Genomic DNA, 243793 nt, shown 5'->3' with positions numbered 1-243793 from the left:
GGAAAGGACACAACTGAAAGTTCAAAAAGGGAGGCCTAGAACTTGACCAATAAGATAAGTTCTCAATAAGATATAACCAAAGACAAAAATGGAGAAAAAAATTAGCTCATTTCAGTGTAATGAAAGGCCTAAGAATGAGAAACCCTGAAGAGGTGTCACTTGACTAGATTATTTTTCATTTATACACTATAATAGCAAACAGAACCTAGGGGAAAAAAAAATCACACTGGATTCCACATGATTTTTATTAAGCAGTTTGTCTCATTACAGAGAACTCACAGGCCGTTAGTTATGATATTGGAGTAAGAAGCTGGGCAGCCAACACGGTTACCAAATGTCATCTGGTTCCTCATGAGAAAAGGCCGCAAAACTAAATTAGGAAAAGACAAAAATTTTTTTAATCTGTTATATTCTTGTCAAGTTTCTTCTGTGATCTCTATCATGTTCTCATTCCTTTCCTGTGGGGTTTCTGCCCTTGCTCACAATTTTTATCAGTAATTTGACAGGTTAATAAAATGCAATAGATTTTTTTTTTAAGTCAGTCATTTTGACTGATTCAGTTACAGGCAGACTCAAATATCTGAACGCTTCCCTGGCTGAGAATGAACCAGCAATATGATAAATGGTTTGCATAAGAACACAATGTTGGGGACACCATACCTTTTGTCTTTGGTGTCACTAGACGGCAGTGTGTCCAACTGTGAGCTCTCTCGGACCGCCTTTTTGGAACTCTGACACAAAGAGGAGGGGGGAGAGGAATTTTGCAATTAGATGTATATTTATATTCACTTTATTTAAAACTTTATGATTTCTATAAGAACTGTTTTTGAATTATATAAGTAACTGAGTCTATAAAAGCAGTGACTTTTAAACATGACATTCAGCAAGCACATCAGAATAAGCTACCTGGAAGGTATTCTCAACATAGTACATTAGACTTAGATAAAATATTACTGTCTCAGGACTAACTCATTCATTATTCAATCATAGAGCTTTCATTTTATTTATTTCTTGTTCTGAAAATAAGAAGATATCCCAACTTTTACAAACTTTGACAAATCAAAACTTCTTCAATCTTTTAATCAAACAAAAGCCATGATTTGTCAGGAGTGTCAGATATTGAGAAGGCTGGAGCTCTATGTGACCTTCAGATTTTCTATGCTTTTCCCTTTGTCTCCAGTAGAGATGGCAGATCTTTACCACAAGGTTTTCAAGTAAACCACAGAAGCCCTCAGCACTCCCCACCCACAGACGCCCGTCCACAGCATCAGCACCTTATCTGTGGTGTCCTCGTCTGGATTCTGTTGCATGATTTTCATGTATTTCTCTAAAGGATTTTCACCACAAACAGATTTAGATTTGTCTTCCATTTCCTGAACACTTGATTCGTATTCTTTTTCAATTTCCAGCTTCAAAGATTGTTCAATTAGCCTCTGAAACAGATGGGTACCAGAATAGGAACTATACATCTTTTAGAACTTCTAAGGGTTGAGAAACACACAGTAATGTAATCCTGATTCTTTACCTACAACCTGCATGCCAGAGAATTGTTTTTTAATTGAAGTCACTGCTACCATCAAAGGGGCACAAGTGAAGTGGCCTGATTACCTGTCTGGGACCAGCCTAAGGGCCAGGAGCACATCAAAGTAAAGAGGACAGGGGAGCCCTGAAGCAAGAGGCTCTTTTTTTCACCTCATTTACAATGAGAATAATCAATCACAAAACAAGGTCCTCCTCATTCATGAGCCTGTTGCAAGGCCCAAATGAGGATGCCTGTGACTGGGCTGGCCCTGCTACCCTGAGCCAGAAGGCCTGTGTGCTCCACAGCTCTCCTCAGGCTGCCCAGGGCTGGTTTGCATCCCTGCTCCTCCTAGGACTTGGAGACCCAGGGGGCTCCCTCTCCCACCAGCATCACTACCCTTTCCTGATCCAGCTTTTCAAGTTTTTGCCGCTCCCTCTGCAGAGTTTCCTGCCACTTGCTGTGCCTCTGCTCTTCTCCCTGCCTTCGTTCCCTGGCCTGCTGTTCTCGGAGTTTTTCTTCTTCCTTCTGTTCTCCGAGTGATTTCTGGTTGACACCTAATGGGACAGAAAATAAAGAACGAATAGCTTCCAGCAGCAGATTTTTCAGACAAATGCGGGATGGGTACGCAGGGGTCTTGCCAAGCCCCAGGGAGATGGTGTGATTGTCAGCCACCTCTGCTGGCCTCCAAGCCCTCAGCCCCAAACCTGGCAGCGTGTCCCGCCCACCTCTCAACTGTGTCCCCATCCCCTCCTTCCTCGCCGAGGGGAGCCCTATATTTCTGCCTCTGCATCTGGTTCTGAGCCTGCCAGATCCTTAACATTCTGACCCGATCATTCACCCCCATTTATTCCCACAACATTGTGGTCACTACCCCCATCCTACTTTTACATGGGTACAAGAGTCTCCTGCCCAGAGCAAGACAAAACCACCAACCACCCTCCCCTCTCCGCTCAGGCCACCTGGCCATCACTCCATCCCCTCCAGGCGGATCCCTCCCTGGGGTTTGGGGTTGCCTCTGTCCCCATCATCCCCCACGTTTTCTCTTGTCCCTTTCTGGCCTCATCCCGATGCTTCTATGGGGCGGTTCCCTGCCATCTGCACGTGGCAATCCCACAATGCTGGCTTCCTTTGCTGAGCTCACTCTACGCTCTGTCCACCAACCTCCAGGGCTTCGGGCTCCCACCTCTCCTCATCCTGCTGCTGCAGTGAGGGTCCTGACCACCCTTCACCCAGAGCGCCAACACCACAGTCTCTGCAGTCCCTGAAACCAGTCTCTCAGCCTTCAAGCCAGTATGCTTCCTTAGTACCAGTCACCTCCTGAAGAGAAGGGAGGATGCACTGAGCACTGTCTCCACTCCAGTAGAGTCCAGACCATGGCAGCCGAGGCCTCGACAAGCGGTCTTTTCCTATCAGACTGACTTCCTCCACCATCACCGTCTCCTGCACGTCCGACCTCCACAAACCCCCTCCCAGCAGTTCACTGTCATCTGACTCCAGCTGCTCTTCTCGCCCCCGCCTTTGCTCCCACAGTCTCCCCAGCTGGGCGTGCTCCCTCCCCATCTCTCCCCAGAAACCCCCCTCCTAATCTTAGCGCCCCCAGTGGCCCCTCTCCAGTGCCTGCCTTGTATGTGTCTATTTTCTGTTCCTTCTGGGCATGGCCCAGGCTTCATTTGCTGACTCCTGAGAGCCCACAGCACAAGTCCCTGTGCCTCGTGGTTGAATTACCTTCCAATCCCGCTGATGCTTATGCAGACTTTTCTCCTCCAGCCCTGGCTGAAAAACCTCATCTCTGAACTGCCCCCACCCCCCACCCCCAACAGTGTGGAAAAACAGACAAATTCTCTAGTTCACCCTGAATCTCTGTGCCGGACCCTGGTTCCACATCACCCATGGGAGACAACACAGGCTTGTCTGGCCCTTGATCCTGGCCATGAACCTGACTACTGGAGGCAGCCAGTACTCACTTCCATGGGCAGAAACGCAATCTTCTGGTCGTTCCTGGGGGAGGAGGGTCACTCCTGAATGGTGCAGCCACACTTTTGAATACTCATTTTAGAAGACCTTATTATACCATCTAGTACCTCTCAGAGGCAGAACACCTATTTCCTCAGTTGGTTTCTCTTACTCTGTTATTTCTATTACCATCTCCTCCAGACGGCTGCCACCATCCCTATTGAGTAGACTGGGGCTCCTTGGTGATGGCTTGCTGACCACCCTCTCCTCCACAACCCCCCAACCCTGAGATGCTCCACAAAGCAGGGGCTGCTTGATTGCAGGATGCCCAGCCCCAAGGAAAGTGCCTGGCATAGAAAAAGCTCTTGATCAAGCCATCCTGAATGGATGTTTTCCACAGTGATTTACGCTGGACTCAGCAAAATCAACCCTCTCACAATCTTCTGTCAGCAATTCCTCCTGTTCCCGAGTACGTGACTTCACACTGCCTACAAGAGGCTTTGCACAGCTTTGGGGGAAGATGGTTTTACTAGTAGGTGGTTTTACTTGAAGAAGGGTGTGTACGAGGCTTCAACGCTTTGGTCCCAGGAGAGAAAAGGACCTGTCCACTGGCCAAGGCCAGAACCACTTCCACATGCTGCTGAGGGAAGGGGGAGCCTGAAGAAGAGACGGGGAGACAAAGTGGGCCAGACAGGACGGAGGGGTATAATGACCACTTTTCCTTCAATGTCATCACTATTTTGAAGACTGAAATGTAACAGGTTAACCATCCTAATTTTTTAAGGTATGAAGGAAGCAAACAGATAGAAAGAAAACAATATTAAATGTTATTATTGACATACCTCGTTAGTTAGAACAGAGGAAAACTCACCTGGGTACTGAAAGGAGATGGGCCTGGTGGGCACAGGGGCTGCAGCGTCATCCACGTGAAGCATGTCACCAGCATGATGGAGGCCCTCTCTCTCGAATTGCCTTGGCACACTCCATCCATCTATAAGAAGTGCAAGTGAGCCTCCCCTAGCCCTCAGCAGCAGCAAGAGAAGAGAGGGTGGGGACAACCGCTTGCTGCGCACTGAAGTTTCAGACAAAGCAACTGGGCCAGCCCTTTCCTTACAGGGTTCCAGGAGCTCACTGGAGCCACTCGCCAACGTATCTGCTTCTCAAAGCGTTCTTAGGAGATTCATTTGCAAATTTGACTTGTTACTCAGCAGGGAAATCAGTCTAGTGACAGCAGAATTCATCTGGCTTGGTGAAAGGCATCTGAATTCTATTTCAATAGCAGTGATTTAACAAAGTTACTGAAGTTGGTTCAAAGATGTCATAAAATATACTAAGCCCTTTCACTTCTCTGTTCAAAGTACTAGACATTCAGACTTGAGGATGAAGCTCTCAAGGCAAAACAATAGGTTAACACACAAATGTAAAGACTTTCTGTGGGATGGGATCAAGATGGTGGAGGAATAGGTGGTGGAGCTCTCCTTCTCCCACAAACATGTGGCATGATTCTCACTACTACAAAAAACATCAATTAAACACTGGCAGAAGGTAACTGGGTAGGATGAAAGAAAAAAAAAGGAAGGAATTGGGAGGGGACCTGCACCTGTGGGAGGGAGCTGTGAAAAAGGAAAGGTTTCCACACCCTGCGAGCTGAGGCTCAGCCTTCAGAGGTCAGAACCTGGGAGACAGCCTGAGGGGCTACAGTGTGGTGCGCCACAACCAAGGGAGTACAGCAAGAAGCCTGGATCAGCCAGGTTGTTCATGGGGTCACAAAGAGTTGCACACGACTTAGTGACTGAACAACAACTGATGGATACCTAGATTGTTTCAAGTTTCTGGCTATTATGAATAAAGCTTCTACAGCCAAAAACAAAAAAAGACTTGGTAAGCCAAAAAGAACCTCAGAGCTGGTTGACACTACATTCCAATTGTTTAGTGAAGTAGTAGGCTCCGAGGTAGAACAATCTAAGGCAGGACCAAAGTCAGGACAACAATTTCTAGTCTCTGAAGCTGATACTCCTTAATCTCCATTCTGTAACTAAGGAAGGTCTGAGGGAATTGATAGAATCACTGTAATTCAAAGAAAAGTCACTTAACATGTTCACGTTCCATAAAGGGGGGGGGCAAATTTTAAGAAGTCACTTATTTTAAATCTGAGGCAATCCTAACCTTCACAAAATAAGGATTTATTTACAGGCTTCATTTACCCCATGAACAGTATGAAAAGGCAAAAAGATATGACACTGAAAGATGAACTGCCCAGGTCGGTAGGTCATGGAGCCCAATATGCTACTGGAGAAGAATGGAGAAATAACTCTAGAAAGAATGAAGTGACAGGGTCAAAGCAAAAACAACACCCAATTGTGCACATGACTGGTGATGGAAGTAAAGTCTGATGTTGTAAAGAACAATATTGCATAGGAACCTGGAATGTTAGGTCCATGAATCAAGGTAAACTGGAAGTGATCAAACAGGAGATGGCAAGGGTGAACACTGACATTTTAGGAATCAGTTAACTAAAATGGACTGGAATGGGCAAATTTAATTCAGATGACCATTATATTGACTACTGTGGGCAAGAATCCCTTAGAAGAAATGGAGTAGCCATCACAGTCGACAAGAGTCTGTACTTGGCTGCAATCCCAAAAATGACAGAATGATCTCTGTTCGTTTCCAAGGCAAACCATCCAATATCACGGTAATCCAAGTCTATGCCCCGACCAGTAACGCTGAAGAAGCTGAAGTCGAATGGTTCTATGAAGACATACAAGACCTTCTAGAACTAACACCCAAATGTCCTTTTCATTATAGGGGACTAGAATGCAAAAGTAGGAAGTTAAGAGATACCTGGAATAACAGGTAAATTTGGCCTTGGAGTACAAAATGAAGCAGGGCAAAGGCTAATAGAGTTTTGCCAATAGAATGCACTGGTCATAGCAAATACCCTCTTCCAACAAGATAAGAGAAGACTCTACATATGGACATCAGCAGATGGTCAATACTGAAATCAGATTGATTATATTCTTTGCCACCAAAGATGGAGAAGCTCTATACAGTCAGCAAAAACAAGACTGGGAGCTGACTGTGGCTCAGATCATGAACTCCTTACTGCCAAATTCAGACTTAAATTGAAGAAAGTAGGGAAAACCACTAGACCATTCAGGTATGACCTAAATCAAATCCCTTACAATTATACAGTAGAAATGACAAATAGATTCAAGGGAGTAGATCTGATAGACAGAGTGCCTGAAGAACTATGGACAGAGGTTTGTGATATTGTACAGGAGGCAGTGATCAAGACTATCCCCAAGAAAAAGAAATGCAAAATGGTTGTCTGAGGAAGCCTTACAAATAGCTGAGAAAAGCAGAGAAGCTAAAGGCAAAGGAGAAAAGGAAAGATGTACCCATTTGAATGCAGAGTTCCAAAGAAGAGCAAGGAGAGAGAAGAAAGCCTTCCTCAGAGATCAATGCAAAGAAATAGAGGAAAACAACAGAATGGGAAAGACTAGAGATCTCTTCAAGAAAATCAGAGATACCACGGGAAAATTTAATGCAAAGATGGGCTCAATAAAGGACAGAAATGGTCTGGACCTAACAGAAGCAGAAGATATTAAGAAAAGGTAGCAAGAATACACAGAAGAACTATACAAAAAAGATCTTCATGACCCAGATAACCATGATGGTATGATCACTCACCTAGAGTCAGACATCCTGGAATGCAAAGTCAAGTAAGCCTTAGGAAGCATCACTTTGAACAAAGCTAGTGGAGATGATGGTATTCCAGGTGAGCTATTTCAAATCCTAAAAGATAATGTTGTGAAAGTGCTGCGCTCAATATGCAAGCAAATTTGGAAAACTCAGCAGTGGCCACAAGACTGGAAAAGGTCAGTTTTCACTGCAATACCAAAGAATGCTCAAACTACTACACAATTGTACTCATCTCACATGCTAGCAAAGTAATGCTCAAAATTCTCCAAGCTAGGCTTCAACAGTATGTGAACTGTGAGCTTCCAGATGTTCAAGCTAGATTTAGAAAAGGCAGACGAACCAGAGATCAAATTGCCAACATCCGCTGGATCATGGAAAAAGCAAGGGAATTCCAGAAAAAACATATACTTCTGCTTTACTGACTATGCCAAAGCCTTTGACTGTGTGGATTACAACAAACTGTGGAAAATTCTGAAAGAGATGGGAATACCAGACCACCTTACCTGCCTCCTGAGAAATCTGTATGTAGATCAAGAAGCAACAGTTAGAACTGGTCATGGAACAACAGACCAGTTCCAAATTGGGAAAGGAGTGTATCAAAGCTGTATATTGTCACCCTGCTTATTTAACTTATATGCAGAGTACATCATGCAAAATGCCCTGCTGGATGAAACACAAGCTGGAATCAAGATTCCTGGGAGAAATATCAATAACCTCAGATATGCAGATGACATCACCCTTATGGCAGAAAGCAAAGAGGAACTAAAGAGCCTCTTGAGGAAAGTGAAAGAGGAGAGTGAAAAAGCTGGCTAAAACTCAACATTCAAAAAACTAAGATAATGGCTTCTGGTCCCATCACTTCATGGCGAATAGATGGGGAAACAATGGAAACAGTGACAGACTTTAATTTTGGGGGCTCCAAAATCACTGCAGATGGTGACTGCAGCCATGAAATTAAAAAATACTTTCTCCTTGGAAGGAAAGTTATGAACAACCTAGACCGCATATTAAAAAGCAGAGACATTTCTTTGCCAACAAAGAACCATCTAGTCAAAGCTGTGGTTTTTCCAGTAGTCACATATACATATGAGAGTTGGACCATAAAGAAAGCTGAGTGCTAAAGAATTGATGCTTTTGAATTGTGGTATTGGAGAAGACTCTTGAGAGTCCCTTGGACTGCAAGGAGATCAAACCAGTCAATCCTAAAGGAAATCAATCCCAATATTCATTGGATGAACTGATGCTGAAGCTGAAGCGCCAATACTTTGGCCACCTGATGCAAAGAACTGACTCATTTGAAAAGACCCTGATGCTGGGAAAGATTGAAGGCAGGAGGAGAAGAGGACAACAGAGGATGAGATGGTTGGATGGCATCACTGACTTGACGGACAATAGTTTGAGCAAGCTCCAGAAGTTGGTGATGGACAGGGAAGCCTGGCATGCTGCAGTCCATGGGGTCACAAAGAGTTGCACACAACTGAGCAACTGAACTGACAGGCTTAGCTCTGATTTGCAATTGTTGTTGTTCAATCCCTAAGTCATGTCCCAGGTCTTTGTGACCCTGTGGACTGCAGCACACCAGGCTTCCCTGTCCTTCACTATCTCCTGGAGTGTGCTCAACTCATGTCCATTGAGTGGGTGCTGTCATCCAACCATCTCATCCTCTGTTGCACACTTCTCTTCCTGCCCTCAGTCTTTCCCTAACTTTGCAATTTAGTTATCCTGAAATTTAAAAAAAATGGAACTGAGAACCTAAAAATCTTCATGATACAAAAACATGGCACTATATCTGTATCACTGATTTTATCAGAAAATAAAAATGTGTTACTTTGTAACTGTTTTCCATTTTCTAACAATCGGTGTTTTGCCAAAACATTTTACATTTTGAAACAAGTTCTACATACAAAAGCAAGTATTAATATTTAAACTTACATTCAAAAGATGGTTCAAATTCCTCGTTATCCTTAAAAACTAGCTTGTCCGGATTTGAAAATTCACTTTTGTCTTGAAGTTCTGTATGTCTTTGATAAAGACTGGATGGGAAGAATAAAATTCAAGAATGTGAAGCTTTAATAATGTAAGACACAAGAGCAGAGGGTGATGAAAAGCCTTTTGTGATTTGAGAAAATGCTTCAGAAAATTAATTTTTCGTGGACACATAGTGAATAGGAGCTACTCTGCACTGGGTGCTCTCCATGCACCAGACATCATTCCAAACCATTAATACGCATTAACTCAGTCACTCTTCCACACTGCCTCATGCCATGAGTTGGGTACTACCATTGCTAATAAAGAATATCCTGGCACTCTCAAAGCTGTTCCGATGAGGAATTTTTATTTAAAGAACTTGAAAATTTTTTCAAAAAGCTCTTTACACCATTAGCATGAGCCAGCTGAAGATGCCACGCGTCACAGTGCCCTAACTCGGCCCACATGTGTCCTGCCTCTCTTCTTGGCTTTAACACAGAAGGACCGATACGAGAAAAAATTACCTACTTTAGGACCAGACAAGCACCTGCGGTAGTTTTCAACTTTGTACAGTAGATGAACATCAACACACAGATGCCCACCAGACCTGAGCTGAGAGAGGAGGAGTCAGAATCTCCCACGGTGGGGACCGGGCACAGGTAGAAGGCCCACCCTTGACTTGAATCTCAGCCTGCTGCCCACCCCTGCCCCCAAGTTTCTTGACACCATTAGCTTGACCCCATTCTGCTTCAGCCCGTGTATCCTAGGACTAACTACCACTTATGAATTTATTTCAGTGATTGACACTGTGGAATCTTATTTATATTTAAATGCCTAAATATTTGTAAGTGACTTTTTAATGATGTACAAAACTATTTAACATTCACAGTGAATTGGTTTGCATTTGCAAATTTTTTATGTCTGTTTTATCTTTATAAACCAAGTCTATTCACAGAACTATGACGATGCTTATTAATACCCAAATACATATACTATAGGTCTTCCCTGGTAGCTCAGTTGGTAAAGATTCCGCCTGTAATGCAAGAGACCCCGGTTCGATTCCTGGGTTGGGAAGATCCGCTGGAGAAGGGATAGGCTACCCACTCCAGTATTCTTGGGCTTCCCTTGTGGCTCAGCTGGTAAAGAATCTGCCTGCAATGCGGGAGACCTGGGTTTGATCCCTGGGTTGGGAAGATCTCCTGGAGAAGGGAAAGGCTACCCTCTCCATTATTCTGGCCTGGAGAATTCCATGGACTGTATAATCCATGGGGTCACAAAGAGTCAGACACGACTGAGTGACTTCCATGCATACATTATACATCAAGTTTAGCAAACAAGTAGAATGTTTTTTTCCTCCAGGCAATAATTCAAATGATTCTCAGAGATCATGCATCTTATAATCTGACTGCAAATTCTATCCTGCCACATGGTCTTTAACATCACCTAAAAATCCGGAGCCAGTCCTGGCTGAGACCACAGGAAGCTAACCAGCCTCAGCAGAGGCCAGGCAGAGAACGAGGTACTTACTTGGCTTTCTGCTCCAGAGGGCTGGAGAGCGAGTGCACCGAAATGTTGTGCCTGGACTCTGCAGGCAAAGGCTGTGGCTCTCTGTCAGGACAGGTGGCGGTGACAGCAGACCTGCCCAGACCTATAGGGCAGGAGGAACCAGGACAAGCATGTTATAGACTGCAAGGAGAAGATGGCAGTGCAGCTTCTAGAGGTTTCTACCACTTTGAAAATGCATTCAATCATCTTTGCAAGCAGTGGGGTATGTGAAAATCATCCACAAAACTAACAATTCAGGCATGAAAATGAAACTTCAGTGATAACAGGAGAACACATGAAACCAACCAGCAGCCAAAGAAAAGCCACAGTCACTCTAAAAACCTCCACGTGCCAAGCAAAATGCCAGCACTTGATGCTCCATCCTATGGCCTCCACCTGTAACCTGGGGTGGGGGAGTCAGGGTTCCCCAGGAGCCCACAGTTCAGAGGCTCCCATGACTCCCAGTTTATCAGCTTCCAGCTGCACTGTTACCCAGAGAAGAGGGGGGATGAGGAGCAACTGACCCCCATCCAGAGCATCCATAGGCCTGTGTCCATAGCTCACCTTCCAGGTACGTTTCACTATTGAGGCTTCTTGCTTTGGGGAGTGGCGTGGAGGAGAGTCGTCCGGAGGCTGTGCTCTTGTGTGACCTTGAGGCCATGCTGCTGGGCATCTCAGACACCTCACTCTCGTCCCCTCCTCGTGTGCTCACCAGAGGCTGCTGAGAGGTGACTCTGGCGTCCACAGAAACACACCTCTCAGGAGCAGCTGCAGTCATGTTCTTGAGAGTTCCCGGCAGACACAGCAAGGGTGGGCTCCTGGCTGCCAAGCGGCTCTTGGCAGGGCACTGACTGACCCTTTGTTGGTAGTTCTGGAAAGCTTTTTCCAGGTGCTCTGCTTCCTGCTCCAGCTCTCTCACCCTTACCTTAGTACTGGCTACAAACTCAAGGTCGGAATCAAGGGAACTTCCCTCTATGCTGGCATTTGGATATTTGGGGATCCGTGGTGTAACTGGGCCTGCTGTCGCCTCCTCTTGTCTCAGAGGATTTTTCAAGAAATCCCCACTGATGTCGCCATCACGAGGCCTCACCCTGGTGCTCATTAACCCACTGATGGAGCGATTCAGCAGAGAGTGGCCTGGGTTGCGGTACACTTCGTTCTCTAGTGCTGCAGGTCACAAACAGAGAGTGTGAGACAAGAAAGGAAGAGGTAGAGAACCAAACTGAAATGTTTCAACAATTTTTTGGTTGAAAAATCAACTAGCACATTAAACAGTTTGTGGCATGTGATCAAGATGGTAGAGTAGTAAGATGTGAAGCTCATCTCTGCCCACAATACATCAACAATACATCTATGTGTAGAGTGATTCGCACAGAATATCTACTGAACACTGGCAGAAGACCTCAGACCTCCGAAAGGGCAAGAAAATCTCCATGGAACCAGGTAGGACAAAAGGGGGGGAAAAAAGCAAGGAAGAAGTTGGGACAGGATCTGTATCCTCAGGAGGGTGCTATAAAAGAGGCAAGGTTCCTGCACCCCATGAGATCAGCCAAGATGGAGGTGAGCTCCAGAGCCTCTGGAGGAGAATACAGCCTCTGGTGTACAGCAGCTGGGAGGGAGAGACCTGCACAAAAGGTCAACACCACTGCCCTGTACTCCCCAGCCCAAGACATGTATCCTCCCATGCAGTCAGGAGCTGGGTGCTGAAGCTCACACTTCAGAAATCAGACCCAGGGAGAGGGCTAGGGTGGGCTGTGTGGAAACAGCCTGAAGGGGCTGGAGTCTGGAGCAGTCACTCCTGAGGGTGTACACGGAGGAAGCTTGGGCTGCCTTAGAGGCCAGGTGCTATTGATGGTTGGGATGTGTGAGGGGTGGGACGCACCACTGCAGCTTCTTCCACTGTGCATGCTTTCAGGTGGCATGACACGGCCTACAGGAGCTGTGACTTACTCCCCACCTCAGGCCACAGAAGCAGTCTCGAATGGCCACCACTGCCGCCCTTCTGGGCTCCAGGAGTGGTCTCAAGCCGTCAATGATCCCATCACGTGCTCTGGGAGTGTGTGAGATCCTCCACCAATGCTGAGAACCTCAGGACTGGGCACCAGCCACTGCATCTGCACACCCTGATTATAAGGGGATAATGACCATGGCCAGCACACACTGAGCAAAGAGGTCACAGGCATCCATACCAAAAACAGCCCTCATGCCAAACAAACACTAAACCCACAGAAGCTACACAGTGATGCTTCCACATATAAATAGTCCTCCAAGACCACAATAGATATATTTCTCTTCTGTATGTTTGAGAGAGAAAATTAAGTAAAATGAAGCAAAGGAACCACTCCCAGTTCAAAGACCAAGATAATTCCCCTGAAAGTACAAACAATGAAATAGACCTCTTCAGTTTAACAGACACTGATTTCAAAAAAGATAATGAAAATACTAAAGGGATTAAGGAAAAGTATCAGTAAAAATGCAGAGTACTGTAAAAAAGGGACTAGAAACGATAAAGAGAAAGCAAGAGAATTACAAAACTCATTGCTGAGACGAAAACTGAACTAAAGGGAATGAATAATGTAGAAAAACAACCAATTCCCTGGTGGTGCGGTGGTTAGGACTCCACACTTTCACTGCTGAGGGTGTGGGTTCAATCCCTGGTCAGGGTACTAAGATCCTGCAAGCCATGCGGCATGGCCGAAACAAAACAAAACCAGTAACGCTGAAGAATGAATAAGTGACCCAGAAGACAATAATGTAAATCATCCATTCAGGACAGCAAACAGAAAGCCAAATGAAAAAAAAAAAAAGAAACCTAAACAAAAGACCTGAAAGTAGTGAAAGTGAAAGTCGCTCTGTCCTGTCCAACTCTTTGTGACCGCATGGACTATACAGTTCATGGAATTCTCCAGGCCAGAATACCGGAGAGGGTAGCCTTTATCTTCTCCAGGGGATCTTCCCAACCCAGGGATCGAACCCAAGTCTCCCACATTGTGGGCAGATTCTTCACCAGCTGAGCCACAAGGGAAGCCCAAGAATACTGGAGTGGGTAGCCTATCCCTTCTCCAGCAGATCTTCCTGACCCAGGAATCGAACTGGGGTCTCCTGCATTGCAGGCGGATACTTTACCAATTGATCTAGAGACCTATGGGACAATAAAAAGCATGCCAATCTATACATAATAGGGATTCCAGAAGGGGAAGAAAGAGAAAAGATCAAAAATGTATTTGAAGAAATTACGGCTGAAAACTTCCCAAACCTGAAGATGTAAATAGATATCTGGTGCAGGAAGCAGACAGGGTTCCACATAAGGTAAACTCAAAGAGACCTATACCAAGGCATATTCTAATAAAAAATGGCAAAAGTTAAAGAGAGGATGCTAAAGACAGCAAGAGAAAGAGAGCAGAAAACATAGATTCCGCCCCCCCGACCCCACTTCCTAGAATATGTTAGAGCCTATATGGCTACCAGTCTAAGGCAAGTAGATAAAGGATGGAGTTAACATACTTGAAAAACAGGGTAACTACAAATCAAAAACATACAACAGATTCACAAAAACCAAAAAGAAGAGAACATAAGTATAATACAAAAGAAAATCATCAAACCACACAAAGAAAAACAAAAAGAAATGGGCAAATATAAAATCAATGGGAAAACAAGCCTTAAAATGGCAATAAATGTATATCTAACAATAATCACTTTAAATGTAAATGGACTGAATGCACCAATCAAAAGACACAGAGTGATTGAAGGGATTAAAAAAAAACACAAGAGCTTAGGGCAAAGGACACAGACTGAAAGTAAGGAGATATAAAAAGATATTTCAACCAAAGAGAAATGAAAAGAAAGCAGGGCTCACAATACTTTAATGAGACAAAATAGACTTTAACACAAAGGTCATAAAGAAAGATAACGAAGGACACTTTATAATGATAAAAGGATCAATACAAGAAGAAGATTTTACATGCGTTAACCTAAAATATATGCGCCTAACATAGAAGCACCCAAACATGTAAAACAAATACAAACGGATATAAAGAGATAAATTCACAAGAATATGATAACAGTAGGAGACTTTAACACCCCACTCCCATCAATGGACAGATCTTCTATGCAAAATAATAATAAAACAACAGAGATCCTAAATGGTACAATAGAGCAGTTAGACCTAATTGATATTTTCATGACATTATATCCAAGAACAAAAAACCAATACATATTCCTTTCAACTGCACATGGAACAGTCTCTACAACTGACCACATGATGGAGCACAAAACAAGCCTCAACATATGCAAGGGTACAGAAATTATCACACATCTTTTCTGACTACAAAGGCATGAAACTAGAAATTAACCATAGAAAAAGAAATGTGGCAAGACTAAACAATATGCTACTGGAAAACCAATGGATCAACAAGGAAACCAAAGTGGAAATTTAAAAATACCTTAAGACAAACGACAGTGAAAACAGAACCATACAAAATCTAAGGGACATAGCAAAAGCACAGGGAAAGAGACACAGATGTGTATAACGGACTTTTGGACTCAGAGGGAGAGGGAGAGGGTGGGATGATTTGGGAGAATGACATTCTAACGTGTATACTATCATGTGAATTGAATCGCCAGTCTATGTCTGACGCAGGATGCAGCATGCTTGGGGCTGGTGCATGGGGATGACCCAGAAAGATGTTATGGGGAGGGAGGTGGGAGGGGGGTTCATGTTTGGGAATGCATGTAAGAATTAAAGATTTTAAAATTTAAAAAATAAAAAACTAAAATTAAAAAAAAAAAAAAGAAGTTCACAGTAATATAGGCCTTCCTCAAAAAAACAAGAAAAATCTCAAATAAACAATGTAATACACCACCTAAAAGAATCAGAAAAAGAACAAACAAAACCTAAAGTCAGCAGAAAGAAGGAATAAAGATAGAAAATAAAGTAGCAATTAAAAAATGGAAAAAGTCAATAAAACCAAGAGCTGGGTCTTTGAAAGAGTAAATAAAACTGATAAACCTCTGGCCAGGCTCACCAAGAAAAGAGACAGAACCCAAGTAAACAAAATAAAAAATTAAAAAAGAGATACAACAGCCAATACCACAGAAATACCAAAAAACAAACAAACAAACAAACAAAAAAACCTAAGGGCATACTAAGAACAATTATATGCCAATAAATTTGACAACTTATAAGAAATTGACAATTCTGTAGAAATATAGAGCTCACCAAAACTGAATCAAGAAGAAATAATTTGAACAGACTGATCACTAGAAGTGAAAGAGAATCTGTAATTAAAACAAACACAAAAGACTCCATACAAACAAAGTACAAGACCACTTCAAAAGAACTTATACAGATCCTTCTCAAACTCTTACAAAAACTTGAGGAGGTAGGAACACTCACAAAGATCTTCTATGAAACCACCATCACCCTGATACCAAAACCAGACAAAGATATCACCAAAAAAGAAAATTACAGATCAATATCTTTGATGAATATAGACGAAAAATGCCTCAGCAAACTATTAGCAAACTGAATCCAACAATATGTACAAAAGATCATATACTACAACCCACATGAGATTCATCCCAAGCTCACAAGAATGGTTCAACGTACACAAATCAATGTGAAACACCACATAAACAAAAGACAAAAACCACATGATCATCTCAATAGATGCAGAAAAACCATTTGAGAAAACTCAACATCCAGTCAAGACAAAACTCTTACTAAGGTGGGTATAGAGGGAAGATGTCTGAAAGAACCATTCATGAAAAACCCACAGCCAACGTAATACTCAATGGTGAAAAGCCAAAAGCCTTTCTAGTAAAATTTAGAACAAGACAAGGAAGCCCACTCTAACCTCTTCTATTCAATATAGTACTGAAAGCTCTAGCCACAACAATTAGACAAGAAAAAGAAATAATAGGTATCCAAATTGGAAGATAAGAGTTAAAATTGCCACTATATGCAGATGACATGAAACTACATATATAGAAAATCCTAAGGACTCTACACAAAACTACTATTTCTAATAAATGAATTCAGCAAAGTAGCAGGATACAAGATTAACATTTTTTTACATTAATAATGAAATATTAGAAAGGAAATGTTAAAAAAACAGTACTTTTAAAATTACTTCCCCCTCCAAAAAAATGAAAAATAAACTTGACTGAGGTGAAAGATTTATACATTGAGAACTATAAAATAGGATTCTTTACCAGCTGAGCTACCAGAGACGCCCAAGATACAGGAGTGGGTAGCCTATCCCTTCTCCAGTGGATCTTCCAGACCCAGGAATTGAACTGGTGTCTCCTGCATTGCAGGTGGAATCTTTACCAGCTGAGTTACTAGGGAAGCCCATCAAATATTAATAAAGGAAATTAAAGATGATTCAAAGAAATGGAAAGATATCCCATGCTCTTGGACTGGGACAATACTGTTAAAATGGCAATACTATCCAAAGAAATCTATAGATTTAATGTGATCTCTATCAAATTACCCGTTATATTTCTTCAAAGAACTAGAATAATCAATCCTAAAATTTATATGGAACCATAAAAGACCCAGAATTGCTAAAGTAATCCTGAGGGGAAAAGAAAACAAGCCAGAAGGCATAACCCTTCCAGACTTCAGACAATATTACAAAGCTACTGTAATCAAAACATTATTGTACTGACACAAAAACAGACATATGCATTAATGGAATAGAATAGAGAGCCCATAAATAAACCCATACATCTCCAGTCAATTAATCCTCAACAAAAGAGGCAATAATATACAATGGGAAAAACACAGTCTGTTCAACAAGTGGTGCTGGGAAAGCTGAAGAGCCGCATGTAAATCAGCAAATCAGAACACACTCTCTCACCATACAGAAAAATAAACTCAAAATAGCTTAAAGACTTAAACATAAAACATGATACTATAAAACTCCTAGAAGAGATCATAGGAAAATATTCTCTGACATAAATCACAGCAATGTTTTCTTAGGTCAGTCTCCCAAGGCAATAGAAATAAAAACAAAAATAAACAAATGAGACCTAATCAAACGTACAAGCCTTTGCACAGCAAAAGAAACCATAAACAAAACAAAAAGACAACCTACACAATGGGACAAAATATTTACTAACGATGCTACCAATGAGGGCTTAACTTCCAAAATACATACACTCAATGGCAAAAAAACTAAACAACTCAATTGAAAAATGGGAAAGAGTACGGAGGTTCCTCAGAAAAGTAAAAATAAATTACCATATGATCTAGTGATTCCACTCCTGGGCATATATACAGACAAGACTCTAATCCAAAAAGAAATATGCACCCGTATGTTGACAGCAGCACTATTCACAATAGCTGAGACATGGAAACAACCTAAACCTTCATCAACAGATGAGTGGATAAAGATGTGGTGTGTACACACACACACAGGAATATTACCTAGTCATAAGAAAGAACAAAATAATGCCATTTGCAGCAACATGGATGCAACTAGAGAATACCATAAGGTGAAGTAAGTCAGAAATAGAAAACAAATACCATGTGGTATCACTTATAGGTGGAATCTAACATATGACACAAATGAGCATATCTATGAAACAGAAACAGACTCTTAGACATTGAAAACAGACTTGTGGTTGCCAAGGGGGAGGGAGTTGGGGGAGGGATAGAGTGGGAGGCTGGGGTTAGCAGATATAAGCTACTATGTATGGAAGGGATAAACAACAAAGTTCTACTGTAGAGCACAGAGAACTATATTCAGTATCCTGTGATAAACTGTAATGGAAAACAGTACCAAAAGCAATCTATATGTGTGTGTGTGTGTGCGCGCGTGCGTGCGCAAGTGAATCACTTTGCTGTACAGCAGAATCAACACAATAGGGTAAATCAACTATACTTCAATTAAAAAAAAATAGTTTGGAAAACCAAAGTTATACCTGGTGGCTCAGAGGGTAAAGAATCTGCCTGCAATGCAGGAGACCTGGGTTTGATCCCTGGGTGGGGAAGCTCCCCTGGAGAAGGGAATGGCACCCCACTCCAGTACTCTTGCCTGGAGAATCCCATGGACGGAGGAGCCTGGTGAGCTACAGTCCTTGGGGTCGCACAAGCGTCTGACACAACTGAGAGACTAACACTTTCACAGCAGAAATCAACACAATAGGGTAAATCAACTATACTTCAACAAAAAAAAGTCTGTAAAACCATAGTCAAAACACTAATTATTAATGTTTGAGAGCTAATATGTACCAACTATTGCTTCATATGCCTTCTTTTGTAATGCATGCTATTATTTCACAATCCATTATGCACGACCTTGAAATCCATAAAGCTCTGAGAACTGAAAAGGCATTCACAATATATTCGGGGACAAAGCCTAACCAGACTTGAACTCACGTGGTTGAAAAACCTGACCTGATCTGATATAACCCCATTTATAATGTTTATTTAATCAGCAGGAACATTCACACACTTGACTTCAAAATAATGAATGTGTCTCATTACAGGATGCCACCCCCGAACTCCCAGGGCTGCAGCAAAATCTACTGCCTACAGCCTGAATCTCAGAGAGGGGAAGAAGGGCGTGTGGTCAGGGCACCACCGTGGGCCCAAAACTCTCACTGCTCCCATGTCACGGCAGGAGACTATAGCTGAATCACCCAATTGCAAAGCACCAAGTCGGTGGGCTGGCCTAATGCAAAGCCACCACATGTGACCGCTCCTCTCCTGCAAGGCCACCTTGATGATGCCAGGGACAGATGCTTGGCAGGTCCGTGCTCGTGAAGCTTCCATCATCAATGAACTATTTCTAATGATCTGAGCTCGGGACAGTTTCAGCAGTGGGAAGTTTGGCAAACGCAGAGTTGTGGCAAGAAAATGAGCAACAGGAAACAGCAGAGATGAGTGAAGAGGCGGAAATAAAAGTAGGGTGGGGAGAAGGGGCCAAGGGCCCGAGGGGGAAGAAGTGCAAACAGGAACTGAGGAAGGCTCAGAATCATAAAGTCTCATGAACTTCTGAGCTTGAAAGCAGCTCAAGAAAGCATCAAATTCGGCACGTGGTATGAAGGAGGGGCAGATGTCATGTATCCACAGGAAGACACAGTAATAAAATGACAGCAATAGCCACTTCCCCAAGTGTTTTATGTGCCCCAGGCACTGCACTGGAGCCGACCACAGATCCCCTTCATCCTCCATGGCATTACAAAGAGGGGAATAGAGGCCCAAGGAAGCTAAAAGAAATGTACCCAAAACCAAACAACTAAACTGCAAAACTGGGGTACAAAACCAGTTTTCTGATTTCAGCAGCAGTGCTCTTTCGGCCAGGCCACGCTGCCTCTCCCATTCACATAAACCTCTGTCAGGGAATGTATAAAACCACTCAAGAGTCGACTGGTCTTATTATCAGGATGTGTGAGTGTCAGTCGCTCAGTCACGTCCAACTCTTTGCAACCCCATGGACTGTAGCCCACCAGGCTCCTCTGTCCATGGGATTTCCCAGGCAGGAACACTGGAGTGGGTTGCCATTCCCTTCTCCAGGGGATCTTCCTCACCCAGGGATCAAACCCAGGTCTCCTGCACTGCAGGCAGATTCTTCGCTGTCTGAGCCATCAGACAGCAAATAAAAAAGGAAAGCCTAGGTCCAGGATGAATTTGGGGGCTTCTGTGTCACTATCACACCTATCTGTGGTATGAGGTTCCCCCCAGCATGTGGCACCTGTGAAAACAAGTCACGTTGGCTGACCACCTGGCTGGTATCCCTGAAATGGACAGGGAGCTTGACTTCTGAGATGGCACATTTCTCTATGACTCTTCCCTACGAGGTGCTGTATGTGCTCAGCTGTGTCCAACTCTGTGGCCCCATGGACTATAGGCCACCAGGGCCCTCTGTCCATGGGATTCTCCAGGCAAGGACACTGGAATGGGTTGCCATGTCCTTCTCCAGGGGATGTTCTCGACCCAAGGATTGAACACATACTTCCCACATCTCCTGCACTGGCAGGAGGGTTCCTTACCACTGAGCCACCTGGGAAGCTTTCCCCTACTATGAGAATTACTAAGAATTCAATGAGTAACAATCACATTTTCACAAATGTCAGAAGTTTTACACACACACACACACACACACACACACAAACACAGAAGTTAAAAATGTCTCTAACCTGTCTGAGTTTGTTTTAGTTGCAATTTTAAAATTGAAACCTGCATAGTTAACTTCTTGACAGAAGCATCATATTCTAATACCTGGGCCTTCAGCTGGGCAGAGTGCTCAATCTGCAGAGAATTAGAGAAGAAAAGAAATGAACATAAAAGCAATCACAGCTCACTTCAAAGGGAGCTATTCTCTCTTTGGGCTTATTCTCTTTTGCCCTTTTGCCAATTCTGAGCAGTGTTACACCCTTAATGCACAGGGTCCCTACAAGATGACAAAAGATAAAACAAGTTTCCACCTCTTGTCACATGCAAGTTAGAGCAGCTACTCCAGGACAGACACAAGAGAGATGGCAGTAGTATTTCCAAGTCACAGGGTGAGAATCAAGACTCTGCCACTGTGGGCACCACTAGGACTTGAAAAATTGTGTATTTTCGTGAGTTTGCTTGCCTCTGGATTTTGTGACAATTATGAATATAAAGTCACATGATCACTGGAGAGTTCTCTCAGATGAGAAAGCACACACTTTAGCACCTTGGGGTAGCTCAGATGTTGAAGTAAACCCCATTTATGCTGGAGTGCCAAGTTCACATATCTATGCAGCAGACTGGCCCGACCCCTGGCTGCATAAGGAGCAATACTCACTTCGTTTTGAAGCTGTTTTTGTAGAGCTTGCTTGTGAGTTTCGAACTCCTTATGCTCAAATGCAATAGCATTTTCTGCTTTCTGTAATTTTTTCTGAAAAATCAGTAGTTCGGGAGATGGCTGAGCTATGCCTAGGAAAGTAGCACAGAATGATTGTTATCAACCTGAAATTTTCTCATTGAGCTTTACTTTTAAAAGCAGCTAGAGAAGTTCAAATTTTCTAACAGCTCCATCAAACGAACAATGAGCAATTCTGCCACAGGAATTTGAAAACAATTTAATGCACATAAATGCAAATTTTACTATTCTTGAGTCCTTCTCCATGTAATAGAGTTCTTTCAAATCCTTAAATTAATTTGAAAGCCTGCCTCTCCCCTCTACCAAGCACAGAGGTAGAGAAGGAATGCTCTAGCAAAACCTATCCATGACTACCCTGAGGTCCAATTCAATCTGTGCATCTGTCAGCAGCTCTCAGGGTCCAGGCAGAAAGCAGATGGCATCTCCAATTCAGGTCATCAGAGAAGCCTTCAACGAAGACTGACTTAGGCTGGTCCCTAGCCACAAATGATGCTGTAGTTCCCTAGACTGCTAATGGGGCCAGGCTGTTTGCTACCAGCCCTGGGGCCTGAAGGGCCTGGGAGGGAGGAACTCCCAGAAATGGAGAGAGCGAGCTTAAGTCCTAGCCATGGCAATCAGAGAAGAAAAAGAGATGAAAGGAATCCAAATTGGAAAAAATGAAGTAAAACTGTCATGTTTACAGATAACATGATACTATACAAAGAAAACCCTAAAGATGCTACCAGAAACTAGAGCTCATCAATGAATTTGGTAAAGCTGCAGGATACAAAATTGGTCCACAGAAATCTCTTGGATTTCTATACACTAACAATGAAAGATCAGAAAGAGTAATTAAGGAAACAATCCCATTTACCATTGGAACAAAAAGAATAAAATACCCAGGAATAAATCTACCTGTATGCAGAAAGCTATAATATGCTGATGAAAGAAATCAGACAACACAAAGAGATTTACCATGTTCTTGGACAAGATTCACTACTGTGAAAATGACCAGCAAAGTAATGCTCAAAATTCTCCAAGCCAGGCTTCAACAGTACGTGAACTGTGAGCTTCCAGATGTTCAAGCTGGCTTGAGAAAAGGCAGAGGAACCAGAGATCAAATTGCCAACATCTGCTGGATCATGGAAAAAGCAAGGGAATTCCAGAAAAACATATACTTCTGCTTTATTGACTATGCCAAAGCCTTTGACTGTGTGGATCACAACAAACTGTGGAAAATTCTGAAAGAGATGGGAATACCAGACCACCTTACCTGCCTCCTGAGAAATCTGTATGTAGATCAAGAAGCAACAGTTAGAACTGGTCATGGAACAACAGACCAGTTCCAAATTGGGAAAGGAGTGTATCAAAGCTGTATATTGTCACCCTGCTTATTTAACTTATATGCAGAGTACATCATGCAAAATGCCATGTTGGATGAAACATAAGCTGGAATCAAGATTCCTGGGAGAAATATCAATAACCTCAGATATGCAGACGACACCACCCTTATGGCAGAAAGTGAAGAGGAACTAAAGAGCCTCTTGATGAAGGTGAAAGAGGAGAGTGAAAGAGCTGGCTAAAAGCTCAACATTCAAAAAACTAAGATAATGGCTTCTGGTCCCATCAATTCATGGCAATTAGATGGGGAAACAAAGGAAACAGTGACAGACTGTACTTTCTTGTGCTCCAAAATCACTGTAGATGGTGACTACAGCCATGAAAAGACACTTGCTCCTTGGAAGAAAAGGTATGACAAACTTAGTGTATTAAAAAGCAGAGACATTACTTTGCCAACAAAGGTCTGTCTAGTCAAAGCTATGGTTTTTCCAGTGGTCATGTATGGACGTGAGAGTTGGGACCATAAAGAAGGCTGAGTGCCAAAGAATTGATGCTTTTGAACTATGGTGTTGGAGAAGACTTTTGAGAGTCCCTTGGAATGCAAGGAGATCCAACCAGTCAATCCTAAAGGAAATCAATCCTGACTATTCACTGGAAAGACTGATGCTGAAGCTGAAGCTCCAGTACTTTGCCACCTGATGCAAAGAGTCGACTCATTAGAAAACACCCTGATGCTGGGAAAGACTGAAGGCAGGAGGAGAAGGTGATGACAGAGGACGAGATGGTTGGATAGCATCACCAACTTGTTGGACATGAGTTTGAGCAAGCTCTGGGTGATGGTGAAGGACAGAGGAGCCTGGCGTGCTGCAGTCCATGGGGTCACAAACAGTTAGACATGACTGAGTGACTGAACAACAACCCAAGGCAATCTACAGATACAGTGCAAACCCTATCAAATTACCAATGGCATTTTCCACAGAATTAGAACAAACAATTTCACTGTTTGTATGGAGACACAAAAGACCTCGAATAGCCAAAGCAATCTTGAGAAAGAAGAATGAAGCTGGAGGAATCAGGGTCCCTGACTTTAGACTATACTACAAAGCTACAGTAATCAAGACAGTATGGTACTGGCACAAAAACAGAAATATAGATCAATGGGACAGAACAGAAAGCCCAGAAATAAACCCATGCACCTATGGTCAATTAATCTATGACAAAGAAGGCAAGAATATACAATGTTGAAAAGACAGTCTTTTCAAGTGGTGCTGGGAAAACTGGACAGCTACATGCAAAAGACTGAAATTAGAACATTCTCTAACACAATATACAAAAATAAACCCCAAACAGATTAAAGGGCCTAAATGTAAGCCCATGCATATATGCTCAGTCACGTCCAACTCTTTGCAACCCCATGGACTGTAACCTGCCAGGATCCTCTGTCCAAGGGATTCTCCAGGCAAGAGTACTAGAGTGGATTTCCATGCCCTCCTCCAGGGGATCTTCTCGACCCAGGGATCAAACCCAGGTCTCCTCCTTTATGGGCGATTCATTACCACTGAGCCACTGGGTAAGCTAAAATATTATAAAACACTTAGAGGAAAACACAGGCAGAACACTGATATAAATTGCAGCAATATCTTTTTGGATCCACCTCCTAGAGTAATAAAAATAAAAATAAACAAATGGGACCTAATAAAACTTCAAAGCTTTTGCACAGCAAAGGAAACCATACACAAAATGAAAAGACCACCCAACAGAATGGGAGAAAACACTTACAAATGAAGTAACCAACAAGGGATTAATCTCCAAAATATATAATCAGGTCATGCAGTTCAAATAACCCAATCAAAAAGTGGGCAAAAGATTTAAATAGACATTTCTCCAAAAAAGACATACAGATGGTCAAAAAGCACATGAAAAGATGCTCAACATGACTAATTATTAGAGAAATGCAAATCAAAACTACAATCAGATACAACCTCACACCAATCAGAATGGCCCTCATCAAAAAATGCTGGAAAGGGCATGGAGAAAGGGGAATCCTCCTTCACTGATGGTGGAAATGTAAACTGGTACAACCACTATGGAGAACAGTATGGAGGTTTCTCAAAAAAATAAAAACGGAACTACCATGTAATCCAGCAATCCCACTGCTAGGCACATATCTGGAGAAAACCATAATTTGAAAAGATGCACATACCCCAATGATCATTGCAGTGCTATTTACAACAGTCAAGACATAGAAGCAACCAAATGTCCCATGGACAAATGAATGGATAAAGAAGATATGGTACATATACACAATGGAATACTGCTCAGCCACAAAAAAGAAATAATGCCATTTGCAGCAACAAGTATGCAACTAGAGAACACCATACTAAGTGAGGCCAAGTCACAGAAAAAGACAAATATCTTACAATATCACTTATATGTGGAATCTAAAAAGTCATACAAATGAACTTATTTACAAAACACAACAGACTATACAGACTTTGAAAACAAGTTTATGGTTAGCATAGGGGAAAGGCAAGGGGAAGGATAAAATTAGGAGTTTTGGGTTAACAGACCCACACTACCATATATGAAATAGATAATAAGGACCTACTGTACAGCACAGGGAACTTGACTCAATAACCTGTAATGACCTACATGGGAAAAGAAGCTGAGAAAGAATGGATATGTGTATATGTTTAACAGAATCCCTTTGCTCTACACCTGAAACACAACACTGTAAATCAACTACTCTAAAATAAAAATTAAATTTAAAAATGTTTATTCTTACAGACACTATGAATTATGGAATAGCAAGTAAAAAAGAAGGCATTTCAATCTGGAATTTTAATTTTATAAAACCTTCCCAACGGAAGCCTCCCCTAGAGCAGTTTCCTGGGACTTCCCTGGTGGTCCAGTAGTTAGGGCTCTGCACTTTCACTGCAGGGGGCACAGGTTTGAGCCTGGTTAGGGAACTAAGATCCCACATTCTCACAGTGTAGCCAAAAAGAAAAAAAAAGCAATTTCCTATTATGAACCTAACATGAATAACAAATCATTTTTTAAAAAAGACTTACGGTTTAGGAGATGCATGTTTTCACTTTTCATGTCTTCCACTTGTTGTTTAAGTAGTTTATTTTTTGCCTGAAGCTCCAGTTTTCCTTCTTTCAGTAGAGAATAGTCACTCATCTCTTTAACCTTCTCGCTTAGCATGTGGTTTTGCTTTGTTAATGCCGCACACTGAGCTCTGAAAGACTCCAATTCAAGCTGGAATTGGAAAAGGAAAACTTGTATTTGAACAGAGACTTTACAGGACTGAGTAGGTAACTGCTGACAGTCTGCTCTCAGCTTTGTGGCATAATTTAATTATGGTCAACTAGCTGGTCAGTTTCTCTGTAACAAGACGACTCTAACTACAACTTCTGTCTTGGAGCTGGGGCAAGTTAATACAACTCAATTTATGCAGAACCCTGTCCTACATAGCAAGTCCTTCAGATTCTCACCCAACTTTCCATACGCAACTAAGGACCCAAAAGCCATCACAGATTTAATAATGTGTCTGTTTTTTAATATGAAAAGGTGAGATAGATACTACTAAGGTGCTGGGAGGTGCTCTCCTTCCCTCAGTGTGATATATCTCATTTGAAGACAGGAGCCTATAAAGTTCTCAAGTAATTCATCACAGTTGCAAAAACAAATCTTATATACAGAATATATTTTAAGTATCTGAAGGTCCAGTTCTGGACTTTGGATAGCAAGCACAGAAACGAACAGAAAAAAAGTAACAGTATCATGTGAAAAATGCCTCTCATTTTGCTTTAATCTGTGAGATCCTGATGCAGTGTTAGGAACTTTTACCTGGTGCTGAGGGGAAGGGAAAAGAAGCTGAGTAGATACTAGTACATGCCAGCCACCTGCTATGGAAAGGCAAAGAAACCAGCTGAAGTCCCTCAACAAACCATGGGATGCAGGCAATATTCCAGAGCTTACAGATAAGGGATCTGAGGTCACAGATCTTGCCCACAGGCACACAAACAGTGAGGGAGATAGGATTCAAGGACGACTCTGGGCCCCAAAGGACATGCTCTTTATATGCTTCTCTAGGAGACAAAGATCGAAATGAACAACTACTGAATTAAGTTCAGCCATCACCCTCTGAATCATATAATAAACAGTCTAAACATACAGAGAGGATCTCTTGAGATAAATTATGTGAAGTTAAAATTTCCTGTGTTGTCTAACATCTATTTAAAAAAATCAATATGATTAACAATTACCTCGAGTTCTTTCACACGGTTTATAGAACGATCAAGTTCTTCCTTTTTACAATTAAGAGCTGCAAGTTCCTCTTGCAAATGTATAGTTTTCTCTGAAAAACAGAGCCAAGCAACTAAATATCATAAAGGTTTCTCAGTGAATACAAGTCATTTAATCATTTATAGCCAGTATGTCAGACCTAATGACCATTATTTCATCATCTAAAATAGCAGAGGGGATTCCCTGGTGGCCCAGTTGTTAATATTCCATGCTTTCACTGCCCAGAGTGCAGGTTCGATCATTGATCAGGAAATTAAGATCTCATAAGCCCTGTGGCATGCCCCTCCGCAAAGATATAAAACAGCAGATATTGGGTCAAAAAAATTAGCAGGCAAGTAAATCCTGTTACTCAATAGATGATGTGAAGTCAGTTGTTAACAGTCATATATGTGGTGAACTTCCTGCTACACACAAGTCACCAGAGTTACACCACCCATGTGGAATGCAGGGCCCTCATGGGGCCCTCTGAATTTCCTTAAAGACGAAGACTGCTCTGGTAAGATTTTACAGTTATTATTTTGTCATTATCACTTCATCTAACATAAGGCTATATAGATGTATCATCAAAAAGTCACATGCTAACTACATGGCAATACCAATTCCTACAGAAGTATTAATATTAGTCTGAGCATGACAGGTGCAAAGGAGCAGCCACACACACCTGCTGACCTTCTGATAAGGACCAAGTACCCAGCCCTGGTTGACTCCTTGCAATCCATTTGAAATATCCACCCAAAACTCTTGTCACAGGATAGTTCTTAGAAATACACTGCAATGTAAAATATCTGAAAGATCAATCAATTACCTAACTTTCCTCATCTTGCGGTAATATATACAAGAGTTTAGGAGGCTATACGTGAAAATAAAATAGCATGAAGCATAAATATGTGTTAGAAGTTAAGAAAAATAAGAAACCAGGTCATGAGGTACAGAGAAGTTAAAATAAAATTTCCCCTAAGTAAAAAATAACACCTCTCATGGTTTATAGTAGTATTAACCAACAGCAGTAAGTTGCTGCCACCTTCTTAACATCAGAGATTTATTCATCAAGATATACTGAAATACAGTTGAATAAAATTCTACCAATAAATCACTGATCTTTGTGAATATACAAAAAGTTAAACAAGAAGGTGTGCAAAAACATTGAAAGACGGTGATTATTTTTTTCACTCTGTAAAATTAAAAGGACAAAAACTATGTCAGTTAATAGTAACAATGAAGTGGAAGGTACATATTTTTTGGATTAAAGAACAGACCCAACTTAAGAAGCTGATAACCTGTGTCGAAACTGAAAAATACAGCTTCCTGCCCTGCCCCCTAAATCACCTTTATTTTTCCTTTCATCTTCAATCAGTCTGTTGGTTCTAGTGATATAATCCTCCTTCAGTTCAAGTTGATACCTGAGAATCAGAAGGATGGAAAATGAGTTTCGGTCACTTCCCTAGACAGACTGCTATCAATGATGAGCTTATCTTACGGCATCAGGGCACTGAAGGGTACTAAATAGGACAACACATGGACTTCAGGAGCACTCAGTGCTAAGGCCAGGGGTCCAAACTCTGGCTATAAAAAGTCCACGAAAGTCTTGCTGCAGTTCTATAAACTGGGTCCCAAAACTCAAGCACAAAATGAAGGGTCATGTTACTGAGGCTATAGAGGGCACTGTTTCTCAGCTGGTATCCAGTGACACAAAAAGAGTAAATTTACTTGCTTTATACTGTATACAGCAGACTCTAAATCCCAAAGGATAACAAGTCAGTCACTTCCAGTCCACCTGTCCCACCTTCCCACCTTCAAGCAGGATAAGACCTTTCGCCCTAAGGAACTGAACAGTAGTACCACAAGCCACTGTCAACAGCAAATATATTTGGACTGGTGATACCAGAGTCACATTTTCATGGAATTTTACCATCTCCACCAGCTGTTAGCAGCTGCCTTTCTGGTTCAAAGATTAGAGAAAAGAAAGAAGTACTCCTAGTACTCCTGTGTTGAATATCCTCAGAACCTCAACACCTGCCAAAGTCATATGAGGACACCCACGGACAGACAAAGATACCTGACAGTCCACTCCATAGATATATCAAGCTAACATACACACTTCTTTTCCCTTATTCCTAAAACTTTAACAACTATAGATTCTTTATAGAGCTTATCTCTAAAATATGTACATAAATCCATAAAATATGTGGATAAAAATCTACCACATCAAAACTGATCCACAGAAAACTGCTATACTTTTTATTAGAATTATTTTAAAGAATAACCTCCAAAAACCTTTGAAGGTACTATATCATGGACTATGAATGACAAATTATGGACAAAGCAGTAGAGAGAGGCCAATGATGAAGAAACGTCGAGAGCTGCTGTGTTGAGTCATCACTTCACTATGAATTCATTACATCAATAAACATTAAGCGAACACTTACTTTGTGCCAGACATTACACTGAACACTGGAGAGAAAACTTACCACATATGCACTTAATGCCTCTGCACTAAGATACTATCCACTAGAACACAACAAAACTCAGACTAGAGGAAGGCCATGGTACCACAGCTGTACATATCTCCCTTTCCCTCTATCATTTTTTGCTTTATAGTTAATTCTAGTTTGTTCCTTTTGATTCTGGCTTTGCAGAATCTTGAAGGAATACAGATCAACAAATACTATAACGAATCAACAGAATAATTTACAGATCATTAGATATTTCATCTGAATAGCAGTATAAGTGGGGTAGAGGAAAACATAAAAAGTGACTATAAGCCCCATTTGATAGCTTCTCAGCAAGGTACAAGGTGCCCTAAGAAATTCAAGCAAATCATAGGCCCTCAGTAAATACTCCAGGAGTGACTCTTGTCAAGCAGAGGATGCTATTTTCTGTACTGTATCTTTTTAAAACCATCCTAACTCGAGTATTCACAGGAAAAGCTTGACTGTCAATGAACATGTGTATTCTTTTTAAACATTGGATTTTGCCATAAAATACTAGTCTTAACTACTTTATTAGTGTTGCTGTGTTTCCATCAACTTAGTTCAAACACGATACTTTTTTTTTAAGATGCCAAACAATTACTTTAGAAGTTCGTTCTTAAGCTTTTGGTCATAGGTCTCCTCAATACTCTTGATATTCAACTCCCGCCTCCGCAGTCCATCAGTCACGCTTTTATTTTTTTCTTCTTGCAGCCTCTGGGCCCTGAAATTAGCAAAAACAGATAAGGCAAAATTGAAAAATATTAATATTGGGGAAAAGACACCATGTATTTTTAGCCCCACAGACTCAAACTGTTCTGTGACTGTTACAGCTAGGGAGTAAAAACAAAGGGCCAGAAGTGTCCCACTATTTTAGGAGCATGATGATGGATCTGAACTACAGATAGAACTCAATAGTTCTCTGGCTGGGGTGAGTGAGAAAATGCCAAAACCAAAGTGGTGTCTCACAGGAGATGGTTCACACTTAAAAAAAAAAGGTCACAAGTGGTAAGTGGCCATAATGAATTCAGGGGTAAAAGATTAATGTTTTAAGTTACAAAGCTACACACAAACTTCAGTTAGCATACTCAAGTGCTTGTTTCTTTTATAATACTGTTTCTAACTGACTAGCCCAGAGCTATTAAAGACATAAAATTTGTTCTGGCCTTTCGTAATCTATTAGTTCAATATCAGTGAACTAAATCAATACTGAAGAGAAAATACTGAAATAGAACGTCCCAACACCGAAAAAAGGAATGGTCTTAATAATGAAACCTCAAGTCTAGCACAAAATCAATTCCAGAGCCGGGGAACTGGGTTCACAGGGACTCAGATCAAGCTAAAAACAGAAGTGCTAGGCAACAGAGACTATTCCAAGCAAAGGATAAAACATCTCTGTGTTAGCGCCCTCTGCTGGTTAATCTGTAAAGCAAAGGAGCAGTATTTAGTTTATACGATATGCTTCCCTGATGGCTCAGACGGTAAACAATCTGCCTGTGATGCAGGAGACCTGGATTCGATCCCTGGTTGGGAAGATCCCTTGGAGAAGGAAATAGAAACTCCCTCTAGTATCCTTGCCTGGAGAATTCCATGGACAGAGGAGCCCGGTGGGCTACAGTCCATGGGGTCACAAAGAGTCGGACATGACTGATGACTTAACATGTTCACTTTCAGTATGCTTAGAAAGGAGGAGGAGGGAAAATGGAGCTAAATAAGTGATTACATAATCATTAACTATCAATGCCCAAATTGGTTTCCTCTTCTCGCTTATGGTCAATTTACCTCTTCAGTACTGCCAAAAAGAGTAAGGTTGGCAGAGACAAGAAATCAAATGAACCTAGCCTACATAAATGAGAAAACAACATTCATGAAAATGAAGACAAATCTTTTAAGGAAAGAAGATTCCTGGAGTATCTGTGAGTACCGATTAATGGCAGATAAATGGAAAAGAAGGCTTATTCTATAAACTATACAATGCTGAGCTTGCTATGTATCCTAGGTAAGATGTGAAGAACGAAAGACTGGTGAATGTTTAGAAAAAAGCAACACACGCACTACAAGCAACAATTTCTCCCAATACAGGTCAACTCAGAGCCACCGTGTTGCCCTTTTTTGCCAGCAGAGCAGTCAATCTGGCAGGTCTGGCTGTCTGCAATTCAGTTACTACATGCACATGAAACTGTTAGATCTGAATGGTTGACATAAATGGGAAATGTATGATCTCTTAAAGCATTATTTGCTTCTCCAAATTATTTGTCTGGTCCCACTGTAGCCTGATGATGCCATTTCCTTCCGCTTTCATCCCAGTGTCTAATATTTCAAAAAAATACTCATCCTCATTTCTCCTGAAGTGTGCCTTTGAAGCTAGGTGATATCACCTTTACAAACAAGAACTCTATTCTGTAGTATTAGAATATGTAGACATATTTAGTAGTTCTTTTTCATCTCGTTCATTCTGAAAGTCCAAAATGGAACATATTACTTACAATTCAAAGGCTTCAATTCTTTGCTTCAGCTCGGCTTCTCTGCCTCTTAGCAAATCTATGTCTTTTAGTAGAAGCTGCCTTTGAGCATAGATTTCTTTTGTTTCATTCTGTAGAAGAAAGCATTAATTTTTACCAAGCAAGCTAAAGAAGACAAAGGAGATTTGAACTAATACATTGCTTCCTAAATTCTAGAAAACAAAGGATGGACATTTAGAAGAACAACTTTCAAGAGGTTCCAATGCAAGGTGTATGTTTTGTCTTTTTATCCTCACAAAAATTTATTCCCCTCCTCCCTCAAGAACTGTTAAGTTACATTACCCTGTATTTCCAGCATCCCTTGTATATAATTACTTTGTTACATCATTAGCATCTCTCAGACACTTAAAAAACTTCAAGTTCTACAGCAGGAAAAAAATGAAACAAAATGTTCATTCAGCAATAAAAACTTAAAAGATGATGGCCTGATTGAATGGCCACACTTCCATGTATGTGTTCCCTGAACACCTATCATGTGTTCAAGGCCACATTGGGTGCTGGGTACACAAAGATGGACAGATACAGGTCAGTCCCCACCTTAAAAAAAAACACAACTCAGTTTATTCAAGGAGAGACAGACAAACCAAGAGTTACACTACAGCATGATGATTTCACAAAGTACATTAAGACTCCAAGGAACAAGCAATGCCTAGAGGAGTCCATCAGTGGGGGGTCAAGAGAGGCATCACAAGGACCTGGCATTCCAGCTGGATTTTGAAGGACCGGATGGTTTTATCAGGCCAAGAAGGGGAGGGGTATTTCAGGTAGTGGAATAAAGGCATGGTACTCTTTACAAACAGCAACCGTCTCAAGAGCCTTCAGAGATCAGTTGAATAAACCAGGGTTCCAGTCTGTGAACTGGTTGATCTAGTCAATCGTCTTTTTTTTTTTTTAATGTTATTGAAGTGTATTTGATTTACAATGCTATGTTATTTTCTGCTGTACAGTAGTAACTCAGTTATACAAATATATCTTTTTTATATTCTTTTCCATTATGGTTTATCACAGGATACTGAATATGGTTCCCTGTCCCATGCTGTAGGACCTTGTCATTTATCCATCCTATATATAATAGTTAGCATCTGCTAATCCCAAACTCCCAATCCATCCCTCCTCCACATCCTTCCCCCATGGCAACAACAAGTCTCTCTGTGTCTCTGAGTGTTTCACAGATATGTCCATTTGTCTCATATTTAAGATTCCTCACTTAAGTGATATCATATGGTATATTTGTCTTTCTGAATTTGGACAACTCAGCAGTGGCCACAGGATTGGAAAAGATCTGTTTTCATTCCAATCCCAAAGAAAGGCAATGCCAAAGAATGCTCAAACTACCACACAACTGCACTCCTCTCACACACTACTAAAGTAATGCTCAAAATTTTCCAAGCCAGGCTTCAACAATACGTGAACCATGAACTTCCAGATGTTCAAGCTGGTTTTAGAAAAGGCATAGGAACCAGAGATCAAATTGCCAACATCCATCTAGATCACTGAAAAAGCAAGAGAGTTCCAAAAAACAGCTACTTCTGCTTACTGATTACGCCAAAGCCTTTGTGTGGATCACAACAAACTGTGGAAAAGTCTGAAAGAGATGGGAATACCAGACCACCTGACTTGCCTCTTGAGATATCTGTATGCAGGTCAAGAAGCAACAGTTAGAACTGGACATGGAACAACAGACCGGTTCCAAATAGGAAAAGGAGTACGTCAAGGCTGTATACGGTCACCCTGCTTATTTAACTTCTATGCAGAGTACATCATGAGAAACGCTGGACTGGAAGAAACACAAGCTGGAATCAAGATTGCCGGGAGAAATATCAATAACCTCAGATATGCAGATGACAATACTCTTATGGCAGAAAGTGAAAAGGAACTAAAGAGCCTCTTGATGAAAGTGAAAGAGGAAAGTGAAAAAGTTGGCTTAAAGCTCAACATTCAGAAAACGAAGATCATGGCATCTGGTCCCATCACTTCATGGGAAATAGATGGGGAAACTATGGAAAGAGTGACAGACTTTATTTTGGGGGGGGGGGCTCCAAAATCACTGCAGATGATGACTGTAACCATGAAATTAAAAGACGCTTGCTCCTTGGAAGAAAAGTTATGACCAACCTAGACAGCATATTAAGAAGCAGAGACATTACTTTGCCAAGAAAGGTCCATCTAGTCAAAAACTATAGTTTCTCCAGTAGTCATGTATGGACCGAAGAATTGACGTCTTTGGACTGTGGTGTTGAAGAAGACTTTTGAGAGTCCCTTGGATGGCAAGGAGATCCAACCAGTCCATCCTAAAGGAAATCAGTCCTGAATATTCATTGGAAGGACTGATGCTGAAGCTGAAACTCCAATACTTTGGCCACCTGATGTGAAGAACTGACTCACTAGAAAAGACCCTGATTCTGGGCAAGACTGAAGGCAGGAAGAGAAGGGGACGACAGAGGATGAGATGGTTGGATGGCATCACCAACTCGATGGACTTGAGTTTGAGTGAACTCTGGGAGTTGGTGATGAACAGTGAGGCCTGGCATGCTGTAGCCCATGGGGTTATAAAGAGTCAGACACGACTGAGTGTCTGAACTGAACTGAATGGTCTATTTGTCTTTCTGACTTTGCCACCTGTCTTCAAGATGACACTGTTAGTGCTCGCTTTGGCAGCACATATACTAAAGGTAGAATGACACAGAAAAGATTAGCATGGCCCCTGCGCAAAGATGACCGGCAAATTCGTGCAGCGGTCCATATTCTTCCTAGAATAGTGCTTTGCCATTATTAATGAACTGTGAGAAGAAGCTCAAGGCAGTGTTCCTCACCAGTGTTCCTCCAGGTGAGGTAAGCTGAAGATGACTGACGAAAAGGCTGGCTGTTGTTTAAGAAAATAACTAAAACCATCAGTTACTGGTTTCAGCTGAGAACAGAATGGTTTACTGCTGCCACTGTCCATGCCTACAGATAATTTATTTTGTATTTTTGAATAAAGACATTTGTACATTCTTGATAAATGAGCACAAGAGCCATGTATCAATATACTGCTTTCAACTTAAACCACTGAGGCATTTTTACTACAATGCTGTTAAAATCAGGAGTAAGAATAATTGTGTACAGAGTAGAGAAATATCCAATTATGTGAAAACCTTTCTATAATAAAAATTGTTTAAAGAAAAACAGATGATATTGTTAGTATAAACACAATCCAAGCCTCACAAACACCTGTGCCTCCAACATTTATTTTATAGCTTGTTGTTGTTCAGTCACTACATCATGTCCAAATCTTTGTGAATCCCATGGACTGCAACACACCAGGCTTCACTGTCCTTTACTATCTCCCAGAGCTTGCTCAAATTCATATCCATTGAATCAGTGATGACATCCAACCATCTCATCTTCTGTCTTGCCCCTTTCCTTCTGCCCTCAATCTTTCCCAGCATCAGGGTCTTTTCCAATGAGTTGGCTCTTCACATCAGGTGGCCAAAGCATTGGAGCTTCAGCTTCAGCATCAGTCCTTTCAATGAATATTCACGGTTGACTTCCTTTACAAATGACTAGTTTGATCTCCTTGCTGTCCAAGGGACTCTCAAAGAGTCTTCTCACAACAACACAGTTCAAAAGCATCAATTCTTCAGCACTCAGTCTTCTTTATGGTCCAACTCTCACATCCATACACGACTACTGGAAAAACATAGCTTTGACTAAAGGGACTTTTGTCAACAAAGTGATGTTTCTGCTCTTTAATACACTGTCTAGGTTTGTCATAACTTTTCTTTCAAGGAGCATGGCTGCAGTCACCGTAAAGTGATTTTGGAGTCCAAGAAAATAGTTTCTGTCACTGCTTTCACTTTTCCCCCATCATCTGCCATGAAGTGATGAGACCAGATGCCATGATCTTTGTTTTCAGAATGTTAAGTTTTAAGTCAGCTTTTTCACTCCCCTCTGTCACTTTCATCAAGAGGCTCTTTAGTTCCTCTTCACTTTCTGCCATAAGGGTGGTGTCATCTGCATATCTGAGGTTATTGGTATTTCTCCCAGAAATCTTGATTCCAGTTTGTGGTTCATCTAGTCCAACATTTCACATGATGTACTTTGCACAGAAGCTAAATAATTAGAGTGACAATGTATAGCCTTGTTGTACTCCTTTCCCAATTTGCAGCCAGTCCATTGTCCCAAGTCCAGTTCTAACCATTGCTTCTTGATCTGCATACAGGCTTCTTAGGAGGCAGGTAAGGTGGTCTGGTATTCCCATCTCTTGAAGAATCTTCCACAGTTTGTTGTGATCCACACAGTCAAAGGCTTTGGCATAGTCAGTAAAGCAGAAATAGATGTTTTTCTGGAATTCCTTGCTTTTTCTATGATCCAACGGGTATTGGCAATTTGATCTCTGGTTGCTCTGCCTTTTCTAAATCCAGCTTGTACATCTGAAAGTTCTCAGTTCATGTTCTGCTGAAGCCTAGCTTGAATGATTTTGAGCATTACCTTGCTAGCATGTGAAAAGAACACAACTGTACAGTTGCTTAAACATTCTTTGGCACTGCCTTTCTTTGTGACTGGAATGAAAACTGACCTCTTCCAGCCCTGCAGCCATTGCTGAGTTTTCCAGATTTGCTGGCATATTAGGTGCAGTATTTTAACAGCATCATCTTTTAAGATTTGAAATAGCTTGGCTGGAATTCTATGACTTCCACTAGGTTTGTCTGTAGTAATGCTTCCTAAGTCCCACTTGACTTCACACTTCAGGATGCCTGGCTCTAGGTGAGTGATCACACTATCGTGGATATTCGGGATTAAGACCTTTTTTGTACAGTTCTTCTATGTATTCTTGCCACCTCTTCTTCTTCTGTTAGGTCTTTGCTGTTTCTGTCTTTATTGTGCCCATCTCTGCATGAAATGTTCCCTTGGTATCTCCAATTTTCTTGAAGAGATCTTTAATCTTTCCCATTCTAAGTGAGCCCAATTCTTAGAACTGCTTATATAAAACTTGTAGAGGGGGTGCAATTACCATTCAATAACTGGTCTTTTCGAGAAGCTCTGAGCAAGGGTGGGCACTGGGAGGAAGTCTCTTCCTTTCAACACAACTTCCTGCCAGAAGCCCTGGCTGTCCACAGGAAGCAGGGCCCCAGGTCCAATCTGGTCTAAGACACAGCCTTAACAAAGGAACCTGCTTTCCCTGAAGCAATCGATCCAATCTCTCCCCACACCCACTCCTGCCACTGGGCAACCTCTCTACCTCCCGTCCAGCCACCATGCTGGTGGACAGGATCACACGGCCACGTGGCAGCCCTGGATGCCTCCACCCCAGGGACCTCATCTCTGTTCCCATGGCAGCACACTGCATTTTGTTTCCATTCTTGACCTCAAACCCCTACCTGCAACTCTGTCCTCTTGACCCATCTTCTTCCACCCGTCAGAATCCCCAGACCTGCTTCTCAGTGTCTTTCAGGCGGCCATGTCACCGTCCCTGTTGCTTTATATTAGTGGCCACCCGCCACCTTGAGCTCCCTTCCCCACCCTGCCCAACCCCAGTGTCTTCCATGAAATGGGCTGCCTTTCTGAAGCCAAGGAGATTCAGCTCTCTGAAGCTCATCTCCCTGAGCAACTCCATCCCTCCAACCTTGCCAACACTACACACCCTCCTGAGAGCTGCACTGGGGCCATCACCTGGAAGCCCAGGACTTGGTCTACTGCTGGTCCAGGCTGCCTGCCTCAGCTGAGCCCTTGACACAGCTCAGCAACCCTGTCTGCTTTCCAGGGCTTTGTTTCCTTTAGTGACGGAAGCTACTTCACACCTCTGATCCTCTCCTCCTTGCTGTTAACCAAACCTCACAGCTGCTGCTTCTTTGGTGCAAGTTTCTCCCACTCCCAGCATGGACCAGTCCATTTGTAGTTCATTCCCTCCAGCCATCTTGGACAAAGGACACCTGCACATCCTTTCCAAGTCCTGTGCTTTCCCTTGTGCTCTTAACCCCGGGCCCTACTCAAGAGATAGCCCAGAAATGGCGCCCCCAGTAAATGATTTTAGAATATTACCTCCTGGTGCTTTTGAATTCTCTCAAGGGTTGTCTTTTCCTGAGATATCAGGGCTTCAGATTTTGCTTGACAAGTTCTCTCAAATTCATTCCGGAACTCAGCAAGCTCCTTCTCATACTTCTTTTTTTCTTCCATTTTAATTTTCATTATTTCAGTATCTTTAAAGTATTTCAACTGCCAATTGATGACAAAAAATTGTAAATACCAATAACTATAGTAAAGAAACAGTAACAAATTCTCTCTTCACTGTTAGCCTTAACATTAAATGCTATCTAAATATATTTAGTTTAATTCATCTTCATGTTTCATCTCATTCACTACATGTACAGGGTGTATTCAAAAGTCATAAAGAACTGACATCATCTGGCAAGAGAAACAGTACGCACAACAGTATCGTATCACATTCATTAGTAAAGATTGTAGTGATTTCCCCATATACCGAAGGTAAAGACATTAAAAGACAAGCAAAAACACCACTCTTAATGATAACTAGATAAATCTTACCTTCTGACTCATTTCTGCCCGTAGCTGCTGTTCTACTTCCCTCTTATATTCGTTTAGCTTGATTTCTAAGGATTCTAACTTTGGCTGCTGAGGGCAAGCACCTGCAAACTCATTGTCAATAAGCTGAAGCTTCTCCGCTACCAAAAAATAACATAGAAAATGAGGTCAGAGACACGGGCAAGCACAGCGTTTACTTAGGAGAAAGTGTTAAGGATGTCTGCCATTTACTTATTAATACAAATATATCCAAAGAGTGAGAGAGCTTAATGGACAGACAGGTAAGTGATTAAGCAAGTATAACAAACTTCATGGCAGACTCGAAGTGTATAAGCGTTTGCCATAAAGCTTTCAACTGTTCTGAAAGTTTGAGAATCCAATATAAAATATCAGGGGAAAAGAAAACAAAAAGTATACTTTAAGTCAAATAACAGTGGCATCCCTTTCTAGTGTCTATGTGCCACAGGAGAGGGCTCTTTGACTGCACTTTGGTTAGAGCTGACTCACATTTTCAAAACACTGACCCTAAGAGGAATCAAAGATCACGTGTTTCACTTCCTCCACTTCACAGAGGAGGAAACTGATGCCCATCCAGTTGAAGGGACTTCCAGAGGGCTAAACAGCTACATAATAGCATCAGCGGAGCTAAGGCCAGGTCTATGATTGTCTCACATTCTAGCAGTCTTTCCAGGAGACCCCCAGCCCTCAAACCAACTGTGGATTTGAAACTAACCATGAAGCACACTGCAAACCTGGCCCTCTCATACAATCTTAATCATGTGTGACACCAATATCAACAAAAAGCAGGCAGAGGAAAAAATGGCTGGCAGAAGCAGACTAAAATATGTGTGCTCATTTGTATCTGACTCATGGACTGGGGCGTGCCAGGCTCCTCTGTCCATGGGGCTTCTCCAGACAAGAATGCTGGAGTGGGTTGCCATTCCCTTCTCCAGGGGATCTTCCCGACCCAAGGATTGAACCCAGGTCTTCTGTACTGCAGGAGAATTCTTGACCGCTTGAGTCATCAGGTAGTAAAATATTGGCAGTGATGTCTCTGATTGGCAAAATATCAGGCATGGTTTTCCATCTACTTTTCTGTATTCTACCGAAGCCTGTACAGCAGAAAAGGGTCCGGGTCATGGACCAGGAAACTTGGACTCTGGTATCAGTTCTGACCCAGACAGGGCATTGCCTAATTGTTCTTCCTCAAGTGACCTTAGCTTTGTCAACTATAAAATGAAAGGATGGCCCACTGACTTCTCTAGTTCCCTGCAATGCAAGTAGTCTGAAATCTTCCCACTTCAGTGGCTATAACATAAAGTCAGATGAGACACAGGGAAGAACCTCCCAGTCAAGAGAGCTTCAACCCAACAAACAAGAAAGGAAGTGAGCCTCTGGATCCCCGTGAGAGGTGGAAAGCATAGCCCTGGTGGTCAGGAAGGAAGGAGCAGCCCTGGGGAGCAGTTTCTGGTCCTTCTGAGAAAAAATGAGCAACAATTCCAGAAAACATGCCACCAGCAGCCTGCATCCCTCTTAGTGAAGCAACAAATACATAATATAGTACATCAGGCTGTCGCCTTCACTGAAAAAACAAAATGGAAGAAGTGTAATTATGGAAGAGGATCACAATTACCAAGAGAGTCTTTGACTGGAAATGTTGAACTTGTCTGAGTTTCCATATTGCAACTTTCTTTATTCTGATGATATTTTGCCAATTCTTTCAGAAATTGTATAAGAAAACCTGAAAGACACAATGTATATAGTTTTGTTTCACACCTTTCTTTCATTCAACTACTGAATCACTTGCTCAATCACTGTTTATGCAATCTTGGTTTTATAACATTATCTTTTTCATATCATGTATCTTTTAAGAATAATTTCTGAGGAAAGGCCTTTCCAAGTATGACATCAAACATGAAAATTAAGAACTTATATAAGGCATGAAATAACAAAGTCAAAAGACAAATGATACACCAGAAACAAGTATTTGCCATAACATGGAGACAGGACTAATTTTCATAGTATAAAGAGCTTTTAAACATCTGCAAGAAAACAGAAAAATAGGGCAAGACATGGACAAAGTTTACAAGAAAAATTTTCAGTGTTAAATAAACATGAACAAAATAAAAAATAAATGGAAATTAATACTACAAAAGAAGATTATACTTTCCCCCTACACATATTATCAACGTTTTAATCTTTAGCACTCTAAGTGTTGGCAAGGGAGTAGGGAAGCAGGCATGCTCTTTCACTTGGGAGGGAAATTGGTCAGTGTTTATGGATATTCAAAATCCAAGTGCCCTTTAACCCAGTCATTCTACCGCTCTGAATTTATAGAACTACACTTTCTCAAAAGGGTGTAGCACTGCACACCACATGCTTCTAATGGCAAACGCCAAATAATAAAATCTTCATCAACATGGGGATAATTAAATACATTCTTTAAACATAATTAGTCTAAGTACACTGATAAAAATATATTGCTGGACAAAGGAAGCAAATTGCACAACAGTATAATATAATCCCATTTATGAACATATGTGGTTTAATTACATATAGACTTTGACCCCCATAAACTAAATGCTGGTAGGATACGCAAGACACTCTTCATTCTACTTATCAGCAGAAAGTGAAATTAGAGAATATGAACAGAAGTTTCTGTTTTTCTTTTACTTTATACCTTTCTGAATAGTTTGAAACATTTTTTTTTTCTTTTTGGCTGTGCCACGTGGCTTGTAGGATCTTAAGTTCCTAACCAGAGATCAAACCCAGGTCCCCAGCAATGGAAGGATGGAGTCCTAACCGACAGACCACCAAGGAATTCCCTGAAACTTGTTTTGGGGTTTTTAAGTCATGAGTATAAATGTTATAAGTTTTCTTAGGATTTCTGCATCAGCCAAGGGCCTTTTTTCCTTTACTACTGAAGATATTACAATATACTAGATCTTTTTAACTGTGGTTGATTGACAATGTTACTTTCCTCTGTACAGCAAAGTGATTCAGTTTTACATATATGCACTTTTTAAAGAATATTCTTTTCCACTGTGGTTTATCACAGGATACTGAATATGTTTCTGTGCTCTATAGTAGGACCTTCTTGTTTATCCATTCCCTATGTAAAGCTTGCCTCCGCTAACCCCACCCTCCCCGACCTTGGCAATCACAAGTCTGCTCTCTGTCTGTGAGGCTGTTTCTGTTGCACAGATAGGTTCAATTGTGACATATTTGAGATTTCACATAAGTGATGCCACACAATGTATTGTCTTTTACTTCCCCCATTGGACATATAAACTTTTCTTTCATATTCAGTGCCTTGTAACTCCTCTCTCATCCACCCTCTTCTCCTGACCATTTCCTGTGAGCCCGTTCTCACCTCATCCCTCACCTGTGGTCACGCTGGGGCCAGATGTTGGCCCTTTTGGTGGAAAAAGGTCAACATTTGGCAGAAAGCTTTAAGATCCTGCAGCAGGTCATCTCCAGACATGAGCCCTTCCATCTCAGCATTTCTAACACTGTCAGTTCTTCAGGGCTTTCCACAGGCCCCTAGCCCCCTACTTAGTTCCACTTCCCCCCTCCCTCCTCCACAACACCCCCCCCCACAAGAAGGATATGGCTAATCTCCTCTATCCACTCATTTCTATACATGAGTATGAATCCCCTACTTTATACTTTGGTAATTATAATTCATAGATAATTCTGTAACTCATATATATAACCCAATCTTTTATTTTGTTGCTCCAACTGTTCTAGCTTTCACCTTTGGGAGCACTTTCATCGTGAGTTTTCTTAAGTACTTCCTCAGGCTCTGGCACTGTAAGGGGCTCCAGGCTCATTATCTTGGCTAGTCTCTGCTCCATTATGGGAATCAACTACTGCTCCAAGGACTGGTTCCGATTATCATGGAATGGTTTTAGAAACTGAATCTTAGCACTGCAAACTGGGCTTGAGATGTGCTCATTGTGACTGAGGTGTCACTGCTTCTAGCCCCTCAGCCTGCAGAGTAATGAAATATGAATGTACACTAACCTATGTATACACGCTGCTGCTGCTAAGTCACTTCAGTAGTGTCCGACTTTGTGCGACCCCATAGACGGCAGCCCACCAGGCTCCCCCATCCCTGGGATTCTCCAAGCAAGAAGGTTGCCATTTCCTTCTCCAATGCATGAAAGTGAAAAGTGCAAGTGAAGTCGCTCAGTCGTGTCCGACTCTTTGCGACCCCATGGACTGCAGCCTACCAGGCTCCTCCATCCATGGGATTTTCCAGGCAAGAGTACTGGAGTGGGGTACCACTGCCTTCTCTAAACTATGTATACATACTTATTTATAAATATCTCTATGTCTCATCTGTATCTATGTTAAGCTAAACATGAGTTCATACAGATGTCTCCAATGCCACCATTACCATATGAATCTTAGCCTCCTCCTGTTTATCTCTAAGTTCCCATCTGACTCCCACCATCTATTATTCCCTTACTGTATTGTTCAACTCCGGCCCACACATATAATGGTTTCAAAACTGTCAACCAGCACCCCCATGAGAAGTAACTCACCTTGACTACATAGCCTATGTATGGTTTCTTCTGCCTTCAGTTGCAGTCTTCATCCCTCTCCAGAGTTAGACAGGTAGGTATATCTTTCCCCACCCCCTTCAGTGAGGTTGCTATGGTTACATTGTTTTGTCACAATTAGCATTTAATCCTGAGATCACCTGATCTCTTACCCTTGCATACATGAAGGTTTGCTCTTTGTAAAGCTTTACAGGATTTGACAAATGTCTAGCGCCATGTATTCTACCATTACCATAATTTAAGAACACTTTCACCACCCTAAAAAACATCCTATGCTTCCCTTCTTCAACCTGCTACCCCTTCCCTCCACATCCCTAGCAACCACCTAGCAACAAGGTGGTCAGGTGTGCTGACCACCTCTATAGCTTTGCCTTTCCCAGGATGTCACATATATGGAATCACAGACCATGTAGCCTTTTCAGAGGAGCTTCTTACATTAACAACACAGAGTTGTGATTCATTTTGATAGCTCATTCCTTTTAGCTGAATAGTAATTCCCTGTTGGGATGTACCACAGCCTGTTTATCCATTCACTCACCAAAAGACATCTTGTTTGTTCCCGATTTCTGGCAACTGTAAATAAAGTTGCTATAAACACTCACATACAGTTTAAGTCACTTGGGTAAATACCTAGGACCATGACTGGTGGATCACCCAGGAAGACTATGTTTAGTTCTACCACCAAACTACTCCCCGCCGCAAGCAGCTATACCATTTTGGATTTCCACCAGCCATGAGTGAGAGCATCTGTTACTCCACATCCTCCCAGCATTTAGTGTCATAGGTGAGCTGGATCTTAGCCATCCCAATACGTGGGAAGTGTTATCTCATTTCTGTTTTAACTTCCATGTCTAATAACAAATAACATGGAGCATCTTTTGATATGCTTACTTGCCATCTATCTGCATATCTTCTTTGGAGAGCTACCTGTTCAGACCCTTTGCTCATTTTTCAACTGATTTGTGTCTTTATTGTTGAGTTTTCAGAGTTCTTGGTATATTTTTGACACAAGTCCTTTATTGGATGTCTTTTGCCAATACCCTCCCCCCGTCTGTAATTTGTCTTTTCATTCTCATAAAAAGGTGTTTTTAAATTTTAACAAAATCTAACTAGTTACTTTTTTCTTTCATTTAATCACACTTTTGATGTTTATATCTCATCACCAAAACCCAGGTCACAGAGATTTTCTCCTAATGTTTTCTTCCAGAAGTTATATCGTTTTGTGTTTTACATTTAGATATATGACTCATTTTCAGTTAATTTTTGTGTAAGGTGTAAGGTCTGTGTCCAAGTTCATTTTTGTGCATATGCATGTCCAATTGCTCCAGCATCACTTGTTGAAAAGTCTAAGTTTCCTCCACTAAATTGCTTTTTCCTTTGTCAAAAACTAGTCGACTATGTTTGTATAGACCTATTTTTGGGTGTTCTATTCTGTCCCACTGATCTATTCTTTTGTCAAACATAGGTAAGGATTTTAACTTCCAGAAAGAAGAGCCAGTGTCCAAATTTTACACCCAGCTATTTTCTGGGTACCATTTACCTCTGAAAGGAAAAATTAGGTGTTGGAAGGATGTGTGAGTGGAATCTAGGGGAAAGTACTAAACCATCCAACAGATCAGCATCCTCAAAGTATAAACACAGTTAGATAAGACCAAAAATCTCTGTCAGGAAATACACAACTGTCAGGTCCAAAACATCTTCCTACAGGTTTTTGATGGTCTCAATTTCTCGATGCTGAAGCTCTAGTACTTTGGCCACCTGATGTGAAGAGCTGACTCACTGGAAAAGACCCTAATGCTGGGAAAGATTGAAGGCAAAAGGAGAAAAGAGCGACAGAGGATGAGATGGTTGGATGGCATCACTGATTAAATGAACATGAATCTGAGCCAACTTTGGGAGACAGAGGACAGGGGAGCCTGGTGTGTTGGCAGTCCATGGGGTCTCAAAGCATTGGACACAACTTAGCGACTGAACAATAACAACAATTTCTTAATTGAAAGTCACCAATTTTAAAATCATTTCGTTGTAACAGTAGCTGTTTTACTGTTAGCCAAGAGTTTTATCCAAATTATGCCACTAGGATACATGACATGTATGCAATTCAGTTTTTCTTACTTTCAGGGATTTTACTCGGAGGCTGGGTGAAGCTGGTATGAGATGTTGACCAGACGTCTTTCTGAACTATAAAGGTTCAAAGAACGAGTTTAAAAGCAAAAAGCTATTTTTAATAATATACATACCTAGAAATAAGTAGATTATTTAAAAACCCCTTACAGCCCCTAATTCATTCCTGAAATAGTTACACTACAGACAGCAGCTATTTACTTAGACCCATGCTGTCCAATATGACAACTAGTAGCAAAAAATCATGTAGCTATTTAAGTTATAATCTCAGTTCCTCACACCAACCACATTTGAAGTGCTCAGTAACCCCATGTGGCTAGTGGCTACCATATTAGAAAACAGATTCAGACATTTCCATCATCACAGAGTTACACTAGACCCCACTGCCTTAGACTCTACAACCCCAATCACCTATCATCCTCAGCTTCAGTAAGGATGAGCTCCTCTGCAGGTGGTCTAGAGTATCTTGTGATCCAAATATTACATACAGCATGGATAAGCAACAAGATCCTACTGTATAGCACAGGGAACTATGTTCAATATCCTATGATACTGGATTTGTGGGAAAGAATAGGAAAAAGAATGTATATGTATGTATAACTGAATCACTTTTCTGTACAGCTGAAATCAATGCAATACTGTAAGTCAACTATACTCCAATAATACAATGAAGTGAAGTGAAGTGAAAGTCACTCAGTTGTGCCTGACTCTTTGCGACCCCATGGACTATACAGTCCATGGAATTCTCCAGGCCAGAATACGGGAGTGGGTAGCCATTCCCTTCTCCAGGGGATCTTCCCAACCCAGATCTCCCACATTGCAGGCGGATTCTTTACCAGCTGAGCCACAAGGGAAGCCCAAGAATACAATAAAATAAAACAAAAATAGCATGTCGTGTGATTCACTTATCCTCTGCTAACATTACACCCAGGAGGCCAGGCAGTTAAGTGACAGATGAATGACTGGCAGAAACTAGGTACTCAAGTGTTTGCCAAATGGTAATTAATGAATGTCCCAGTGAGGACGGTAGCAATGTTGGCAACAGACAAAATCCAGGAGCACACCAACATGAAAGGGCCATCACATCATGTTACAGATTTTTTCAAAAGCTCTAAATAACAGCTATGCAACACAGGCAGGTTACTGGGTTACATTCATACTACCAAGTCCATCAAGTCTAGCCTGTGGCCTGGCACCCACAGCAGCTGTAAAGGGAGAAAGAATCTCAGCTTCCTTCCTTCTGTGTAGGCAAAAGTCCACCTCTTTCACCTCTCCGCTCCCTGTCAGCCTCCTCGGCTTTTACACAGAACAGGGCATCACACTTCACTCCTGGCACCTCTGCTCACCCAGAGTGTGGGGGTTTCTCCCCACACCAAGCCATACTCTTATGAGGCCAGCTGCGTGTCCTACAATTTAACTCAATTCTGACACTGTCCACCTGGAGCTAGGAACTGATCCCACTGGTGAAGGGCCTCATTCCCACAACACTGATTCCCCACCTCTCACAGAGATATTAACACATCCTTCAGATGCCAGCCCCAAGCCCAGGTTGTCACCTGTGCTTCTGAGCAATGGCTATTGATAGGAGATGCCATCCTCTTCCTTGGGCTTGCTGAATGTGTCCGACAGCTCACAGAACTCAGTGAAGTGCTTAGACTTGGCAGTTTATTAAAGGACATGATAAAGGATACAGATGAACAGCTGAATAGGAGAACTGCACAGGAGCTGAGCAGGAGCCTGAGTTTCACGCCCTCTCCAGGCATGCTGCTCCCCCAGCACCTCCACCTGTGCAATGACCTGGAAGCCCTCTGAACCCCATACTTTGGGGATTTATAAAGGCTTCATCACACATGCATGACTGATTATTAACACCATTTTTAGTCCTTCTCCCTTCAACAGAATGGGGGGGCGGTGGGCAGGGCTGAAAACCCCAAGCATCTAATCATGGCTTGGTCCTTCTGATGACCAGCCCCTATCCAGGAGCACACCCAGTGCTGGCTCCTTCAAACAAGAGACACCCAGAAACTACAAGGGTTTCTGGAGCCCTGTGTCAAAAACTGAGGTCAAAGAACACCACCAGAACAAGAGCTGCTCCATGTGTTCTTAGGAAATTACATGGGTTTGGGGAGCTGTGTGCTGGGACTTGGGGGTAGAGATCAATATATATTTCACCAGAACAAGAGCTGCTCCATGTGTTCTTAGGAAATTACATGGGTTTGGGGAGCTGTGTGCTGGGACTTGGGGGTAGAGATCAATATATATTTTTTCTATTACCTCAGAGTAGTTGGGCTTCCCAGGTGGCACTAGTGGTAAAGAACCCATGTGCCAATGCAGGAGACTTAAGAGATGAGGGCTCAATCCCTGGGTCAGGAAGATTCCCTAGAGAAGGAAATGGCAACCCACTCCAGTATTCTTGCCCAGAAAATTTCCATGGACAGAGGAGCCTGGAGGGCTACAGTCCATAGGATAGCGAAGAGTGAGACATGATTGAAGCGACAGCATCAGATCTATATAAACACTTGATTACAAAAATAACACACAATATACAGTTTGCTCTTCAAGCAAATATGAATACAATACTCGATATACTGTACTTGGGGAATATCTAGGGTACAAAGACAGATGCCTAAACATTGTTCTCTTTGTTTTGGAGGTGTTTCATAGAGTGGGTATCTTTAAAAAAAAACTAGCATTCAACCTGTTTGTAGGGCTTTTGATGCTGTCTCTAGCTTTCTTATTTGAGTAAGAGCTATCTTAAAAGGTTGAAAATTGGGGGAAAAGGATCCACATTTGTCAGAACAGATGAACGGTTCTATTTTAAAATGAACTGCCAGCAAGGAAAAGCCGATGATTCAACTTAAATTCCCTTAAATGATTCAATTTAAATTCCCTATTCTTCCACCTAAAAATTATTAGCTTCATACTTTTATACAAAAAAACACATAAACAAAAATGTTCCAATTCTCTATAAAGATGAAGTCTCCTACCTTTTTGGTTTTCTTTATCAAATCCTGAAATCTGTTAAAAGAAAACAGTTTACTTTTATTCAACTATTCAGTTATTATTAACAAATCAAAGCAGATTATTAAAAACTAAACAATCCTACCAGTGATTTGTAGAGACTGGATTCAGGACTGATTTTAAAAAGATGCAATAGATTCTGCATAGTAAATACCTTAAAAAAGAAAAAGTACACATATTTCAACATCAACGATTAAGTGATGATTTAAGATGTTTCTGAATATAAGACTAAAAATCATGGTTCAGACTAAATAAGATTATAAATACATGTTAACGTACAATGTAAGCTTTCTCATACTATTAAATAAATTACACTAAAGTTTGAGTTCAAAAGGATAAAATTTCTCTTGATCATGTAATTAACCTCCAAATAATTCACATCAAAGATGATATACCTGGGGCCTCCCTGGTGACTCAGTGGTGAAGAATCTGCTTCCCAATATAGGGGACATGAGTTTGATCCCTGGTCTGAGAAGATCCCACAACAGAGCAGGTAAGCTTGTGCACCACAATTATTTTATTTAAATTGTGGCTCTTCATTTAAATTACACTAAACTTTGACGTCCCCACTTGACAGGGACCTCAGGGAACCTCTCATGTTGCCTCAGGGAAGTCAGGCCTCCTTTCGAGTGAGGGGGGAACTCTCAATTGCTCTCAAGTCACTGCAGGGGAATTGAGAGTCATCTCCCCTAGGGTGGGGAATTGCATGGTTTTTCTCGAGTTGCGGTGGAAAGCTTGGGGTTTCTCTCGAGTTGCAACGTGGACCTGATGGAACCTCTCGTGTTGCTTCAGGGGAGTCAGGCCTCCTTTCGACTTGTGAGGGCGTACTTAGGATTGCTCTTGAGTTGCTGTAGGGGAATCGGGCCTCATCTCGAGTTGCAGCAGGAAACTCTACAGCTCACCTGCTACAACTACTGAAGCCCACAGGCCAGAGAGCCCGCACTCCACAAAAGAAGCCCCGGCAAAGAGAAGCCTCATGCTGAAACAAAAAGTAGCCCCACTTGCCACAACTAGAGAAAAGCACATGCAGCAACAAAAACACAGCACAGTCTAAAAGAAATTCCAAAATAAATTTTAAATATCTTTAAAAAATGACATGCCTGACAGAATAACAGAAATGGTTAATGGCTTACAGCTGACACTGAAATATCTGAGTTCACTCATGAACATGTGAGTGAATTCCAGGGTCTCTCAATGGCAATGAAGTTTTAAAATTACTATTGCTTCAAAATGGAAATAAACTGTTTTTACTCTCTTTGAAACTACGAATGTTTAAAGCTATTTTAGATATACCTGTGGTCAAACAGTTTGCATAATTTTTTTACTTATTCTGGTTGCACTGGGTCTTTGTTGCTGTGCATGGGCTTTCTCTAGTTGTGGCCAGTGGGGGCTACTCTTCACTGCAGTGTGCAGGCTTCTCATTGCAGTGGCTTCTCTTACTACAGAGCATACACTCTAAGGCATGGGGGCTTATTTGCTCTGCAGCACGGGGGATCTTCCCAGGCCAGGGAATCAAACCCGTGTCCCCCGCATTGGCAGGTGGATTCTTAGCCACTCCACCACCAGGGAAGTTCCTTGAGTAAATATTTTTAACATGTATTTCTGCTATCATGTGTATTGTTTATTATGTCTACCCTGAGGAGATTGATATAATCTTCTGTTGGTTTTCCTTTAAAGAAAATATTTTATGGTACAGAAACCTTTAAGTGTGTGAACTATATCAGTGCTATAACTATGTGATTGACTATTATTCATTCAAGTGGCAAAATTGTGAAATATGAGAAGCACAGATGGAAGGATCAAAAAAGAATTTGTAAGGCTGGTAAAATTTGGTTGTTTAAATATACTGTATCTATTCATTATTTATTTACTTAAGTATTTATTTATTTATTTGGCTGGGCTGGGTCTTAGCTGTGGTATGTGAGATCCAGTTCCCTGACCAAGGATTGAACCCAGAACCCCTGCATTGGGAGTGTGGAGTCTTAGGCACTGAACCACCAGGAAGGTCCCTATACAGGATATTTAAATTTTAAGTTTTTCCAATAACAACACTTTATTATTGTTAACAACAATAATAACTTCTGAGTATCCCACTTTGGGGCAATTATGGCCAAGATAAACAGCAAAAACACAGGGACAACCCCAAGACTGAACCCTGATGTAAACTACAGACTTCAGGGGATAATGAAGTGCCAATGTAGGTTCACTGAATGTAAAAATGTACACAGTAGAAAATGCTGGGTTTTGGGGGGGAGGCTATGCTTGTGTGGGGTCAGGGAGCAGATGCACTGCTTTTTGCTGTAAACATAAACTGCTCTAAAAAATTAAGTCTATTAAAAAAAAACCAGAAAGTTGGCTATATCTACGTTTAAAATAACAAAGTGTAACTACTATGTTCAATGGTTGGTGGAGAGACAGCTAAAATAATTAGGAAAAAGCTGTTTCTCTATATAAGAACTCCACAGATTTTTAAAAGGTACTTATTCTTCTCTTACTTAATCACGAACAGGACAAGTATCTGAAGAGATTGTAGCAGAGTTAAGAAACTACACTGTAGATGCAGATTAATGCCCTGGTTGCCACTTACAAATCATGTCAGTTTGAGTAAATCATCTCACCTCTCCAGAGGCTGGATCCTCACCTCTAATCCATCTACTATTTGCTAGTCTCACAACAGATGTTCAAGATAAATGGCAGTTTAGGGTCTCAGACTACTTGGAGTGTCAGGTCAATTCTAGCTCCAAAACATCATAATTTTATAAAGACAAAGCAAGCCACCAAGGAACTGGTAACAATGTTAGATTTCATACTCCTCTGTCACATTGTTAACAAATACATGATGTAATTTCAGAGACAAAAAAGAAACAGACCCAGCTATCCAGGGAGCACTTAGCTATTACCTGAGGAAGAAGCTACTAACACAAAGTTCAGAAAAGCAAAGATGTTACCTTTTCTTTTGCCAAGCCACTTTCCGGAAAGAAGACAGAAAGTGAATACTCATAGCCACATCTCTGTAAGTGATCAGCCACTAGAGAGTTGGAAGCTCCTATTAAGAGGGAGCTCTCTTCCACTGAGATGGATGGGGACTGCGCTTTACCATTTAGAACAGGGTGCATCAGTTCGTGAATTAGCTGGTTTCTGAGTTGCGTCTAGAACAAATACAAAAATGAAACAAAAGAGAAAACAATTTCAGCAGGACTTTTTTCCACTGGAGGTACACGGATTTGTCACATGAATTAGAATCCTTCCTTTTATTTCCAGAATGGTTCAAGATTCATGGCCATAAGTTAGGAACCTTCTCCTCCACACTCTATCTTACCCTGTGAGACAAACAGCCCAGTGGGTTCTGGAAAGAGCAGCTTGACTGGGGGTGAGCCACAATGTGGTGAGACTCACTTCACTTTCCAGTTCAGGAACTTTTCATTGGGGTTTCAAATATAGGAGAAAATTCGGCTACTCCCTCAATTCTCTGCAGATTATTGGAGGAGATGAAAATATCTGGTTAAATATGTTAAAGTATATTAATCAAAGTAAAATAAGGTTCCCAAAAGGGAAATAATATATGCAAGAGAGAAATCAGTAAACCTCAAAACACTTATTAAGATTCACTTTCATGTGGACTATTTATAATTCTAGACACTGTAAAACGTAATAATTTTCCTCTATCTTACAAAGGAGAAAATTAAGGTTCAAGGTGGCTAATTTTCTCAAGGTTATAACATGAGCATCATTATTCATTTGGGTTTTAAGAAAATCCCATAAGTTATTTGAACTAATGGATATTTACTTTAACTATTTTGCACATAATCTGGAAACATACAATTGGGTCAAGTTTAAGAGTACACTGCCTAGATTCATGGCAGTTAAGCAGTAAATAACATCTAAGAAATTGTTATTAATAGAATACAAACAAGAAACAAATGGAGATCTTGTTCCACTTCTTTCTTCTATCCTTTAGCTAAAAAGTAGAAAGTATATACTTAGTGGTGTAGAACAGAATTTATTATATGTATTGTATGTATATCTAAAATCCTATAGTAAACAACACTTTTACACTAAACGAATATGCATGCTTTGTCTCATCTGATGCAATTAAGTAACTGAAAAGAGAAAACTATAGCCTTCCCCACCAGTAAAATGTAATAGTTTAATTTAATCTGAAACATAGGGAAGAAGAACTATATTCAGATCCAGCTTAATTAAAAGGATTTAAAGTGTCTTGCAAACAAGTACTGAAATGGGTAAGAATTAAATTAGGGATATAAGTAGGGTTAAATGAAAAGAAGAGTAGCAAACAGTGGAATGACATTACAGACGAATTTTCATTAGACAAACACAAAAAGCACACCATCTAGCACTTGCTAGAAGGAATCCAAAAAGTGGCTGGGGGCTTTCCAGAAGCCAATGCAAAACGGGAAATCTATTTTCAGAATTCAAGCCTGCAATGTCCCTAAGACAGAAATAAGGACAGAGCCCTCACCAGAAAATTTGCCTATTAAAAATTTCTCACCCAAAAGCACTGGGGAGTTTGGGATTTTGAGCATGAGCCCCCTGTTCTCCTTATTTGGCCCTACAATAAACCTTTCTCTGCTCAAAAAACAAAACAAAAAAACCCACAAATGTTGTGGGTGGTGGTGAAGTGGGAGAGATGAAAATTATGGACCCTCAGCATATCCCTCAGAAATTGACAGAGTATAAAACCAACATTACTCTATCCAGTAAGAATCTCACTCAGATTTAACAGACAAATCAAAAACTTTACAGACAAGCAAAAGCTAAGAGAATTCAGCACCACCAAATCAGCTTTACAACAAATGTTAAAGGAACTTCTATAGGCAGGACACACAGGAGAAGAAAAAGGCCCACAAAAACAAACCCCCCCAAAATTAAGAAAATGGTAACAGGATCGTGAGTGAGTGAGTGAGTGAGTGAAGTCACTCAGTCGTGTCCGACTCTTTGCAACCCCGTGGACTGTAGCCCACCAAGCTTCTCCGTCCATGGGATCCTCCACGCAAGAATACTGGAGTGGGTTGCCATTTCCTTCTCCAGGGGATCTTCCCAACCCAGGGATCGAACCCAGGTCTCCCACATTGCAGGCAGAAGCTTTAATCTCTGAGCCACCAGGGAAGCCCTTGAATGGAAATGGATTAAATGCTCCAACCAAAGGACACAGACTGGCTGAATGGATACAAAAACAAGACCCATGTATATGCTGTCTGCAAGAGACCCGCTTCAGACATAAAGACACATACAGATTGAATATGAAGGGATGGAAAAAGATATGCGATGCAAATAGAAATCAGAAGAAAGCTGGAGTAGCAGTACTCATATCAGACAAACAAACTTTAAAATAAAGATCATTATAAGAGACAAGGAAGGACACTACATAATGATCAAGGGACCAATCCAAAAAAATACAACAATTATAAATATATATGCACACAATACAGGAGCACCTCAATACATAAGGCAAATGCTAACAGCCATAAATGGGGAAATTAACAGTAACAATAATGGTGGTGGACTTTAACACCCCACTTATGCCAATGGACAGATCATCCAGACAGAAAATAAAGAAACACAAGCTAGAAACGACACATTGGACCAGATAGATAGACTTAATTGATATTTATAGTGAAAGGTTCAGGGCGAGGTCAGGATGAAAGGTCAGGGCGAGGTCAGGCATGTTGGGACTGTCCCGGCAGAGGGCGCTGCAGACACGCCCCAGAGATGGCCCGGCAACCAAGCCGACCAATCAGGAGCCGACACGAAGCCCTCGCCATCCAATCAGGAGCTGACATGGAGCCCTTGGACACCAATCACCGCTGAGCCCACGTTTTCTTCCTTATATGGGAGGCCCGGCCCGGGCTATAAAACCCTTCCCAACCCTCACAGACTCTGCAGACTCCCTTTACCCTGCAGACTCCCTTTGCTTCACAGACCCCCCTCGCTTCCTTGCTTACCCGCCCCCAGGAGTTCTTCCCCGAGAGCGACCGCCCAATAAAAGGCCCTGATTAACGGTCTATAGGGGTGGCTCCTTCTTCCCACGGCGTTTCTTACATATAGGACATTTCATCTGAAAGCAGAAGAATACACTTTCTTCTTAAATGCACATGGAACATTCTCCAGGAAAGATCACATCTTGGGTTGCAAATCAAGCCTCGATAAATTTAACAAAATTTAAACTGTATCAAGCACCTTTTTCAACCACAATGCTATGAGATTAGATATCAGTTACAGGAAAAAACTATTTTAAAAAACACCTGGAAGCCAAACAATACACTAAATAACCAGGAGACCACTGAAGAAATCAAAGAGGAAATAAAAAAATACATAGAAGCAAATGAAAACGAAAACACAATGACCCAAAACTTATAGAGCACACAACAACAAGCAGTTGAAGGAGGGAAGTTTATAGCAATTCACCTCAAGAAACAAGAAAAATCTCAATAATCTAACATTACACCTAAAGCAACTAGAGAAAGAACAACAAAATCCTGCAGTAGAAGAAATCATAAATATCAGAGCAGATATACATGGAATAGCAACAAAGAAGACAAGAGCAAAGATCAATTAAGCTAAAAGTTGATTACTTGAGAAGATGAACAAAACTGATAAACCTTTAGCCAGACTCATCAGGAAAAAAAGGGAGAGGATTCAAATCAATAAATTAGAAATGAAAAAAAAAAAAGAAGTTACAGCTGACTCCACAGAAATACAAAGGATAATAGACTACTGCAAGCAGCTATACACCAATAAACAGGACAATCTGGAAGAAATGAACAAATTCTTAGAAAGGTACAACCTTCTAAGACTGAACCAATAAGAAATAAACAGATGAATGAAAAGCAATAAAATTGAAACTGTAATTTAAAATCTTCCAACAAACAAAAGGCCAGGACCACATGGCTTCACAGACCAATTCTAACATTTAGAGAAAAGTGAATACCTATCCTTCTCAAACTCTTCCACAAAATTGCAGAGGGAAGAACAGTCCCAAACTTGCTCTACAAGGCCACTATCATCCTAATACCATAACCAGACAAAGATATCACAAGAAAATTACAGACCACTATAACCGATGAACACAGATTCAACAATCCTCAAGAAAACACTAGCAAACAGAATCCAGCAATGCATTAAAAGGATCATACACCACGATCAAGTGGGATTTATCCCAGAGATGCAAGGATTCTTCAATATACACAAATCACTGTGATATACCATATCAACAAGTTGAAGAATAAAAAGCATATGATCATCTCAATAGATGCTGAAAAAATTTGACAAATTTCAATATCCATTTATGATAAAAAAAAAGAAACTCTCCAGAAAGTGGGCATACAGAGAACCTACCCCAACAAAAGCCCATAATAAAGGCCATATACAACAAACCCAAAACTAATAACATCATTCTCAATGGTGAAAACCTGAAAGCATTTTCTCTAACATAAGGAACAAGACAAGGATGTGCACTCTCACCACTATTATGCAACATAGTTTTGGAAGTCCTAGCCATGGCAATCAGAGAAGAAAAAGAAATAAAAAGAATCAAATTTTAAAAGAAGTTAAACTCTGTTTTCAGATGTACTCTACAAAGAAAAATCCTAAAGATGCCACCAGAAAAACTACTAGCACTAATTGATGCATTTGGCTTGCATTCCTATACACTAACAATAAAGACCAGAAAGAGAAATTAAGGAAATAATCCCATTTACCAATGCAACAAAAAGAATAAAACACCTAGGAAAAAATCTATCTAAGGAGGCAAAGTGAAACAGGAGAGTGAAAAAGATGGCCTAAAGCTCAACATTCAGAAAACTAAGATCATGGCATCTGGTCCCATCACTTCATGGGAAATAGATGGGGAAACAGTGGAAACAGTGTCAGATTTTATTTTGGGGGGCTCCAAAATCACTGCAGATGGTGATTGCAACCATGAAATTAAAATACACTTACTCCTTGGAAGGAAAGTTATGACCAACCTAGACAGCATATTCAAAAGCAGAGACATTACCTTGCCAACAAAGGTCCATCTAGTCAAGGCTATGGTTTTTTCAGTAGTCATGTATGGATGTGAGAGTTGGACTGTGAAGAAAGCTGAGCGCCGAAGAATTGATGCTTTTGAATTGTGGTGTTGGAGAAGACTCTTGAGAGTCCCTTGGACTGCAAGGAGATACAACCAGTCCATTCTAAAGGAGATCAGTCCTGGGTGTTCTTTGGAAGGAGTGATGCTAAAGCTGAAACTCTAGTACTTTGGCCACCTCATGCGAAGAGTTGACTCATTGGAAAAGACTCTGATGCTGGGAGGGATTGGGGGCAGGAGGAGAAGGGGATGACAGAGGATGAGATGGCTGGATAGCATCATCGACTCGATGGACGTGAGTTTAAGTGAACTCCGGGAGTTGGTGATGGACAGGGAGGCCTGGCATGCTGCAATTCATGGCGTCACAAAGAGTCGGACACAACTGAGAGACTGAACTGAACTGAAGGAGGCAAAAGGCCTGTGCTCAGAAAAGACTGATGAAAGAAATTAAAGATGATATAAACAGAAACAGATGTCTTAGATTGGAAGAATCAATATTGTGAAAATGACTATACTAAACAAAGCAATCTACAGATTCAATGCAATCCCTATCAAATTAATTGCCAATGGCATTTTTCACAGAATTAGAACAAAAATTTTTACAGTTTGTATGGAAACACAAAACACTCCAAATAGCCAAAGCAATCTTGAGAAAGAAAAACAGAATTGAAGGAATTAGGCTCCCTGACTTCAGACTATATTACAAAGCTACAGTAATCGAGACAGTATGATACTGGCAGCAAAACAGAAATACAGATCAGATCAATGGCACAGCATAAAAACCCAAAGATAAACTCACGCACCTACCACCACATAATCTGTGAAAAAGGAGACAAGAAAATACAACGAAAAGAAGACAATCTCTTCAATAAGTGGTGCTGGGAAAACTGGAGAGCAACACGTAAAAGAATGAAATTATTAACATTTTCTAACATCATACAGAAAAACAAACTCAAAATGGATCAAAGACATAGATGTAACACTGGACACTATAAACTCCTAGAAGAAAACATAGGCAGAACACTCTTTGACATAAATCACAGCAAGATCTTTTTTGACCTACCCCCTAGAGTAATAAAATTTTTTTTTAAATAAATAAATGGGACTTAAATAAACTTAAAAGCTTTTGCAGAGCAAAGGAAAACATAAACAAAACAAAAAGACAACCTTCAGAATGGGAGAAAATATTTGCAAATGAAGCAACTGACAAAGGATTTATCTCCAACATATACAAACACCTCATGCAGCTCAATATCAAAACAACAAAAAACCCAATCAAAAAATGGGCAAAGCTCTAAACAGACATTTCTTCAAAGACATAAACACAGTCAAGAGGCACATGAAAAGATGCTCAATATCACTAATTATTGGAGAAATGCAAATCAAAACTACAGTGAGTAATCAGCTCACACTGGTCAGAATGACCATCATCAAAAAATCTATAAACAATAAATGCTGGAGGGGGTGTAGAGAAAAGGGAATCCTCTTGCATGGACAGTGGAAGTGTAAATTGATACAGCCACTATGGAGAACAGTATGGAGTGCCTTTAAAAAGCTAAAAATAGTACTACCCTATGACCCAGCCATGCCACTACTGTGAATATATCCTGAGAAAACCATAATTCAAACAGACACATGTACCCCAACGCTCACTGGAGCACTTTTTACAACAGCCAGTACATAGAAGTAACCTAAATGTCCATCGATGGATGAAGGGATAAAGAAGATGTGGTACATATATACAATGGAATATTATTCAGCCATAAAAGGAAATGAAATTGAGTCATTTGCAGAGATGTGGATGGACCCAGAGTCTGCCATACAGAGGAAAGTAAGTCAGCAAGAAAGAAACAAATATCATATATTAACTTATGACAAATATCATATATTAACTCATGTATGTGGAATCTAAAAAATAATGGTACAGGTGAACCTATTTGCAGGGGAGGAATAGAGACATAGACATAGAGAAGGGACATGCAGACACAGGGGAGGCGGGGAATGAATTGGAAGATTAGGAATGACATATATACACTGCCGTGTGCAAACAGACAGCTAGTGGGAAGCTGCTGTATAACAGACGGAGCTCAGCTCGGTGCTCTGTGATGACCTAGAGGGGTGGGATGCTGGGTTCAAGAGGAAGGGGGGAATATATAGGTGATTCACTTCACTGTACAGCAGAAATTAACACAACATTGTAAGGCAATTATACACCAATTTAAAAAAAGAAACTGACAGACTAGATTCAAAATCAGGAAAAACATTTCATAAACTTCATTTAACAGATATTGATATAACTTTGGACTTAATCATTAAAACAAATTCTTTTCAAACACTCAAACAGAATGTGAATTAGACCACTGAACAGTTCAGGGAATTTCAAAAATTAGAACTCACCCAGGCCAGGCCTTAAACTGAGCAAATAAATTAGTTCAGACTGAGAAAGTAAAAATTCTCCCTGTCATTGATGAAGCTAGAGTAACAGAAACCGAGCTGCAAAGAACAAAGAGTATTTCAGAGGGTAGGCTGCAGCTGTAAAGAGAACAAGGCTAGCATAATCTTGATACCAAAGCCAAAAAAAAGGATAATGATAGGTTACTATCAACTGTGACCACACACATGAAGTAGAATCCTACTAAACTAAATCCAAAGCACAGTAAAAGAACATACACTATGCCCAGATGCAAGAAACATCCTGCTTAAGAAAGTGGACTAATGCATGACATACTACAATTAATTCCAAGTAGGTTAAAGAGTTAACCGCAAAAAAGTGAAACCTTTTTAAAAACTTAAAAATTGAATACTCATTCTTAGTGGAAATGACTTACTGAGAATAATCAGCAGAAAATAGTAAACTAAAGATTTGACCATAGAAAAATGCAACTTCAGCCTTTTTAGAGCCAAAATAAAATTGAACACCAACAGTATTGTCACAAAAATGAAAAGATGACTAATTTTCCATAGAGCATATATCAATAAGAAATACATCAATACATCAATAAGAAACACATCAAAAAGAAATACATCAATAAAAAACACTAGCACTCTAGAGGGAAAAAACGGGCAAGGGGAACATGAACCACCAATCCACAGAAAACATACAGCCAGAAAATATGCACAACCTTCTTGATAATCAAAAGAAAGAATGTTAAAACAATAAGGGCTTCTCAATCTTAGATTGATTTAAAACATGTCATGATCATTATATTGGCGAGGGAGAAGCATTTTCAAAATACTGGTGGAATATAAACTGAAGTTGACTCTGGAACCAGAGTTTAGGGGCCCCTTCTAGATCCCCAGATTTGATTACGTGGATTCAATCAACACAATCAGTGTAGTACCATAGCAGATATTTATTGAAAAAAGTCCACGTATAAGTGGACCTGAGCAGTTCAAACATGTGTTGTTCAATGGTCAATAGATTACAATCTTTCTAGAAAAAGACACATAAACCAAGAGCCTTAAAATGGCTCACACCTTTTAATTCATTAATGCCACTTCATCTATCCAAAACAGAGAGTGAGAGGTGCAATTGCAGGAGTGTGTAAACCTCAATATAACAAAAATATTCCAGAGGAATGCTGCATAATTATGCATGTGGCACCAGGCTCAGCTTTGGACAATGAAAATTAGAATTTCAAGAAACATTTAAAAACAAAGGAAGGGCTTCCCTGGTGGCGTAGTGGCTAAGAATCCGCCAGCCAACGCAGGAGACAGAGGCTGGATCCCTGAAATGGGAAGATCCCACATGCTGCGGAGCAACTAAGCCTGTGCACAACTACCGAAGCTCGCACACCTCAAGCCTGCTGTGCTCTACAACAAAAGAATCCACCGCAATGAGAAGCCAGAGCACCTCGAGGAAGAGTAGCCCCCTCCCACCACAACTAGAGAAAGCCGCATGCAGCAAGGAAGATTCAGCGCAGCCATAAATAAATAAAATGTTCTTTTCAAAAACCACACACAGGAAAATGATCACCGTGTATTAAAGAAGATATACAAATAAACAAAACAGTACGCCAACTAGTGGTTGTGTTGAGATGACGTCTCTTCTGTATGTTTTTCTATATTCAGACGAGTTTGAAGTATTTTTAAGGTACAAAAACAATGGAGCAGCCAGAAGAAAAAGTTTTCCCTCAATTTCCTACTTTAAGTGTAAAATACTTTTATTAAATATATATATAGAAAACACATTTGAGCTAATCCTACTTCCTGCTGTTAATTCATACACGAAGTGTTCTAAGAAATATTTGCTGCTCAAGTATTTATACCTTTCAATATATTTTAAAGAATAAATTTCTCATTTCCCAAACTTTTCTACAGTAAGTAGTCCCTTAATGTTTCCTATATGGTGTCAATATCCTCCATTCAAATATGAGTATTACAAAACCACTTAATAACTCAGGAACATCTAAGATTTCTAAAAGAAACGTTACTAAAACGTGTTTATTTAACGATTAAAGAGTTACATGGGAACAGAGCAATGTAACTCACCAACACAATCTCTGTATCACGATTAAAGAGTTACACGGGAACAGAGCAATGTAACTCACCAACACAATCTCTGTATGAGCGTGATACCCAAGACATGGATGTATTTACATGCACTACCTGTCACAGGTTACACTTGCAAAATCTATGTTAACAGATATGCCTAAAACTGATACCTTGAGTGTGTCCAGTACACCCCGATCCTTAAACGTCTGGTACAGCTTTTTGCGCAGATCATCTTGACTCAACACATCAGATTTGGGGAACATGATGGACCAGAAGAGAAATCGGTTATGGTTTACCTGGCGGGCAGAGGAGATGTTAAATTCTGCACACAGACCAGTGATCTCCAAGGAAGCCCTCACAAGCCCAGGGGAGAAAGCGTTTTAACGGAACCAAAGGCTTCACTTCCGCCCGCCTCGAGGAGGCGGCAGGTGACGGCAGGTGAGCGAGCCATCAGGTGTCGGCTTCCTCCCGAGCCCGCCCCACCATGCCCCAAGTTGGAGTCGGAACCTGGGATGCAGGCCCTGGCCTAGGGGAACCCCTGCCTTCAGAGTCCTGCCTCAACCCCAGAGTACCAGGAGGAACAAGGTGAACCTTCCGCTTTGCACTGCAAACTAGGAACTCGGACAGAGACGCGCACGACTTGGAAGTTCTGATAGGGGAGCGTGGCTGTGGCCCACGCGCGACTCTCACGGGCGGAGACCGGAAGACTGAAGGCTAGAGAAAGTGCAGCATCGGCCGAAATTCGAGCTGCCCAAAGCCGATCCCACCCCTCCCCGCAGTCCGGGCACTACGGCGCAAGCGCCAAGCTGCGTAGGGCTGCGGCAGGAAGCCCCGCCCACTACGTGAGGGCGGTACCGCGGAATCTCGCGAGGGCTGCTTCCGGAGTCCCTACGGAAGTTGAAGAACGCGGTTCCGTTCCGCGGCAACTGACGGAGCGTTTCGGTTGCCGGCGTCTCGCCGCAGGTAGGGGGATGGAGCGAGTGGACGGTTGGTGCTTGGGGACTCTGGGGGATGTGTCTTGTCTCGCGGGATCCGGGTGTTGGCCCTTTCTCTCCCCTCTGTCCCTGGCCGGCTGAGCTCATAAACAGCCCAGGTGGCCATTCCACACCGAGATTCAATCTGCAAACGTCCGTCTGCTTAGGCGCTTTGCTTCTTGTAATACCTTTCATTGGGTTGGGTTATTTAGCCCACCCTGGCTTTCTTAACTGCGGCACTATTGCCGTTTGGAGTCGGAAAATGCTCCATTGTGGTGCTCTCCTGTGCACTGTAAGATGCTGAGCAGCATCCTTGGTTTCCACCCAATCGATGCCAGTAGCACCTCCCTCCCAGTTCTGACAACCTCCTGACATTGCCACCTGTCCCTGGGAGGCAAAGTCGCCCCTGGTTAAAAACCAGTGAGCTACACTTGGTGCGTGCTGTGAAGAAGATAGGTGAGCTGGGTCCCAAGATGTTTAAATCTAATTAGAAAAGTCTCTCAAGAAGCAATGCTGAAAACATAGCCAGACAATTGGCTAAGATCTAAGATGCATTGTGAAAATGTTACTCGCTTAATTGTGTCCGACTTTTTGCGATCCCATAGGCTGAATGGTAACCCACTTCAGTACTCTTGCCTGGCAAATCCATGGACAGAGGAACCTGGGTAGGCTGCAGTCCATGGGGTCGCGAAGGGTCGGACACGACTGAGCGACTTCACTTTCACTTTTCACTTTGATGCATTGGAGAAGGAAATGGCAACCCACTCCAGTGTTCTTGCCTGGAGAATCCCAGGGACGAGGGAGCCTGGTGGGCTGACATCTATGGGGTCGCACAGAGTAGTACATGACTGAAGTGACTTAGCAGCAGCAGCAGACTGTAGCCTACTAGGCTCCTGTGTCCATGTAATTCTCCAGGCAAGAATACTGGGGTGGGTTGCCACTCCCTTCTCCAGAGGATCTTCCCAACCCAGGAATCGAACCAAGGTCTCCTACATTGCAGGTGGATTCTTTACCATCTGAGCCAGAGATGCATTATAGACTGAGTAAAGATTTTAGAAAAAGTGGGTGGGGGTGGACATGAGTGGGCACATCTCTGAAAACTGTGACTTCATCAGGGCATTGTCATTGTTAGGTAGTATTTGGATAGTGGACAGAAAGCAAAGGAGGAAGGGTGAAAATTCTGAAAGGAATAAAAAAATAAAGACCCTTTCAAGAGCAGTGAGGCATCTGGCCTGACTCCAGAGCCCCATGCTGTGGGTATAAGGTATCTAAGGCCTACCTATGAGGACAAAATTGGGCCAGTGTTAGCTTTGTGAGCAGCAATGAAGAGTACAGTGAATTTTCACCCCTAGCTATGAAAGGCTTAAACGATTTAATAGGCATCAAGAGTGACAGGACTTAAATAGGAGGTAGAGACCGTGTAGGTTGGGTTGGGAAATACTTGGAGAAGGAAGGATTTGGGTAGACTTTGAAGATGGGTAAGGTAAACATACAGAATTAGAGTATTCCAGGCATGAAGAGAGAAATAAGTCTGGACTGGACACAATCAGCTGGAGAGGGGAAAAATAAGTATACCAATCCACTGTAGCTGAGGTAGAACAACGTGGGACTAGGTTTTGGATACTGGTGCTTAGTTAGATGAGTAGCACTAAGGCTTTTGAGCAGAATAGTGAGCTGATGAAGAATGTTCTAAGATGTTAGTATGGAGTCATTTCACAAGGCAACCTGATAATTCTTGGTTACTAAGTTCTCAATTATATTCACCCAAATGTCTTTCCGGGTAACTTCAAAGGAGCAGCCCTAGGCTTGGCCTCTAGAACAGTTTGGAATAAATCTGTCTAGTTCAGATTTAGCAAATACTTGGCACTCTCATAGGCACTCCCTTTCCCACACCCGTAGCAGACGTGATAACTGATCACAGCAATCTTTCCCCCAAACACCCTTAGTCTCAGAATCTTTCTCAGCACTAGTTCCTGACTATCACTATCAGCTGATAACAAGCTCATGGGGGAAAACCAGTTGGCATCCCTAGTCAAATCCCTTCCCATAGACAGCATCATATTTATAAAGACTGCATCTATCCCACAAAAGGTCTTACCCTGCCTCCATTTTAAACATCCTCAGCTCCTTCAGTAGCTTTTGTCTTGTTCCCAGGGAGTTCCTTAGCCTAAATGCTTCCTTCCTCCCAACACACACAGTTCAGAGTTAATGAATTTTAAAACTGTGATTCCCAGAACTGAGTATCTTCCCCAGAGATGGTATTATTAGTCATGAGGACATCATCTTTTCTTAATGCAGTCTGGAATTACATTAGCTTTTCTGGCCGGTGTATTGGATTGTTGCCTCTGACTGAGCTGGCAGTAAATGAGAAGCAGTCCCCATAGACGAGCTACTCTAACACTAGGTTTCCCTCATCCCCTTGTGCTGTTGATTTTTTCAGCCCAAGTATAGAACTTTATTTCGAATTCTTTAAATTCTGTCCTGTTCATGTCACCTATTTCTCCTAGCCATGGAGGTCTTTTGAATCCTAACTTTAGCCTTCTAATAAATTAGGTGCCTTTAGCATGTTATCTTGGAGAAGGCAATGGCACCCCACTCCAGTACTTTAGCCTGGAAAATCCCATGGACGGAGGAGCCTGGTGGGCTGCAGTCGATGGGTTCGCAGAGTCGGACATGACTGAGCGACTTCACTTTCACTTTTCACTTTCATGCATTGGAGGAAATGGCAACCCGCTCCAGTGTTCTTGCCTGGAGAATCCCAGGGACAGGGGAGCCTGATGGGCTGCCATCTCGGGTCGCACAGAGTCGGACACGACTGAAGCGAATTAGCAGCAGCAGCAGCATGTTATCTTTAGGTGTGAGAAGTTGGCTTCATCTCAGTTACTGATGCAAACCCCTTGAGCTGCACTAAGTGAAGGTCAACCTCCAAGGCTCCCTAGAGACCCCATGCTGTCCAGTGACATGGAGCCTGTGAATGTCCCAGTCAGTCTGCTCCTGTCCCTCCTTCAGCAGAAAAATGTGCACACCCTGGGTCCCCAGCACTGCTCTTGCTCTGGGGGTACCCCAGGCTGTCACCCAGGCTACTGGTCTCCCATGAATGCTTAGGTGGAGAACCACATGACTTCAGAAGGTGACTCACCTTCTCCCTAGTTCCCTTCCACAACAGGGAGTGTAGGTCTGGAATGATTTGTTCTTCTAGAACAAGGGAGTAATGACCCACTGTTTCTAAGGATACACATTAAAGGACTTAGTTTATCATAGAAGTTCCCAGCATAGTTAGTGTCTGACCAAAGACAGGCATTTCATACCTGTTTCTGTTGCTGTTTGGTACTCTGACTTCAAGATAAGCCTTTTTGTTTTCTGAAAGTTGGCATAACAGTTACCAGCCTCTGAAAGCCTGGCTCTATTCCTATGATTTCTCAATGTCCCTGGTCAGTAGTCACACCCTCAGAGTTGTTAACCCAACTTTTTTTTTAACATGCTCATCTTGGGGTTCATAGCCTGCCTAACCTCATGTCTCCCACACTTACTGTGTGAAAACCATTCTTTGAGAAAACTCAAATTTGACACACCTGTGTCCCGTGTTGTTTACACACCAGGTGCCTCAAATCACTGCCCATTCTCCCTTGCTTTTTCCTGATAGTAGCCTGCACGTCTCTTGTTTTTCTTAACATGCAGCACACATTTCAGCTCGTGTGGGGCTTTTGCCCTTTTCACTCAAGCCTCCTGGCTTTCTGGTCCCACGTTATGGCGATTACTAGCTAGTGCCCTACTTCTCACATTTTGTACGTGGTCTCTTCAAGAAGTCCAGAGCTCCTTGTGTGTTGATTTCTTCAGTTCTCTCTCTCAAAAGCAGTTCAAGACATTTTAACCACCACAGACAGCTGTTCTCGGCACAGACGGGAGTCCTGGCTCCCCTCTGTTCAGCCAACAAGTCCTGCCCTTGTACAGGAGGGTTTCTTCATCCTATTATAACAACTGTGGCAGCTTCTCCCAAACGTGCTGTTCGTCATCTGACACAGGCTTCATCAGTCAAGGCCCTGGAGGGTCTCGGCACTGGAACTTTCAGAAGGTTCCCGTCCTTGTTGAGGCTAGTTAATCCCGTCTCCCCCACCTCCTTCCTGCCTTCCTTTTCTTACATTCTAGCACTATGCCCTCCCCCTGGAGGAGGAATCGGCAACCCACTCCAGTATTCCTGCCTGGAGAATCCCATGGACAGAGAAGCCTGGCGGGCTGCAGTCCATGGGGTCACACAGAGTCGGACACGACTGAGCACACAACAGCATGCCCTCCCCCTGCTCCCTGCAGGTCCGTCCCGCTAGCACTGAGCAGTTCCCTGTTCAAGGCTGTGTTAGGGGTATGAGACCCTAGCTGGAAAACCCAGCCGCTGTTCTCTTCCACTCGTCCCTGTACTGCTCTGAGTCGCTCTACCTTGATGCACTATTGGCCCGCCACCCCCCATTTACACAGGGCTCTGAAACCTGTGACCCATGGAAAATAAGCTCACTCTGTCCCCAGTCTCTTCTACCTCCCTTTTTCTTAAGCCTGCAGGGTTTTTCAGCTTTGACACATTGTTAGTTTCCTACTGCGGCCATAACACATTACCACAAATTTACTGGCTTAAAAAGACACAAACTTATTATCTTAACCATTTTGTAGGGTAGAAGGCCAACGCGGGTCTCACTGGGCATAAATCCCTTCTGGAAGCTCTCTGGAAGAATCTGTTTCGTCATCCTTTCCAGCTTCGAGGGGCCACCCACATTCCTTGGTTCGTGGCTGTTTTCTCCATCTTGAAAATCAGCAAGGTTTCATCTCCGTGGCGATCCACCCACTGCCATGCTCCCCCGCGCCCCAGAACCCCCAACTCTTCCCTGGGGTTCCACCCTCTTCCACTTTTAAAGACTCTGGTGATTACACTGGATCCACGTGAATAGCCAGGATCCTTGTCCTACCTGAAGATCAGCTGATGGGTGCCCTTAGTTGCATCTACAGCCTTAATGCCCACCTAGATTAATTTTCAGTTTCCAAGCTTAGAATGTGGGCATCTTGGTGGGGGCCAGGGGAGCTTATTCTGGCTGCCCCCAACAGAATTGACCTGTTCATTTTCATCCCTCTTCCTTCCTTTTCTGGTTTCCTTTATAGCTTAATCACCTTGATATTCTGCTTGACCCCCTCAGCCAGACATTTGGCAACATCCTGAATTCTTCCTGCAGTTCCCCAGTTTCCCCCACTGCCAAGCTCTGTGTCACACCCCCACACCTTAAGACCGTGGAGGCACTTGAAGGGCCCCTATTTCAGGTGACAGAAAGACTGCATAGGTGGAGATCATCTCCCTCCTCGCAGAAAGTCCCATCCATCGGACAGCACAGAATTCTATAGCAAGTCTCAGCGCTGCTCACCACCGAAGCCGAGGAGGCCCCGCGTATTAAATGGCTGTAGACGTTGCCTTCCTGGGACAAGGTGGTTATGTGCTCTTGCCACTTCCTTTTCTTCCACTGCACTGCTCAGCTTCTCTGCGTCCTTTCTTCAAGCCTGTGTGAAATCACGTGACTAGCAGCTCTCATTCTATGTAGCTGGCGGTTTTGTGACCACCCCTTTCTTTCTTGCAGTTTCTTGTTTATCCTCATGCTCTTCTTAGGATATGCTTTTCTCCCCCACACGGGTCTCCACATGGGGCTGAGTGGGTTTGGGGGCCAGAGAAGAAGGGTAATCTTCCTTATACATATACTGTCTCCTGCTGCTGCTTAACATGTGTGCAGAGGGAGAAGGATCTTCCTTGAGTATTTTTTTCCCTGCTGCTCCTTAAATGTTTGTGCTGAAGAAAGCAAGCCCTTCCCTTGGCAAACTTCACCTATGAAATCTTTTCTGGCAAGAAGGAATGATGTCATTGTTTGCTCTGTGAAGATTGCAGGCTTCCACCCCCTTCCCCTCACTTGAGCTTGAGGATCATTGCCACTTCTCCTAGTTTTGCAGAGCTTTGGTATCATCCCTGACTTTGTCTTCAGGTTTCATGGCATGGAAGTCCCAGTGAGGCCGGATGAGCCCTGGGTTCTGACACATCTCACTGTCGGCGCCCGGTTAAGCCGGTCCCCCTCCACAGGGAGGCCTTCCTCTGCCCTGCGTCTCCATGTGCCTGTGCTCGTGTCGCTGGAGCTGGACATGAACCTAGCTTTGTCTGATTCAGAAGACCCTGTGCTAAAATTACATACACGAGTCCATCGCCTGTCTGCCCATCCATCCATCCAGATTGTGATCGTGCTAAAAGTCACAGAATCATTGATTTCTCCCCCAGCACCCCTATTTTCTCTTTTTATGCCATTAGCAAACCTATCAACCCTTGTTGCAAGAGCTCTTTGTGCCTCAGAATGTCTTCTTTTGGATTATGATCTCTTCTAGGGCACAGCACTGTGTCTCCCTGTCTTTCGAGGAGGCCTATCACAGACTCCCCTGCACAGTTGCATCCATGGCACAGCGCCTCAGCCTGGCTGCACAGCAGTCTGCACAGCGCTCGGCAGCTGCAGTTTCCCGCTCAGCGCCAGGCTGGCTGGCCCAGCCCATGGGGAAGCCAGCCTCAATGGCCCACACCCTCCCATCAGGAGAATGTCGTTTTTATGATTTCATGTTGGAGGCCTTCTAATTTCCCTATGAAAATGTAGTAGTGGATTCTCCAGAACATATCACAAAATAAATAAATTGTTTTCAGTCATAAGCTGTGTATCTATAGGAATGGAATAATGTCATTGTTTGCTCTGTGAAAATTGCAGGCTTCCACCCCTTTCCCCTCACTTCAGCTTGAGGATTATTGCCACTTCCAGATTTGCAGCACTTTGGTATCATCTTGGTGTGGTATCTATCACTTGGTATCTATCAATCTTGGCATGGAAAGCATGCCACTTTAGGGGCCACCTCCTCTACAATTTAGGTTTAAGTTAAAAATGGGAGTTCTTCACTTCCTGGGTTTTTGTATTGAGTACTAAAAATACACATTATTTTCATTTAATTAGGTATATTGAAGACGATGTCTGGAAGCTTCTACTTTGTCATCGTTGGTCATCATGATAATCCAGTTTTTGAAATGGAGTTTTTGCCAGCTGGAAAAGCAGAATCCAAAGTGCGTATGAAACCTTAAAGCCCGTAGCACTTGTTGTGTTCTGTAATGGTACTGGTGTGATGTGACTGTGGAACTGGAAGGGGTCTGGACAGATGAGGTCACTGCAGACCCAGCACAGCTACAGGTGGCTCGCTCTGCAGTCGTGCAGGTTGAGAGGAGCCAGCTGGGAGTGTCCTCTGCATTGTGTGTTCATGCTCTAGTTCAGCACACACTTGGCACAGGCTCACAGGATGCCCTGGGTCTCCTCTCCCTGGTTGCCAGTCCCTAGATCACCCGCCAAAGGCAGGCACTCCAGCCCTGAAATGCCAAGAAAGCCCCTTTTGTGCCCTCAAATCACCTTTTCCAGCAGGACAGACAGGCTAGAGGTTGAGAGAGACCTCGATTCCCATGTCCTCCTGCCACCCTCAGGATGGCAGCTGTTGTCATCGACTTCCCCCAGCATCCACTGGCCATGTGGGGCCCTCATGCTCTCCTCCCTGGCGACGGCACCCAACTTTCTTGTTGTCAAGAGTGGTTCCGAAAAAAACAGCTTGCTTCAAGAACATGGTGCCCCTCAAGAGTAAACAGAGCTGTAGGGTCTTGGGATGAGGAGAGCTGGTCCCTCCATCTCCCTGTACAAAGCCATATTCCAAGTAAATTGCTGACCATTGCGCTGTGTTTCTCCCAGCCTCCAAAAATAGGCTTTAACGTCCTTTAAGACAGGAACTGATGTTTGAAATTAGTCATGATGTGTAATGTCCAATGTAGGACGCTTTTCAACTGTTCAGACCTCGCCACTGAAATATGATAGAAATCCAAGGTATTATCTGAGCAGGTGTTGTTGCTCCATCATCTGCCCACATTCCCAGGAGCACACTGCTGTTTGAAACCTGGATGGGAGGCATCGCTGCAGCAGTAGTTGCTTTGTGTGGTATGCAGCTACTTACAGTTTTTCTCTCATTCCACTGGCCTCGTGGTAGGCAAAGTGGTGCCTATAAAAACTCACGTTACTTGATCTTGGCTCTTTCTCCTGCTACCACTCACCTTTGTAAACCACTCCTACAGTTTTCTCCTGATCTATCAAGTTTGCTCATATGCAAAGGGAAAGACTGCCATGAGCCAGACACAAAACACATCCGTTTCTCTCAGAAATAAGTTAAGTTTTGTCCACGTGTTGGGACTGAAGTATAAACGTGCTTTACTTACGTGAAGGATTCCAGGGCACCTGACCACCTTCCTCCAGTCCAGGCACAGCCTCCTCAGCCAGGAAGCTCCATTCGTTTCCCAAGGCTGCATTGTACCAGACACTGGCTGCCTGAGAGGAGCAGAATCAGATTGTCTCACGGTTGGTGAGCCCAGAAGTCTTGAGATCAAGCCGTCAGCAGGGCCAGCTCCATCCAAAGGTGCTAGGGAAGGCCTGTTTCAAGTCTTCCAGCTGCTGGCAGTTTGTGCCTTTTGGCAGAACTGCAGTCTCCCATGGCTTTCTCCCTGCATGCGAGCCTGTCTCCAGATTTTCCCCTTTTTATAAATATGTCAGTCACTGGATTAGGGACCCACTTGCTGCTAGCATGACCTCATGGTAACTGATTTCGTCTTCAACAACCCTCTTTCCAAACATGCCCACATTCTGAGGGTTAGGACTGCAGCACAGGAATTGGGAGAACCTAGGGTTTCTTTGAAAAATGCACTTTGAAAGTAAGCATCTCATGTGCGTGAGGCTACATTCCAGGTTGTGAATTCCCTCTCCACATTCGGGGGGACAGCCCCACCTTCTTCAGTTAGGCCTTTTAGGCCCATGAGAAGGACATCTCCGGCTTGACAGGATCGCCTTGTGCTATCAGCACAGGTGACTGCACACAGCTGGCACTGAGCCGGGTTGGCAGCCCTGGGATCTCCCTGCACCTCAGGGTAGCCAGTGCCAAGCTGTCTCCCCTGTGCACCAAGCCCCAGCCCCACCCCCGCCCGAGGCTGGTACCTGCAGCTTTCCTTGCCACCTCCCTGGCCTACCTTGTATTTTCCTGTCTTCCTTCTCAAAAGATATGTACTTCTTGAAAGCAGGATCTGAGCGGAGGGGAGGGGAAGGGGAGAAAAATTGAAAGCAGGATCTACTCTTTTTTTTTTAAAGGAAGTATCCTTTTTTTTCCCCCATGCTTAAATGCTCATGCAATCTGATAGCTTCCTTCTTGCCAAATTTTTAAAAATCTTTATAGTTTCTTGAACACATTTCATAAGTAATTGGGTGTTTCTATTTGAGTTTTAGATAACCAGATTAGAAAATAGTGTGAAAACACTGAAGACCTTTAATAGCAGAAAGCTTCCCCCCACTCCCCATGAGCAATCTGTGTCTAGAATTCCCTGAATGGAAGTGTTAATCTGGTATCACTCACTGTCACCTAGGACGATCACCGCCATCTGAACCAGTTCATAGCTCACGCTGCCCTTGACCTCGTAGATGAGAACATGTGGCTGTCAAACAATATGTACTTGAAGACAGTGGACAAATTCAATGAATGGTTTGTCTCGGCATTCGTCACTGCGGGTCATATCCTTACCTGTTTAATAAAGAGCTCTAAGAAAGGGTTGGGGTGACAAACCAGACCAGCATGAGATCTGGATGCCAGGTTCTGAGTCTGTGGACTGCAAAGTGTTAGGTAAAAAATGGCCATTGATGGTGCTTTTTAATTTTTTTTAGGGGGGGGAAAACATCTTTTGTTTAACAGATAATTTTAAAGTCCAATCTCATAAAATTAAGGTTTATCTGAACCATATCAAGGATGATTTTATTTTGTAGTTACTTTCTAACTTAAAAAGATTATGTTCTCTTCAAGATAAAACTAACGGCACCCCACTCCAGTATTCTTGCCTGGAAAATCCCATGGCTGGAGGAGCCTGGTGGGCTGCAGTCCATGGGGTCGCTAAGAGTCGGACACAACTGAGCGACTTCACTTTGACTTTTCACTTTCATGCATTGGAGAAGGAAATGGCAACCCACTCCAGTATTCTTGCCTGGAGAATGCCAGGGACGGCGGAGCCTGGTGGGCTGCCATCTGTGGGGTCGCAGAGAGTCGGACACGACTGAAGCGACTTAGCAGCAGCAAGCTAACTCTGAACCCAGTTTATGGGTTTATCTTTTCCATCGCACGATACACTGCATGTGACTAAAAGACTATTTTATCAACTGATCAACTTTTCAGTTTTCATTTCTAAAGATTGTACCTTAATTATTTCACATATGAGATTTATTATGCTGCATGATGTCAGGCAAGAAGACGGAATCAAGAACTTCTTTACTGATGTCTATGATTTATACATAAAGGTATGGTATGTTCTGTACCTTGTAAAATCTGATTATAAAAGACATGCCAACTATGGCAGGACACTGGCCTGTAGAGGGAATCCCCTTAGATGCCCAGTTCTCCTCCCTGCTTAGCTTCCCCCCAGCAGGACTATTTCTCGCAGCTCCCTCGCCAGGCAGGTCTCTATCAGCAGCTTAACACACATGCAGGACAACTCGTCATTTTTAGATCAGTTTCATTCTTTCCCTTTTGGTGCACATAGTTGATTTTATGAGGGAGCCATAACTAGAGACACAGAAGCAGTCTATATAAGGGAAGTTGCTTCATGATTTTATTCCAGACTGTTTCCCATCTACTTATTAACGAGTAAGTTACGGTGCAATGAATGTAGATCATAAACCACTAGGAAGTGATTGATGTATTATCAAAGTCAAGGAGAAAGGGGCCACTTGCATTTCTTGATACTTAATTAGGAAAACTGAAATAGTAATATGTGAGTGGTTGAACTGCAGTGCTAATAGTATATTAATAATTTAAATGTTCTTTATTTGCACAAGATTTTTTGCATATCAGCATAGTTAACAATATTCCTAGTCAGAAGTAGCAGAGAATATTTAGCCCTCTTATAAAGATGGACACCACCAATCAATTAAGGTATAAAAGTTGGTAACTCCTTTGCTCACTTGTGACTCCATCCAGTACTAATTTTCCCTCACATATATTATGGTTTACTCATTATATCATCTGAGAAACTGATCACTTGCCTTGTGTTAAAGCAGAGTATTAAAAATCTGATTGTTAAAAATTACCACACTTTTAAAAGTAGTGTGGTATTACTCTTTCCTTCAGTCACAGCATATGGCAGATTTTTAGTGTGTTTTATATAGCCAGAGGCCTTCCACATGAATCAACATCTTGATAGTTGAATGTGAGTGTAATTGTATTTCACACACAGGGTGGATCCCAGGAGTTGGTTTTGCTTACACAGGTAGTGCTTAGATATGTGCCACCGTGGGTTTTGCCACAGGTACTACCCTGGAACACCAAGACAGAAATTTCCTTAATGGGACATTAACATTTAAGAATGGAACATCTTCACTGAAATTTAAAAATGTGGTCTTTAGACTTTTGTTTTGAATGTCTTTGATTACTTAAAAACTTTAAAATATCTTTATGATTTGTCAGCCTGTTTTACTTTGACAAGCTCACCTGAGTACTTTCTTCTCTCCTAGTTTGCAATGAATCCATTTTATGAACCCAATTCTCCTATTCGATCCAGCGCATTTGACAGAAAAGTTCAGTTTCTTGGGAAGAAACACCTTTTAAGCTGAATGCAAAAAACAGTCAGAAGTACACAATGTCACTACAGTGGGTTATACTCAGGAATGTGTACATTGTAAGTAACAATTAAATAGCATGGTAAAGTTTTACTGGTAGTTTATCTAAACCTAATGAAATTGCTTCTATATTTAAAAAATAGTACATTCAGTTTCTTACAGCTATGAACAGATTGCTATTTGCTTGTGAACACTTATTTATAAAGAGCTCTTTATTGGTAATCTTGAAATGTCTTTATTTTTTAAAATTGAGATAAGCTTTTGACTTTCCTCATTCAGATAGTTGATCTTGATGAAGCACTCCAGAACCAAGTATCATTGTCAAGATTTGGTAGGCAGATTTAAAAAGAAAAGCTTCTGCAGTAGGGAATGAAGTTGATAGCACATACATGGGCTCATCTATAGATCACAAGATGTTATGAAAACACATAGGCAGTATACATAGCTCCACCCAAGAAGCCGGAGCATACCGTGTTGCAGTGCCAAATGCCACAGGCCTGCCCCCATCAGAGACTAGAAACAGTGATCCTGCTGTAATTCGAGACTCCTGAGCCCAGGTTTGTATAGTGGGAGGCCAGGACCACAGTGACAGGTTATGTTCTTGTTTCCTTTCCCTCAGACAATAAGGATTAAGTGAACCTGTTGATAGATGGACTAGTAGAAGGTTGTAAGGCAGTTTTAGAATTGTAAACAAAGAAAAGCTTGTGTCACATTAGCACTTGTACTCTAGGCTTTTCAGGCTGTATACCTGTATACCCGAGCGGGCGGGAGTGGTCTGGTTTTTTACTATAACTGTGGGATCTTAATTGTAAACCAGTAAATGTCCATTGAAAAGCAAGTAAATGTTCACTGAAAGCCAGGTATTTTCTGTGCTGTGAGCACTTGAAGAATTTTGTTCATTCTGAATGAACAAAGCAAGGAATTCTCAGTTTGGTCTTTTATCTTTGTGTGAAGCTGCTATCAGTTTTTTACCCTATTTATTTGATTTCCTAAATAAAGATGTTTGTCCAAGATTATGGAAGTTTAGTATCAATTCTTTTTTTAGCTGCACTGTACAGCTTGTGATATCTTAGTTCCCTCACCAGGGATCGAACCCGGACCCTGAACAGTCAAAAGCACCAAGCCCTTGACCATTCAATCACCAGGGAATTCCCAATGTTGATTTTTTAGGTGCTGCTCTCCCCACCACCTCGACCATTTTAGTGGTATCTCCCCTAAAGTCTGCAAACATACATTGTAACTCATTTTACAGAATCCAGATCTCCTCAAACTGGGTGCCAGAGCTTTGGGAGCAAAAAAAGAGACTCAGAAATCCAGGAGTAACTCAGCCATGCTCACTGGAGAGACCCACACATATACTTATCGTATACAGTTTGCTCTACCCTCCCGGAGCATATAAGGCAGAGGGGAGGCAGTGCCCCAGTCAGAAGCTGAGCCGCGTGGTGTTTCAACAGGAAGGTGTAGGGTGGGGATGGTTCCCATCCATGCTTGTCCACAGGACAGCAGTACCCTGCAAATAGCCTTGTCACCAGGCTCTTGACAGTGAGATGGGAATGAGAACAGAGGCCCTGTGGCAGCAGATCCCTGTGGCCAAGGATCGGCTTTCACATATGCCTGCCTCTGTCAGAGCGTGAAGGCAGATCCAGTGATGGGCATAGGAGTGGGCAGGATCTCAGAGATGGGCTGTGCTGGAAAAGCCTGCTGAAATAGGACAGCTGAAAGGATGGAACCGGGACTCATGTAAGGGGAAGATCAGGGACTGATCATTAGGAAAACGAAAGCAAAAAAGGCAAAAGAGCTGGCAAAAAGAGAGTAAGTGATGTCACTGAAAGTTCTGGAACACAAGACAAATTGGGGGACATCAGTAGCACCCTGGGCATCGGGCCCACCGAGCACATGCAAGTCAGCATTAAGCCCGTCATCTACACTAGCACTCCCAGTGATCCAAATAAAATGCACAAGCCCAGTTCACTCCTCTTTCACTACCTAGGATGCTTCAGTGGCGCCCACATTCTCCACATAAGTAGGGACCGTGGGTCTCTCCTCCGCCCTGCTACACCCACATCCATTACCTCTATGGTCAGGAAAGCACTTCCTGGTTGACAGTCCGCAGTGGTAATTTCTCAGAATCCATGGACTACACCGAGCCTTCTTCCTACCTACCGCTTCCCTGCCCCACCACCCCAAGCTGCTGGAACTGAAAGCTTATACAAGGTTTCACAGAAACATGAAATGCCAGGTTTTAACATGTGGACCATCTTCGATATTTTAACTTCAGTTGGGGAGTTTTTCCCAAGGGGGAAGAGACAAAAACAGTTAAATATCCACTAACAAATATGCACTTTGCCATCTTCCATGCAGCACACTGTAACCGCTACATCAACTGTCAAATGTACATCTGTCCATCCTCCCAAGTTCAGTAGTTTGCCTTTTCCTTAACCTTGCCCTGTCTCAAAGGCTTTATATCCAAAGACAGCACAAAAGCCCCTTCAGACCTGTAACCCTGGGGCCCCTGAGGGACAGCATGCCCCACTTCTCCCCTCCTGCCTGCTCCCTTGGGGCTCTGAAGCTGCTTGCACCCTTCCTGCCACTGCAGTTGCCTGCTTTGCTCCTCAACTCTCACTTTCTCCGTTTCTCATCTTTGTGCAACACCAATCTGAGTGCCTTTTACTTTCTTAAAAGAACCAGACTTTCAGCTACCTTTTGCTGCAGCACGAAGAGCTCTTCCATCAGTGAGTGTTCCTGTGACGGCTGAAGCTCTTCAGTCAGGTCTTGTTCCTCCCCTTCTTGTCCCATTTCAGTTACTGGCTTTGCTCAGGGAGCCTCTGTTCACCAGGTCTTTTAAGTCACATTGTGATGCAAGATTACTCCCCCTTCCATCAGCCTGTCTACACACATGAAAATATGGTCCTTTGATAAAAACTTTTTGCTGCCCAGCTCTAGACCTCTGAAATGCCAACTAATCTTTAACTGGAAAAAAGTTACTGAAAAGATGCTTCAAAGTTTGGGAAAATCACTAAGCTATTAGTTAAATCTATACAAGTATCAAAATTATACATTTTGTAAATACCTACACACACATTGTATGTAAGGGCTGAATTGTGTCCCTCCAAAAAATTCATATTCAACAAGCCTAGCCCCCAGCCCCTCAGAATGTGACTATATTTGGAGACAGGGCCTTTTAAAAGGTAATTCAAGTTAAAATAAGCTCCTTATATGTAAAATAAACAAGGTCCTACTGTCTAATACAGGGAATCCAATCTCACTAGTATTCTAAGGGGGAAATCTGGACACAGAGAGGTGGGGTTGGGGAGGTAGGGAGAGTTGTATGCAGAGGAAAGGTCCTCTACAAGCCATGATGAGAGGACTCAGGAAAAACTAAACATGTCAACACCTTGCTTGTGGACTTCTAGCCTCCGGAACTGTAAGAAAAGAAATCCCCATTGTTTAAACCACCCAGTCCACGTGTTATGGCAGCCCTGGCAAACACAATATGCTTTCCTTATGTACTAAAAATCTACACGGATATCCAAGAGACTGATACATGGCTGCCTGCACAAGCAGGAAATGAAGACATTGGTTCCTTATGCCTTCTACTTTTCAACCATGTGACTCTATCATCTATTCAAATAATAAAAAATGTACTCCTGATATCCATTGGTGACCAAGGTATAGGAAATGTTAATATCCTACTGCCAGCTAGCTAGCAGTCAAGGGCTTGACTGTGAGAAATCCATGCAGCAAATAAATGAGGTGGGTCTACTATAATGGAAATACATCCAGACAGATTAAGCAAAAAGGGTACATCACAAAACAATGGGCACACTTGGTTTAAAATAACAAAGCAACTCCCCTAGGGAAAAAAAATAAAGGCAATATATAATATACACTAATTTGTTAACAGTGGATGCCTAGTTTTTGAGTGGAGGATTAGTTTGGAGAAGCAGAATTGATTATAAATAATAAAAACTAGAGCTCTCTCTTCATCAACTTGAGAACATAAAGAGACTTAATCTCCCCAAATTTAAAATGTGAAAATGTTTTGCTTATAGCCAAACTGTCTGCAGTATTAGGAAGTGAAAGACTTTCAAATTCTTAGCTTACTGTAATGATATTCTTTGTCAGTGGTTCCCAAGCTATGGGGCCAGGGAGAGAAGTATCTCAATCTAGCTGTTCCCAAAACATACTGCCCTGCCACAGGACCACCCCCACCCCCCAAAGCATGTCCCTTGATCACCCACTGCTCTACAGCCCTGGGTGCTGTCCTCACTCACATGCAGCCCAGGCATCGGTGTGCCTCTGCAGGGCAGGATCAGTGTGAAGGGCGCAGCACCCACAAAAGACCATGATGTGCTTTATCAATTAAGTCTGGTCACTGAAGCAGAGTTGACAAAAGAGCTCCTTGCGACCAAATCACCACACAGTTCAGTGACACTGGATAAATACATGCCCAAATAAAGAGGTCTTTGTTTACCCTCACACTAAGTACCAGCCAGAAGTAGGATTTCCTCCAAAAATGATAAAAGCTGGCTTCTGTGTTGAAGGGGGTGTGGCTCACGTATGGCACACAAATGACAAGTGATTACTAGTGAGATCAATTCTGATACGCAGAGTGAAAAAATGAACATAAAGAGAAAGAAGTAGTAATCAAATAACCACAGTGCAAATGCATTCAATTTTGATCTTTAATAGTTAACATTATTGCTTTAGGACATGCTTTCCCTGAACCAGAACAGAATGCTAATTACATAAAAATATACACATAGAAAAAGTAGTTCTCCATATTCCCAGGGAAAAGACAGTAACTTCTAGGATACTCAAGTGTTTTAATTATAAAGTCTTGGTCATTTCATTTATTAGCTCTGTAACATACATATTTAAATTAAACATTATTAGACAGCCGTTACAATGGGTGCGTGTCAGGCGCCGTTACTGAGTAAATGGATTCTCTCGTGAGGGGATGTGTCGCTTCCCCCACCCACTGACAGGCACGGTTAATGTTTGAGTATGTGATGCGTCGCTGCACACGCGTACCCTCTCCTCCGCCCAGAGCCCATCTGTGCATGTGGGTGAGCTGGTCAGGTCGCTACCTCTCTAACTTCCACAGCAAGACGAGCTGGGCTTGGGCTTCCGGTGCAGACGGACCGTGTCTGTCTGAATCAAGGGATCTGACCTATCCTCGGTAGCGAGCACTCTTCGAACTGCTTCCTCAAAGGCTGCTGCGACATTCGTGGCATCTTTTGCACTCGTTTCAAAGTAGGGATAGTCACCGTTGTCCCGGCACCAGGCTTGGGCTTCTTCTGCAGACACTTGCCGCTCGCTGATGTCAACCTTGTTGCCCAGAATCACAAAAGGAAAGCTTTCGGGCTCTTTCACATCTGCGTAATATATGAATTCTTTCTTCCAGTTACTCAAGTTCTGGAAGCTCTGAGAATCATCGACACTAAAGGTAAGCAGGCAACAGTCAGAACCTCTGTAGAACGGCGTCCTCAGGCTTCTGAAGCGCTCTTGACCAGCCGTGTCCCAGATCTGCATGGTGACAAAGTGTCCATCCACCTCCAAATCTTTATTTAAAAACTCCACACCTATTGTATGGAAGAGCTGGGCATCAAACTTATTAGTCACATATCTGTTCATTAGAGAACTCTTCCCAACACCACCATCTCCAAGGAGAATGACTTTGAAAAGTGATGATTTTCCTGCCATTATTAATCTCAAGATCTCTGACTGTGGAACCCTGTAAAACAGAAGAGTACCATTACATTCCTTTAGACCTGTACCTAGTTCCACGTGCCTCTCTGAACATCAGTGTTAAGGGAAAGAAAACGCAGGGAATACGTGACAGCCAGAGATGTCAGCTACTGAGCTCTGCACCTCGCGCCAGGCTCCATCCTACCGTCACTCCCAACGACCACTGCTGAGGGCTCGTTCTTCCCCTTCCTCTGGTTACCCTTGACTGAGGCTGGCAGTCAAAGCCGAGTCTAACCCCCAAACCATCCTCTCAGCTCACAACAAGCCCTGCCACCATTTGTTAGAGAGGCACCAGGAGACCGAAGAGGGCACATTTCCAGAGCAACTGCAAATCGCCCTCTGGTGGCATGGTTCACTGATGGCTTTCCTCTCAGGCCAGGGGGCTTCTAGCCAATCCTCTCTGTCTCTCTCCCAACACTATCACCATAGGAGCTGGCAAGCAGGGAACAGGGGACAGAGTTCACTGATCTGGCTGTGAACAGACCAAAGCCAACCGCTTGAGTAAAGGACTCTGTTCTCTTCGCTGAGGACACTTTTTTGTATTGGCTAACATTAATGTCAGCACCAATGGAATTTTTATCATAATATAGTAACCTAGCACATTCTACCCACAAGATTCGTTTGGGCAGCTCCAACACTTCTGAACAAATACGAGCCTGGGCTGTTTGTTACTTGTATTTCGAAGGGGGATGCAATGAACCTTAAACCAAAATGTGGTATGGTGCCCATGCTTTGAGGGGAAGCCCTGGGAAGGACTAGACTGCCCCGTGCACCAGTGAGGAGGGCAAGGGTGGGGTGGGGTGGCATATGAAGACTCAGACACCTATTTACAGCCTGGTGGGAGCGTTGTTTGTATTTAAGGCTTCTATTTTAACTCTTTATTATGGAAAATGTCAAACATACACAATTTTGGAATAATGAGAATAATATAATGATACCGCACAGGCCCTAAACCTAGTTTCAGCAGTTATCAACTTACAGCAAATTCTGTTTCCTCCATAGTGTTCCATTTTCCCTTCTCCCAAATTATTCTGAATCAAATTATAGCATGTAGTCTGTAAATATTTCAGTATAAAATGGCTTTTTAAGATATTAAAATTTCTGGAAGCAGACAATTTTTAGTACCGTCTAACAGTACTTTCTGCAACGAAGGAGGCACCCTCCATGTGGACTGTCTGATATGACAGCCACTAGCCACATGTGGCTATTGAGCACTGAACTTGTGCCTGGTGGGAGAAAGGAAATGAATTTTAAATTTTATATAGTCTTAACTAATTTGAATAGTCACATTTAAAGAGCAAACAGCTGTATTGGATAGCACAGCCCTACAGCAAAAATGGCAATTAATTTTCCCATGAAAGTAGATAATATGAATCCCTCAATGGGAAGGTAGTTAAGGCATGAACAATAACTGTTATATTGACTAGGCAGTAGGGACCTCCCTGGCGGTCCAGTGGTTAAGACTCCATGTTTTCACTGCAAGGGGCCCAGGTTCGATCCCTAGTTGGAGATCTAATAAGATTCCACATGCTGAGCCATGTCAACCAAAAGAAAAAATGAATCATTGCAGTAAACAAACATTATCTGGCAATCTCCTGGTATACATGAGCATGACCCAGTATAACGAAGCCAGCATAACTGAACACTCCCCATAACCAGCAAGAATTCATCTCCTACTACATGCTAGCACACTATTCTTACAAACATGTGGCAACTTGCCCCTCTTATCGGCTCTCTGACATTACTTACTACAGTAATTCCTACTATAAAGCACTTAAATTGGCAAGGCAATCAGGGAGCATACTAGCTGGAGACTTTCCCACCTCAGCACGTGGCTCTGCCCACTGCCCAGGCTAAATTACTGTCAGGAAGGAAACTGAAACTATCTCAGACCCCTTCACTTCCTGACACAGTGACAGTGCACTAAAGCGGCTCCTTAATTCTTTGGGATCTTCCTCACATGACTTCAACCCAGAAGAAAGAGCATCAAAACCAAAAATGCACACAGCTATTCTTACATAGGGAAAGTGAGAGTACTAGTCACTCAGTCCTGCTCGACTGTTTGCGACCCCAAGGACCACAGCCCGCCAGGCTTCTCTGTCCATGGGATTCTCCAGGCAAGAATACAGGAATGGGTTGCCATTTCCTCCTCCCAGGGATCTTCCCAGCCCAGAGATCAAACCCGCATCTCCTGCCACTCCTGCATTTCAGGCGGATTTCAGACAGATTCTTTACCACTGAGCTACTAGGTGATAATGCCCCCTCCTTAACATTCTTTAGTGGTCTTCCAGACTCAGGTCTAAGTCCAACTTCTAAGGCAAGACACCTGGTCCTGTTCCCCATTCTCACCATCAGCCATTCAGAAATGCACTGTCAAGTGGAAGTGAAATTCAGATCCACAGGCTCAGCCCACATACTCACCTTTACCCTGGCCCACGCTGCTCCCCCTGCTGGCAACCCCACCCACTACTACTACTACTACTACTACTACTACTACGTCTCTTCAGTCATGTCCGACTCTGTGTGACCCCATAGATGGCAGCCCACCAGGCTCCGCCGTCCCTGGGATTCTCCAGGCAAGAATACTGGAGTGGGTTGCCATTTCCTTCTCCAACGCATGAAAGTGAAAAGTCAAAGTGAAGTCGTTCAGTCGTCTCCGACTCTTAGCGACCCCATAGACCGTAGCCCAACAGGCTCCTCCGTCCATGGGATTTTCCAGGCAAGAGTACTGGAGTGGGGTGCCATTGTAACTTGGCCCTCAGAACGCTCTGTCATCCCTAACACTGTAAACTTCCCGCAGTAGCCCCTCATTCGAGGACTGTTCCTTTCCCAGGGTTTTCAAGATACATAAACACGGACATTTCATGTTGTGTTGTAAGGGTGTAAAAGACGTGCTCAATTCTAGTCTATCATTTACCCCAGGACTCTAGTTAAGTCTCTAGTTAAGTGTCTAGTTTGCTAGACACAAACTTCCACCGCACAGCATCAACTTGCTAGTATCTTTACATCACATTATAAACCAGACTGTGCAATCTAACAACCTCCACCCAAACGAGAGGTTACATATCTACTGAATTAAGTCTTAGAAATTCCTTGAGATTTGTAATCATAACTTTTATCAGGATACTTTGATAGTTCTTTTCTTCTTGCATAATAATGTAGGATTTGGGATATGCTAGACTCACATACCAGGAAATAGGTACATTTTTTTACATTTCCCATATATAATTTGGGGCCTCCCAGATATCTTATTCCCATCACTTCATGGGAAATAGATGGGGAAACAGTGGAAACAGTGGCAGACTTTATTTTTGGGGGCTCCAAAATCACTGCAGATGGTGACTGCAGCCATGAAATTAAAAGACGCTTACTCCTTGGAAGAAAAGTTATGACGAAACTAGACAGCATATTCAAAAGCAGAGACATTACTTTGCCAACAAAGGTCCTCTAGTCAAGGCTATGGTTTTTCCAGTGGTCATGTATGGATGTGAGAGTTGGACTGTGAAGAAAGCTGAGCATTGAAGAATTGATGCTTTTGAACTGTGGTGTTGGAGAAGACTCTTGAGAGTCCCTTGGACTGCAAGGAGATCCAACCAGTCCTTTCTAAAAGAAATCAGTCCTGGGTGTTCTTTGGAAGGAATGATGATGCTAAAGCTGAAACTCCAGTACTTTGGCCACCTGATGCGAAGAGCTGACTCATTAGAAAAGACTTTGATGCTGGGAGGGATTGGGGGCAGGAGGAGAAGGGGACAACAGAGGATGAGGTAGCTGGATGGTATCACTGACTTGATGGACGTGAATTTGAGTGAACTCCAGGAGATGGTGATGGACATGGAGGCCTGGTATGCTGTGATTCATGGGGTCGGACACGACTGAGTGACTGAACTGAACTGAGATATCCTCTTTGAGAGTATGTTGGCATTTGCTCAAACAACTAATATAGACATACACAACTCTCTCAGTCTAGCTGCAGCACTGAATATAGACACACATATGATAAAGATAATTATACAAACTATCTTATTTCCCACTGACATCTAACAAAAGTTAGCTTGATGCAATCTATCATTAACATAACATAATTAGTTTATGAACATTAAAAATTTCCCCTTTTTCTTCTCTAAAAACAGAAAAATCCTTTGAAACCTCTTTAGGATAAGCTGAATGAATAAAGGTATCCTGCTATGTTCTTTTCAAGACTTACCTTAAAATGTAATATGAAGCCTTTTATACTTCAGTTTAGGATTGCCCAAAGGCAATAATTTTCACCCAAGCTAAAATATGACTTTAGCAATCAGTTAAACACTATTAAAAAAAAAAAAAAAGAAAACTACATGTCTCTTCACCGTGCCGGACTAGAGTCAAGCTCAACAGGGTCTTCTTTCCCTGCTGATTCCGCCAAACCCGTTCCCTTGGCAGGGACTTCCCAGGTGGCTCAGACAGTAAAGCGTCTGTCTATAATGCGGGAGACCCAGGTTCGATCCCTGGGTTGGGAAGATCTGCTGCAGAAGGAAATGGCAACCCACTCCAGTACCCTTGCCTGGAAAATCCCATGGACAGAGTAGCCTGGTAGGCTACAGTCCATGGGGTTGCAAAGAGTCGGACACGACTGAGCGACTTCATTCATTCATTCATTCATTCAAACACTATAAATGACTGAGCGACTTCATTCATTCATTCATTCAAACACTATAAGAAAAGCGTAACACACAGGCCATAAGTCTTACCTTAATTGTTCAGTTCAAACATCATCATTGTCTGCAAAGAAAAAATTTGAAAGCTCACCTTAGTAATATACATTGTCTGTTTTCATAATTTTAAGAGTAAACATAATAATTAAAAAGTAAAAGAAATGTCTGACTTATATTAGTAGCTACATTCTTAGTTTATGACTGATTCATGTTGAGGTTTGACAGAAAACAAAATTCTGTAAAGCAATTATCCTTCAATTTAAAAATAAATAAATAAAAAAAGGAAAACTGCACCTGCAAGCTGTCCATGACCTTTCTCAGCCTAAAAGTAGCCCTAGAATCGAATACTACACTTTGTTTTTTTTTAAGAAGTTTTTCACATGTCCCCATCCACCCTACTTTTCTAAGTATCCCATTCAGACAAATATAAAATCTGGTTAATATGAAATGTAAAACATTTCATTCGTTGTTCAAATTCTGCCCAAATTTTGAGTGATTTAAATTAGTCATATTCCAGAGAATAAAATCAAGGCATCACCGACTCAATGGACATGAGTTTGAGCAATCTCCGGGAGATAGTGAAGGACAGAGAAACTTGGCATGTTGTACCCCATGGGGTCGCAAAGTCAGCAGAGCAACTGAACAATACTGACAAGGATAAAAGAAGGACCACTCAAGGGACAGGCACCTAATGTGACACAGGAAAATTTGGGCTAAGGCAGCGCAGAATATCCTGAAGCTTCTTTCTGGGTAGCCAGAGCAGAGGGGAAACTTTGTGAGTTAACAAAAGCCACTGGCAGAAAGGAGAACTGGCTCCCCGTGCCAAAGGCCAAGAGCCCATACCCGTGGCCAAACTCTTGGACACCCTGCAGCTTGGGGACTCTGGCGACAGCAGGACCTACCGGAGGGCTGAGGAAAGATTCACTGAGACACGGACACCAGGGAAAGCGGCTCACCACTGTGCCAGGCTCATGACCTGAGCACAGACAGCTTCTGCGGAACAAACACATGAAGAAGCCTTTACTGATAGTTTCATGGAAACCAGACAGGTTTCTTTTATGGCCATTTCTTCAGCCAAATTTCTGGAAGAGTCACAGGCAGAACAAATGAGAGGGCAATGCAGGCTGACATTAGGAAGCCAAAGGAGCCTAGTCCCACACACCAAATTCAGTGTGGAGGTTTCCTGGGCCAACTAGCCTGTGCTAAAGCACTAGCCTCTTTCCATCTAAACCAACAGTTTCAATCTCTTCTCCCTCCCTTTTTTAAAAGCAAAGGGCATTTCTGCGGGACTTAAATGAAGCAGCCTTCAACTTATAAATTCAATCAATGAAAAACACAATACCCTTCAAAATCTTGACATTTGGGAGTTAAGGACAAAACCACCACCACCCTCACAATGACTGAGCCCTTCAGGCCACCAACTTTGCATCTCTGCATCCACTCGCCACCAGCTATCCTAGGGGTGAGGACTCTGACTCAGAGAGGTGACATTCCTTGCTGGCGGTCACACAGCTAGGAAAGTGTCCACCCCAGGGGCCTCTGACTCTGCCAAGTGGCTCTGACCACTGCACAGCTCCATCTGGAGGAGGAAGGAACTGGAGGGGGGTATGACTGGAACCAGGAAGCGGGACCGAGGTGAGAAGGCACCCACGTGGCCAGGGAGAGCCCAAGGTGGACAGGGCACCTGGAGCCAGCGGTGGGGGGGGGCGCCGTGGTGGGGGGGGGTGGAGTGAGGAACGAGCTGTGCGGCCACAGGACTTCAGGGGCAGGCCACCACAAGATTTCTGTCAGTGCCCTCGGAGTGAGCCTACCTGCATCCCTGAGCAGATGCGGAGTCCAAAAAAGCATCTGTCTGCGATCACAAGAGCAGGCTGCGGGGAAGGCAGAAGGGAGGCCTGGGGCAGAGTGGTGGTGGCTCACTTACCATCCCTCTCCAACTACCGACGGCGTCAGCAGGCTCTGGGGTGGCTGGCCTCCTACTAGAGACTGCAGTAAGCTACTCACCCCAAACCCCTCCTCCTGCTCACCCCCGGCCAGGAGGCTAGACCTCAGCTCCCCGGAAGCCCGGCCCCTGCGCTCCTGGCAGCCCCTGCAGGCACCTCTGCATGCAGAGGCAATACTGAGATCAGTGTGCCTCCCAGGGCAACTTCACGTTTGTAAAGAGGCAAGATCTCGAAAAAGATTCAGTTAAGGGAAATGTCTTATACCATGATAAAAATGCCCAGATTTTTCCCTGAGCCATCCATTTTCTAAACTCTACACCAAAAATACATCCCCATATCATTCTAAAACTACTCGCCCTCAAAACACAGAAAGCAAGGAGAAAAAAAAATTGCAAAAATGTTCCCAGTGGGGCAAATGGAAATGACCTAAATGCATAATTGGGGATGCTCTGCAGCCCTTGAGAAGACTGGAGACACGGGTCTGTAGAAATGCATTAAGTAATAAATCCAAAGAACATGTACGCCATGATGACACCATGTAAAAAGTTCATAGGTTAACATGAAAGTCTGCAAGAAAATCTCGCACAATCAACACCAAGTTTTTCAAGTCCTGACTTGATTTCACATTCATACTCCTTTTTCAAATATCAAAAGTATTCTTTTAAAGCAACAACAATCATTTATTTTGCTCTTGAATCTGCAATGTGGGCAGGGGTTGGCAAACTCAGAAGCATTTTTTAAAACTTCATTTTCACTTAAAGCCTAGCTTGACTGAATGCTGTAATTGAAATAGAAATAATTTTCTTTTAAATTTTCTTCAAATACTGCTATCCATCAGACCTTAAGGACAACTGCTTTCTAAAGTTTTCTATAACTCAGATTATATTAAAAATAATTCAACATGAAACCCAAAACACAAGCAACAGAAGAAAAAATAGGTCAAATGAACTTCATCAGAATCTAAAACTTTTGTGCTTCAAAGGGCACTATCAAGAAAGTGAAAAGACAATCCACAGGATGGGAGAAAATACTTGCAAATCATTAATCTGATAAAGGACCTGTATCCAGGAACTCTCAAAATAATAATTTAAAAAGCAATTTAAAAATGGACAAAAATGGTCAACATCATTAGCCAGGAATGAAATGCAAATGAAAACTATAATGAGATACCACTTCACACCCAAAAGGCAGACAATAACAAGTGCTGCTGAGGATGTGAGAAAACTAGACCTCATACACTGCTGGTGGGAAGGCAGAATGGGTGAAGTCACTGAGTCGTGTCCGACTCTTTGTGACCCATGGACGGTAGCCTACCAGGCTCCTCTTTCCATAGGATTTTCCAGGCAAGAGTACTGGAGTGGGTTGCCATTTCCTTCTCCAGGAGACCTTCCCAACCCAGGGATCGAACCCAGGTCTCCCACATTGTAGGCAGACGCTTTACCATCTGAACCACCAGGGAAGGGAAGGCAGGATGGTGCAATGACAATGAAAACAATCTGCGGTTCCCCAAAAAGGTGAACGCAGAGTTACCATCAGTTCAGTTCAGTTCAGTTCAGTTCAGTTCAGTTCAGTTCAGTTCAGCTGTTGTGTCCGACTCTGCGACCCCATGGCCCGCAGTACTCTCCTAGGTATGTATTCAAGAGAAATTAAAAAAATCCACACAAAAACTTGTACGTGAATAGCATAGTATTAATCATAATAGCCAAAACATGGAAACAGCACAATGTGCATCAACTGATGAATAACTAATAACAATGTGGCCTCTCCATACAATGGAAGATTAATCAGTCACAGAAAAGGATGAAGTTCTGATACATGCAACTACATGGATGAACCTTAAAAACATGATAATTTAAGGAAGCCACACACAAAAGGCCATACATTATACCATTTATATGAAATGTTCAACATAGACAAATCCACAGGGACAGAGAGTAAATTTGTGTTCCAAGGAATGGGGAGTGACTGCTAATGGGTACAGGTTTCTTTTTGTATGTGTGTGTGGGGGGAAGGTATATGACAAAAATACTCCAGAATTAGTGGTGATGATTGCATGATTTAGTGTCTATACTAAAAACAACTGAACTGTACACATTAAAAAGGTGAGCTTTATTGTATGTGAATTATAACTAAATAATCTAGACATATTTTTATTGACACACACACTCAGCCTGAGAATTAGCAGTGAGACCCTAATTTATACGTGCCACAAATGATCTCCTTGTCCCTTCAGCAATATCCTTTTCAATAAGCCAGTTACACACACAATAAATACTCCGTCAGGATTACAAGGTCATGTGCTGGCAACAAAGCAGGTTAACGATGGTACACACTCATCTGAATGGGAAGCTGGTTAAGTAGGTTACTGGCAGCAAGGAAAATGAACTGTTTTCAACAGATACCTCAAAACTAAAGAGAAAAAGAGAGCACTGAATGCCAGCCCTTTCCTATTTATAACACTCTTTTCCAACTTTTCAATCCTGCACTTTTATCTTGCGCTATCAATTGTTTACGGATAGTGTAGAGGAGCCTTTTCTCTGGTCTCTCTCTCCATGCTGGCTTCCAAAGCTGATTATTACAATAAACCAAGGGGGAGTCAAATCCGAGCATGGAGAATATATATCTCCAACAGAAATGTTTGTATGGATTAAAGGTAGACCCTTTTTATTGGTCATGGACCTAACTGCCTCCATTTGCACACATAACAAAACCCATTTTTTTCTTTATTTATTACTTTTACTATATAGGATTCTGAGCATGGCATTCAAAGAGCTCTCCAACCTCACATACCTATCTGCTTGTCCCAATTACAACCCTACGGGTCAGCACCCCCAAACCTATCAGGCATTTACTGTCCTGCCTTTGCTCAGGCCCTTATCTTACACTAGGGGTTCCCTCCCCACATCTTGAGAGCTAAGAAATTCCTAGTTATATAAAGGCCCGCTTTTGCCACGTCCCTCACAACCTAATCTTCCTCTTCATTTTCATGATCATTTCACTTCTATTGCAGCTCTCATTCCCTTACAATTTCCTAATTACACTGTCACCCCCCTTCGAGTGGCACACAACACCGACTGCCATGCGTTCACTGGCCCTTTTTGGGGTCTGCAGCATCTAGCACAAAGCTTTCCACACGCTGAGGCACCAAAACGCTAAATTGAGAACAATGAGTAAACTATTTCCTCCTTCTTTCTTGCTATTCTATTCTTATTTTTCTATTTGTACTTTCCGGACTTACACTTTTTTGTTTCTCTATTCAATCAGTTCTTCCCCCATTCTGTTTTTGAGGTTTATTAAAATATGTGGGAGAGGACAAAAAAAATTGATTCTTACTTGAAACTCAGATGAGAAAACCACTTTAAAATAAGTACTCTGGAATGCAACAGGAAATGCTGAAGACCCACATTCCTGTTAACAAGCTGCGGAAGGGATGCTAGGTTTATAAACGGCTTCCTCAAATTCTCAGGTTTTCAAATCTGAAACCCCTTGACTAACTCTCATTTCCAAAAATTTAAACTGAATTTATCACTCCTGATTTAAACTTAGGAACAGATCTTTTTTTTTTTTCCTTCTTTTCAAAATCACATGTTTCTTTTGCACTCACTATTAAATGTCCCAGTTAGAGGCACGCCACTTTATTTCATATCACAGCTTGAGAAACTGAGGCTCAAAGAAACTAACCAAGGCCACAAAAGCATGGTTAATCCCTCCATTGTTTCTATTTTCACCTAGGCTGTATTTATTTCCATATCTCTTAATACAGGTGTGTCTCGCTTAACAGCCTCTTAACTCCACTCTTTTATTTCCGGTCTTCCTGGGTGTCTTGCTGAACAAGGCATGTCAAGGAAGTCATTAAGTATAATAATAGGCACTATCTCTACAGCAAGAAGTGGAGCATAACAAAATGAATTAAGCAAATAGCACAGGCACAGACCAACCTGGGAGGCACAACTTGCCACATGAAAACACGTTATCTAGGTGGCCACTGAGCACTGCCTAGAGACAGCTAGAGAAGGAAAGACTGCACAAATCAAAGCACACTCTGTCACCAAGTCAGAGCAGCTCATCCTACTTCAAGAAGTCATTCCGTGAGTGCTCTTTATGAAGAGCAGGCATCTAACTGAACTGTTAAGAAATAAAACTCTCAGTTGTGCTTAAAACAAGGCACCTTTGTAGTTAGATATACTAACTAATCACTAACAGTGGTGGAGTGAATGGGTAGGGAGAAGAGAGGAGAAAAACATAGATTTGGTTAAGGAACTCAATTTTCTTAAATTATCCTGAAAATACAGAGCCATGTGCTCCAACACAACTTTCTGTGATGAAGGAAATGTTCTTATGTCCAATATAGTAGTCACAAATCACATGCAGCTACTGAGCGCTTGAAGTGTGGCTGGTCCAACTGAGGAAGTAAAGTATTAATCTCATTTCAATTCGGTTACATTTAAGTTGCTACATGAGTACTGCATTGGAAAGTACAGGCATGGAGTGTGCTTAACTGAGAGTCCATGAAAGAGCTGCAGGGGGAAAATGCACCTTCTAGAATCATAGGTGAGACAAGGGTGAGTGAATGGATGGAACTGTGCTTGAGCCTTCCTCTGGAAAGAGTCAAAAAGGTTTCATCAGATTCTTAATGGAGTATGCACCTCAAGAAATGATCGATTTAAAATATTGTTTAAAAAAAAAAAGCAACGATCAATACGCATCTGCAACATTTGTACATTTCATGTGATTAACGTGTATAGTTCATAAGAACCTCAAGATTTTTACCTTTACTTGCCATTACTGTTTGGAGGTTCTCTCCCTTACCCATAAGACTTCATTAATATTACACTTGGACCATGAACTGTGACAGTTCAATCAAGAGACTTATTCACAGGAAACTGCTAATCCTGTGAGGAGAACATTTTGTTCTTCATTTTATTTAATGAAGTCCTCAAAAGGAACAAGCATAAATTCACCTGTAATGAAGACACCTGAAAATGGCACTTGAAGTGCTTGACAGAAAAGAGTGGGGATAGTTTTAAGGCTGCACTTTGGGGGACAAAATTAAAATGCAAAGAAATGGGTAAAAGTCATAAAATAGGAATATTACACTAGGAAGCAGAGCAGGGTATTTCAGGAAGAAGACTGTGTTGTGAAAGAAGTGAATGTGAACGTGCAAGTTAGAAAAATATATTAAGAGCAACAAAACACAAACAACATGATCTGCGATGATCTGCTGTAACTTACGGGAACCCTGGTTCTGACTCGTCTCTTCAAGTTAGGAAAGAAACCTGCTTGCGATCTTTAATTTGAAGCAGAAAGGGGTGAGGGCTGGAGAAACTTCCATGTAAGCTCAGGGAAGAGTCAGTATAGCAACACTCCCCACAAGGCATGAGGCCACAGCAAGGTAGAACTTCTTGGCTGTTAGAGAAATTAAGTAAAAGGGGTGGAATTTCCCAAGAAGATCTATTTCAAGAGAACAGCTGTATATCCGGCATCTAGGACTGAACTAGATTAGAGACTCCCATTCTGCTGGGAAACTGTCACCAGGTCAAAACGAGAAGAAACGTCAGAGCGCTGCAGGGAGCTTTCTGGAAAGATCGCTTCATCACACGTCTCCATCACTGATGCTGCAGTTTGTCCCCACCAAGGTGGGGAGCTGACTTGGCTTACAAAAACCTTCCCGAGCCCAGACTTACTCTGTCATCATGACACATTTCGCTCTGTGCCTGATCAACTCTGCACCTGCTCACTGAATGGAGGTTCTCAACCTCTCTATCCCCTGAGCATCAGCAGAAGTCACGGGAGACTTCCCAAAGGCCAATCCAAGGGCTTCTCCTCAGTGCTCATCTAAAACCCCTAAGGTGCACGCAGCCCTAAAGCGATTGAAGAAAAAAGTGCCCCCTGAGGACTTCGCTGTGTACACTTCTACAAACACACCCTCATGGCTGACCAGTGTCTTCAGCAGAGGCCCACCCAGTGGACAGTGAATTCTAAGATGGAGCAATTTGTCTGAATGTATTACCTGGCATCAAATCTCAAAGGAGTACCCTTCTGAGGGTATTTTTTTTAAACAAGTAAGATAATGGAGGCCCAAATGGGAAAGGGTACTGCAAGTATCACACCTCTAACTAGAGGCATCAGTGGGACCTTGAAGTCTTAGCCAGGACTCAGTCGCCAGTACTGTCTCTGTTAGGTCTAACGGCCTGGCAATGACCTTGAAAATGCTTCCTACTTCATCGTCCATAAAGCTACCCTGCCTTCTCTGCCCCTCACCCCATTAGCTTTCTGCAACCCAAATGGCTCCCTTTTCTAAGAGGCTCTTAGACCATATATATCACCAGGTTGATGCCCTTGCTGTTCAGTCACTAAGTCATGTCAGACTCTGCGACCCAAGGACTGCAGCCTGCCAGGCTTCCCTGTCCTTCCCTCTCTCCCAGAGTTTGCTCACTCATGTCCGTTGTGTCAATGATGCCTTTACCTCTTCCCAAACCATATCTTCCTGGGATACAAAAACCTAGTGATTCCTAAAGTCCACCTCCACCCTTCTGCCCCTTGGGCGCCAGATAAGAATTCCCACCCCTTTTATAATACAGTCATCTGATGTATTCAGATGGCAGTTCAAATTCAACAGATCTAAAAACCAAGTTAATTATTTTCCCCATTTTCAAAATCTCTTCTGTCTTACCCACTTCACCCACACAAGAAACGTGTCCAGTTCACTCCCTACCTACTGCCACTGTCTTTGCTCAAATAACAAATGCTATGACTACAATAACATCAGCCGCCACTGTTCCCTGAGTGTCTACTAGGTCCCTGGCACAGAGCACCTTGAAGTCACCTGCAACCCAGACGCTACCACCCGTGCTTTATGGATCAATAAACCAAGTTCATAAAGATTGGATAATTTCCCCCTGGTATAATTTGAACAGGGCAGGTCAAACATGTGTGACCTTCACTCCCATCAAAAGAAAAGAAAAGTCAAAAAAATATACAAAGCCAAAAAGGACAACAAGAGAACAACTGTAGGTGAGAGACAGCAACAAAACCAGGAAGATGGAAAGTAAATGGTCCAGCAGTGACAATCTGAAGAGCCAGGGAACCTACCTGGGGAGAAACAGCTGTCAAGGAGAAATCGGCCCCGAGGGCACGGGGCACTTCTCAGCACAGACGCAGACAGGCCGGCTGGGTGGAAAGCACAAGGGGAGACCCCATGACACCCCCTCGGCACCCAGGGGCCTCTCCCTACCAGCAGACCTACTTCCTAATTAACTGTTTGCAGCAGGAGTTGGGGATGGAACTCTCCAGATGATGAGGGAGGGGAGAGCAAGCGACAGTGCGTGCAGGGAACTGGGCAGGGCAGGTTATATGACATTTCAGAGGGCATCACAGAGGTGCTGGCAGGACGCGTCACAACCGGTGCTCAAAAGGGAGCTCATTAGTTCATGGTAGATCACACCACATTCCTTTCTATGACATCCCATCTTTGGAAGGCGGGGTTCCCTGGGGCTAGTATGATAAAAATCAGGTGCTGCACAAATATTAACGCGAAACAGGGCATGAGTGTAGCAGCTGTTTGTTCCCAAACGTTCTGCAATGTTACTGAAGAGTACTGGAGCTCATTCTAGAAATGCTTTGTATTCACCAATGCGTGGCCTTCCAGCAGCTCTTCTGTTCTGACTCCAATGAAACCACAGATGTATGTTCAGGTGCGTCCACCTAGTCCCTGCTCTGATTACACACCCCAGAGCAAGACTGCGCCCACGAGAGCAGTCGCCTAGCCACATGACACACTCCAGGGAGTTCTGATATTTGCGAACCTGTTAAAGCAGTCAACCCCTCCATTATCTGTGATATGCTTCTACAGAGCAAGTGCCAGGAAGAGAAATCTGTAAGGCGCTTTTTCAGACTTCTCCAACACTGACAAATACAGCCCCTCTCACAAGAGCGAACCTTCTGGAAACGACCTTAGCCTCTGTTCCCCCAAAACCTAGCCCAGTTCACAAGAACCTGGGATGAAAACGGTTCAGCCCACACTGACCCAGCAGTCAGTTCACTGGCTGCCGTGATCTGCTCTCCTTCACTCCTGGATAATGAATGTGGCCATGGGATGAATGTAGCAAGCTGTTCCATACTGTTTCTTCATCCCCCTCTAACAATAGCAGACATTGGGAAGGCATCAGGCCATGGACACAAGTGGGGCCTGTGTTCTGAGCCCCTGCACTGAAACGAGCAGGTTGAGGGCAGCCGGTTTGGTGAACCTCCACGGCCTGCCTCGCTCCGTTCTGTATTTCTTCCCAGACACGGGGCTGGCTCTCCCTAGCCCACGCTGATCTAGCTGCGACCTCACCTACATTCGCTCACCGCTCGTCATCCTCTCTCTGTCTGTGATAAGCACCAGCATGCCCTACTCTGCACCCGGCATGGTCAAAAATTAACAGAAGGTAATGGAGGAACCCAGGATGAGCAAACACCCGGAGCGCACCTTCACAACACGTGCAATGCCAAGAATCACACTGGGGAAGTTCTCTCCAGAGCAGAGGCACCCCCAGACTCCCTGGCAAGCTCCAGCCTTCCCTCCCCAACCCAGGGCAACCAGGCCCCCCTCACCTACACACCTGGGTCCCCCAGCTCTCCTCCCTCGGGAACCTTGACCTTTCATCTGCATCACAGCTCTCCAAACGCCCTGAGGCCTTCTGTGAGTTCACCACCCCCCTCAAAAAAAAATTCTTAATACATGTTCTGTTGATGATTACTCAGTCACAGGCTCTATTTTCTTTTCCTTGGTTTTGATTAACAAATTTATTACCGAGCTACCTTTCAAGTGAGACCTGTTTCTCACACACACAGACACACACACATTTTTCCATTTGGCTTATTTCCTTCTGTTGCTTCACCAGCTTGCCTGAGGCAGAACTCCAGGCAACCCTCCTTTTACTGGGCTTCACAGTTATTAGGGGCTTTTTACAAACTGAAGGTTTCTGGCAAACTCTGCATGAAGCAAGTTTATGAGTGCCATTTTCCAACAGTATTTGCTCACTGCTTGTCTCTGCGTCACGTTTTCATAATTCTTGCGTTATTTTAAACTTGTTCATTATTATTATATTTGTTACCATGATCTGTGATCAGTGATATCAGCAGTGCAAAAAGATTACAACTCACTGAAGGTTCAGACAATGGCCAACAGTTTTCAGCCACGAAGTATTTTTTAATTAAAGTGTGTATGTCTTTTTTTAGGCATAACACACAGGTATGGTATAAACATCTTGTAACTTTCATAAACAGTGGTAAACCAAAACCTTTGGTCTGAAACCAAATCCAAAATATCTCCGAGGTATATCTGTACTTGGAAGCCAATAATTTGATGTCTTTACTTGGTGTCATAAATCCACACAGGCATTACAAAATACAACCAGCTCAATTTTACAAAGAAAGAAATGTGGTGACCTAACTTGGCCAGAGCAGCAAACCAGTGCACATGGAGCAAGACTCCCCAGAGCAGGAGGTGCTCCTCCTGCACCAGTTTCTCTTGATACTCCCCAGGATAAAACCCCTCCAGTAGTAACAGAGCACACATCCCTTTGGTAGACTGAACTTGATAGCAATCATTTTTAGGTGTATAATTCAGCATCCCCTCTTCCCCACAGCAGACAGCTCCTGATACAAGGCAGAGAAATCTATTCATTGGCAATGAACACACTCAGTGTCCATCAGCACAAGGCAAAAAGCAAAGCTCCTCACAAAAGATGCCATGTTGCCCGAATGAATAACACTCTCACAGCAATTCCTAAATAGAGCCAATCTTTTTTTTTTTTTTTCCTGGCCGCGCTGCAGAGCTTTCAGGATCTCAGTTTCCCCACCCAGCAACTGAACCCAGGCCACGGCAGTGAAGGCCCCAAGTCCTAATCACTACACCACCAGGGAACTTCCAGGGCCAAGCCTTTGGGACTCCTCTCACTCACAAAGTTCACCTAGGAGTTGCATCTGCCACCAGAATGAAGCAGTACATGGACTGAAGGGGCTAGTTTTAGGCATGATGAAAACATGCTGGAAAAAGTCAGAAAAAAAATGCAAAAATCAATTAAAATTTTTCATTGCTTATTTCTTGAATTCATTGATATAATCCATGCAGAACTATTGTCCACTGAAGCTAATTTAAGGAAGAATTTTATGCTCAATAAGAATGGCTTCTCAATTTGTTTCTTGTAAATATTCACAAGTGTTCAATTTACAAAGCTATCAAAACCACATCAACCAGAGCTTGGGATTAACATATACACACTGCTATATATAAAACAGATCATCAAGGTCCAACTGAGTAGCACAGAGGATTCTACTCAATATTCTGTAATAACTTATATGGGAAATGAATGTGAAAAAGAATTAATGTGTATATATGTATAACTGAGTCCCTATGCTACACACTGGAAACTAACACAACATTGTAAACCAACTATGTGGTAGCTGCTCAGTCGTGTCTGACTCTTTGCGACCCCGTGGACGGCTGCCAGGCTCCTCTGTCCATGGAATTCTCCAGCCAAGAATACCAGAGTGAGTTGCCATGACCTCCTCCAATAAAATTGAAAACAAAAAGAAAAATGCATCAACCTTTCCCCATTTCACCTAAGTCCACACACAGTAAATACCATGAAACAGGTACCTATGAGCTGGTTTGCAAATGTTTTGTTTAACAACACCTGGCCCACGACCTTAAGTAGGCTGGGTAATGAACTTTGTGGGAGGACAAAGTTAGATCCCCATCTCATGACTGTGATCAGACTGTATGATTCGGGGAGGGGGGGACTCCCCACTGCCCTTGGTATCACTAGCACCTTTTTGTCAGCAACCGAAAACTACTCAGAAAATGTTTGCTGACAATTCGAATAATACTGAAACCAAATTTCCTAAGTCAGGTTCAAAGGCCCTGAATGCCCCTCAAGTTCTTTTCAACACTTTTGCCAACGAAACAGAAACGGGGAGCGGGGGGGAGAGTTTTGTTATCAGAAAATTTTTGGTCACTCTTATTCTTTCAAATGAATGAATATATCTCTTAGTCAAGGGAAATCTCTTCAAGTTCCCAAGTCCAGGAGGTTCCTAAACAAGAACCAACAGCACTGACTGTGAGCTCTGGAGTTACATGGACTGATGTCAGGCGGGATTTCTCAACCCCAGCACAAGCAACATTCTGGGCTGGGCAACTCTCTGTCAGGAGCTGTCCTGTGCATTGGAGGACGCTGAGCAGCACTCCTGGTCTTGACTCAATAGAGGCCTGCAGCACTCTCTCACATGTGTGAACCAAAAAGGCTGCAGAGGTTGTCAAATGCCAACCCCTACTAGCACTCTAAATTCACAGGGGCCTACTCGGAATCCTGGCTCTTATCTTCAGTCCTCCAGAGAACCACAGTCTAGCTGGAAGAAGTGACGGAGGAAGAAAGAAATGGCAAGAGGAGAGCTTGGACAACAGCGAACAGCACTGAAGTATTTCCTTAGTCTCCAAGAACTCGGCCAGGAGTCAAGGCCAACAGTATTCTACTTAGTTTTCCTCGGTCTATTCTAACCTTACAAATGACAAACCCAAAATCTCTCCAACTCACAAAACTCTCCAAAGTAAATAAGTCAGCAAGCCAGAAGCTTTTTAGTATAAACTAGAGGAATTTACTATTAATACAATATCCACACACAAAAAAACTGAAGACACCAGACGGCCACACCAGATACAGAGTTTGAGACAAGTAGTGAAGGTAACTTCAACTCAAGGTTCTAAAACAGAAACGAAAAACAGTCTCCTTAAAGGTCCGTGGCATAAGAGTACTGAGCTTCCTTCATGTCTTGAGTTTTGTTCCACCGAAAAGTTTCTGAGTTTACAGGCAATTTAGGGATTTTCCACTACAATTATGATGGCAGAGAAAGACAAGCACGAAAAATAATTTTTCATTAATTTTTTAAAAAGCAACCAAAATCTATTTTTATCAGGCCACTGAAATCCTACATAAAGAGCGTGTTCACGTGACGATTTGGAAACTACCCGAAGTCATTCCTCAAAAGAACCCTGGTCACGAGATGTATCATCACTTGAAAAAAAAAAAAAACCACCCAAAACCCAACTGATACTCTTCGACTTAAATTAATTAAATTGGCACTTAAAATTTTCACCTTGTCTCTTTAAAAAACGAAGTTGGAAGAACGAGAACACCATTCGGAAACCTTGGCCAGAGTCTGCATCCGATAACGGCCCAAACCGCCTCCAGCCCCTAGGATTAGTTTTCTATTTCCCCCCTCGTCTCGAGTGGTACTAACACCTCAGCAAACGTTCACCCGGGAAGCAGGTCAGAAGTCGCCAGTATCAAATCGTGCGCGCCTCTGCTTTCCCTCTGTGAGTCACGTCAGAGTGGGTTGCTTTGGGGTGCCGGGGTGGATTTCTCCGTGTATGCGTGTTTCCCTGCGGGTAGCATATGCCCTCTCTCCCCCCTAGGGGTTTGTGTGGCTGTGTCCCTCTCCCAGATCCCAGCTGCTAATGGATCTCTTTCCCCGTGTGCGTCTCCAGGACTTCTAGGTGTCTGTCTTGGGGCGTGTATCTCTCTCCCCGGGTGTGTAGGTGTGGGACCCCGTCTTTCCACCTGCGTCAGACACAGGAGGAGGCAAGGGGCTACAAGTCATCCCTTCTCCCGGGGTGGGGAGCGGAAAAGTGACCCGCAATGGCCGCGCGCGCCCCCCGCCCCAGTGCCCGAAGCCCAGGCCGCACTCGCCGTCGGCGGGCTCCGCTCAGACCCTGACGCCCGCGCAGCTGGCCCCAACCCCCGGCCGGCCCCGAGGGGAGTCGGCGCCCCGCTCACCTCACGGCCACACGGAAGAAGTTCGGGAGCTCCGGGCCGGTCCCTCCGAGGGCAGGGGGAAAAAAGTGAAGAGGGTCGAGGAGCCAGCGGGCAGGAGACGTCGGCGGCACGGCGAGGGTCAGTCTGCAGCTGCACCCGTCCTGCACGGAGGGAACAACATGGCGACGGGCCGGGGCGGGGCCCGGGGAAAGCGGGCGGGACCTAGTCGGCGGGGCGGGGCCCGGGGTGGCCGGAGCCCTGGGAAGGTGGGGAGGGGCCTGGCCGGCAGGAGCCCTGGGAAGTCGGGGCGGGGCCTGATTGGGGGGCCCGGGGCCCGGGGCCTCGAGGTCGCCTCCGCCCTTCCCTCACCCACTCCTTGCCAATCCCCTCTAGCTGAATCACAGGTTTTCTTCGGGTGCGCTATTTCTCTAGACCTCCGGTTGCGTTCCCGGGAAAAGAGAGCACGGATACTAGTTACCTTTAAAAGCTGACGTAAAGTGGGAATAAGCAGACCGCAAAAGCACTGTCACACGATGCTGTGACTACGCGGTGAAATGAATATGCAAATAAACAAGTGAATAGATTGAAAAATGAAAACATCTGTGATATTGTGAAATAACAGGATTTTTTGATTAATTTTTTTAATTTCCTTGCTCTTGTTAAAATTTTTACTGCCTCTCGCCTCTAAATATAAAGCAGTAGTAGGAAAAGACATAAAGAAGCAGTGAGAAAAGGCGGTATTGAAACTCTTAATTCCTCACTTGAAATACGGAGTTAAGTGCAGGTCGATACTGTAGACCAGAGAGGGATTTTTAGTCCCTCTATAAATATATTTTGTAGGGCAGATTTAGTTTGTTTATTTTCCAAGAAAAGATCTCACCTTTATTGTTTCCTGGGCCCACAATCATTAACCTCTGGCTCTTTCAGTTAAGTTCAGTTCAATCGCTCAGTCGTGTCCGACTCTTTGCGACCCCATGAATAGCAGCACGCCAGGCCTCCCTGCCCATCACCAACTGGAGTTTACTCAAACTCACGTCCATTGAGTCGGTGATGCCATCCAGCCATCTCATCCTCTGTAATCCCCTTCTCCTTCTGCCCCCAATCCCTCCCAGCATCAGAGTCTTTTCCAATGAGTCAACTCTTTGCATGAGGTGGCCAAAGTTTTGGAGTTTCAGCTTCAGCCTCAGTCCTTCCAAAGAACACCCAGGGCTGATCTCCTTTAAAATGGACTGGTTGGATCTCCCTGCAGTCCAAGGGACTCTCAAGAGTCTTCTCCAACACCACAGTTCAAAAGCATCAATTCTTCGGCACTCAGCTTTCTTCACAGTCCAACTCTCACATCTTTCCATCCACTGGAAAAACCAGAGCCTTGACTAGACGGACCTTTGTTGACAAAGTAATGTCTCTGCTTTTGAATATGCTATCTAGGTTGGTCATAACTTTTCTTCCAAGGAGTAAGCACCTTTTAATTTCATGGCTGCAATCATCATCTGCAGTGATTTTGGAGCCCCCCAAAATAAAGTCTGACACTGTTTCCACTGTTTCCCCATCTATTTCCCATGAAGTGATGGGACCAGATGCTATGATCTTCATTTTCTGAATGTTGAGCTTTAAGCCAACTTTTTCACTCTCCTCTTTCACTTTTATCAAGAGGCTCTTTTGTTCCTCTTCACTTTCTGGCTCTTTAGGAAGTCAATTTTGGGTAAGGAATCTAATGTAATTATTCAGTACTAGAATAGTTCCATTTGAGAGAGTTTGTCACAAGCATAAAAGGCAATTTTAGAATCCTTGTGAAAGTGAGGCATGTGACTGAATTCTAGTTTAAGCTTAAATGAATTTTTCTTTCATAGAAAACAATCATATCCATGCAGGGTATTTCCCCAAGCAAATATAAGTAAAGGTTTATAAAATGCAAATCTACTGATAATAGGGAGGATGAAGAGATTCATTAGCTTATTTTAAAACACATAATTAAAACTACACAACAAAACATGTAAGAACTTTAATCTTTCAAAAATACACCAAAATAGATAGTGTTAGATACAGTGGACTAAACTGCAACAAGGAAGCCATGGGTCACTAAGGAAATGCTATCTGAAAAATTCTAGATCTATGTCATAATCATAGACAAGGAGTGATGCAGTAAGGGTTTATCGTCATACTCGCTAATACCAACCAGCTATTAACAGGTGCACTTATGAAATTATTGTATCTTGACTTAAAGAAAGCCTTGAGAAATCTAAGAATTTTCAAGAAAGGGTCCTAAGAAGGTCCTACAAGTGATTTATAGGCTGTTTCAAAATGTGAGTGAGCCATATAAACATATCTAGTTGTAGCCACAGTCAGCAGCTGAAGAAAGAACATGGTGGTGGTGCTTTAGTCGCTCAGTCGTGTCCGACTCTTGCAACCGCATGGACTGTAGCCCACCAGGCTCCTCTGTTCATGGGATTCCCTAAGCAAGAGTATTGGAGTGGCTTGCCATTTCCTTCTCCAGAGGATCTTCCTGACCCAGGAATCAAACCCAGGTCTCCTGCATTGCAGACAGATTCTTTACTGACTAAGCTATGAGGGAAGCCCCAAAGAAAGCATATGAAAAGGTACTTTTACTGAAATAACTCTTACTTGGTCGCTAGCCAACTGACACTTAAGAATACTTGTATATTCTGGCCTCTTCCACCATCCACTTCTTTACCTAATTGATATGACAATGCGAGAGTAGGCTGAGTGGAAAGATTCTTCCCTGAAGGGCAAGTTTGGGGATTTTTCCTATGGATGTGTATAGTTGGCAAGCTGACACAAGTTAGATAAATATGGTCTCTATTGCTCTTGCTTCATGAACTTGTTTATTAATGCAAAACATTGAAGAACTGACCTAGTTTGGCTCCCTTCATCTAATTAGGGTTTTTGCCTTTATATTCTGTAAACATCTAGTGCATCACTCAAGACGGAAAAAGAGGTCAAGATTGCTGGGCGTTAATCATGCCTTTCCTTAAGTAACACCTACTTATTACTATGAGTGTTGGGAGTTAATACTCCATTTAAAGCTGGAGTCTGAAAGAGATTGCCTCTGGTATCTCTGATGAAAAGCTGCTGCTGCTGCTAAGTCGCTTCAGTCGTGTCCAACTCTGTGGGACCCCATAGACGGCAGCCCACCAGGCTCCACTGTCCCTGGGATTCTCCAGGCAAGAACACTGGAGTGGGTTGCCATTGCCTTCTCCGGATGAAAAGCTACAAGTAAGTAAATATTATAATATTTATTATAATCAATAAATATTATATTTATTATAATCAATAAGAAATATCAACCATAATTAAATTGATTGTGGACTTCCCTGGAGGTCCACTGGTTAAGACCCTGTGCTGCCACTGCAAGGGGTGTGTGGGTGGATCCCTGGTCAGGGAATGAAGATCCCACAAACCTCAAGGCAGAGCAAAAAAAATTAAATTGATTATACTTTTCACAGATAAGGAAAAACACAGAACTCAATGGTAGGCAATTTGACCATTAAAAGACAAATCTGAATAATCAGACCCTGGTGGCTCAGTGGTAAAGAATCTGCCTGCCAATGCAGGAGATGCAGGAGATAAGGGTTCCATCCCTGGCTGGGGAAGATCCCTTGGAGAAAGAAATGACATCCCACTTCAGGATTCTTGCCTGGGAAATCCCATGGACAGAGGAGCCTGGCGGGCTACAGTCCATGGGGTCACAAAAGCGTTGGACACAACTTAGTGACTCAACAAGAAAAATAATCAGAAATGTGGCCCCTCAAACAAGACACTGGAGGAATTCAGGGGTGTCCCCAGACACTCTCCCACATTTTTGCTTCTATCCTCCAGCTGTGTTTATATTGTATCATATGACCTTACCTTGCTGAATGAAATAGATTCAGTCTGTTTCCTAAGAGAGCTCAGAAAAGTAGAGGAGATATTCAGTAAGTAAGTACATGGATGTACAGTTATAAGTTGGATGAAGGGCCTTGAAGGAAATAAACGAGGTGCAGCTAGTGGGAATACAGGGTGATGGGACCAGAGAAGGTGTGAGTAAGGAGGTGATTCATACTGAGCCCCAAAGATGCCAGTGGGCAGGGCTGATGCAAGTTGAGGGGACGGCAGTTCACTAAGAACCTAGCACATTGCTGCAGCCAATAAAATTATAAATAAAGATGCAAACTATTACAAAATCTTCAGAATTGGTAGAAAAGCTGAAATTGTATTTGTTTCTCTAGTCATAACTAGATCTAATGTGCTATCTTAAAAATAACAAGTAGGTGTTGAATAGGGCTGCTCTTTCTTTACCACACTGTAAACAAAGCATAACCCAGGTAATTACAGAAGGCAGAATAAAACAGGCATTAACCTTCAGGAATGAGGTGGGGAATTTGATCCCTTTGCTGATTTCCTGATGAATGTGAGTCATAAACTGAACTTCACCTTTAAGGGCAGCAGAAGGAAAATCCCAGGCATACCATGGTATGTAAAAATATGTTTGTGTGTGTTTGTGTGGGTCTTTGTACATATGAGTGTTTATTTAAAAAAAGAATGGAAAGGAAGTAGGAAAATCAAAACAGTTGAATTGTTACAGGAGTAGAATTTTGGGTAATTTTTACTGAAATTTTGAATCCCACATTATAATATGCTTTTGAGCAATAGGTAGAAATAGGTGAAAATAGGTTGCAAAGAGTCAGACATGGCTGAGTGACTGAACAACAACAACAATAGGTGGAAATTTTTTACTGAAGCAATATTAGGCAACCTTTAGAAATCTTTGCTTTAGGCTACACTGGTAAGAGCCAGACAAAAATCCAGTTATCTTAGCAACTCATTCCTTCAGATAGAAGTCCTTCCAAATCCACAGACACATCTAAAACTTTGAGCTGCTCCTAGAATTCAGGACAATAACACGAAAGTGTGGTCCTCCTACGTCCCCACTGCCGTACGTCTGAACACCCGCTGCACATCAGCAGCTTTCTTGACCTTTTTGGTACAAGAGCTGAGACCACTATCATGCTCACATAAGCAATTTCTTTCCTCTCATGTCACTGTCATCCACATAGGCATACACTCTCATGTCATCCACATGAACCCAAGCTGGTTCAGGCAGCTGGCCATAGCTGTAGTTAGACTCAGCCTAAACTCAATCCCTGACTGGATTAAAGTGATAAATCCCTCAGCCTATCTGCCTATTGGAGGACAGAGGGAACTCTCAGTGGTGGAAGATATTAACTAGAGCATTTATTTTTCATTTATGCATAATGCCCAGCACACAACAAAAAAATAGTAGCCATGCCAAGAAGCAGCAAAGAGTGACTCATAATCGAGAGAAACCAAAACAGGGGCTCCCATAGTAGTCCAGTGGTTAAGAGACTGCCCTGCAGTGCAGGGGACACTGGTTCAATCCCTGGTCCAGGAAGATCACACATGGCATGGAGCAACTAAGCTCACACGCCACAACTACTGAAACTGGTGAGCCCTAGAGCCTGTGCTCCGCAACATGGGGAGCCACCGCAATGAGAAGCCCTCGCACCGCTACTAGAGAATAGCCTCTGCTCACCACAACTGGAGAAAGCCCAAGTGCAGTAACGAAGACCCAGCACAGCGAAAAATAACTAAATAAATAAAGTTAAAACAGCAGCAACAACAGTAGAATTGAATATATCATGACAATTTAAATGTTTCTCAGGAATGTATGCTCAGGGAAGCCTGGCATGCTGCAGTCCATGGGGTCACAGAGTCAGACACGACTGAGCAACTGAACTGAACTGAACAGGAATGCAAGGGTGGTTTAACATTAACAGTGTAAAAGGAGAAAACATACAATCAATTCAATAGATGAAGAAAATAATACATTCAATTAACAGCCATTTGTGATAATCTCAGCAAACCAGGAATAAAAGGCAAGTTTCTTAACCTCATGAAGAATATTTATTGAAAACCTATACTGACTATCATTCATTCTTAATAGTTAAAATCTGTACGTATGTGCTTTAAAGCAGGAAAAAGGTAAGTATGTCTCTTTAATATTGCACTGGGGGTCCTAGCCCACAGTAGTAAAAGAAAGAACAAGTATGACGACTGCAAAGGGAGAAAAAAAAAAAAACAGTATTAAACACAGATGATATGCTGACAAAATCCAAAGGAGACTATAGAAAATTTACCAAAGAGTTTAACAAGTTGTCTTACTGTAGACTGAAAGTTTGTATCCCCTCAAAATGCATATGTTGAAATCCTAGCTGCCAATGTGATACTATGGCCAATCACATACTCTCTTTGAAGGTCTGAGTCTTGGGCAAGCAACACAGAGATGCTGGAACAGTTCAGAGTTCATTCTGGAATGGAAGTCGTGGCCCCTGGTATCCAGTAATCACAGATAATGCCAGTGGTGATGATACCAGTGGCAGGATCTAGTACCTCACAAAGACAGCACCTTAATTAAGTCATTCACGATCTGGATTCCTGTTTTCCTTGTGCATGTGTGCGCAACCCTATGGACTGTTACCCACCAGGCTCCTCTGTCCATGGGATTCTCCAGACAAGAGTACTGGAGTGGCTTGCCAATTTCTTCCTCCAGGGGATCTTCCTGACCTAGGGATCTAACCTGCGTCTCCCATGTCTCCTGCATTGGCAGGAGGATTCTTTATCACTGCGCCATCTGGGAAGGCCCCAGTGTCCAAACTCCATGCTCCATCCTTGCCTCTAAGAGCTACTCAGTATCTCCCCAAGAAATTCCTTTTCTAAGTTGATATCTTTATTTGCAACTAGGAACTCTGAATGGTACAGAGTTAGAATGTATCTTATAGATTATCTTGTGCCAGCTTACTATGATTCATCATATAAATGCAGCTAAATGGAATTATACCTTTCTTGATATTTTTGGATTGGCCTCGCTTAGGCTTAGCCACGGCAGTGGTAGAAAAAGATGACCCCTCCCCAAATCTCCGTGGTTTACAAAAATGAAGATGTATTCCTCACCTTCACGTCCATTATGGGTCAGCTGGGGCTCCACCCCATGTCATCCTGCTGGACCCAAACTGATGAACCTGAGCTAGCAGAGCAGCCTCTGTCTGATATATTGCAGGTCTCAGTGGTTGAAAGAAAAAAGACCAAACTAATATCCCTGCTAGCTCTTAGAGCTCCCACCCAGAAGTGACATTCATCGTTTCCACCCATGAGCATCACCCACTGGGATGCGCATTCCTTCTAAAGGGAGGGGCACTGCACGTCACGTGACAAATCTGATCTGAGTGGTGTGGTGTTCTACAACTGGCTCACTGGGAGGGTCACCAAATATTTGAACAGTAACACAATCTAACAGAACTCTTACCACTCAGGGCTTTGTTTTATTAATTTGATAAGTTTTACAGTGCATAATAGCAATGAAATAAATTTATTTTGAAGAAGCTCTTTTTCTGGAGGTTGGCTTTGAAACCTAAACAATAGTAACATTTGATCTAGTTTATTAAAGTTGGATCTGGGCTTCCAAAGTGAGAGGTGGAATATGAAGAATACAAACACATAGGAACTCATACTGAAATTCCACTCTAAGTGAAAATCTATTTTACAAAGTCTCATTAAGCAGAGTTAGCCTCAGGGCTTTGAGAGAGATAAATACAACTAAGATGTGCACAGGGAACTTGATGGACAATTCAGGGGGAAAAAACATGTCCACAAATATAAGGCAATGATAAAAAATAGAGATAGGATAGAGAACAATTCATAGGTTAGCTAAGTGTGAAATCCTCCAGCCTAGAGATAAGATAAAATTATATGAGGAAGGCACTACTTTACAACAAACCATACAATTCAAATGCACAATAATTTTACACCACAGGGTATGTGTGTTTTAGATAGAGACATGGAGAGGACAGAAGATTGATCTAATATGTTGCTAAGAATTCCTAACTAGTCCTTACAATGGTTATAATGATGACATTTGATTAAACTGATCTTTGCCAACTAAATTAAGAAACTAGGGGAAATATCCAAATTTCCTTTTTCTTAAAGAAAACAAAATTTATGACCTCTATCTTATAGATAAAAGGGAGTTTTTGCTTTCAAAATGTCAAATTTGACATGTGGTTAACCAAAAATAATTGCTGACACAAAAGTTTGAAGAAGTGTAATTGTGACAGATGTAAATATTAAATTATTTATGTAAATTCAGTTAGAGCTGCACTTTAAATAAAGGTCAGTAGAGTTCTTTTGGTTAGTAAAAGATGGCTTACCTCTTGAGTTTTCAAAAAACCACTCATGTGAAAGAAGCCAGACACAACAGACCACATATTGCATGATTCCATTTATAGGAAATGCCCAGGACAGGTAGGTCCATAGAGATGGAAGATAGATGAATAGTTGCCAGGGGCTGGGGGGACGGGGGAATGAGGAGAGACTGCTAATGGGTATGGGGTTTCTTTTTAGGGATGAAAATGTTCTGACATTGGGTAATGGTGATGTGTATACAACTTTGTGAATATACTAAAAACCACTGAATTGGAACAAAAAACAAATGCACAAAAGCTTAAAAAAGCTCTTAAGTTGCAAATAGGGTATATAAAAGACCCACTTTTAGAAGTACTGATCTATAGTCAAGTACAGTCTGTAATGCATAAATAATTAGGTCAAAACAACAAGAAAATCACCAAGCAGCTCTTTTAATTCTATTCCTTATCAAATATTTGTAGGGTCTTCTGGCAAGTAATACAGTGAACAAGTAGAATTTTATTTTTGATTTCCTTTTCCTTATTTATTTCTGGTGACAATGCTATTGACCATGAAAATGGAAAATGCAAAAGAAAGGGAAAGTTATAAGACAACTGGACAACTGTCTGTACGCTAGTTTGAGCATGTGGCATAATACTTGAAGGTGTATCTGATTCCCACTCAAAGACAATACATGAGGAAGAAAAGCTCGAAAATATTATGGAAAAAATGTATGTTCTCCCTTTTCCAGTTCTCCATTCTCTCCACTCTGAAACTGTTTTGCCTGTTTTAAATTACAATCACTCCTTCTAAACTTGCTTTTAATCCTTCATATAAATGTATGTATGTATCGATAGGTCACATTCCTGGCTCTTCTGGTTTTCTTAAGTACAGAACTTCCACAAATATTTATTGAAGCTTTTCTATGGGCCAGGAACTGTCCTAGGGGCTGTGAACCAAAAAGGCAAACATCCCTGACCCTATGGAGTTCACAATTTCATTGGGGGAGGGAGGAAGCAGACAATAAACTATATAAGCAAGGCATTGAATTTAAGTAGCAAATAAGTTCCATGGGAAAAAAAAAAACAAAAACAAAAACAAGAAACAAAAAACAGGGTGCTAGGAAATGTAATAAACAGCCAGAAAAGCTTCACTGCCCAAGATGACATTTGAGGTACGGCTTGAGAAAGGTAAGTTAAGTTGTTAGGAATCTGGGACAAGAACATTCCAGGCAGAAGCAACAGCCCATGCAAAGGTCCCGGGGCAGGCAAGTGCCTGGCACAGTCAAGGACTAGCAGGAGGCCAGCGTGACTGAGCGCAGGACATACTGAGGAGGGAAGTGGCAGTGAGTTGAGAAAGGCAGGAGAAAGTTGAGGAAAAGTAGCAGAGGGGCCAGACAGGTAAAGCTTTAAAGAAAGACCACTGTAAGAACTTCGCTTTTCTCATAGAGACAGAAACTAACAAAGAGTTTTGAATAGAGGGGTGACATGATTTGATGTGCATATTTCCGAGAATCCCTCTGGCTGTTGTGTTGGAAATACACCCAAGGGACAAGAGTGGAAGTCAGGCAACCACTTAGCAAGGTGTTATGGTCACCCAGGTGGGGGATGATGCTGGCTGAGATACAGGATGGTGGCAGAGACCATGATGCAGTCAGATTCTGGGTACTTTTACCAGCTTTACTGAAGTACAATTTACATACAATAAAAGTCACTATTTTAAGCACACAGTTGAATGACCGTTAGACTTTGTATAGCCATCACAATCCAACTGCAGAGTGGCTCCATCACCCTGGTTGCATCCCTCGTGCACAAAGGCAGTCACTTCCCAGTCTTACCCCCAACCCCAGGCTCATCTACTTTCTGTCTCTGGGTTTGCCTATTCTGGACATTTCCTATAAATGGACTCATAGGAAGTGTGGTCTTTTGTGACTGGCTTCTTTCATTTAGCTAATGTTTCCACAGTGGTAGTGGTGGTTTAGTCGCTAAGTCGTGTTTGACTCTTGCGACCCCATGCACTGTAGCCCTCCAGGCTCCTCTGTCCATAGGATTCTCCAGGCAAGATATGGAGTGGGTAGCCATTTCCTTCACCAGGGGATCTTCCCAGCCCAGGGATCGAACCCAGGTCTCCTGCATTGCAGGCAGATTCTTTACCGACTGAGCTACCAGGGAAGCATTGCTAAAGCACATATCACTACTTCAGTCCTGTATGTTACTGAACCAATTGATGGACATTTGGATTGCTTCCACTTTTTTGACTATTGTGAATTATACTGCTATGAACATGCACATACAAGTCTTTGTGTGTATGTCTGTTTTCATTTATCTTCGATATGTACCAAGGGGAGGAAGTGCTGGGTTTTTTATGTAACTTCTTTTTTTCAATATTTATTTTTATTTATTTGGCTGCACCGGGTCTTCGCTGCGGCATGCAAACTCTTAGTTGTGGCATGTGGGATCTAGTTCCCCGACCAGGGATGTAATTCGAGCCCCCTGCATTGGGAGCGTAGAGTCTTAGCCACTGGACCATAAGGGAAGTAGCTGCGCAATTTGTTAACAAATGGCCGAACTATTTTCCAAAGTGACTGCACCATTTTACATTCCTACCAGCACTGTATGAGAGTTCCAATTTCTCCACGTCCTCTCCAACACTTGTTATTTTCCAAGTTTTTGATTATAGCCACCCTAGTGGGTATAACGTGGTATCTCATGTGTGTCTTGATTTGCATTTCCCTAAAGACTAAGGATTTGGGGCATCTTTTCATATGCTCATTGGCAATCCCTGCATCTAATTTCATCTTCTTTGGTGAAGTGTCTGTTCAAATCTTTTGCCCATTTTTAAGTTGGGCTTCTGGATATGTATTTGGAATAGAGCCAATAGGATTTGTTGATTGCTTGGAAGTTTGATGTGAGAGAAATAGAGGTATCAATCATGTCTTCAAGGTTTTTTAGCTCAAGTTATGCGAAGGTGGGTGGAGAAGGAAATGGCAACCCATTCCAGTATTCTTGCCTGGAGAATCCCAGGGACAGAGGAGCCTGGTGGGCTGCTGTCCACGGGGTCGCACAGAGTCAGACATGACTGAAGTGACTTAACGTGCATGCATGCATTGGAGAAAGAAATGGCAACCCACTCCAGTATTCTTGCCTGGAGAATCCCAGGGACAGCAGAGCCTGGTGGGCTGCCATCTATGGGGTCGCACAGTTGGACACGACTGAAGCGACTTAGCAGCAGCAGCAGCAGCATGCAAGTGTGGACTTGCCATTAAGTGGACAATGTGAGAGAGCCTTCATTTTAAGCATGTTAAGGCTGAGATGCTTATTAGACATCCAAGTAGACTTTTCAAGTAGGCTGTTAGACTTCTGGGTCTGGAATGCAGAGGAGAGATGTAAGCCTGAAGATAAGGAAGGGAAGTTATCAGCATAAATGGTACAGAAAGCCATGGAACTAGATAAATCAACAAAGGAATATGTGCAGATATCCAAGGTGTCCAAGGACTGAATTCTAAACCCTCCAAAATTAAGAAGTTGGGAAAATAACAAGGAAGCAGCAAATAATATTGAAACAGGGTGGCCAGTAAGAGGGAAAGCCAAAGAAAGCACAGCCTATTGCAAGCCACCTGAGAAAAGGTGTCCTCAAGATGGAAACTAGCGTGTCAACTGCTGCTGTTAGGGTTCTGGGCTGAGACTTATTCCTTCAGTTTAGCAACATGGAGGGTGCAGGCGGCTGGTAACCAAGACAGGTGGGGAGAGCACAGTGCTGGTTAGGAACTCAGGCATTTCATCCAAAAGTATATGTAGGAAGGCAGAGTTCATAGTCCCAGTTCCTGTGGACGAGTCAGCATCTTGCAAGTGGTAACATACATAGGAACCACTCAGAGTTTTGTAGAAAGACAAATATGGATTCGTTAGGCCTGGGATGGGGCCCCCATTTCTGAACTGGGTCCCAGGTGATTCTGGCACTGCCTACCCCCAGGCCACGCTGTGAGGAGCAGGAGTGTGGGACGAACTTTATCTGCAGCTTCTTTTCTGTGTGCAGATCTAACCACAGACATCAATGTCAGCACGCTCTGGGTTGATTCTGTATGATTTTCTGTGTTCCAGGGGCTTGATGTCATCGATGGTATAGCTCAGATGTGTGGCTTGACGAATGGGGAAGAAATGGAAGGGGCAGTGATCATGGAGGGAAGCTTTGGAGGGAAGCTTTAGCCCTGTCTGTTGTGCGGCTGAAAGAGGGAGGGGCCTTCTACACAGAATGCAGAGGCCAGGGCCCAGCACATGGCCTGGAGACAGGCCAGGGTTGCCTGCTGGAAAGCTCCTCTTTATCTGTCAGTGAGCTGGCGGGGTGCCTCCCAGAAGGCCCCTTTGAGGAAGACTGCCAGTATTTCTCCATGATATGTGTGAGTAATTGGGATCCTAAACGTTTAGAATGACTCACTGAGATAAATATCTGATAGAGACTCTGTCTTTGCTTTCCTTCCTCACTCCACCCTCATTTGACTTTTTAAAATAATACTTTTATTGAGGTATAATTCACAGACCATAGAATTCACCCATTTAAAGGGTATAATTCAGCGGACTTCCCTAGTGGTCCAGTGGTTAAGACTCTGCACTTCCAACTCAAGGGGTGGGGGTTCGATCACCGGTCAGGGAACTAAGATCCTACATGCCACACGGCATGACGAAAAAACAAACATAAATGAAATAAAGGGTACAATCCAATGGTGTTTAGCATATTGGCAGAGTTGGGCAACCATCACCACAATCAATTTTTGAACAATTTCATCACCCCTGTAAAGAAACCCCCAAGTCCTTGAGTCACTGGCTCGTGTAAAAATGGTATCAAAATCCACTATGATGTTTGGAAACTTTCTGCTCAGTCATTTGTGAGATTTCACAAAGCTGGGCATGGGGGAGGTTAAAAGTCCATCTGCTGCATGAAAACACTCTGCAGAGATGGAAGTCCTCAGTCTAAGAAGACACTAAAGACCAGATCACATGGTCTGGTGGACTTAGAAATGCCAATACATGATCTACTAGGAGCTCTTTCCTGTTGGACATGGGTGAATGTCACTTGGGCTGACTCACACCATCCCAAGAACCCTTGGAAATGTCTGAAGTTTTTGTTTCCACCCACAAAGGTGAAAGTAGCCAATTATGATCCTATTTTGATTATTTAAAAGCAACCACTGGGAGCTCTCTCTGTTTATACACTGAATATATTCCAAAAAATATGAAGCTTTGAAACAGGCCCTGTTTTTCTTTGCTTATTAATTAGCAAATTAATTTCCATGGCTGTTTTAGATTTTTTTTTTAAATGCATGTCATTTCTAATGAGGTGGATGAAACTGGAGCCTATTATACAGAGTGAAGTAAGCCAGAAAGAAAAACACCAATACAATATACTAATGCATATATATGGAATTTAGAAAGATGGTAACGATAACCCTGTATGCGAGATAGCAAAAGAGACACAGATGTATAGAACAGTCCTTTGGACTCTGTGGGAGAGGGAGAGGGTGGGATGATTTGGGAGAATGGCATTGAAACATGTATAATATCATATATGAAACGAATTGCCAGTCCAGGTTCGATGCATGATAGGCTTGGGGCTGGTGCACTGGGACGACCCAGAGGGATGGTATGGGGAGGGAGGAGGGAAGGGGTTCAGGATGGGAACACGTGTATACCTGTGGCGGATTCATGTTGATGTATGGCAAAACCAATACAATATTGTAAAGTAATTAACCTCCAATTAAAATAAATTTATATTTAAAAAATAAAATGGACGTCATCGTATGAAAAAGATTAATGACTACTTAGAACCTACTCCTATTTGTACCTTGTTTGCATTTTAAAAGAAAGCAAGACTATGTAAGACAAATGTATTTTAATTCTATTTATTTTCAATGTCTAGCATGCACATCTGTAGTAATTTAACAAAGGATATAAAACAGCTTGCCTCTCTTGTCATAGCTGATTATCTGTGTCATATATTAATAGTTTCCCTAGGTCATAAAGAAAGAGAATGAACATGTAAAGGCCACTATATTTTATAGGAAATGGTATTTGCAACTGCATTTATATAGTCTTCAAACTCATAAAAGACATATACATGTCCCTTTAAAGTGTTAGTCACTTAGTCATGTCCAACTCTTTGCAACCGCATGGACTGTAGCCCACCAGGCTCCTCTGTCCCTGGGATTCTCCAGGCAAGAATACTGGAGTGAGTTGTCATTCCCTTCTCCAGGAGATCTTCCCAACCTAGGGATCAAATCCAGATCTTCCAGAATTGCTGGCAGATTCTCTATTGTCTGAGCCACCTAAAACTACATGTTTTTATGTTATTACTAAAATGTAAGTATTTTATACATAACTAATGAGAACCTACTATTTAGCACAGGGAACTCTACTCACTGCTCTGTGGTGACCTCAATGGGAAGGAAATCCAAAAAACAGGGGAGGCATATATACATATATATGTTTGTTGCTCAGTCACTCAGTTGTGTCCAACTCTTTGTGTCCCCGTGGACTGCAGCATTTGAGGCTTCCCTGTCCTTCACCATCACCCAGAGCTTGCTCAAACTCATGTCCATTGAGTCAGTAATGCCAAATATGTACACGTATAACTGATTGACTCTGCTGTACAGCAGAAACACAACATTATAAAGCAATGATACTTCAATAAAAATTCATTTTGAAAAGGTTAAGTATTTTAAAAATCACTTCCCTTTCAGAAAATCAGATTAAGGCACCTGGGTGTTACAAAAAGTTTCAAGAAGGTTCCCTTGTGTCAGGAGCACCAGCAGCCACTGCCAAGCACTCCTGGGTGATCACTCCACAGAGGGACTCGCAGCACTGTGCTGAGGTGATGGCTCCAAACCACACACTCCTGTCACTGGGAAAACAAACCACAACTGAAAACCAGCTGCACCCTGCATGCCTGGATGTTTCTGGAAGCAAACTGATATGCAAAAATAAAATAAAATAAAATAAACACCTGTTTTTTATGAATAGCCTGTCTTTGTCTCTGTGTACCCTGGGCAAATAATTTAATGTCGCTCAGCCTCAGTTTTCTCATCTCTAAGTTGCTGGCTGGCTAGTTGTGAGGCTTAAATGAGATGCTATATATAAAGTGTCAGGATCTAGCAGGTCCAGTGATAGAACATCATCGTTGCTTCCTCTGCCTGGCTTACTTAAGATTTATCCTAGGGGTCACAGCCTCTTAAAGCCTTCCCTGACTCGCTGGGCCCCTTGCACCTGTGCCTCTCTTACAGTTCTTGAAATAGAAAATGACTGTGGCTACACCGCCTGCACGTTGTGGGTCCTGAGGCTTAGGATGGCGTCTAGCTCATCTCTTCACCCCCAGCACCTGGCAGAGTATAAAACAATGTGCAGTCATCACTTTATAGCATTTCTAGTAAAGCTTAGTAACATCTCTGGAAACCCAATTTTAAATAATAATGTAAATGAGACTATATGAAGTTATCATATTGTAAATGGGACTATATGACATTTTCATCAGTGGGACAATAGGAAGTGATCAATAATGGAAATGGGACTATATGAAGTTGTCAAATTGTGGGTTCTTCTGAAAACAAGAAGGCACCTTTTACAATCAAGGTATTTACAGTAAATACCTCTCAGGGATGAAAAAATATTTTAGGAAAATATTTTCCATTTACTGGTTAGTTATAAATAACAAAGCAAATCTGACCTAAAAGATGAAGGCCCAGTCCTTTTAAAGGCAGTGGAGCCCTGCTGGCTGCAGGCTTCCTGACTGGTGTTTAGAAATGGTAATCAGGAATGAAAGGAACCTCTCATCACAGGAAGTGCTCAGCGAAGAGACAGAGTGGCAATTGTATCCAATTTTTAATCTAAAAAAAAAAAGCAGCATGGACAAAAGGAAATCGACGTATGAAAACCCATGAAGACACCTTGCCACAGTCAAGTATAACACTGATGTATATGTCCTGTGCGGGTATTCCCCATAACCAGGGCAAGCAGGAGCCAAGCTATACTTGTGCTGAATTTCTGTGCTGTTGGTTATTTTTTTATTATAGGTCATGGGTTGGGAATTCAGGGTTGTGGTATTTTATGAAACATCTATTTCCAAAACTGCCAATGTAGGAAAGGAAAAAACCGTTTTCTCTCCTAACCATCTAGTTCTTGGCTAGGGCTCTGAAACAAAAGACAGATTAATAAAAAGAAAGTACACACGGTTGGGGAAACTGGACAGATATATGTAAACGAATGAAACTAGAACACCCCCTAACACCAAAACAAAAATAAACTCAAAATGGATTAAAGACCTAAATGTAAGGCTGGATACTATAAAACTCTTATTAGAGGAAAACATCGGCAGAACACACTTTGCCATAAATAGCAGGAAGATTGTTTTTGATCCATCTTCTAGAGTAACGAAAATAAAAACAAAAAATAAACACATGGGATGTAATTAAACTTAAAAGCTTTTGCACAGCAGAGGAAACCAGGATAAAACGAAAAGACAACTCTCAGAATGGGAGAAAATATTTGTAAATGAAGCAACCAACAGAGGCTTAATCTCCAAAATATACAAACAGTTCATGTAGCTCAATATCAAAAATAAGAAAAACTCAATCAAAAAAGGGGTGGAAGATCTACATAGACATTTCTCCAAAGAAGACAGACAGATGGCCAAGAGGCACATGAAAAGATGCTGAATATCACTAATTATTACAAAAATGCAAATCAGAGCTACAATGAGGTATCAATGCTGCTACTGCTTCTGCTGCTGCTGCTAAGTCACTTCAGTTAGGTTCAGTTCAGTCGCTCAGTCGTGTCCAACTCTTTGTGACCCCATGAATAGCAGCACGCCAGGCCTCCCTGTCCATCACCAACTCCTGGAGTTTACTCAAACTCACGTCCATCGAGTCAGTGATGCCATCCAGACATCTCATCCTCTGTCGTCCCCTTCTCCTCCTGCCCCAAATCCCTCCCAGCATCAGAGTTTTTTCCAATGAGTCAACTCTTTGCATGAGGTGGCCAAAGTACTGGAGTTTCAGCTTCAGCATCATTCCCTCCAAAGAAATCTCAGGGCTGATCTCCTTCAGAAAGGACTGGTTGGATCTCCTTGCAGTCCAAGGGACTCTCAAGAGCCTTCTCCAACACCACTGGTCAAAAGCATCAATTCTTCGGCGCTCAGCTTTTTTCACAGTCCAACTCACATCCATACATGACCACTGGAAAAACCATAGCTTTGACTAGATGGACCATTGTTGGCAAAGTAATGTCTCTGTTTTTCAATATGCTATCTAGGCTGGTCATAACTTTCCTTCCAAGGAGTAAGCGTCTTTTAATTTCATGGCTGCAATCACCATCTGTTGTGATTTTGGAGCCCCAAAAAATAAAGTCTGACACTGTTTCCACTGTTTCCCCATCTATTTCCCATGAAGTGATGGGACCAGATGCCATCATCTTCATTTTCTGAATGTTGAGCTTTAAGCCAACTTTTTCACTCTCCTCTTTCACTTTCATCAAGAGGTTTTTTAGTTGCTCTTCACTTTCTGCCATGAGGCTGGTGTCATCTGCATAGCTGAGGTTATTGATATTTCTCCCAGCAATCTTGATTCCAGCTTGTGTTTCTTCCAGCCCAGAATTTCTCATGATGTACTCTGCATATAAGTTAAATAAGCAGGGTGACAATATACAGCCTTGACGTACTCCTTTTCCTATTTGGAACCAGTCTGTTATTCCATGTCCAGTTCTAACTGTTGCTTCCTGACCTGCATATGGGTTTCTCAAGAGGCAGGTCAGGTGGTCTGGTATTCCCATCTCTTTCAGAATTTTCCACAGTTTATTGTGATCCACACAGTCAAAGGCTTTGGCATAGTCAATAAAGCAGAAATAGATGTTTTTCTGGAACTCTCTTGCTTTTTCCATGATCCAGCGGATGTTGGCAATTTGATCTCTGGTTCCTTTGCCTTTTCTAAAACCAGCTTGAACATCTGGAGTTCACGGTTCACGTATTGCTGAAGCCTGACTCGGAGAATTTTGAGCATTAATTTACTAGCATGTGAGTGCAATTGTGTGGTAGTTTGAGCATTCTTTGGCATTGCCTTTCTTTGGGATTGGAATGAAAACTGACCTTTTCCAGTCCTGTGGCCACTGCTGAGTTTTCCAAATTTGCTGGCATATTGAGGGCAGCACTTTCACAGCATCATCTTTCAGGATTTGAAATAGCTCTACTGGAATTCCATCACCTCCACTAGCTTTGTTCGTAGTGATGCTTTCTAAGGCCCACTTGACTTCACATTCCAGGATGTCTGGCTCTAGGTGAGTGATCACACCATCGTGATTATCTTGGTTGTGAAGATCTTCTTTGTACAGTTCTTCTGTGTATTCTTGCCACCTCTTCTTAATATCTTCTGCTTCTGTTAGGTCCATACCATTTCTGTCCTTTATCGAGCTCATCTTTGCATGAAATGTTCGCTTTGTGTCTCTAATTTTCTTGAAGAGATCTCTAGTCTTTCCCATTCTGTTCTTTTCCTCTATTTCTTTGCATTCATCACTGAAGAAGGCTTTCTTATCTCTCCTTGCTATTCTTTGGAACTCTGCATTCAGATGCTTGTATCTTTCCTTTTCGCTTCTTTTCATAGCTATTTGTAAGGCCTCCTCAGACAGCCATTTTGCTTTTTCGCATTTCTTTTCCATGGGGATGGCCATGATCCCTGTCTCCTGTACAATGTCACGGACCTCCATCCATAGTTCATCAGGCACTCTATCTATCAGATCTAGGCCCTTAAATCTATTTCTCACTTCCACTGTATAATCATAAGGGATTTGATTTAGGTCATACCTGAATGGTCTAGCGGTTTTCCCTACTTTCTTCAATTTAAGTCTGAATTTGGTAACAAGGAGTTCATGATCTGAGCCACAGTCAGCTCCTGGTCTTGTTTTTGTTGACTGTATAGAGCTTCTCCATCTTTGGCTGCAAAGTATATAATCAATCTGATTTTGGTGTTGACCACCTGGTGATGTCCATGTGTAAAGTCTTCTCTTGTCTTGTTGGAAGATGGTGTTTACTAATTGACTTCAGTCGTGTCCAACTCTGTGTGAACCCATAGACGGCAGCCCACCAGGGTCTGCTCTCCCTGTAATTCTCCAGGCAAGAATACTGGAGTGGGTTGCCATTTCCTTCTCCAATGCGTGAAAGTGAAGTCGCTCAGTTGTGTCTGACTCGTAGCAACCCCATGGACTGCAGCCTACAAGGATCCTCCATCCATGGGATTTTCTAGGCAAGAATATTGGAGTGGGGTGCCACTGCCTTCTCTGGAGGTATCAATGGTTGTCATTAAAAAAAATGTACAAACAATAAATGCTGGAGAGAATGTGGAAAAAAGGGAACCCTCCTACACTGTTACTGGGAATATAAACTGGTACAGACAGCCACTACGGTAAACAGTGTGGCGTTTCCTTAAAAAACTAAAAAGCAGAGCTAGCATATGATCCAGAAATCCTGGGCATATATCCAGAGAAAACCACATGAACCACTATGCTCACAGCACTATTTACAATAGCCAAGGCATGGAAACATCCTAAATAGCCATCAGCAGAGAAAAAGATAAGGAAGATGTGCTACACATATACAAAGGAGTATTAGTCATAAAAAGAATGCAATAATGCCATTTGCAGCAACATGGATGGACCTGGAGATTGTCAGACTAAGTGAAGTTAATCAGACAGGGAAAGTCAAATGTATGATATTGCTTTTATGTGGAAGATTTTTTTAAAGGTACAAATTAACTTATCTACAAAAGAGAAACTGAGTTACAGATGGAGAAAACAAACTTATGGTTACCAGGTGGTTAGGGGATGTGGGGGAGGATAAATTGGGACTTTGGAATGGACATACACACATCACAGTATATGAAATAGATAACCAACAAGGACCCACTGTGTACCACAGGGAACTCTACTCAATTGTCTGTAACGACCTATATGGGAAAAGAATCTGAAAAAAGAGTAGATATATGTGTATGTATAATCGATCCACTTTGCTGTACACCTGGAACTAACACAACATTGTAAATTGACTATATTCCAATAAGAATTAAAGGAAAAAAAAAGAAGAAAGCACACACATTTCTGTAATATGAATTTTATCCAATCTGGGAGGCTTCATAAGGAAATGAAGACTCAAAGAAACGGTTACCCCTGAGTGCTTCTATACTAGGTCTGATGAAGGGTGGAAAGTCATGGGAAGTTTCAACTGGGGGTAACCCAGCAAGGACAGTTCCTTCAGATTCCCTCCAGCATGACTCTATCTGCAGAGAAAGGAATGCTCCTCTCCTCGGGTATGGAGGTGAGGGGCACCTCTAACCTGAGGGTCTTATGACTTGCCTCGGGGGAAGGGCAGAGAACTTCCTGCACCTGCCATTTCTCAGATTCCTTCAGCTTAAAATATTCACTATGCCAAAGTGCCAGATGGGGTAGCGTGTCCTCAATCCCATCACCGAGGACTCCATCAACTGTAAGGATGCAGGGAGTGCAGTCATTGTGCACTCTTGCTAGAAACCAGTTAAATGACACTGGGGCCCCTGCCTCTGTCCTTGCTTCCCTCCTCATCTGCCTTCACACAGCAGCCAGAGAGATGCTCCCTGAGGTCATTCAAATTGCATCACTACCCACCCTCAGCTACCATGGCTTCCTATCAAGCTTGGCAAAAATTCCAAAGTCCTCATCATGACTCCCCAGGGCCCTCATGAGCCTGGCATCTCCTGAATCCTTCATCCCCTTCCTCCTACTGTGCCTCAGCTCCAACCGACTCTGCCTGTGCCCTGTCTGTGTCAGACACCCTCCCATCCATTACTGTCCTTGTAAAAATTATTTTAACGGAAATGAGAGCTCCTTTACTCCATGAGTGCTTTAAAAGAAAACCCCCTTCTTTTCAGGATATAAGCATAGGATGTAAAGGAACTCTTATCTATACTTGGAAAATGTAATGCTCTCTTATTGACTAAAAGAAAATGAAAACTGGTTACTATTTTTCTATCTATAGTTGCAACACTCACTGACAAAGTTGATACAAAATGAAGAAGACATGCATATACATATGTCTGTTGCTCCGTTTTGTCCAACTCTTTGTGACCCCATGGACTGTAGCCTGCTAGGCTCCTCTATCCCTCTATCCATGGGATTCTCCAGGCAAGAATACTGGAGTGGGTTGCGATTCCCTTCTCCAAGGGATCTTCCTGACCCAGGGATCAAACCTGGGTCTCCCACATTGCAGGCAGATTCTTTACTGTCTGAGTCACCAGGGAAGGCCATAAACTTAGAAAATGTAATGCTTTCTCACTGACTAAAAGAAAAAAAAAAACCAGATTACTATTTTTCTATCTATAGTTGCAACTCACTGACAAAGTTGATACAAAATGAGGAAGACACCTCAGATTTTTAGATCTTGGAGAATAAAGGAATTTCCATTTCAAGTGCTTCCATTCATCTGCACATTCAGTATCCAAATTCTGGTACAAATAAAAAACACGAAAATAAAAAACAAACATACAAAATCCTACCCTCTAAAACACACCCCAAAAGCCCCCAACCAAAAGACAAACCCTGACATGAACTGATCACACGCGGGTTTCACGTGCTGTGCTCTTTTCTAACCACTGAATAGTTTTGAAGACCACTCCAAGCAAGTCACATGAAACCACACTTGGTGAAACCTGAAGTTCTAGTTGGCTGTGCAGAGTTCTTCTTAAAAGACTGTTACATCACAATAGGCAGTGCTGGGAAGCCTCCGGGAGAAAGATATCAAAACAGAATTCCTCCCAGAGGGCCTCAAGCTGCTTTCTTTAAAACCGTTTGAAAACACAAATATATTTGCTTTGTGTGTTCTGCACATTTCGGGAAATTCTGTTATGAGGCAGGTAAACTGTATAGTCCGTGGAGACATCAGAGCTCTGCCAAAGGGACTTAGGAGAGTAAAGAAAGAAGAACCAGTGAAAATGTGTAGGTTTGGAGGTAACTTACATACTATAATGAAAACGATAAAAAGTAAAATTCTATGAATTTCTAAAAAAATCAGCTGTAATCACACAGAAGGACTGTTGTATTTTAACATTATACAGGTTGGTTCCACACTGTTTACAAAAGCCTCACGAAAGTGATTCCCTTTTCCTTGAGGAGACAAACATTGGGAGAGTCAAAGACCGAGGTAACAGACTTCCTCTGAGAGGTTAATGCCAGTTTTTACAAAAGCAGAATCGGAACTTCAGACCTAAAGGGGTTTGGAGCGTGCCACCCTCAAAATACAAGGGCAGAAAGATCACTGGAACTGAAAGCACACAAAAAAGAGGAAACACGGCTGAGCTCTCTGCCCTCCCCCAACTGCCTGAAAGCAGCACCAAAATTCCCCTTGTGAATTCCCTACCAGGGGATAAGCACCCGATCACTGGAGGCAACATGGCACAGAGGGGAGTCTACACAAACCATACTAGATGACCCATATCGTCCATCAGTTCCCCAGCTAAAGGACCTTCCCACAGCCTGCTGCCCCTAAAAGCCTACAGCCATTTCCCTTGGTATTAGTTGGAATTTCACTGAAATTTGTTGTTTCTGCTCTCATGGCTCAGACGGTAAAGCGTCTGCCTACAATGCAGACCAGGGTTCGATCCTTGGGCCAGGAAGATTCCCTGGAGAAGGAAATGGCAACTCACTCCAGTACTCTTGCCTGGAAAATCCCATGGACGATGGAGGATCCTGGCAGGCTACAGTCCATGGGGTCGCAAAGAGTGGGACATGACCAAGCGACTTCACTTCCTTGGTCCTTCTCTACAAATGGACTGTTCTTTCTTAAAATGTTGTCTAAGCCCAAGTTCTAACCATCCCTTTGTTACTCATCACTGAGTTTCTCCTGCAGGTATAGGTGCTGCACATGTAAATAAACTTGACTCCTCTCTGGTTCCTCTGTCTTTCCGCAGTTCTCATTTGCAGGGTCCCAGTTACAGAGTCTAGGGGTTTTTTTTATTTACTCCCCTACAGATCTAAACACATGCCCGTGAAAACATGAAGACTCCCTAACATCAATAACCAAATATTCTAAGAGTTTATGTACCCTGGAGAAATTGTGTGGAGGAAAAGCAATGTGTGACTCCTATGACTAAGAGGGCTGGAAACAAAATTCTAGCTGGAATTAATAGGGGAACTTTCAGGGCTCAAGGGAGACCTGTAAAGTGGAAAGAGAAAAGAGAATGGAAAACAACAAAGCTCCCATCCGCCGACGTGGGAGCTTGAAGACACTATTCTTTTAGCCCCACATCTCCAGGGCTGTATTTCTCAGGAGTCAGTATGGAAGCCGTCTCAGACAGGGAACTGGAAGGAAGAAAATCTAGCCGCAGTTCGAGTGTGACTATTTACGGTTGTGTTGCCGAGGTGAGCCACAGGACCTCTGTGGACGTTTCCTCAACTGTGAAGTGTACAAAATAACACTTTTGTTAAAGGTGATTGGAACTCTGATTGCAACTTCAAGTAACTTGAAGAAAGAAAACAGAAATGGTGATGCTGGGGCTGCATCCCCACAGTAAAAAGTCAAAGTGTTGGTCGCTCAGTCATGTCTGACTCTTTGTGAGCCCACAGACTGTAGCCCGCCAGGATCCTCTGTCCATGGGATTCTCCCGGCGAGAATACTGGCGTGGGTTGCCATTTCCTCCTCCAGGCATTGCACAGATCCAGATGTAATTGTCCTGGGGTGGGGGGTGGTCAAACTACCCCCTACAAAGCACAAAGAATGCTCAAACTACCACACAATTGCACTCATTTCCATGCTAGCAAAAGGAAAGGAAAGTGAAGTCGCTCAGTCGTGTCCGACTCTTTGCTACTCCATGTACTGTAGCCTACCAGGCTCCTCTGTCCATGGGATTTTCCAGGCAACAGTACTGGAGTGGATTGCCATTTCCTTCTCCAGGGGATCTTCCCAACCCAGGGATCAAACCCAGGTCTCCCACATTGCAGACAGACGCTTTACCGACTGAACCACCAGGGAAGTCCATGCTAGCAAAGTAATGCTCAAAATTCTCCAAGCCAGGCTTCAACAATACGTGAACTGTGAACTTTCAGATGTTCAAGGTGGTTTTAGAAAAGGCAGTGGAAACAGAGATCAAATTGCCAACATCCGCTGGATCATGGAAAATCCAAGAGAGTTCTGGGAAAACATCTATTTCTTTTTATTTTTATTTATTTTTTTCCAGTTATGCATGTGCTTTTATTTTTATTTATTTTTATTTTTTAAATTTTAATATCTTTAATTCTTACATGCATTCCCAAACATGAACCCCCCTCCCACCTCCCCCCCCATAACATCTCTCTGGGTCATCCCCATGCACCAGCCCCAAGCATGCTGTATCCTGCGTCAGACATAGACTGGCGATTCAATTCTTACATGATAGTATACATGTTAGAATGTCATTCTCCCAAATCATCCCACCCTCTCCCTCTCCCTCTGAGTCCAAAGGTCCGTTATACACATCTGTGTCTCTTTCCCTGTCTTGCATACAGGGTCGTCATTGCCATCTTCCTAAATTCCATATATATGTGTTAGTATACTGTATTGGTGTTTTTCTTTCTGGCTTACTTCACTCTGTATAATCGGCTCCAGTTTCATCCATCTCATCAGAACTGATTCAAATGAATTCTTTTTTACGGCTGAGTAATACTCCATTGTGTATATGTACCACAGCTTTCTTATCCATTCATCTGCTGATGGACATCTAGGTTGTTTCCATGTCCTGGCTATTATAAACAGTGCTGCGATGAACATTGGGGTACATGTGTCTCTTTCAATTCTGGTTTCCTCGGTGTGTATGCCCAGCAGTGGGATTGCTGGGTCATAAGGTAGTTCTATTTGCAATTTTTTAAGGAATCTCCACACTGTTCTCCATAGTGGCTGTATTAGTTTGCATTCCCACCAACAGTGCAGGAGGGTTCCCTTTTCTCCACACCCTCTCCAGCATTTATTGCTTGCAGATTTTTGGATCGCAGCCATTCTGACTGGTGTGAAGTGGTACCTCATTGTGGTTTTGATTTGCATTTCTCTAATGATGAGTGATGTTGAGCATCTTTTCATGTGTTTGTTAGCCATCCGTATGTCTTCTTTGGAGAAATGTCTATTTAGTTCTTTGGCCCATTTTTTGATTGGGTCGTTTATTTTTCTGGAATTGAGCTGCATAAGTTGCTTGTATATTTTTGAGATTAGTTGTTTGTCAGTTGCTTCATTTGCTATTATTTTCTCCCATTCAGAAGGCTGTCTTTTCACCTTGCTTATATTTTCCTTTGTTGTGCAGAAGCTTTTAATTTTAATTAGATCCCATTTGTTTATTTTTGCTTTTATTTCCAGAATTCTGGGAGGTGGATCATAGAGGATCGTGCTGTGATTTATGTCGGAGAGTGTTTTGCCTATGTTCTCCTCTAGGAGGAAAACATCTATTTCTGCTTTATTGACTATGCCAAAACCTTTGCTGCTGCTGCTGCTGCTGTGTCGCTTCAGTCGTGTCTGACTCTGTGTGACCCCATAGATGGCAGCCCACTAGGCTCCTCTGTCCCTGGGATTCTCCAGGCAAGAGTACTAGAGTGGGTTGTCATTGCCTTCTCTGAAAGGACTGCAAGGAGATCAAACTAGTCCATCATAAAGGAGATCAGTATTGAGTGTTCATTGGAAGGACTGATGTTGAAGGTGAAACTCCAGTACTTTGGCCACCTGATGTGAAGAGCTGACTCATCTGAAAAGACCCCAATGCTGGGAAAGATTGAAGGCGGGAGGAGAAGGGGACAACAGAGCATGAGATGGTTGGATGGCATCACCGACTCAATGGACATGAGTTTGAGTAAACTCCGGGAGTTGGTGATGGACAGGGAAGCCTGGCATGGTGCAGTTCATGGGGTCACAAAGAATCAGACACGACTGAGCGACTGAACTGAACTGAATCACTTTGCCATACACTTCAGACTAGTAAAACATTATAAATTAAATATAGCTCAATTAAGAAAAAGAATAGTATGTATAAGATTTAAAAGGCAAGCATAAAAAGGTGGTACAAATAAAAGATATCACTTCAGTTATCTGCTGTTAAAAGAACACTTATTTATAATCACAAGCACACCCACTTGCTATGATACCACTGCTCCCCACATTCATTGCAGATGACATAGGTCATCATTTCTTCATCTCGGCCTGGATTCCGCACCCAACTTGGAAGGAAGAGTGTCCCTCTGGGGATCACAGTGACCTGGCAGTTGAATTTCTCACAGCGCTCACATTTTATTTTCCTCGTCGGCGTGCCCTCCACCACTTGGGGCAGGTAATGTTCCCGTAAGGCAGATTTCGTGTAGGAGGCCCTCAACTGCTTCAGTTCCTGGCTGGCCATCTCCATGGCGGTCATTTTGGCAAATTCCCTCGGAGACATGGTCCCAGAGAGCAAGTTCTGCTGTAAGTGAGAATTGCGGGGGTTCCTTAGATTGGCCACTTTGCTGCGGATGCACGTTTTGTATTTTTGGAGGTTCTTGGGGTGAAGGGCAAAAACGTGTGCTTCGATTTCTTGTGCCAAGTTGGGCCACAGGTGGGCTCTGGGCTGGCCTGGGGAGGAGGCAGTTAGAGCTTCGTACAGCAGCTCTGTGCATCTGGCTCTCACGGGCACTATGGGGTCCGGCTGCCCACTCGCTGCCAGGTTGGTGGATTGAGGGTCCCGGGCGCTCAGAGGCACTGCCTTAGGATCTGCTCCGCCGCAGCTATCTTCCGGCACGATTGTTTCAACAGCTCCCGCCACATCTTGGGATGTGAAGAGAGAATTATGCCTGAAGCCACCCCGTACCTCCTCCTCCTGATTTGGGTCAGGAGGAAGTCCTCGATTTTCTTCTTGACTTCTACCCAGAGGAAATCGTTTAGGGCTGCCCTCTGGCTTGCAGAGAGTATCTTTATACAGCGCTTTCCATTCTGACAGCAGACGCTTGGCTTTCTGCTTCAGAGCCACCGTGGGGCAGTTTTTGAGGACTCTGTACACCGCCCTGACCACCCCCGTCTCCTGAAGGTGCTCTGGAGTCACATGCAGAGTTTCCAGCACAGTGAGGTGATGGCCGAGATCCTCAAAATTCCTTTGAGACATCAGCTGCTCGATAAGGGAAACTCTGGCCGCTATCTGGTTCTTGTCAGACATCGTTAGAGCTGCCAGGAAAAAAGGGCTTTCCATGTTCTCAAGCTTGCAATTGCCGGGCGCAGCTCCGTCATAAATGCACCGTGCTCTCTGCCAGTTACCTAGGCAGAGAAAAAGAAGAAGAAAGTCGCTCAGTCTTGTCTGACTCTTTGTGACCCCAGAGACTATACAGTCCATGGAATTATCCAGGCAAGAACACTGGAGTGGGTAGCCTTTCCCTTCTCCAGGGGATCTTCCCAAGTCAGGGATAGAACTCAGGTCTTCCGCATTGCAGGCGGATTCTTTACCCTCTGAGCCAGGCAGAGAAAGAGTTAGGTAATAAAAGTGGGTGTGACATGTTAGAAAATGCAATCTGCAATGCAGTATGGATCAGTCTCAAAAGTCTGAGTCTCAGCAGTTAAAACAACAACAACAACAACAACAACAACAAAACAGTGGCCCTGCATTAACAATCCCTTAAAGGAGGCCTGCTGAAAGAGCTGCTATAACTTTCCCATCTCCACTTTTACAAATGAACGCCCTTTCCAGATCAGGATTAGTCAACTCCTTTGTGTGGAATTTGGTGGTTATGTTGGGAATGAAAACATACCAATGTCAGCATCCATGGGGAAAGGCTGAGGAGGCCAGACTACTTTCCCCCTTGTTCAGCTATTTAAACTGAAGTCCTTGCTGATTTTATAGTTTTACTTTTAAAAATATATAGCTTTTATTGGCTGTACTGTGGCTTGTGGGATCTTAGTTCTCCAATCAGGGGCTGAACCTAAATTCTTAAAAAGATGGGGATACCAGACCACCAGACCTGCCTCCTGAGAAATCTGTATGCAAGTCAAGAAGCAACATATAGGACTGGACATGGAACAACAGACTGGTTCCAAATCAGGAAAGGAGTACGTCAAGGCTGTATATTGTCACCCTGCTTATTTAACTTATATGCAGAGTACATCATGAGAAACGCTGGGCTGGAGGAAGCACAAGCTGGAATCAAGATTGCTGGGAGAAATATCAATAACCTCAAATATGCAGATGACACCACCCGTATGGCAAAAAGCAAAGAAGAACTCAAGAGCTTCTTGATGAAAGTGAAAGAGGAGAGTGAAAAAGTTGGCTTAAAACTCAACATTCAGAAACTAAGATCATGGCATCTGGTCCCATCACTTCATGGCAAATAGACGGGGAAACAGTGGAAACAGTGGCAGACTTTTATTTTTGGGGGTTCCAAAATCACTGCAGATGGTGACTGCAGCCATGAAATTAAAAGATACTTGCTCCTTGGAAGGAAAGTTATGACCAACCTAGACAGCGTATTAAAAAGCAGAGACATTACTTTGCCAACAAATGTCCATCTAGTCACGGCTATGGTTTTTCCAGTAGTCATGTATGGATGTGAGAACTGGACTATAAAGAAAGCTGAGTGCCAAAGAATGGATGCTTTTGAACTGTGGTGTTGGAGAAGACTCTTAGGAGTCCCTTGGACTGCAAGAAGATCAAACCAGTCCATCCTAAAGGAAATCAGTCATGAATATTCATTGGAAGGACTGATGCTGAAGCTGAAACTCCAATCCTTTGGCCACCTGATGCAAAGAAGCGACTCACTGGAAAAGACCCTGATGCTGGGAAAGATTGAAGGCGAGAGGAGAAGGGGACAGCAGAGGATGAGATGGTTGGATGGCATCACTGACTCAATGGACATGATTTTGAGTAAACTCCAGGAGGTAGTCATGGACAGGGAGGGCTGGCATACTTCAGTCCATGGGGTCACAAAGAGTTGGACACGACTGAGCGACTGAACTGACTGACTGTGGCTTCTGGGATCTTAGTTCTCTGATCAGGGGCTAAACTCGGGTTCCCTGGAGTGGAAGCACGGATTTCTAACTTCTGGACTGCCAGGGAATTCCCTGATTTTATAGTTTTGAAGTAGAACTTTTCTGAATATAAAAGCATTTAAAGCAGAGCCAAAACCAGCTGCTGTTCAGAAGTCCCAAGGAATCTACAGAAATGATGAAACACCAAAGGTTGGGAGGCAGCTGGATGCAGGTCAGATGGGCCCCAACAGTCACCAGGTCACACGGTGCTGACATCTAAGTCTTCTGGACATCGGGGTCAAGGGTCTGACTCTGCAATCCAGAGGATTTAGGACTTTGGACTAATGGGTCTCTAGGCCAGAGCTTTGTTCCATTACCTTTCTCTGCCCGCGCCCCCTCCCCACTTTTAGGTGTAAAAAGCTGGTTGTGTCTGTGTGAACCTCACCCTGGGGCGGCAAAAGTTCACTTTATCTAACCCGTCTCTTTTTCTCTCCACCTAATGCACACAACCTTGCCTACAAATACCCTTGGATCTGTATCTGCCTGTTCGGTCTAAATGTGAACATAAGCATTTTGATGGCAGGGATATCATCTTTTCCAGACTCCATGGACTCTTATTTTATAGCACATGATATTAAATAACAATCACCAAAGACATAGGTTCACAACACTGAAGTGATTATAGAGATAGTAAATGCAGTCTTCCTAGACACCATCTGACAAGTGCTGTAAAGTTTAAGGTCCTTTTAGTCAGCAATTTTATTTCTAAAAATTTACTTTAAGGAAATGAGAGATGTGGAGGCTGTTATTGTAAGAATTTTCTGCAAACTTAGAAGAAACGATGAGGTTCCAAATGGTTAGCATTGCACACAAACATTCATAGCAGCATGGCTCGTAACAGACAATAAGTGGAAATAATCCAAATGTCTATCAACTGAGGAATCGAGAAACAAACCCTAATATATCCATACAATGGGATGTTGTCAATAAAATGAAATTCTGATACAGACAACTGGATGAGCCTTCAAAGCTTTATGCTAAATTGAAGACACAGAAGACCACATATTGTATGATTTCTTTTACATGAGATGTCCAGAATACACAAATCTAGAGACAGAATGTAAAGTCTTGGTGGACGAGGGCTGGGATGGAGGGAATCGGGGAACCAGTGGGGTGGAATGAAGAGGTGGTGGCTATTACTGGGTACACAGCTTTTCTTGGGGGAGGTACAAATTCTTCTCTCAAACTGACTGTGGTAACCACTGCACAGCTGTGAATATGATTTTTAAAACCCCAGGAAACTGTACACTTAAACTAGGTGAATTTATGGTATAAAAAGTGTATCTGAACAAAGCTGTTATTTAAAAACAACATCGAGGGAATGCCTTGGCAGTCCAGCGGTTAGGACTCAGTAGTCTCAGTGCTGAGGGCCTGGGTTCAATCCCTGTTCAGGGGACCAAGATCCCATAAGCTGTGCAGTGTGACCAAAAAAAAAAAAAGCTAAAAATTAATAAAAATAAAAACAACATCTAAAGTCCATTTATTTTTATCTTTACTATTTTTTCTGGTCATGCTGCACAACTTGTGGGATCCAAAGTCTGATCCAAATTTTATTTAAAAATCACATGTGAAGAGAAAAGACTGAAAATAGATACAAAAAATTCCTGACAGTGTTACTTTCTGAATAGTAAGATCTTAAGTGATTTTTGTTTGTTCTTTTACTCTTTTTTAGTATTTTCTATTGATGTATACATATGCACTGTTTTCCTAACCAGGAAAGTTATGGGTCTATTACAATTTCACGATAAACCCTATATGTTCCAGAGATTTGCTTACTGAAAATGCCATGGTACATGGATCATCCTAGTCCTACTGCCGCTTGGAATCAGGACACCAGAAGGCAAGCGCCTCACCTCACCTGTGACTGCATTCATATCAGCTCTCACCTTCCACAGAAGCCCACTGCTGCACTGCAAACAGCCCCATCTCCCCTCAAACCTGATCCCCAAATATGAACAGGTGATCACCCACAGCTACAACTCTGAGGTTCCTACTGGTTTTCCCCCATTGCATAGTGCACATGATCAAGGTTCTGGGTCTTATATTTTTTACCACCTGGTGGTATTTTTTATTTATTATTCTTTTTTAAAGCCAGTTAACAAGAACTCAATGGGCCACTGATTCTGGATTGTAAGTGGTATTCTCTAATTATCGAGAACTGGTACTTCAAGATCCTTGTTTTTCCTTTTGGAATTCCATTTCTTTTTTTGAATGATCAGAATGAAGATTTACGTATTGACTAATTCTTTTGTACATAAAGTTTTATTGGAACACAATCCTACCCATTTACTTATATATTGTTCCTTTTAAAATTTTATTGTAGTTGGTTTACAATGTTGTGTTAATTTCTGCTGTATAACAAAGTGATTCAGTTATACATGAATATTCTTTTTCATATTCTTTCCCATGATGGCTTATCACAGGATGCTGAATATAGTTCCCTGCGCTCTATGGTAAGACCTTGTTGTTTATCCATTTGTATACAGCAGTTTGCATCTGCTAATCCCAAACTCCCAATCCTTCCCTCTCACCCTGTCCTCCTGGCAACCCCCGTCTGTTCTCTTTGTCTGTGAGTCTGCTTCTGTTTCAGAGATAGGTTCATTTGCATCACATTTTAGATTCCATAGCTAAGTGATATCATATAGCATTTGTTTTTCTCTTTCTGACTTACTCACTTAGTATGATAATCTCTAGGTCCATCCATGTTGCTGCAAATGTCAGTATTTCATTGGAATCCACTGCAACAGTAAAAGGGTCTTCCTAAAGAATCAAAGGCTCAGTCAACAAAGAACAGGCAAGACAGCACAGAAAAATTAAAAATACACATCCTCACTTGCTGACTACTGCTCTCAGCATGTCTGCTTGAGATCTCGGGACCTGGAGGAAGTCAAGCAAGGGAGTCACGTCGGTCCGGTCACAAGGAGCTCAGGGCACTTGAACCCTCCCCCATGTGTAGGAACGTTTCCTAGCAAGGACTCAGTCTCCTCACGTTCTACACTCATTCTCTACGCTTCGTTACCTGAGAAAGCAGGATTCAACTGGGCTGGATGTCAGCAAGGGGGTTAATAAGACAACACTGGTCTAGAGTTCCCCCAAGGAGGTTAGGCAATCTTTAACTCAGGTCAAATTTCTCAATGAAAGGTCAGAGCTTTAAGGGGATTCTGAAGGCGAAGTTAATTGTAGCTTCAGGGTTTCAGGGAGATGGAAGCATTGTTTCTTGAAACTTTCTTTACTCATGGAAACCTACTGAAGTTAAAGGTTTCATATATATGCACACTCTGCTCTTCACTTCATAACCCTTTTATTTACTGTTCCTCTACATTTTAAAATTTTTAATTGCGGTAAAAATGCACATGTAATTTATCATCTTAACCATTTTGACATGGATGGTTCACTAAGGACATTGACACTGTTGTGCAACCAGCTTTTGGAATGCTAGTTGTCTTGCAAAACAAACTTTGCACCTATTCAACAGCTCTCCACGTCTTTCTACCCTGCATTCCCTAGTAACCATCATTCTACTGTCTGAGTTTGACTACTTTAGATACCTCATATAAGTGGAATCATACAGTATCTGCCTTTTTGTGTCGGGCTTATTTCACACAGCATAATGCTCTCAAGGTTCATCCACATCAGAGTGTCTGTCAGAATTCCCCTCCTTTCAAGGCTAGATACTATTCCACTGGATGGGTAGACCACGTGTGTTTATCCATCCATCTGCTGATGGACACTTGAATTGCTTCCACCTTTGGGCTCTTGTCAAGAATGCTGCCATGAACATGAATGCATAGATATCTTTCTGCTTTCAGTTCTGTCGGGTATTTACCCAAAAGTGGGGTTGCTGGATCATATAGGCATTCTATTTTCAATTTTTTGAGAAACTGCCATATATATATTTTTTGGAGGAGAAAGTGGCATTATTACTTTGCAAGGCAAACTGGGAACACAGCAGGCTGATCCCTCAAGAACTGTGTGCCTCTCTTCCATATTTTCTGCAGCATTTCAATGATGTCAAACTTTCTATTCTCCCTGTAGGACAGTCATGTTGATAGAAAGCAATTTATTGCCTTAGGAGCCTGTTGTATGTAAGCAACTGGGATATAACATTTTGAGAACTGCCATAAAAAGATGAAGTAGGCTGTGTGTCCAGTTTAGAGTTCTACACAGTTCACTGAATAAATATCTGTTATGTATCTCGTACACGATAGATGCTGAACCTAACAAGATACTCTCTGCCATAAAGGAGCTGGCAGCCCGGCAGAACACAGACAAGAAACTGGCAAATACAAGGACAGGCACCACTGCTAAGGGGCACGCGTAGGAGGGATACACAAACCAAACCTCTACTTCCAGCTGTCTGGCCGGCTCCAGTTCTTCACTGCTTTCACTCTATGCACGACATTTTGTTAGAGGGATCATCTTCTAGTAGAGATTTCAGCAAAAGGACCCCTCCTTTTCTTGCTTAAGGCCCTTCAGAAGTTCCCCTCTGCTCCCAGGATGGAGCCCAAGGTCCCTGGCCAGTAGTCAAAAGCCCCTTTCCAGCCTCCTTTGTGATCTGACTGAATCACTGGCAGGCACTTGCATCTCCCAGCTCAGTGCCTTTGCTCCACTAGCTCTCTGAGCCTGTGTGTGGTTCTCCCTCTTGCCTGCAAATCCATGTCATCTGGAGAACTTACACAGCCAAAACAAAAACACTGCCAGGGCCTCACCCCAGACAGAATGAATTTGAATCTCTGCGGGCAGGCCTGGGCACGTTGCAGCTCTCCAGGTGACTGTGATCTAAACCAGAGCCATCACCACGGCCCTGAACACACAGGCACAACTCCTCTCCCGCAGCAGGACTGGCCCAGCTCGTGGGCCTCCACCCAAAGGCAGTTCCCGAACTGCTCCTGGGCTGAATGCACACCACCTCTCCGACTTCACATTCTGCTGGAGGGAGCCTCATTAAATTGGGAAATGTTTAAAACAAAAAATAAAGTCCTCCTGTGTGCAACTCGCCCGAAAACCTTCTCTACAAATTCCAACCAGCGATTGCAATGTTTTCAGTGTCACTGTGTGCCCAGTCCCCTGCATTCACTCCTGCACTTACCTCTTAACAGCGGAAAGCACTGCAAGTGGAGTAAGTCTGTGTGCTATAGACGCTCATCTCCATCTTCACAGGTACAGGGCTACCGCCATCTTACAGAGGAGGAAACCTGTTAAGAACATCAAAGATTTGTACATTTTCTCCCCCCATGGTGCATATCACACTGAAGAGGAGAGTGAAAAAGCTGGCTTAAAACTCAACATTCAAAAAACGAAGATCATGGCATCCGCTCCCATCACTTCATGGCAAATAGATGGGGAAACAATGGAAACAGTAAGAGATTTTATTTTCTTGGGCTCCAAAATCACTGCAGATGGTGACTGGAGTCATGAAATTAAAAGACGCTTGCTCCTTGGAAGAAAAGCTATGACAAACCTAAATAGTATATTAAAAAACACAGACATTACTTTGCCAACAAAGGTGTGTCTTGTCAAAGCTATGGTTTTTCCAGTAGTCATGTAGGGATGTGAGAGTTGGACCATAACGAAAGCTGAGTGCCGAAGAACTGATGCTTTTGAACTGGGGCTCTGAAGAAGATTCTTGAGAGTCCCTTGGACTGCAAGGAGATAAAACCAGTCCAACCTAAAGGAAATCAGTCCTGAATATTCACTGGAAGGACTGATGCTGAAGCTCAAGCTCCAATACTTTGGCCACCTGATGCAAAGAACTGACTCATTGGAAAAGACCCTGATGCTGGGAAAGACTGAAGGCAGAAGGGGATGACAAAGGAGGCAATGGGTGGATGGCATCATCAATTCGATGGACATGAGTTTGATCAAGTTCTGGGAGTTAGTGATGGACAAGGAAACCCGCTTGCAGTCCATGGGGTTGCAAAGAGTCAGACACAACTGAGCGACTGAACTGAACTGAATCACACTACATCATTTTTTCTTGTCTGCTTTCCCTACAAGACCACAGAAGAATGATGTCTGTTTCATTCTCTGATACACATCTGGCAAACACCTGGCCAGGGCTCACTATTACTCAACAAATTCTCCCCTCTCTGCTTGTGAGCATCATCCTTTGCACCAGACGGGCTTGCTTGTACCCACTGCACCTAAGCCCCTCAGGTTCTTCCATGGGAAACATACCTTATCTCAATTTTAGTTTAGAAAATCATTTCAAAATATTCTAGTTTAAAAAACAAAACAAAACAAAACAAAACAGCACAGTGCCTCCTGTGGGCTAATCAGGACGCCAGGAGTCAAGTCATTTGGGGATAAGGAAGGACTAGAAGGTACAGTTCCCAGAAGTATGATGAGTATGTTGGAGGTGGAGGGAGAATACAACATCATAGGATTAATATGAGAATTAAAAGGGATAGTTCTTACAAAGTCCTTGGAACTATGTCACACACTAAGCCCAACTGAGGATTATATAGCAATGAAGAGGAATAATATATATTCATTATATATACAATGAGGAGATTTACATGTATCTACCATACTGACATTGTTCGAGAGCAGAGGTTCAGCAAACTTTTTCTATAAAAGGCCAGATGGTAAATACTTTAGGCTTTGTAGTCCATCCAGCTTCTGTATGGACTACTCAGTTGCACTGTTCTTGTAGCAGGAACAGCAGCCACAGACAATATAAACATTGTGTTAGTGGGTGGTTCAGACCGTAAAGAATCTGCCTGTAATGTGGGAGACCCGAGTTCGATCCCTAAGTTGAGAAGATCCCCTGGAGAAGGAAATGGCAACCCACTCCAGTATTCTTGCCTAGAGAATTCCATGGACAGAAGAGCCTGGTGGGCTACAGTCCATGGGGTCCCAAAGAGTCAGATACACCAGCCACAAAAAATATATAAATGAACAGATATGGCTTTGCTACAATAAATCTCTTTTTCAAAGACAGAAAGGCTGGATTTGGTTGCAGGCAGTGCTGTCCAACAGCAGTATAGCAGCAAGCCAGACAAAGAATTTAAAAATCTCTAGTGGCCACAGAAAAAAATATAAACAGGTGAAATTAGTAATAAATCGCTTTGTCCTGTCTGACTCTTTGTGACCCCATGGACTGCAGCCTACCAGGCTCCTCCGTCCATGGAATTTTCCAGGCAAGAGTATTGGAGTGGGTTGCGATTTCCTTCTCCAGGGGATCTTCCCGACCCAGGGATCGAACCCATGTCTCCTGCATTGCAGGCAGATGCTTTACCATCTGAGCCACCAAGGAAGCCATTTTATTTAACCCAGTGTATCCCAAACACTGCCATTTCAACACTTTGATTGATATTAACAAATTGAGATAGTTCGTATTCTCTTTTTCGTACGAATTCTCCAAAATTCGCCATTTTACACTCAATGCACATCTCAGTTCGGACTAGGCACATTTCAGCTACTCAGCCTTATGGACCTAGTTGCTACCATACTGGACAATTCTAGAGCATATGCTAGAACCGATAATGCTGAGATACACACCTATATCCTTACTCAATACATATCAAAAACAGAGTTTATACAGTGCCCAAAATATCTGTTGAATGAATGCATACAAAACCTTGTTAGTATTAACTGATGTCACAGGTATATGCAGAAAGTGCACACATCTGTTCTAAAAGCTAACAACAGATCAAAGAGAAATTTCCAAAGTGAAAGTGAAATTGCTAAGTCATGGAGGACTAGCCTACCAGGCTCCTCCCCTCATGGGATTCTCCAGGCAAGAGTACTGGAGTGGGTTGCCTTTTCCTTCTCCCGGATCTTCATGGGATTCTCCAGGCAAGAGTACTGAAGTGGGTTGCCATTTCCTTCTCCAGGAGATCATCCTGACCCAGGGATCGAACCCGGGTCTCCTGCATTCCAGGCAAACGCTTTAACCTCTGAGCCACCAGGGAAGCACAAAAGCTGGTAACAAATCAGCAATAACCTAGACGAGTTTAGACCTAAGATCTAAAGAAAAAATTTAAAATTCTAGTCACAACCCAGGTACACCTCTCTGGCTATACAGGCAGTGTCTTACTCTATGGCGAGAAATTATGCTGCCAGGAGCGTCGCAGTTTCTGAAGCGGCACAATACTGCGCTAGCGCCCTTCTGCTTTATGACGACCAATAGCAAATGTGCAGCGAGGGGAAGGGACGGGCACAAGCGCCCACTCAGGCCTGGGTTCGGGTTCCAGTGGGTGGGGTGGGGTGACAAGCAAAGTCGGCTGCACGACTTCCAAGGGTGACAGCCTGGCACCCAGCACGCAGGGAGCGGCGGCCCCGAGGGATCTACCCACGCTCGGCTGGAGCAGAGGGGAAGGCGAAAGCACGTCCGGGTCTACCGGCCCCGGCAACACTGAGAGCCTCCCCGAGCGGGGTGGGCTTCCACTGGGAACAACTGTGTCGCCTGTCTGCAGCCAAAGAGACATTGGCGAAACCTGCACACCGCTCACCGAGAAGCACGGGCGGAACCCGGAAGTCCTCGGTGTCCTCGGTGTCCTCGGTGTCCTCGGTGCCCGAGAGGGCTTCCGGTCCCAGGGCGGGACCACGGAAGCTCAACCAATCATCCCTCAGACTAGAGAACAAGGCGCGGGACTCGACGCATGCGTGCTAGGGAAGTGGCGTCTGCGCAGAGCGATCGGCCGGCGAGAGGCCGGCGAGAGGCCCCGTGCACCCGTAGACCCCGCAGCTCCCAAATTCTGGTCCTGGTCTGGAGCCGGCAATCTGCAGCCAGCCACGAATGGAAAAAAAATAAAAAGAAATAAACAAACAGCCCCACTGTTGCTTTTGAGCATCGAAGTTTGTTGAACTACCCTCTCCATTTCCCATCAAGACAGCGCTAGGCTAAATGTTGACAACACTTCTGGCGAAAATGAATTTACTTAACGCGGTAATTAATTCAACAAGCACTTATTGCACCCCTCGCATGCATCGGTTGATATGAAAGCAGAAGACATGCATTAAGGAGCCTTGTGCATGCTGCGTGTCCCACCTGTACACATGCTTTCCCTGCCAGGATCCCATAAAGACACCCTGATGGTGGGACTAGAGAAAGTGGCAGCCTTCTTTGCTGATCCTTTACTCTAGGGTAACTTGGGGGACGGTTCAAGGAAGCAGGGGGACTGTATGATTGAGCCACATTTTAAACATTACCTAGAAGGAGGGAAGACAGGACCAGGACTAATGCTGTAATCAGTAACGCAGGAGCAGCGACTCCATCTTAAAACTTGAAGCAGTGCGGATTTATCCTAGATGTAATCTAAGAGACTAGTTTCAACAGGCTATTGTTATGAAATTGTTTCCAGCACAAGAACAAAGTGAGACACCTATTAATCTAATTTATTGAACAGTCCTGGCTCTGTGAGATATAAGTAAGAAGAAACGTTAAATTTTTTCTCACCACTGCCTTGAAACACACTCTGTTGGCTCTCTCTGCATCTTGGCTGGTCTAGGGCTGGAGCTTGAGGCTTGAGCAAATCCCACAGCTCCTTTTCCTTCCAGTTTTATTGACATATAACTGACGTGCAGCACTGTATAAGTTTGGGCTTCCCATGAGGCTCAGTTGGTAAAGAATCTGCCTGCAATGCGAGAGACCTGGGTTCGATTCCTGGGTTGGGAAGATCTCCTGAAGAAGGGAAAGGCTATCCACTGCAGTATTCTGGCCTGGAGAATTCCATGGACTGTATAGTCCATGTGGTCACAAAGTGTTGGACACGACTGAACAACTTTCACTTTCACTGTATAAGTTTAAAATGTACAGCATAATGATTTGACTTATATACATCATGAAATTATGACCACAGTATGTTTACTGAACATCCATCATCTCATATAAAAATAAAAGGAAAAAATTGTTTTCCTTGTGATGAAAGCTCCCAGAATTTACCCTGAACAACTTTCATATTCAACATACAGTGATTGTTAATTATCTTTATCACGTTGTACATTATAGCCCTACTGCTAACTTGTAATTGGAGAAGGAAATGGCAACCCACTCCAGTGTTCTTGCCTGGAGAATCTCAGGGATGGGGGGCCTGGTGGGCTGCCGTCTATGGGGTCGCACAGAGTCGGACACGAGTGAAGCAACTTAGCAGCAGCAGCAGCAAACTTGTAACTGGAGTTTCGTGTGTTTTGACTACCTTCATCCAATTCCCCTTCCCCTTGCCTCCCCATAGGTTTTTCTAGTCACTTTCAGTATAAAGAAACAATCTTAAGTTATTAAAAAGTCCATTCTAATCAGATCTTTGATTGCTTATCCAATTCAAAGCAGCAATACTCCCTCAGTTCAGGTGTGATCTGTAACTCTGTGGACCAGCAAAGAACACCTGGATCTATTCCTTCACTATCTTCTTGTACCCTTTCTCGGCTTCCTGTGCTATTTTCTGGTCTCTCCAGGATAAGGACAGGAAGAAGGAGGGGTAAAAAGTTTTATCTGATTAATATTGTGGATTGAATTGTGCTCCGCCTCCCCCAGAAAGATATACTCACTTCCTAACACTGGAACCTATGAATGTCACCTTATTTTTTAAAAAAAAGAAGGGGGGGCTCTTTATAGATATAATTAAGTTATAGATCCTGAGATAAGATCATCTCGGATGACCTGGGTGGATCTAACCCTAGTGATGAGTATCTTTAGAAAAGACGAAAGAGAAGACACAGAGACAGAGGAGAAGCCATTGAAGATCAAGGTGGGCATCAGGGTGATGCACCCACAAGCCAAGAGACTCCTAGCGCCACAAGAAGCAAGGAAGGATTCTCCCCAGAGGTTTTTGGAGGAGCATGGTCCTGCCAACACTTTGAGGTTGAACTTATAGCTCCAGAACTGAGACAATAGATTTCCGTTGTTTGAAGCCACCCAGTTTTTTATGGCAGCCACAGGAAACTAATTAACGATGGTGTTACCTGATATCGGGGCACTCTGGATGCTGATATTCAAAGGCTGCCTCTTTTGTGTGCTCACTTTGGGGATATTTTTTGGAGACCCCTCCTTGCTGCGGGGCCCCTATGCACCCATTCTCTGGTTCAGATGGTACAGTGGTTGACTACCGGCTCCTGCACTTAGTGGCATGTTGCACCCAGCCTTCTGTTGAGTCAGGCCACCTGCAGACAGGCCTCTTAGGTGAGGTCCTTCCAGAATCACCCAGCTACTTGCTTGCTATGCACTTAGCCCTTGGGAAAGTCCTATCAGCTCTGCCCCCCCTCCCCACCCCGCTGCAAGCCCTGGAACCAGAGGCTGCTCCCTCTGCCATCAGAGGTAGACTTGCCGGAAAGGCTGGAGGAAGTTTCTAGAATTCTAACAACCATCTTCCAATTTTGCCTTCTCTTGTGCATCAGCTGAAAAGGGGTGACATACCATGGTTGGCAGATGTAGTGTTGGGCTCCCCACTTAGCCCCATGTAGACTGTCTCTCTAGAAGAGTGCCTGGCGGGCGCTTAAACACTGAGCTCAGATCTAGGTGGAATCAAAGTCAGGAAATTCCCATTTCCATACCTCTTGTTCTCCCCTCCCACACCTTCTGTCCATTCTGCCCTTCCTCTGGAAGGGAAGTTCTTCTACCACAGATCTGTGGCAACAGAGTAGGAGAGAATGAAGGATCCACAAGCTGGGCTCCCATTACTTGGTGGTACATATCATTCAAGAGGCAGCGAAACAACACAGATACTACTTGGTCACTGTTGGCGGGGGAGGGCTTCACAATCCATGTAATCAGCAAAATAGAGAAAAAGTACAAAAAGAGACGGGATGAAAGGATACCAACTCAAATAATGCCGCATGTCTATTCAGCTGATTCCCGCGTTGCTGTTAACAAGTTCGAGCTGAAGCCCACCCCCTGGGATGTCACTCTGTCAGTGACCTGTTACCATGAGGAATGCATCTACCTGTGATGTGGACTATTCTATGAGAGCCCCCACTGCATTTGGTTCTCAGGGTTTTCTTTCAAAAGGGTGTCACTTTGTAAGAGCATTTCATCAGAGGAGCAGCATGCGTCTGACTCTTTGTGACTATAGCCCACCAGGCTCCTCTGTCCATGGGATTCTCCAGGCAGGAATGCTGGAGTGGGTTGCCATGCCCTCCTTCAGGGGATCTTCCCCACCCAGGGATCGAACCCAGGTCTCCTGCATTGTAGGCGGATTCCTTACCATCTGAGCCACCAGGGAAGCCCAAGAAGTAAGCAGTGAACTAAAATCCATTGACGTATGCTGCTTCCTTGGTCTTTCGTGCTTGTAGCCCACAGCCTGAAGGCTTACTGTCCCAGATTCACCACTGTACGCAGCATCCTCAGACCCCCTTTCCCCACATAACCAGGGCGTGCTGCCAGAAGCGACCATTCATCAGGAACGACAATATGAAGGAGAACCATGCTCATCCCAGGTCTTCTGAGTCTTCAGCGGGAGATGCATTTACCCAGAAGTGCACCATTCTGATTTATGGTGCCCAAGAGAAGCAGTTTTTCCATTTCAGCCTCACTTTCCCCCCATAACAACCTACCATACTGTAGTTGCTACGTCATTTGGTGCATACAACAGTATTTATGTTGTTATTCATTTCAAACCTGACCCAAACACCACCTAGGTTTCTAGCTGCTGAAGACGATGAAGGTGTTCACCTCCTTGTCGTGACAAGAATAAATCACTTAGCTTGCTATGTTGCTTCGGACAATTACATGTACTCAATGCCAGCTTTTATGTGACGGCGTTCATGTGGTGGACTCAGACAGGTTTCGCAACCCAGCTTTCATCCCACCTTCTGAACAGCCATCAGGTGCCCTGCTCTGCCCTAGCCAGGGGGCAGCTACATGATCCAAGGTGGCCTGATCACACACCTCTCCCTGGAAAGTGACTTTTGTGGAACAATGGGGAGAGTAACTTGGTAAGAGATCAGTCCAGCAGATGGTGGCTTCCTGATCAACAGTGGCTTTTTCCCATCCACTTCTAGCCCTGGAGCTTATTTCCAAGGCTGGGTTGCTGGGCTTTCCATCCTCCTACACGCTCGTCTTTCCTTACTGTAACTTCCCTTTGCTGTAGGTTAGCAGAGGTCTGTTTTCTGTCGCTGGCTACCAGCAAACGCTGACTGAGCCTCCATCTTAATGCAGCTGTGTGATGTAAATCATCAGAGGAGAATCCCTGATCTTACACAGTGCTGAAAGTGCCTTCTTCCCTGTTCCTTGGTATTAAGGCAGTAGAAGCTGCTATCATAAAACAGTAAATATTATTTGGGCTTCCTTGGTGGCTTGGTGGTAAAGAATCTGCCTGCCAATGCAGGACCCAGAGGTTCGATCCCTGGGTCGTCAGGAAGACCTCCTGGAGAAGGCAATGGCAACCCACCCCAGTATTCCTGTCTCAGAAATCCCATGGACAGAGGAGCCTAGCGGCCTACAGTCCACGGGATCACAAAAGAGTCAGACACGACTCAGTGATTAAACAACAACAACAATTACTTAGTGAGGTTACAGTTCCAGCTCTTTATTCCTTAAGCCTGAGTTTTCTTTTTTTTTTTTTTTTAAGGGCTGTTTCCTTTTCATTTGTCAGAGATCAACAGAATGGGACAGAGGACAAGTCAACAGGGTGAACAGGGAGAGAATGAGAGGCCTGCAAGCTTGGATATTCAAGAGCTCAGGGGTGAGTGACTAGAAGGTTCTGGGTATCCAGAAAGAAGCATGAGTTCACAAAACACTAGAGAGAGGAGAAATGGGATGGAGAGGAAGCAAGAGACCCTGAAGACAGCCCTCTTTGCTGTCTGCTTGTTGGCAGCCACGCACGTGCACAGAAGCTGCCACAAGAGGGCACTGCGGGAACTCTGAGAGAGGGGCTGGAAACCAAGGGAGCCAAGTGCCAACTGTCCTTTTCAGTGGGGGAGCTGTGGGACCCCAGCTCAATTTCAGGAGGAAAACCATTTTAAAAGGATAGTGACAGGGAGAACAAAGGGGAATGTGGAAACTTTTCTCAGTGTCCAGAGAGACCAACAAATGTGGCAGAGATCAGGGTTCCACCACCTGAACAGCGGGAAAGAAGGCCCTTAGGCCTGAACCCCTGGGCCTGTTGAACCCACTCCTCAGGATTCCAATGCTGGGATTTCCCTGGTGGCCCAGTGGTTAAGACTCCATGCTTCCATAGCAAGGGACCCAAGTTCCATCCCTGATTAGGGAGCTAAGATCTCATATGCTGTGTAGCGTGGCCAAGAAGAGCTGGGGGCGGGTTCCAAAGCCATTTATCTCCAGGCCAAAGTCCCTGGGTATCCTGGATGGCAAGCTAGGGGACATCCCCAAGGTCAAAGTCATTAGTGGCTGGATTATGCATGAGTCTGTGGAACTGCAGTCACAACCTGCCTGTATTGAGAGATGAACTCATGTCCCAAGTCAGCATGCCCCAAGTCATACTGATGAGGTTCATCTTAAAGAGGGGTAACACTTTCACTTAAGTGAAGCAATGACCATCCCCAAAAGTCCCCCTGTGTTCCTTCCTAGCACCCTCTCCAAGGGTAAACACAATGCCAACTTCGCCGCCCTAGATTCATTGCATCTGATCTCAAAACTTATATAAGTGTGTGTTGGGGGGAACATATATATGGAACCATACATTATCTACTTTGGGATTTTTTTGTTTGTTTACTTTTCAGGTGTGCTACGTGGCTTGTAGGATCATATTTCCCAACCAGGGATTGAACCCAGGCCCTCGGCAATGACAGCAAGTTCAACCACTGGACCACCAGGGAATTCCCAGGCTTCTTTTGATCAGTGCCATATTTCAGAAATTCATCAGTGTTCCTGTAAGTAGTATTAGTTTGTTCATTCTCATTTCTTGCTAATATTTCCCTGAATAAATATACTAGTTTATTTATCCATTCTACTCAAAAGGGACATGATGGATATTTGAGTTGTGGAGGGATTGGGGGCAGGAGGAGAAGGAGACGACAGAGGACGAGATGGCTGGATGGCATCACTGACTCAATGAATGTGAGTTTGAATGAACTCCAGGAGTTGGTGATGGACAGGGAGGCCTGGTGTGCTGTGATTCATGGGGTCCCAAAGAGTTGGACATGACTGAGTGACTGAACTGAACTGAACTGAACTGAGTGTGACTATTATAAACAGTGCCATGATGTGTTTCTATGGAGTATATACCTAGGAGTGGAGTCCTGGGTTGGTAAGATGTGCTGTTTTTGATGATAAATGACGTGTGACCATCAATTGGCATATCAAGTCTTCTGTACGATTTTTGTACTGAAAAAGGCACTTCCAAATGTGTTTTGAGCAACATTGCCAGTGAAATAGATATATAGGCTATCAAAGAAATTACTGAGAAGGAAAGAGTAATTAGTTCTCACCTAATTGCACTGAATCCGCCACTCATCATGGTCTAGAAAGTGGCGAGACCATGGGTGGGAGAAAGCATAACAAACAAAACCACGACCTAGAAATGGAGAACAATTTCTATAACATTCCCAAACCGACTAGAGAGATACACAGGACAAGTTTCGGTCAAAAACAGGTGGATGTAACCTTCCCATTCTAAACCCACTTTGGGGAGCCCTCCTCAGCTCCAGGAGGGCTCTCACCACCCCACAACTGCCTCTCAGATAAAAGCCGATTTGCAAATTGTTGTACAGAGTTTTTCCACATGTGTGCTAAGGATGGACTCTTTAGGAAGCAGGCTAGGATATTTAAAGATGTAAGAGTTCCCCAGAGGTCATAAATAACTAGTCCAATCTACAACTCCATTTTCCACAGGAAGAAAGAACCCCTATCTGTACACATTTACAGAAATCCTAAATTGCTAGCTGCTTTGCTGTTCCCTGGCCATACAGAATGAAGCGGCCTCCATGTAGCAGCAGGATAAGGCTTTGAGTGGAGACTGGACTTACAGGTGGAATCTAAAAAGATGATACAAATGAACTTATTTACAAGACGGAAACAGACTCACAAACTTTGAAAACAAACTTATGGTTACCAAAGGGGAAAGGTGAGGGGGAGAGATGAATGAGGAGTTTGGGATTAACATATACACATTTATATAAAATAGATAATCAACAAGGACCTACTGTATAGTGCCGGGAACTCTACTCAATATTCTGTAATAACTTATACAGGAAAAGAATCTGAAAAAGAATGGATATATGTGCATGTTTAACTAAGCCACTGTGCTGTACATCAGAAATACAATATTGTAAATCACCTCTACCCCAATGTAAAATACAAATAAAATTACAAAAAATAAAAAATATCTGATAGTTCTCTCTCAGAATATAGAATGCTTTTACTTTATGTCTGTTTATTTGGCAGAAACTAACTCACCTGATTTCTTCCGGTCTGATTGGAAAAAGATTTAAACATTGGTCCTGGAAAAGTAAGTTCCAGAAAGCAGTAGTATCAAAGGTGAGAATGTTAGCTGCCAAGTTCTAAACTTCTCAGGAGTCCACACTGCTACCCAGCTTTTCCCACTGCCATCCCCTCCCCCAACTGACTATTGCAAGGTCCTAAGAGGCTGCTGTCGGGAGGCCAGTCTCCATGGGTCTCATGTGTTTCTGCCCGTTTTCCGTACAAAGGCGTTGGCAGCTTTTGTTCTGTGCTGCCTTATCAAGGATGGTGGTAGGGCACACAGCCTGGGAGAATAGAGATAGTATCTTATTTCTCGAGAGCAGATTTCTTTCCTGACAAAGCCCAAAAAACAGTGTCCTTCTAGGGCAAAGTTTGGGCAGGTGGGCTAGTGGTCCTCTTAGAAGTCTGGGGCTTTCCTTAACTCAGGACTCCTCAGCTGGGACACAAACTCACCCTGTACCTGGCATCCCTCTGGACACGCCTCTTTGTCACCCGCCCCCTGGGAGACGCGGGGTGGGGAGTAAGGGGCAGTGGACTGACTGAGGCCCATGCTACCTGTTGTCCCATGAGAAACAGAGTCTCTCTCTGACCCAGGAGGCTTGTCTTTTCTACTGACACCTAATAAAACTGTGACAGGTCAACTTATTAGCTTTGCAAGTAGGGCTATGGTTCTTGACATCTGAAAACATCTTCAGGCAAAAGTATTCCAGAGTCATCCCACGAGTATTCTGTGCCTGAGGAAAAAAGAAGAGCACCGAAAATATAGGCGACATCAGGCCACGCTAGAGATCAGTGCAGTCTTCAGGAGGCATCAAGTGCCGGAGCGGAAGGGGTCATTCAGTACTCCTCCTTGGTTGGGAGAGGAGCAGGTGTGATGGGGAAGGGGCAGAAATGGTGGGAGTTAGTGTCCAGAGGAGGGAGCCTATAACGGCGATGGGAGGAGGGAGTGGGAGAGGATGAATGACCAGGGGAGTTCCATGTTGAGTAGTGGCCAGGGTCCACAGGTGTGGGAGTCGTGGCTGGAATATTTGACCTTAGGTTCGCCAAAGGAATCCAATGGGATTCTGTGCTGCTGCAGGCTAGAGATCCATGACTAGAGGCTGTGGACCTGAATTCAAAACAAGATATTGGTGTTTAAGGTCCAAGAAGTTAGTCCCAAAGACTGTGGTCTTGCAGCGGACATGGCAGGGCAGCCCTCTGGGGCTCAGGAAGAATGGTCGCCTGACATCGGATTGTGTTTTGTTTGAAATCCTAGATAGGCCAAGAGAGGATTTCTTTCTGTCTCATGTAACGTCAAGCGGTGGCCAGTGTGGGACAGGGTAGACATGCCGCCATGTCGTCAGGAGCCCGGCTTTCCTCCAGCTGTGTGCTCCACCATGGGCTGTGGCCCTTGCCCTCGTGGTCACAAGGCAGCTCCCAGAGCTCCTGCCTTCACAATCACATTGCAGGCAGGAAGGAGGGAGGGAAATGGCACAAGGAGCTGCCCACTGAGAGCCTTCTTTCACGATCCTTCCTGGAAGCCTCACCAATGACTTCAGTGAGCCCCCCATCTGTAGGAGAGGTTGGGAAACACAGCCTTTTAGTTGAACACATTGCAGTCCCCCCATGTATATTTATACATGGTCATACTGGTAAGGAAAAAGGTGAGAAAGGATATTGGGTAGGCAACTAGAAGTCTCTGCTACAGATACTAGAGAAACGTGCAATATTACTACATTCAATTTAAATCAGCTTCATACTGATTTTCTCCCTACAGGTAACGTAATTGCAGGCCTCCCGATTTATTTCAGTTTAACATCTCTTCCTATAACATGGATTACTGGGGCACTGACTGGCCTTCACTGCACAGTCTCCTCTCTTCCTTTACTCTAAGCCGTAACTGTGCTCTCAAATTTCCCTGGTCACGGAGGAGACACGGTGGGGGAGGTCTTCTTCAGGTTCTAGCAGAGTCATGTAATAGCAATCACTAGTGTTAGTCAACCTCTGCCGTGTAACAAACCACCCCACATTTGCATTTTCGCACCTTAACACAACCATTTTATAATATTATCTCTTACAATTCTGTGGGCTGATTTCACTGAGCCAGGCAGTTCTTCATCTGCTCACACTAGAAACATTGTTTTGGGGGTTTCTATAACTAGTACTTATCCTAACAGATAGAGCCACAGTCCTGTGTCGACTTTCTATGGGAAAAGGACTTCACAGTAAACGAAGACAATGTGTTTTTTCCCACCATCTTATAAGGTCCATTTAAACCCTTTGTACTCCTTCTTGTCTTTTTTTTCTTTTAAATGATCCTTCTTATTTAAAAGAAAAAGACAAAGAAGAAGGATTACTATGACTTTCAATATAAAAAAACTCTAAGAAAAAGGCTACAAATTTTAAGGATTAGTAGGTGGACACATTCTCGCTTTCCTTCCATTTACAGGTCAATGCCTTCGTCGCTTCCAGGGCGAACAGGCAAATACCTGGGGAATCTTCTGTTTGGGAGTTGTCCTGAACCACCTTCCAACCTAGAATCTTAAAACAGAATATACTTTTATCCACAGGAATGTACACTCAGAATTCATTACCACACAAACAAGTTCTTAAATTTGGAAGAAAAACGAAATAGACAAGGAGGCATTCGTCTTTTTTGGAATCTGGTTACTAGCATAATTTGATTTTAGATAATTCTCCAACACCTTCAGTTCAACATCTTAAGCTAATTGGCCTCATAGTTATGAGGCCTACGAAAGCAGTCGTGTGTTTCCATAATAGCAAGTAATTTTAAGAATTTTTAAGAATATAAGTTAGAAATAATATAAGTATTTTCACAGAAAAAAGAATGTAAAACACATTTTCTAGCAAAGCAAATAACCATACACATAATTAAACATACAATTAACAACACATTTTCTTACTTAGAAAAACTTAAACCATGACACAAGGTGATTATTTGGATATTATTATTACAAAGGACTTAAATATACAAACTTGGTTGTGAAAGATCTGGCTAAGCAACTTAGGTAAAAGTCTATCTGTGATGTTATAGTTTCCAAGAAGTGACATTAAAGTCAAATAGTTAAACATTTCTCTGTGCTGCTTTTTTTCTTTTTTCTTTTTTTAATTCTAGAAATGTTATATAAAGTGGTTCACCGTCATGTAGACACATCACATGTACTGGGGTGGGGAGGGCTGAACTGATACGTCCAAGTTTTATAGACTCAGTAATGAATGAGAAGACACAATGGTACTATATTTAAAGCAAGTATCAGTATATCGTATACAAGAAGGGCATCTTACAATAATGAGTCTGTTTGAACACCACAGTTTTTCAGATTGTATTTCTAAAATGGGGGAGATCTATCATATACTGTCAAAAAACAGAGAACTGACATAAAAAGCCATATATAAAGATATAAAAGATAACAGTAACATTCAACCATCCACAGGTAAAAGGCCATCTGGACATAAGCCTGAAACCAGCAAGACGCCGTCCACTGCAATTTCTCCAGTCTTGCCCTTGCCACGTTCAGCTTCAAAAATGATCTGACAATGGAGAGGGAATAAAAAATTACTTGCAAAGATTTAAAGCAATGATAAAGTCCCACTATTTAATTGCTATTAAACCGAACACAATTCATATGTCCCTATTCCATAGAAACAGGCTTTGACATTGAATATATGGTCATGTATTTTCCGGATGCCTGGTATCTACACTGAGTGAATTACAATCAGAGAAAACAGGGCTCCTGCAACACCTAAAAGAATCTGGAAAGCCCTGGAAAGCTGAGAACAGTAAAGTTTAAGAGGAAATTTTGGAATTCCTTCCTTTTTAGAAGAAAAAAAAGCAACACTAAAGGAATAGAACAGTTTTCTTTTCAAAACCCAGGCTAGAAGAAATTTAATTATCGTCATGAATCTTCCTACTCCACTCGTGGGAATGCAAATTTGTACAGCCACTTGGGAGATCTGTGTGGTAGTCCCTTAAAATATAAACACAGAGCTACTGTATGATAGGCCAATCCCACTCCTAGGTGCCGAGAAAACTGTAATTCGAAAAGACATATGCATTCCAATGTCCATTGCAGAGCTGTTTACAGTAGCCAAGTTATGGAAGCAACCTAGATGTCCATCGACAGATGAAGGGAAAAGAAGGTGCGGCATAATGGAATATTAGTCAGCCATAAAAAAGAATGAGATAATGCCATTTGCAACAATATGGATGGATCTAGTTGGTCCTACTGAATGAAGTAAGACATAGAAAGACAAATGTGATATGATTTATATATGGAATCTTAAAAAAATCGTGGGAAACATAGTACATATAAATGTATCTACAAAACAGAGCCACAGACGTAGAAAACAAACAGGGTTACCAAAGGGGACAGGGGTAGGGAGGCATAAACTGGGAGACTGGGATTAACATATATACACTATCATATGTAAGATAGTAACTGGGAAGGTCTTTTGGTTAGGACTTGGAGCTTGCACTGTCAGGGCCCAGGTTCAATGCCTGGGCCAGGAACTAACATGGATGGACCTAGAGAATGTCACATTAAGTGAAGCAAGTCAGACAGGGAAAGACCAACACCACGTGGTGCCAGTCATACGTGGAATCTAAAATGTGACACAAATGTGGACTTCCCTGGCGGTCCAGTGGTTAAGACTCTGCAGTCCCAATGCAGGCGGCAAGGGTTTGATCCCTAGTCGGGGAACTAAGACCCTGCATGTGGCACATTGGGGCCAAAACATAAATAAAATAAAATATGAGACAAGTGAACCTATCTACAAAACAGAAACAGACTCGCAGACATAGAGGGCAGACTTGCGGTGACCAAGGTGGGGTGGGGGAGGGGCGGGTTGGGAATGTGGGGTTAGCAGATGCAAACTATTAGAGAATGGATAAACAGCGAGGTCCTCCTGTAGGGCACGGGGAACTCTGTTCAGTACCTTGTGACAAACCATAATGGAAAAGATTAGGAAGAAGCGTTACAGTTAAGTCCCCTACATATGAGCCTTCAAGTTTCTAGCTTTCAGAGATGCGAAGGTACCTTCCATTCACGTCGGGCGTGAGTGACATTACAGCTCGCCCTCCGCCTCCTATTGCTGACGGTCCTTCAGCTCTGCCAGCTCCCACCTCCTCGCCCTCCTCCATCGTAACTCTTCTTGCCTGTCCACTTGATGCCAGCCCCTGTGTGCCAGCTGTTGTACTGCACCACTCTGCTTTTTGAGGTACTGTACTGTAAGATTTAAAATGTTTTCTTTATTTGCCGTGTTTTTTTATGTATTACTTGTGTGAAAAGTATTATAAACCTATTACAGTACAGTACTATATAGCCAGTTGAGTTAGACGGGTACCTTGGCTAAATTGGTTGGACTTACAAATGTGTTCTAGGAAGAGAACTCACTCATATGCAGGGGACTTACTGTATATAGAGGTAGAACTCAATCACCTGTGCAGCAGAGATGAACACAACATTGTAGATTAACTATACTTGAATAAAATAAATATTTTGGAAAATGACCTTCTGGTTTCCATTCATTGTGATAAGTGCTGGGCACAGAATCAATGAGCAGGATGTGCTTTTATGTAGTAAGGGATTTAGAGCCTGGTTTGGAAGGAAGCTGGTGGGAGGAGCCTGACACATGAGCACTTCATTTCGACAGAATATGATACGCCTGCACCTGACAAGTATTATTGTTATAACTACCTTGCCTATTTCACTCCAGAATATAAGCTGTTTAAGTGGAGGGGAAAGTCTTATTCATCTCTGTAGCCCTAAGGCCTAGGTACTTCAGGAAGTGTTTTGCTTTGTTTGTTAAGTCAGTGAAAAAGAATGTAAATATCTCATTTTATACAGTTTTCCTCAGAAAGAAGATATTCCTCTAGAAGCCAGGAGAAAGACACGGTGGGTGGGTGGAGTTTTCTGGTAGTCCAACTCCTAGAGACATTCTCAGGGCCCAGATTGACATTGCTTTAGTTTTCACTGGACCCAGAGACTGCCTGGTCTTCTTCCCCAGTTAGTAAGTTTGCCAGATTCAGAGAATAAAAGTCCAGAATGCCCTGTGGAGTTTGCATTTCACATAAACAACATGTCTGAGATATACTAAACAGCATGTGCTGATTATCTGAAATTGAGGCATCCTACATTTTATCTAGCAGCTCTACTAGCTACAGTCTTTTGTGACCCACTGTGGTAGGTTTCCCTTTTACTCCAGTTCAAGCCCACTTTGATCTGTCCTTGAGATTTCATCCTTCTAAAAATGCTGATTCAGCCTGTGTTGAGTGAACCTCAGGGTTATTTGCAAATCAGGTGTTTGTAAATAGGGAACTTCTATCCTCTACCTATATCCCACGTTGTAAAAGGAATTTTTGTTAGGAGACACCCAGGTTTCCTGATTGCATGTAAGGGCTTGCAAGGAAGGCTCTCAGGGAGGAATCAGTGTCAAGGAAGGATCTAGAAGGATCTTTTACCTGAGGGCTGGGCATATACCTCTCTAAAGAAGCACTTTGATGGGTAAAGAACCAGACTTCCTGAAAGTATAACAGTTGTTTCTAATTACAGAGTCAGCCTTAGATGACCAAAATTCTATTTATGCTCCAAATGGGATCTGCCAACCAAATGCTCTGCCTCAAAGGAAGTTAGAGCCCTTCAAAGGTAGACAGTGGAAAGTAGGCAACTCAGAGCTTCGGCAGAGAAAAATTCAAGGTTAACTGGAAAGAAAGAAATCCTCCAGCGATAGGTGGGCAAGTCCAGTCCAGGAGTTCAGAGTGCTGATCTGCTGCTCATTATGATTGCAGTGCTCTGAGGGGTGACGCTCCTAAAACTCCAGGTTTAGGGAGAGGTCATATTAATATTTCCTTTCCAGATTCCTTTCCCCTTCCTCCTAAACTCAAAAGAAAACCACAGAGCACCATAGCTGGTAAACTGGGGAAAAGAAACAACTTCCTTCTACCTTTTCCCCGAATACTCTTAAACCTTATACAAAGTCCTACATCTGTGTCTCAGCAGCAGGGGAGTGAATACGGAAGAGGTTTGCTGGAGAATCCTTTACGGGGTAGGTGGCTGGGAAATGGACTAAGTCAATCATTTATCAGGGGAGACTTGGGAAGGTCTAAAAGCTTCCAAAGGTGACAAACAACCCTGACTTCACAAGCAATGAGAACAATTACCCTTGAATCATTGAACAGCTTTAATTCCAGGGCCAGATCACAGGACATGGATCAGTGAAGACTACATACCATTATCTCTGTCTGCAGGATTCCAGTCGAAATCATCTTCTATATCCTGTTTCCAGTCACAGACGCCATGGTCAAAGGTGTAGTCAACTGAGATATTTAAATGTGCTGAGAAAAAGGGTGCATTTCAGCATCATTAAGCAGATTAGGAAATGTTTTAACATTGGGATCTTTGGAAGGCGTAGCCATGTTTGCAGTTGCTGTCAAGAGTTTAGGGAATTTGGGACTCAAAGATGGAAACTATTATCTGTAGGATGGGTAAACAACAAAGTCCTACTGCATAGCACAGGGGACTATATTCAATATCCTATGACAAGCCATAATGGGAAAGAATGCAAAAATAAATATATACATATGAATGTATAACTGGATCACTCTGCTGTGCAGCGGAAACTAACACAATACTGTCAATGAAATGTATTTCAATTAAAAAAAAGTTTAGCTAAGTATGGCTGTCTTGGTATCCATTTTGTTTGGCCCTGCAGTCTGTGAGGGCCTTAAACTGGCATTAGCCCTTACACAAGTGCAAGTCCTAGATAGGAGCCTATGGAGTCACTTGTAAAAGTGAGTTGCTCATATGACCTTCCCAATGTCCCCTGTGATTGACACCCTCCCCTGCTTCCCAGGGCCTTGTGTCTGCCTTAGATAAGGGCCCCCTGAAGCTTACTAATACCCCAGTTGTTTTCGTTGGAATCCGTCAATGCAACCTTAGCCCAGCAAGCCCAAAGCACTACACACACATGGACCCTCATAGAGGCGTGTGCCCCACGTTCTGCCTGGACTTCCCTCTAGGGCCCCTGGAGGCCACGCCATGTCGTTCCCCAAGACCTGGAGTAATAAACTTGCTATTTCAATTTCTTTCGTGGTCTTTTGTTGAACCATCTGGCACCCAGGGGCTTGATCTAACAAATGTTCATTTAAGAAATCCTAACAACTGCATGGAGTACAGGGTCAGCTAGCACAACCTTTGACCCAGTGCTCCCAGTTACTTTTATGTAGATTGGGGTCAGCAAACTAACATCCTGGCCCACTGCTTGTTCTTGCAAATAAAGTTTTATTGAAACACACCACGCCTATTCATTTACAGATTGTGGCTGCTTTTGAGCTGCAGTGATAGAGCTGACAGATGCAACAGAGAGCGTATGGTTCCCAAAGCCTGAAATAGTCACCCTCTGGCCCTTTACAGAAAACAGTCTTGACCTCTGATGTAGGTGTCAGAAGTTACCACTGGGAAAAAGAGGAAAGACTGAGATATTTCTGATTTGTAACGAATGCCAGGCTCTGGCTTGGAATGGGGGGCTTTTGCAGTTTATACTAAGGAATAAAGGAAGGGCAAAGAAAGGGGAAAAGCTGAAGAGATAAGGGGCAGCAACTGGTTGTTGACGCATTAATGATTTGCAAAGCATTTTCACATACATTACATCATTTGATGTGGCTGCCACAAAAATTCTCCCATCATGCCCATTTTCAAGAAAGTAAAACTGAGAGTCATAAGTGACTTGACCAAGTCCTTCAAACACTGAGGGCTGGAACTAGACCTGACTCCTAAACTAGGTTGGAATCCAGGCTGTCCATCTACATATATCTAAGCCAGTACAAACACACGGCCTCTTCTCTCACTTTCCTTTCTTCTTAACGCATATTTCCCCTATTCCAGAAAAGATATTTTATTTCTGTCTAACTTCTAAAATTAAAAGATGCCAGGTAATGCTTGCTTCCATTCTTCAATATTCTTTATGAGTGCTAGTACTCCTAAAATATACTCACTCCTAATATATGTTACTCACCTTTGTGTTTCCGATGGGATGATGCAGTTTTTCTTTGCATCAGAACCAGATCAACTTCACTCGCTTCATTCACCTTAGAGGCTAACAATGAACACTCGATCAGTAAAAAAAAATCCCTAAAGCCCCACATACTAAGAAGGTATGAATCAATGAATGAAGAGGGTTTATCATATATGGCTTATCATACATAGCCGGCTATTTGTAACCATGGGCTCCACAGCCACAGATTCAACCAATGACAGGTTGAAAATGTATTTTTAAAAAAATTCAGAAAGTTCCAAAGAGCAAAACTTGAATTTGCCTTGCATACCAGGAAACCATTTACATAGTATTTACATTGTACTAGGTCTTTTAAGTAATCTAGAGACTACTTAAAGTATAGGGGAGGATGTGTTTAGGTTATATATGAATACTGCACCATTTTATATAGAACTTGAGCATCCATAGATTTTTGTGTCTGCAGGGGTTCCTGGGACCAATCCCCCAGGGATACCAAGGGACAGCTGTGTTCTACTTACAGAGTAGGTTACAGCAGTGTTTCCCTAACATTTCCAAAGCATTCATATCAGTGCCAGTTTCCACATCTAGAACATCTTTTTTGAAAGGTGTCCCCAGTGGACCCCATTAGGCATCACCTAGCTAACCTAAACACAGCATGTTAAAAAGCAGAGACATGACTTTGGAGACAAAGATCCATAGAGTCAAAACTATGGTTTTTCCAGTAATTATATATAGATGTAAGAGTTGGACCATAAAGAAGGCTGAGCACTGAAGAACTAATGCTTTCAAGCTGTGGTGTTGGAGAAGATTCTTGAGAGTCCCTTGGTCTTTAAGGCGATCAAACCAGTCAATCCTAAAGGAAATCAATCCTGAATAGTCATTGGAAGGATTGATGCTGAAGCTGAAGCTCCAATACTTTGGCCACCTGATGGGAAGAACTGACTCCTTAGAAAAGACCTTGATGCTGGGGAAGATTGAAGGCAGGAGGAGAAGGGGACAACAGAGGATGAAACGGCTGGATGGTGTCACTGAATCAATGGACATGAGTTTGAGTAGGCTCCAGGAGATGGTGAAGGACAGGGAAGCCTGGCATGCTGCAGGCCATGGGGTCGCAAAGAGTTGGACACTGCTGAGCGACTGAACAACAGCAATGGGGCAAGCACAGACAAGGCAAAATAGAGAGGGAGCAACGGATGCCTGGTGAGAATGGAAGGGAAAGTCTCAGGCTGGGTCAACATGGAAATCCCCCTGCAGGGGCCGAGGCTGATGATGGCTCTGGACAGTCACCAGTGACGATGGTGATTCTCCAGCTCATGTAGTAATCTGAAGCTTAAGCTCTAAATAGAATGTTCCTCTATTTTACCTTTTAAAATTATAACCACACAACTCTGACATTCTCCTTTCACTGAGTGTGCCTGTAAAAAGTGCCTTGAAGAAGGAAAAAGGTAGAGCTCAGCAAATCTACCTGGGTGGGGGGCATCTCTCTGGGGTTTAGGGGTGCACTGCACCCAGAGCTGGGCAGCCAGATGGCTGAGCTGGCAGGACAAGCAGGTCTCCTTGGTCAGGAGCAGAAGGAGGGGCTGCATCAAATAGGACACATCCCAGGTAAGTGGAAAGGACTGACCTTCTGTGCATCCCACAGCAGCAAATGTGATTTTGTTCTGCAGAAGATGTTAGTTTCCAGACCGTATAGACAACCCTGCTTCTTAAAATTTAAAGCTGACCCCATCTTACTTAGGCTTCCCTGGCGGCTCAGGCAGTAAAGAATCTGCCTGCAATGTGGGAGACCAGGGTGCGATCCCGGGGTTGGGAAGATTCCCTGGAGTAGGGATTGGCTACTCATTCCACGGGCAGAGGAGCCCCGTGGACTTCAGTCCTTGGAGTGGTAAAGAGCTGGACACGACTGAGCGACCAACTGTCACACTTCACTTCACCATCTTAGTTACGGCATCTTCCTCTTTCCTGTCATCTGCCAGGGAAAACTACAATTCACTTTTCGTGAGATGCATAAATTAACAAAAATCATACTTGATACTCACAAAATACATCTCCACGAAGGCTTTGTTCCTGCTCCACATGGTTCTCATCTCTGTTCTCATCCTCCAGCCTTTCTTTCTTTCTGTTTCCATTCCTCTTCTTTTCTCTGTGAGGGTTCCCATCTCTGGAAACACTCTCTTCAGAGATGAAGGGCTCCAAGTCAACCTTTGGGGTGGGCGTCCCTCTGGGTTCTGCAATGTCTTTCATTTTTACCTTCTTTCTCATGCTATTCTTGTGAGCAAGCAACTTCTTAATTCTGTCCTTGATGGTACCAGGTGCTCTGAGGAATTCTTTCACAGAATTTTCGGGGATAACTAAAACCAACAGTAAAAGAGAAGTTCCACATTGACCAATAGTCAGATCTCTCACAAAAATGGAGCATTTAAAAAATGTCAAAGTGCAGTCAATGAATGCTTCCAGAATCAACACATATGAGGCTCAATCATCTGATATTTTAGAAAGAACTGCATTTGCATCTGGTTTAAGTGGTTCCAATGGTTACAGCAGGATCTTAACTACCTTAATTGTTCAAAGACAAACCTTCGTTTTGCTTCATAAACCATGATGATGAAATACCTGCTCCTACCAAGCTGGGTTACAGATCACAACGTGATGAATTGTCCAGAATCCTCTAATATTGCTGCTTTCACATTGGTATCTGTCAAAGCTGCTGCTGCCCAGGGAGCCCTGTATTTGTTTAAATGTGATGTTAAAAAATTATAGCTAGCATTATGTTGAACGATATGTACATTGTCAATAATGAGCCATTTGTGACCTACAAAAATGGTGATTTTTGATTCAGTGAATACATATATTTGAATTTCTTCACCTCAACCAACTAGTTTCAAAAGCTAAATGATTTTACTTATTGGTTATTTATAGAGAGGCATCTATATTTAGTTTTACATTCATTTCATATTTCTCACCACTAAATTAAATTCTTTTTTAAAATGCATCTTTGTGGTAACGATAACCCTGTATGTGAGACAGCAAAAGAGACACAGATGTATAGAACAGTCTTTTGGACTCTGTGGGAGAGGGAGAGGGTGGGATGATTTGGGAGAATGGCATTGAAACATGTATAATATCATATATGAAATGAATTGCCAGTCCAGGTTCGATGCATGATACTGGATGTTTGGGGCTGGTGCACTGGGACGACCCAGAGGGATGGTATGGGGAGGGAGGAGGGAGGGGGGTTCGTGGCAGATTCATGTTGATGTATGGCAAAACCAATACAATATTGTAAAGTAATTAACCTCCAATTAAAATAAATAAATTTATATTTTAAAAAATAGAACCTAAAAAAATAAATAAAATGCATCTTTGTAATAGACTGACAGACATAGAAAGCAAATTTATGATTACTAAAGGGGAAAGGGAGGGAGAGAGAAAATAGGAGTTTGGGATTAACAGACACACACTACTACTTATTGATAAAATAATCAATAAGGACCCTACTATATAGCACAATCCCTGGTTGGGGAACTACAATTCCCACATGCTATGGAGCAGCTAAGCCCACATGCCACAACTAGAGACCCTGTGCACTGCAATGAAAGATTCTGTATGCTGCAACTAAGATCTGACACAGCCAAATAAATCAATAAGTGCCCTGCTGACTTTAAAACACAGCTAGGATCAAAGGAGGGCATTTATGAGGGTGAAATGGGTGAATACATGTCAATTACTAAGATCAGTGCTCAACATATTTTGAGCCTGTGTTTACTATTATTTTTAGAATTCATCACCAGAATGTCGAAAATCTCCTACTAAGTTAAATTCTTTTCCAGATCATACCTCTTCTGCTTATGTTATTATTGAAGGAAAAAGTATTGGAATGCCCTGTTGTACTCACACCTATATTCTTGAATATGCTCTGTAAAATGTGAATGTCAAATGATTACAGCATATTTTCAATGACTAAAGAAGCTGCTTTCCGATGGGAACCGTCATCGAATTTTGGTAAAGAAGCCATTGTCACTATTACTCCTCCTATGAGTGCATGGTTGTAGAGGATTTAATCCATTCTGGGCTGGAGTTAAGCCCTACACGTGGGTGTTTATTTATTGTGAACGGATTATTTCATGTAATAGCCAAAACAGTATTAAGGGTCAGACACTATTATGGGCTTCCCAGGAGACATAAGAGACACAGGTTCAATCCCTGGGCTGGGAAGATCCCCTGGAGAAGAGCATGACAACCCGCTCCAGTTGCCTGGAGAATCCCATGGACAGAAGAGCCTGGCAGGCTATAGTCCATAGTGTCGCAAAGAGTCGGATATGACCAAAGCGACTTAGCATGCATGCACGCACTGTTTTGAAGAGAGAAGCTGAGATCCTAAAAGGTTAGTTTGCTCTCAGAGCAGAGGCAGTATGCTAGGGAGCCAGGAATCAAGCCAAGTTAATTTGACTCCAGAAGCCATGCTCTTGGTAACTAAATGACACAGTGTCCTTTCTTAAATTGACTGATACTAACAAAGTTGGGTAGTACTAGAGTTTTGATTTCCTTAGAATGATGTATAGCTGCTGTCAAACTAAGACCAAATTATCTAATGGTGCCTTATTAATAGCCACATATTCCCTGGTGGCTCAGATGGTAAAGAATCTGCCTGCAATGCAGGAGACCCGGGTTTGATCCCTGGGTTGGGAAGATCCCCTAGAGAAGAGAATGGCTACTCACTCCAGTATTCTTGTCTGGAGAATTCCATGGACAGAGGAGCCTGGTGGGCTACAGTCTATGGGGTTGCAAAGAGTCAGATATGACTGAGAGACTAACACATACACACACGTATAAGAACAGTAAAAAAATACACACATCCACATTCAGGTTGCATTGTTCTTTGGAGACAGATGGTGCATAAGGATAATTGACTAACTCCTCTTCTGTACTGCCATCTAGGGTCTGGACTTTTTCAAAAGCAACACACTCATAATAAAAGCTGCTTTCTTATTGTATACAAGCAGTTCACACAGATACAAATGGATTTTACAACAGAGCATTTTATAATGCTGAACACTAATTAGATGTGATTCTCTCATTTTTCTATGACTTTTCTTTGCATGTAAGGGCGGATTTTGGCCATCCTTTAAGCAGTGTGTGTTAAGACGTTAAGATCAATTTTCAAAAAAGACATGGCTGTTTATTTTACAGACAATCAATCAAAGCAGAATGGAAAAGGACTGGGCAAATAACATATTGAGTGGTCTGAAGATAGTTTTCTCTTGTAAATAAACATTTTGGCAAAAGACTAGAGAAATGATTCTGCCGCAGAATGGATAGTAATAAAATGAATGATTTTTCAGATATCAATCAGAATATTGTGATAAGTTTGAGGTTTTCAAGAATCAACAAAAATCTGTTTTAAACTGCTCCCCTAAATAAGCTTAGAGTTGGATGACCAAAGGAAAAAAAAGTTTTCTTCGCATAAGAAATGTTTAGATTGACCAAAATAACAAACATCTCCTGCAACTCTATGTCAAACAAACAAGCCAATCAGGAAAATGGACATTTCTTCAAAGAAGACATACAGATGGCCAAAAACCACATGAGAAGATGCTCAACATCACTAATTATCAGAGAAATGCAATCAAAACTACAACGAGGTATCACCTCACACCAGCCAGAATGGCCATCATCAAAAAGTCCACAAATAGTAAGTGCTGGAGAGGGTTTGGAGGGAAGGGAAGCCTCCTATACTGTTGGTGGGAATGTCAATTGATACAGCCACTGTGGAGAACAGTATGGAGAGCACTTTAAGAACTACAAACAGAACTACCATATGATCCAGCAATCCCACTCCTGGGCATATATCCAGAGAAACTGTAATTCAAAAATATACATGCACTGCTAAGCTCCTAGCACTATTTACAACAGCCAAGACATGAAAACAACCTAAATGCCCATCAACAGAGGGGTGCGTAAAGAAGAGGTGGTACATATATACAATGGAAAACTACTCAGCCACAAAAAAGACACAACAAGGCCATTTGCAGCAACATGGAGGGACCAAGAGATGATCATACGAAGTGAAGTCAGTCAGGTAGGGGAAGACAATTTCACATGATAGTACTTACACATGGAATCTAATTTTAAAAAGTGATACAAATGACCTTATTTACAAAACCGAAACAGACTCACATATTTCGGAAACGAATCTATGGTTATCAAAGGGGAAAGGTGGAGGGGTGGATAAATTAGGAGGCTGGGGTTAACATATACTCACTACTGTACATATATATATACACACACACACATATATATCAGAGTCACTTTGCTGTACACCTGCAACTAACACAACATTGTACACAAACTATACTTCAATAACCTCACTGGAGCCAGGGGTCTCCGAGGAATGGTGGCCTGGCCCCTTCTGAGCACTCGCTAAAGGGCCACCACGGGGCCCATTTCAGATAGAAACACTGAGTTTAGAGAGGTGAAGCACCTGGCGAAAGACCACAGGCAGTACGGGGTGCAGCTTGGATTCAAATTCAGGCCTTCCTAGCCCTAAGCTGGGCTGTCAACCAGACGACCTGAGACGGGCGAGGCCAGAATTGACATGGGCAAAGTTGGTGGCGTGAAGGAGCCCTTGACCACTGATCCTGTGTGGGAGGTTTACTGATTCCGTCCCTTCTCTGCAGGTCTTTCAAAATTATGGCGTCTTTCCCTCCATCCCACCTACCCATGCACATCCCTGCACAGGAAGCCAGTCTCTCAGCCTTTCTTTGAACACAGTTTCAGAAGGACACCACGGGCCTGTCTACACAGAGGGATGGAAACCACAGCAGCAAGCTGTTGAACACCGAGGAGTCGCTGAATCCCATCTCCAACCCAAGGAGGTCCCTCCTGGAGGCCATGGTCCCCACTCCACAGATTCTCTTCACTCTGAGATCACTGATGGGGAAATTTGTCAGAGAGAACGCAGTTCCCCCCGTGGCCTACTTCGGCTATGGGAAAGCACTTTTTCTTTTGTTGTTGTTCAGTCGCTCAGTCATGGCCAACTCTTTGTGACCCGATGGACTGCAGCACACCAGGCCTCGCTGTCCACCACCAACTCCTGGAGTTTGCTCAAACTCGTGTCCATTGAGCCGGGGATGCCGTCTCTCCACCTCGTTCTCTGTCGTCCCCTTCTCCTCCTGCCTTTAATCTTTCCCAGCATCAGGGTCTTTTCCAGTGAGCTGGCTTTTTTTCTTTACGTTCCTCAAAATATTGACAGGCACTATGTCTGCTTTTCCACACCTTTTTTTTCCCTTTTTTCCAGGTTAAACGCCGCCCAGTTCTTTTGGAAGTTCTTCGCAGAATGTGATTTCCAGACTCATCTCCTTTGCTTATACTCCTGTGTACATCATCTCATCCAGTGCTGCTGGGGTATGATGAATCTTTTATGAGTGTGGTGCTCAGAGTCCATCATGGTGTGTGGACTGTTCATTTTTGCCATCACTGAGTTCGGCTCTGTTGTCATCAGGAGTATCAGCCAGGTCGGGGTACAGGATGGGATACGGTCAAGGGACGACTTACAGCCATATTTATTGGAATATGTGGCTATGCTCCTAAGGCATCTATGAGAGAGTGGAGTCAGGGTGGCCGACAAGTCTTGGCACACAATGAGCCAGTGCTAAAAGGGGCGTGATCAAAGGATAAGCCAGGTGACTAAACAGAGTGGAACACGGTTGGTCAGGCACGTGACCAACTTGTAATCTTTGCTGGCTGGTCTCGGAAGGTATTCCGGGTGCTCACCGTGATTTCTAGTTTTCCTCTCTTTCAGGATGCATGACAGGATTAGATATATTTTCTCCCCTGCTTCCAAGCTTAATCATGATCGTCCACACTTCTTCAACTGCTGTGATGAACCCTCAGCCTCGGATTGACACCATGGTACCATAAGACAGTGGGACCTCTGCCAGCCTAAGTGACAGTGTGGACAAGAAACGCCCTGACGACTCTCTCTGGGTGTAGCACAAGTGGCAAAAGAAACTGTGATTATTGTTGCAGCTTTTGACAGCAGTGATGTTTTCTTGTTATACATTGAGTGTATCAGAGTTTACCAGCTGAGCATTAAAGAATTCATCAGCAGAAACCATGGGACTTGACTCTACATCAAAAGGAAAAGTGAACAGAGGCTTGAGGAGGATGACAAAGGGAGGTTCGCTTCACTGTACTTTTTTTCCAGTTATACGTTCTGAAAAAAGTCCTGACTCACATGGTTAAAAACCTTCTCCGGTTCTAAACCACTGACTCTTCAGGACTGTTTGGTATTGCCCCATAACCGAGCCTCTCCTGACTGATACATTTGCTCAGTGTCATCGTCCTCAAATTTTATTTTCAGTATTTGAAAACATGTCGTGAGCAGAAGACCCTTCAGAATCCCTGTGGTGCTTTCAGTGCAGTGCCTACAACTTCTGTGAGAGCTGGAGGTGTGGTCTGAGTAGCTGAGAAGGCCAGTCGGAGGCGGAGTTAAGTTTCCAAACACCCTATGCAGGCTTCCTGCTCCCCTTCAGCTCCCAACACACCAGAGGGGAAGGAGCAGGGAGAAGGAAGGGAGGAAGGAGACAAGGAGCAAATGCTTCCTGGGGAAGAGCGAAGATGCGGTGACCGCGGGTACTCACGGGCGCACTGCAGTCCGCTGCCTTTATACCCCTGCTTGCACTTGCACTTGAAGGATCCCTGGGTATTGAGGCAATTGGCATGGAGGCTGCACGCGTGGGTATTCGCAGCACATTCATTTATATCTGAAAATGTGAACAGTTGCATGAATCATCTTGTGGTAACAGCACTTGCTGAAAGGCTATCCCCTGAACCTGAGTCACTCCAGGGCCAACCACTCCACCCAGCCAGGCAACCCTGTGTGGCCGGGGAACTGAGAAGCGCTGAGCATGCCTGGCACCTTGGCCCAAAGCCCTGGCTTTGCTTGCTGCCCGGTATAGAGGGAGGGTGTCTGCAGCTCACCTCCCCCACAGCAACCTCCTCTCCTGCTTATCAACGCTCCTGACATCTCTAAGTTGTTTGGGTTTGATTGCTTAACATTGTCATCGGCCAAACTTACCACTAAATAACAATATCAGAAAGTCAATTCTATACATGGAAGGGCTTGGGACTCCTAGCCCACAAAGAACAAGACGGGCTAGGAAGCACTGACATCATCTGAAAAATGTGAACCTTTTGTTCACAGGCTGCCAGGAGCAGGGGTTAGGCCGGTCTGAGCTCGTCTGTTGGGTTTAGACTCAGAAAGTTTACTGAATTCCACCCATGTGACAGCTTCCTTGGCCTTCTGTTCCCTCCTGCTTTTTTTCTATACTTCTCGAGGGCTTCCCATGGGCGCTTGTGTAAAGAACCCACCGGCCAACGCAGGAGACATGGGTTGGATTCTCGGGTCGGGAAGATCCCTGGAGAAGGAAATGGCAACCCACTCCAGTATTCTTGCCTGGAGAATATGCACACAAAGCAGGCTATTGTTTGCTTGTTTAATTAATTAATTTCTCTATGGCTGTGCCACATGGCATGTGGGATCCTAGCTACCTGATCCCTGATCAGGGATCGAATCGGTGCCACCCTGCAGGTGAAGTGCAGAGTCTTACCCACTGGACCGCCAGGGAGGTCCCCTAGGCTATTGTTTTTAACTCAGCCACAAGGGGGCTCAGGTGCTGATCTTAATCACTTCTTAAATCAGAAAGATTTGCTTCCTTTGACAGCTCCGCGTGTGGACTCCCACCCTGTCCTGTGGCATCTCCCTCTATGTCTCAGGAAACAGGCTCCAACTCTGTGACCCAGCCTGGAGATGGACCCCAGAGATGGTGGGTTCTGGAGCATCTTGGAGGATCCCAGCTCCAAGAAGTGAAGATGTTACAAGCCGGATTAGGATGGCCTTCCGGCTTGAGGGAAGAGCTATGGAGGCTTCATACGATGTGTTCAAAACGCAGGAATGGATATTGCCCCAACACGATTACACAGGACACGTCCTGGTCAGCTCTGAGCTTAGGGTGGAAAGAAACCCCACTTTCCCCGCTGCTGTCAGCTTTCCGTGTTACGCACACACGTGTGTCATGTGCACGTTATGTAAACAGGAATCTCCGGGGGGCCAAGATGCCTGCAGGACCAGCCCCATCCATGCTCTATCAAGGGCAATGGGAAGCCGTGCAAGGGCTCCCCAAATACCCCACTTCACTTGCTCATTGAGACTTGGAATTCCTTCCCTAGGGGACAGGATTTCTGATTTCAGCCATATCAGGCCGAGAGCTGAGTGATACCCCAGTCTTATCATAGAGTGATCTTGAGGACCCCAGAAAGCAAACATTTTAGGGGACGCAGAGCTGGAACCATGGAAGGGTTGAAGGAGGAGCGAGGAAAGAGAACATTGCACCTCCTTCATTCATTTTTCAAAAGCCACTCCTGAGGGAGACTCAGGCAAGGGCCACTGAGGTCAAGATTAAGCAGGACTTGTTATGCCTCCTTTTATCAAATATAAATATGCTTCACTGTCCTCATTTTTAGGGCTTCCCAGGTGGTGCTAGTGGTAAAGAAGCCACCTGCCAATGCAGGAGACGTAAGAGATGCGGGTTCGATCCCTGGGTTGGGAAGAACTTCTGGAGGGGGAAATGGCAACCCACGCCAGTATTTTTGCCTGGAGAATCCCGTGGACAGAGGAGCCTGGAGGCCTACGGTCCATAGGGTCACAAAGAGTCTGACACAACTGAAGTAACAGCACTTTTAGCTATACCTGGAGATAGAACCAAAAATATAAACAGAACGAAACCGATCAATTTCTTTCAAAAAACCCACAAAAATCATCTCAAGCTATTTATCTCCATAATAGAGCTACAGAGACTGCAATTCTTTACTTCAAACTTTGATGAACCTGGTTTCATGTAATTCATGTCATCAGAGTTCCAAATGACAAAAATTTAAAAAATATAACTTTCTCTGTGTTGTTAAGATGGTCAGTACAGTAGATGGTTCCACTAATAGACTGAACTGATGTAGAAATATCTGTAAGAAAGCCTCTAGGTTTCTTACCTACACAATCGTACCGGGAACTGATATATTTCAGTTCGAAACCAACATGACATTTGCAATAGTAGCTTCCAAATGTGTTCACACATCTTCGATTGTAGGGACAGAAGGCTTTATCAGAGACACATTCATCGATGTCTAGGATGGAGAACCAGGACACGTCAGACACACCAAGAAAGCACCATCCCTCCAACACACTCTTGTGCCCGCACCCAGAGCACACAGCGCGCACACACACGCATGGTTTCTTCACTGGAAAACTCTGATTATTCTGCTACCAAGTTCCTATCCTCCGGGAAGAGTTCTGGATCCCCGAGGCACTTCCACTGGATTTCTATCCCTTTGTACAGCTTATTTTAGAGGTATTATCTTGCTGTAATGGCATTACTTCTAGTCACATTTTCTCTCTCATTAGGCCCTGCCTTTTCTGGGGCAGGGAACATATGGCTGGCACTTGGTACATAGACACTCCGTTTTGCTGAAGGAATTAATATTCTTCCAGCCCACGAACATTCAAAGCTTGCATTTTTCAAAAGAATTATTTCATTAGCAACCACCTCCAAATCCTGTCATATTGCTCCAAAGCATAGAAACACGGTTTTTAAAGAATGTAGTGATACATAAATGGTGGGTCAAGTGGCATGAAGCCATGATGCAACTTAGGAGACAAGAGGCTTCCTTCCTTTGCTACTGTGGAAAGTCACATCACAGAGGGGCTGACAGCTATGCTGACCAAACCATTAAGACTCAGACTTTGCCTTAACTTTCAGATGTCTAATCAAATAAATTTGGAACCATCGTTTTGGAACAGTGGTTAAACAAGAAATGTGGTGCTGGCTTGTATGTTCTTTTTGCATTCTAGATATAACTAACGAGTAAGTGTTGGCTTGACCAAAATTATTTTTCAGGGATCACTTTCATATACATCAAGTTGCTCCTCCAATACCAATGGCCCTCGACAGATCAAAGAGGTGGGTGAACACTCGGATTTGTTTGGTCAAGAATTGGCCTTGACATAAATCTGATTTTACTGAAGAGCACTAAACCCTGTGAATTGAATTAAATATTTGCCTCCTCTCAAAGAGCAGAACCAAAATCTTAATTTATACAGACTTCTTATTAAAGTGGTTAACTGATTTAGGATCTATTTGGGTGAGCTTTCTAAATGTGGTTTATCAAGTTATGTATCAATACATTTAGGGTAAATAAACACCAACCAGCTCAGCTGAAAAATATTTCTATTGTAGTCCAGAAGTTAGAATATTAAATCATAGTGCTATTTTCTTGCTTCCATCAAAAAAGATTAAGAACTCTTTCACCATTCTGTTTGGTTTGACATCCCATATTAACGCTATGTGTTAACTTTGTCATAATATTATCTATCTTTGGTACAATATAGTTAAATACACTAAGAGTATATACCACTTGGTAGATGAAGTAAAAAGTGCAGGGTAAATATACAAAAATAAAATTACTTCTATCTTTTTCCATTATGGCATCAGGCAACCCAACAAATTATAGAGAAGTGTTTTCTCTAGCATGGCAAAGTGTGTCTGGAACATACGTGCTATAAATGTCATGGAAATGGACATAAATCTGTCATTTCAGGAACTTTCGATGTCTAGTCCACAAGTAGGTTGTGATGGATGAAAAAGGAGGAGTGGAGTAAAGGGTGAAGTCAGGGGAGGAGGTAACTCCAGATACTCTACCTAGACAGGCTCTTCCATTGTGGGCCAAGCGGAGGCCCGGAGATGGACACAGACAGCGCGGCCCCTCTTCCGTGTCTTTACAGCCGTACTGGCAGTTGGTCATGGCACACGTCCAAGAGTCTGCGAAAAGAGGCACGGGTTAGCCTTTTCCCCAGGAGATGATAAAAAAGGAACGATCCCTGACCCCTGAGATATGAAATGTAACACATGGAATGGTATCAGAAGATAAGCTTCATCATCTGAGTCCCAGATAGAGATCCAAATGGAATCTGTGCAGGGGTGGTGTCTTGGTGGCCCCATGGTTGATTCTGTTGACCAGTGAATTGCACCTGACTGTCTTTAGGCAGAGCATGCACCCCTAAGTCACCAAAGACGGCATCTCTCTCTCTTCCTATATAAGCTCCTTTACATCACCTGACTGGTCTCTGCTATTGGCTGAAATGCAACCTCTGATGGAGATGATTCATTTGAATAAATAGGGTAAAAAAATGCCAATTCTACCCATCTCTCCATTCATATCTAGCCTCCGTGAGAGTCACTCAAATCACAAAACCTTGTCTTGTAGGTGTGTGTATTAAAACACGCAGCAGATAAGGCTGATCAGCTACCCAAAAGCCATTCCCATTACTGAAGCTGAAAAGACAGTTCCACATCTTTTCCCTAGATTCCCATGCAGCAACAAGGGAGTCGCCATATGATTCGGTTATAGCCAAAGAGATATTAAAATAAGTCTGCTGGAGTTTCTGGAAAAGATGCTGCTGCGTGACAGAACGGATGGACATAAAAGAGGTGTTTGTTTCCTGGCATCATTCCTTTTCCCTTTGTCTTGCCAACCTCTGATGTGTGTGTGATATCTGGAGCTAGGGCAGCCACATTGTGGCCACAAGGCCACAAGCATGCGGATGAAATCAATACCCTGAAGATGGCAGAGGCTGAGTCCTTGCTGACCTGTTCTGGAGCAGCTTGCCTCCAGCTTTTAAAAGTAAAGATAATTTAGTTCGATTTTTCTGTCACTCATTGCTAAATAGACCTTGTCTCACAAAAACACATATCCCTAGTAGGGTTCCAATATATATGGATCAAAAGTGCCTCTAACAGGGGAGCACAGTGAATATCCTCTCTTTATACACCCGCATCTATAACATGCCAGTCAACCAGCTGGGCGAAAGAGACTGCAAAGGGCTGGGTAAATAAAATCAGCATCCATGAGAGACATTCAGGGCCACCTGGCCACTATAAGCTATAAACAGGGAGGCAGAGGCAACCTTCACATGTAGAGTAACAGACAAAGAGGGCACCAGGACAGACACACAGGCCATGGTAATGTAGCAAACACTGACCAATGGTTATATTTCTAGTTTATTCCTTTTCTCTTTAGTTGTCTTCTTTCAAAATTAATCTTCAAAATTTACCTCATTTTATTCTTCCATTTGGAGAAAGATAGCTTTTTTGGCACTAATTAGGCTTTCGTGGAATGTTTCAGAAACATCCATTAGCATATATCTTTTTAAAAATGTTAAGTGATGACTAGAAAACCCTGGACAGTTGTTCCCAAGGGGCTAGGGGGGTGAAAGGGGTAGTTCTGGCAAAGTTCTATTTGGTAGTGGTTACAAGGATGCTGGCTTTATAAGAATTCACTAAGCTACTTATTTGTTTCCTGGGGGTTTCTGTTTAATTTATAATAAATATTTTATTTAATACTCAAAAAAAATTTTTTTAAGACTCTCTGAATGCCTGCTTTATCTCTTAAGCATGCTTGCTAATGGAGACCCTAGCTGTGTTGGGGCATTTTGCCAAGTGAGGCGAGCAGCTCAAGGGTGAGGCAGGAGTTGGGGAAGTGAGCTATGCACAAGCCTGTATTTTGGATTTTAAAACTGAGGGAGAGCCCAGGATAGGCTGGGGAGTCAGAGGACTCTGCAACCATGGGAAGCTGGCAGAAGGCACAAGCTGTGGGCTTGGTTGGGGCGGCAGGGCAGATGGATTTGCCTTTCAGCTGCAACATAAAACCTGAAAAGACTTCCTTCTCAATAAATGAATGGCTATAGACATTTAGGCTCCCGCAAGACATGGGTTCTCTTTATCAGAGAAGGGCTTTTCATTCCAGGAATGTGAACTGGAATGGACTTCCAACAAGAGTCACTAATCTCTGAGCATGGGGCAAGGGGCATGAGAAAGATAGCTGGTGAGAAGAACTGATGTCCTGAGATGGAACTGAGATTTATCACCTTCCTGAAACAATATGCTTACATTTTCAGTATGCTTATTTTTTTCATGAAGAATTCTAATTCATCCTTGTATATATAGAGAGACTCAATTTATCTTTCTCCTCAGTTAGTCTTTTTATTTAAAAAACAGCGAAGCCAGAACAGGCAAATCCAGAGAGACAGAATGCAGGGCTTGGGTGGAGGAGAAGAGGAGTGGAGAGTGACTGCTAATGGGGGCAGGTTTCCTTTTGGGGTGATGGAGATATTCTGAAGAGTGGTGATGGTTTGCACAACATTGTGAAATTACAAAATGCCTGAAGTACACTTAAAATTGTCAAAATGGTGAATTGCACAATATACGTATTTTACTACAATTAAAAATAAGTCCTAGAGAGAGGGAACACACACACACACACACATATATATATAGCTGATTCGTGTTGATGTTTGGCAGAAATCAATACAATTCTGTAAAGCAATTATCCTTCAATAAAATAAATAAATTGAAAAAATATGTGTGCAAAGATGTTTTAGTCTAGGGTGATGTGAGAGGTTTTTTTTTGGGGGGGGTTCCCCTCCAATAACTTAACTTTGCTCCAAACACCAAATGGCAAAAGTCAAGACTCTGGATTGACTGAGAGCAGGCCAGCTGCTGAAACTTACTGGAACATGTGGCGTTTGGCAGGAACATGTGGCTGCTGAGACAAAAGCACTTGTAGCTACCGTGTGTATTCACGCATCTGTGTTGGCACGGCCGGGGTTTGAATCCACACTCATTCACATCTTCAGGGGGCAGTCAGAAAATGGAGAAAGATGAACTGAAGGAGGAAACACCCAGATGTGGAACGGGGTTGGCCTCCCTGGACCCCAGCTGTGGAGGTAGGTACCAAGGGTGGTGACTCGCCTCTTCTCCGACCATCATTAAAGCGCTGGTGAGGATGTGGAGCAAACTGAATCATCGTGCACTGCTGAAGGGAATGCAAATATAGGCACAACCACTCTGGAAAACTGTGTGGCAGCTAGATACAGGCACTCGTGAGCCAGCCATTCCACTCCTGGGCAAATGTCCAACAGAGACATGGGTACATGCCCACCGGACTTCTCTGGTGGCTCAGTCAGTAAAGAATCCGTCTGCAATGCGGGAGACCTGGGTTCGATCCCTGGGTCAGGAAGATCTCCTGGAGAAGGAATGGCAGCCCATTCCAGTATGCTTGCCTGGAGAATCCCATGGACAGAGGAGCCTGGCGGGCTATCACAAAGAGTTGGACACGACGGAGCCACTAAACCACCAAAAAATCACATGCTAAAATGATCACAGTAGCACTATTCTGAATTGCCTCAAACCAGAAAGAATCCAAATCTCTCCTCCCAAAAGGATGGCTAAATGACTTGTAGACTCATGCAATAGAATACTATACAGCGGTGAGGCTGAACAAACCACAAGTCCAAACAACTGTGGATGAAACTCACAAACATGATACTGACTGGGAGAAGCTGGACACAAGTGCGCACACTGAAAACCAGGCATGAGGGAAAGAAACAAAAGAAATCCAGGCACAATGACTCTGTGGTGTGAGAGACAAGGTACAGTGCCTCGTTGGGGGCTAGGGGCAAGTGATGGAGGGGAGCATGAGGGGTCTTCAGGGAGGCTGAGTTTCCATTTCTTGATCTGAATGCCAGCTACATGGGTGTTCGTGAACATGCATGGACTTGTACATTGTTGACAGGTGTACAGTTTTGTGTTTCCTACTTGAATAAAAAGTTAAAATATAATCTAGATACCGCTGCCTTTAATGCTGTTCCAGGTAGTCTGTGACAGGTGCCAACAGCACAGGCTCCTTTCAGTTATTATTTTGAGCAGCCTCATGATGGCCAAATGGCCTTGTCTCACACCTTTCCTGAGGGAGTCCTGCTAGGCAGCTATTACCTGTGGTCAGGTCACAAAACAATATTTAATCCCATGTAAAGGTGCTCAGAGGATGCTGTCACACAAGAAGGTTACAAAACTATGTATATAGACAAGACATTTTTAAAATAAGCATAGGGAAAATTGCCTAGGGAAATTCCCTGGCATTCCAGTGGTTAAAACTCAGCATTTTCACAGCTGGGGTCCGTATTCTATCCCTGGTTGGGCAACTAACATCCTGCGAGCAATGTGGCACAGGCAGGAAAAGAAAAAAAACCCTGGGAGACCAGGCTCTACACTTTCATAATGCTTACCTCCTGGGGAGATTGAGAGGGACTTTCTTCTCTGAGCTTTTCAGGGTTTAAAACATGAAACATTAAGAATGAAGTAGCTTTTATTAAAATAAAAAAAGATACGTAAGGGAAAAAACTTGGAAAGCCATCATGGGTGTCGTCTTTGGGCACGTGGTGATGTGGGTGCCACATGCCATAACTCTCCCAAGGCAGATATAGAAAGCAGAAAAGAACCAAATTCCATGTGAGACCAAAATTCAGCACAGTAACAAGCAAAGGCCATTCTGGAAAATAAGTAAGTGTCTGCTTTCACCTCTGAAAAGAACCTTACACGGAGATTCTCCAGCACATAATCTGGACACTTGAACCCCCTTCTCCACTGCCAGTCCCCTGTACACTACCATCTCCTGTATGGATCCTAACTGCTTCAAATGCATGAATTAAATAATGCTGGTTGGACATAATGGGAAAGCCAGGGATAGTCCATCACTTGGCCCTAAGTCAGAGGCGTCTCTTGAAAGAAGCATTTTGGGGAAAGACATCAGTTGAGTTGAGGCCTGTGGCCATCAGTGGATATACATGGACTTTGATCAGGCGGCCCTGGGGCAGGGAGGCTGTGGGGAAAAGCCAGACAGCCCCACATCCGAGCCAACTGGACACTCCCTCAAAGTGAAATATTTTGCAAGGACTTGAAAAGCAGCATGAAAAAACACCTTCTCCATTCCAACTCTCTTGAGAAGGTATCTTGGTACAGAATCCAAGACATATGGAAAACCAGGTCTTCTGGTGGGAAAAGCTCTGGTAAGGGACATGGTTGAATTATTACTTCTGAGAGCATGGCTCCTGCCGCACTTCCCTCAAGCCTTCTGGACAAGTTCTAAGGAGCCCCTTGGTGGTGCTGGCCCCCGTCCTGGGGTTGGGACAGGAGAGCTAGAGGCTCCCCCCTGAGCCTGCAGGTCTGCCAGCACAGAGAAAGGCTATGTGGGCATCTGGCCTTGGCAGTGAGCCAGGGGCAGGGGGACAGAGTGAGGCAGAGCCCTGGCTTTCTCTGGAATTCCATTCTCCCTTCCAGAACCCTGACAGGGCTCTTTCCTAAGGGCAGCTGACCTGGATTTGCTGCTCTTTGCCTAACTGTGTTATAGAACTGGGGACCCTTTCTTAATTAGCATAGGTTTCTTGGTGCCTGGGCTCCTCCACACTGTGGACATCTGGGGCCAGATCACCCTTAGTGGGGGGCTGCCCTGTGCACTATAGATGTTCAGCTGGGCTCTACCCACCAGATGCCAGTAGTAACCCCTCCGAAAGTCTCCAGGCACTGCCAGATGACCTCGGGGGTAAGACTTCCAGATTTATCAATTAAAAATACAGGATGCCCGGGTGAATGTGAATTTCAGAAAAATGACTAATATTTGTTCAGTGTGCATATGTCCCATACAATATTTGCAACATGCATACACTATAAAATTATTTGTTGTTTATGTGAAATTGCCTTTGACAATAAGATTTAAATCTTATCCCTAACTAGGGATATGTATTGTATCTGGCAAGTCTTCCTAGGGGACAAAACTGGCCACCTTAAGAACCACTGTTCTTAATATTATAACTGCTTTAATGTCTTCAGATAAACAGCCTATGACTAAATTGCCTTTTAAAATATATCCATTACAATAAAAATATGCATGCAATTCAACCCAACAATTCCATTTTTAGATATTTACCCTAAAAATACTCAGAGGTGGAAGGATATGCATAGGATAATGACTGATATAGCACTATTTGTAGTGGCAAGACGTTGGGGATAACTTTTATAATAGTGGTTAAAGTATTTTTATGTAAATGACACAAGCATTTGCTCTAGGGACTAGGATACAGCCTTAAGAAGTATGAGACAGCTCTCTATGTGCTGACATGCAAAAATTCCCATGAGAAATATCCATTATTGTAACTATAACAGAAAAGAAACTGCAGAGATGGCGATCAAACTCTTAGCTACAGGTGGAGGATGGACTGTGGGTGTTCACTCTCACTTTTTAATTTATATCCTTTTGTTTTGTTGGATTTTCTTAAATAAAATATATGCACTGCTTCCTTAGGTTAAAAAAAACCACTAAATATTATTTGTTCAGAGGGAAAATATTGATTTTTATCTGGCATCCTAACAAAAGCATCAGAATGACTGACGTTTTTCTAGAAGATATTGATGGAAAAATCTCATTGTGAAACCACTGTCGTTTGAAGATCAGAGTTAAAAACTACAGAATCCTGACTGCTATACTGTGTCCCAAACACCACTGCGCTGCCTGAGTTGATTCTGAAAGCTCTGGGGGAGGTCTGTATTACCACCGTGGTCTCTAGCACTGACCTTGGCTGCAGGTTTTCCCGGTGTATCCTGGAAAGCATCTACATTTGTTTGGTCCAACACACTCACCAAACTTGCATCCAGGTTCACACATAGCTGTGGAAGAAAAAGTATTTTGACAATTAAAGAATAGGAGCCAATAGGTATATGAGAAGATGTTTAACATGGCTAATTATGAGAAAAAGGCAAATCAAAACTACAGTGAGGTATCATCTCACACCAGGCAGAATGGCCATCATCAAAATGTCTACAAATAATAAATGCTGGAAAGAGTATATAGGAAATGGAACACTCCTACGCTGTGGGTTGGAATGTAAATTGGTGCAGACACTAGAGAGAACAGTATGGAAGTTCCTCAAAAAAGCTAAAATAGAGTTGCAATCCCACTATGGGGCATTTATCTGAACAAAAGTTTAATTTGGAAAGATACATACATGCACTATCAACAATAGCCAAGACATGGAAATAACCAAAATATCCACTGAAAGGCAAAAGGATGAAAAAGACATGATACATATACACAATGGACTATTACTCTGCCATGAAAAAGAATAAAATAAAACCATTTGTAGCCACATGGATGGACCTAGAGAGATTATCATACAGGAAGAGAAAGACAAACACCTTATGATACCACTTACATGTGGAATCTGAAATATGAGACATATGAACTTATCTGCAAAACAGAAATGGACTCACACACATAGACAACAGACTTGTGGCTGCCGACGGGAAGGGAGGATGAGGGAGGGCAGGACTGGGAGTTTGGGAGTAGCAGATGCAAGCTAGTGTGTATAGGATGAGTAAACAACAGGTCCTACTGTAGAGCACAGGGATCTACATTCAGTATCCTCTGATAAACCATAATAGAAAACCATAAGAGAACAGAATATGAAAAAGGAATACAAATATGTATAGCTGAATCACTTTGTTGTAGAGCACAAATCAACACAACAGTGTAAGTCAACTGTATTTCAGTAAAGAAATTGAAAAGAACAGGGGTAGTCAGCCCAGTGAAATGCACACATGTTAAACTTAGCCGCCTTCTGTGTGGCAGAGAAATCCATGGTGACATACAATACAGAGGGTGATCTGCTTCCTCTCCAGTTTATTTTCACCTTTAAAATACTGCTTTGCTTCTGAACTACATCCCCGCCCCCCATCTCCGCACCCCCTTCCACCCCACAAGTACAAGTTGACCATAACTTTGCCTAGCCCTGCCACACCTCCAGCGGCATTCAAAGGAAACAAAAAGCCTCCTACATCTCAATTAGCCAGTTTTGTATGTAAACACAAAAGATTTAACAAAAGGAATATGATTTGTGAGCTGGAAGAAACTCCATAGTTATACTGGGCCAAGGTCCTTCTCCCCCTTTCTACTGTTTTTTTGTTTTTCTCTTCTGTATTAGTTCCCCCTTTCTCTTTTGTATGATCAAAATTTCAAAATTCTGTGTGTTATCAGCCAAAATGAACAAAGCACAGGTTGGAGGCAGGGAGACGCTGCCTCCGGTCCCAAGGATGGGAACCACACGCATGATGGTGATGGCGATAGTGGTGGTGATGGAGGCATGCCAAAGGCAGCATTTGGTTTTCTGTTTTATCCACTTCTGTATCCAGACAACTGACACAAACTAGGAACTCAATAAATATTTGTTGGATGGCTGAAGTGGCAGGAGAAACAAAGATAGGATGGGTAACAGATTGGATTGGGGGCAAGAAAGCATAGTCAAAGATGGTGGAAAGTTTGAGTCTGGCTCATGAGGAGGAGACAGGGAAAAAACGCTGTGGATAGGAAGAGAGGAAAATGCGAGAGCCCAAAGACATGAAGGGGAATGAGAGAAAAAGCAATGAATGAGAGAGAAACTAGGCCGGTAGGGAATCATGGACTCTCACACTTTCTGGATCTACTAAGAGTTCCAGAAACAGCCAGCATATGAAAGATGACTCAGCAATTGCCAGAAATGCTTGCTTACTTCTCTGCACATTGATTCTCTGGCTCATAGTAGGCCCACCCCTAGGCAAGCCTGTTCCTAAAGACTCCGGCATGTTCCCATTTGACCCAACCTTACCTTAGCTAATGTCACCTTTCATCTCCCAGCTCCCTGGACTCAAAATCTCAGCTGTCTCTATTTATTCTTGTTCCCCAAACAATCACCCAGAGTATCCTACCCCTCTATCCCTGTTTCTACCACCAAGTTCCTCAACTAAGTATTGGGTTGGCCAAAAAAGTGTGTTTTGGTTTCTCTACAGTCGCTTACAGAAAACCCCAAACGAACTTTTTGGCCAAGCCAATATTTATCCAGCTGCTGGGAACCACTTTGCCCATAGATGTCTGGGAGACTTGTCACATGCCTCTCTCTCTTCACTTTCCTCATCTCAGTCTGTGACCAGGGCTTGGCTGATGCACGGGTCTAACAGGCTAGCCCCTGGTTTCTGGGCAGGACAAATGCTGCGGTGCAATGAACACTCCAGAGCTCCCTGTGGGATCAGGATGACGCCAAACTTCTCTTGAAGCCACATCTTTGCCTCGCTTCTTCCCCAGCTCCCTCACTCCCTTACAGCTTTCCCCCAAGTGCCTCTCAACGGGATATTTGTTGAGAGAATCATCTTCACAGGTACTGCTCCTAGAACATCAAGGTCCAATGAGACATGAAAGGGATATTCCAGAAGTAGAGCTCTGATCATGCCACTCATTGCTGCAGTTCAGTTCAGTTCAGTTCATTGGCTCAGTCGTGGCTGACTCTGCGACCCCATGGACTGCAGCACGCCAGGCTTCCCTGTCCATAACCAGCTCCCGGAGCATACTCAAACTCATGTCCATCGAGTCGGTGATGCCATCCAACCATCTCATCCTCTGTCGTCCCCTTCTCCTCCTGCCTTCAATCTTTCCCAGCATCAGGATCTTTTCCAAAGAGTCAGTTCTTTGCATCAGGTGGCCAAAGTATTGGAGTTTCAGCTTCAGTGTCAGTCCTTCCAACGAATATTCAGGACCGATTTCATTGCCTAGAAGTCATCAAATAATCTCTGTTGGGTCCTGAATCCAGGACAGGGGGCATAACCATGATCTGGCCTCGGCCCTTTTTTAGTCTTACTCTGTTCCCCGAACCCAGGCAACGATGAGGTCAAACCAGACTGCCTGCTCTTCTCTGACCTACTCTGCACTTTTCACCCCTTCTCTATTGTTACCCCACCCTGCGGCACCCCTCCCCGCCACTCCAATGGTTAATATCCTAACAATCCTTCAAGGACTACCTTGTAGGGCCCCTCCTTCCAGAAGCTTGTACAGATTTCTCCAGCCAGACGTGAACTTCTGCTCATCTCTGAGAACTCCACAGAACTCTGGCAGGCTTCTCCCACGAAACTGATATCTTCACCGTATTCAATAACTAGCCAGATATTTCGCTTCTATGTTTCACTTCTATCTACTATCTGAGGCTAAGTGCTTTCAGAACACGGATATAAACACTCACCTTTGTTTCTCTTTTTGTATGTAATAGTGTGAACATGTTAGACACTGAAATAGTTTTGAATGACAAAGCAGTCCGTGTAGAACTTTGAACAGGGAAACATTTCAAGGCTTGCAGTAGATCATAAGTGAAAGAAGGTAGGGGAAAACACGCTTCCCACCGAAGTTCTACTTTTGGAGGCAAACAAGATAGAATTGGATTTCCAGGGATATTTTGTTATGGTTATGTTCTTGGAGATGCAGCTTTAACTCTAAATGTTAGAAAAATAAATCTTTTTTTTTAAGCCCCCAAGACCTCTGATTGCTCCCTGGAAAGTTATTTTCAATGTAGTCCAGACAGGAAAGCCCAGGATAAATGCCAAAGAGAAGAGAGGAGACGTGGTGAATATTAATACCCTTGCTGTTTGGAGGTCAGCACTCCAGAAAGACGTTTTTGATTTACGGTAACTTTGGATCTGTGATGGGAACAGCCAATCTATGGCATGGGGAAATTCTGTTTATGTCTAAAATGGTGTGAGATTTAAGTGTGCTTTAGATAAAGGAAGCTCTCTTGTCTAATTTCCCTGCAAACTCCTCCATCTTTCTGGAGTGTTTATCCACTCTTTCCCCACTCTTTCTGGCTCGTTATCCCATATCTCACTAAGTGACCCATACCTGAAGGCTAACGATATTGAGTGAAGCAGACCCTGCCCTGGGAACAGATTTAAGCAGGGCAGAGGCTGAGATCTAGAAAGCTCTGGCATAGAGGCAGGGCCTCTGAAGGACTGAGGGCTGATCAGTCAGTGGAGGTGAAGGCCGGGGCAGACTGCACCCTCACAGGCTGGAGCCTGGCTCTGCCTGTTCAGGCAAGTTGGCATGCGTTCCTGTCACATCGCCATGCACCCCACGGCTTAGAAATCAGAGGCCTGGTGATCAGGGACTAACCAGCCTGTTACCTGGTGCTTCGAGGAGCGTATGACTTTACCATCAAGAAGGACCATGCCGATTGGATGTAATATGATACGGATCCTAGATACAAAAATCATTGCCATTTACTGTGTCAACATTTGACGGGGGCAGAGGGTGGGCTGACCGTCTCTTCCGCTTGCCAAACACACAGTGGGAGTGGTGTGTTGGAAATGCCCTTTAGCATCTGGCTTTCAATTCTTTTCAGGCCTCTGGTATGAATACTGGCCACAAAAGTGGTGAGAATGTGATTGGCTGTGTGCACCATGGTCTGACTGCTGTGGTCTAGTTATAGAATAGCCCTTCTGGAAAAGCAAAGCTCACCCTCATTTATTCACCAGAGACATGCACGTTTTATGGCCGGAGGTCCTGAGGTTCCTGTGGCTGTAAGAGAGATTCCAAAGCAGGTATCCCGTGTGGTTTTTGACCCTTTCCACCTGACTGACTTCAAAGACAAATGTATCATGTTGTATTTAGAAGGAGAAAAAAGCAACATTGAACCCCCTCATTACCTGCTGCTTTGAGGGACAGAAGTCTGCAAGGGAGGAAATGGAGCCTGAGCAAGCTTATCTACCTTGCCCAAGGTCACCCACTTCAGTCTGGTTCTCAAGACAATGCCCTTGATCATGACCCACCCGACCAGTGTGAGCACCACCCTTTTCAACCGACAAAGTCCCAGGGGAATGTTCTAACTTTCTTTTGCTAGGCAGTCAGTGATGACCTTCAAACACTTCTGCTATCTTCACACTCTTGTCATCTCCTCATTAGGAAACTGCGGCAGTGCAGGGTTTTACAAAATATCAAACACGTGGGGGGATTCCCTGGTGGCTCAGATGGTAAAGCGTCTGCCTGCAATGTGGGAGACCCAGGTTCGATCCCTGGGTCGGGAAGATCCCCTGGAGAAGGAAATGGCAACCCAATCCAGTACTCTTGCCTAGAAAATTCCATGGATGGAGGAGCCATGGGGTCGCAAAGAGTCGGACACGACCAAGTGACTTGACTAAACATGTGGAGTGAGATCAACGTCCTCCAATGTTTCATGGATTTCGGACATGGTCAAGTTCTGCCCGCAGCCACAGTCTGCCCAGATTATTTTTGAACCAGCTAAATCAAAGAGGAGGAGGTTGGGGCAGGGAAAGAGCAGAAAAAGAGTGTAGAATTATTATTCTTAAAAATCGCTAACACTCTTGGGCTTTATAGTTTATAATCCAATATGATCCACACCAGTGCCTAAAGTATATGGGACGTGCAAATGTCTGTTCATCCCACTTAACAGATTAAGGATTCAGGTTCTATGCCACCTTCTAGATACACGGGGCCCTGTGACCAGATTCCTGCCCTGAAAGAATGTACCCCTGGTTAGTCAGCTTCGAAGAATACAGATTTGATTCTTTTGCACTGAGAGTGTCGGTTATTATAGAAATTTACATGAAAAACAATGCCACACAGAACTCTTTGCTCATCCCTAGCCTCCCCAACTTTTTTGAAATTGTCGGAGGCCTCTCGCGGAGTCCAGAACACTGGTGTGACAAATGATGTCAAAAACAAATTATGGAAACTTACTTTGAAATATACACAACAGAACCATGCATATCTTACATATATATGCACGCATCCCTTGAAACCATCTAGAAATAGGCACGATGGACTTGAAAAATGTGAGTAACCAAACTACAAAGTAAATGGCTAACCTTCTTGCTTGTGACCAAAGCCTACTGGTTGGGTGATTCATAATTAAAAAGTGGAATTCATTAGATTTCGGTTGGAAAAATTATCATTAGAATGAGGTATTTCTTGACCTGTTTTCGCCTAACTCAGTTTCTCTAGATTAAAACAAAAACAGCCATACTGACTAAGAGAACAGCAGAAAGAATTGATGAAACAGGGCTCCTAAAACAAACATCACATCAAGGGTGATGGGTCAGCCACATTTTGAATGGGAAGAGATCTCACAAGAACTTCGACCTTGGCTGTCAGTTAGGACTGTGTCCCTGCTCTGGGAAAGCCACTGGCAACCTGGTGACAGCTCATGGTGTCACAGAGAAAAACTGCAGGACCCAGGCCAACCACCTGAGCACCGGGTGGTCTGAGTTTTTACAAAAGTACCTTCACAGACTCCCCTACTGCTCCTTCTCCAGCCATAGCAGCAGGCCAGTATGGTTCCATAGCGACAGACACCAGGCTTGAGCGACAATGCTGACAACGCGTGATCCCTTGGACTGTGGATAAAGAGCCACATGTTAGAACTGAGAAAACGGGAAGCACCAGAGACTCTGCCCTGCTACTCTATGGACAGGAGACATGACAGTTACCTGGTCAATTGCCACAAACCTGCTGGAAGTGCTAGATCGGATTTTGAAAACCTGAATTTCAGATTGCCAGCCTCTGCTCTCATCCCTTGCCAGCCTTCACCAATAATTGTGCTAAGTCACTTCAGGCATGTCCCACTCTTCGGGACCCCATGGACTGCAGCCCACCAGGCTCCTCTGTCCATGGGGATTCTCCAGGGAAGAATACTGGAGTGGGTTGCCATGCCCTTCTCCAGGTCCCCAATGTTTAGCATCAGCCATTTCCTTCTTCCCCAGGGTTAAGAGAACTGGATTACATGGGACTTCCCTGGGGGTTCAGTGGCTAAGAGTCCTCCTGCCAGCGCAGGCGACACGGGTGCAATCCCTGGTCTGAGAGGGTTCTGCCTCCCGCGGGGCCATTAAGCCCATGCGCCACCGCTAGAGAGCCCCTGCTCTGCAACAAGAGAAGCCAGCGCAGGGAGAAGCCCGCCACTGGAGAGCAGCCCCCACTCCCCGCAACTAGGGAACGCCCGCACAGCAACGAAGACCCAGCGCAGCCATTAAATACGGAAATCAACAGAACTGGGCTCCATATAATTTATGAAATTTGGACATGTGAGAGTGGCCCAAATCGTCTGCTTCTGAACTCTGGAGAGGGCCAGTTTTCAGATCTGTCTGTCCAGACACATTAGCTCCCCAGATCTGGGTCCAGGTCCGTGCCCCTGTGTGCTCACATGACTCCCTGGGCCCCCTGGCTTCGTCGCAGACAAGAGCGCTGCCCCTCTGCCCCACTAGCCACCTGGCGGCCACCGAACACACTGGAATCTTGATACACTAGAGACGGTCAAAGCTGGAAAGACGCTATAGAGCGCCTTCATGCAAGCCATCTCCTGTTACAGATGAGGCAACTCCAGCCCGAAGGGGCAGTCACAAACCCAGCAGAGCCCTGTCAGCGGTTCCAGCCTAGGGCGCCCTCCTCACTCCTGGAAACACAATTCACTCAACTCTTCATCTGTAGAGCAGAGGTTGGCAGATGTTTTCCATAAAGGGGCAGATGGTAAGTAGTTTAGGCTCTGTGGGCCACGGGGTCTTTGTCCAAGTGCAAAAGCAGCTGCAAGCAACAGTAGATAGATGGGCATGGCCGTATTCAGTAAATATTTATGGACACTGAAACATTAGAATTTCATAAGCTTTCCACATGTCATGCAATAACATGCTTTTTTTGGTTTAGTTTTAACTGTTTTTAAAGTAAAAGCCATTCTTAGCTCAAGAGCCACATAGAAACAGAGGGCCACCTAGCCTTGGCCTGAGGGCTGCAGTTTGCTGACCTTGACCTAAAGGCCGGAAAGAGTGGGCCCCGACCCCAAGTGCCAAGGTGGTAGCTTGCCACACATTCCACGATTGGGCAGGGTTACCGCCAGGTTCTGGAAGAAAAGGCTTCTGCTGTGTATTTGGTGGATGGCTGGGGTGGTTTCCTCTTGCATAGGAAATACATGATAAGATGCATGCATGTTAAACACCTGGGCACTTTAACAGACAAGGAATGCACATTTGACCATGCGCTTGCTGCAGCTGTCAGCACCGATCCCAGGACACACCTAACAGCACTTGGTCCCAATTCTCCCCTCCCTCCATTCCCTGGCACCCACAAATTTACATTCTGTCTCTAGATTTGCCCATTCCGGACATTTCCCATAAGTGTAGTCATACCTCTATGGTCGCTTTGTGTCTGACTTTTTTCATTTAGCATGTTTTTAAGGTTCGTTCATCTTGTGGCACATAAGAGTAGTTCGTTTTTACTGGTGAATAATATTCTATTGTATGAATAGACCACATTTATCTGTTTGTCAGTTGATGGGCATTTGGGATGTCTCTCCCTTTTGGCTATTAAGAATAATGCTGCTATGAACACTGTGTATTAGCTTTTGTGTGAACATATGTTTTCGTTTTTCTTGGGTATATACCTAGGAGTGGAACTGCTGGATCATAGGCACTCTATGTTTAACTTTTTGAAGAACTGACGCACTGTTTTCCTTCCTTTTCTCCTTTGCCTTTTGCTTCTCTTCTTAGATGTTTGTAAGTCATCCTCAGTCAATCATTTAACCTTTTTGCATTTCAGGGAATGAATGGAAGCCTGGCTGCAGTCCATGCAGTAACAAAGAGTCGGATACGACTGAGTGACTGAACAACAACAAAACACTGTTTTCCAAGAGAGCTGTATCGTTTCACACCTCCACCAACAGTGTGTGAGGACTCCAACTTGTCCATGTTCCCACCAGCACTTGTTATTGTCCATTTTTTCATTACAGCTATTCCAGTGGTTGAGAAGTAGTACTGTGCTGGGATATGTATTTCCCAGATGGCTAATGATGTCGAGCATTTTTTATGTGTTTATTAGCTCTTTGTGTATCTTCATTGGACAAAGGTGAAACACAAAGATCAAAACTAATTGGTAAAAGCAGCTGTCCCCATGCCCCGATGAATAAGATAATGTAATTTTACCTCACCCTGAGAAAAATATCTTCCATCTAGATCCTCAAAGAGTCAGTTTTTTTTTTTTTTTACTATATTTGTACTGAACTCTGATAAAGTGCCCACATCTGTTTTCTCTTCCTTTAACAACATGGAGCTGAGTCTGGGGAGCAGAGTGGAGGGAGAAACTGTCTTTGCCCGGAAAAGAAGCAGATGTCACATTTCAGGTGGATTTAAAAAGAACATATGACAAAGAAGAAACCTATAGAGGGGCATATTTTGCCTATGGGAATTTAATTCCATATTTTTATAAGGAATGTGTAATTCATTTAGTGAGATTTCAATCTATCAACAAATCACGGAACTGACCTGTAAATTTATTTTTTAAAATATTTTTATTTAGTATTGGAGTATAGCTGATTTACGATGTTGTATAGTTTCAGGTGTACAGCAAAGTGATTCAGTTATACATATACATATATCGATTCTTTTAAAATTCTTTCCCCATTTAGGTTATTACAGACCATTGAGTAGAATTCCCTGTGCTATAGAGTAGGTCCTTGCTTATTATCTATTTTAAATATAGCAGTGTGCACAAGTCAATCCCAAACTCCTAAAATATCCCTCTCTCCTACATTTGCCCTTTTCCCACTTTTCCTTTTCTTGACCTCAGATTTGCAAGCAATAAGTGCCCCAGCTCCAATAGGAAGGGCCTTACCTATTCCCTGATGCCATAAAACCCAGCTTCATCCTCAAAAGGAGCCATCAAGAACATGAGGAATCAGTGGCCTGTAAGTTGGAGCAGAGAAAGTGTGTGGATCAGGGGAGTGAGAAGGGAAGCAGAGAGAACAGTGGGAGGGAGGAGGAGCAGGAGATAAATGAGGTCCAGAAAGGAAGGGCCTGTGTCCACATGAAACATTTGGCCCATCCTAAAGGCACCAGAGAGTTAAACAGAGGTTTCAAGCAGTTGGAAATAGCAAGGATTTTGCAAGACACAAAGCAGCTTCCATAGAAGTGAGGTGAACTCAACAGGCGCCAACGAGATTATTGAAACATTAGACCAAAAGCAAAGGCAAGAAAAGCAAAAGCAAACAAGTAGGAACTACATCAAACTAAGAAGCTCTGCACAGCAAAGGAAACCAACAGAATGAAAAGGCAACCTACCAAATGGAAGAAAATATTTGCAAATCATGTATCTGATAAGGGGCTAATACCCAAATATAAAATATAAGATAAATATTTATAATATAAAAGGAACTCAAACAGCTCATTTCAAAAAACAAAAAAAAACCACTCTGATTTGAAATGGGTAGAAAATGTGGTGACATTTTTTCACAGGACGACATTCAGATGGGCAACACACATACAAAAAGATGCTCAACATCAACTAGTCACCAGGAAAATGCAAATCAAAACCACAATGAGGAATCACCTTACACCTGCCAAAATGGCTATCATCAAAAGACAACAAATAACTAGTGTCTGAGGATATGAAGAAAAGGAACCATCCTCCACTGTTGCTGGGAATAAATATTGGTACAGTCACTCTGAAAAACAGCATGGAGGGTCCTCAAAATTTTAAAACAAAACAAAACAACCGTACAATCTAGCAGTTACATTTCTGGGTATTTATCCAAAGAAAATCTATATGCTCCCCTATGTTCACTGCAGCATTATTTACAATAGCCAATATATGGAAACAACCTAAGTGTGTATCAGTGAGTGAATGGATGGGAAAAAAAAGTGGTATGTATATACAATGGAATATTATTCAGCCATGATAAAGAATGAAATCTTGCCATTTTCAACAACATGGATGGACCTTGAGGGCATTATGCTACGTGAAAGACAGATTCTGTATGACCTCACTTATATATACTTACATGTGGAATCTAAAACACAGACCAAAAAACCACCCCAAGCTCAAAGATACAGAGAAGAGATCTGCGATTGCTGGCAGGGGCCACAAAACAGGTAAGGGGGATCAAAAGGTACAAACTTCCAGTTATACAACAAATGAGTCCTGGGGATGTAATATATAGCATGGCCACTATAGTTAATTGTGCTTGCTCATACTCAATTGCTAAGTCGTGTCTGACCCTTTGTGACCCCACAGACTGTAGACTGCCAGGCTCCTCTGTCCATGGGATTCCCAGGCAAGAATACTGGAGTAGGTTGCCATGCCCTCCTCCAGGAGATCTTCCCCACCCAGGGATTGAAATCGAGTCTCCTGCGGCGGCAGGCAGATCTTTACTACTGAGCCACCAGGAAAGCCCCATCATTAATAACACTGTAATGCATATTTTAAAGTTGCTAAGAGAGTAAATCTTAAAAGTTGCCATCACAAGGAAAAAAGTGCTGTAGCTATGTATAGTTTAGAGATGGTGGCTAGACTTACTGTTGTGATCATTTTGCAGTGTATACAAGTATTGAATCACTGTGTTGTACATCTGAAATGAACATAATGTTTTATGACAATTATACCAAAAAAAAGATTACTGAAACTGTGAGGTGTGAAATTACAAAGAACCAAATTGAAATGTTGAAATGTGATTTTTTTTAAAAGCTTACTTAGAAACTTTGGTGAAAAAGCCCAGGGTTCCTGGTACAGGTGGTCAAACCCATTTCATATGTATTTGTCAAAGTCAATTAGTTTTGATTGAATACTGCCTGGGGTTAAGTAAGAGAAGAAAGTTACCAGACGGTGAAATTCATATACTGTTTGTACATTAACAGAACTCTACAGAGAAATCTGCTTTCTCGAGTTGTATTGCTTTCACATGTTTGCCTTTAGGTGAAAAGGTGAAACTCAGAAATCTGAGAAGTATTAATTTCTTCCAAGACATCACTTTTGACACTGTACAAAGTATCACTTGTAAAGTTCTCCAAAATGTTGATGAAGACTTAAGCCATCAAAAGCTTGTTAATGAAGTCAGATTTCTTATCCACTATCAGGGATGCCTTCCCTGGTCACAAATGCATTTTAGCATTACAGCTCTGTTGGAAGACATCACAAATTCGACATTATATCTAGCCTTCTCCTCACTTGTTTAAAATATGGAAAGAACAACTAAGATTCAACTCATGACTGAGAAATATACAATGGATTCTGGATGTTCAGGCAACTACACAAATCATAAAACATCGCTCTGGTCTCCAGCTGCTCTGTGGATGCAGAGACACGTTCCGTGCATATTTCCTACAGGAGAGCAAGCACCTTGAAAGAACTCTGTAGAAAAAGCCATCAGAAAACCATGTGAGTCCATAAATAAGCAACGTGCCTTGTAATTAATGAGTGTGCAGTCCATGTTTTGAGAAACAGCTTCAAAGGGATAGCCACAAATGGGATTTTACTGGTTTAATCATCAAATTCTACATCTGGTCAGGAAAGTGGGAAAACAGTTTAAAAGAGGGAAATCACTAGTGGATAGAATGGCTAATAATTACTTGCTGATTTGTAGATTCTGGAGGAAATTTATTTATTACACCAAGAATCCAGTTCTATAGAATCCAGCATTCTATGCTTGCTAGTTTTATAATTCACATATGGCAGCTATTTAAAATTATGGGTAAAAATAAAAGTATTTAAAATGTTTCTGATTAAGCTGAAACAATATTATTGAGGGGAAGAGAGAATCTACCACAGGCAAGCACAATATTGATGAGAACAGTGGGACACACTATCTTATAAAATCTTTCTAAAATCTACTAAAAAAAAAAGCTTTAACTTTTTGTTTCTTTAACTTCAGAGTTCTTGAATGACACTGCAAGTAAAAGTTAGTAAGTAATTCAGATTGCTTTCCCAGCATCATCTCCTACCTGCCTTTTGCCCTAATTCCAGGGCCAATCACTAACTTTCCCACCAGTAATTTGACCACTCTTTTAATATCTAGTTATGAGTACTCTGGAAAAGAAATACAAACTATTAGGTGAAACCATATGAAACTATAATTTTAGAAGTTAAAAATGTCCAAATATCTATATATCATATGTTACAATTTAACGATCACAGAAGAGAAGGCTAAATGCTCAGTAAATACATTTCTGTGTCTTCTGGGCACAAAGCTACACTATACTTTCCAGCCAGCCTGCTGGTTAGGTGGGGCCACATGACTGGTTTTGGCCAACAGAATGGGGGTAGGCTGTCTCCAAGCCTGTGCACAGAGCCTCCTGTGGGATCCTCAATTTCATTTCCATCAGCCCAATATAGAGGACACTGGGGCCCTGGCCAAAGATGGCACCTCAAGATGGATGGAACCTGGTCCCATGTGAGAGCACGTAGCAGACTCTCTTAAATGTGTGTTGGACTTGAAGGCAGGCAAAGAAATGAACTTCTACTGTGTTCAGCCACTGTGATTTTGGGATGGTTTGACACATGAAGTTAGCCTACCTTGATAAAGAGGGTAATAGTCCAAGACCGTTTCTTTTCCTAAAGTATAGTACACATGATATTTTCCTCATGTGTGAATCCACTGAAACAACAACAAAACTTAGAAAGATGCCAGTATGATTTGCATTTAGTTTCATATTCAGCAAAGCATTTTTTTAATGTACAAAAATGGAGCAGTGCATGCTGGGAGATCAAGAATGCATGGTTAAGGCATAGTCTTGAATTTAGAAGACATACAAGTATCATGAGACATATGCATTTGGCTGGATTAACCCAACTCCATGGAACCCGGTAAACCTGGGGTGATCAATAAAAAAGGAGTTCCTGAAAGAGAAAGAGAAAGCTAGAAAGAGAATTCTTGGTCTTGGACTGAAAGGATCCCACCAACATTCTCTGCCACCCTGGGAGGTCTGGCCAGGCTAGACAGCTGCTTGCGCATGTGTGCTTGTGTGCTCTGCCTTTGATCTCTCTTCCTAAACAACACTGGACATATAGAAGGTTCAAGGCACCCAGTCCTGAGGCAGGGAAGTGGCACTGTAGGTGAAGTCTCTGTGGGGAGGAGGCCCTGAGCTGTGGCTGTCTGAGCTACCTGCTGAATTGCCCAGAGCTCCTTTCACGCATTACACAGCTTGCTGTCTACATTGACCAGATTAATCACAAGTCGCCGTCTCTACAGCTGAAGTTAGTGTTTTTTTTTAAAACATTCCAGAGACTCTGTAAGTCGTATAGTATTTCTTCATGGGATTCCTTATTTTCTGCACAAATACACTTTGCCAGAATTTTTAGTATGCTTGTTTATAGTCAGGTTCCAGGAAACTTTATGATAGGATCCAAGACAAATTGAGAAGTTAAAACTTTTTTGCTGACGTTTTTACATGTAAATATTGCTGAACGAAAGAAATGAAGTGTTTTCTAAATATGGACAACAAGGTCCAGCCAGAAGAGATTTGTTTTTGCTTTCTTCTGTTTTTATCATAGCTTCCAGTACGACAAGTCCATAGTACCCAACTAGTTAAATTCTGGGCTCCCATCCATTTTTGAGATACAGAGTCCAAGTCCAGCAGGCCCAGGGATGCCCCCAAAACATCTCACTTTCCTGGACGTGTAGGCATCTGAGAACCCAATCCAAAATGCTCAAGCTATCAAGCATATCCCAGTGTGTGTTGATGCATCTTCAAATTTCCCATGCCATGAGTATACAAAGCTTGGAACTCTTCACTGCTTCTTCTATTTCTCTCACTTATTCTTAATCCAATGGAGAGTTGCTGGAAGGTTTTAAGGAGAGGGCTGACCTGATCTAATGTATTCTCAAGGAGAAAACTCTAAGACATGGACTAGAGGGGACAAAAGAAGAAGCTAGTGGAAGCTCTTGGTGGGGGGGGGGGGGTGGTTCCAGTGAGAGAGGATGGTTATAAGGCTGGATGGTGGCAGGCAGGAGGGAGAAAAGGAGACGGACTTGACACATGGTCGGAGCGGGACTTAGTGCCTGACTGTGCATAAGGGGGGAGGAAGAGCAACTGGTCAGGAATGATGCCCAGATTTTCGACACTAATCCGTCTGGACACTCCTGGAACAGGGGGAATGGATGAGAAGCAGGGAATGAGTTTTGGAGAGCTGACTAAGAGTTTGGTTTTGGATGTCCTAAGCTCAGTGAGACATCCCGATGGATAGGGCAAGAATTGACAAGGGATGAATCTCCAAAATATGTAAACAGCTCATGTAGCTCAGTATCAAGAATACAAACACCCCAATCAAAAAGTGGGTGGAAGATCTAAGTAGACACTGCTTCAAAGAAGACACTCAGATGGCTAAAAAACACAGGAAAAGATGGTCAGTATCACTAATTATGAGAGAAATGCAAATCCAAACTACAGTGTGGTGTCACCTCATGCCAGTCAGAATGGCCATCATCAGAAAGTCTACAAGCAATAAGAAAGGGTATGGAGAAAAGCGAACCCTACTACACTGTCAGTGGGAACATAAACTGGTACAGCCACTATGGAGAACGGTATGGAGGTTCCTTAAAACACTAAAGATAGAGCTACCATATGATCCAGCAATCCCACTCCTGGGCATATATCTGAAGAAAATTATAATTCAGAAAGATACATGCTCCCCTGTGTTCACTGCAGCACTATTTACAATAGCCAGGACATGGAAACAACCTAAATGTCCATCAACAGAGGAACGGATAAAGCAGATGTACATATACAGAATGGAATATTATTCAGCTATAAAAAAGAATGAAATAATGCCATCTGCCACAACATGGATAGATCTGGAGATTGTTATACTGAGGGAAGTAAGTCAGAGAAAGACAAACACCATATGTCATCACTTATATGTGGAGTCTAAAAAGGGGGGTACAAATAAACTTATCTACAAAACAGCAATAGAGTCACACTGTAGAAAATATACTTGTGGCTACCAGGGGGTAAAGAGGGGGTAAGGGATAAGGTCTCTGCCCTTCCCCCGAGGCAAGTCATAAGACCCTCAGGTTAGAGGTGCCCCTCACCTCCATACCCGAGGAGAGGAGCATTCCTTTCTCTGCAGATAGAGTCATGCTGGAGGGAATCTGAAGGAACTGTCCTTGCTGGGTTACCCCCAGTTGAAACTTCCCATGACTTTCCACCCTTCATCAGACCTAGTATAGAAACACTCAGGGGTAACCGTTTCTTTGAGTCTTCATTTCCTTATGAAGCCTCCCAGATTGGATAAAATTCATATTACAGAAATGTGTGTGCTTTCTTCTTTTTTTTTTCCTTTAATTTTTATTGGAGTATAGTCAATTTACAATGTTGTGTTAGTTCCAGTTGTACAGCAAAGTGGATCGATTATACATACACATATATCTACTCTTTTTTCAGATTCTTTTCCCATATAGGTCGTTACAGACAATTGAGTAGAGTTCCCTGTGGTACACAGTGGGTCCTTGTTGGTTATCTATTTCATATACTGTGGTGTGTGTATGTCCATTCCAAAGTCCCAATTTATCCTCCCCCACATCCCTTAACCACCCGGTAACCATAAGTTTGTTTTCTCCATCTGTAACTCAGTTTCTCTTTTGTAGATAAGTTAATTTGCACCTTAAAAAAAATCTTCCACATAAAAGCAATATCATACATTTGACTTTCCCTGTCTGATTAACTTCACTTAGTCTGACAATCTCCAGGTCCATCCATGTTGCTGCAAATGGCATTATTGCATTCTTTTTATGACTAATACTCCTTTGTATATGTGTAGCACATCTTCCTTATCCTTTCCTATGCTATTTAGGTTGTTTCAGCTACTTATTTAGTATCTCAGCTACTGTAAATAGTGCTATGAGCATAGAGGTTCATGTATCTTTTCAAAGTATGGTTTTCTCTGGATATATGCCCAGGATTGCTGGATCACATGCTAGCTCTGTTTTTGAGTTTTTTAAGGAACCTCCACACTGTTTGCCATAGTGGCTGTCTGTACCAGTTTATATTCCTAGTAACAGTGTAGGAGGGTCCCCTTTTCTCCACATTCTCTCCAGCATTTATTGTTTGTACATTTTTTTAATGACGACCATTGATAGCTCTGGGGAAGGCAATGGCACCCCACTCCAGTACTCTTGCCTGGAGAATCCCATGGATGGAGGAGCCTGGTAGGCTGCAGCCCGCGGGGTTGCTATGAGTTGGACACGACTGAGCGACTTCACTTTTACACATTGGAAAAGGAAGTGGCAACCCACTCCAGTGTTCCTGCCTGGAGAATCCCAGGGACGGAAGAGCCTGGTGGGCTGCCGTCTATGGGGTCCCACAGAGTTGGACACTACTGAAGTGACTTAGCAGCAGCAGCAGCAGCACTGATACCTCATTGTAGCTCTGATTTGCATTTTTGTAATAATTAGTGATATTGAGCATCTTTTCATGTGCCTCTTGGCCATCTGTCTGTCTTCTTTGGAGAAATGTCCATGTAGATCTCCCACCCATTTTTTGATTGAGTTGTTTTTCTTATTTTTGATATTGAGCTGCATGAACTATTGGTATATTTTGGAGATTAAGCCCTTGTTCATTACTTCATTTGCAAATATTTTCTCCCATTCTGAGAGTTGTCTTTTCGTTTTATTTATGGTTTCCTTTGCTGTGCAAAAGCTTTTAATTTTAATTACATCCCATGTGTTTATTTTTTGTTTTTATTTTCGTTACTCTAGAAGATGGATCAAAAACAATCTTCCCGCTATTTATGGCAAAGTGTGTTCTGCCGATGTTTTCCTCTAATAAGAGTTTTATAGTATCCAGCCTTAAATTTAGGTCTTTAATCCATTTTGAGTTTATTTTTGTGTATGGTGTTAGGGGGTATTCTAATTTCATTCATTTACATGTATCTGTCCAGTTTTCCCAACCGTGTGTACTTTCTTTTTATTAATCTTTGTTTCTTATTTGTATTAGAAAAAATGAACGTTGTCTGTTTTCAGGTGCAAAATACTGACCTAGTACATCCCCAAGCCCCCGAGGAGGCCAGCTGTGCTTAGCAACTCCCCCAGAGGAAACCCATGTCTTGGCTATTGTAAGTGGTGTTGCTATGAACTAGCATGTGTCTTTTAGAATTATATTTTTGTCCAGATACATGCCCAGGAGTGGGACTGCTGGATCATATGGCAACTCTTTTTAATTTTCTTGAGGAATCATTGAAATTTCATGCATGCGTTTCCAAGGCCTTTTGTGCCCCACCTCAGAGGTCTGATGGCTTAGGAGCACTTCCACACATGCTTGTTGGGGCTTGGAGCTTTCTCTGAAGATAAGCTCAAGACTCTGCCCATTTCCCTTCTGGGTCCTTACCACCAACAAGCTGAAATGGGATTTTTGCTTTAAACAATGACCTTGGATTCCAATCTTGGCAGGACCTTTAAGAATATAAGGTGACTAAGGAATCTGAGCACTTTGGGGGCTCCCCATTATTAATCAGAGTGTGTGGGGGCTTCTCCAGTGGCTTAGTGGTAAAGAATTTGCTTGTAACACGGGAGAGGCAGGAGACCCGGATTTGATCCCTGGGTCGGAAAGATCCCCTGGAGGAGGGCATGGAAACCCATTCCAGTATTCTTGACTGGAGAATCCCATGGGCAGAGGAGCCTGGTGGGCTACAGTCCATGGAGTCGCAGAGTCAGACACAAGTGAAAGAGCATGTAGGAGTTGACAGCGCTACACAAATGCACTGATGTGCTCAGGGCAACAGAACTTTCTGGATGATGATGTGTTTATGCACATAAACATAAATAACAAAAATCATTTAAAATGTAAATAGAGCATCGAACCATACTAAGTCTTTAAGGCCTATTTTAGGTGCACAGAGTCAATATCACACAAGAATTAACAATATCCATCTATTTTGCGATTACAGCAGTTGATGGCAAGTAAGTCAAATCCTCAGCTGACCTTGCCAATCTCAGGAGGTTGTGTGCTGCTACCATGCACTTGTCACAGTGGCAGAATCTCCTATACGCACAAGTGCCAACTTACACCAGGTGACAAGGCTCAATGTGTCATATCTGAAAATTTAAAAGGCTTATCTTTTAGGAGATAAAGCAGCTATTTGTACTCATTGTGCTTTCAGATGCCCCATTATAACCAAGATGGTTTTGCACAATCAAAGTAATGTTACAGTGCTAGAAGCTTCAATAGCACATATACTAAAACTCGAATGATACAGAGATTAGCATGGCCCCTGCGCAAGGATGACACACAAATTCGGAGAAGTGTTCCATATTTCTTATAGTTTTGAACATAAAAAAATAATATTATGAATAGGATTCACAGAATATTTTTAAAGTTTACTGAAGGCAAGAATATACAATGGAGTAAAGACAATCTCTTTAACAAGTGGTGCTGGGAAAACTGGTCAACCACTTGTAAAAGAATGAAACTAGATCACTTCCTAACACCGCACACAAAAATAAACTCAAAATGGATTAGAGATCTAAATGTAAGATCAGAAACTATAAAACTCCTAGAGGAGAACATAGGCAAAACACTCTCCGACATAAATCACAGCACGATCCTCTATGATCCACCTCCCAGAATTCTGGAAATAAAAGCAAAAATAAACAAATGGGATCTAATTAAAATTAAAAGCTTCTGCACAACAAAGGAAACTATAAGCAAGGTGAAAAGACAGCCTTCTGAATGGGAGAAAATAATAGCAAATGAAGCAACTGACAAACAACTAATCTCAAAAATATACAAGCAACTTATGCAGCTCAATTCCAGAAAAATAAACGACCCAATCAAAAAATGGGCCAAAGAACTAAATAGACATTTCTCCAAAGAAGACATACAGATGCCTAACAAACACATGAAAAGATGCTCAACATCACTCATTATTAGAGAAATGCAAATCAAAACCACAATGAGGTACCACGTCACACCAGTCAGAATGGCTGCGATCCAAAAATCTGCAAGCAATAAATGCTGGAGAGGGTGTGGAGAAAAGGGAACCCTCCTACACTGTTGGTGGGAATGCAAACTAGTACAGCCACTATGGAGAACAGTGTGGAGATTCCTTAAAAAATTGCAAATAGAACTACCTTATGACCCAGCAATCCCGCTGCTGGGCATACACACCGAGGAAACCAGAATTGAAAGAGACACATGTACCCCAATGTTCATCACAGCACTGTTTATAATAGCCAGGACATGGAAACAACCTAGATGTCCATCAGCAGATGAATGGATAAGAAAGCTGTGGTACATATACACAATGGAGTATTACTCAGCTGTAAAAAAGAATTCATTTGAATCAGTTCTGATGAGATGGATGAAACTGGAGCCGATTATACAGAGTGAAGTAAGCCAGAAAGAAAAACACCAATACAGTATACTAACACATATATATGGAATTTAGGAAGATGGCAATGACGACCCTGTATGCAAGACAGGGAAAGAGACACAGATGTGTATAACGGACCTTTGGACTCAGAGGGAGAGGGAGAGGGTGGGATGATTTGGGGAGAATGACATTCTAACATGTATACTATCATGTAAGAATTGAATCGCCAGTCTATGTCTGACGCAGGATGCAGCATGCTTGGGGCTGGTGCATGGGGATGACCCAGAGAGATGTTATGGGGAGGGAGGTGGGAGGGGGGTTCATGTTTGGGAACGCATGTAAGAATTAAAGATATTAAAATTTAAAAACTAAAAAACTAAAAAAAAAACTATAAAAAAAAGAAAGAAAAAAAATAAAGTTTACTGAAAGAAAACTTAAGATTACATCCAACTTGCAATTTTTTATTTGCCTTCTTGACTGCTTTAGGTATGAAAAAATAGGACTCTGCATGTGCTTCTATAGTGTGAATTATTTGGTAGGTTGCTCTTTCTGGTAGATTTTCCCACCATTTTATTTTTTATTTTTTTCCCCACCATTTTAAAGTAAAGATACACATCTTTCAACCCTGAAATTAGGTGCATTCAATTTTAACAAATTATTTTTGAGTTTTAAAAAATATGTGGTAGAAATTTTGATATAGTTAATACACTCAATTATTTTCATTAGGAGAAGACAGACTATTTTCATGAATGATTAGTTCATGAAAGTATCCAACTATGTTGATAAGAAGAAAATAAAATGACAAAATGCCTGTTACAGTGCCCCCAAAGATGCTTGGGAGACTAGTAACTCATGGCAGATGACATGTATTCATGAAGCTTTAATTTCATGCAGTTATGCATTTCTCACAAATCACTTTGGTTGTGTGATCTTCACACTGAGGGATTTGTTTAGATAAAGCCATTTATGATTTCAGTTGTTAAACTACAATATTTTATAGCATTTATTCAGTGCATCCTGATTTCTTTAAGGTTTAAATGTTACCGTTTTTCCTGAAAACTAAAAAGTCTCTCCTGGTATAGAGGACCTGGTCAGCTCCTATTGTTAGAACTGAAACTGCCCTGAGATAGTCTTGAGTTTTAAGAACACATTTTACTTGCATTGTCAGTTCAGTTCAGTTCAGTTGCTCAGTCTTATCCGACTCTTTGTGACCCCATGAATCGCAGCACGCCAGGCCTCCCTGTCGATCACCAACTCCTGGAGTTCACTCAAACTCACATCCATCGAGTCGGTGATGCCATCCAGCCATCTCATTCTTTGTCGTCCCCTTCTCCTCCTGCCCCCGATCCCTCCCAGCATCAGGGTCTTTTCCAATGAGTCAACTCTTTGCCTGAGGTGGCCAAAGTATTGGAGTTTCAGCTTCAGCATCAGTCCTTCCAATGAACACCCAGGCCTGATCTCCTTTAGGATGGACTGGTTGGATCTCCTTGCAGTCCAAGGGACTCTCAAGAGTCTTCTCCAACACCACAGTTCAAAAGCATCCATTCTTCGGCGCTCAGCTTTCTTCACAGTCCAATTCTCACATCCATACGTGACCACTGGAAAAACCATAGAATTGACTAGACGGACCACTGTAGACTTCTCAAATTCAGTAACCTGTCCTTCATTATAAAAGATCCCTGTAACCCAGTCACCATCTTTTTTTTTGGTGGGAGTGGCTTCACTCAGCTTGTAGGATCTTAGTCCCCCAGCAGGGATTGAAACCGCTCTCTCAGCAATGACAGGACAGAATCCTAACCACCAGAGAATTCGCTCCACACAGTCCTTTACTCTAAATCTGTTGTAGGATTTTCCCCTCCTCCAGTCACGATGATATATATTGACCCATCTTGTTCTTTTCTGATAACCATGATGAGCAATGACTATATTTTTGCAGGCTAAAGCTAGAACTCAGCAAGGCTAACCAGCCCCTCTGAGAATTAAGCCTGTTCTCAATAACGCTTTGTGGGGCAGGGCCGGGGGGGGGGGGGGCGGTTGCGAGGGGGGGAGGGGCTAATATAGTGCTTGCGGCTGTGCTCAGTCGTGTCCACTCTTTGCGACCCCATACAGACATTGGATCAATTCATAATAATGGAGGGTTTTGGTGACTGTGACTCAAGTATCCACGTTATAATCACAATAATAATCATTAAGACCATAATATTCTCCGCCATTACAGCAATGCAAAAATCCAGATACGGGAAAATGGCCACATCACTGGACAGTTTTCACTCTGTCACGGCGACTTACTGCAGAGTATAAGTGTGATGTGGACTGAGCTAGATCCTGTGCCTCTGCCAAATGAGTGTGGCCCGACAATACTATGTTAATGCCACTGTGGGCTTCGTTACTCAGATTAACAGAAGACATGCTTATGAAATTAAAGCATGAAAATAGACACTATTCGGAATCTAGACAACACACAAAAGTAACTGCATAACAAGAGCACGGGATGGATTATGGTCCAAATATTGCCATGCTGTTACAAACGGGCTAAACCAGTGAGCTGCTTAGCCGAGAACAGTGACTCTGCACTCCAGAACCACTTAAGAGCTTTAAAAATGCTGATGCCCAATCCCCCCACACAGAATAATTTAATTGGCCCAGCGTGGAGTCCTGGGCATAGGATTTTTAGAAACTCCCTGACTCCTTTGGTGGACTGCCATGATTGTGAAGCACTAGGCCCCGGGGGAAATAAGAGGCCACAGAGTGATTTGGGCAGGATATTCCAGAAGGGGGCGCTCAGCTGATTCCATGTTTCTTAACATCCGTCCACGTCCCACTTGTTAACCTATTTTCGGAGAGGACTTTCTAACATAGATGCTACTCTAATTATTTTCAAAGTTTTTTTTTTTTTTTAAGTTTTCTAAAAGTAATGGGAATTCCCTGATGGCCCAGTGGTTGGGACTCCACTTCAGGGGCAGAGGCTCAATCCCTGAATGGGGAACTAAGGTCTCCCAAACCCTATGCTGCTGCTGCTAAATCGCTTCAGTTGTGTCCGACTCTGTGTGACCCCATAGACAACAGCCCACCAGGCTGCCCTGTCCCTGGGATTCTAGTGCAACCAAATAATAATAATTATAATGATAATAAAATGTGTAGTATCTTCCGATTTCAGGTTGAATATGGCAGATTAGATATATCCATTTATCTCTACTCTGTCCACAAAACCCCACTAAATGACAGTAAAGGAATAAAAAGAAAAGATATGTTCTTATTGACAAAACCGGAGAGCAGGTAACAGCAGCCAAGTGGGGCCAAGGTCACTTTAATGCTTCAGAACCCTGGAAAGCTCAGGAATTCTAAGCTATTTCTGAACGTTGAGGAAAAATTGATATCAGAGTGGGCATCTAGCCTGTCTGCTACAGTTTAAAACAAAGCAAAGAAAGAGCTGTACAAACATACTATAAGTTATAGAAGCAAACAGATGAAACTGCTAAGGACTGAAAATGGTTGTTTCTGGGAAGTGGGAACTGGGATGCGAAAAAGCAATTATTGGTTTTGCTCTTCTGAGAGCCCTGTGTCATTTGGCCTTTAAAATTAAATTCTGAAAGCAATTATCCTTCAATTAAAAAATAAGTTTTAAAAAAGCAAAAAAAAAAAGAAAATATTAAGCATATATAAAACTTAGTTAGTTTTTTTTTAAGCTACTTTTGAAATGCATTTGGGACTAAAGGTATGCAAATACTGCAGATATGAATGTAAAGTTGTAAAATCTTTCCAGGTGACAGGTGGGAAATATGCGTCAAAAACTTCAATGTGTGGAACATTTAGTCCAGCAATTTCACTCTTCAAATTTGTCCTGAGGAAGTAATTGGACAACCACTGCTTCGAGCATAAAATAAAAATTGGAAACTATCTATACACCCTACACCAGAAATTTGATTTGAACAAGTGATGGCTCCTCCATACAGTGAAATTATATGTAAATACTTTACATGATGGGTTGCACACCTCCCAGATGCTCAAAAATCCTAAAAGCCTGAAAACAAAAGTTGCTGGGCATGTGAAACAGTGAAATGTTGATATAGTGCTGTTGCGTGTGCACAGGTACAGTCTTTGGAGGAAAAGCAAAAATTGGCATTACATAAATAAAAAGTTAGATATACACTTTGATCAATTCTCATAGGGAGTCTAAAATGACTCCCATGAACTATAAAGTGCATGGAATTCTCCAGCCCAGAATACTGGAGTGGGTAGCTGTTCTCTTCTCCAGGGGATCTTCCCGACCCAGGAATCGAACCTAGGTCTCTTGCATGGAAGGGGGATTCTTTACCAGCTGAGCTACCAGGGAAGCCTGAGACCTTCTATGGATTTTTACCGATATTACATCCTGGAGTGGGAGGGGGGAGAAGAGAAATAACACATCTACCACATAAGTTTACAACCTACCTACATAAGTTTATGAACAAAGAAAACGAACCTATATGAATAATGCAGCTATGAAAGTTGACTACCACTAAATCCAGGAGTAATAACTGGATTAGGAAAAAAAAAAGGGTGACTCACATGGTAAACAATTGGCCTGCAATGCAGGAAACTCGGGTTTGATCTCTGGGTCGGAAGAGTCCCTGGAGAAGGGAATGGAAACTCACTGCAGTATTCTGGCCTGGAGAATTCCACACAGAGAGGAACCTGGCAGGTTACAGTCCATAGGGTGGCCAATAGTCCCACAGGACTGAGTGACTGACACTACAGAAAACAAAGCACAGCCCAAAAGACAATTACACCTGTGACAGAAACGCAGGATCACGCAGAAAGAGTTTTCTCCTTTTTCCAGGTGGCTCTCTCTCTGAAAGTCGCTCAGTCGTGTCCGACCAGAAACTGTCTGGCTCCTCTGTCCATGGGATTCACCAGGCAAGAATACTGCAGTGGGTAGCCATTCTCTTCTCAGGAGAATCTTCCCCAGGAACTGAGCCTGGGTCTACCTCATTGAAAGCAGGCTGTCTAAGACATCTGCTGCTGCTGCTAAGTCGCTGCAGTCGTGTCCAACTCCGTGCGACCCCGTAGACGGCAGCCCACTGGATCCCCCTCCCTGGGAAATTTTCCATTTCCTTCTCCAATGCATGAAAGTGAAAAGTGAAAGTGAAGTCACTCAGTCGTGTCCAACTCAGTGACCCCATGGACTGCAGCCTACCAGGCTCCTCCATCCATGGGATTTTCCAGGCAAGAGTACTAGAGTGGGGTGTCATCACCTTCTCCACTCTAAGCCATAAGGGAAACTCTAATCAGCAAAAGAAAAAAAAAAAGCCATCTGCCAATATTACAAGGCCCGGGTTCTGTTCGTGGGTAGCGAAAAATCTGTCTGGTTTCTTTGCTCAGTTGTGTCTGATCGGCCATCCGGTCTTCACTTGAAAAAGCCTATTGTGGTTTTATGGATATTGGGTCTTTCCCTTGTATCTCAGCTGGAAAAGAATCCGCCTACAGTGCGGGAGACCTGGATTCAAGCCCTGGGTTACGAAGATCCCTGCAAAAGGGGGAGCCTACCCACTCCAGCATCGTGGCCTGGAGCATTCCATGGACTGCATAGTGCATGTGGTCACAAAAAGTCAGACACGACTAAATGCTTTTCACTTTAAACTCACTGAAAATCAAACCTGCAAACTGAAATGATAAACAAAGAAAGCTTCAAGAACCTAAAAAACCTGCCCGAAATCATTTATTTTTCAACTTCTACTTTTCTACACAGGAATATTGATCTTGTTTAGTCTCACAGACCTCCAAAAATTGTTTGGTAATGGAAGTATTATTTCTTTCTTGGCCCTACTTGACCTCGTCTCCACCGCAACACAAGAGAAGAAGCTCAAGCACAAGCAAGAAATGGAATATAGGTATCACACTGCCCCTGGGCCATACTAATAAGAGGGAGCTCACTCCTAATTCACTGAGGATGAGAAGCAAAAAAAAAGGGTACGTCCCCATGAAGAGGTTGTAGCAGATCTTTCAACATAGTCGGATGAAGGCTCATTCTTCAAAATACGTTTAAATCTACAATAAACGGAAATAATAAATTGAATGTACTGCAAGGAGGGCATTCTGGTTATGCAAATGAATGCTGAATCCCCACCCCCAAGATTCTCCCCTTTCCCACCCCAGCTCCCACGAAGCCGGCTTCCAGTCCATTGTTCCCAGGCCCTTGACTCCATGTATTCTCTTTAATGCTCTTGGTCTGATTTCTTTCAAATAAAGTATTTTGTTGATGGCTTAAGAAACTGATATAGGAGCACTGCATTTGACACGAAGTTCACTATACTGTCAAATGAAACAGAGTGCCCTGAGTGCACAGGCCTGCCAAACTATTTGTGACCCCATGGACTGTAGCCCTCCAGGCTCCTCTGTCCATGGAATTCTCCAGGCAAGAATACTGCAGTGGGTAGCCATTTCCTTCTCCAGGAGATTCTTCCCCAGGAGCAAACCTCTTTCTCCCACATTGTAAGCAGAGTCTTCACTGTCTAAGCCACCACAGTGACTCTAATCACTAATTTTTTAAAAAGCTGTCTACCAATATAGGAGGAGCCGTTCCATTCCTGGGTCGTAAACATTGTCCAGTTCCTTTGCTCAGTCTTCACCAAACAGTTCTCCTGGGGCTTGTTCAAACGTATGTCCACCGAGACGGTGGGTGCTATATAATGAGTCAATGTCATCCCTTTCTCCTCCTGTCTTCAATCTTTCCCAGAATCAAAAAACCAAAAAAAATCTCATTCAGGATTATGAAAATCTTACTGACTAAAAATCTAGGACACGATTTCATGTGATAAATACACATCAAACTCTTAACTGCTGCAGCTGTAGAAAAACTGCCCAAAGCCCTCCACATTTCAAATTCTATTCTTCCACACAACAATATTGGCCTTGTGTATCTCACAAGGCCTCCAAAAATTATTGGAAGCTCGCCTCATCCCTACTTGGGCCTACCTCACCGAATCCTCAGTGAGACAAAAGACTCAGTTCCAGTAGAAACAAGGATAAGAGTAAACATACCGTAAAGAGCCTGCGAACATACTGATGGGTGACACTCACTCCTAACACAGTGAGGCTGAGGAGTGTCAAGGGTAAGTCTGGGTCAAGAGTTTGAGGCAGATCTTTGTGCCTAAGAGGATGAAGGCTCATTCTTCAAAATACTGCATGAAAAAAAATTATGATAAATTGAAATAATAAATAGAAACTATATTGTGTGCATTGCATTCTGGTTGTGCAAATGAACACTGATCCCCACCTCTGAGATTTGAGCCTTTCCCCCAGCTCCTGCGAAGCCCGCTTCCAGCCCCTTGTTCCCAGGCCCCTGACTCCATGTCTTCTCCTCGACGTTCTGAGTCTGATTTGTGTCGAATAAAGGATGTTGTCAACAGCTTAAGAAAATGATGTAGAAGCGCTGCATTTGACACAGAGAAGGTTCACTATAATGTCAAATGAAATAGAGTACCCCGTGTGCTCAGTCCTGCCCAGACAATTTGTGATCTCATGGACTGTAGCCCTCCAGGCTCCTCTGTCCATGGAATTCTCCAGGCAAGCATACTGCAGTGGGTAGCCATTCCCTTCTCCAGGAGAAGTTTCCCCAGGATCGAATCTGGGTCTCCCGCTTTGTAAGCAGACTGTTTACTGTCTCAGCCATCAGGGTGACTCTAGTCACTATTTAAAAAAAAACCCAAAACAAAAAAAGTGCCAAAATAGGAGGGCCGGGTTCCATCCCTGAGTCGAGAAAATTGTCCAGTTCATTTGCTCAGTTCTGTCCAACCAGCTTTCCTATCTGTCACTAACTCCCATGGCATGCTCAAACAAATGTCCACTGAGTTGGTGATGCTATCTAATGGTTTTCCCCAATGTAATCCCTTTCTCCTCCCATCTCCAATCTTTCCTGGCACCAGAAAAATCTCCTGGAAAGCGCGTTCACGATTACAAGAACCATACTGGTCAAATACCAAGCAATCTTACTGACCTAACAACCTTACCTGCCCCCTGAGAAAACTGTATGCAGGTCAGGAAGTAATAGAACCAGACATTGAAACCCAGACTGGGTCCATATTGGGAAAGGAGTAGTCAAGGCTGCATATTGTCACCCTGCTTATTTAACTTCTATGCAGAGTACATCATGTGAAAAGCCAGGCTGGATGAAGCACAAACTGGAATCAACACTGCAGGGAGAAGCATCAATAACCTCAGATATGCAGATGACACCACCATTATGGCAGAAAGTGAAGAACTAAAGAGCCTCTTGATGAAACTGAAAGAGGAGAGTGAAAAAGTTGGCTTAAAACTCAAAATTCAGAAAAGGAAGATCATGGCACCAGTCCCATCACTTCATGGCAAATAGATGGGGAAACGATGGAAACAGTGACTATTTTTTTGGGCTCTAAAATGACTGAGGACGGTGACTTCAGCCATGACATTAAAAGGCACTTGCTCCTTGGAAGAAAAGCTATGACCAACCAAGACAGCATATTAAAAAGCAGAGACATTACTTGGCTGAAAATGGTCCGTCAAGTCAAAGCATTTTTTTTTTTCGAGTACTCCTGTAAGGATGTGAGAGTTGCACTTATGTAAAGAAAGCTGAAGTCCGAAGAACTGAGGCTCTTGGACTGTGGTCTTGGAAAAGACGCTTGAGAGTCCCTTGGACTGTAAGGAAATCCAACCAGTCCATCCTAAAGGAAATGAGTCCTGAATATTCATTGGAAGAACTAATGCTGACACTGAAATTCCAATACTTTGGCCACCTAATACAAAGTACTGACTTACTGGAAAAGACCCTGATGCTAGAAAAGACTGAAGATCAGAGAAGAAACAAGAAAACAGAAAATGAAATAATTACATAGCACCATGGATTCAAAAGTATGAGTAAGCTCCCAGGACGGGTGACAGGAAAACCCGAAAAGCCACAATGTACGGGGTTACAAAACAATCAAACAAGACTGAGTTCAACTGAGCAGACTAAAACCTAACACAAGAAACAAACACACAGAAAACTGTTAACTATAACAACCCCAGCCAAAAGGCCTGTGTCAAAAAAATTTCGTCTCCCACTTCATGGGAAATAGATGGGGAAACAGTAGAAACAGTGTCAGATTTTATATTTTGGGGCTCCAAAATCACTGTAGATGGCGACTGCAGCCATGAAATTAAAAGACGCTTACTCCTTGGAAGAAAAGTTATGACCAATCTAGATAACATATTCAAAAGCAGAGACATTACTTTGCCGATTAAGGTCCATCTAGTCAAAGCTATGGTTTTTCCACTAGTCATGTATGGATGTGAGAGTTGGACTGTGAAGAAGGCTGAGTGCCGAAGAATTGATGCTTTTGAACTGTGGTGTTGGAGAAGACTCTTGAGAGTCCCTTGGACTGCAAGGAGATCCAACCAGTCCATTCTAAAGGAGATCAGCCCTGGGACTTTTTTGGAAGGAATGATACTAAAGCTGAAACTCCAGTACTTTGGCCACCTGATGCGAAGAGTTGACTCATTGGAAAAGATTCTGATGTTGGGAGGGATTGGGGAGCAGGAGAATAAGCAAACAACCAAAACAAGATGGCTGGATAGCATCGCCTCCATGGACGTGAGTCTGAGTGAACTCCAGAAGACAGTAATGAACAGGAAGGCCTGGCGTGCTGCGACTTATGGGGGTAGCAAAAAGTCGAACACGAGTAAGCGAGTGAACCGATCTGAACGTCTGTTTTTGTATACAACCATGTTGGCTTTGTCTAGCTCACAAAGCCTCCAAAAATTGTGGGAGACGCAGCCTATGCGCCTGTCAAAGCCTAACCGTCGCGCACCACAAAAGACCCACCTTGAGAACGAGCACTCCTGAAACAGTTAGGGTGAGCAGCGTCAAGGGTAAGTCTGGGTCAAGAGTTTGTGGCAGATCTTTTCACGTAAGTGCCTGAGGGTTCATTCATCGAAATATTACGTTTAAAAGAAATCTACAATGAATTAAAAGAGTAAATTCAATCTATATTGCGTGCAATGCATGCTGGTTATGCAAATAAACGCTGAGTCTCCACCCCCGAGATTCACGCCTTTCCCCGCCCCAGCTCCCAGGAAACCAACTTCCTGTCCCTTATTCCCAGGCCCCTGATTCCATGTTTTCTCTTCCTCGACACTCTGAGTCTGATTTCTTCTCAATAAAGATTTTGTTGACAGCTTAAGATAATGATATACGGGTGCTGGATTTGACATAGCGGAGGTTCACGATAATGTCGAATGAAATAGAGTGCTGAACCTCGTCAATCGTGCCCAGACTATTTGCGACCCCATGGACTATAGCCCTCCAGGCTCCTCTGTCCATGGAATTCTCCAGGCAAGAACATTGCAGTGGGTAGCCATTCCCTTCTCCAGGAGAAGCTTCCCGAGGATTGAATCTGGGTCTCCCGCTTTGTAAGCAGACTCTTCACTGTATAAGCCATCAGGGTGACTCTAATCACTATTAAAAAAAAAAAAAAGGGTGAATTCCAAAATAGGAGAACTGAATCATCAGAAAAGACCCTGATGCTGGGAAAGATGGAAGGCATGAGGAGAAGGGGACAACAGAGAATGAGATGGTTGGATGGCATCACTGCCTTGATGTACATGAGTTTGAGCAAGTTCCTGGAGATGGTGATGAACAGAGACCCTGGCGTGCTGCAGTCCATGGGATCGCAGAATCTGACACGACTCAGGGACTGAACTGAACTGAACAGGGTATGGCTCATAGTTTCATTGAGTTAGACAAGGCTGTGGTCCATGTGATCAGTTTGAGAAGTTTTCTTTGACAATGGTTTTCATTCTGTCTGCCCTCTGACAGAATAAGAGGCTTATGGAAGCTTCCTGCTGGGAGAGACTGACTGTGGGGAAAAAACTGGGTCTTGTTCTGATGGGCGGGACCATGCTCAGTAAATGTTTAATCCAATTTTCTGTTGATGGGTGGGGCTGTCTTCCCTCCCTGTTGTTTGACCTGAGACCAAACTAAGGTGGAGGTAATGAGGATAATGGCCACCTCCTTCCAAAGGTCCCAGGCAGGCACTGCTGCACTCAGTGCCCCCAACCCTGCAGCAGTATACTGCCGACCCACGCCTCTGCCAGGGACTCCTGGACACCCGCGGGCAAGTCTGGATCAGTCCCTTGTGTGGTCCCTGCTCCTTTCTCCTGGTCCTGGTGTGCACAAGGTTTTGTTTGTGCCCTCCAAGAGTCTGTTTCCCCAGTCCTGTGTAAGTTCTGTAAGCAAATCCCACTGGCCTCCACAGTCAAATTCCTTGGGGGTTCTCAGTTCCCTTGCTAGATCCCCAGGTTGGTAAATCTGTTGTGGGTCCTAGAACTTCCTTAACAGTGCGAGAATTTCTTTGGTATGATTGTTCTGCACTTTGTGGGTCGTCGGCTCAGGGGCTCTATGGTTGGGGTTAATGGTGACCTCCTCCAAGAGGGCTTATGCCACAGGGTGGTGACCAGGGCTCCTGCACACAGAGCCCCTGCCCCTGTGGCGGGCCATTGCTGACCCACCGTCCTTCCACAGGAGACACTCACACACAGTTCTGGCTCAGTCTCTGTGGGGTTTTTGAGCTCTGCTGTGCACAAGGTTTTCTTTGAGCCTTCCAAGTGTCACTGGTGGGTATGGGATTTGATTCTAAACGAAATTTCACCCCTCCTACTCTCTTGTTTGGGCTTCTCCTTTGCCCTTAGACGTGGGGTATCTTTTTTTGGTGGGATCTAACATTCTGTTGATGGTTGTTCAGCACCGAGTTGTAATTTTGGACTTCTCTCAGGAGAAGATGAGGGCATGACCTTCTACTCCTCCATCTTGTATGGGAATCTTTGGTCAGATTCCTGTAACACTGAAAGGGGATATCCAAGAGATTTTCTGGTGCTGGGAAAGATTGAAAGCAGGTGGAGAAAGGGACCACAGTGCAAAAAGCAATTAGATAGCATCACCAACTGAATGGACATGAGTTTGAGCAAGCAAGGAAGGCTGGTCGGATGAGACTCAGCAAACGAACTGCACAGTTTTCACGACTCAGGGATGGAACCGGGCCCTACTATATTGTACTATATTGGCAGTCACCTTTTTTTTTTTTTAAAAAAAAATAGTGATTAGAGTCACTGAGAGCAACGAGTCCCTTCACAAAGCAGGAGACCCAGGTTCGATCCTGGGGAAGCTTCTCCTGGAGAAGGGAATGGTTACCCACTGCAGAATTCTTACCTGGAGAATTCCATGGACAGAGGAGCATGGAGAGCTATAGTCCGTGGGGTTCGCAAATAATCTGGGCATGACTGAGGAGGTTCGGCACTCTCATTCGACATTATAGTGAACCTTCTCTGTGTCAAATGCAGCGCCCATATATCATTATTGTAAGCCGTCAACAAAATCCTTACTCAAAAGAAATCAGACTCAGAGTGTCGAGGAGGAGAAAACATGGAGTCAGGGGCCTGGGAACAAGGGACTGGAAGCTGGCTTCCCGGGTGCTGGGGCGGGGAAAGGGGCGAATCTTGGGGGCGGGGGCTCAATGAATATTTGCATAACCAGCATGCACTGCATGCAATATATTTTCAATTTATCATAATTTCTTTTAAACGTTGTGTTTTGAAGAATGAGCCTTCAGTTGCTTAAGAGAAAACATCTGTTGAAAACTCTTGACCCGGACTTACCCTTGACGCTCTTCACCCTAACTGTGTTATGTGTGCTTGTGCCCAAGTGGGGTCTTTTGCCGTGTGTTTAGTACTTGATAGGTTAGGACTTGGGGAGAAACATCACTGCGTTACCCTCAATTTTTGGAGGCCTTGAGAGCAGCAAGGCCAACATCATTGTATGCAACAACAGACTTTGCAAAGTGAAAGCTTTGAGTCAGGCTTTGTTCCTGGGCTTCTTATATTTAAGAGCTTTCTGTGTGATTATCGGGGTGAAATTCCGAGGTTAGGCTTCGCTGTGCTCAGTTGATTCTATCAGTCGTGTCCAACTATTTTGTAATCCCATGGACTGTGACACTTCAGGATGCCCTGTCTATCACACATTCTTGAAACTTACTCATACTCATGCCGTTCGAATCAATGGTGTTATCTAACCATTTCATTTTCTGTCGTCTCTTTTCTCCTTCTACCTTTAGTTCTTCCCAGCATCAGGGTCGTTTCCAGTAAGTCAGTTCTTTGCATCAGGTTGGCTAAGTATTGGAGTTTCAGTGTCTGCATCAGTTCTTTCAAGGAATATTCAGGACTGATTTTGGTCAGTAAGGTTCTCATAACTGTGAATGGGCTTTCTAGGAGATTTTTCTGGTGCCAGGAAAGATTGGAGGTGGGAATAGGAGGGGACAACATTGGGGAAAACTATTAGATAGCATCATTGACTTGGTGGACATGAGTTTGTGCATGTGCTGGGTATTAGTGATGGATAGGAAATCCAGTCGGACAGAACTGAGGAAATGAACTGCTCAGTTTTCGTGACCCACGGATGAAACCAGGCCCTCCTATTTTGGCAGTCAATTAAAAAAAAAATAGTGATTAGAGTCCCCCTGATTGCTGAGACAGTAGAGAGTCTGTTCATGAAGCGGGAGACCCAGGTTTGATCCTGGGGAGCTTCTCCTGGAGAAGGGAATGGCTACCCACTGCAGTGTTCTTGCCTGGAGAATTCCATGGACAGAGGAGCCTGGAGGGCTATATTCCATGGGGTTGCAAATAGTCTGGGCACAACTGAGGAGATTTTGCACACTATTTCATTTGACATTATAGTGAACCTTTCTGTGTTAAATGTAGCACCCATATATCATTATCTTAAGCTGTCAAAAACATCCTTATTGAAAAGAAATCAGACTCAGAGTGTCGAGGAGGAGAAAACATGGAGTCAGGGGCCTGGGAACGAGGGACTGGAAGCTGGCTTCCCGGGTGCTGGGGCGGGGAAAGGGGCAAATCTCAGGGGCGGGGACTCAATGAATATTTGCATAAGCAGCATGCACTGCATGCAATATAGTTTCAATTCATCATAATTTCTTTTGAACGTTGTGTTTTGAAGAATGAGCCTTCAGTAACTTAAGAGAAAAGATCTGTTGCAAACTCTTAACCCGGACTTACCCTTGACGCTCCTCACCCTAACTGTGTTATGTGTGTTCGTGCTCAAGTTGAGTCTTTTGCCTTGTCCTTAACATTCGGTTGGTTAGCTCTGGGGGAGAAACTTCACTGCGTTACCCTCAATTTTTGGAGGCCTTGTGAGAGAAACAAGGCCAACATCGCTGTATGCAAAAACAGACCTTGCAAAGTGAAAGCTTTGAAGCAGGCTATTTTTCTGGGCTCTTTATATTTAAGAGTTTTCTGTGTGGTTATCGGGTGAAATTCTGAGGTTAGGTTTTGTTCTGCTCAGTTAATTCCATCAGTCGTGTCTGACTATTTTGTAATCCCATGGACTGTGACACTTCAGGATGCCCTGTCTATCACACATTATTGAAACTTACTCATACTCACGCCATTCGAATCAATGGTGCTATCTAACCATCTCATTTTCTGTCGTCTCTTTTCTCCTCCACCTTTAGTCCTACGTTAGCATCGAGGTTGTTTCCAGTAAGTCAGTTCTTTGCATCAGGTTGGCTAAGTATTGGAGTTTCAGTGTCTGCATCAGTTCTTCCAAGAAATATTCAGGACTAATTTTGGTCAGTAAGGTTCTCATAATTGTGAATGGGCTTTCTAGGAGATTTTTCTGGTGCTGGGAAAGATCGCAGACGGGAGTAGGAAGGGACGACATTGGGGAAAACCGTTAGATAGTATCATCGACTCGGAGGACATGAGTTTGCGCATGCCCCGGGTATTAGTGACGGATAGGAAATCCAGTCAGACAGAACTGAGCAAATGAATTGCACAGTTTTCACCACCCACGGATGAAACCGGGCCCTCCTATTTTGGCAGTCAATTTTTTAAAAAATAGTGATTAGAGTCCCCCTGATTGCTGAGACAGTAGAGAGTCTGTTCACAAAGCGGGAGACCCAGGTTCAATCCTGGGGAGCTTCTCCTGGAGAAGGGAATGGCTACACACTGCAGTGTTCTTGCCTGGCGGTCCAAGGACAGAGGAGCCTGGAGGGCTATATTCCATGGGGTCGCAAATAGTCTGGGCACGACTGAGGAGATTTTGCACTCTATTTCATTTGACATTATAGTGAACCTTTTCTGTGTTAAATGCAGCGCCTATATATCATTATCTTAAGCGGTCAAAAAATCCTTATTGAAAAGAAATCAGACTCAGAGTGTCGAGGAGGAGAAAACATGGAGTCAGGGGCCTGGGAACAAGGGACTGGAAGCTGGCTTCTTGGGAGCCGGTGTGGGGAAAGGGGCGAATCTCGAAGGCGGGGACTCAGTGAATATTTGCATAACCAGAATTCACTGCTTGCGACATAGTTTCAGTTTACTATTTCAATTTATCGTAAATTTCTTTTAAACATAGTATTTCAATGAATGAGCCTTAACCCACTGAAGAGAAAAGATCTGCTGCAAACTCTTGACCTGGACTTACGCTTGACGCCCCTCAATCTCACTGTGTGTTACAGTGTTACAGTGTTACAGTACTCTGTACTGTACAATATATTCTTGTTGATTTTTATTTCATGTGTTTGTATCTCTCAATTCCATACTCTTATCTAGTGGTGTTTTTTTAAATTGAAGTATAGTTGATATACAATGTTGTGTTAGTTTCAGGTGTACAACACAGTGACTCAGTTACACATACATTAGGCCACTCAGTTTTGACAATTAATTTGGTCTCAAAGACACTGAAGGAGGCCCTTGGTTATTAGGAGACCCTAAAATGGCAACCCACTCCAGTACTCTTGCCTGGAGAATCCCATGGAGGGAGGAGCCTGGTAGGCTTCAGTACATGGGGTCACAAAGAATTGGACACGACTGAGTGACTTCACTTCACTTCACCAAACCATTATTTCAGCACATGCTCAAGATTGCCATCTTGGTGAGATTAAAATCAAGAGTGCTTTGAAACAGAAACAACTGAGTTAAGAAAAAATTCTTCCATCTATCACTAAACACTTCAAAGCACTGAGAGAAGGCAAGCATTAAACATCATCTAAATAGATGGTAAAGAGTTCCCCTGCAGTGCAGGAGACTCAGGTTCTATCCCTGAGTCAGGAAGATCCCCTGGGGAAGGAAATGGCAACCCACTCCAGTATTCTTGCCTGGAGAATCCCATGGACAGAGGAGACTGTCAGGCTACAGTCCATGGCGTCAGGAAAGAGTCGGACATGACTGAGCAACTAACACTTTCAAACATCTGCTGGGTTAAATTAAGGAGGTGCCATGGGGTCCCACAGAAGGCTTAAAGCTACTTATCTTATCAAATGGTGTGATGAGCTATGAAATGAGTTCTGGCACATATTCTTTGCCATTAGCAAGCTATGCTCTTTTTAAAGAAATGTCTTATTTCTTATGCACTGTAGAATTATGCACAAGAATAGAAAAAAAGGTTTGGCAACCAAGTCCCTTGACAAATCACATCAAGGTGAAGAAGAACAAAACAGCTTCTACAGACACATTTGCAGTCTCCAAGCAACAGTTACAGTTTTTGACAACAGAGGGACAATATAATGAGATTTGACCATCAGAATTTTCCCCAGGTCTTTCCAAATTCATAACAGGTTCAGCTGTATCTACTTGGCACACCTCCAAAGGGGAATAGGATTAAGATAGCCTTGTGTATCAGACACATTACAACTCTCTATGGACACAGTGCTATCTTTCCAGGAAAGCCCAGCATTTTCCAGTAGTTTTAAACTCAAAATCCAGCCCCAATAATGAGAAAGAGATGTTGTTATACAGTTGTGCAAACCCATAGAAGATATCACACCAAGAGTGAATGCTCATGTAATCTATGGACTTTGGGTGATTATGATGTATCAATATAGGTTCATCAATTGTAGGAGATGTCCCACTCTGGTGGGGGTGTTGATAATGGGGAGGACACACATGTGTGAAGCCAGGGAGTGTATGGAGCCCTCTATACCTTCCACTGTGAACCTACAACTGCTGTTTAAAAAACTGTCTTAAAAAAACACCAATACAGTATACTAACACATATATATGGAATTTAGGAAGATGGCAAGGACGACCCTGTATGCAAGACAGCAAAAAAGACACAGATGTGTATAACGGACTTTTGGACTCTGTGGGAGAGGGAGAGGGTGGGATGATTTGGGAGAATGGCATTCTAACATGTATACTATCATGTAAGAATTAAATCGCCAGTCTATGTCTGACGCAGGATACAGCATGCTTGGGGCTGGTGCATGGGGATGACCCAGAGAGATGTTATGGGGAGGAAGGTGGGAGGGGGGTTTATGTTTGGGAATGCATGTGAGAATTAAAGATTTTAAAATTTTAAAAATAAAAAACTTAAAAAAAAAATAAAAAACTGTCTTAAAAAAAATCCAGCCCCACATGGAAGAGGGGCTAGATTAAGTGAGCAATGATTTGGCCAACTCTGAATTAAAGATTCAAAGAGAAGGCAAATCAGCTTGCTACCTCTTTTCTGGTCCTCATCTTATTGGTCCAGTAAGCTCATAACAATGATTATCATAGCACCAGGGTGCAGGAAGTTCACACTATACCACATTAACTGGCATCAGAGACACGTCTCCAGTGCCTACCCCTCCCCTGCATATCCCAAATCACCCTGCATTCACTGTGTGCATTTTACAAATTAAGGGTGATGATCAAGAGGCAAAAAGGCAGGCAGCTAGAAGGGCTGGAGTGAGCCACAGCAATGTCACTGAGCCCCAGAGGAAGCCTTTGTGATGCTCCTGATGGAGTAAGGCAGTGTGAATGTTTAACAGTTCTATTGAGGTATAATTTCAGAAATACCATCAGCTTCTCCCATTTGGAATGTACCATGTAACAACCTTTGGGAACCATCCTGATTTGGGCTACCATCCCCACAGTCCTGTTTAGGGACACTTCTGTCACCCTGCAGAGACCCCTGATACCCATTTACGGTCACCTCACCCCCAGCCCTGTCTCTGTAGATTTGCCTTTCTGGATATTTCACACAAACAGAATCATATACTATGTGCTCTTTGTATCTGGCTTCTTTCAGTGACCATAATGATTTTAAGGTTCATCCATGGCAAAGTAACATTTTGCTACAAGGAATTTTATGTCCAATCCTTAGGATTCTTAACAAAATTCATTAACCATAGACCATGCAGCTCATGAGAAGCAGAGTTTGGGTTATTCTCCTTTCGTTTTGTTTCCTATTCCATAACATTCCTTAATAGCTCAAAAACCATGGGGACATCATCACAAACTAAAGTTCAAGGATCTTATTACAGATTTGGAGCCATCACATATGAGGGCCAAAGAGGGAGTGTCAGAGCGAGTGATGTAGTGATCTATGTCTTCCTGATACAGAAGTGCCTTTGTCCCCGAAGATACCTTGGTGAGAATGGGTTTTGAGTGATCATCTCCTAGACACCACTATCCTCTGATTCCATTTTAGTTAAGTGATTGGATTCTTTCTTCAGGATAAATAGCAGTATAAATCCTACTGGATTTCACAATCATTTGCATGGACAAAATAATGCTTTCCCCTTACACTCACATACAGCCTTTTGTCCTATGGATTGTTTCACTTTTTTGCAGTCGTAGCCATGCCACCCCCCCTTCCCTAACTCCGACCCGCCCACACTCCCACATTGCATTCTTCTCTCATCATCTTGGTTAAGCTGGGCACTAAGAGTCTCAGTGACTTACTTATGGTAGGCTAACAGATTACATGTATGTACATTGTATCTTATTTTTAAAGAGCATTCCTTCTAAAACTGAAATCTGTCTTATGTATCTATACATTTTATACACCAACCAAGTGGCAGATCTGCACAATTTTTACTGTATCTGGATCCAGCTTTTTGTCTCCTCTTCCTACTTCGATAAATAGAACACCAAGGAAGAGAGCATCACCTTCATGGGGACCCTTGATTCTCAGAGAGAGTAGCTATCAAGGAACCTATAATAGTCAGCTGAGGTCTAAGGAATCCCAAGAAAACAATCTGTTACCCTTGTGTTGTCCTGCAGGTAGGGCCAACAGCCAGCCAGTCTATGTAAATGACAACCAGGAAGACAATAAATCAGTCCGTTCTGGATTGATTCATTGTCTGGAATTTACTGTCTGGAATGCTTCTCTGTCACATTGGCCTGAGTTAGCCTTAGAAGATGGTAGATGTGGCCATCTTGGAACAACAACATGAGGTGTGATTTAGATGCCACTGTGGGTAACTGTCTATGCGAGCAAATTCAGGAGCTGGCAAGAGGCACAGAGAGGTGGCATAACTTGCCCAAGGCCACACAACTGGTTGGGATTCAAACCCATGACAGGGAAGAGCCACAGGCCTTTCATTCAAAGACCATCTTATCTCTCTGCATCGCTAAAGGAGTGACACAGAGGCCAGAAGGGTAGAAGCCACCAAGATGGACCAGCAGAAGCTCAAGGCTTAGAGCAGCAATTCCAAGGAGAACTCAGGATGTTGGGAGGGTCAGGAAGAGAGTGAAGAAGGGCTCCTAGCTAAAGCAAGAAGAAAATGCTACAATGACCCTCCAGAAATTGACTGATTTCTCTTGAGGGAAACTTCAAACGCCAGGGCAAGTGAGGGAGAGGAGAAAGGGCTGGCCAAGCTGTGGTCCAGGCCAGCACTTGGGTGTTTCCTTGGAACAGGGATGTTGACTGGGCCAGAGCTTCTCAATCTGTGACATGCACCAGAATCACTGGGGGCTCTCTAGTGCAGACTCCAGTCCAGTGGGGCCCAAGACTCTGCACTTGTGACACGCCCAAGGTGGTGCTGGTCCATGCACTGCACTGAGTAGCAAAGGACTAGGCTGATAGAAACATGTTGTTCAGTTGCTCAGTCACTTTCAACTCTGATCCCAGGGACTGTAGCACACCAGGCTTGCCTGTCCTCCCCTATCTCCCAGAATTTGCTCAAACTCATGTCCAGCGAGTCGGTGATGCCATCCAACCATCTCATCCTCTGTTGTCCCCTTCTTCTCCTGCCCTCAATCTTTCCCAGCATCAGGGTCTTTTCCAATGAGTCAGCTCTTTGCATCAGGTGGCCAAAGGATTGGAGTTTCAGCTTCAACATCAGTCCTTCCAACGAACACCTAGGGTTGATCTCCTTCAGAATGGACTGGTTGGACCTCCTTGCAGTCCAAGGGAGTCTCAAGAGTCTTCTCCAACACCACAGTTCAAAAGCATCAATTCTCTGGTGCTCAGCTTTCTTCACAGTCCAACTGTCACATCCATACATGACCGTTGGAAAAACCGTAGCTTTAACTGTACAGACCTTTGTCAGCCAAGTGACTGCATAGGTTTAAAATGGTGGCTTAGGGCTTCTAATGGAGGCCTCCTAGGGGCAGTCCCTCCAGGATTCAAATGGGTCTAGCCTTCAACAGGATGAGATTCTTGACTGGGAGTTTCTAAAATCAACCTCCCAGCAAAAACACCCAGGGGCATCAAAGCTCTAAGTCTGAGACGGTTTCACAATCAAGACCCAAATCGGCTGAAAAGGCTCCCTCTGCAGGTTTCCAGGTTTCAGAGAGAAAGATGTTCTGGAGCACGTGGAGAGATACATGTTTGTGGGAGAAAGGGGGAGCCTGCGTCTGGACTTTGGGGCCGTTCCATACATTTGTGTCCATGCGGGCACAGCATTTACTGAACTAACCTTATTTATTATCCGTTGAGCTCTGCGCTGAGCGCTGTTTGTCACCACTATAAATACAGTCTGTAAGGATACATCACATAGTTAGCAGTGGCCGTCTACGGAGCATGGAATTTGGAGCAAAATATTTCATGTGCCTTTCTACTTTAGGCAGTTCTGTGTGGCCTGAGTTGAATAAACTGACTTTACACCCTGAGGATCAGGATATGCCACCTGACTTACTCCAGACACACCAAGTGTTTCTTACTTCTGTGCCTTTGGGCAGATGCCCCTGTCCCGAACGCCCTTGCCCACTTGGCAGACTCCTACTTTGCTGTCATGGCTCCCCCTTGTGGCTCAGATGGTAAAGAATCCACATGCAAAGAGGGAGACCTGGGTTCGATCCCTAGGTCAGGAAGATCCCCTGAAAAAGGCAACGGCAATCCACTCCAGTATTCTTGCCTGGAGAATCCCATGGACAGAGGAACTTGGCGGGCTGCAGTTCCAGGGTCACAGGGAGTCAGACACGACTGAAGCGACTAAGGAGCAGCAGCCCGCTCCCATGCCGCTGCCTCCAGGAAGCCCCCTTTGTGAAACCCCAGGCTGAATCCAGGCTCTTTGATGTGTTCTCACAGCATTTCACCTGCTCTTTCTTGAGAGTTCTTACCACAGTCTATGACAATATTGGGGTTTTCTGCAATTTCTTTTACTAGACAGTGAGCAGCTTGAAGGCAGAGGCTTGGTTTCCTTTCTATCTGTATTTCCAGCTCCCAGCTTGGGGCCCGGCATATAGTAAACACTAATCCCTGTTCTTCAGTCATTCTGTTTCTAGATACACTCACCTGTTTTTCAAGCATTTTGGGTCGAGTTTTCATTTGCTACCATCAGTTGTGGGGCTTTGCTGGCCCTGCTGTGATCCAGATCAGCACTGTAAAATGTGGTCAGGCGGGTTCACCACAGCTTGTGTTTTGGGTCAAGTTCCTTAACTGGGCTTAAGACCACCAGAGTTCCCGCTTGCAAGGCATTAAAGTGACTTAGTGAGCAAGCCCAATTGAGGGTCCTGTCTTGATTTTCAGCCATCACACAGCCTGGCTTAAGTGCAATTAGAAGTAACAGTTGTCAAGCTCGCAATCTGTTCAGGCTCTCGCCCTTGTCACTGACCTACATTCCTCATCTGGAAGTGATTTAAATTCACCTGCCATTTGTTTGGAGGAGGTAGCCGAGTTGTGTCAAGGCAGATGGCTCCAGCCCTGTGCTGGAGAACTCTGTCTCAGCCGATCCGCCCTGAGGGACTCGTTCTCAACCTTTTGAATTAAGCCTTGAGGTTGAGTGCTAGCAGACAGCCTTGTCCTCTGACATTGTGTGGAAGAAGCTGCCTGGGAAGGAAGAAACCAAGTTTATTTGCAAAGGAAGAAGCAACAGCAAGAATGACAGAGATGGACAAGCTGGAGCGCAGACACGGTCATTGTGAGTGATACAAATCCTCAGGGACCACAGCCTTAGAGATGGAAAGTACCTAAGAATTACAGACTGAACAGGCTGAGCGTTTTGCACGTCGGTGAGCCAAATCATACTCCATTATCCTCATGAAACTGTCTAATCGAGTAGCCACTACCCACATGTGGCAATTTAAATTTCAGTGAATTAAAGTGAAATAAGGTTAACTGGTTCTCATGTTGCACTAGCAACGTTTCAAGGGTTTCATAGCCACAGGTGGCTGGTGGCGTCCATGTTGGACGGCACGGACCTAGAATGTCGGCCTCATTTGCAGAGACTTCTGTTATCCAGCACATATCTAAGATGCAGCAAAGTGGTGTCTGTGCTCTCTTCTCTAAATATGCCCCTGGAGCCTTCTTTCTGGTCATTTTCCAAATGCTCTGGGGGCACCTTGCCTATTAAGCTCAGCTCTCTGAACCGAATGGAAGGGCACTAGAAACAGCTAAGCCGACAATCACCGTCAAGTACAAGCTCATTATTTTCCATGTCTTTTATTTCCAGCCAACCCCCACTGCTTTGCCACCTGCTCACAGGGTCTCAGTAGCCCCCGAGCAGCTCGCATGCTGTTTCCACCAGGACCCTTCACATACTTGAAAGCAGGACTTCCAGACTGAAGGAGAACCGAACACTTCTGTGATGAGGTTTTAACAGCTTCTCCATATGTGAGGCTCAGGCCATTCCTCTGGGGACTGGCCTCTGATGTTATGGTTTCCAGCATTTTGAAGGCAGCTTTGAATACTTCTGGATATTTTATAGGCTGAGGAAATTGGGGTCTCATTTTATGGTATATTATAAAGGATCTCACCAGAGCAAAGGAGAAAATGTGCCCAGATTCAAAGCAGTTGTTTATAGAATGGCCATTCTCTTATTTTTAAAGAAAATACATCTGCCATATGAAATACATACCACCATGGTCAGGTAATAGGAATAAGAAGAAGGAATAGAAGAATTGATAAAGAAGAATTGCTCCTTTTTAAAGGTTATTTTTCTTAAAATATACTTTATATAACATATAAGATGCATATGTGTATATATATGTATGTATGTGTGTTTGGTGTATGCAAAAAATTGTTTGTGTCTGGGTTCGCCATTAATATCAAGAAGACACTAGAGACAATCACGAATCAGACATCCACGAGAACCCTGGAAATCTAGAAAGGATCATCAGTTTGGATGTAGCTGAGAAAACAGCCCTGTTATTTCAGTTTTCCCAAGTGATTCCATTTTGGAAGGCCCTAGATGAGAACCATATGGAAAAGACACTGACTAAAGTAAACTGTAGTCTGCTTATGGACTCTACTTCCCCCACTCATAGTCAGCCATATTCCTATTAAATTACCAAATATTTCATCAGTATATCTAGGAAACAGTAGTGTCTGTCTGTTGTTTTGTTTGTTTATAGCAGGCTATCCTTCAAGAGGACTTCCCTGGTGGCTCAGATGGTAAAGCGTCTGTCTACAATGCGGGAGACCTGGGTTCGATCCCTGGGTTGGGAAGATCCCCTATGGATCTAAGAGAAATACAAAACATGACATACTCTTGAAACTCATCAACTGCTACAAATATATCAATCATTACAAATATACTGTTCACTAATATACTTGTTATACATTGTGTTAAATGTATTGATTGTTATATCTCAGAAGTATCCATTGAACAGTGTTTAAACATAAGAGGCAAAGTCAACTTTAAAAATAAGTGGAGGGACTTCCTGGTGGTCTGGCAGAGAGACTTCACCTTCCAATGAGGGTGATGTCAACAACAACAACAACAACAAATGCACAATGTGAGTGTTGCGAGTTAAGTTTTATTTGGGGTGAAATAAGAACTGTAGCCCAGGAGACAGCATCTCAGATAGCTCTGAGAAACTGCTCCAAAGGAGCAGGGTGAAAGGTCAGTATATATGTGATTTTGGTGAAGGTGGAATATGTACAGTCGAGCACATATTTTTCCAGAAGCTTTCTGCCAGCCATGAGAAACAGTCATCACCATGAAGGATTTCATACTTTTCTAGATATGAGGATGTCTACTTAGAAGAAAAAATGCTCTACATGAGAGTTGCAAGTTAAGTTTTATTTGGGGCAAATGGAGACTGCAGCCCTGGAGCCAGCACCTCAGATAGCTCTGAGAAACTGCTCCAAAGAGGCAGGGGAGAAGGTCAATATATATGTGATTTTGGTGAAGGGGAAATCCACGCCATGAAGCACTTTTTCCAGAAGGCTTCTACTAGTCTTGTGAAATCTTCACTAGTCACGAGGAACAGTGTCACCATGAAGGATTTTAGTGGTTTTCTAGGTATGAGGAGATGCAAGAATTGGGCTCATAAAATCAGCTCCTGAGAATAGCTAACTATCTGAAGACCTGCCCAGCCACTTTTCCCAGAGCGCAGAGGGCCTCATTTCTGCTCTCCACCCTGAACTCTTTCGGGGGTTAGGGGTCAGCAGCTGCAGCAGCACGATCTAATCCTTGTAGAGATAGATGGCAAGCACCCATGGCAAGTGCCGATTTGTAGTTGACAGGGATGTGGGTTTGATCTCTAGTCAGGGCTGGGATCCCAGGTGCCTTGCAGCCAAAAAAAAACAAAAAAACAAAAAAAACACAAAACCAGAACAAAAACAACAGAAGCAATCTTGTAACAAATTCAGTAAAGACTGGAAATGGTCCACATTTAAAAAAAATCTTAAAAAAGAAGTAAGTGAAGAAATTGGGCAAAAGCAAATAGAGTGAACTGCTCAACATAATTAGTTCTAAACTTCCAAACAGCCAAGACAAGAAGAGAAACACAGGCAGTTACATGATCCAGCATTCAAAAAGCATGAACTAATTCTTAAGGTGTTCTCTTCTCCCCAGTGCTAGCAAAGAGAACAGCATAAAAGTGAAGAAGGACCTCATCAATGACCCCATGAAAAAAATTATTTGGTATGTTTGTTCTTCTACTAGGCCAATGGAAATAAAAAAGCAATTCTGAAGCAAAGAGCTTAGGGATTAAAACAATTTTGTCTGGATGAGAATCTTTCTGATGGATCCTTTCATCCAAGCATAAATGGTAGAGGTGTGATTCTTAGAATAATTGGGAAAATGATCCAGCTGTTGGAATCAGCTGGGGATCTTTTCAAACTCCATAAGCACCTCCCCATTGCCATCTTCTGTGAGATTTACTAAGACTCTCAGATTTTTTTAATTGAAATAATATCAATTGACAATGTTGTATTAGTTTCAGGTGTACAGAAGAGTGATTCAAATATATATTCTCTTTTTACATACTCTTCCAGTATAGAACTCTAGGATGTTTGTCCTGAAATTTACTAAGAATGAGCCTGAAGTGCATCTCTCCTGTGTGTTGGGGCAGGAACCTCATGGAGAATGGAGGTTGTGGTGAGAGGGTCATCCAGAGCAGACACAAAACCACCTAGGGAGCGTTCTCCATGAACTGTCTTGATGTCACCCTAGACCTGGGAATCTGTGTCCCAGATGGAGCCATGCCCATGTATTCTTAACTCTCTTACCATGTGGTTCTGATGCAAAACTCCCTTGAGAAGGGCCAACTAGAGCAATGGATGGAACATGTAGTGTTTGAACAAGCTCCCCTAAATATTTTTTTCCAAGAAAAATTTTCAGAAAGACTGAATTCCAAGCTATACTCCCTAGTAAACATACCCAGAGTGCCACTCTGTCATTTCAGTTGATCAGTCCTGTGATGGATTTACCAGGTAGCTCATCCCAACATGGAGGAGGCGTCTGCTGATTAAAGCAGAGAATAGCAACAGAGGGGCATTCCTAACAGGCAATCTTCCTCCTCTGCCTACTCACGTGTCTCTGAACACAGGTAAGACAGTCTGTGGGTCAGAATCCAGATTCCACCTGTTTCTTTGGATCCTTGACCTTTGGAAGTGCCCCGTGGTGTGTGAATCTACTTCTGTACCTCCAGGCCTTGCTCAAAATGCCACTGATGGAAAGAGATCATATTGATATTGTACATTTGATGCCTGGAAAGAAAAAATCTGATATCTAAAATATTTTCAGCATTCACCGAATTGATTTAAATTAAATTTATATATAACAGTGATGTGAATGACATTCACTGTTCTCAGACAACACAGATAGAGGAACTACCCACCTGGCCCAGATAATTTGACATGCCTTGAGATTCCTGAACCAACATGTTTGAGAAGAGTCAATGTCATTCACAGCACCATCATTATATATAAACATTATTACAAAAATATTACATATATCATTATATATGTTTTATATTACATATATTATGTAAAAATTATATATAATTATATAAATATGTATTAAATTTTACTAAAGTTTAATTACTATACTATAAAAAGGGGAGGATGAGGAGAAAAACGGTGCAGGAGCAGCGGCTATGACGGCGCAGGTGTGGCCAAGAGGAGCTACCCCACGTCCAAGGTAAGGAGCAGTGGCTGCAATTTGCTGGAGCAGCCGTGAAGAGATACCCCATGTCCGAGATAAGAGAAACCCAAGTAAGTTATGACCAACCTAGACAGCTTATTAAAAAGCACAGACATTACTGTGTCAACAAAGGTCCATCTAGTCAAGGCTATGGTTTTTCCAGTGGTCATGTATGGATGTGAGAGTTGGACTATAAAGAAAGCTGAGCACCAAAGAATTGATGCTTTTGAACTGTGGTGTTGGAGAAGACTCTTGAGAGTCCCTTGGACTGCAAGGAGATCCAACCAGTCCATCCTAAAGGAGATCAGTCCTGGGTGTTCATTGGAAGAACTGGACTGACGCTGAAGCTGAAACTCCAATACTTTGGCCACCTGATGTGAAAAGCTGACTCATTTGGAAAGACCCTGGTGCTGGGAAAGATTGAGGGCAGGAGGAGAAGGGGATGACAGAGGATGAGCTGGTTGGATGGCATCACCGACTCAATGGGCATGGGTTTGGGTGAACTCCAGGAGTTGGTGATGGACAGGGAGGCCTGGCTTGCTGCGGTTCATGGGGTCACAAAGTGTCGGACACGACTGAGTGACTGAACTGAACTGAACTGAGGAGAAAAAGAGTAAAAGGAAAGAAAAAAGGACAGAAAAGCCCTCAGTTTGCTGTGGAGGCAATGCAGGTTTGGCCCACTCCTGACAGACACATGAAAAAGCTCCAGAAACTTCTTCTACTCTAGCCCAGTCTGTGAGCATCCCAGAGAGACTTTCATTAGGGCTCTTCTTCCCTTTTTCATACCCAGTTTATAAAAACATTCCTGAAAATGAGGGTAGGGCATACATAACAGGGAGGTAAGCACACAGGAAATTCAGCTCACTGTGACTGGTTGAAGGGACATTGATCAAAAACTGATTTCTTGCCACCAATAATGAGTGGCCCTGAACTTGTAACAGCCTTTAGAAAACTAAAGGATACCCTGTGGAAACAGTTCACTCAGCCACTCACCAGTAAAATTTACCTTATTTTCTTTTTCACTTAAGAAAAAAGATGGATCTGATTGGATTTGCCTTTCTATTTTAGTTCCAATAGCTAAGTAATATCCTGAGATTAGAGTAGTATGTCTTCTTTTTTCTTTTTCTCAGGCTTTATAAGGAACTATGAGAATCTACATCTTTAGTTGGGAGGTTATTTCTTTTAATATTTTCATTGCAGGCAGATTATTTACTGTCTGAGCCACCAGGGAAGCCCCCAATATTTTTGATGCCTGCTAAGTCACTCAGTTGTGTCCAGCTCTTTGCAATCCCATGGGTTGTAGCCTGCCAGGCTCCTCTGTCCATGGGTTTTTCCAGGCAAGAATACTGGAGTGGGTAGCCATGCCCTCCTCAAGAGGATCTTCCTGACCCAGGGATCGAACCCACATCTCTTGCACCTCCTGCATTGGGAAGTGGGTTCTTTACCACTAGGGCTACCTGGTAAGCCCAGCTTATTGACAGAGGAGGTAGGGGGAGATGGATTTCATTCTTTTCTTCAAAAGGCAGGCCTGGGATACTGGTGCTACTTGCATTGAGTATTCCTGTCCTGAAAAGTGGGTGGAAGGACATTACATCATATTCGATTTCCTATTTCCATTTCAAATACAACGATCTGGTTTTGAGGAAAGAGAATAATTGTGCTTATACAGTGTGTTAGGAGTTATCTGAAATTTCTTATTTTTACTACCTTAAAAATTGGTGGAAGGGAAACAAAACTGTAGGAATGTTGTAAATATGTTGGCACACTTGCATTTCCTTTTGTACTTTTGAAAATTTTCATTAACAAAACAAAACAAAAAAGACTTGTGGGGACTTCCATGGTGGTCCAGTGACTAAAGACTCCACACTCCCGATGCAGAGGGCCAGGGTTCGATCCCTGGTCAGGAAGCTAGATGCCACATGCCACAACTAAGGGTTTGCATGCTGCAAGTAAAGATTTCATGTGCCTCAACTAAGATTTAGTGCAGCCGAATAGGTAAATGGGTAGATAGATAGCCAGACTTCTGTTCTGGCCTCCTACTTTCTAACATTGAAAGGAACTGTGACTTTTGCACAAAGTTCAACAAATATCTTTAGGAAGATTTAACAGTATACCTCCAGGGCTAGGATTTCTATTTCTTAAAATTTTTATTGTCAGATAAAGCATAAACACAAGAAATCACATAAAGCAAACATATGTCTTACTGAAGTAGTCTAAGTCAAGCACCCTTGTGCTTGTAACCATTACCACATCCAGAAAGATTTTTGCGAGCCAACCCAAAAGCCCCTTCTTTGTACCCAGTCCTCATCTCTTCCCACCCATTCCCCATAAGAAACCATTTTGACTTTTCTAGTAATCACTTCCTTGCAATTTTGCATAGTTTTGTTATCCAGATAGATGTACCTAGATATTATATACTTTTGCTGACATTTTAAAATTTGACGGCTTTCATATCTCTTTCAATCTATAAGTTCCCTGCTCACTCCTTTCTTTTGCTTATAACTCATCTGATGAAGTTCATGGACTATTTGATCAGTAGTGTTTTGACAGCATGGCATTTGCTGATGGCATGCTCGTGGTTTCCAGCTTTCAAGATGGGTGCCAATGACCCGCACTTCCTGTCATTCATACACATGTATAGTCCCATCCTACACGGTATCAGGGTTGGTCTGTGTCACCAACAAATACAGCCAAAGTGATAGTGTGGGGCTTCTAAGGTTTGGCCATCGATGACATTGTGCTGTGTCTGTTTTCCTTCCTTAGATTACTCAGCAGGAAATCAGCTACCATGTCGTGAGGACATTTCAGCAGCCTGGGAGTGGCCCATGTGAGGAGGAGCTGAGGCATCCCACCTACAGCCAGAATTAGCTTAGCTGCCATGTGAATGACCCACCTTGGAAGCAGGTATTCCAGCCCTGGTCAGGCCTTCAGATGACATCTGCCTCAGCTAACATCTTGCCTGTGACCTCATGTGTGACCCTGAGCCAGAACCACCCTGCTGAAACACTCTAGAATTCCTGACCCAAGGAGACTGTGAGTATAACTGTGAACTGTTGTCCTAAGCCACTGTGTTTTTGGGTCATTTGTTATGCTGCAGTAAATAACTGACAGCAGTAAATAACGAACACAGCACTCTTGACTCACACAGCTCAATATATTCCTCTGTCTTCCATATTTCTGCAATTCAACATCTGGATCCTGAGATTTGTCAGACTCAAGTCACTTCTCTTTGGCCCAAACCATAGGATGGCGAGGTGTTTTCCTGTCAGGAGGCTCACAGTGTCTGTCTGTCTCTGTTTCAGTGACATCACCAGCCATTGATGTCTAACACCTATACATTATCTGTGTATTCATCAGGGGTTGCAAAATGGTTATTTTTTTAACTTTATCTGTTCTTTTTCATTTATTAGTTGGAATACTTTTATAGAGAAAGACTCTCCTCATTTACTCTCTGTTACCTACTGGTATAGTTCATAGATGCTTTCTCCTTGGAAGAAAAGTTATGACCAACCTAGACAACATATTAAAAAGCAGAGACGTTAATTTGCCAACAAAAGTCTGTTTAGTCAAGGCTATGGTTTTTCCAGTAGTCATGTATGGATGTGAGAGTTGGACTATAAAGAAAGATGAGGGCTGAAGAATTGATGCTTTTGAACTGTGGTGTTGCAGAAGACTCTTGAGAGTCCTTTGGACTGCAAGGAGATCCAACCAGTCCATCCTAAAGGAAATCAGTCCTGAATATTCATTGGAAAGACTAATGTTGAAGCTGAAACTCCAACCCTTTGGCCACCTGATCTGAAGAGCTGACTCAATTGAAAAGACCCTGATGCTGGGAAAGATTGAGGGTGAGAGGAGAAGGGGATGACAGAGGATGAGATGGTTGGATGGCATCAGTGACTCAATGGGTATGAGTTTGAGTAAACGTCGGGAGTTGGTGATGGACAGGGAGGCCTGGCGTGCTGCTGTCCATGGGGTGGCAAAGAGTCGGACATGACTGAGCGACTGAACTGAACTGAACTTTATAGTTCATAGAGGAAAGGTCGGATAAATCTCTGATTCACTTCATTTATCATTTTTTAAGACTACAAATTAGTGTCCTATCCTCCTATAAAGTTGGAAATCATCATCATTCTGAATATTATTATGAACTGATGTATTTAAATATTTGATGGGTTTCAGTCCATGTCAATTAGTATTATTCTTAGAGCTTATATTTGGCCAGTGGGAGCCTCATCAAGTTGATTTCTAAGTCGTCTGATGTGATCCTGGATGCTTTTGAGAGTGTCCTTGCTATCTGGTGTCAGAAGATGTTCCAGACTCTGTTGTGTCATGTCAGCCTTTTGATAGTGATGCTATTGTCCAGAAATGCCTGAAGCGCTCACCTGGGCCCCCAGTACCTGTGGCAGCCCCCATAGACACTTCCCAAACCAGAGCCAATATTGTGGCTGGACCAGCCTTTGTGGTTCTTATGCTTATGAAACGTACCTTAGCACCAAGCCTCAGGGAACTTTGAAGAATGTGATTTATTACTCACAAATCTGGGAAGGTACCTGACATGTCCAAGGACCATACAGCCAGATCACCAGTAGAGAGAGGAGGGGGAGGGGGTGCAGACCTGGGGCTCTCCCTTTATTAGGGTCTGAAGGTAGGGACCTAGGGTTTCAAGGATTCACTCTTCAGTGGCAGACGGAAAGCATAAGAGTGGCAGTGAGGGAGTGTGAAGGGAGAAACGGGGTCACTCAAGGGGTCAGTTGTCTAGGCCACACAGGGCCTTTCTAAAAGGTGAGCTGCATGGGTCGGGGTGGCCTGACTCCTTGTCTACTTGGTTTATCTACTTGTGTCATTCAACTGGCACTGTGTTTATTCGAGATGGCTGCCTTTTTTTTTTTTTTTTTTGATTGGAGGATAATTGCTTTACAATGTTGTGTTGGTTTCTGCCATGAAAGTGAAAAGTGAAAGTGAAAGTCACTCAGTTGTGTCCAACTCTTTCTGACCCTATGGACTATACAGTCCATGGAATTCTCCAGGAACACTGGAGTGGGTAGCCGGTCTGTTCTCCAGAGGATTTTCCTAACCCAGGGATCAACCCGAGGGATCAGGTCTCCTGCTTGGGAGGCAGATTCTTTACCACTGAGCCACCTGGGAAGCCCCGGTTTCTGCCATAGATCAACATGAATCAGCCATAGATATACATACATGTGTCCCCTCCTTCTTGAACCTCCATCCCAGCCCTCTAGGTTGTCACAGAACACCAGGTTTGAGCCTCCCCCACCATGCAGCAAATTCCCACTGTCTATCAATTTTACATTGATAAGTAAGTAAGTCCATTCTCTATGACTGTGTCTCTATTCTTACCCTGCATATAGGTTTATCAATACCATTTTCTAGATACCATATATGTGGGTTAATATATGATGTTTGTTTTCCTCTTTCTGATTTACTTCACTCTGTATAACAGGCTCTAGATTCATCCCCCTCACTAGAACTGACTCAAATTTGTTCTTTTTTATGGCTGAGTAATATTCTGTTGTATATATGTACCATGACTTCTTTATCCATTGAGATAGCTGTCTTTGAAATGGGTACCCTGACAATCAAGAGCCTTACATCAGGCAGTTATCGGACAGGTTCATCTTGTTTATTTCCTGGGCCAGACTTGGAGTCAGTAGTTTCTCCAGGAAGTCCTGGGGTTTTTTAATGAGAAATAATTAATCAGTCGAGCCTGGTCACTGGGGATATTCATTGCTACTGAGTCAGTCACTGTTTCTAGTCCATTTCAGTGACTCAAGCCTGGGAGTAGGATGGGGTAATCCAAACATGTGCACACACACATAAAATCTCATGAGCTCATAATGATACTTCCAATTCAGATATACAAATACAGAACTTTGACTTTAGCATTTCTCCATTACATTTATAACTCCTTTGTTCCACACCAAGCATCCTGGTTTTCCAAGACATAAGACATAATGTAATTAGAACACCCCAAATATAAATTATAATCGTTTGCTTCATCTCATATTTTACATCAAATGACCTCAGAATAACAGTCCTCACATGCCCACCAATATGATTATTGAAACATTAAAAAAAATCCCACAAATGCTGTCTCTATTTTCTCCCAGTTTAAAAAATAGCTGTGCTGTACCTTGTCAGAGCATGCAGGCTTTACATACGATACACTGTCACTCCGTCACATTAGGCCTCATTTGGTCGGCTTTGTCTAATATAGGAATCAGCAACTATGTGGCTGTTAGACACTAAAAATGTGGGACTAAAGAATGGAATTTCATTTTACTTTATTTTATTTTAATTAATTTTAACTTAACCTTTTGCCTTTGAGCATGTGAAATATCACTAGTGAACCTGATGAACTAAATTTCTTTTTTTTTTTTTTTATTTATTTTTTTTTAATTTTTTTTTTGGTTGTCTATTTTATTTTATTTTATTTTATTTTTCCTCCGCTTTTGTTTTTTTTTTTTATTTTTAGTTTTTTATTTTTTACATTTTATTTTCATTTAAATTATAATTGTATATGTAGCTAGTAGCTACCATATTGGACAGCACAGATCTAGAGAGAGAAAGAGATGAACGAATCTACAAGGGTATCAAAATAAAATAAAAACTATAAAGATAAATCAGTCCATCCCAAAGAACTCACAAGTGAGTTTGAGCTGGAGGGTAAGAAGGCTTGAATGAAGTGGTGCTCAATTCTCTGAAATAGTGGATGACCTGAGATGGCCAGAGCCTGCCCCCAAGTAGTCTGATTCAATTGGTCCAGTGGGAGTCAAGGGACTCTTCCAAACTTGGTGGAAACTTTTTAAAGGTCATTGAGATATTAAGTGCAGAAATATTGACAGGAGTGAAACAGAGAAAACAGAAAGGGAAAAACCACAGGACTCATTTCAGCAAAACGGAAATCTTTATAGACGGTTGCTAAAAACTGGGGTGAATAGAAGAGACAGAGATGCGGTTAAAACAAAAGTTTTCCTACAGCACTCCCAGAGGTTGTGCAGGCCAAAGGCACGCCCTCTTAGTCCGCCAACGTTAAATTACCTGACTCCAGTCTCTGGCTGGATGAGAACCACTGCTCTGGGGGCAGTTTCTCAAGCCTGAAGGAGCAGGCAAATCACCTGGGGCTTTGGCAAAATGCAAACCCTGATTCAGTAAATCTGAGCCGGGACCTGAGATTCTGCTTTTTTTTTTTTTTTTCTTTTTTGGTCAGTGGAATGTAAATCGACACTTTGGGCTTACTAGAATATTCCAGCACAAGCCACCAAAATTAAAAATATCTATTTGCCTGACCCAGAATTCCCCCAAAGGTATTATTGCCTGAAAACTAGGTTCCCCTCTCGGTGGGTATCAAAAGGCACAACCGAGCCAAAGATTATGAGAAGGATTTATTAACTGCAGCAAGTAAGGAGAACACCAGGGACCTTTCCCAAAGCAGTGTCTCCCCAACAGCAAAACTGGGGCAATTTTAAGCCAAGGGTTCATGTGTATTCATGAAGGGGCTTTGGGCAGTCAACAGAGTTCAAGCTTGATTGAAGTCATGAGGGTCACACAGGTCAACATTATCATACCTTAGATTCCAATTGATCTGGTGGTTGAGTGCTTCAGGCTACTCTTTACTATTGGTGCAGAACTGGGGATCTTTACAACTGATTTTTAGAAATTCTTCTTTAATTAAAGTACAGTAGAGAGTCCCTTGGACTACAAGGAGATCAAACCAGTCAATCATAAAGGAAATTAACCCTGAATATTCATTGGAAGGACTGATGTTGAAGCTGAATCTCCAATCCTTTGGCCACCTGATGCAAAGAGTTGACTCACTGGAGAAGACCCTGATGCTGGGAAGGATTGAGGCCGGGAGGAGAAGGGGGCAACAGAGGATGAGGTGGTTGGATGACATCACCGACTCAATGGACATGAGTTGGAACAAGCTCTGGGAGATGGTGAAGGACAGGGGAGCCTGGCGTCCTGCAGTCCATGGGGTTGCAAAGAGTCGGACACAACTGAGTGACTGAACAACAATAGCAGTCGATTTACAGTGTTGCGTTAGTTTCAGGTGTGCAGAACAGTGATTCATATATATTCTTTTTCACATTCTTCTCACTGATCAGTTAGTACACAGCGTTGAGTATAGTTTCCCAAGCTATACAGTAGGTTCTTGTTGGTTATCTATTTTATATATGTATACAAAATACATACATATATATATATAACATATATAGTAGTGTGCATATGTTAATACTAAACTTCTATTTTATCCCTTCTCCCCCCACCTCTTCCCTTTTGGTAATCATAAGTTTGTTTTCTATGTTTACTGGTCTATTTCTTCACCTGATCTTTGCTGTTGTTACTTCTCTTACATTATAGCAGGCATTGTTTCTGCATTCTTTTTTTCCCTTAAAATCATTAACTATTGAGACCTGTTCAAGGGCAAGCATTGTGGCCAGGCTTAGGCCAAATATGGCTCCTGTTATGTCAAGAAAGCCTTGCCTGCTTCATTCTCCAGGGAACCATTACAGTCTTTCTCTTGTGGGTATACACAGGTTTAAAAATGACAAACATATGCATAAGTCATTGCGTTAGAGTTTGTACAACAACCTAAATGTCCATCAATAGGGAACTGTAAATAAATGATGGTGCACCCATAGAATGCCATAGAAAACTATAGACTTCAAATGCAATAAGGCCATTCATGTGTACTAACAGGGAATAATTTTTAAATGATCCTGTTACATGGAAATAAGGAAGTAGAAACTATGTAAATTTTGACATTTTTATTGATACAGACCAGGCAAGAATTTGTAAGAATCTGGGAATAGTGGTTGCCTCCAAGGAGAGAATTGGGAGATGAGTATCAAATGAAAACCAGATCCAATAATTCAAGGCTTTATTCACAAAGATTGTAGTGATGGGGTGCAAGAGATGATTATAACAGGAAGAACACCTCAGCACAGATCTGCCGGCTCTCAAGGGTTAAACAGGAAGGGATCTTGCTCCATAGGGAAGGACCAGGTAAGGCAGGACTTGGGACAGTCCTCCAAGAATGCCTGCACCGGAAGCCTCGTCTATCCTCAGGAGGGTTATCTATTGGTTCAAGCTGATGGGATTCCAGGGTCTCGGGAAAAGAGAGGAATTTCACCAAAGTTTGGCTGTCAAGCATTTTGTTCTGATGGATCATTGGGAACAACAGTTCGGCAAATCATTTTTAAGGCAAAAAAGCATTTTGAGCCTGTATCTGGCCTTGTAGTACATCACAAGGGTTTTATGCACGAGTCTTATCTAAGTCCTATGGGGAAAGGTGGTTCTTTGCTGTAAGCCTTTTCCTGGAACACAAAAGCATAGGGATATTTCTTAACTTTCTACCATTTTCCATGCACACAGGGCTCCAGTAGAGATCAATGCCCTTGTTGCAGAGAGAAGAAACAGGGTGTGTTTTTCATGGCATATGTACTTCGTACTTGTGAATTTTATCTGTCCAAAAATTAGAAGTTTATGGACTTCCCAATGGCACCCCACTCCAGGACTCTTTCTTGGAAAATCTCATGGATGGAATAGCCTGGTAGGCTGCAGTCCATGGGGTAGCTAAGGGTCGGACACGATTGTGTGACTTCACTTTCACTTTTCACTTTCATGCATTGGAGAAGGAAATGGCAACCCACTCCAGTGTTCTTGCCTGGAGAATCCCAGGGACGGGGGGCCTGGTGGGCTACTGTCTATGGGGTCTCACAGAGTCGGACACGACTGAAGCGATTTAGCAGCAGCAGCAGCAGCAGCAGCAGCAGCATGGACTTCCCTGGTAGTCCAGTGGTCAAGACTGTTTGCTTCCACTGCAGTGGGCACAGGTTTGATTCCTGATCAGGGAAGTTCTACATGCCACGTGGTGTGGCAAAAAAAAAAAAAAAGTTTAAACAAATACAAAATTTAAAAATAATCTTTAAATAAGAGAAGACCAAAAATTTCAGCAACCTCTTTCTTGGGCAATGGTTCTTTTCTTTTTAAAAACTTTTTATTTTATATTGAAGTATAGCAGATTAACCGTGTGGTAGTTTCAGGTGAACAGTGAAGGCACTCAGCCATGTATATATACATGTGTTCATTCTCCTCCAAAATCCTGTCCCACCCAGGCTGCCACACGACTTTGAGCAGAGTTCCCTGTGCTCTACAGTAGGTCCTTCTTGGTTATCCATTTTAAATACACAGCAGTGTATCTGTGTCCATCCCAAACTCCCAAACTATCCTGTTTCCTCACTCTTTCCCGCTGGTTACCATAAGTTCATTCTCTAAGTCTGTGAGTCTGTTCCTATTTTGTAAATAACTTCATTTGTATAATTTCTTTTTAGATTCCACACATATGGGATATCATGTGATATTACTCCTTCTCTATCTGACTTAATTCACTCAGTATGACAATATCTAGGTGCATCCATGTTGCTACAAATGGCATTCTTTCATTCTTTGTTACGACTGAGGAATATTTCATTGTGTGTGTATATGTATGTATCCACCTCGTCTTCTTTATCCATTCACCTGTCAGTGGACGTTTAGGTTTTTGCCATGTCCTGGCTATTGTAAACAGTGCTACAGTGAATACCAGGGTGCATGTATCTGTGGCCAGTGTTTCTTAGAACTTTGATGAAAGCACTGAGGTTAGAAACTTTCCGTTTCTAACTTTCCGTTTCAGGGCTCGGCTCTGAGTTTCCCTGCTACACAGGGGAGGGGTGCTGTGTGGGTGAAGGTGGCACACTGCTGGGTGCAGAATCCACCCCCTCTCCCTGCGTTTGATTGGACAGATAGGCATTCTACTCCCCGCGAATGTGCCGAGTTTGCTTTTCTTATCTCCACTTCAGCACAAGAGCAAATCATGAAAGAGGAGACAAACTGCAGCCCAAGTATATGTGAACAGAGCATTCCTGGTCCTCTGTTGAAAGCAATTTGCTGAAGCCCTGTGGTTGTCACATGGAGCCCTTGTGAAGCTGACTGAAGACAATTCGGCAGAGTTGGAGGATTTCTTCTCCCCACTGGGGACTAATCTTTTTGAAATCTTCATTTTTGACCTCAGCCAGAAGTCTGGCCATGCCCTCATCAGTGTGTCAGTGTTCCAGCCGACAGGGGCATAGGCAGCATTTGCACTCCTAAAGATGCTGGTCTTGCCAGGACCCAGGTCGTGTAGAGCGTTTGTTCACTTGACCTACCTCTTCTGAGCACCAGAAACTTGATATCAGTCACCAGTTAAAGCTCACCAGCCCAGTTGTCTTAACAGTACTTTAAAAGTTTCTTTTACTAAAGATATCATAATAGCTGAATAAATAAACCTACTCTCAGGACATGAACTCTGTACAGCTTTGTAAATACAGTTTTCCCTCAGTATCTGCAGGGAATTGGTTCTAAGACATCCCACTCCCAACCCTTCGGATACCAAGATTCATGGACCCCCAAGTCCCTTATATAAAATAGGGCAGTTCTATGAAAGGAAAATCAAAGTGGAGTCAGGATTGCTGTGTGTGTGTGTGTGTGTGTGTGTGTGTGTGTGTATGTGTGTGTGTTTGCTCAGTCGTGGCCAACTCTTTGCAACCCCATGGACTGGAGCCTGCCAGGCTCCTCTGTCCATGAGACTTCCCAGGGAAAAATACTGGAGTGGGTTGCCATTTCCTTCTCCTGGGGATATTCCCGACCCAGGGTTCGAACCCATATCTCCTGCCATCTCCTGCATTGGGAGGCGGATTCTTTACCACTGTGTCAACTGGGAAACCCAGTATTGCTAAGAGAGCTGTCTAAAATGGGGCCAGGAGACCACTGAGGAGGTGGTTTTACATCACAGCCCAGATGGAATCTGAACTTTTGACCACTTTTTGTCTTAACACAAGCATCCAGAACATCTGCACAATGTTCCAGAAATTTCAGATACTTATGGGATCCTTATCCTAAATAACTTGTGACAGCCTAGCCCTTAAGGACAAATACATCCTTTTTGTATCAGAACCAATCATAATTCTTGCAGGACAACTTTAATAACCTCGTGACTTTTGCCTTTCTCTTCCCCAGGTCAGTCTTTGTTTTATCTGAATCTGTGTCTCCTGAACTGAAATTTCGACACCCCAAGTCTTCTCTTGGAGAAGAAAATGGCAACGCACTCTAATATTCTTGCCTGATGGATCCCATGGGCTGAGGAGTCTAGCATGCTGCAGTCCATGGAGTCATAAAGAGTCAGACATGACTTAGGAACTAAACAAGAAGTAAAGCTCTTTGTTCTTTGCAGCTTTGATACTCATTATGGTTCAATAGGATTTGCATATAACCTACTCAATCCTTCCGTAAAGTATAAATCATCTCTGCTGCTGCTAAGTCGCTTCAGTCGTGTCTGACTCTGTGCGACCCCGTAGACGGCAGCCCACCAGGCTCCCCCATCCCTGGGATTCTCCAGGCAAGAACACTGGAGTGGGTTGCCATTTCCTTCTCCAATGCATGAAAGTGAAAAGTGAAAGTGAAGTCGCTCACTCGTGTCCAACTCTTAGCTACCCCATGGATTGCAGCCTACCAGGCTCCTCTGTCCATGGGATTTTCCAGGCAAGAGTACTGGAGTCGGGTGCCATTGCCTTCTCCTAAATTATCTCTAGATTACTTATAATACTAACACAATGGAAAATGCTGTGGAAATAGTTGCCGGACTGGCAAATTCAAGTTTTGCTTCTTGGAACTTTCAGGAATTTTTTGTCTGAGTATTTTTCACTCATTATTGGTTAAATCCATGGATCTGGACCCTGCGGATGCAGAGGGCTGATTGTAGTGGGCTTGAGCAGATAGAGATTGATCAGAACAAGGCTGGAGATGGACTACTACGTATGCGTGCTCACTTGCTTCAGTCGTGTCTGACTCATGTGACTCCATGGACCATAGCCCTCCAGGCTCCTCTGTCCATGGGATTTCCCAGGCAGGAATACTGGAGTGGGTTGCCATGCCCTCCTCCAGGGGATCCTCTCCACCCAGGGGTCCAACCTGCAGGAGATGGACTAGTTGTGACATCAACTCCCAAGTCAGCTTTCGATGGGAATGTTGATTCTGACACAGAAGGGCCTGAGAATGTCATAAGCACGGGCCTTGCTGACCTCTACCTGCAGGAGCCTAGTTAACTAAGGCCCCAGCGGCTGTGCTCTGAACACCATCTCAGCATCTGTGTTGAACCCATGCCTCCTGGGCGGGGCTCCCTGCCAGTGGCCAAGTGTGACAGGACCCTGAGGCAGCCTGTTAAGGGAGACACATTTTCCTCTGTTGGTGGACTTGGGCTCCAAGACACCTGAGCAGCTTGGGTGACCCTTTCTTAGTCTGCACGGGAGTCTAGGCTGCTTCCACCAGCCTGCCCTCCTGATCCCCTTCATCCTCCATCAAGGACCGAAGTGGCTCCAGTCTTCCCCAGTGTCCTTCTCAATTTCTCCCACAGGCGTTTGCCCTCATAAAATCCTCACATGTTTAAGCCCATCACGAATGCTTCCACAGAGGACCTACACTAACACAGGGCCCCACCCAGATTCTTGGTTCTGTTTGTGGTCCTTGGGCCCCATGTTCCCACACTGGGGGGTGTTTTGTGCCAGCCTCACCTGTATGCTTTCTTTTATTTAAATGCGCTGTCTCAATTATAAGGGCCCCTGGTGGCCCAGACGGTAAACAATCCACCTGCCATGCAGGAAACCTGGGTTTGATCCCGGGGTTGGGAAGATCCCCTGGAGAAGGGCATGGCAACCCACTCCAGTATTCTTGCCTGGAGAATCCCCATGGACAGAGGAGCCTGGTGGGCTTCAGTCCACGGGGTCACAAAGAATCAGACATGACTGATAACAAGTCTTAGTCTGTGATTTCTTTTCAGAGAGCGTACATCCTTTATTGGTTGTGTTTTTAAGATTTAGATTCTGCTGTCCCTAACTGTTATGGCGCAGATTTGAGAAATTCTAGCACATTACGTCTCAACTTTGATACAGGCTGGAAAACACTGGCTGCCATTGCCCAGTGACTTAGCAGGTCTTTTGTTTGTCTCAGGACATTCTGGGCTTTGCCTTTCTAAGTTGGACTGAAGCTGTTGAAGTGGGTTAAAATGGTAGGAATTTTTGGTGCACGTGAGAGCAAATTACAGATTGAAAATGACCCCCGAAGTATGTTCAGGCATGAAAGTACCTCAGAGAGAATGTTACTATCCATAACATGACAATGTTCTTCCCACTGAAAAGGTGAAATATCCCTATGCCTTTAAAAGCTGTTGGCATTTGAGAGGGGGAGAGGCTGCTGACAGAGAGGTACAGCATTTCTAAACTAACATATGGAAAGTATTATTGACCAAGAAGTGAAAGAGTCCTGAATTACATCCAGGAGATCTCCCTGGTTATAATTATAAACACAAAATCATCGATGTATAAATGAAGCAATACAAAGCCCTCAGCTCTTGGCCATAGGTCAGCAAAGATTTTTTTTTTTTCCATTCCAAAGCCAATGATTTATATTTATAACATTTCCAAGTTGAAACTAGCATTCTCATTACATTTATTTATAAAAATGATAAATCGGCCATTTCCTGATGAATGAGCAGATTTCCTAGTTTCATGGAAAATAAAGTACAAAAGAGGGAAAATGTCACTGAGCAAAGACCTATGTTCCTTTTCTTTCTGGACTGACAACTCAAAGGGACATGAACAATGGGCATGGGGCACACATTTCAGGCCTCCTCAGGGTAGAGTTTCAAGTGTGGCAAAGTGCACTAAACCGCTGCGTTTCACTTTCTGAATGGAGGCCGAGCCAGCCCTGTGAGGAGAAGAGCAGCGACACGGTCTGGAATAATAATACCAGACCTTGGAACACGTGAGGCAGTGCCTAGGAGGTTGCCAGCCCGTGACACCGTGATAGGAACTGCCGCTGAAAGACATGAAGGGATAGCAGAGGTCAGTCAGCCACTTTCTGGGTTGCTAGCTCAGTTTAGGGTTGGTCCTTGTAAAGTGAGCTGCCTTTCCAAATCTATAGCTTTTCATCGTTATCAGTGCTCCTTTTGTACTTCTCCAGCTTCCACAATTCCTTGTCTCTCTCAATTCTTTATTCTCTTCTGGAATTGTCCATTCCCTCCGCCAATTTCCTATATATCCTACGATTCTTGATCTCTCCATGATTCTTTTTGCTCTTTTATGATTCTCTTTTCCCCCATTTCCTACTCACTCCGACATCACTACTTCTCCGGTAATTCCTCGTTCTCTGGCCCAATTCTAGGCAGCCGCTACGATTCCCTATTTTTCCTCAATTCCACAAAGCCCTCTCTCTCACTCATCACTGTTCCCCTACAATCCCCAGTGGCCCCATAATCCCCATCACTCCCACAATTCTGTGTACCCTCCACTAATCCCCATGGCCCCCACAATTCCCCACTTGCTCCCACAACTCCATGCAACCTCTCCACATAAGTTTCTCCCACAATGCCATCTAGCCACCACAATCCCTTACTCGTGCCCTCAAATCCTCATTGTCTCCACAAGTCACTGTTTCTCCCAAAATTTCTCATTCTCTCCCACAATTCCATCTTTTCTCTCCCATTTTTTCCTGTCAGGCAGTTCTCCATTCTCTTTCCCAGTTATCTATTCTCTAGCAATTCTTCATTCTTTCTCACAATTCCCAGCTCTCACAAGTCCCTATTTTTTCCACAGTTCCATACGGCTCCTTCATTCTCCATTCACTTCCACAGTTCCATATCTCGTCTATAATCCTCTATCCTAAAATCCTCCCTGTTCTCTTGGGATTTTCCCATTCTCCCACACAGTTCTCCATTTTTCTCTCAGAATTCTGTTTCCTCTTAATATTTTCCATTTACTCTCACACTTCTGTTTCTCTCTGTTGGTTCTCCATCCTCTTTTAAAATTCTGTTTTCTCCCAAGGCTCTCACAATTTTCCATTCTTTCCCACAATTCCTTATTACTCCCACAATTCCGTGTTTTCTCCCACAACTGTTTATTATACAACTTGGCACAGAATTTGGTAATTGTGTCTTAAACTGTGTATTTCTCCTACCTATGAGTTTTCTGAAGTCAAAAAATGTATGTTATTAGTTGTGTAACCCCTGTGTCTGTGCTGGTCACAGTGCATCCTGAACACAGGCACCAGTGCACACATTGCTTTATGAGATAAGCCTGTGCTAGAATGGAGCACAATTTCTTTCATCAATAAAATCTTACTATGGAAAAAAAAGTCATCCTGATAATCACTGTGCTGAGTGGCATATCAGATGTACATTTTGGTATAAGCTTTGTGTCTCAGCTTAGACCAGTAACTCACACTTCTTGCACTGGCAATCGGCTAGCACTGCCCTCTACCACTTATAGTCTAGATCCTGTGGTGTGAAGGAGCAGTCACTGAAGCAGTAAGGGGCAGTAAAGGGATAAAGGAATTGCACTTGAAAAGCCTCATTCGTTCACCTGTACTTATGGAGCATCTGTGACCTGCCAAGTTCTGTGTTAAGTGCTGGGAATACAGAAGTGAACACGCTGAACAGAGTCCCCACGTGTGGGCCAGTCCTCTTTACCAGGGCCCAGGGTCCCTATCTCCTTGCTCAGAACTGTCTGCACCGACCACGGCCACCTTCTGGTGCTCAATACCGAAGCCGTGGTGTCCACTGTGGGCCTGGACACATGAAAGTCTCCCGCCGGCAAAGTCAAGGAGCCTGTGAAGGAGGCCATTGGTGCAGGAAACCACCACATTGACTGTGCATGTGTCTTATCAGAAGAAGAATAAGATGGCGGCAGCCATCTGAGAGAAGGTTGTGAAGCCCGGGGACCTCTTCATCATGAATAAGTTATAGTGCATCTTCTTTGAGAGAAGCTGGTGAAGGAAACTTGTCAGAAGATCCTTAAGGACTGAAAACTGGACCATCTGGACATTTATCTTAATGGCTGGGATTCCAGCCTGGGGAAGACTTTTCCCCAAACACAAGAAAGGTGATGTCCTCAGCAGTAAAATAGCATTCTTGGAAGCCTGAGAGACCATGGTGGGCTGGTGGGTAAGGGGGTTGGTGAAAGCCATTGGAATCTCTAACTTCAGCAACTTCCAGATCAAAGGACTCTTTGCTGCTGCTGCTGCTAAGTCGCTTCAGTAGTGTCCAAGTCTGTGTGACCCCATAGACAGCAGCCCACCAGGCTCCTCTGTCCATGGGATTCTCCAGGCAAGAACACTGGAGTGGGTTGCCATTTCCTTCTCCAATGCATGAAAGTGAAAAGTGAAAGTGAAAGTGAAGTCGTGTCCGACTCTTAGCGAACCCATGGACTGCAGCCTACCAGGCTCCTCCGTCCATGGGATTTTCCAGGCAAGAGTACTGGAGTGGGTTGCCATTGCCTTCTCTGGAAAGGACTCTTTATTTAACTTAAAAAAAAATCTTTTACAAACTGAAGTATAGAGACTTCCCTGGTGGCTGAGTGGTGAAGTCTCCGCACTCCTAATGTTGGGCGTCTGGGTTTAATCCTTGATCAGGGAACTAGATCCCACATGCCACAACGAAGAGTTCACATGCTGCAACTAAGAACCAGCACAGCCAGATAAATAAATTAAAAATTTTTTTAAATGAAGTATGCTTGACCTACAATGTGTTAATTTCTGCTATAGAGCAAAGTGGTTCATATATATATATATATATATATATATATATTCACAAATATACATATTAATATATATAAATACACACACATTCACACATCTTTTCTGAAACTTTTCCATTATGACTTATAGGATATTGACTATGTTCTCTGTACTCTTCCATAGTACCTTCTTGTATGTTCAGACACACAATGCTGTTGAGCAGACCCAGAATGAAATACTAACCAGACTGTCACCCCTACTTCATACAGGAAAGAGGAATGGAGCCAGTAATGCCACTCCAGGGGCATAACTGTCATACTGTACAGCCCTCTGGTGTGTGTACGTGTGCTCAGTCGAGTCTGACTCTTTGCAACCCCATGGACTGCAGTCTTCCAGGCTCCTCTGTCCATGGGATTTTCCAGGCAAGAATACTGGAGTGGGTTGCCATGCCCTCCTCCAGGGGATCTTCCTGAGGGGCTCTGGGTCTCAGCCTCTGTGTCTACTGCATTGGCAGGCGAGTTCTTTACCACTAGTACCACCTGGGAAGCCTGCATAGCCCTCTGGGCTCTCCAGATAAAGCTCAAGCCAACCCAGAGGACTCTTCCCTACTGCAAGATCCCAAGATTAAGGAGATTGCTGCAAAGCACAAAAACTGAAGGCCAGGTTCTGATCGAGTCCCCCATCCAGAGAAATGTGGTTTTAATCCCCAAGTCTGTGACACAAACATGCATTGTTGAGAACTTTCAGGCCTTGACTTTTACATGGAACAATGAGATAGAGATCATACTCAGCTTCAACAGAAACTGGAGGCCCTGCACCATTTGTCCCATTTGGAGGATTTTCCCTTCAGTGCAGAATATTGCAGCTGAATCTCCCCCCAAAATTGCCCAGCAGATGTTCTATGCTCACTGAAGTCGCACTCTCCCCACCAGAGTCCTCATTTAGCTGTGCTAATCTGAGATCATTGGAGAAGGAAATGGCAACCCACTCCAGTACTCTTGCCTGGAAAATCCCATGGACAGAGGAGCCTGGAAGGCTGCAGTCCATGGGGTCACAAAGAGTGGGACACGACTGAGCAACTTCACTTTCAATCTGAGAGCATAGTGAGCCTGGCTCTGCTGAAGCCAGAATCTAGGCCGTGCTGTATCTAGTATGTTCCGCTGGGAGCAGACTGTCAGAGGAGGTAGGATTCAGATAAGCAAATTACAATATTTTTTTCCACTTACTTGATTTGAACACCAGGGGAACTCTGCTAATGCTGAGAATACAAAGATTAAAGAATAAGGAAGAATCATGTGAAAAAGAAGTCCCCGCTCTTATGCTCTTATGGAAGTTACTAGTAGACGAAAAGATCAGCCCACTCATGAACAATCCGGTACACAAACAGATAAGTAATTTCAAAATGTGAAGCATCATGAGAAAAATGAAACAAGTAGTGTGACAGAGATGAAGGGGTAGTCCTACCCAGCTCCTGGGATCTTGTTAGAAATGCTAAACTCGGTGCCTCCCCCCACTACCCCCAGTTTTTCCTCCACCACCCCTACCCCCACCCCCGACCGCTGACTGAGTCCAAGTCTGCCTTGTAACAGGCTCCCAGATCGGCTTGCACAGGACCGATTGAGATCCTGAATACAGCCTCAGCTATGGACACCAGGAAGATCTCTCTCTAAGTCTCCAAGATTTGATAACAAAATCAATATAAGTAGCAAGAGGGAGGGGTATTTTAGCTGAGACCTGAATGATGAGAAGGACCCAGCATATAAAGATCAGGACAAAGAGCAGTCCAGACAGCGGTAACAGTAAAGGAGAGCATCCTGTGATTGGAGTGAACAGCAGAAGGCCAGTGGGGCCTGCATAGGGTGAGCCAGGGCGGAGCTAGCAGAGGATGCAGGGGCTGGAGCGCTCTGGGCAGGGAGACGGGGTGGGGGTGGGGGGGTGTATTTTCTTCTAAGTGAGATGTGAGCTGGAGGAGGGTTTTACAAAGAAGAGTTACTCACCTGACAACAGGGAGAGTTTGCTTTCTCAACTACACTCTTCACCACTCTCCAGTAAGGTCCAGGGACCTTCCCTTGGCAGTGCTGCCCATGACCTTCCTGGGCTTTGCTGAGGCCTGAATACACGAGGGCAAGTTGCTAAGACAGAGCTGGTGAGCATCCTTGTAGCTCAGGGCTGCACAGGTCTGCCCGGATTCACCGGGGCTCGCCACATCTGTGCTCAGAGGGACCATGCCCACATCATGTCTGTCTCAGGGGCCAGGGCTGCCTCGCACTCTCTGAGATCAATGCCCCTTTTCATCAAAGGAATTTGTTGCCAATGATGTTACATGTGGCCAGAAATTATCGTTCTGTTGAACATTTTCAGCACCGTTAGAACAACTTCAGAGGATGGGCTATTGCTAAGCAGTAAATCTCAATCTTTTTGTTTATGAATGATAGTTCAGAGTCTCTTCTCAAATGTCACAAAGAAAATTAATTTTCACTCTCTATACATCCAAAGAATGCTCTAAGATTGTGGGTAACTAGCTTTCAATGTGGATCAGTCTCAACTTACTATCTGACCCTAGTTCCATGCTTCTAGCTGTTCACTGGACATCACTCTGAATAAGTTTCTCTTATCTTTCTCCTACAGATATGATACTTTTTAAAAAAAAAAACTTGCATCGTAGCAATGAGAGGTTCCCAAATGAAAACCTTAGGATTGTCTTTAACTTTTGTTTCTGCTCTCTTACTACTTATATTGATTTTCTTATCAAATCTTGGTCCTTCCCCCCCCCCCCCCCGCCCCGCTCTTTGACTCCTTTCCTTCAGTTCCTACTGCCAGAATCCTATAGGCTTCGTTTTTCCAACAAAGTCCAGGCTCTCCATACCTATGGAAGAGATCTAGTCCCTGGACGACAGTCCTAGGAATGAACAGGACACTATGATGTAGTCTTCTTAGAGCCATTATCGTCACTTAGACTTCAGGTGAAATGATTTGTCCTGTGCCTCTCCAGAAGGAAATAGCAGGACAAAATCCTTAACTACAGCTCTAAACTCAAAACAACATCTTTATAGCATAGGAAATACATGCTGCTGTTGAAACCCATATTTTATTTAAAACACCAGTCCTGTCTCAGCCAACTTCAAACTCTCTTAAAAAAAAACCTTTAAACTCCCGACGGTCTGGAACCATAACGTTTCTGCCAGTGTGTTTCCCTCCAGATATATATTCTTTCTTGCCACTTAAGCCCCAAAGTCTCCTCTAGGCTTCTTTCATCTGCTTAAATGATTGATTTTGAATATCAGCATTTATAGTACCCAGACATTGACATTTACAAAGTCTTTGGCTATATTTTTTTGTGTCATATACAACTCACTGAACATGTGTAAGTTTTGTTTTTGTTTTTTTTTCTGGTTTCAAGTATTTTTAAAAATCTTTATTGAAATATAGTTGATTTACAATATTGTGTTTCAGGTATATAGCAAAGTGATTGAGTTATATTTATTTTATATGTATATTTTTGTCAGATTCTATTCTCTTATGCTATTACAAAACACTGAGGATAGTTCCCTGTGCTCTACAGTAGGGCTTGATTTATCTATTTGGTATATAGTAATTTGTGTCTGCTAACCCCAAACTTCTTTTTTTTAAAAAAAAGTAAAAGCATTTATTTTTATTTATTTATTTGGTTGTGCAGGGTCTTAGTTGTGGCATGTGGGATCTAGTTCCCCAACCAGGGATCAAACCCAGGGCCCCAGCACTGAGAGCTCAGAGTCTCAGCCACTGACCACCAGGGGAGTCCCTAACCCCAAACTTCTAACTCGTTCCCTCCCTTCCCCTTTGGTAACCGTAAGTTTGTTTTCTATGTCTATGGGTCTACCTCTGTTTCATAAATAAGTTCACTGGTGTCATTTTTCTAGATTCCACATATATACAATATCACATGATATTTGTCTTTCTCTGTCTGACTTACTTTTCTTAGTATGGTAATCTCTACACATGGGTCATTTGTGACTTTGCTTTTCCCTATATACTAAGGACAGAGTGTTTACTAAAATGACAGTCATCTATTCTGGGTGTACAATGGGGAAAGCATCTTGACAGGAAATGGAACATTGCCTATGATGTCTGATGAGGCCCTCACTCCCAAAATGTTTAACACCCAGTTAAATGTTTGAAATTGTCAGTTCGAATCACCTACTGTTCTATCTCTGGTTACCTTTCACAGACAAATGTTCAAATGGTTTTAGAGTTTCCCGTATCTTCATTCTCCAGAAACTCAGACGAATGACATGGTTACTCACTTAAGTTTCAGTTTCCAGATATTTTTGTGCTCTGATTCTCTTTGGGGAGAAAAAGGTGTATATTTGGAATGGATTCATTAATTTTGGGGAAATAACCTTCCCTTCCAATCTGGAATGAAGGTTGCTGGGAGAAATATCAATAACCTCAGATATGCAGATGACAGCACTCTTATGGCAAAAAGTGAAGAGGAACTAAAGAGCCTCTTGATGAAAGTGAAAGAGGAAAGTGAAAAAGTTGACTTAAATCTCAACATTCAGAAACTAAGATCATGGCATCCAGTCCCATCCCTTCATAGCAAATAAATGGGGAAACAATGGAAACAGTAAGAGACTTTATTTGGAGGGCTCCAAAATCACTGCAGATGGTGACTGCAGCCATGAAATTAAAAGACACTTGCTCCTTGGAAGAAAAGCTATGACCAACCTAGAGAACACAATAAAAAGCAGAGACATTATTTTCCCAACAAAGGTCCATCTAGTCAAAGCTATCCATACAGTAGTCATGTATGGATGTAAGAGTTGGACTATAAAGACAGCTGAGTGCCAAAGAATTGATGCTTTTGAACTGTGGTGTTGGAGAAGACTCTTGAGAGTCCCTTGGACTGCAAGGGGATCCAACCAGTCCATCCTAAAGGAAATCAGTCCTGAATATTCATTGGAAGGACTGATGCTGAAGCTGAAACTCCAATCCTTTGGCCACCTGATTCGAATAGCTGACTCATTTGAAAAGACCCTGATGCTGGGAAAGATTGAAGGCGGGAGGAGAAGGGGACAATAGAGGATGAGATGTTTGGATGGGATCACTGACTCAATGGACATGAGTTTGAGTGAATTCCAGAAGTTGGTGATGGACAGGGAGGCCTGGCGTGCTGCACTCCATGGGGTCACAAAGAGTCAGACATGACTGAGCGACTGAACTGAACTGAACTGCACTGATTTACATTCCCATCAACAGTACACAAGGGTTCCCTTTCCTGCACATCTTTGCTAACACTTGTTATTTGTTGTCTTTTTAATAATAGCTATTCTGACAGGTGTGAGTTGGTACCTCATTGTGGTTTTGATTTGCACATCCCTGATGATTAGTGATGTTGAGCTTCTTTTCATGTACTTGTTGGCCATCTATATGTCTTCTTTTGAAAAATGTTTATTCAGATTCTCTTCTCATTTTTTAAATTGGGTTGTTTTCTTTTTTTTGGATATTGAATGATATAAATTTTTTTTTATATTTTGGACATTAATCCTTTATCAGGTATACTGTTTGCAAATATTTTCTTCCATTCAGTAGGTTACCTTTTTGTTTTGTGTATTGTTTAGTTTTGTGTGCAAAAGCTTTTTAGTTTGATGTAGTCCCATTTATTTATTTTTGCTTTTCTTTCCCTTGCCTGAAGAGACATATTGAAAGAAATATTAGAAGTCATGTCAAAGAGCTTACTGCCTATGTTCTTTTCTAGAAGTTTTCTGGTTTCAGGTCTTACATTTAAGTCTTTAAACCACTTTGAATTTCTTTTTGTGCATGGTGTGAGAGAGTAGTCCAGTTTGATTCTTTTGGCACATAGCTGTCCAGTTTTCCAAACACCATTTATTGAAGAGACTGTCTTTTCTCCATTGTCTTTTTGTGCCTCCTTTGTCATAGATTCATTGCCTGTATATGTGTGGGTTCATGTCTGGGTTCTCTGTTCTGTTCCCTTGATCTATGTGTATGTTTTTATACCAGGACCATACCGTTTTGATGATTAGCTCTGAGGTATAGTTTGAAAACAGGGAGTGTGATATCTCCAGTTGTTTCGGCTATTTGAGATCTTTTCTGTTTCCATATCAACTTTAGAATTGTTCATTCTCGTTCTGTGAAGAATGCCATTGACAATTTGATAAGGATTTTGCATTGAATCTGTATATTGCCTTGGTCAGTATGAACTTTTTTTTTTAAGAAAAAAATAACATTTACTAGCTCCTTTAATTGATTAATTGAGAGGGAATCTTTCAGATGAGGCTTTATTCTAGGCTCTAACGATG

At 43.1% G+C, this 243793-nt stretch overlaps 5 protein-coding genes and 2 non-coding genes across 18 annotated transcripts; 3 read left to right on the top strand and 4 right to left on the bottom strand.

Annotated features, from left to right (window-relative positions):
* Window positions 1–231: 231 nt before the first annotated feature.
* Window positions 232–61833, bottom strand: OFD1 (OFD1 centriole and centriolar satellite protein). Of its 7 annotated transcripts, none has more exons than XM_070289788.1 (24): window positions 61583–61830; window positions 61162–61287; window positions 51731–51880; window positions 51360–51560; window positions 48497–48565; window positions 48378–48408; window positions 40332–40439; window positions 38702–38838; window positions 38198–38371; window positions 32141–32247; window positions 30259–30378; window positions 28513–28586; window positions 27147–27238; window positions 25947–26136; window positions 21478–21608; window positions 20843–20954; window positions 11258–11860; window positions 10676–10796; window positions 9113–9213; window positions 4347–4466; window positions 1919–2076; window positions 1275–1433; window positions 661–731; window positions 232–370 (listed from the first exon to the last, which is right to left on the bottom strand). In XM_070289788.1, exons 4-24 carry the CDS (start codon window positions 51525–51527, stop codon window positions 328–330), a joined length of 2889 nt encoding a protein of 962 aa, XP_070145889.1. In that variant the 5' UTR covers window positions 51528–51560; window positions 51731–51880; window positions 61162–61287; window positions 61583–61830; the 3' UTR covers window positions 232–327. The 7 variants fall into 7 exon arrangements, with proteins under 7 accessions (XP_070145889.1, XP_070145888.1, XP_070145887.1 ...); XM_070289787.1 differs by having other exon boundaries at window positions 61564–61828; XM_070289786.1 differs by lacking the exon at window positions 51731–51880 and having other exon boundaries at window positions 61583–61833.
* LOC138931231 (U6 spliceosomal RNA) lies at window positions 34819–34925 on the top strand. The gene has a single exon (XR_011446482.1). It is a non-coding gene; the product is annotated as a U6 spliceosomal RNA (small nuclear RNA).
* Window positions 61246–74704, top strand: TRAPPC2 (trafficking protein particle complex subunit 2). Of its 2 annotated transcripts, none has more exons than XM_070289798.1 (5): window positions 61246–61954; window positions 68970–69076; window positions 71453–71597; window positions 72286–72371; window positions 73584–74704. In XM_070289798.1, exons 2-5 carry the CDS (start codon window positions 68984–68986, stop codon window positions 73680–73682), a joined length of 423 nt encoding a protein of 140 aa, XP_070145899.1. In that variant the 5' UTR covers window positions 61246–61954; window positions 68970–68983; the 3' UTR covers window positions 73683–74704. The 2 variants fall into 2 exon arrangements, with proteins under 2 accessions (XP_070145899.1, XP_070145900.1); XM_070289799.1 differs by having other exon boundaries at window positions 61593–61954; window positions 71453–71601; window positions 72290–72371.
* Window positions 74705–78355: 3651 nt separating this feature from the next.
* Window positions 78356–136658, bottom strand: RAB9A (RAB9A, member RAS oncogene family). Of its 4 annotated transcripts, XM_070289781.1 has the most exons (6): window positions 136571–136653; window positions 133204–133309; window positions 98892–99031; window positions 85033–85123; window positions 84167–84197; window positions 78356–79425 (listed from the first exon to the last, which is right to left on the bottom strand). In XM_070289781.1, the coding sequence occupies exon 6, from the start codon at window positions 79392–79394 to the stop codon at window positions 78783–78785; it is 612 nt and encodes a 203-aa protein (XP_070145882.1). In that variant the 5' UTR covers window positions 79395–79425; window positions 84167–84197; window positions 85033–85123; window positions 98892–99031; window positions 133204–133309; window positions 136571–136653; the 3' UTR covers window positions 78356–78782. The 4 variants fall into 4 exon arrangements, with proteins under 4 accessions (XP_070145882.1, XP_070145884.1, XP_070145883.1 ...); XM_070289783.1 differs by lacking the exon at window positions 98892–99031 and having other exon boundaries at window positions 136571–136658; XM_070289782.1 differs by lacking the exons at window positions 133204–133309; window positions 136571–136653 and adding an exon at window positions 99751–99967.
* LOC138930151 (transcription elongation factor A N-terminal and central domain-containing protein-like) lies at window positions 124378–136674 on the bottom strand. 2 transcript variants are annotated; one of them, XM_070289779.1, is made up of 4 exons: window positions 136571–136653; window positions 133204–133309; window positions 130790–130874; window positions 124378–126353 (listed from the first exon to the last, which is right to left on the bottom strand). In XM_070289779.1, exons 3-4 carry the CDS (start codon window positions 130812–130814, stop codon window positions 125194–125196), a joined length of 1185 nt encoding a protein of 394 aa, XP_070145880.1. In that variant the 5' UTR covers window positions 130815–130874; window positions 133204–133309; window positions 136571–136653; the 3' UTR covers window positions 124378–125193. The 2 variants fall into 2 exon arrangements, with proteins under 2 accessions (XP_070145880.1, XP_070145881.1); XM_070289780.1 differs by lacking the exon at window positions 130790–130874 and having other exon boundaries at window positions 136571–136674.
* A 14978-nt stretch (window positions 136675–151652) lies between these two features.
* Window positions 151653–179608, bottom strand: LOC138930306 (epidermal growth factor-like protein 6). The gene is made up of 9 exons (XM_070290287.1): window positions 179476–179608; window positions 172962–173054; window positions 169064–169183; window positions 166197–166316; window positions 164491–164625; window positions 162087–162209; window positions 155484–155795; window positions 153445–153525; window positions 151653–151765 (listed from the first exon to the last, which is right to left on the bottom strand). The coding sequence occupies exons 1-9, from the start codon at window positions 179606–179608 to the stop codon at window positions 151653–151655; spliced, it is 1230 nt and encodes a 409-aa protein (XP_070146388.1).
* A 12540-nt stretch (window positions 179609–192148) lies between these two features.
* Window positions 192149–192256, top strand: LOC138931319 (U6 spliceosomal RNA). Its single transcript, XR_011446561.1, has one exon. It is a non-coding gene; the product is annotated as a U6 spliceosomal RNA (small nuclear RNA).
* Window positions 192257–243793: the final 51537 nt, after the last annotated feature.

The sequence above is a fragment of the Ovis canadensis genome, chromosome X (assembly GCF_042477335.2).
Source record: "Ovis canadensis isolate MfBH-ARS-UI-01 breed Bighorn chromosome X, ARS-UI_OviCan_v2, whole genome shotgun sequence".
In the NCBI taxonomy this organism is placed as follows: Eukaryota; Metazoa; Chordata; class Mammalia; order Artiodactyla; family Bovidae; genus Ovis; species Ovis canadensis.
This window is presented reverse-complemented; position numbering and strand designations above follow the sequence as displayed.

Excerpts from the sequence above, each read along its gene's own strand:
- RAB9A (XM_070289783.1), bottom strand. The coding sequence starts at position 79,394 with ATGGCAGGAAAATCATCACTTTTCAAAGTCATTCTCCTTGGAGATGGT.
- LOC138930151 (XM_070289779.1), bottom strand. The coding sequence starts at position 130,814 with ATGGACCTAGAGATTATCATACTAA. Across the intron at positions 126,354-130,789 it reads CCTAGAGATTATCATACTAA|GTAACTGGCAGAGAGCACGG; the intron begins GTGAGTAAGTCA and ends TTCTCTGCCTAG.
- OFD1 (XM_070289786.1), bottom strand. The coding sequence starts at position 61,254 with ATGTTCCCCAAATCTGATGTGTTGAGTCAAGATGATCTGCGCAAAAAG. Across the intron at positions 38,372-38,701 it reads GGGCAGAAATGAGTCAGAAG|TTGAAATACTTTAAAGATAC; the intron begins GTAAGATTTATC and ends ATCAATTGGCAG. Across the intron at positions 20,955-21,477 it reads AAAAACAGCTTCAAAACGAA|ATTGAGCACTCTGCCCAGCT; the intron begins GTGAGTATTGCT and ends AATTCTCTGCAG.
- TRAPPC2 (XM_070289798.1), top strand. The coding sequence starts at position 68,984 with ATGTCTGGAAGCTTCTACTTTGTCATCGTTGGTCATCATGATAATCCA. Across the intron at positions 69,077-71,452 it reads CTGGAAAAGCAGAATCCAAA|GACGATCACCGCCATCTGAA; the intron begins GTGCGTATGAAA and ends ACTGTCACCTAG. Across the intron at positions 72,372-73,583 it reads TCTATGATTTATACATAAAG|TTTGCAATGAATCCATTTTA; the intron begins GTATGGTATGTT and ends CTTCTCTCCTAG.
- LOC138930306 (XM_070290287.1), bottom strand. The coding sequence starts at position 179,608 with ATGTGGCTCTTTATCCACAGTCCAAGGGATCACGCGTTGTCAGCATTG. Across the intron at positions 166,317-169,063 it reads GCCAAACGCCACATGTTCCA|ACTCTTGGACGTGTGCCATG; the intron begins GTAAGTTTCAGC and ends CTCTTTTCGCAG. Across the intron at positions 164,626-166,196 it reads CAATGGAAGAGCCTGTCTAG|ACATCGATGAATGTGTCTCT; the intron begins GTAGAGTATCTG and ends TCTCCATCCTAG.